Consider the following 285416-nt stretch of genomic DNA (forward strand, 5'->3'; position numbering starts at 1 on the left):
GCCGTGCTGAGAGGTTCAATAATCTGCCCAAGGTCATTCAGTTTGTAAATCATGCTGAAGGCTTTAACAGCAAGGGGTCTAACTGCAGAGTCTGTGTATTTAGCCACTGCATTTTCTTAAATCTGAATCTACGAAACTTAGAAATTAAGTATCTGTTAACCATAAGGGAGATTTTTCCTTGGAATTTTTAAAATCACAAGTTCATTTAAAATATGTCATTGAAAAAAAAAAGAAAGGCTTGTTTTTACAGCTTTTCACATTGCTTCTGTTGAATAAAGCTAGCAACAGCTCTCTTCAATGCAAATGAGCAGACTTACCACACCATGGGGCAAATTGTCATGCCTGCCGAATACATGGTGGTCCCTATTTTGACTCTCAGTGCTTTTATATCTCAGGATTTTATTGAAATTTCTGTATGTTGAGGTTTGTTTAAAGAGGTTATCCTTGGAAGAACTCCATCTCTTGCCACTTGGAGCCTTTTCATATTGCCTTTTTTGGAGGGGAGGCATTCACTGCCTTTCAAACATGTAAATATATTTTCTATCATGCCAACTCTCCATCTTTCCTAGATGCCTGGCTCCTAGAGTTCTCAGGAGCTCCTGCTCCGGTCTGGATGGGCTCCTCTCTAGGTCTGCCGCCAATCTGTCACCCTGTGACCTCCCTCAGCCTCTTCTAGACCCCACCCATGTCTTCACTTCTTTGCTTTCCTCCTTTGTGGTATTTTCTGCTTAGGTATCTGCTGAAGAAAGCTGGCACAGGAGCTACCCTTTAAGTACTTTCCTGCCTGATCTTGCACAACAGCTTGCTGAATACATAATGCTGGGTGGCAGTCACTTTCCACGGACACCTGAAGGCATTGCTCGTTTGGCCTCTAGTTGCATATGCAGTGTTGCTTATCCCAGGCTGACCTTCCTTCCACTGTAGGTGACTTTTAAGAATTAAAGGATTGATCTATATTTACAAAAAAAAAAAAAAAAAAAGACCTTTTCAAGCTGACTCGGGGCTCTCTGTATATGGGTAACACTTATTATCCAGCAGGCTTTACTTGAAGGTGGGGGTTACATGCTTAAATGCTCACAGATGGACCCCAGGCAGATCTTTAAGCAGATGGACTGAGTGGGAACTGGGTCGAGTGGAATGCGTGGGAGGGGAGGTGCCCCTACTGAGCTCCAGCTGATCCTCGGAATTTTCCAGAAAACTTGGATATCTGGATTTTCATGTGAAGCATCTAGATTTATAAATGTGGAAGGCTAATTCCGTTTTTTAAAAGGGAGTAGGCTATGAACTATAACCTAGATTGTATGTGGACAAGGGAGCACTCAGATGAGTTTATGAAGGTGAGGAGCCAGTGATTAGGCTTGAGGGACTCCTAAATACCAAAATGTGGAGGTCCTTGTATTTGTGATGAGGCATCACAAATACACTCCCTGCCTTCATTCTTCCTGTAAAATTGATTCCATTTAGTCAGAGAACTGTCTGAAGGTATTTGGCCACGGAACCATGTGTAAGCATAGGGAAGTGGGTGTTCACTGTTTCATATACATAATTCTGTGTTCTGTGCCCCTGCCGTTATCCATAGTACCTACCTCTTCTCTTTGCAAATCTGAATGTCCTTTCTCATACTCTCCTGGATTCTGCAGCCTCTGCCCTGTTCTTTAATGCCACTCACCTACCTGCTTTCCACGTTCACATTCATTAGTTGAAATCTTCTGCCAACGACTCACTTCACTTCTTCATTGTGGCGGCTCATGCCTGTGCAGTTGCTTTGTTAGCAACTTCAGTTGCATCCAGAAATGGGTGGAAGGCAGGTTATGCATGGGATCTGTCCATCATTTTGAACTAGAAGTCCTTTCTCAGCTCCAGTGACACTAGGCCTCCTAACTTCTCTTCTTCTGTATTCTTCTGGGGTCTCTTTCTCCAGCCACCACTTACATCTCCTGTTTTCCATCAGGGTTCTGTGCTCAACCCACTCATCTTCTCAAGCCTGTATCTGGGTGAACACATTTGCTAGCACCACTTCTCTGCTAATGGCTCCAAAAATCCAGACTTTGCCCAGCTCCCACCAACACTGTCCAGCTTTGGATTCATTAGAGTTAATTGCCTACTAGATAATATCACCTGGATTTCCAAATCCTTGTACCTCATTGTTCAACATTCAACACATCGTTGTTCTCTTAAAACTGCTCTTTCTCGTTTTCTGTCTGATCATTGGCAATATTAGTGCCTCCTCCCCCACTCCCCAACCCACCAGTAACTCCAGATAGAAGCAGAGCTTTTCACCTTTTTCCTTTTCCCTCATCCCCAGATCTAATCAAACCACCAAGACCTTTCCATTTTTTAGTCCAAACATTTCTCAAAGCCTGCCTGATTCTTCCACATGCTTGTCTCTAGTTTGAAAAATAATGAAAGACCTTCTCTCCTCCACTGCGAGGAATTCAATCTTGATCCTGAACCTTAGCTGGGCTTTCCTCAACTTGACAAGCTGCACAGTCATGTTTCTGAGTCTCTGTTGGCAAAATAAGAGATTCTTTGACCTGTGTTCGCCTTCTCAGTTCACAATGGATGTCATTGTTTTGTCAAAAAGGTGTGGGAAAGAGAAATAAATCCGAACACCAGTCTTCTAATCATTCTGTCATTTATGACAAAGTTGCCTCTACTGGTATTAGCATATTTATCAGGAGAAAAAATGTGATGCCGGCTACTGAAAAAGGATGCCAGTGAAGTGTTAAAACCATGTCCAACCTTAGTTAACTTCCCTTCAGACTACTTTGTGCTTTTTTTTCCCTTTTATTTCATAAATATCTCTTTTTTTCTCACAACAGTAACACAGGAGACCGAGGCTTAGCAAGGTTAAGGTCACATGATTAGTAAGTGCTGAGCTGAGACTCAAAACCATCTCTGCTTGTCTCCTAACTCTGGGCACCTTTGACTAGTCAACAGATCCTGTGTCAGGAGTTGGGATTCTTGAAAGGTGGCCTTGGCCACTGAATTAAGGTGCTCTTGCTCAGTGGCAGGCCTTGTTTTACACATTTTATGTACATTGACCCAGTGAATCTTCACCACGGTCCCTTGAGGGACCGTCTATTATCTCCATTTTATAGATGAGGAAACTGAGGCACGGAATGGTGGCCAGGATCACACAGCTAGACCGTGGATTTGAGCCCAGCAATCTGATTCTGTCTGTGCTGTCTGTCACTCTGCTCCCCCAGCTCCGGATACACTTCCTGTTTTCTTTCCCTCAGTTTCTGCTTCACTCAGATGTCCCCTCCCCACCTCCGCCTGTGATGTCTACTTCAGTAGGCTTTTCTCCTTGACTTCTCAGACCCCTGCCTTATAGACAGCTGCCTCTTTCAGGGACACAAGGGGTTGACACCAATGCTCTGTGCTGGCTGGGGCGCCCCTGCTAGTTGTTCCGTTATCTGTTTCAGATTCGGAGCCGGGTTGACGTCATCAGACACGTGGTGAAGAATGGTCTGCTCTGGGACGACCTGTATATAGGATTCCAAACCCGGCTCCAGCGGGATCCTGACATATACCATCATCTGTAAGTCTGAAAATGCCTGCCGTGCCCTAAGCCACTGCAGAGGATGCTGTGGGTGTATAAGCCGAGTCAGTGGCTGACTCTGCCCCCGAATTTTGATGGATGTGGGCAATTCCACCATCAGCGCTTTATTTCTTTGCTAATCTGTTGAAAAGCAAATCTGGTTAGGAAAATAACATTTTAAAGAGTCATTGTTTCTACATTCATGCAAATATGTTTCAGTCTCTTTTGAAAGTAGTTCATGGTACAGGAAAGGGAAGGGTGTTATAAGAGAGAAAGGGTGTGCCTGACCGAGACAGGAACAAGGAGGGGCTATTTGTGTGCAAAGACTTGATCACTGAAGACAATCATTTCCCATGTCACACATTTTTGTCAGTGCCCAGCTCTGAGCATGACTTTGGTGAGCTATTTGGTTAAGGGGAATGGCCCTCTGAATCTCTACCTGCTTACACGTTGAAACTGTGCAAGTTTCTCATTGCAAACCTGTATATGTCTTTGAGACCATCATTGGACTAGCTGAGTTAAGGGTCAGGAAGGCCCACTTGCTTTCTTCATATTTACCAAATAATCAGCAAGAGGGAGAATACTTTCTTATCATTACCACTGACCTTCTGAAAAGTTCAGGAATTTAATTATAAACAAGCAAAGCCTACTATCTAGTTTCTGCCTTGAGCTCGAAAGCACAGGCATGTCTTGAATGTTCTTTTTTATTTCTTTTTGAATGTTTTGAAATGATTTTTAAAACATTTAAAGAATGTAGAAGTATATAAAATAAAAAGAAACAAATCTACCCCACCCACACCTCCCAGAAAACTGTATCTGTTTTCTGCTGTTCCCTCCACCCACTCTCCAGGGTAACACTTGACCAGACTACAATGTGTATCATCCCAGGCCTATTTCTGAGTGCATGAGCACTTCAGTAACTTCATTTGTTCTCAATAAAATGTCCCATATAGTTGGGGAGGGGAGGTTATTGTTGTTTTTTAATGTCATCCTATTACATATATAATTTGCATTGTTACTCATTAATTTATCTTTGGGGTCCCTAGTGTTGGGACACATAGATCAACCTCAAACATTTTACCTGCTAAAAAACATTCCAAGTTTTGTTCATTTTCAGCAGGACTTATATTTCTTGTTCTGGAAAAAAAGGAAATGTAGCAACTTTGGGGGAGATTTGAAGGTTACTTTCTTTTAAAAAAATAATGCCATCTTGGGTTGGGAAGATCCCCTAGAGAAGGGAAAGGCTACCCACTCCAGTATTCTGGCCTGGAGAATTCCATGGACTATACAGTCCATGGGGTCACAAAGAGTCAGACACGACTGAGAGTCTTTCACTTTCACATGGAAGCTTCTGGAATACTGATGCTGAAGACTATTTTGTTATATTGTTTTGATAAAATAGGTCATAAATGTAAGAGCAGTGTAAGTGTAAGAATTCCATAATAAATCTTGGAAAGCAGTCATAGCCCAATTTATCTTTGTTGTTCTCAAAATGGGATTTATGAGTTTATTAAATATTTTTCTGGTCATAAAACCAATACATATCTATTGCAGGAAATTTTTTTTAAAATGTTTTTTAAATAAAAAAAGCACCCTCACCAATACTGGGTCCTAATGCTTTTGTGCATAGAATACAAATCTATATTTTACATATGAGAATTCCTTAAAGCAAGGCCTATCATGGACAAATAAAAATAAGACACAGTTGTCACATTTTAAGGGACTGCATTTAACGTACTAGAAATGTGAAACTACACGAATATCTGAAACAGTACAAGAAATGCTGTCTCAGGGAGAGCGGAGAACCAGGTACCAGACAGATCTTGGCAAAACAACGGGCATGGACATTTCCAAAACACATTTTTCTGCTTTATCTCTTTTACAGGTTTTGGAACCACTTTCAAATAAAACTCCCCCTAACACCACCTGACTGGACGTCCTTCCTGATGTACTGTGGGTAGAGAGGACCTGAGATCTCCCAGGTAAAGCAGCTTGTGGATCTGGGAGACACATTTATATCCATCCCATTTTTTTTTTTTTTTTTTTGCATTTGAAGGTTGGGGAATATTTTTAATAAGCTGAAATGGAGGGAGAGATTATAGAATAATCCAAACAGAAGGAGTGAGTGAAGTTAAAAGGTAGGAAAATACAAGATGAGTTAGAGCAATGGCAGGTCCTCCTGGTGTGGCAGAGAAGGAAGGGAAGGCAGGAATGAGGCATGAATGGCCCTGGGAAAACAAAGAGTCAGGAGGTTCAATGGGGATGCTGAGGAGGGTCTATAGTTGTGAAGAAGTGGGCGGCATTAAAGGTAAGGAGGCAGCTGAATGAGGGATCGCCAAGTCCAAGGTCTTGCCGATGGAGCAGATCTGAATAAAGATAGGTGAAAGGACATCAAGGGAGCGGAGATGAAGATCTCAGTTGTCAGGAGGTCGATGTGTGCATTTCCAAGTTGCCTTATCAAGGAAGCAGTTGTATGGCGGTCAACATTTCAGACTTGGAAACTGACCTCTTGAGTTAAAATCTTGGTTCTGTTACCTACTTTGTGACCTTTGGGGAATCTGTGTCTCAGATTTTCATCTATGAAGTGAATATAATAATAGCACCTACCTCATGGGGTTATGTCATATTCTTCAGGCCCTTCTAGAAGAGTGAGTGAGACGTGGTAAGTGTACAATAAATGTTGACCGTAACAACCTTACGAAAGAAACAGGAGAATCCTGGGACCTATAACCACTCATAGGGTGAATCTATACAAAGTTGGAAGGAGAGTCATTTCAGTTTACAGCCCAGCTTTAGAGTCCCACTTACCTTAAAGCATCATAGACTATATAATCTGAACTAAAGACTAAAAATAAAAATTCACCTCAGTGCAATAAAAAATGAAAACATATTGAAAAGAGTTTCATACTGCTGTTCATTAGTAATATCTTTTAATTCACAGGGATGCTAAGCTACATGAAAAATTCAAGTATTCATTGATGCTGTATCTTGAACATGAAGCTTATACCAAAGAAACTATGCCTTATTGACATCAGCAATGGATAATCAAATGTTGTGTTTGTGAAATGTTCACATATCTTATGTTTTTGGATCACTACATAGCCAGATTATTAATATTTTAATTATACTGTCCATAATTTTCTGTAAAAGAACCCATGAATGCAATAGGAACAAATTCTCTATGGAAAACAAAGACAACAGGAGATGTAAATCCAAGCACAGAAGAAGTAAAACAGGAGGAGAAAAGATTTCCTAGAAGACAAGGAAAAGAAAAGGGGTGGGGGGAGCAGATGCTGGGTTAGAAGAAGAAAGGAGAGAAATAGATAAATGAGGGGCTATAAGAATAAAATAAGAAAGAGGAAAAGTTAAAATGGAAATTAAAAAGAACGTAAACATAGACATTTTGTTCCTTAATAGATTGATTCCCCAGATAGAGTCCATGAATATAATCGAGCAAGAAGCATTCATGAGCTGTTTTCAGTTTTAGAAAAAGTTTCGTTGAAATCTTATATTTACCAAAACATGGCTGCAGAGGTTACCCAAGATGTAAAATTTCATTGGGACTGAAATAATTTTGGTTCAGTGACAAAATTTATTACTTAATGTAGATTATAAATTCTAACAAATAGTGGTATCTTTGAATAAAAAATATGAACACTAGCTAATGATAAAGTGAGTCCTATAGACAAAAATCTTTCAAGGTCAATAGAATAATCAACACTCAAGACCTATATCTTGAAAAAATTAAGAAGTCCTCTCCTGAACACTTGAAAACACTGTTGCAATGGTTAAAACCCACAACTAATTTATCTGTTTCTGTTAACGTCTGTAGTTTTTGATGATTTTCCTGTGATTATCACACTATCTCTAGGAATGTGATTATTGACTATGTTTCTATTTTACATATTGATGTTTCTGGTACACACAAACCTCTCATTGATCTGAACATCAAATCTGATTTCCTAATTGTGTACACTACCTCTTTAATTCTGAAGATTAAGATTTAAGATTCTCCTTAAATCTCATAATTATCTACTTCTTACAAAGATAATAATATGATATTTGATGTCTCTGATTCACTTCATACATTCCACCTATGTTTTGTGATTTATGCTATATAGTAAATTATTCAATTATTACTGACAAATGTAATGTATATCAGTATATGAATATATGATAAAATGTGTATGATGAGCAAATAAAAAGATTATTTTTAAATATGGATGTTTTCTTACCACCAAGCCTATCTTTATTTTCGTGCTGTCTTCCTAGTTATCATCTTCTGGTACCCTGACTCCAGCAATTCTTTGATATTACCAAGACCTTTAGTCCATTGACCCTGCATGTCCTCACTTTTCTTCTTAGTCATCTTCAATTCTTTTCTACCTGTGTCCACATCACCCCCTTCTGTCATTTTTCTACCCTACCTGCCCTCTTTCCCTCTCTCATATCTCAGATCTCATTTCCATGACTTCCAAACTATGAAATCATTCTTTATACTTTGCCCTAACATCCACTGCATCAGCAGATCCCATCACCTTTACTTTCAAAATATACCCAGAGTATAACCACTTTCCACCATCTCCACTGCTATCAACATCAGGAGAAAACGGAAACCCACAGAGGTAATCTTGGCATTAGGGGCTGGTTTTCTTTATGCCGTGGAGAGGGCAGGAGGGGAAGGGGACGACAGAGGATGAGATGGTTGGATGGCATCACCAACTCAATGGACATGGGTTTGGGTGGACTCCAGGAGTTGGTGATGGACAGGGAGGCCTGGCGTGCTGCAGTTCATGGGATCGCAAAGAGTCAAGACACGACTGAGCAACTGAACTGAACTGAACTGAATGGATAGGTATCTGTTCCTGCCAAGAAAGGCTAACAAGCCGAATGCCTTGAAACGAGCTCAGAACCATTCAAGGGGATGCTGGGAAAGCCATCTTTAGGGAGGTGACTTGCAGACTGCACAATCCTAAAGCCACTTTAGAGGGTACCAGGGTAGCAGCTAGCAGCTGGGAGCTGTTGCTCGTCTCATATTTCAGGAGCCCAACTCTGAAGAAACGGAAAGAACAGAAGCCAATTCCTTCTCTAGTGCTCCTCTAGTGCCCTCTACAGACAAAGCCTAACTTCATACTAGCTGTCGTTTCGTTGCTAAATTGCGTCCAGACTTTTGTGACCCAATGGACTGTATAGCCTGCCAGGTTCCTCTGTCCATGGGAATTTCCAGGCAAGAATATTGGAGAGGGTTGCCATTTCCTTCTCTAGAGTATCTTCCCGACCCAGGGATAGAACCCGCATATCCTGCCCTGGCAGGTGATTCTTTACCATTGAGCCACCAGGGAAGCCTAGCAAAGGAGAAATAATTCTTTTTTGCATAGCTGGCAATAAAGAGTGGACTTGAAGTTGAGAGCCAATAAATTAATAACTGACACGCACTTGATAAGAAGACATTTTGTAATCTCTGGGGTAATTAGGGTAATCACTTAAGGAACTATAAAAGAATGCGTAACCACAAAGGTCGTAAAGGAAAAATGAAATCATTTTAAAAATTACCTGTGGAAGAAATCAACTAAAGAAAAAAATAACATAAATGGGACAATCAAAAGCAAAAATCAAGATAGTAGATTATATCAATAATTGCATTAAATGTAAATGAATTAAATGCTGTCATTAAAAGACAGATTGACAGATTGGATTCGAAAAAACACTGCTAACAAGACATATACTTAAAAGACAAGTATATTAAAAGCTTGAAAGAAAAAAACAGAGGAAATACATACTATAAAAATTCTCATGAAAAAGGTAGCGTAAGTTTCTTAACATCAGACAAGGATGAATACCTCATAATGTTACAAGTTTTAGTGAATCAGGAAGCTATAAAAATTTGTATATGCACATAATAAAAGCCTCAACATGTATAAAAGAATGACATAACTAAAAGAATAAATACATAAATTCAACTCAAAGATAATTGAAAACAGCCTTCTCAGTAAGTAAACAATAAGTCAGAAAAATACATTCAAGCCTATTCTTGTACATCTTCTCTTCAGAATTTTAAGATCAGTTTATCATGCTCCAACTTGCTTTTGAAAAAATTTACTATCAACAAATTAATTTCAACATCTGTTAAGGATCTGAGACATTCTAGTGAGGGAATGCTGAGACCTGGCCTGATGCAGGTGGAGGTGCAGAAGAAAGGATACATACTGACATGGCAGAGACATCCTGTCCTGAAGACGTCACAGTTTAAACACATAAAGATTTTGAAGGACCATTAAGTAACTAGAATTATTTTCCTTGATGACCCAGCCGCACGAGGCTGGATACCCACCTGGCCTCCTTGTTTACTGCCAGGTAATAAGTAACTTGCCAAAGAAAGGATGTGTGTTAAGACATGAAAAAAAACCTGTTAATTGATGTACCTTGTTTACAAGTAAATTGTAGGCTAATAATTATACTTCTTTGAGTTATTTGACAGATCATTATAGCTTTAAGAAACTACTGTGATTTCCACTGGAGCTGGGAACTATTTTATTTTAAAATGATTTCAGTTCTATAAATAGCCATTGAAAATGTCTTCCTTATGTAATATAAATTCCAACAAGAAGGGAATAAGATCTAAAGAAAACAGTAATATTTTGTCAAGGGATATAAAAGAAAACTAGAACAAATGGGGAAGTGTAGTATTCTCCGGATGGAAATATTTTATGTTGTACAAATCTCTAAATTCAGTTAAATCCCAATAAAAAATCTAAAATTCATAAAGAACCCCAACAAATAAATTATTAAAATGTAAACAATGAAAGAGAAAAACTTGCAAGAAATATGAATAGGAAATTTTCTAAGGATATACAAGTGGCCAATGAATGAATTACAAGAAGCTTAAATCCATTAATAAGGTATATCAGGATAAATTTACAAGAGGGCTTATTTGCAAAATTATTTAACATTTTAAAAATGAGAAGAAACAAGTATCTATCAATTGTGACATAATTAAATGTATCAGAGTAAATCATACTAATACTGGTTAAAAACAATGAGGTAAAGATATATTATTGATTCAGAAAGACATGATACAGATTTTAAAAAGAATCAACTTGCAAAGAATACAATATTATGAGTTTTATGTTAAAATAGCACTACAGGGAATTCCCTGGTTGTCCAGGGGTTAGAACTCCATGCTTCACTGCAGGGGGTACGGGTTTGATCCCTGGTCAGGGATCAAAGATCCCACAAGTCACGTGGCCAAAAAAAATTTCTAAAAAAACCCCCTACTACATATAGTAATGTGTACATGAATACGTGTGTGTGTGTGTGTGTGTGTGTGTGTGTGTGTGACTCTAACGAAGATTTGGAGAGGTTTACATCAGTCTATTACAGGGAGCAGACAAGCTAGGAGAAGACAGGTAACAGGATCCTTCATTTCTTGATTATATACTTTTGTGTAGTTTAAATGTATTAACAAGAAACCATTCCTGTATTTATCATGTAATTAGGAAAACAAACATTAGTATACATAGTATGGTAGACTCTAAATCCACCCTCTAACTCAGTTCTACTATTTTAAATATTTTTCCCAGTTTTATTCAATATTTCTATTTTCTTGGGTATACATTTTTTTATTTTGCTATGTGTTAAAATAATTTTAATGTCTGCAATATTCCATATTCTGAATGAACAAGAACTAACTCTTCTCTTGCTGAACATTATCTAATCTTATGAAGACTCTCATCCATTTTACTTTTTTCACATTTTTGGATTCTTTTCTTGGGAGAGAATTCTTGAAGTTGGATTACTGACTTGAAGGATATGAACAGTTTGGCTTTTGGTAGCACCGCATCAATCTGCCAGCTAAGAAACAGACCCCTACAACACATGGACAATCTCTCATGCTATGGTTGCACTAGTTCATTCCCCACGGAGCTCTCTAACGTTAATTCTGCACACATTACACACTTTCTTGCTTGCAAGTATTATTATACTATTTCTCTTTCTAACATCCCTTCATTTTTTTCTGAAAAACAGCAACAACAAAGAACACGTAATACACATATGTATTCTAAAGCATTAACCTAATTGTAAGAAAGAAGATAAAACTCTGCCTACCTCTTACCCCTATATATGATTATTTTGGTAGCTGAAAATCAGAGTTAATTTACCCAGTACCATAGACCATCTAGATTTTAAGAATATGTATTTCCTCCTGAGGACTCAATACTGCTAAGTCACTTCAGTCGTGTCCGACTCAGTCGTGTCCAACTCTGTGCGACCCCATCCTGGGATTCTCCAAGCAAGAACACTGGAGTGGGTTGCCATTTCCTTCTCCAATGCATAAAAGTGAAAAGTGAAAGTGAAGTCGCTCAGTCATGTCTGACTCTTTGCGACCCCATGGACTGCAGCCTACCAGGCTCCTCCGTCCATGGGATTTTCCAGGCAAGAGTACTGGAGTGGGGTGCCATTAAATCTGTATTAATCCGAAGGCAGAAAAATGTGCCTTGAATGGTTCCAGTTTTCCTGGCTTGGTCCTCATCCTGCATCGGTCCTCTTCATAGGGGAGTCGAGGTTAGCTTTGGAAACTGCAATGAGCCGCGGTCACCGATAGGTGGCGGAAGAGGAGCGCGTCCACACCTGAGGCGCGCGAGACCGCTCTCTGCGGCCGGTTTCGGGATGCGGCCTGAGTCCTGCACGTCGCGGGCTCCGAGGGGGCTTCAGAGTACCTCAAGCTGTCACTCTTTCAAGAATCCTCTTCCTCTGGTGTTTGTGGGAAGAGAGGGGTTCGGCCGTCCCTCGGCAGCTCGCCCTCGACGTCCCCGGCTCCCCCGCTGGGCACCGGGCACCTGTCGCCCGGCCTCCGCGCCACCGGCTGGCGGACTGAAGGTACGACCCCAGCGCTGGCTGAAGTCCGGGAACGGCGGAGCCGGAGGCAAAGGTTGTGCGCGAAACATGGCGTCGCCCTGTGTCGTGGGAAAACACCTGAGGCATCAAACCCTTACAGGAAGGCCCCTGGGCGGTGGGGGGACACAATTCCAGGCTTCTGTTTGGGGGGAGACGGGTTAACCCCCCTGCATCCTTCACCCACTAGTGAGGGGACCCTTTTCCACCCGCAGAAACTGACCGAGGACCACTCTTCCTGTTCCCAGGTAGTGCGTTTCCTCGGGTCTGAAATATTCACTCAGTTATTCCTCAAGGGCATCGAGGTGCAGTCAGCCCCGGCCTTCACCGCTGCGGGACCTGCAGACCTGCTGGCTGAGCCGATGGGCCGCCCCGCGCCGTGTCCAGGGCAGGGTGGGCCCTCTTAGCCGGTCCTCTTAGACCATGGTCCCCAACCCCCGGGCCGTGGACCCACACAGGTCCCTGTCCTGTCAGGAAAGGACGGCAGAAGGCGCGCGGTGGGCCAGGGAGGGAAGCTTCGTCGGTATTTACAGCCGCTCCCCATTGCCTCCAGGTGGGACTCTCTAGTTGCAGGAAAACAAACGCAGGGCGCCCATTTATTCTGCATTATGGTAAGTTGTGTAATTATCATTATATATCACAATATAATAATAATAGAAATAATGTGCACGATAAATGTAATGAGCTTAAATCATCCCCGGAACCATCAACCCCACCCCCACCCCGCCCCAGCCCTAGTCTGGGGAAGAATCATTTTCCATGAAACCAGTCCCTGGCCCAAAGTTTGGGGACCGGTGCTCTTAGATCTTGGATCAAACCCACCGTGTACTAAGGGTTGTTGCTGTTTAGTCGCTAAGTCGTGTCTGACTCTTGCCACCCCTTGGACTGTAGCCCGCCAGGCTCCTCTGTTCATGGGATTTCCCAGGCAAGAATGCTGGAGTGGGTTACCCTTTCCTTCTCCCGGGGATCTTCCCAACCCAGAGATCAAACCTGTGTTTCCTGCCTTACAGGTGGATTCTTTACCACTGAGCCGCCAGGGAAGCCCTGTTCATCCAGGGACAAATGTTTATTTTTGGAAAAAGCCGTCTCAAGTTTTAAGAAGGAAGGCATAGTGTCCTAACTTGCCAACAGTAGAGTTCAAACTTTGCTTTATTGGTTAATACAGTGTTTCTTCTTGTCCTTTGACATCGTCACCCGCCCATTCCTGTCCAGCCGTTCTTTTCAAATTGTGCATCTTTGGGCCAAGCAGGCACAAGAAAGAACTTTGTGTCTGAGCCATTTCCTCCTTAATGGGCACACCCGAGAGTAGATTCTTTTAACTTTGCAATCTCATCTTGTAAGGATTAGATTCTTAGTGTCCTCCTCAGCCTCAGTCTTTGGGAGGATGTTTTAATCTTCCATTTACAAAATTAAACACCAAGATGGGAGGATCGTACTGTTTTGTGTCATCACAACTATCACACAACTGAAACACTGTCCTGCTGAAAGGGCATCATGTGTAACTGATAATCTGATAAAGAATGATGGATCTGCCCAATTATCCAGCTAAAAGAAGAAAGAAGGGAACCTTTCCTTTCAGAGGCGTGGACCTAAACAAGCTGGAGCTGTGAAGCCCTTGTACCCATTAAAACTCATTTACAGGGAATTCCCTGGAGGTCCAGTGGTTAGGACTCTGTGCTTCCATTGTAGGGGAGCACGGGTTTGATCCCTGCTCAGGGAGCTAAGAGCCCTGTGTGGGGGTTTAAAAAAAAAAAAAAAAAAGGACCAAATCAGCATTTCCAGGGCTGATCATTTGAGTAGCTATAATTGACTGAGGCGAATGGAAACTATGCAGCAGTTAAAAACATTCATTTATCACTTTTGCATGAAAAAATTCTAGGACCAGGGTTAATTTGCATTCACAAAAAATAGGTCAAGCAAAATTCTTATAAAGCCAGGATATGAAGCAATGGTTCCAGATCCTCAGGCTAATATTTCCCTGGGGAAAAAAATTAAAATATCAATGGCTTCATGGGCCAGGAACAAACATTCTATTTCCCTCTGGGTGCATATGTTCATGCTCAGTCACGTCTGACCCTTTGCAACACTATGGACTGTAGCCTGCCAGGCTCCTCTGTCCATGGGGATTCTCCAGGCAAGAATACTGGAGGGGGTTGTCTACCCTCTGGGTAGACAGATATTATTAAGTACAAAGTTCAGCTAGACATTTGGGACATGGTGACCACAGCATTTATTCCAACACTGGGTCCCAGCTACCTTGACCCTACCAGCTTAAGTGCCCAGGAACTCAGGTGCAACTCTGTGGAATTTACAGTGAATCCTGAAAATGACACATGTCCAGTAATAATTATTATTAATATTAGGGTATTACTGTATACTTTTTATAAAGTATTTGTGAAGCCAGAGAGCTTATTATTCAACATCATCAGTCAGGAAACATGGCACTTGGGTTCCTGCCCCAAAAGACGACCATTTGGAGCTTGAATCCCATCTGGAATTTACTTTTCTCATCAAGAGGACAAAATACCAAGACTCATTCTCATCTCCCATCACTGACTAGGAGAGAAAAGAGGCAAATGGGAGACAGAGTGCTCTGATTAAGAAGTGCTGCAAAACTGGGCAAATAAAGGAAAAAATCCTTCCCAGATAAAATTCAGCCTAAGCTGATTAGAGAAAGCAAGAACTCTTTAGGAATATAATTGCAAAATACTCTGACCTTACAATGCAATGCTAAAACAAAGAATTTTCTTTGACGAGTGACTAGATAGTTTTAACAATTACCTGAATCTAGCCCCCAGTAGAATAACTTCAGACACAGAGGAGGTAGGAACTGGAAAGCCAGAAAACAGTGAAAGCCCAAACAGTTCAATCTTATCATCACACTTAAGAGTTTTCATCAATTGGAAATGAAGGAGTGATTCATATCAGAAATTTGCAATGTCATCTGTATGCAATGTTGCTGTAGAGAAACCTATACTTGGCTGGCATCCCAGAGTATGCTGGTTCTTAGAGGTGCATGATCTGAACCCTTGAGTGGTGGGTGGTGGACATGTGACTCCTGTGAGGGATCGGCCTCACCATTGAGACTAGATTCTGGCTCTCAGCTGGGGTGGGTCAGGTGAGGGGACAGCAGATCCTGTTTCCTTCTGGGGTGCCACCTGCCTGTTTACTCGGCATGCCTCTTTTCCAGGCCCATTCTAGCTTCCGTTGAGCTTTTTCTTTCTTTGCATGTGTCAAGACTCCAACCGTCCTCACAACTTACCTCCTAGGTATGTCCAGCCTACACCTTTCTGCACCCATCTCTCTCTTCTCTGAACCCCTGTCACACCACACAATTGAGCACCCACTGGATGGCCAATCATTTTATGTAGCTAGTCTTTTTTTTTTTTTCAATTTATTTGGCTTTCTTGGGTCTTAGCTGCAGCATGCAGGATCCTCATTGAATCACGTGGGATTTCTCGTTGCGGCCCATGGGCTCTGTAGTTGTCACGGGGGCTCTGGAGTGCACAGGCTTCAGTAGTTGTAGTGCTCTGTCTTCGTTGCTCTGTAGCCTGCGGGATCTTAGTTCCCTGACAAGGGATCAAACCCACGTCCCCATGCATTGCAAGGTGAATTCTTAACCACTGGCCCACCAAGGAAGTCCCTATGTGGTTAGTCTTGTCTCCCCGTTTGTGTCCATAAGCTGTAGAGGTCACAGTCTTCTGTCTTCACACTTCCTAACACAGTAATGTTTTCAATGAATACTTAATATTAACAATAGTTAACCTTTATGAAACTCTACTAGGTGTCAGGCACTCTGCTAAGCATACAATATACATTGCTTTTTCTTTGACTGAGGTATACTATCAATAACTTACAATATTACATTAGGTTCAGATGTACAACATAGCAATTTAAATACATTGTTTCTTTCAAGATATGAGGAAGGTTCTATTATCCCTATTTTACCAACTTGGAAACCAAGGCTCAAAGAGCTAGTTAACTAACTTGCCCAAGGTCACACCATCTGTTTGATCCAGAAACTTGACAGGAGTGTTCCTGTGTATGAAGCCCTGGTCCTAAACCCCCAGGCGTTGCTTCTCTGGTAGATGGACGACAGGCCGGTGGTATCTCTCAGTGGCTGAGTGTTTCTCCTCTGCCCTCTGCCTGGGCATGATTCAGGGTTGAGGGAGGTGGCTCAGATGATCTCATCTGGCCACAGGACCTTTGCAAGGACTGGAGACAAATATGTAAGGTTCTCCCTGGGTGCCTGTTAAACAGGTCCTTTGCAATGCTAATGGCTTTTCTGGAGACAGTGAGCAGCTCTTGGGGGCAGAATGGCCTGTGTTGCCTGATTATGCATTCCTAGCACACAAGCCTCCTTTTAGGAGTTTTGGGACAGATGATTAAACAACTATTCTCTCTCCCTCCCCACCCCAATCTGCTGCCTTCTGTCCACCGAGGATACTTGCTTTATTTTTTTAAATAACTGTCTGGGTTTAAGGATACATGTGAATATTTTCTTTTCCCAGCTGCAGCACGAAGTGCCTGGATGTTTCAGATTCTTGGGTCTCTCAGAGATGGTTCGCATCAACAATAATGTCCTCTTAGGATATGGCTGGTTAGAAATATGATCCAGATTAGTGCCTTCCAAATTACAAATGTAAGATAACAATAATGCTGAAATATTAAATTATCATCATGAAGGGCTAACATGTATCCAGGGCTTTCTCTTGGCATTCAATCAATATGCTAAGTTTTTAATAAGCTTTGTCTCATTTAATCACCCAAACCACCACCAGATACATATTTATTAATTGTGTGACCTGGAGTAAGTTCTTAAGCTCCCTGAGCTTCAGGGCCTCAGTCTGCCAAATGGAGATAACAATAGTACCTGCCTTGTAAGTTTGTGATGATAAGCGAATTAAATAATCTACAGAAAGATTAGTGCCGCCCCAGAAAACAAAGAGAAGCTCAGCGTGTGCCCTTGTCTCCATTTTACAGATCAGGAATCGAGCCCCCCAGAACCTTGCCTAAGCCACACAACTGAGATCTAAACCTCAAAGTGAAATCCATTAACCAGTCTGACATACTGCCTTGCTTGGTTAATCGCTGGTTTAATTTTAATTTTAATTATTTAAACTGTGTCTTTTGTCCTCTCACTGTACGGTGTGTCTGGTTGGGTAGAGAACAGGGCTACGAAGATGAAGATGAAGGCCAGTGGATGCATCCCCCACTGGTTATCCTGCAACCCATAATAGAGCGATGGGGGCGCTGAGGGGCTGTGGATGAATCCATGCATATCCATCATCACTATTAGAATAAAGCCAAGCTCTACCGTTAGTAGCTCCAGTTAGGGTGACCCTGTGCCCTAGTTCTCCCGAGCCAGTCTTAATTTATTACAGTCTTTCTGGTGTAATTATTAAGAGTGCCCTCTTCCTTCTAAAAGGTCCATGTTTAGACAATCAATTATGTGTTCACGTCATCCACAGTCATATCATCTTTAGCAAATAAAGGGGAGCACGTTCCTCAGGGGAAGCCTATTGGTATGAGTTGTGAGCTACAGTGCTGGCCGCCTGCCCATTTACCTGTCAAGCTACCTGCATTTCCAGTGCTACTTTCTGTGTGGTCTTGACATTTCCTCAGCCTCTAAGAGTGTACCGTTAAAATCTCAGAGCCCCTGGTTGTCCCGTGTGTCCTCAAGGAGCCCTGAAGTGTGCCCCGCATGCCTGTCTGGTTTCCCACCATGCTGCCCTTTACTCTAGACTTGTCTTCACAGCCCCTGCCCTGTCTCACCCTGTAGGGAGCTGCTCCCTGCTTGTTATTATGCTCGGAAGTATGAAAACTGATCATAAGTGTGGTAGATGGTGTTGCTTTTGTCTTTGTATTGCCCATTTCTTGTTCTCTTGGTAAGATCAAGTTTACTGAAGTTTACTGAACCACCCTCTCCTGCTCTGAGTGGGGCTGAACCCTCTTCCCCGCCCCAGCCATCGGCACGTGGCTGAGGCTTATCCGTCAGAGTTACAGCAGTTGGTTCTCGGGGGATTACGTGACTCACTTTAAGCCAATGAGGAGCAGTCCTGAAATTTGGGCTGGGGTGACAGGGGTTGCTAATAGAGTAGGAGGGAGCTCCTGAGGCCATCTGAGAATGAAGCCAACACAGAGGGAAGCAAAGCTGACAAATAGAAAAAAAGATTTCTGATGATGTTATTTTGGCATCTGGCTCCTCTGTGCTTACAGTCTACCCTGATTGTTGTTGAGTCCCTGAATCGTGTCTGGCTCTTTTGAGACCTGCCAGGCTCCTCTGTCCATGGGTTTTCTCAGGCGAGAATACCAGAGTGGGTTGTCATTTCCTTCTCCAGGGGATCTTCTCAACCCAGGGATCAAACCCGCCTCCCCGGCATTGGCAAGTGGATTCTTTACCCCTGAGCCACTAGGAAAGCCTTCTAAAGCTTGGTTTAATCGGCTCTGTAATCAGGGTAGATTCCTGAGTCAATTAAACTCTACTTTATGTTTATGTCATTTCAAGTCAGATTTCTGTCACTTGCAACCCCAAAAGTCCTGGTAAATGCAACAGGGAAATGTATTCTCTCTCTGAAAAGGTTTACATTTCAACCACAGACAGGCTTCACCCAAAGAGGTGAATAGGGATTTTAGTCTTCAGTGCCAAGCTGAGGTGACTAGAACATTTTGAAGTGAAGTTAGGCAGAAGAGACAGCCCAATTCTGCCACACCAGGGACTGTCTCATCTGCCTGACACTGAGACTGGCCCAAAGGAGTGCCTTGGTTGGCTTCAAGGACACAGCCAGCCCTGTGTGATCTCTTCGCCTAAGATCACTTCTCATTGAAATCCACTCACACTGCCTGTCTTCCTAACCAGCAGTAGCCACCCCCACAACAGGCATCAGGAGTATTATTTTGTGAGAATCAGCTAAGGTGGCAGCTTGTCCTAGAAATGTCATCTCTTATCCTGCCTCCAGTTGCCGGCCTCCCCATGTTTAGCTTTCAGACAGGCAGCTGGACTTGGCAGGAAGAGTCTATTTTTCTGAAAGTTAAAACTGCTCTCCCAGCTGTCGAGGGAAGGGGGCCAGCAAAGCAGATCAGGTCACATACCAGACCAACCTCCTTTTCTTTCTTTCTTTTTTTTTTAAGGAGTGGTGTGGCTGTCCTCCTTGTTTTCTTTGAAAGAAGATCATTTTCTGAAGGCAGAGAGGTTGGGCTCCCCAGCAGCCTCTCTCAGTGGGTGGGACCCACTGAGGAATGCAAGGGTGAGAAACGAAACCAAACCTCGGAGGATGCAGAGGACGCATTTCCCGTGGACACCAGTTACATCCATTAATGGCTCACAAGTGAGTTCAGACTCATTTTTTGATCCATGGGATTGTTTTAAATTGAGCTCCAGAAACAGGCCCTGAGAGCAGGATTCATGTGTAAGTGATTTATTAAGGAGATGTTCCCAGGGAAGCCAGGAAGCTCGGGATGACAGACAGAGAAGAGGAAGAACCCAAGAAAAGGACCCTTTCAGGCCAAGTCCCCTTCTCAGCCTGACCCCCCAGGGTAGCTCAGGGGGGTGAATTACACCTCAGGGTGTGTCCCCACTCCAAGGCAAGGTGGCTGGGCTTTCAGACTCCCTCACCAGCAGTTGACACTTCCTGTTTATGGACCACCCTGGAGAAAGAGAGAACTCCCAGCCCCCTTTGGTTCTTTACACTTGTGACCATTTAGGAGCCAAGGCACACAGAAGCCTTGGGCAGGGTGGACAACACACAGATATGGTGAAAGGATGCGAGGTATCTGGCATGGGCTCCAGCAGTATCAAAGTCATCACAGAAGCTTACAAAATGCAGGTTTTCTGGGCTCATCCTTTGGAGAGGATTAACTGGCCCATGAAGAGACCCTTTCTTTCTTTGAGAACTACACCCCTCCAATCCCATCCATCCACCCCTGAGTGTGCATGCACGTGCACACACACACACACACACACAATGCCACCTTCCACAGCTGAGTTGCACTGTCTCCATGACCACAGTCCAGCCAGGGAGATTCTTTCTCCTGAGACTTTGGTCTGGGGACTGATAGGCTCCTATGACATCTGGCTGTTGGCCTGGCCAGGGATGGAGTGGACTTGAGCTTGGACATGGGCCCAGTGAAGTGGAGAAAACCAATCCACAGAAAGAAAACAGAGGATGTACCAGATTAATAGCTAATAAATATGAGACACTGGCACTGTTTTCACACGGCTGAGCTCATCTGATCCTCACCACAACCATGCAGGGTCGGAGCTGTCGTTGTTCTCAGCCAGGGTCGAGACACTTCAGTCTCAAGTGGTTTAGTAGCTTATCCAAGGTCACATGGCTTGAAAGGGTGCAGTCGGGGTTCAGTCCTTTGGTTTGACTCCTGGCCCACTCGCTGTGCATGAGGCCAGGAGGGTAGATGAGCACTCAGAAGCCCAGGGAGAGTTCATGACTCCTGAGAGCAAGCGAAGGCCAGGCAGTGTCTGACTGACGGCTGCCCAGGTTCCTGGTGGCGGTCCTCTCTTCAGACACCTGCTCGAAGCATTTGCTGTATCATCTTATTATAAATCCTCTCCCCTCACTTAAAAAAAAAAAACTTGGATTGTGTTTATAGTGGATTTCTATCGCTTGCAACTGAGACTCTGAAGGAGGACACCTGCTCTTGCGGAAATGAGAAAAAGACTGAAATTTGTCTCCAGGCCTTTTCAACTCCAAAAATTCTTTTTCTGGTTCTGTGCCCCAGGTTGGTTGTACAGGAGTTCCATCTGGGCCAGAGTCCAGGGTCAGAACAGGCAAAGGCCAGGTGATGTGATGCTAGCAGCTGCACAACCGGTAACACCCTTATTCCAGCCTCATCTCTGGGTCCTCCGAGTCAGAGTACAAATCTCCCTGGGAGAGAAAATTCCCCGACAAGAGACAAGCCTTTTCAGGTGGAGGGGATACAAGTGAGAACCAAGGAGGAACCCCAAACCCTTAAGAACCATCAGAGAAATCATGCTGTGTGTTGTGATTAGACTACATCCAAGTGGCTTGATTACTGCTCTCTACAGACACAAGATAGGGAAATAATGGAAACAGTGACAGACTTTCTTTTCTTGGGCTCCAAAATCACTGCAGATGGAGACTGCAGTCATGAAATTAAAAGACACTTGCTCCTTGGAAGAAAAGCTATGACAAACCTAAACAGCATATTAAAAAGCAGAGACATTACTTTGCTGACAAAGGTCTGTCTTGTCAATGCTATGGTTTTTCCAGTGGTCATGTACAGACCATAAAGAAAGCTGAGTGCCGAAAAATTGATGCTTTTGAATGGTGGTGATGGAGAAGACTCTTGAGAGTCCCTTGGACTTCAAAGAGATCCAACCAGTCCATCCTAAAGGAAATCAGTCCTGAATATTCATTGCAAGGACTGATGCTGAAGCTGAAGCTCCAATACTTTGGCCACCTGATATAAAGAACTGACTCATTGGGAAAGACCTTGATGCTGAGAAATATTGAAGGCAGGAGAAGGGGACAACAGAGGATGAGATGGTTGGATGGCATCACTGACTTGATGAATGTGAGTTTGGGCAGGCTCTGGGAGTTGGCAATGGAAGGGAAGCCTGGTGTGTTGCAGTCCATGGGGTCACAAAGAGTCAGACATCACTGAGTTATTGAACTGAACAGACACAAGAAGAGTCAGCCAGAGTGCTCACTGTCTAACAGGAGAACAGTGTCTACAGTGGGACAGAATATAATGCAAAGCTGATAACTTCATTTATAGTTGAAGTGAGAAGATCCAGTTTCCTTTAGTAGTCATATTCTATGGGCTTCCCTGGTGGCTCAGAGGGTAAAGAATCTGCCTGCAATGTGGGAGACTTGGGTTCGATCCCTTGGAGAATGGAATGGCTACCCACTCCAGTGTTCTGGTATTTTTTTCTGCTCCAACTAAATCATTTAGTTTCCCTTGAAAAAATGACTGAAAAAAAACTTAACTCTGGAAAAACAAGGCTAAACACAGCATTCTGAGTGTTGCGTGACACAACCGACCCTTTACACGACACAGTAATAATGCCCATCAGTGGATATACGTATGTCTGAGGTTTAAGATTCTGTGCATACAGATTTAATAACTGCGAAGAAAAACAGACACACAAAAAATTTAAAAATAAAAACAGCCAGACAAACACTGCATGTACACGATGTCCCTTTTACATTGTACTTTAGAAGGGGGGCCAGCAGCACCCGTCCCCCACCCAGTAAACCAAGGGCAGAACCCCACCGACAATGCTGTCACAGCTCTCTGCTCAACTTGGTGGTCGTGGCATCACCTCTGTGTCACCACCTCCCACAGCCGAAGCCTCCACCCCTGGCCACACTCACAGCTGCCCCACTCCAGTATTCTCGTCGGAGAATCCCATGGACAGAGGAGCCTGGAGGGCTATAGTCCATGGGGTCGCAAAAGAGTTAAACTGAGCAAGAAAACGCTTTCACTTTATGGCCAAGGGAGCAGATACAATTTCCTCTTTGAAGCAAGTATTACAACCTCTATACAGGATTAAGCAAAGTTTTATTCTAAACTACTGAATTGTAAAGAAAATAGTAAATGGTTATAAGAAATAGAGATTTAAATTTGAGTAAGATCTTCATTCCTTCTCTTTAGCCATTCTATGATACTCCTTAAATGTAATATATACATACTGTAATATATATATATATATAGATCTATATGGTGACTACATAATACCCTCTAGAATGTAAATAGTCTTTCATCTTCTTTATTTTTGCTGAGCAAGAGATTTTCAACAGAGTATTTACATTCATTAAGAACTTATGTCAACAAGTATTCAACCCTTGTAGCTTATTAAAGACAATTGTAGCTTATACTTCTAAAATTAAGGTTAAAGAAATCTGTCTAAAATTTCTAATCTCCAGAGTTAAACTCACAAAATCAACACCTTAGCAGAAGATACCTTTAAAATGACCATGTGGTTGTAAAACAAAAGAAAAAAGACCTGGTTTTGTCAGTAGTTTTAACCACAGGTGACCAAACTGCAGTTGTCCCCCCTCTGGTATCATGACAGGCACCCCCAGTCCATCAGCCCAGCCTTGCTCACTGAGCCTGGCCGAGACCTCAGAATTCTTTCCAGAGCAGTGTCCAGAAAACAAATATTAAGCTGTTGGTGATGGCACCTTAGTCTGTATCAGTCTGTGTTCCTTTGAAAATTACAGGATCTTCTGGCTAATTTATGCTAAAGGAGAGTTACGATAGCTCATAAAATCACTAAGGGGCTGAAGGTACACAATCTAGCCTGAACTTCCCAAAAGAACTGGGAGCCGTAGGCAGCAGGGTCCTAGAAGCACCATGCCTCTGCCACGATCAGGGAGCTTGAGTTTCAACCTGCCCTGCCCCCACTGGTTTTAGCAGAATTAAAGCCATTGCACCGGCCCAAAGGTCTACACTCCCTCCACAAGGCGAACAGCTTGCTTTGCCCACTTTCTCCTTTAAGACTCACATCAGGGCACTGGCTTTGCCCACTCTAAGTCATGTGAGGATCTCTCGATGCGGGATACTTGTAGGTTTCCACCCTATAGAGCAGGAAGGTGCCTTGCAGGGGAGAAGACAGTCTACAGTTCTGCTTCAGCATCTCACGATGAACCTGCGGCATTAGATACAGGACGGAAGCACGGGAGAGTCAGGAAGAACTCTGAACAATTGGGGTTGGCTAACATTCATGCAGCACTGTCCAGGAGAGAAGGGGCCCCAGTGAGATAGATGTCCGGTCCTTTGTAGAGATAAAGCTCTAAAGAGAGGAGGGAGAAGCTCTGGGCCATTGTCACCTGCCAGAGCATGGCCAACCATCTTGCTTTCCTCAGGACTGGAGGACTTCCCAGAATGTACAGCTTTCAGTGCTTCACCTGGAGAAGTCTCTGGCAAGGCAGAATGCATTGGTTATCTTAACTCAGTGACACTAACCATTAGTATCAGTCAACTAACTCACTCACTTGGTTCAGATTTTACTGTCACCTAGCAACATCCTGGTTAGATTTTGGCTTACCCCCTGTATGGGGGATAATGCCCCCCAAACATTTAGCACAGTGTGTGGTACATGGCAAGCACTCAGTAGATGCTTATCTTTTTGTAGTTTAAGTGTATTTCACTTTTGAGTATGTCCTGGCTGGATAATCTACATGTTTCATTTCCTTGCTGGTTTTTCTTCCTCTGTACTTGAACATGTTTCTCTCTGATTTGCATCCATCTTTCTATTGAGATTTTGCTTAGGTAGTGTGAGTAGTTTCTGGAGACATCTTCTCCTGGGCCTCTCCAGCTCCCAACCTCAGCACCACATGCAGGAACAAGATGGATCCACCAGAGGTGCTCCCCGCTCTCTGAGGCTCCAAGTGGGCAGCTGCTGGTGTCTGGAGCGTCGCCTTCCTCCGACTCCCTCACATGGCAACGCCCTGTGGTCTAAGCAAGCATCTTGGCTACTTCCTCGTAGGGCCAGCTGCGGCGGAGGGAGGAAGCCTGAGAACTGAGGGCTCCCGAGGGCGAGGGCGCTGATCAGCCAGTTGGTGAGGGAGGCCCTCGGAGGCCAGAACAAATTCACCGACCTGCCCATGACTAGAAGGCTTGTCCTTCCCTGCCTTTTCGGGCCACGCTGTCCACTCCCTCCTCCCCTCCTCCTTTCACCTCATTCTCAAGTTCCTTGTCATTTCCTCCCACAGACTTTGCTCCTGTGAGTCTTCAGCCTATGTTGCCTGTATTCTCAGTCCTCTTTACCACTTGATATGGCCCGTCTTTCAAGGCATCGCTCAACTGCCTTGGATTTCCTCTTCCGCTTCCTCTTCAGATCCGGTTCTCAGACATCCTAGTTCCCAGCTGACCTGATGCTGCTGCTCTAACCCCAGTGACATCGGATTTGGTAACAGAGTTCTTTGTGGCATCCGTCTACAGTCCAGGCTGAATTTTAAGGTCTCCAGGCCAAAGCCACGTATTATGCATCTTTGTGTTCCCGGTACCTAACACAGATTTAAAATCCAAATTGGGGCTTCCCTGGTGGATAAGACTTCACCTCCCAATGCAGGAGGTGCAGGTTTGAGCCCTGGTCAAGGAACAAAGATCCCATGTGCCTCACAGCCAGAAAAACAAAACATAAAAGCAATATTGGAAAATCCGAATTAGATGAACCTGGTAAGGAAGAGACCCTCAGGCTCCTTGGCAGACTTCCCTCAAGCAGGCTAGATAGATTCCCACAAGTTTAGGAACCAGAAACTTTAGAGAGAGAAGATTCTCTGACCCTTTTTTTTCTTTATCTCCTTTTAATCTCTCCCAACTCCAGCCTAAAGATACATAAAAATACATATTACTCCAGTTAGATAAATATCCCTTTGGGAACAACATGTATGAAACTTTACAAATCAAGTTTTGTAGCATAATTTAAAAATATAGTCCTTGATATCACATAAAATACAATATTTAAAACATTTCTGAAAACCCCAGATATCCCAAAATGTCTTTGTAATGGCTTGTGAATGTGGGAAGAGCCCTGACCCATGAAGCAGAACAGCTGAATATGAATATAGCCTCAAGAACCAAGTGGTTTTTTGCCACTGACATCTGTCCCCTTTGAGTCTCTGCCTCTTCCGTGAATTGAAAGAGTGGGGCAGTGATTACTGAGATTGCTCCAGCTCTAGGATTCTAGAAGATTCTGACTCTATGGTTTCTTAAGGTAAAAGCAGAGAAGCTGCCCTTGAATCATGGACTCTTTCACCCCCCACCCTGTCATGTGACAAGTCTGGGAAGGATCCATATCCAATGACATTAAGATCAAAGAAGAGTTGAATTTTCTAAAACTAAATATAATGAGGAAGTATCTGCATCTTGAGTCTCCCCAGAGGAAGCCACCACAAAAGTCACAGAGATCACTGATCTAACATTTTTCTTCTGCCTAAATCGAGGCTGCTTGGGCTGATGGAGTCAGAGAGGAAAATGGACCTTGTTCTTGTCCACGTAAAGGCAACTCAGCTCCACTGACGTCACTCAGGCACCACTTGCATAATAAATTATTTTCCAACTTAAAGTATCTGGGCCCTTGATCACAGAAGAAAACAAGTCTCTTCCACGAGACCTCACGGTGTTTGTAAATGTCAAGGGCTCTTGGGACAGACACTGCATAGCTCAATTAACAAGTTCACACCCAGCATCCCTCACAGTTTTTCTTGTATATGTTTCTTTGGGCGTTGTCTGAGTCTCTGCCTTCTGAAGCTTAAACTCAGTGCATGGGTACTTTCTCTCTTGTGTGCCCAAGTGGTGAGTGCTTCAAATTGGACCTTGGATGTTACCTCCTGAATGGCTCCTTTCTTTCTCTCTTCCAATAAATCAATCATCAACTCCATTGGTTTAACATCTTCATTACACATCCCTTCTTCACTGCTGTGGGAGTAGTTAGTGTGGAAGTAAGTTAGTGTGGAAATAAGTAAGGAAAGTGGATTTTATCCTGAGAGAAAGTACATTACTAAAGGAGCATATGTGGTGGCTGTGTATGGTCAGACCTACATTTTCAGAAGTTGACTCTGGCTTTAGTGAGCATGTGGATTGGGGTGGGTGGCAAAAGTGGAACAGGAAGACACTGATGAGGGGGTGTCAAGGCAGCTTATGTGACAGGATGATGGTCTGGGCCAGGACAGTGGCTGTGAGCACAGCTAGAGGAAAGATCTGGGAGGGGACAAGGAGGTGGATTCCCTGGGATCAGCTGTTGGTTTGAATGTGGGCAGGAGGCTTAGGACACTAGGAGGATCACCTGCGCCTCTGATGGGGGCAATGGCTGGAAGGTGGGGCTTCTCACTGAGACAGGAAGTGCTGCAGAGAAGTAGTTTGAGAGCGAGGAAGGGGGGCGGGGAGAGGGGAAGGGATGGGCTGTGTCTGCCAGCAAGAGAGCAGATAGAATGCAGGCACGGAGTGCTCTTTCATCATCCAACTCACAATTGGTCTGTCTCTCCTCCACAAAAACCAGCCTCCAAAAATGTCCTAGCTCTAAAAACTCCTATGAAATCTGACCTCAGCAGCAGTGGAAAGAACACTGAACTGAGATTGGGGGTGAGGTGTGTTAAGACTTGGCCCAAATCCATCAACCTGCTGTGCAAACTTGGATATGTCCCCAGTCCTCTCTGAGCCTCGGTTTCATTGTCTCTAAAGTGAGGCTTTTGAATGTGAGGTTGTCTAGGACAATTCTCTAATAGCTGTCAGATGTTCTAATTCATTATCATTCAAGAATTGCCTTTGCCAAGGCTACATGGGACATCTTTCAAACACAGAATGGTATTGCCAAATTTAATAAGCACTGAATATGTAGAGCATAGTGTATAGTTACACTGCATTTTTTTAAAATTGCTTAATTTGAGTTAATATAGCTTGTGGTTAGGCACAGAGCCAGGCTACCTGAATTCAAATCTCATCTCAGTCACCTGCTGCTGTGTGAGCCCTGCAAATTATTAAACTTCTCTCTGCCCAGTTTCACCATCTGTGAAATGGGTGCAGGATTATGGTGACAGTGATCTGAAATTAATATCTGTAAAATACTGTATCGGATAATTGCTATTTGGAGTAACTACTCTTTAGCCTTCATTCATTTATCCATAACATGGGATTAGTAAAACTACTCATTAATAAGAATATAGGGGGAATTAAATAAAATAACATAGCCACTTAAAGCATGCAACCCAAAGCCTGTTTCTTGGTAAGTACTCAGTCAGTGCAGATAGATAAACAGCCCGATAGCCATAACTAGAACTCGGCTCTCAATCGCTTTCCAGTTTCCAAAAAATAAAAGACAAAACCCTATTTCCCTTTTGGGTATGTTTGTGACAGGAGAGAAATAAATCAGGTGCTGTGCTGTCATTTCCTCCTGGTGTTTAATAAGCTTTTGTTTTAAAATAATACCAAGTTTTCCTTAATGGCTTTCTTTAAAAGGAACACAATGTGCCTTGGCTTAGCAATTTCCATTCTCCACTGAGTAATTGAAGGTCTGTTTCTCCCCAGGACAGTTTTAATGCAGAACTAGAAATGCTGGTGCTCTTTCTCCTGAACATAACACTTAGCTCCCATTTATTGAAAATGAGTTGAAGGAAAAAGGTAACAGCAAGGATCACATAATTATGCTTTTCTCCATATTCTTTTTAACATATTGCTCCTAGCAGACTCTGATTCTGCCATGAAATTCTGCAACTTATGAAAATTTAATAGCATCAAAAGCCCAGAGAAGAGTAAAAATTGATATTCTACACTTCACACAAATGCAAATGTCGCTTGGGAGAATAACACTCCACAGACCATTTACTCCCAGGCATTTATGAGTGTGTACTTGATAAAAGAACAGATAAAGCTCGAAGAGTCAGGGAAGGGAACCATATGGTGTGAGCCAGGGGTCTGCAACATTGCCAGAAAGAATGATAACAAGAGATGGAGGCGAGGCTTCCATTTCCAGTTTCACCCCCACCTCCAAGGCTCACCATGATGGTAAAGAGTAAACTGGCAAAATTTGTATTTCAATTCACTAGAGATGAGGAAGTGCAAAGTTTTCAGCTGCCTCTCATCTTAGACCTGACTGTACTTTCCACCCCCTCTGGTCCACTGTTCCCCTCATCTGCTGTTGTAAATTATGTACATTGGAAAAGCATTGACTCATGCAGCAGAAGTTTGGGAAATGTGTGGACTAATGAGGAGGAAAGATCTGATCCTAATTGCAAAAAGCAAGGGTGGGGGGCGCTTCATTTTGTATCACATTCTCCACATTCAAGTTCATTGTGGATACAGACGTGCAGGAGCCACATGGTGAAAGAGAGTGACAGGAGGGAGTGTGACCACAGCATCCCAACAGCCTCCCCGAGTTTCCTCTCATCTCTAATTTGCCTAGCTGGCAGCTACCTGATTTGATTTATGGTAAGTGACGTGAAGAGCAGAAAATTGTGTTGCAATTAGCAGTTGTACAAGTCAAGACCAAACAGAACTGTTAGAATAGCCATCCTAGGTCTCTCAAACAAATGGCTCTCTTGTGCTGGGTGTGTCACTCTAGGGAATTATGTCCAGTTGGCAAGAGTCAATAAAACTTCCACAGGTTTGGTCCTCATCTTGGTGTCTGCCTTCCCCATGCTTCAGAAAATGAAGCTTAGGATATAGACAAATCGGTGAGGACTCATGTACAGCGGCGATTTATCTGGATCGGCAAAGCCCAGTGTGACCCACAATTGCCAAGTCACTACATTTGGTAGAAAGGTTTAGGTCGTGGTCCCTCACACTAAGAAAGATAACCTGAAAATGGACTCAAGGAATCTTCTAGAAGCTGGACAAGGCAAAGAAACTGTCCTTTCCTAAAGCCCCAAGAAGATATGCAATCTTGTGGACATCTTAATCTTAGTCCTATTAGACTCCTTTCAGACTTCAACCTTGAGAACTATAAGAAAACAAATTCGTGTTGTTTTGTGCCAAGAAACACGTGGTAGTTTTAGTGAGGCTTCCCAGGTGGCTTGGTGGTAAAGAATCCACTTGCCAATGCAAGATATGTGGGTTCAGTTCCTGCGATGGGAAGATCCGCTGGAGAAGGAAATGGCAACCCACTCCAATATTCTTGCCTGGAGAATTCCATGGACAGAGGAGCCTGGTGGGCTACAGTCTATGGGGTCACAAAAAAGTAGAACATGACTTAGGAACTAAACAACAACAATTAGTTATAGCAGCAATAGGAAATTAAACCCAGGACTCCCAATAGAATGTATCCGAGACCACCTCCTTTTGCAGGTAAGGCAACAGAGACCCAGGGAATTTGCTAACTTTCACAAACTTGTATGGCTAATGACTAATAAGCCTGTCATGACATGGAGCAATTCCTCGAAGCTAAACCTAAAGCTCTTTGCTGGTATTAATTCACTAAATCATCAGCATGACCCCAAGGCAGCAGTTCTTTTTAGCCCCCATTTTACAGATGAAGAAGCTGAGGTACAGTGAGGTTAAAGCCATGATGCTACTAAGCAGGCAGTGTGGCTCTGGAACGAATTCCCTTCACCACCAGGCGTAATGCTGGTTGGACAAGGAGCAGTCCCATAGTCTACCCACCCCTAGAGTTAGCTTACCTTCATCTCATTTCATCTTGACAACCCCATGGGGTATGCAGATTATTTCTATTTTAAGATGAAGGAAACAAGGAACAGGGACTAACGCACACCTCTGGTTAGTAGCGATCATGACCCACCCTCCCCCCAGCCCCCCAGCAGTTTTGCCTCAGTGGCACCGGGAGGGACACAAAGGACAGAAGGCAAAGTTTCTGACTTCAGGAGGCTTATGGATTATCTTGGGCTAAATTTGGTAACTTGAATATCGCTTTTTCCAGCCCTGACCTTCTAGCAAGCCTATTCCTGAGGCTTTGATCAATAACTGCTGTCTGGAGCGATCTGACATCACACACTGAGGAGCTTGAACAGAGTAAGCGATCAATCATAGACAGCGCTTCCCCTGCCAGATGCAGCACCCCGGGCTCACAAATTGAGGCTGTTATTATAGCCAATACAACGGATTTTGTTAGACTGTGTGTTTATTTGGTGTGGCTTGAGGATGGGCTGGTGGAGGTTTGGGGAGGCAGGCTCAAGCTGCCCCAGCCATGCCTCAGTGCCACCAATTTCCCACGCAGACCACTGCAGGCTCAGGAGAGGAACACACAGTCTATGCCACCAAGAAGCTGATGCGCTGTTTGGACATGCAGGGGGCAAACCAGCAAACAAACAAAAGTCCTAACACAGAAGGGCCTTCCAGGGATGCTGAGTGGAGAGGCACAGCTGTGTGGGGGCTAGCCCCATCAGTGTGAGTGCAGGAAAGCTTCCCAGGAAAATGAGATTTTGAAGCATGAATAGGTGGGTGAGGAGGGAGTGTGGTCTCAGGTGGAGACAAAAGTGTGGGCAATGGGATGGATGAGAAAGTTCAAATGAGCATTTAGAGGATAGTGAATGTAGCAGGCCAGGGAGCATAAAGGATTCATGTGGGCACAGTGAAGTCCTGATGTTGGTTACCACTGAACCTTCATTTAGTCAACAAGTATTTATTGTTCGCAAACTGTTCCAGGCACTAGCCTAGGCACTAAAGACCCAGGAGCAAATAAATCATGTGCCCTAAAAGGAGAGCACCACCGCCTGACTGGGGCTCCAGCCGCTCTGCCCTGTGTCCTGGCAGCCAAGCTCGGATCCTCAATCCCGCCTGCAGAGAGCGATCCCCATTTCAGGCCATTCTTCCTGTAGACAGATACACCTGCCCTCCCCCAGCCTCTGACGTGGGGCAGACACAGGAGCCCTGCGATCTCAGCGCGAATAAATTACCGGCCCATCATCTTCATGCATAAAACATGGCACAAGAGGCCGGAGCCGGGGAGCCCAGCGCAGCAGCTGCCTTCGGGCCAGTCGGGAGTTAAGGGAAGGGAAAAAAGGCCAGTTACAAGATAAAAGAAGTCAACGGAAGCCTCGGATATAAAAAGAGAACAGGGCTCCAAAAAAAAAATTTTTTTTTTTTTTGGTACGTCTGGCCTTGACTTCCTGTATCGCTGCGAGCACTTTTGTTCTCCAGCCATGAGGAGGTGTTAGACCCTCACTTTGGGACCATGGTGTTACCATCACGACTGCACTGGATCAGAAACAGGCCATGGAGGGACCGGATCCAGAGGCGGCAGCTCAACCGTGAGTGTCCGGATGCTGCCCGCTCCCCTCTCCTCCCTACCATCCCCCTCCACCCCTTCCTCAAGACACGCCTTTGGGCCCCTCCTGCTAATGGACTCCGAGCGGCCCCCTGCACCTTCCCCTTCATGCCCTGCCTCCTCTCCCAATGGTCTTTTATTAATTTTCACCCACTCCTCTCTGTTCCTGTGTCCTTCTAGCAGCTCTGTCCTAATGAGAGGTAACTAAACACGCTTTGTTTCAAGTAACAAGCGAGGGCCTTTTTTCTATATTTCTTCACCTTGATAGAAAATGCAAATATGAATACTAATTAAGGGGTTGTGTGGGTCGGGACTTTTGTTTTTTACACTAGGGGGAAAACACAATGTCTGAATCAAACAGGTATCCGTGGTGTAATTAGAATGCGTGGAACTCAGGGATCAGCAAGTCACATTTCCTGTAAGGACCCAATCATATGTTTCTTAAATGATCAAACTTATACTAAGAGTTCCCTTGAGTTAGAGGAACTCTAACCAAAAGCAATATTTAATTTAATTCATGGATTTATTATTTATTAATGACTTACAGTATTATGTTAGTTTCAGTGGTACAACTTCAGATTCTTTTCCATCATAGGTTATTACAAGATATTGACTGTAATTCCCTGTGCTATACAGTAGGTTCTTGTTGTTTATTTTATATATAGTGGTATGTATCTATTAATCCCATACTCCTAATTTATCCCTCTCCTTCCCTTCTCCCCTTTAGTAATCATAAATTTGTTTTCCATATCTCTGAGTCTGTTTCTCTTTTGTAAATAAGTTGATTGGTATTATTTTCTTAGATTGCACATATAAGTGATATCATATGATATTTGTCTTTCTTTGTCTGACTTACTTCACTTAGTGTGACAATCTCTATGTCCGTCCATGGACAATGTTTCATTCCTTTTTTATGACTGAATAATATTGTGTGTGTACCACATCTTCTTTTTCATTCCTATGTTGATGGGCATTTAGGCTGCTTCCATATCTTGGTTGTTGTAAATAGTGCTGCCATGAACATTGGGGTACATGTGTGTTTTCAAATTAAAGTTTTCATCTTTCTGGATATATGCTTAAGAGTAGAATTGCTGGATCATGTGGTAGCTCTATTTTAGTTTTTTCAAGAAGCCTCTGTACTGTTTTCTGTAGTGACTATACCAGTTTACATTTCCACCAATAGTGTGGGAGGGTTCCCTTTTCTCCTCTCCAGCATTTATTGTTTGTAGACTTTTTGATGGTGGCCATTCTGACTGGTGTGAGGTAATCAAAAGGGAGAGTTTAGTATTGAAGTAATCTGAGAAAGAGAAAGCATTCTGAGGATGTATGTGTCAAAACCACTGTCAACCAGTAAGTGGCAAATTGGTATATGTCTGTTGCTGGAAAGGTGTATTTAACTCAAATGTCAGCAAATTCAAATGGTTAGAGGGGCCTGGTTGCTAAGGTAATGAATGAAAGGGCTATTGTCATAGTGATGAGGAATAGCTCATTCTCTTCTTATCTCTGCATGGGAAAAACAATAGTGAAACTTCGATGGTAAATTATAACTGCCACTTGGCCTCAGTCTGAGGAGGCAATAGGCCACAGTGGAGACTGTGGTACACGGGAAAGCACTCGTCTAGGAGGGCACCCACCATTCAGTGCCATCAGATTGCTTGCATGAGGAATGGGGGGCGCTGACAGGTTGTCAGATTTCCCATTTTTTTTTCAAGAAAAGTACTATTTTCTAAGTGAAAACTCTCAAGTATAAGCATTGGAAGTTAATTCTGTAAATTGCAAATATAGCTAAGAGCATGCTCTAATGCAAAATGTGACCGCTGTGGACCACCAAGCCGTGGTTTAAGTGCTGGGTGTTGTTCTCATTAAAGGCCCGTCACATAGTGTGTTTAAGCCTAGTTATATGTTGGCGACCCTTTCTTATGTGTTAAAAGCCCCTGGAAAAGACAGTTCAATTATGATGAATGAGTGGTTTAGGAACATAAATAAAGACCATCTACTAGCTTAGGAGGGCAAGCTGGGCTGGTTGGATTCCAAATGGCACCTGGATACAAGGAATTGCACCCACAAAATCTTTCTTTAATGTAATTGAAAAAGCTAATTTTTTCAGAGTCTTCACCTTATTCATGTGCTTCTTTCAGCTGCATCTACCTTGATTTTATTTATTTATTTACATTTATTCCTTAATTGGCAGGAACACTTTACAGTGTTGTGCTGGTTTCTGCCATACAACAACGCAATTCAGCCATAATTATACATATATCACCTCCCTCCTGAGCCTCCCTCCCTCTCGCCATATCACCCTTCCAGGTCATCACAGAGCACGAAACTGGGCTCCCTATGTTATATAGCAACTTCTCACCAGCTATCTACACACAGTTGTGTATATATGTCGATGCTACTTTCTCTATTTGTCCCACTCTCTCCTTCCCCCACTATATCTGCATCTCCTTGATTTTAAATTCCAGTTTTTGTGGTCCCTTAGATTAGGACATCTTTGCTGTGGGATGTGCCACCGAAAAAGGATGGAGTGTGATCTGCATTGTTACGTACTGACCCAGGGATCAAGCCTTCCCTCTAAAAACAAGAACTTGGGAAAACGGCCTGCTTCATTGTACCGACTTCACTTAAATTATGAAACTAACATCTGGGTACTGTGATACGATGTCTGCATGGATTTAATATGAAACAATGATGTGTTAATAAGTGTTTAATCCAAGCTCAGCATTCAGCAAGCTAGTTCTGACTTCTTTGGCCTATGTGTCTGAGGAAGGAGGGATTCTGACCTGCTGTATTAAGGTCAGAGTGAGTTAGAAATAGCAGCAGGATCCAGCTCATGGGACCCTTTAGCATGTCTGAAGGCAGAGAATTAGAGGCCATGGAAAGGAGAAAGAGTGGAGACAATGAAGAGGGAAGGAACAATGGAGAAGCCTTCACTGCAAACACCAGCCTGCAAGGCTCATCCTAGACGTTGTTTATCAGTTGCTAGGATCTGTGTTGGATAACTTTTCGGTCCTCTTTCTCTGAGGCCTTCCTCACAGGTTAGCATCCCCTCTAACTGGTGACCCTAGGAGACCCTAGCATTGTTGTCGCTTGGGGTTATTCTGTCATTGAGAAAAAAAAAAAAACAGAAAATAACTCTTTTTTCCTTAAATACAACAAGCAACCTTGAATGGCAATAAGAGATACACATGGTACAACTCACCCCTTTCATGCCCATGCAGACATTGCTAATCAACCGCAACTTTCTCTATGTCTGCCCCCGCCCCCCAAGGAGGCTATACCCAGTCTTAGAATCCTTTCCAATGTAATGGTGCTATTTGTAATCAGTTAGACTTGCCACAACAGTTGAAATGTGAATTTGCTTTTTCTATTGCTTCACAACAAATCATCACAAGCTTATTGTCTGAAAACAACATACATTTATTATCTCACAGTTTCCATGAGTCAGGAGATTGGTTATGAATTAGCTGGGTCTTTTGCTCAGGGTCTCCCAATGCTGCAGTCAGGGTGTTAGCCAAGATCACAGTCTCTTCTGAAACTCAGGGTCTTCCTCTGAGTTCAGTGGTTGTTTGCAGAATTCAGTTCCCTGTGGTTTTGGGACTGAGGGATGAGCAAAGGCTCATCCACTGTTCCCGAAAGGCTACCCATTATTCCCTGCCACAGGGACCTCTCCACAACGTGGCAGTTCTGCTTCCATAAGGCCAACTAGAGAGTGTCTGTTGCTGCCTGTAATCTCGCCTTCAAAGGAATCGTCTGATTAGGCCAGGCCTGCCCAGGGCAACTTCCCTTTAGTTCAAAATCAACTCATCTGGGACCTTAATTGCATGTGTAAATTTTTAAATCTTTGACAGATACTGAAACCTAATCATGAAGTAAAGCCTCATCATATTCATAAACCTTGCCCACACTCTACATAAGGAAATTATACAGAGCATGCACACCAGGGGCAGGAGTCATAGGGCCATATAGAATTCTGCTTGCTGCAAAACCATTTGTCATCCTTGCAATCGAACTTTGATTTTTAGCTTCTGGAAAGCTTTGTTTTTCTTTTTTACTTTTTACTGTGAAAATTTTTCAGATGTTCAGGAAAGTAGAGAAAATAATATAACAAATCTCATATACCCATCATCTAATTTAACAGTCATTAACATTTTGCCACATTTGCTTCGTCTGTTTTCCTGCTGAAATAGTTTAAAATAAATTGCAGACATTATGACATCTCAACTCTAAATATTTTAGTAAGAGCATCTCTAAAAACTAAGGGCCTTTTTCTATGTAACTGCCTAATAAAATGAATGATGATTCCCTAATATGATTTAATACATAGTTTGTATTCACATCTCCCAGGTAGAACACAATTCTTAATGTGCTCCCCAAAGCCTGTAACCCTTAGCAAAACTTCTGGCACCTAGCGTACTTGAAAATGTTTGAATTCAATCAAACATATATTCATATTAAAGCAGTGACCCCCAAAGAGCAATTTCCCCTAGTCTCTCTCACTTCTTCTTCTCACTGCCAGAGTCTGTAATGAGATATTTACATGATTTACAGTCTGTAGTTGTGCGGGGTGGAAAATAATGAAACCAATGTATGAGCTGTAATGTCCTTCCTAGGGATATTTGAATTTTAAAAGAAGCCATCAATTAAATCAAGTGTCTAAAGAAAATAATAAAAATAAAAGATACTGACAGAGAAAGACCCAAAGATGTGATGGTGGGCAGTTATCTTGAGGAGGTGCTTATCTGACATCCTGAAAACCTTATCAAGCTGCTTACCTGAGCCCTCCCCAGGTACAAGGGGATCTAGATAGAGCAAAGCTGGCACCCGGCTTTCTGAATGAGGACAGTGTCAGCGCAGGGTCTGGCCATGAGGGGTGGGCACAGATAAGAGTGACCCTGACTTTCCTTGAGTCTGCTAAAGTTGAGAGATGGTGAAAGGAGAGAAAACCTGGGAAGTGTGTAAACACTGGTAACAGGGAGGTCACATCCCTCTTCTACATCTTAGCTATTGTGGGCAAGTCCCTCTACTTCTCAGAATGTCCACTTCCTTAAGCCCAAAATGGTTGTTATAATGACACCAACCTTGCAGTGTTATTGGGAAAATTAAAAGACGTAAAGTATGTCAAGTGCCTAGCACAGTGCTTGACATGGCGGCGGTAGCTCTTGGGGGTCCGGGAGAGGGGTAGTGGTGACATTTGGCGCAGGGCGGAGGGGCTGCCATGGCCACCGCCACACTCTGGTCTGGAGGGAAATGCCATGCTGGAGAAGGCAGCCCCCTCTCTTCCTCGGCTCCTAACATCACACCACTTCACCCCCTTCTCTGGCCAGCTTGCACCATGCGAGGCAGGAGGCAACTCAGTCCTGCCAGGGGAAAACCACTCTGGCTCCTGGGGGTGCAGCTAACTCCTGATTGGGGAAGCCAGGGTGTCTTCCACCCGCGGTGCATCCCCAGGCAGTGTGCAGTACAAGTAAATGCACCCAGGTGGCACAGGCCAAGGGGAACTAACTGCTTTGCGCCGCGTCTGGGGAGAGCGTCAATGGGGGAGGCTACAGGTGACACCCTCTGCGGGCCCGCGGGAGAGAATGGAGACGAGCTCTCTTGTCCCTGAAAGGACAATGGTGACACAGCTGACAGACGTTTGGGAGTCAGGAATGCTGCTGTCCCCAAGATGCCTCTGGTCACTTCCTTCCCAGTGTTAATGTGACGTGGCTGTCTGGTTGTCTGGTTTGGCCCTTTCCCTGACTCAGTGTGATGGTTTTCTTGATCGTGATGGGGCATGAAGGGGACCAATAGGCAGCAGTCTGAGCTCCACAGACCTGTCTCTGGACAGTGGTTGGGAGTGCAGGTGTGAGTTTGAAGGAGGGCTCTCCTGGATTGGCGGCTCTCCCACACCCCGAGGTAAGAAGAACCCAGCTGGTTATTCCTTATGCAGTGTGGCTTTGGAAGGCAGTCTGGTTCATAGGAAGGTCTTGGAGTCTTTTCTAAATACCTCTGTGTCACCAGATGAAACGGAGGCCACAGTTGGTGCTGGGCAGGTCCCCGAGGGCCCTGTGGATGGGGCAGTATACAGAGCACCTTTCCCAGCCGCCTGCCTCCACGCAGGGCCGCCCACTTGGCAGATGACTAGTGCTTGTCAAAGACCCAGCATCGGCTTACAGAGCAGTCTGGCTGACTATCGGCTTTCCTGGCTCACCTGTTATCTGGGGAGGGTCGGCAGACGTGCTGTCAGGATGGAACGACTCTCACATTTCTCCCCAGGGCTCCTCACCCTCAGGATTTTTCACCAGCTTGGGGAAGCCATATGGCTGTAGATTGAGCTTTTCAGCCTGGATACAGACACCCAAACATCCTAGACCAGAGAAGAGGCCATATTGTTGCCTTTCCTGATTTGCTTGCCCTTGTTCTGATGTCATTAGACTTGCCCCCAAATGTCAAATTTGTTGTGGTCCTGTTGCTGATTCAGGGTGGTCTTCTTGGTTCTTTTTTTAAAATTGAAGTATAGTTGATTTACAAAATTGGGTTAGTTTCTGGTGTCCAGCAGGGTGATTCAGTTACACATGTATGTTTGTGTGTGTGTGTGTGTGTGTATAGATGTGAGAGTTGGATATATATGGATATGTGTATATATATATATATATATATATATATATATATATATATGTATGTATGTATGTATGTGAGAGTTGGACTATAAAGAAAGCTGAGCGCTAAAGAATTGATGCTTTTGAACTGTGGTGTTGGAGAAGATTCTTGAGAGTCCCTTGGACTGAAAGGAGATCCAACCAGTTCATCCTAAAGGAAATCAGTCTTGAATACTCATTGGAAGGACTGATGCTGAAGCAGAAACTCCAATACTTTGGCTACCTGATGCGAAGAACTGACTCATTGGTAAAGACTCTGATGCTGGGAAAGATTGAAGGCAGGAGAAGGGGACGACAGAGGATGAGATGGTTGGATGGCATCACCAACTCGATGGATATGAGTTTGAGCAAGCTCTGGGAGTTGGTGATGGACAGGGAAGCCTGGCATGCTGCAGTCCATGGGGTCGCAAAGAGTTGGACACGACTGAGCTACTGAACTGAACTGAACATATATATATTTCATATTCTTTTCTGTTATAGCTTACTATGAGATATTGAATATAGTTCTCTGTGTTATATAGCAGGAACTTGTTTATTTTATACATAGTTTGTATCTGCTAATCTCAAACTCCTAGTTTATCCCCCTGTGTAGCCCCTGCTTTCCCCTTTAGTAACCATACGTTTGTTTTCTGAGTCTGTTTCTGTTTTGTATGTTCATTTGCATCATTTTTTTAGATTCCACATATAGTGATTTTGTTTCATTTTTCTTTCTCTGTTAGACTTACTTCACTTAGCATGTTAATCTCAAGGTCCATCCATGTTGCTGCAAATGGCATTATTTAGTTCTTTTTTGTGGCTAATATTCCATTGTATATATGTACCACATCTCCTTTATCCATTAATCTGTCAATATACATTTAGGTTTCTTCCATGTCTTGGCTATTGTACATAGTGCTTCTGTGAACATTGGGGTGCATGTATCTTTTGGAATTAGAGTTTCCTCTGGATACATATCCAGGAGTGGGATCACTGAATCATATGGTAGCTCTGTTTTAAGTTTTTAAAGGAACCGTCACACTGTTTTCCATGGTGGCTCTGTCCTGCCTTATACCCCATGAGTTCCTTTCTTGATTTCTGTTTCCTTGAAAGCCATAAGCTTGAAGACTTGGGAGGAGGTGAGCAAGAGGTCACCCCAAGTATAAAAAAAGCAAGTAAAGAAGCCTTCAAGAACATTTCTATAATCCACAGATCACGTATTACCCTAGGTTTCAGTCTGCATGCGTGCTACATATTCAGTCGCTCAGTTATGTCTGACTCTTTGCAACCCCATTAACTGTAGTTCCCAGCAAGGCTCCTCTGTCCTTGGGATTTCCCAGGCAAGAACACTGGAGTGAGTTGCCATTTCCTCCTCCAGGGCATCTTCCCAACCCAGGGACTGAACCAAAGTCTCCTGCATTGGCAGGCAGATTCTTTACCACTGAGCCACCAGGGAAGCCCAGGTTTCAGTCTAGCCACCTCATAAAGTTGCCCATGAACAGCCTCAACCCAGACAGCAGGTAGGCCAGCCCCCCAGGGCCTGAGTTTCTCCCCAGTTCCACATCCTGTTTACCAGCTTTTCTGCCAGTTACTGAGAATTTGACTGTATTTTGTTGTAGGGAGCCTAGTATTCATCATATTGGTGTAAGAATTAGTTACATCGCTTCAAACATGACATTACCTATTTTCTCATCATCCAGACGATTAGTTATTTCTATGGGAGCCCTGTCCTCGTCCTTCCTGCCTGAACAATTGAGTCTGGAGTGCCACTGCCAAATGCCCCATTCCAGCTTATACTGTCCAGGAAAAAAAGGGCTGGAAACCTGAGAACAGGGGATACTTTGAATAATTCAAGGGGGTTCTGTTGATTGAGAAAGTGCTCTCTTTTTATGTACATTGACCTGGACAGATATTTTAGCTGTCTCCAGCCAAGGGTGGACAAAAGAGAGAGTGTGGAGGAAAAGAGGAAGGGGAGGAAGAAGCAACACATTTGAATACAACTATGGACAGGGAGGCCTGGCGTGCTGCGATTCGTGGGGTCACAAAGAGTCAGACATGACTGAGTGACTGAACTGAACTGAACTGAACCAAAGTTAAAAAAATGTAAACAGCAGTGGGATTAGAGGACTCACAGCCTGGTGGCGGGTCTTAAAGCCTTTAATCCTCAGATTGGTTGTTGGTGGACACATCTAAAGAACCCAAAAGTTAATCACTGGAATAACATCTTGGACTCTGATTGGAAGCAGAAAATTACCAAAACTGCAAACTTTCTCCATAGCATTAAGCCATTGTATTAGGTTGGGGTAGGGGAGGTAGGGGAAGAGTCTTAGGGGATAGAAACCATCTTAGCCTAAAAATAAGCCCCTGTGTGAGTACAAGTTTTTCTATATCAAGATCCAAGACATCGTTTAACTGTGTAGGAATGTGTTTGTATGTTTGGGTACAGACACAGACCCCAGTCGTAAAGACACGATGAGTGTGCACTAGCTCTAAAAAATAAATGTCTTTAGTTTGTTTTGATCTGATACAAAACTATTTACATCTTTATTGTATAATAACCACACAATACAAAAACACATAAGAGGGCTTCCCTGGTGGCTCAGTGGTGAAGAATCTGCCTGCCAATGCGGGGGCATGGATTTGGTCCCTGGTCCAGGAAGATTCCACATGCCGCAGGACACAACTAATGAAGCCCAAGTGCCTAGAGCTTGTGCTCGGCAACAGGAGAAGCCACTGCAATGAGAAGCCTACGCACTGCGACGAAGAGTAGCCCCCACTCACCACAACAAGAGAAATACAGCACCGAAGACCCGCACAGCCATAAATAAGTAAATCTTCTTTAAAAAAGAAAAAAAAAACATGTAAGAGAGCGGGGGAAAGTCATCTAGAATTCCCAGCCCCCTCATCATACAGCACAGTGCTCCCATTTCTTTTTCTGAAATATGATCAATATGTTATTTTCATAAGCTCCATTCTGCAACTTGCTTGTTTCATTTAACAACATAACTTGAGTACTTTTCTGACAGTCAGTATCCATAAATAATCTTTAGACTGGATTGATACAGCCAAATTCAAATGGAGGCCTGCAGAGTTTGGGCATTTTGAATATATCTAATCTGACTCACTGAAATATACCTTAAAATTATCATAATTATAAAAGTGGATTGAATTGGATGGGGACTGCACAGTCCACTTCATTTTCATGTAACCTGGTTGTCTCTGACTTTCCAGCCATGCTGCGCTGCACTGTCTGTACTCAGATGATAATGTGGAGTATTTAAAAGGTCAGGGAAATCAGGAGTGGGTTCGTGTATCTACTCTTAGAAAAGTATCCCTACACACTCTATAAAGGGTAAATCTTTTCATCCCCCACCACAATGAAGGGTGATCTGAACACAAGTCCAACCATTCCTTATCCCATCACAGGTTGGTACCTGGTTTGCAAGATACTAGGATGCCCTTGTGCTTATGGCTGGGTAGATTAGCATGGATCTTCATCATAGAATGTAACAGAAAGAGGCATCTTAAACCAGAGCCTCCCCCAAAAAAGAGTTAGGCAAGATCAAGAAAAACAGAGTCTGGGATATTTGCTAACCATCTGAATTGCTGCTGCCCAGAGCTTTGTTCCCTGAGGTTTTTGTACGAATAGAGTCAAATTAATCCAATTCTTCAGTGTTCAAGCAAGTGACAAAAAGCCATAAAGGACTTACTTGCTAATATTGTGTTAACGGGAGGATAGCAAATACATGCAAATGAGCCTGCAAATAATCTCAAGAGATTCCCCCCTGTGGACCAAGAGGAAGCTTTACTTCTGTCAGGATGGTTTCAAAGGGAGAGAAAAGATGCTTTTTTGAGCTGTCAGAAACTATGAAAGCAATTTTGTGGGCCTGAAAGCACCCTCTAAGTGGTACAGATGATGAAGGAATGTGTTAGATGTATTTTTAAATGTTTTCCAAGATTTCACAAGCACAATTTTTACATACAGAAAGGTTGAAAGAACCATAGTGGGACTATCCAAATAACTACCATTTAGATTCTACCACTAATATTTTATTATATTTATCTTATACCTATCCATATATCCATCTCTCTTATCAATCCATCAATAAATCTTATTTTCAGTGCTTTCAGGGAATTTTCTGGCTGTCCAGTGGTTAGGTTTCCATGCTTTCACTGGTTCGGACCTGTGTTCAATCTGTGGTTGGGAAACTAAGATCCCACAGGGCCTGTAGCACAGCCAAAAATTTAAAAAAAAAAAAATGCTTTTAAAGTTAGTTACAGACATCCATACACTTCACTCTAAATACGTCGATATATATATGTCCTTTAATTTTTGTTAATGGTTCTTTAAAAAAAATTAATCAAGTTTTTTGAGGTTTAATTTACATCCATTTTTTTAGTGTATAGTCTTGGGCTTCCCAGGTGGCGCTAGTGGTTAAGAACCTGCCTGCCAATGCAGGTTAGATGTAAGAGATGCCAGTTTGATCCCTGGGTCAGGAAGGTCCCCTGCAGGAGGGCACAGCAACCCACTCCAGTATTCTTGCCTGGAGAATCCCACGGACAGAGGAGCCTGGTGGGCTGCAGTCCATGAGATAGCACCGAGTCGGATACAACTGACGCAACTCAGCACGCACGCATGTGTGAGTCTTGGTAAACAACTATAGTGTAACTACCACAACGATCAAGATATGAAAAGTTCCACCACCTCAGACTTTCCCTCATGCTCCCTTGTAGTCAACCCAAGCCTGCATCAACCAGTGGTCTGTTTTCTGTTCTCATAGTTTTCTCTTTTTCAGAATGTTTTCTACATGGGATCTGTAGCCTTCTGAGTCTGGCGTCTTTCGTTTAGCATAATACATTCAAGATTCATCTGTGTTGTTGCATGCACATTTGTGCATCTTCACTGCAGAGTAGGATCTATTATTGGATGTATTTTTATAAGGTATAATCGTGTGCAGGTGATAAAATCTCTGATCACCAAAAAGCCTGGGCAGACAGTGGTTACCATAGTGGACAACCCCTGAGGTCTCCATGGTCCTCCTAGCTCTGTTCCCATCTCCAGAAGCTCTAGGCAAATTAGGGACAAGGAACCTCTCCGGAGTCCCGATGTGTCTTGTCTGTGCTCTGGGAGTATTAGTGGGAACTACTCAGGGATACTTTATTTACCTTTTAATTAACTGCAGTAAATGATTCTGATTCAGAAGGTATCAACCCTGCCTTTTTTTCTGTGAGACTGAATGTGATTGCAGAACCTATACACAAGTCAGGGGTTGTTTTTCCCAACGTGAGACCTAAATCCAGGCTGACACAGAGGGGCAGAGGCAAGGGGAGGTGAGAGAAGCAGAACGGGAGAGAGGGAAGCCGGTTCTCTGTGGAGGCCCTGCTGGCCTTGACAAGCTCAGACACAGTCACACAGGAGCCAGGAGTCCTGCTGGGGCTGAAGAGCTCTGACTGGCACATTCTTTCTCCCTCCATTTTCCTTCCCTAATGCGAGTTAAAATTCTGCCTTTCGCTTCTAAAATAATAACATCCCACACACAGAAGGAAAAGAGTGAAAGAACCGGTTGATTTCTTCAGGAAATCGTGCAGCTTAGCTTTAGGCTTTTAGTCTAGCTTTTAACTGAGCAGCCCACACATCGTTATCACTCTCTCAAAGGACTAGACATCAACTTCCTTCTGCCTCCTCCACAGCTAAAATGAAATTGCCTGGTTTTAAGATGAGCAGCATAATCTTCAGGGAGAGACTACATTTTTTTTCCCCCACCCTTTACTCCTAATGTGGTCTCCATTTCTGTATCATCTTGAGAAGGTAATGTGGAGGGCGGATGTGAGTGTCCCCGCCAAGGACTTGGGATTTGTTTTCGGGTCTTGCCTCTCATCATCTGGGAGACATCAGTCAGACCACTCACCCTCACCATGCAGTTAATATTCTTTCTTTTTTGCCTGAGCCAGATGTTTGCACTTGATTTTTTGTGCACCCCTTCTTACCACACCTCTTCCGAGGTAACTGCTTCCAGGATTCTCCTGCCTCAGGTTGTGTTAGGAAATGATGGTCCCTCGGTCCCTAGACACAGTCCGAGTCTCACCTTTCCTCTTCCCACATCAAACCAAACTCTCTTCCCGTCAACTCCTCACTTATCAGCACTTCCCGGCACTGTGCCAGGCATTCGATGAGTCATTCTTTCATTTACTCCTGATCCCAACCCTTCGGAGGTGGGTCCTTGTATCCACTTAGCAGGCGAGGACTTTGAGGCTCAGAGAAATTAAAGGACTACTGAGTGGCAGAACAGAGCCAAGATTCAAAGTCATTTCTCTACAGGTTCGAAGTAAGTTTTCATGGCGAGAATCTTTATCTCCAGGGCTCAGTCCCAAATCAGCTCTCAATCTAGTCATTTTCCCAGCTTCCTGCACTGTCTATTCAGAAAAATCCATCTTACCATGCTTCCCCACATCTCAAAATGTGGGCCCAGTTTTAATGCACACAGCTCTGGGAGTCTCCTGAAGGTGGATTGCAGGGCTGCTGATGTCTGACTGCAGTCGGAGGGGTATTTGTTGTCTGCTGGGAACACTATCTTCCCATGCTGTGCTAAATGTAGAGGTGATTGAGAAATATACAGAGGGGAAACGCCGACCAAACGTTAAAATCTATGAAATATCTTCCCTGAGTCCCTGGATTCTTTTCTAGACCAGACGGGTGGTGAGGACCACTCAGAAATAAACCTGAACACCCAGCCCCCTTGGGCTCAGAGCTAGGGCTTGTCTTGGCCAGACAGTGTCCCCACTTTGCTTCTCCAAAAGCAAGTGAAAGCCGACCACCCCCAGCCTCCCCTCCACAACCGGAAGCTCTGCTGCCTCCGGGGCCCCAGCCCTGTTTAGAGACCCCTTGACCCAGGGAACTTGCCTCTTCCCACCTGTTTAGTGAGTTTCCCTGGCGGTGGCTTCTGACCACTGTGCCTTCCCAGGTGGCTCTTTGAAGCACAGAACAGAGCAGAGTGAGACCTAAAATCACACCAAGTTGTGGTGGTCAGCACCCAAGGGCCACTTTCCGCCCCCACAGAAACTCAGTTCAAGGCCGTTCCTATGCTCACAGGGAAGTGACCTTTTCCATACTCAGAAGGGGCTCCGCTCCTAGTCTGCCATTTGTGACGTGGCCATCCCGAGCCTCAGTCAGTTCAGTTCAGTCACTCAGTCGTGTCCAACTCTTTGCAACTCCATGGACTGCAGCACCCCAGGCTTCCCTGTCCAACTCCTGGAGCTTGCTCAGACTCATGTCCATGGAGTCAATGATGCCATCCAACCATCTCATCCTCTGTCGTCCCCTTCTCCTCCTTCCCTCAATCTTTCCCAGCATCAGGGTCTTTTCCAATAAGTCAGTTCTTCGCATCAGGTGGCCAAAGTATTGGAGTTTCAGCTTCAGCATCAGTCCTTCCAATGAACACTCAGGACTGATCTCGTTTAGGATTGATTGGTTGGATCTCCTTGCAGTCCAAGGGACTCTCAAGAGTCTTCTCTAACACCACAGTTCAAAAGCATCTATTCTTCGGTGCTCAGCTTTATTTATAGTCTTTTTTTATATTCTTTATATTTCTTTATATGCCTCTGTTTACTCTCTCTAAAATTGTCAAGATCTTTCACTTAAGACAGCTGTAATCTACACAATACCAAGGGTCACCAAGTCAAAGAAATTGATGGGGAGGGGACTTCCTGGTTGTCCAATGGCTAGGACTTCGAGATCCCATTCCTGGGGGCCCAGGTTCAAAGTTCAATCCCTGGTCAGGGGACTTCATCCCATAAATCTCAATTAAGAGTTCACATGCCACAACTGAAACATCCAAGATGCCACAATGAAGAAATTGCTGGGGAATTCATCTTCTAAATTCATACAAATGGTTTCTTTAAAAGTATACACTGATTTTTTTCCCTTTTAAAAATGGACAGTAAAAAGAGAAATTTACAGCAATTCAAAATAGAGTAACAAAATTCATGTCTCCAGAAATTCTTAGGCTTCTTGTTTTTCAGGAGAAACAAGAAGGATTTATAATTAGTGTTGTCATTGTTTGCATATTGATCTTCCAAAGTGCTCTAAAAGATCAGTCTCTTCAATCTACCCTTCAGGCCTTCATTTCTATCTGCTAAGCAAAGGTCGACTTTAGCTTATCTTTATGTGAATTTCATAAATGTGAACCTGTGAGACTTGAAATAATGGAACTCAGCCCTCCATTCAACTTGTGGTGAAATGCACACCCATATAAATATCTAATAAAAGTTCACTAACAGCCAAATACAAGCGGTGGAAGCAACTTCCCTTTCTTCCACACACAATAGCCCTTGATTAACCATACAGCACTAGGAAATAAAAAAAACCTCTTATGTAGCATTTTATACTTTTGTTTACCTTTAATTTTACCTATACATAGCATTCATTTATAAAACTGTCTTTCTGAACACAGTCCTTTCAAAAATGGCTCACCCGTGACTCAGAAAAACCAAGTCTTTGTAACTCTTAATCCCAGGCAATTTCTTCAGTTTCTTTCATTCATGAATATGCTTAGAATTTGACTTCAAAATACCTTGCGATAAAGGACAAAGAAAACATCACTTAGAGTCAGAAAGAAACTCATCAATACATCCCAGTCTTCCCATTCAAGCCCAAGTGTCAGTCTCCCATGGCTCTGATTCTTGACTTCTAATAAAATCTACTTCTTACTCTTCTTGAACAAAAGTGACTCACTGGAGGGCCGGTGTGGGGGGAGTGGTGGCTCCTTAAAGTCCAAAATCCGTGTTTCCAAAGCCATGTTGAAATATTCATGTTCATCACATCATAGGAAGTATATCTCTTTAAACCCTGTGTGCATTTTCTTTAGACAAACATGTCGTCTTCCTAATTCCAGCAACTAAGTTTTATTTTAATCAATTATATTCTGAAAAGAGTAAAAGGATAATTTCTTTGTCTTTAGAAATTCAGTTTAAATTCCAAAGACCTTTTACATTTCCCTCCTTTTAAGGCACAGGTATTCCCAGAGTGGAAATGAGGGGAATAGAATGAGCTTTCTTTTTGTTTTCTATAATTTTTTGGAAAGTGAAAGTGAAGTTGCTCAGTCATGTCCGACCCTTTATGACCCTATGGACTGTAGCCTGCCAGGTCCTTGGTCCATGAGATTTTCCAGGTGTGAATACTGAAGTGGGTTGCCATTTCCTTCTCCAGCGGATCTTCCCAACCCAGGGATTAAACCCGGGTCTCCCGCATTGTAGACAGACGCTTTTCTGTCTGAGCTACCAGGGAAGCCAGTGTCCTCCCCCAGTTCTGGCCTCCCAGACCACTGTTGTTCAATAGGAAGTTTCTATATAAACCCAAGGTATTATCTCCAAATAGCAAAAAATTTAAACACCATTGCACTAGTGGTAAAGAACCTGCCTGCCAATGCAGGAGATGTAAGAGAGGTGAGTTTGATCACTGGGTCAGGAGGGTCCTCTGGAGGAGGGCATAGCAATCCACTCCAGCATCCTTGCCTGGAGAATCCCGCGGACAGAGGAGCCTGGGGGGCTATGGTCCATGGGGTCACAAAGAGTCGGACACGACTGAAGTGACTTACACGCATGCCATTTTTTTGAATTCTTTGTCTAGGGGAATCAAACCACTAAATAAGTAGAAGCTTTTAAATGATCCATTTCTCCTTTGGCTATATCTTAGATCAGAGTCTCAGAACTCCCACCACCCATTTGAACACCAGAACCAGTGGATGGGGGCAAGGGGCATGAGGTAGACAGGACCTCCCATGCCAGTTCAGTGGAGAGCCAGACACACCTCCACCCTCCCTGTCTTCCTTTCCTCCCCCGCCTGTCTTCTCTTTCTTTCTTGGTTCTTCTTCCCTCCATTATGATCACACGTCTCATCACTCACCTAATGATATTTAACCCAGAGTCACAGACTTGGTCTCCAAGGATGTTGTAAACCTAAAAAGGATAGCAACTTCATTTTTCAAATATGCAGCTAGAAGCTCAGAAAATAGCTTTCCATGTCCTTGAGGAACATGGTGGTGGGTCAGGCCACTCCAGGGCACAGTACTGGAGACCTTCAGTCATTCTTCCTCTCTCTGACTGCTCTGAAAATGAGTTTTCTAGACAGTGACACTCAGTTCCAAAATTATACTGTACTTGGATTTTCTCTTTTTCCTGTCTTCAGGTGTCTTTGACAATTAGTGAATAGATCTCTAAAACTTAGAAATCTTATTTGGGCTGATCAAAGGTACAGTATTTATGTTATATTAAAAAGAAATCTATTGCCCTTAAATTATGGATGATTAAACAAACCTGTGGTACCTCTGTACATGGAGATACTACTCAGCAATAGAAAAAAGGACAGATACATGCAACCACATGGATTATCTTCAAATGGATTACATGAAAGAAGTCAGACTCCAAAGGCTACACACTGGATGATTCAACTCACATGACATTCTGGGAAAAGCAAAATGATAAGGACAGAAGACAAATCTTTGGTTGCCAAGGGCTGGATAGAGAGGTTGACTGCAAAGAGGTCTGAGGGAAAACTTTTTTTCATGATGGAGCTCTTCTAAATCTTGATGGTGATGTGGGTTATACTATATATGCGTTTGTCAAAACTCCTAGAACTAGACACTAAAAAGGATGAACTTTATTCCATGTAACTTGTGCCTCAGAAAGTATCTGTGCTGTGCTGCGCTCAGTGGTGTCCAACTCCTCGTGACCCCATGGACTGCAGCCTGCCAGGCTCCTCTGTCCAGGGGGATTCTCTAGGCAAGAATACTGGAGTGGGTGGCCATGCCCTCTTCTAGGTGAAAAGTATCTAATCTCATTAAATTTATGGGTTTATTTCTGTATAGTTATAGAGCATTTTAAAAAGTCTAATATGTAGGTCCTCTTGCCACCAACTTTCATTATAAATCAGTTATTTGATTCAAAGAATGAAGGAATGCAGGGCTGTTTCATGTAGTAAGATAGATTTCCATCTGCTCCCTTACCAACTCTTGCTATAGACAAACTCTCCAGCCAACTGCTGGGACCCTTCACAGTCTTGCCATATTTGCTACAAACTTTCTCCCATAACTTTCCACCTGATCCCTCTTATCAGGCAGGGCTGTGTCCCCTCAGCCTCTCTTAACACCAGAGCTTATCCCTCCAACCAGGCCTTTTTCCGTGTAGTTGCCTGACCAGAAATGCTTTCCTTTTCCCCTCTCTTCTTCCTCCTCTTCATCTTCCTTCACCATTAGTAAACACCCAGGAAATGAGCACTATTCTAGGGACAAGGGAAACAAAGGATAAACTTGATAAGAATCTTATCCCCAAAGATCTCACAGGTCCAGGAAATAGGATTTATGCAATGTGGTTAAAGTGTTTTGACAGAATGATTTGTGAATTTTTATTTTCTTTTAGCTCTTCAGGGTTATCTAACTTTTCGACATTGAATGCTTTCATAAGTAATTTTTGGTAATAAGAAGGAAAAGCAGAAATTAAGGGCTTAATAAGTGGTTTGGACCAGAGATTGTGAGACAACTTGACATTAGGGTGTCAAAAATTAGAAACTGTCAGTATCAGGAAGGGAACTGGTGGGAGGAGCTGTCCTGTGAAAACCCATTACAAATGGCAGACACATCTGTCTTAATCTATGCCGATGCTCTCATTCATATTAAGAATCAAGCCAGAATATCAAATTGATTCATTGGATAGCACAGGAGAAATTGACTTTTGGAGAAGCATAATTAATTGCAATGATCAGATCTTCAGTCAGTTCAGTTCAGTTGCTCAGTCGTGTCCAACTCTTTGTGACCCCAGGGACTGCAGTACACCAGGCTTATAACACATCGCCTCTGTGTTTTGTTTCAAATTCAACTCAATTCTATTTTCATTCTTTAAGTCAGAATGAACTTTTTGGTTCAGAAAAAAAAATGTTCCTTCTCTTTTGCACAATTTCTACTAATACAGAAAAAGACATTTACTTTGGTGGTTTATTACTGAAAAAATAGCAAGTCAGCATTACCCACAAGCAAATTTCAATACTAGCTTTTTAATAAGATCTACTGTGATACGTGGGCTTCCCAGGTGTGCTAGTGGTAAAGAAGCCCCTGCCAAAGCAGAAGACTCAAATTTTATCCCTGGGTTGGGAAGATCCCCTGGAGAAGGCCATGGCAACCCACTCCAGTTTTCTTGTGTGGAGAATACCGTTGATAAAGGAACCTGGTGGGCTATACATCCAGGGTCAAAAAGAATTGGACACAACTGAAGCGACTTAGCGTGTACATACATACTGTGATACATATTATTGAAGATCGTTTGTAAAATAAAAAAGTGCAAAGGAGACATTAAAAATTCTGTAATACACCATCTAGATATAACTATCATTAACAGTTTGAAGTATATCTTCCTAGACTTTTATTTACGTACATAGTTGTATAAAATAATTGGGATAATATTATGTAGATAAGATTTTGGTAGTCTGCTTCTTTGAATTAATATAGGATCATAAAAATGTCCCCATGATAATAAAAGTTCCTCAAAAACTAGATTTTTCACATAGTAGCTATAATATTTCATCATATAAACATATCAAAACCTATTGACATTGCTTTCTAATTATTCGCTAGAATTACTATCTTTGTACAAATATTACCAACACCCGCCTATTTTCATAGAAAAGATTTAAGTGTGATAGTAGAGCATATATCAAAGACTATAAATATCTTCAAGGCTCTTGTTGTCATTTAGTTACTAAGTTGTGTCCGACTCTTTTTTGACCCCATGGACTGTAGCCAGCCAGGCTCCTCTGTCCATGGGATTTCCCAGGCAAGCATACTAGAGTGGGTTGCCATTCCTGCTCCAGGAGATCTTCCTGACCCAGGGATGAAACCCAAACCTCTTGTATCTTGCATTGGCAGGTGGATTCTTTACCACCAAGCCACCTGGGAAGCCCAGCGCTCCTGATACATATTGTCAAATCCACCTCCTTGAAAGTGGTAAGAATTTCTCCTGAGAGTGTAACAACTTAACAACGTTGCTACCTACCAGAGTATTTGTGTTAAAAATAAACACATTGGTCAAAGGTGGTACAGTTTGGGCATTGAAAAGAATAATGTCTCCTATTAGTTGAAATACATTAAATATACAACAATCTTAAGTTCTTAATGAAACACACACAAACATTTACAACCTCTGAAGGTTTCTGGAACACTAATTTATTATCCTAAAAATAAGTTTGAAAGAAGTAAACTACACATTTGTACTTTCTCCTCTGTATGAACTATACTTCAGTAAGTAAATAGATGATGAGGGAATCACAGCTAATGAATGTAGAAGAAATAACAGAATTTATAAAATTTTGAAATTCTCATGAAATAATAGAGACAATGATCATCAGTGACTGTGTAAACTATTAATGGGAAATTTTGGGGGGTAAATTTTGTAATGGAGGGGTCCAACTGACATCACAGGATTCCACCAATTGACCTTAACATCACAGCTAGTGATTATTGGTGTCTGCGGCTTTGATGCAAATAGGAAGCATATAGCATCACTTACAAGTAGTCTTACTGAAAAAAAAAAAAAAATCTGAATTGGTATATAATCAAGATCTCATCTAATCTAGATCTTATAAACTACTAGTTTATTAGGCTACAAGGAATAGACGAACAAATTAAACCACATCATGAGGAAGCAATCAGCCCAAACTAGAATGTGAAAATTATAGGACAAATTTTCAACCAATAGTGTTTGTTGGCCAAAATGCTGGGAGTATAATCAATGCTGGGGGCGATGAAGGAAAGTTCTGTGTAGAAGAATACCTGCTTTAAAAAAAACTGCAGAAAAAGTAACAATCAGAAATGCTTATTATACAGTGGGAATCCAATATTGTCCAATGAGTACTATGTACAAACTTTCTTTTTTGGTGGTAGATTATTCTGTATATTACTGATTTTTCTTCAGCTAGAATTATTAACGTTTTGTTTCTGATTTTCTGGGAACATATATCAGTTTGCTATTTCAATGTAAAGCATTAATGAGCTGGTTACATTTGAAATAACAAGGCTAATTCAAACACCTTGGGTAGTGACCACTAGGTGGTGCCACTTTATAGTTTTTCTAAATTCAGTATAGACCATTCCGAAATTAATAGAAAGAAGCACGCAGAAGGAAATGGCAACCCACTCTAGTATTCTTGCCTGGGAAGTTCCGTGTACAGAGAAGTGTGGCAGGCTACAGTCCATGGGGTCGCAAAGAGATGGACACAACTTAGCGACTCAACAACAACAAAATGGACCTAATACATCATCCACTCATATAATTTTTCTAGAAAAGCATAGCTTCTTTTTAAGTAATTTTGTATAATGATCAACTTTTAACTTACTGGCAGATCTAAATTTCTGTTATGGGTCTTTGTCACTAAACACAATTGTTATTCAAGGATTGTTCAACTCAATTTTTTTTAAAGAACGTTTGTATTTCTCTCACCTTTGGAATTTTCTCAGGATTTATGTATATTTTACAGCTTTGTTTCCTATTTTACAGCAATGGAATTACATTTCCTTCTTTCCTATTAGATTTTTGAGCTCATTGAGGACAAATACGATTTTATTTCTCTTTGTAATTTTGTGCTTGGCAACTTTTGGTTCCTGGTAGGTGCTCAGCATATGTCCACAGAAAGAAATGATGCTTGAGTCAGGAAGAGAATGAAGTGCATTCCTGAGTTTACATGTTGTAAATCTGAGTTCTACCCATTGTTACTGTCTTTGTTACCAATATGGGTTATTCTTTCCACTTCTCCAAGTAATAGCTTTTCTGGCTAAATCAATTATAATTTCCCTCTACCACATAGTGGTCTGCAGAGAAAAAGCAATAACTAAACACCACTACACACTTGTGTCTGCACCTTGATTTTTTTTCAGTACCAATAATTCTGTATGCATTCATTGTATTTTTTTCAGGGCAAAAAGAAAGGAGAGGGAGGGCGTTGGCATGTATTACAAGATGACCAAAGGGAAAGGAAGTACCCAGTAAGGTGAAACCAACTATTAAATAAATATCCTCCAGTCATGGAGTCACCAAAGCCCAAGCTCAGGAATGAAGGGAAGGGGAAGGGAATGACCAGACAAGCTTTTCCATCTTCTTTCCATCCCTCTCTCACCATAAATTCAAAAATTTTGGTTTCTAGTAGTAAACATGGTTTTATGTTCATTTGACTCCTATTTTGTGGCTACTTTGGCATAAGTTTCTGGCACCCATATAAAAGTTCATGAATGACATATATATATATATTCATCTTTTCCTCGGTTTCCCACCCCCACTTTCTGTGCCCAAATCCCTGACAATCCTTGTTGTCGTTCAGTCCCTAAATCATGTTCAGCTCTTTGCAACCCCATGAACTGCAGCACACCAGGTTTCCCTGTCCTTTACTATCTCCTGGAGTTTGCTCAAACTCATGTCTATTGAGTCCATGATGCTAAACCATCCAACTATCTCATCTTCTGTCACCTGCTTCTGCTCCTGCCTTCAATCTTTCCTAGCATCAGGGTCTTTTCCAATAAGTTGGCACTTAGCATCAAGTGACCAAAGTATTGGAGCTTTGGCATCAGTCCTTCCAATGAATATTCAGGATTGATTTCTTTTAGGATTGACTGGTTTAATCTCCTTGCAGTCCAAGGGACCCTCAAGGGTCTTCTGCACCACAGTTCAAAAGCATCAACTCTTTGGCACTCAGCTTTCTTTATGGTCCAACTCTCACATCTATACATGACTACTGGAAAACCGTAGCTTTGACTATACCTCTACCCTAGACTGGAGATTACGTTTGATACATTCAAATATAGTAGTAGAATGTCTGTTTCATGTGAATTTTAAAGAATCAGAATTTAAAAATTGGAGTCAGTAAATACTTTTTATACTACAAGATAGAAAAGTACAAGTGAAAGGAGATAGTTTGACATTTTAAGGTCAGAGCGCATTTGATGAGTGTTCATCACTACAGAAAGAAGAAAAGTGATGGATCACTGAAGGGCCTTAATTACCACTGGAAATGGAACTTTTGGTCACGTATTGCGTGCGAAACTCACTCCGCCTCTAGTCACTGAATGTTCCTGGATTCATGACCAGTCATTCAATGATCAAATGCTTTATTTTCCTTTCTTCACTTTCCTCTTAGGTGTTTCAGCAGCAATTAAGTCATGCTGTGGAATGCTGATTGCAATAGCAAATGTCATGAAAACTGAACATACAGCTAATTTTACTTTTCATGAATAGAGCTCCTGTGGTTTCCCTTCAAGGCTAATGGAGGGGATACAGTCCCTCCTTATTCTCAACTTTAAATCACTAAGATTTACCTTCAGGGATCCAGCTTCCACTCAGTCTAAATTTTTCACCATTGTGAATTTATTTCATGTGGTTCCATTCCATTCGTGATGCCATATGCCTCAGGAAGTACTGGAGTGACTAGCTATTTATTATTTATTTTTAAACTGCATTTTCAAGAGAAGGCTTTCACACTACAATTAACTTCATTTTCTGTAGGTCTATGACAGACCACCTCCTCATCTACTTCCGTCTCCTATATATGAGTGCCTATATATAAGAGTACCTCCATGGAAAATTAGGGAAATTTATTTCCTGGAGGAATAAGCAAAACAGGCACTTCTTTCCCCCGCCCCCCCCCCCCACACACACACAATTACTATAATAATGTTTGACATCAATTAGTAAGCAGGGCTTGAAAAGGAAATGGGAATTTGGTGAAGGCAACTGATTGAATTGTCCTGAAGTTAACACAGAGTAGGGAAGATCCTATGAATTTTCCACTGGCTTGTAAATATGACACAATCTAAGAGGGCAGCATGCCCACTAGAGCCCTTTAGAAGACAGAACATGTCTAGTTAGGCTGCACCAATGATGTCGCCCTTCACTTCCCATCCCATCTTATCCGGAAGGTTTTGTTATTTTGTGCTCATTTCAGAAGCTGATGTGTAAATGGTGTATATGTCTGTTGCCATGACAACCCAGCAGCAGTTGGCTCAAGCTTCTTAACAGAGTACAAATGTGCTCTGGAAGAGATGCTTGTCAGAATTTGCCAGACTGTTTTCCCTCCTGGCTTCACACAAAAGGTTTAGAAGGTTCCTAACTGCATTTAGAAGACAGACAGGCTGAAATTTAGCATTTGACTAACATGAATAATGACTTTCAAAAGCTCTGATCCCCTGCTGAAGTAATTGTGCTCCAGTCTATCATTTCAGTACATTGAGGGCAACTCTATATAATTAAAGAGAAGGACCAAGTATAAATGCAGAACAAATCCTGATGAATACCGGAACTGGGGCTTTTGTTGACTTTTAATGTGACTCATAACTATCTCTACATTTAATCAGAGGTCAGTGTGACTGCCTATGTTCTTATTCCTATTTTGGTTTGTCAAATTTGTGTGTAGGTGCTGTACCAAGAGAGAAAAAACAAAAACAAAAAAACCCCAACGAACAACGCAAGCCAAGTGCATGATCCCACAGGCCCCCTCCACACACTTGCTTTGCCCCATTTTTCTTTGTCCCTTTAAGTGACCAAAAGAATTCAACACAGCATTTTGTGCCAAGTTACACACAGTTTTCAATTATTTAGGGATGGATTGACTAAACCTTGAGGTTCTTTGAGTCCTTCATTTTACTCCTTGCCCTCTCCACTATCTGCCAAATCTCTTTCAGAGGACACATAAAGGAAGTGAAACACAAATTAATTCAACGTTTCTCAGCAGCTTTCAAGAGGGTTTTGTTAGGAAGATGAGATCTAGTCAAAAGGGATGTGGGGATTATCTGTGCTTCATGTTCACCCTGTCTTTGGAATCATGAGTTATCTCTAGTTGGCTCTCCTTAACAGATAACTTTTGTTAGTTACCTCATTATTCCATTAAGCGTAGCTCAGAAAGTCAAATAAATACCGGCTTTAAAAAATCTTCATGTATCTTAAAAAATGAGTGCTATTGAGAAAGTCAGGTACCAAAGTTTACAGGAAATTTCAAAGTGATCATAGTTTTGTTTGGATCCTAGTTACAACTTGATTCATTGAAAGAAATATTAATTACACTAGGATTCAGTCACGTCTGACATGTCTTTAAGGAAATAGTTTAAACCTAACGGATCATAGTTCTGTTGACTATAAAATGAGGGAGTAGGCAAACAATAGTTCTCAGGTCCACCTCATGGTCAATGTTCTGTTTCCTTCTGGGAATTCTGGGAAACCTAAGTCCCAAAATGTACTGATTCATTTTAATAAATTAGAGTTTAAAAATATACATATATAGGCATGAAAGTTAAAGTGTTAGTCACTCAGTCGTGTCCGACTCTTTGAGATCCTACGCAAAGTAACCTGCCAGACTCCTCTGTCTATGAGATTCTCCAGGCAAGAATACTGGGGTGCTTTGCCATTCCCTTCTCCAGGGGATCTTCCTGACCCCGGGATCAAACCCAGGTCTCTCACATTGCAGGCAGACTCTTTACCATCTGAGCCACCAGGGAAGAAACTATCTATCTACATACAGATGTAGATATATGTATATAGACATCTATCTATCTATCTATCTATATATCTATACACCTCAGAGATATTGTGGGTTCAGTTCCAGACCACTACAATAAAGCAAATATATCAGTAAAGAGTCATACAAATGTTTTTACCATAGTCTAGTAAGTATGCAATAATGTTTGTCTAAAAAGATATGCATACTTTACAAATACTTTATTACTTTAAAAAAATGCTAATCATCATCTGAGCCTTTATTGAGTCATAATCCTTTTGCAATAGTCATATCAAAGATCACTGATCACACATCACCATAACAAATGTAAAAATAACAATGAAAAAGTTTGAAATATTGCAAGAATTACCATAATGTGACAGAGACACGAACTGAGCAAATTCCCTTGGAAAAATGTCAGTGATAGACTTGCTTGATGCAGAGTTGCTATAAACCTTCAATTTGTTAACAAAAAAAAAAGCTAGTATCTACAAAGTCCAATAAAATAAAGTGTGTCTGTCTTACAATTAGCAATAAGAGAAGCATTTAAAAAATCAACATTGAGGCCCCTTCCAGCCCTCTATCTTAGGCCTGCTCCCCTCAACCCACCTCTACCTCCATCCTTACCTAATCCTATCCCACAGTATTTTAAATAAGAAGCTAACAAAGAAACTGCACATTTCTGGTTTGAATTATTAACTTACTTAAATTCAGGGTGACCATCTGTTTCAGAGAAGGGATTTTAACATGAAGTGAGAGGTTAAACTAGATGAACTCCAAGTACCCTATCAACACTCACTTTCTGATTTGAAATATTGGTGCTAATTGTAGAAAAAAACCATGGCAGAGACCACCTATAGCCTAGGTCACACTCTTGTAGTCTGTGGCTGGAACTCAGCCCACAAATGCTTTGTTTGGCCTGCAGAAGTTACTTAATTTTTCTAAAGTTTGGTTATCAGCATTTTAAAGAATGAAGATTTTACATTTTAAAACAATCCAGTTTTCAGCTTCTATTTCCAGTGGAAAGCGGCTGCCCTTTCTGGTCAAGGAAGACGCTCCCCACCCTGTTCACCACCATTCCCACCCCACTGTGTCCTCATTCATCCTTCCTGCCCCACCCTGTCAACAAGGGAGCTATAGATGCTTGATTTACTGGTTGGTCAAGGACCACCTACTGTCTTCAGACCACCATTGAAGAAATACTCTTCCAGGAGAAAAATCATTGAGTTTTCAGAGAATATGACCTGAGTCATATCCAATCCAAAGTTAGAGCTTCCTAGTGGGGAATTGTTCTTATTTAATGATTTCTTTTTTCCAAAAAATGAGAGAAAATGAAAAAGCAATCTGAACATAGATGACAGATATTTGGTAGGTGGGATGCTATTTTTGCATATCCTGATGAACATCTCACTCTGTGCAGAGAGCTGTCTGCCCATGCTCACCTCTGTGAACAAGAGGAGAGAAATCAATCAGTTTTTCAGTGACTGACAAGGCAGTGCTTCTTCATCAGATCATCCTTCCTTGATAAGAGAGTAACTGGTGGTTCTGGATCTCCCCCTCTATGGATATAGGGATCGTGCAATCTGGGTTTCTTTTAACAGCTTTATTGAGATATTACTCACATATCACAAAATTCGTCCTTTTAAAATGTACAATCCAGCGATCCTTTAATATAGTCACCAAGTCATAGAGCCATCACCACTAATCGCAGACTATTTTTGTCACCCCAAAAAGAAAACCACTCCCCATCTCTCCCTCCTTCTTCCCCTCCCTTAGCCCCAGGAAGCCACTGATCTGCTATCTGTCTCTATGGATTTGCATGTTCTGGACGTTTCATATAAATGGAATCATACAATATGTGTCTGACTTGTTTCACTTAGCATGATGTTGTCAAGTTCACCTGTGTTTTAGCATGTGTCAAGACTTCCTTTTTATGACCAAATAATATTCTATTGCATAAATAGGCTACCTCGTGTTTATCCATTTTGAAATTGATGGACATTTCAGTTGTTTTCACTTTGAAAAATTCTGCTAGTGAGTATTTTTGTATAAGTCTTTGTGTGTACATATGTTTTCATTTCTCTTGAAGCAGAACTGATGAATCATATGGTAATTCTATTTAACTTTTTAAGGAACTACCAAATTGTTTTTCCCAGTGGTTCAGCATTTTACACTCCCATCAGCAAGGTATGTATGAGGGTTCCAACTTCTCCACATCCTCATATACACTTGTTATACATCTGTCTTTTTTAGTTAACTATTCTAGTGGGCGTGAACTAGTATCTCATTGTGGGTTTGATTTGCATTTCTCTAGTGACATGTGGCTTTAAGCATATTTTCATGTCATCTTTTCATTGGCCATTTGTTTATCTTCTTTGGAGGACTATGTAATCAAATTTTTATCCCACTTTAAAAATTATGTTGTTTATCTTACTGTTAACTGCAAGAGTTCTCTATTTATTCTAGAAACAACTTGCTTGTCAAATATGTGATTTGCAAATATTTTCTCCCATTCTGTAGGATCATCTTCTCATTTTCATAAAAATGTCCTTTGAAGCACAAAAGTTTTTTACTTTGATGAAATCCAGTTTAACCACTTTTTCTCTTGTCACTTTTGCTTTCAGTGTCATATCTAAGAAACCATTACCTAATCCCAGGTCACAAAGAATTACTCCTAAGTTTTCTTCTAAGAGTTTTATGTTTTTTTGGTTAATGTTTAGGTCTGTGGTCTCTTTTGAGTTAGTTTTTTCTATGTGATATGAGATAGGGGCATGCAATTTGGTTTTATAGTTAAGAACTTTTCTCATGTGACTTATGCTTTGACCTGTGCTTTGTTAAGTAAGGCAAAATATGAAAATGCAATGTGCTTGTACATCCTATCCTAAGGGAAAAAGCTCTGCTCAGATTGTTGATGTGATACAGAATAATAGTGTGCAATTAACCTCATGCTTTATAGTGTAACAGAGATCAACCCAAGTTTCCTGATATCATTTTACTTTGCAGAAGAGCAGGGTAAAAATGTGGCTCAATGATTATATGGTATTTTCTTCAAGAGTTCAGATAAAAGATCCTAAGTCATGGGGCAGTGATCCACAGGGCCCTGGCCACCCTGCCTCATTCTCAGAATCACCCAAAGACTCAAAGGCTGGATACTGGGAAACTGTTCCTCTGTGTGAGATTCTTTGACTCTCAAATCCATATTAGTGTATCTGTGTGTAAGCATGTATGTGTATAGACATGTGTGTACATGTGCACATATGTAAGTGTAGGAAGGTTGTATGTATACACATATCCATGCATGTATATGTATATGTGTGTGCCCTCAGTTCCCAACATAAAATAATAAACTGTGTAATCATCATTTCTACTGGCATCTTCATCCAGCCTTGAAAAGTGAAAGACTGTCCTCTGAATTTCTCACTTGCTTGGAGACACTGAGCGCCTCCCCCGCCTCAGGGATTATTGCTCTTCTTTATTCTGCTTCATTCCCAGAAAATAATCATGGAGAATTTCTGGAATTCTCCTCTCTGTTAATAATCTTTGTTATCTTCTGCCTAAGATAAACTTTATGGGAGAGCTTGGGAATTTTACCACTGGTTTTAAAGATGATTTCTGCAAGAAAGTCTATTATGCATTCCAAACAATTGATTTACAAACTTTGGCATTCAACTTATGTACAACCGAGGGGCTAGTTTTGTGGTTTCTTACCCTTCTTCTGGTTTCATGGTTTTGAACAAAGGTCAGTGAAAGTTAAAACTGAGGAGCAGCTTCCTATTGATTCCTGGGCGTTTTCATGAACCCTGCAATCGCAGAAGTGAATGTTTCTGGGGAAATTTGGCCTGCAGAGTCATAAAACGACTTCTAAGAGTTCCCTCTTTTTTTAATCAACCAAATTAACACCTCAGGCTGTAGTATCTGGGACTGTCACTGGACGAGGGCAAGTGAATTCAGGGAAACCATTAATCACGATAAAGATTGATAGGCAAAGAGGCATATGGTAAAGAATGTGGCATTTTGTCTGACCAGCTACAAGAAAGCAGGTCTTCTCTTGCCTTTGACATTGACCCTAGTAAGCTGCAGTTGCCCTTGGAGTCCCTGCTGCTGATGACCTGTCTTCCCCCAGGAAGCCAGCACACACTCAACTTTCTACACTAAGCCCCAGCACATTAATCAGAGATCTGTTTTCACTATTTGTGCTGCTTTTCCCTGGGGGGAGGCCATCCTGAAACAGTGTCCTGATTCCATCCTTAATAAGCTACATGAGCTCAAGCAAATTATTTAACCTCTCTCCGCTTCCACCAACCCAGCAAGAGGAGGTAGCACCTGCTCCACTTGGAAAGCAGAGCTTCTCCATCCTAGCTGCCTGGTAGAAGCCCCAGAAGACTGTTGTTTCCAAATGTCAATGCCTGGGCCCACACCAAGTAATTACATCAATGTCTCTGGGGGTGGGGCCTGGGGAAAAATATTTTTTGGAAGTAGCCGCACTAGGGACTACTGTCCTGGAGGAGTCAATTAGACAGGCTTGTGAAAAGTGCCTTGATGCCTATAAATCACTACACAAGTCAGAATTTTTATCTTTTACTTCCATTAAACTGACCCTCGTGGAATGTGGGCTGTGTATCCTAGAGGACCCTGTTCTAGAGAAGACAAAGGAACCTAAAACTTGATCTTTGCCATTGGGAATTTACCAAACTAGCAACTCACCAGATAGTAGAGATGTATGTTATCTTGTAATTGTGTATTATGAAGGGTAACACAATCAGGTCATGGTTGAGGGCTTATGCCTGGTCATTATCATTGTACCTCTCTGCTTATCTGCACATCAGTAGACAGAGCATCCAGAAGGTCCTCAGGACAAAGGCCATGTCTTATCTACCTGGTACCCCAACAGTAGGCACGGTGCCCTGCACTGGGAATGAATAAAGTCTTGGTGGGACCTGAAAGGGGAAGAGAGGGAGGGTCACTTCTGCTCGGGAAGATGGGCCAAGGCTTCATAGAGAGACTGACATTTCCAGTGGGCCTTCCGTGGATGGTTGGGGCTTTCACAGAGAAGCAGGCATGGCGGGCTGGGGAAGGCATGACTGGGATAAAGGAAGAGCAAAGGTCCTGGGGTGCATGATATGTCCAGAGAGTGGCAAGCAGGCCCAGCAACAAGAAGACAAGGAACGTGTGAGTAACAGGAAGTAGGATCATGAAGGCTCCCGAAGGCCCCACAAAGCAGCTGGAACCATGTTCTCTAGTCTGGAGAGCAAGAGTTGCCTGGAAGCTCTGAGCAACTGTGACAGTGTCATCAAGAGTCATGGAGAATGGCAGAGGCCACGGTGGTGAAGGGGGACTGGAAGGCAGGGAGACCCAGTAGCACACAAAGGAGTGGTGGATCTGAAAGCAGGTGGCGGGAGGCCCAGAGGGCGGCGGGGAAGGGGGCAGTAGGTAGGGGTGGCAGGGCTCAGCCAAGGGTAGAGAAGGATATCCAGGGGTGGGACAGGTAGTGAACAAGCAGGAGTCACGGTTTGTATCAAAAAGCAAACCACATGTCAGTGCTGAGGATGCAAAGATGGATCAGAAGGTCCTCTGGGCTTAGTCCTGCTACAGAGAGGGAAAGTCAAACCTTATGAAGAAAACGGAGTCCTCTGGGGTACAGACCATGACTAGGTGGACCATATACAGTCCAGCTGACCATGCAAACACAGAATACCCTCATCATGCATTTAATCGTTTTATCTTCTTCTTATTGAGAGGGTCAGGATACTGGCCATTTTCCCAAGCAATATTAGGAACACATTTTTAAAAAAGGAGTCCACAGGCAAATCAGAGTAGCAAGTTGTGTGAAGCTAATCTAATAATTGCCCCCGGACCTTGGCTCGGAGAACCCCACCCAGCGTCTGGTTGAGCAAGAGGCTCACTCGGAACCTGGCGTGGAGACTCCCACGACATCCCATTCCAGGGCCGTGGGGCCTGGGCAGCAGCGCCACACAGCATATGGCTTCTGGTTCCTCTAGGCTTTCAGCCACCACAAAATTTGTTTGTTTTTCCCCAAAGGAGAGTGCTGCCTGGAAGCCATAAAAGGAGAATGCTTCCTCTTTCTTAGCCCAGCTTCTTAGATAGCTGTGCTGTGACCACCAGTTCTCTCTGACTTCCTCTTCCAAACCCCTCTCCTTCCTGTCCATAGAATTTTCAGAACTCTCACAGCTCTGTAAGTATTACCAGAAGCTTTTGCAAGACCACTTGGCGATACAGTCTGTGCTCTATAGAACTGTCTCCACACTCAGTGACTCATCTGCCCTTGAAGGACACGGGGGTGAAATGTACAAACAGGAATGGAGAGTTCCAGGGCACTCTCGCTTGAATTGTGATGCAGGCTTGTGAATGCACAACAGTAAAAGGAGATTGGTATTTGTGGGGGCGAGACAGTGGGAGAGGTTTGAAAGGGCGATGAAGCTTTAAGGCCAGTAGACAAATAACGATTTTGCCCTCAAAGAGAAACTAGTAATTTTTTTCAGATCTATCTTCTTTAGGCTATAAACCTCATGAGCACCATGAGGGGTTATGGCACCATCGTAGTTCATTTTTACCCCGTAAAGTACTGACCGATACATAGTAGGTGCTCAATAAATGTTTATTGAATGAATGAACAAATGAATAAAGGTAGAACAGAGTCATAAGAGCATTGAAAAATAAGCCATTTAAAAATATACATTAACGTATGAAGAGATAACTACATTTATACATATTAACAGTGTTCCTCTCTGGGGAGAAGGATTAGAGATTATTCTAATTGTTTTCCTTTTATAATTTTTTGTGATGGTTTCTATAATTGGCTCTCGTGTTTGTGTAATAGAAATGTTTTAAAGTAAAGATTCAAAATTTTAAAGGTCTGGAAGGGGAGATACAAAATGTAAAGCAGTTTTGTGTTGGGCATGGAATTATAAAGTTTCCTTTTGTTCACTTTTTGAAGTTCTGTTGCCTTTATCATTTGAAATATTTTAATAAGTGTCTTAGTTCAGGCTGCTAAAACAAAATGCTGTAGACTGGGTGGTTTATTGGTGTGCTAAGTCACTTCAGTCGTATCCGACCCTGTGCGACCCTACGGACTGTAGCCCACCAGGCTTCTCTGTCCATGGCATTCTCCAGGCAAAAATACTGCAGTGGTTTTCCATTTCCTTCCCCAGGGGATCTTCCTGGGCAGAAATTCATTTCTCACAGTTAGGATGCTGGCAGATTCAGCACTGGTTTAGGCCACTCCCTGGTTCATAGGTAGTGTGTCCTCTTGTGTTCTCAAATGGAAAAAGGGATGAGGGTCTCCCTGGGGTCTCTTTTATAAGGATACTGATCCCGTTCATGACCTAAGCACCTCCCAAAGGCCCCACCTTCTAACACCACCTCACTGGGGAGTTAGGATTTCAACACAGGATTTTCAGGGGATACAGACATTCAGTCCATGCACCAGCTTAGCGAGTCCTCCTGGTAGGAGCAGCACGTTGTACTGTAAGGGCTGGGATCCCAGCCTTCACTAACCACAAAGAAAATACCAATTTTAAGAGGAGAAGTAGGTGAAGAACTGAGCTTCATTATGGCATATCTTTTAATTGGTTAAAAAATTCACATTAATGGAGATTTTATTTTTTAAATCCCCCTTGGGGGACTTCCCTGGTGGTTCTAGTGGTCAAGACTTCATCTTCCAATGCAGGAGGTGCGGGTTTGATCCCTGGTCAGAGAGCTAAGATCCTACATGCCTCATGGCCAAAAAAACAAAACACAGAACAGAAGCAATATTGTAACAAATTCAATAAAAACTTTAAGATGGGGGAAAATCCCCCTTGGAAATTTTTAAGTCCCACATCACATTCACCAGAAGCTAAGTTGGTCCAGCATGTTTTCTTTATTCTCTCTTATCAGAGGCTGTGTTTTCTGACTTTCTGTTCATGGTTAAGGATTTTTTTTTCGTTGATTAAGATAAGACATGGATTTCTTATGCTTCTTTCAAATGGAAAATTAGAAGTTGGTTATTTGTGCATATTTTTCAAATGCACAGATAGGAAAATGAGAGCACAAAGTATGATTGTTGTATGAATTCTATGATGAACTATGCAGGTTGGTGACCCTATGACACTTTACAGATGAATGAGGAGTTTTGTCTAATGGGTTGATTTATAATCTTGTCCACAAACACTGTGAGCTAATACCTGCTTTGATTGAGGTGGAACTGGTGAACAAAACCATGTGAAGGAGCGGGTGCAGGAGTAGGCACTCCAGGTTCTATCAGCACCACCAGGTTGGGAAACAAACTGGGAAGTTGTCTTGGTGCAAAGCTGTCAGCAAGGGCTAAGGATGGAAGAGTTCCCAAATGAACACCATGATGTAGGATGTAATGGAGTGGATGACAGCAGAGTATGTGTGTGTGTGTGTGTGTGTGTGTGTGTGTGTGTGTGTGTAGGCTGTTTGAATATATTTGGGGAATTAGCTTATTTTTGGAGTATAACAGATTTGAATGGTGATTATACCAATCCAAAGGAGGAAATTAAAATGTGAGAATACTAAAGCACCTTATGAAAGGAACCGGAAAACATTTGTCTTCTTTTAAGACAGAAGATTCTCATACACACACAGTACCAAACAGAAAGTGGGTGTGGCTTCTTTCCAGAAACAGCCCATGCAAACTTTAAAAAGGCTTCGCTTAATTTTTGGCCTCCACTGGGTAGGGCGCAAAGCAGAGTAGGCCATGGGTTCAGTTCAGTTCAGTTCAGTCTCTCAGTCATGTCCGACTCTTTGCAACCCCATGAATCGCAGCACGCCAGGCCTCCCTGTCCATCACCAGCTCCTGGAGTTTACTCAAACTCATATCCATCGAGTCAGTGATGCCATCCAGCCATCTCATCCTCTGTTGTCCCCTTTTCCTCCTGCCCCCAATCCCTCCCAGCATCAGGGTCTTTTCCAATAAGTCAACTCTTCGCATGAGGTGGCCAAAGTACTGGAGTTTCAGCTTCAGCATCAGTCCTTCCAATGAACACCTAAGACTGATCTCCTTTAGGATGGACTGGTTGGATCTCCTTGCAGTCCAAGGGACTCTCAAGTGTCTTCTCCAACACCACAGTTCAAAAGCATCAATTTTTCAGCACTCAGCTTTCTTCATAGTCAAACTCTCACATCCATACATGACCACTGGAAAAACCATAGCCTTGACCAGACGGACCTTTGTTGGCAAAGTAATATCTCTGCTTTTTAATATGCTATCTAGGTTGGTCATAACTTTCCTTCCAAGGAGTAAGCATCTTTTAATTTCATGGCTGCAATCACCATCTGCAGTGATTTTGAAGCCCCCAAAAATAAAGTCTGACACTGTTTCCACTGTCTCCCCATCTATTTCCCATGAGGTGATGGGACCAGATGCCATGATCTTAGTTTTCTGAATGTTGAGCTTTAAGCCAACTTTTTCACTCTCTTCTTTCATTTTCATCAAGAGGCTTTTTAGTTCCTCTTCACTTTCTGCCATAAAGGTGGTGTCATCTGCATATCTGAGGTTATTGATATTTCTTCCAGCAATCTTGATTCCAGCTTGTGCTTTTTCCAGCCCAGCGTTTCTCATGATGTACTCTGCATATAAGTTAAATAAGCAGGGTGACAATATACAGCCTTGATGTACTCCTTTTCCTATTTGGAACCAGTCTGTTGTTCCATGTCCAGTTCTAATTGTTGCTTCCTGACCTGCATACAGGTTTCTCAAGAGGCAGGTCAGGTGGTCTGGTATTCCCATCTCTTTCAGAATTTTCCACAGTTTATTGTGATCCACACAGTCAAAGGCTTTGGCGTAGTCAATAAAGCAGAAATAGATGCTTTTCTGGAACTCTTGCTTTTTCGATGATCCAGTGGATATTGGCAATTTGATCTCTGGTTCCTCTGCCTTTTCTAAAACCAGCTTGAACATCTGGAAGTTCTTGATTCATGTATTGCTGAAGCCTGGCTTGGAGAATTTTGAGCATTACTTTACTAGTATGTGAGATGAGTGCAATTATGCGGTGCATAATGGGAGCTTTCTGATTGGCCGGCTGAGCAGAGATACAGGCAATTTTCCTGATGCAGATGACTGTCATACTAGTGCTATTTGCAGACACTCATCTCCCTTCTTGGCAGGAGAAAACCTGGGGTGGTGTAGTGAGGGGAAGGTAGAGAAAAGCCCAGGGTGAGTGGTGAGTGGTTAGAATAGAGGAGAAGCTATTATTCCATCCAAACAGAACTGCTGTGGAAATGTTGGGCTAGGACAAGAGGCAGGTATTGTGAGACAGAAAGAGACCTTTTGCTTGCACTGATTATGTGGTGTTCAGTTACGTGACTTTGGTTGTCTAAAGCCTGTCTGTGCTCACCAGCTACTTCATTCTTTCTCATCTCCATCATTCAACAGCCACTTCCTATCAGCCATGCCATTTTAATTCCCAGCTTTCTTTTCATGGGGTCTGGATATCACTGTGGTTTTAGCTATTTGACAGATATATTGCTTTTTTGAGATATTCAGAAACTGTCTAAAGTCATGGGAGGTTGAACAGTGGACACATCACGACCCTGATTTCCCTCGTCTTGGTTCTACTCAGTTACTCCTTTTCTCTCTGTGTTACTCAGAATCCCAAGAAATGCATTACTATCTACTTAGAATTTATAAAATACAACTGCTGCTGCTTTTATTTGTTCTCTATTCTCACAGTGACCTAGCAGATGGAAGAATAGGGGATAGACTTCCCTGGTGGTCCAGTGGCTAAGGCTCTGTGCTCCCAATGCGGGGGGCTCAGGTTCAATCCCTGGTTGGGGAACTAGATCCTACAGGCTGCAACTAAAGACCCTGTGCTGCCTCAACTAAGAATGGTAAAGCCAAATATATATATATATATATACACACACATATGTATATATATAAAGAATAATGGAAAGTGGCCATAATTGCCCTTAGATCAGATGTCTTAGAACATTTTTAACATTAAATGTGAATTCAAAAATACTATTTGAGCAAATGAGCATCAAAGCTATTTAAAAAATTCTGAGAATGGAGAAAGAATGCCTTCTACTGAAGGTATAAAAAAGTTAGACTTGGAATAAAAGGTAGTAGTGCCTTTAAAGGCAGTGATAGTAACTATGGTATGTTGATTCTGAAAGACTCAGTTTATGTAGACCAAGAGCAGAGGGAAGAGCTCTGCAAAAATAAATACTGAAATCCCTCTTACACAGTGATCCTCTCAAAGTCTGAAGTCAAAATATTGATATATTCCATGAATTTTCTTTCTCAATTGTGAAAGGATCAGTATTGTGTTTTAGAAATGCATACTCTGGGGAAAATTATTTAGAACATTTTAAAGGTTCAGGTCTACATCAAAGGTCAAGAAGTGACTCACCAGTCTTGCCTCTCTACAGTTTAGTCTGCTCAGTGAAAACAATAAATGGCGGAGTTCTGAATGTTCATGTCTCGACCCTAGAAAAATTCACAGGAGCAGCAATCCATGTGAACTTGTCTTCAATCCCTTTTGTACCTGAATCTTTGGTAAATTGCAAAAGGCAATGCTAGCTATAAATGCATTAACCACACACCTCACTTCAGGACACCTGTTTCATCTTTCTTGTATTGGACGACACCCAGTCATTTCTTGCCGGGACGTTTGTTCACCCCAGGCATACAAAGATGGTTCCTGCGACCACCGTCACTACTCCATGTGGTATTCCTGATTGATACTGTGCTGGGTGAAGCTGAGGGCCTAGCTTTTATTCTGGTCAAGAGTTTGGGTGGCAAAGATTGAATGTGGTCCAGAAAGGAGTAAAATCTCATGTGTCAGAAAGATTAGGTTGTCTTTAAAGGACACTGTTGCTGTTGCAGGTTCTTTCAAGAATTTCAAAACATGCTTTTTGTTTTGATGGAAAATGTATGAAATTTTAAAACATCCATTTCCTGAGAGCTTTCTGAATGGTTGAGGAAATATGGATGATTCACAGAGCATTTTAAAGTAGTGATGCTGGGCAACATGATTATAATGATTAAAGATGAAAATGGAGAATGTATGTGCTTTGGATAAATCCTTTTATAAAAGGGAGTTGTTTTTTCTCATAATTTTTATTGACTTAAATTCTACTAACCAGAGGACACATCTTATGTTCTTATCCATAGAATTTGTGCTTTGTCATAGTATTCAATATGAATATATCTCATAAAACTACATTATATGACTATCAAAACCTTAGGTAATTTTGTCTTATATGCCATTTACTAAGTTTTTCAATCACATCTCCAATCTAAGAGGGTTGGCAAACTATGGCTAGTGGGCCTAATCCAGCCCACTCATGTTTTTAAATAATTTTTTTTTTTTGGAATACAGCCAACCTTATATGTTTACATACTGTCCATGACTGTTTTCACAGTACAATGGTAGAGTTGAATAGTTTTATCAGAGGATGGTGTGGCCCACAAAGCCAATCTGATCCTTCCATTAAAAGTTAGCTGGCTTCTGACCTAAATTATTAAAATTTTACAAGACTATAAATATGTACATGGTCTTTGTATATATATATAAAATATATGCACATATAGATATCTTTATGTTGTTATATATGCATATATACACGTGTATGCATATACAGACATAGATGCATAAATATGTATATAAACATATATAGATACACATAAGTATACTGGGTTTACATGTATATATGTGTATACATGTACATATGTTCAAAATTTTTTCTTTCTGGTTTTATTGAGATATGATTGACATCTAACACTGTATAAATGTATGATGTACACAGTAATGATTTGACTTACATACATCATGAAATGATTACAAGTTTAGTGAACATTCATCATCTCATATAGATACAAAATTAAATTAAAAAAAAAAAACATTTTTCCCTCAGGATGAGAACTTGGGATTTCCTGCCTTAACTTTCATATATAAAGTGCAGCAGTGTTAATTGTATTTATCATGGTGTATCTTATATCTAGAAGTTTGTACCCCCTTTTTAAAATTAATTTATTTTTTATTGAAGGATAATTGCTTTACAGAATTTTGCTGTTTTCTGTCAAACCTCAACATGAATCAGCCATGGGTATAGATATATCCCCTCCCTTTTGAAACTCCTTCCCGTCTCCCTCCCCATCCCACCCCCCTAGGTTAATACAGAGCCCCTGTTTGAGTTTGCTGAGCCATACAGCAAATTCCCGTTGGCTGTCTATTTTACATATGGTGATGTGAGTCTCCATGTTCCTCTTTCCATAAAAAAGAGAAGCACCCTCCCCTCCCCTCTCCCCATGTCCATAATTCTGTTCTCTATGTCTGTTTCTCCATTAAGTTTGTACCTCTTTACCCCCTTCATCCAATTCCCCTACCCCTGCCCACCTGCACATGCTCCAAATGAACTGAATTCTAGGTGAGCCATCACTAGGGAATATCCTTAATTATATTTGAAAAAATCGAGGTCAGCCCCTTTCCTGAATGTGTTGTACTGGTTCTCCTCTACAAAAATGGTAAACAGTGCCCAGTGCAGGTATAGAAAGCATGTTCTTTGTCTCCTTGACTCCTGGGTCTGTCTCTGGCATCGGCACGGCCACGAGGGTGTTTAGGGCCAGCCTTTCTTTGCTGCTGGCGCAGGAGGCACGCGCTGCCAGGACTTCAGTGCGGCCGGCTCAGCGCCAGGTTCCGGGGTGATGCCTGCTGTTCCCCCGAGAGGGACTCAGAGCTCTACAAAGAACAGAGAAGAAAAGAGCGCGGGAAGAAACCAAAGGTTGGCTGTATTTAAAACAAATAATGTAGCCCAACGTTTTTGCTAGGTAATTTTAATTTGAGGGGAAAAGTGTGGTATTTATTGTCGAGTCAAAGCCCCTCAACCCAGATATTCATTCATTTAATTATTCATTTAATAAATGGCTCATGGGGCATTTACTCTGTGTCAAGCACACTGGGTATGAGGAGGCAGCCCTTCCCGCGAGGACCAGACAGTCCAGTGCGGGAGAGAGACGCGTGAACATTTATACTGGGGAGCCACGAGTGAGGCACACGTGGGCAGCGCAGGGTGCTATGGAGCCCACAGGAAGGACACCTAACTAGTCTTGCAGCCTCTGGGAGTCAGGAAAGGGCTTCTAGAGGAAGCAACCTCTAATCAAAAGTAAAGTGAAAGTGGAAGTTAGCTCAGCAAAAAGACACTGGTAAGAACCTTCTCTGCGTGACTAGAGTCGGGAGAAACCATAGTGTTTGGGTTATACAGATGGCTGGGAGGCTGGGCCTGAAGACAGAGGGGTGTGGAGGTGAGGGGTGGGGTGAGAGGTTTCGAAGTTCCCTTAGAGCTGGAAGTCTGAGCCAGGCAGCCAACCTTCTCTCCCCACCATGCCGGTCACTGTCCCCAAGGATCCCTGATCAGCCTTCATCAGGTCTCCTAGATCAAATAGGAGGGTGGGATGGTCTGATTCAGGGCTATGTGCAGCCATACTGGAACCTGAAGCAAGCATGTGTGTGTGTATGGGTACTTAAATGGTTGTGTGTGTATATGTGTATATATATATATATGCATACATAGATGTGTGTGTGTGTGTACTCAGTCGCTTCAGTCCTGTCCTACTCTTTGCGGCACTATGGACTGTAGCCCTCCAGGCTCCTCCATCCATGGGTGTCTCCAGGCAAGAATACTGGAGTGGGTTACTAAGCGGATCTTCCTGACCCAGTGATTAAACTCGCATCTCCTGAATCCGCCTGCAGTGCAGGAGACCCCAGTTCGATTCCTGGGTCGGAAAGATCCTCATGAGAAGGAATGGCTATCCACTCCAATATTCTTCAGCTTCCCTGGTGGCTCAGCTGGTAAAAAATCTGCCCACAATGTGGGAGACCTGGGTTCAATCCCTGGGTTGGGAAGATCCCCTGGAGAAGGAAACAGCTACCCATTCCAGTATTCTGGCTTGGAGAATTCCATGGACAGAGGAGCCTGGCATACTACAGTCCATGGGGTCACAAAGAGTTAACATGACTGAGGGGCTTTCATTCCTGCATTGCAGGCAGATTCTTTACCATTGAGCCACCAGGCAAGCCCGTATATGTGTGTGTGTGTGTGTGTATTAGATATGTGTGTGTGTGTATTAGATATGTGTGTGTGTGCACCCTTATATACTCTTACCCCAAAATGCTCTATAGGTTGAATCAAGTGGAAGAAGTAATACAAGTTCTACAGTCAAAAAAAACATGACTACATATAAAGTTCCACAATGCTCAGTCTGGTCACAGGCCACTGTCAATCATCATAAACCACCTTGCCTGGGCAAACTTGGGCTGATTAGCATTCCCATTGCACAATAATACGGATCACTAAACAAGCATCAGCAGATAGCCTGTCTCTATCTACATTTTTTATATTTGTTCATTTGGATTTTTTTGCCCATAATTTAATCTATACATGAAACTAGAACAATAGGTAAGCTTAGGTAGTGAAAGGTCCTATAAAAAATAGTAAGGAGTTTGGACTTTGTCCTGAGGCCATAAAGAATCACTGAAAGATTTTAAGTAAAGGAATAAAGGGGTTAGATTTTTTTATTTAGAAATCTCAGCCTAGCTGCAGGTTTGAAGGTAGATTTGGGATATTAGGTCTGCCATAGAAATCCACTAAAAGTATCAATTAAGGACATTGTTATTAACTTTATAAAAATAGTCCACAATATAAAATCCCTGTGACTGAGGACTACCTATATAAATATATAGTGATTTGTATAGATGTCTGAAGGTAAATATTTGATTATGCACAACTTTTCAAAAACACACTCCTGTTTTTTTTACAAGTGATCGTTTGTTTTGTTGAGATTCTCAAAGAATTACTTGAGTAAGTTGATGAACATATCATAGTGCATAAATTGCCCAAGAAATAGTTTTAAATCCAAAATTCAAGAAAGCAAACAGATTGAGGAAGTTAAGAAAAAAATCAAAGGAAATAATGAGGCATTTGGCAGTTTCAGAGTAAAGGCTAATTTGCATCTGAAAATCTTTGTCTAATGCTGTTTCCTTCACCTGTAGTACCCTCCTGCCACCCGCAAATCAAGCTCTGCTCCTGAGAATTTTCTGATTGCTCCAAAGCATTCAATCTTCCATCCCTCTTTGGATCATTTAGTAGTGTACCTAAAAATGGAATGTGCATGAACATCACCTAGCAGATTTATTAAAACAGAGTTTGAGAGTCAGTACATCTAGGGTGAAGTGAAAGTCACTCAGCCATGTCTAACTCTTTGCAACCCCATGGACTGTACAGTCCATGGAGTTCTCCAGGCCAGAATACTGGAGTGGGTATCTTTTCCTTTCTCCAGGGGATCTTCCCAACCCAGGTCTCCTGCATTGCAGGCAGATTCTTTACCAACTGAACCATAAAGGAAACCCGAACATCTAGGGTGGGGCCCAAGAATATAGATTTCCAACAAATGCCCAGGTGATGCTGCTGACTGGAGGCCACACTTTGGGAACCAATGCTCTAGGATAGTGCTTTTTTCTCTTTAATGTGCATACAAGTCATTGGGGTCTTGTTCAAACGCAACGCCTAAATCAACATCAGTGGTTCTCAACAAGGCATGAGTTTAGTCCCAGAGAACATTTGGCCGTGTTTGAACACATTATTGTTTTTTTAAGAATGGTGATGGAGACAGGGGTGTAGATCTAGTGAATACAGCCCCAAAGATGTTTCTAAATATCCAATGATGCAGAGGACAGCCCCCCACAACAAAGAATTATCTAACCCAAAACATCACTGTTGTGAAACCCTAATCTAAACCATACAATTTAGATACCATCTTAGACCATTTTCTATTGTCTCTTGCAACTGTAAGGAATGCAGTTTCTTCAGGGCAAATACCATGACTAATATAAAAATTCTGAGGCTAGCCTTAGGGGCAAACACCAGCTCCCACCACACCCCACTGCCAGATGCCTAACACAGTGCTTATACAACATGGCGGCACACAAGAAAAGCTTTTTTTAACTAACTATTCAGGATTATTTAAACTAGTGGTTCTCTGCTAGATGCTGTATATTAGAATCACCTGGGGGAGAGGGCAGTCCTTAAAGCACAAATGCCCACCTCCCTCCACAAAAATTAATTGTGCTGTGCTTTTTGGGAGTTTTATAAGCTCCACAGGGAAGTCCAAAGAGTAGCCAACTTTGAAAACCATGGGAATTCAACCTTGCTAGTGATCCCGCAATTGGAACAGTAAGAGTAAGAAGGGACATTTGTTGCCTCCTGAGCATATATATGATTGCTGCTGAAGAATACCTTTTACTCCAAAACCAGTTAGACCTGAAAAATGTCACTAATTTAGTAAACATTTGTTGTGTACCACCTGGAGTTGTGCATTATGCTGTGTGCTAGAGACACAGAGTTGGCAAGTTTGAGGGCTCTGCCTTACAGGGACCTCACGGTACAACAGCGAAGTAAACTCCCTACAATAGAGTAAGTGCTAGAACAGAAGCTTGTGCCCCTGCAACGTGTCGGGGTGACACGGGGATGCTTCCCAAGGGAGGAAGTGGCTTGCTCTTCCCTGGAGCACTGAGGGAAAGACTTCCCAGAGGAGGCAACCTCCAGGGTGGGTATTGAAAGTAAGTGGCGTTGTCTGGGAATGTCAAGGTATCAGCGTGGTTGGACTGCCCATGTTAAAGGAAACAGGAAAAGTGATGGGGAAGAGGGAAAAGATGTACAGAGCTGGGGGGGTCCATAGGGCCACGTCATGAAGGACGTAATGCTCAGGATTTGAACTGTAGGGACAAGGGGAGCCAAGGATGGTATTTTAAACAGAGAAGTGATGTTGGGAGGTGAGCCCACTGCGGTCATGCCATCCTCGTCACACTTGGGAGCTGTAACTGGACTGAGCAGAGGGTGCCTGGTGTGTTGTCATCTGTGTGAGCAGTGTCCCCTGGGTGGTGCGATGCTTTGGCCCTGCAGCCATTCCCGGGCTTGCTTAGCTCATTCTCCTTGGGCAGAGTCTAGAGGATGACAAACCGTACAAAGGCGTGGGTTAGGCTTTAGGGATTGCCAGTTGCCCAGACCAGGCCTGGCTGACCAGAGCCCTCCCTTCCCGTGGTTGCCTGCCTTTCCATGGGCTGCGTCCCCTTTGCCCAACCCTCTTTGTCACTGCCGACATAGAGGGGTCCTGCCAAATGGTTCTTCTCCGGAACTGTTCTCCTGCGTCTTCATGGACTCATTTGGACTTTCACTTTGCCTCTTCAGCAGATTCTGCTGCTGGGGCCCTGGCCTTCTCAGTGGCCACAATCAATGCCAGAGAAGGTCTCTGTGCACATCCAGGCTGAACATCACTTCAGAGGGAAGACAAACAGCGGAGCTGAGAGGCTGGATAAGGCTGGGATCCTGCTCTCCAGCACAGCCCTCATAATAAAAAGAAGAGGTGATCCAGAAAGGGTGGCCAAAAGCCTGCATATTCACAGAGAGCTTTGGCCTAATTCTCAGCTCTTTTATACAAATCACAAACTTTCTATTAAAACCGAGCTGTTAATTAAAGAACACTTGAAGTAGCATCCTATACCTAAAAAATTCAGCCAAAAAATAATGGTAAGACCCATTGCTGATGAAATTATGGTGAAATTAATTTGTTTATATACTTTGAGGTATTGTACATTTATATAATCCTTCAGAAAAGCAATTTTGCAAAACAATTTAAGAACCATTAAGATACTCATAACCTTTAATGCATTATTGATAGAAACAAAACTCTAAATGCCCAAAGATGCTTACTGAAGCATTGTCTGTAACATCAAATAACTAAAAGCAAACTACTCAATGATAAAACATCCTCTTTTAAATTACATATCAACAAAATTAAATGTTATGACCTCTCGCAAAGACTAAGAATTAAGTAAAAGCAAAACGTTTTAATCATCTAGAATTATATTCAACTATAATAGACAGTCTAACCACAGTGACTCAAATAGAGTTTATTTTTCTCATAAACTGAGAAGTCCAGTTTCAGTGTTGCTTCAAAACCAACATCTCTGTGAGTCCCCTGAGCTTTTCTTCTTGGTCACAAAATGGCTGTCAAAGCTCTAGCCATCGTGTCTTTGACAGATGTAAGAAGAAGGGGTAAGGGAATTCCATTTTATGATGAAAGCGAGAATGTTCCCAGAACTCCCAGCAGGAATTTCCTATGTCTCTTTGGCCAATTTTGGTTCACAGGTCACCCCCTAACTGTAAAGGAAAGTGAGGAACAGGATGATCACAATTGGTTACCAAACTTGATTCATCACCTGGGACCAGGCACATTGCCATTTAGAGGCAAGATCAGGGTTTTATTAACAAGAAAGAAGGGGGAAATGAGTATTTAGGAACACAGTGACAGTGTCTTCCTCAAAATCAAATAATATGAACCTTTTCATGACAGTTGTGTAAAACTATGTGTGTATTCGAGCAAGAGTTGATCAGGAAGAAAGATGTCAAAGGAAAAGTATATTCATGTATAGGATTATGCATGTTTTTCCTAAGTTCTCTGTAACACTATCAATAAAGCATTTCTAAAAAGAAGCAGTGCTTTGGTATAGAGTCAAAACACAAAGAAAATGACTCCCAAAATGCAGTGGCCTTGTTTATATATGCTCACTCTTCACCAAAAATTGGTTTCAGCTCTCATGATGATTCCTCATCAGGTGGATATTCTTGTCAAACTGAAAATGATACATTACATGAGTAATCACATTTGCCTTCCAGATCTTCTGTTTGCAGTTGTACTCTGTTATCCTCAAGCCCTCCATTTGCAAATGTCCTGTTCTCTGAGCAAGTAGGTGGTCAAACTCTTAGCATCTGTCTTGTTCTTGCATGTCAGAAGTATGTATGTGAGGCTGCAGATCGGATTTACTGAAGGTGAAGCAAGTTTGGGGGAGTGTTGCAGGCAGAAGCCTGCTGCTGATCTCTGGCCAAGGGTTTTAAAGGGAAATTCCTGCTTTGGTTGAGGGTTTGGCTAAGTGGCCTCTAGGATTTCTTCCAACTCAGAGTCCTCAATTGTCTGAGCTGAAGTTGCTGTTACTTGTCTAAATAGAAATTCCAGATGGTTAATCTCCCTCAGGTATCTAAGGATGGTTATAAAAATCAATTTGACAATCTCTAGTCTTATTAAAAAAACCTGAGACATAGTTTGCCAAGTCTACGGGCAAACAGAAGCAGTTCAGGGCCTCAGGGTATGACCTAATAAATATGAAGTAGAAGTGGGGGGAAACGCACAGTGAGGCCGTTGAAGTTTGCCTCTGTGCCTGACTGCTCACTCCTGACAGTCGCTCCGCCTTCTCTCGAGGTGGTCCCCTTAGGCTCCCCCTCCCTGCAGCCCTCCACTGGGGGGGTCCCCACCCATCTATTTTATGTGGTTTCTATTTCACATACCCAGCAGAACTTCCTACTTCCTATCCTTTCAGGATCTTTCTTCTTCACGACACCTCGTGGACGTGATAACAATGAGTTCTCCATTTCAGGTGCCCCACATGCGTTCAGGTAGTGAACTGTCTTCCAGAGATGTGACAGTCTCAGATTCGCTCTGCCCACAGATAAACCAAAGAGGTGGGAGGAAGCATTAACAGTTCTTTACCATCTGACTTCCCAGCCTTCCTAGTCCTAAACCTCTGACCGCTATCTGCCATCTGACCTGGCTCTATTGCAGGCTTTTAAAATAAAGGCTGTCACCTAGATCCATTTGTTTCTTTGGTTCACAGAACATTGAACGTTTGAAACACTGTCTTTGTTGAAAATTTGTGAGGTTTCACATCCAGATTTCAGGCAGCAGTTGAAGAATCAGATCTGGCAACCCTGGCCAGCATTTCTCCTGGCTCGGCTCTCTATAGAGTTGAGCAGAGGCTGCCTTTCTTAGACAGGATAAAGCTCTCTAGGGCACAGTCTCCACCATCTCCCACAAAGGCCGGGGAATTTGTGGTCACGTATCGACTCTTACCTTCCTGCTTCCCTCATTTGCCTGACCTTCCTGGCTCTAGAAGTCATTTGAGTTTGTAATCCCGCTTTAAAGATTGCAGACAGTGCTCACTTTGAATGGTTATGCAGGACCCTAAAGATGACTGTGTAAGCTGAAATCATACAAAGTTATCTTAATAATCAATAGGAAAATGAACGTTGTTCCATAAACTAAAAATGTTTGTCAAAACATTAAAAACTCTCTTACTGCCAGTTATAAGGAGGAAAATGAAAACATTGTAAAACTAATATTTATTTAGTCGAGTGTAATTTAAACATTAGAAATATTGAGGATTAAAGTGTTTTTATTTCTTTGTGAGAAACATCAAAAGTAGTTTAAACTGTGCTTGACTTCTGTATAATGTACAGTATGGAGCAAGCATCTTCTGTACCTTGGCAAATTGTCATATTCCTTTCTAAATATGCGTCAGCTTCCAGCATTTTGTCCTTTGTGCTTTCAGTGTCGTAAAATATACGTGAGAGTTTTTTAATGAGGTGTTTCTGCCGGTGTCACTCCTGTTAGGGCATCCTCATCCCCTCCCTCATTGATTCAGTACGTTCTCCTGACCGCAGGTCTAGAGTTTCTCCGGTATTTCAGTGTCAGTATTCTCACAGTTATTATTTCTGTAACTCCCCTTACATTCAGTTGGAATTTCATTTATAATTCACTTATAATTTAATTTATAATTGATAATTTCATTATCACTTTTATCTCTCTATTTGTTGGCCGGTTCCCTCTTTGCATTATCCATTTCAGTGAGATCGTCACATGGCTTTATCACTGAGCAATAAGGAGGCAACAAAACTACGCACTTCGCTGTCTGTGCAGACTGACATGCCTAGTCACGGACCCTGATGCAGATCTGCCGTTTCTGTAAGTGATTTGTGGGCTGAAGGCTCTAAGTGAAGTTGGTATCTGTACCATCACTCATGGTTAATACACTGCAGGAGCTGAAACGGGAACCGTGTAGTTGAGAAACTGGTGTTACTTAACGAAATCATGGAAATGGAAATTCACGCATATTGGAATCGTACAAAGTGAGGACTGCCTGAAATGTCTTTTGCATTTGTGACACAAGTTAGGAAAGCTTTATAAGAACTAGGATTTAGAGTGGACTTTAGAGGTCACCCAGGCCATCTGACTTCCAAAGAAAGGGTCTCCTTCTATAGTGTCCTACCTTGTGACCATTTGGAGAGCCCTTGAGAGGACAAATCATTATCAATTGCTTAAATAACACTTAGTGCAACTTCCCCAGTGGCTCAGAGCTAAAGAATCCTTGGGTCAGGAAGATCCCCTGGGGAAAGAAATGGCAACCTACGCCAGCATCCTTGCTTGGGAAATCCCAAGAGGAACCTGGTGGGCTACAGTCCATGGGGTCGCAAAGTCATTTAGGACTTAGCCACTGAACACACAAAAAAATGCAACCAGTTTTTGGCAAAAACTTGTTAACACAACCTTCTGACCACCAGGTGGAGTGCTTGGCTCTCTGTCTTGCCACCCCTCCCCCTCCCTGCCCCCCACCCCTCCCCCTCCCCCCACAACCCAGGCCTTGGTGCTAAGGACCAGAGATTTCACCACAAAGGTGAAAGCTTTTTTTGTGTGTGATGGTGAACAAAAAAAGGAGTTGGAACCCTGAGTCCATTTGTGAGCTTTCTCTGTGGAATCCTTCCTTATCCCAGAAATCAGGTATAGCTAGAGGGACACGGGAAGGCCTAGAGTGAGATTAGGCTAGTTCATATAACTCTTCTCTTGACCTGTTGTCTCCAGGATGCTATTTCTTTTTCCCCCTTGATCTTTTGAGCTATAATTTTGTTACGAGTTTGAGTGATGAGGATGCCACTTATTCAGTTTTGGTGAACACATAATCTAAGCAGAAGAACTTTTCATCACTCCAAGTGGCCCAAAACACTTGGATTAAGATTTCGTTATGAATTCCACGGGCCTAAATCCCCAGGGGGGATTCCATGGATAGCCCTCAGATGCTGAATAGTTGTCCCATGGGAACCTAGCTGGGGGACGTGACTGTAACAGCTGTTAAGGTTCCAGAATCCTGGATTTCATCTGTCTTGTGGAAAATTGCCTTGATGCAGTGTGTACCTCCTAGTACACTACCAGGCAAGCTACCCCAGAGGTCACACAACAGAATGGCTCACAGATCAAATTAAAATGCTCAAATGATATGGGTTATTAAGTAAATTTAAAATACACAGGGAGAAGCAAGTGGTAATAGCACAATATATGGTGTAAATGGGATGGAAGGACCTGAATGGCACTTGAATCCTAGGGTGTGCAAAATTCATCTGTTCTTTCTCTCTCTCACACAGTCTTTCTCTCTCCTACACACATCAGCCTTCACCACTGATACTTTGGTTTGTGAAAACTGCCACTGAGGTTAGAGCAAAGGGGTCCACAGGCAAAAAATACCTAGAGCTAGTGATATATACCATCAGAGAAACACAGGAATGGGAACAAGTATGCCCTTCTCGTTAATTTGGTCATTAATTAGCTTACTGAAGAACCATACATTTTATTTGTAGTTCATGGAAAGAGAATGCATAGGCAATGATGGCTGACACCAGTGTTGGCCAAATGAAGGCCTTATGAACATTGAGTTTGTGTATTTTGTATCCTGAGTATTTGGAATTTTTTTGTTAGTGCTTCATATGTCTCATGTATATTTATTACTTCATGAATATTAGGATTTTCCTGGCTTATTCATTCTTTTCTATCTACATTTAACAAACTCATGTTCTTCTTACTACCTGTGTTTACTTGGCACATCTTACAAGTTGCATCCATCCTATTTGGTTTTTTCTTCTACAGCATAGCTTTGTCTTCTCAGCAAGGCAACAAACGCACATTGCAAGTCACTTAGAATATTCAGTTCTTCCACTCTAACGTATCATATAGATGTGTTATTATAGTTCATCATTATTATGGTAAACAGTATGGAAATAGCATCTTTTAAACAATTCACCTGTATCAACATGAGTCCATTCAGTCCAGTCTTTTCAGAAGCTCCAGAGCTGTGACTCGCTATTGCCTTCTCCAGACCATGAAGCTACATGAAGCTCTGTACATCCAGACGTCCCATCTTTTCATCTGCTCCATTGTCTTTGCAGTGTCAGGGTTCCTCTTTTGGTGTTGCATTCTTAATTTGTTGATTTATCTTTTGTGCTTCCTTAGCAGAAGCATTGTTTGTGATGTTTGTGTAATTGTCCACCTATTAAAGTTGATTTCATCATATCCTCTGACAGGTCCAGAAGACCATTATCTTTTGAGTGCATTGAGACATAGTCTAAAAAACAGCGTAATACAGTCTGACCACAAATATCATTAATTTTTAGATAAGGCAACCCTTTCATTATGAAAAAATATACAGAAAAAACCAAGACTGAAAATTTTATTTCTGATATAGTATGTTTTGTGAGGTACTTGTCTTATTTTATAAATATTTATATAAGTACAAAAAGAGATATTACCTATACAGTTAACTATATCACAAAAATTAGTTTAAAAAGCAGTAAGTATACCCTGAATAGCATTTAACTACTTTTCTAAGTAGATCAATCAATATATGACATCTTTTATGATGAGTCATTATTGTTTGAGTTTTCTTGACAGCTTATCAGAAGAGCCTTTATAGAAAGTTTTCTGAAACCTTAGGGATCAGTTAGGACAAGTCTCCAAGTGAAAATGTGTTCAATGTTCAGCTGAGAGATCAAGATGTCTTAAGGAGTAATTCACAATGAAACATTAAGCACAATCAAGTTCATTATTTCAGCCCTAGGTAATTAGTTCTTATTTTGTGATCTTGGGTTAAACTCTACTTCATAACTAAAAGAATCCTGAAAATTCTAATTCTGTCCTTGGGTAGAATCTGGTAGGTGTCAGATACCATCTGTTTTTGAGATTCTTTGATGCTTCTTCTAAAACTCAATTTCAGAGTTTGTAGCAAGGGCCTTTGGATGAGTGTAAGGGAAAAACAGGAACCATCTGTTGATGACAAGACAGTTTAGGGCTGGTTAGTATATTAATCAACATTATCAGTATGGAGAAGGATAGAATGTTCTATTTAGGTGTGATGCTCTGAGTAGTGAAGACATTGACACACCTCCAGGGCTTTCTGATTTATCCCGTGACATGTGTGCTATGGGGCTTCCCTGGTGGCTCAGATGGTAAAGAATCCACCTGCAGTGCAGAAGACCTGGGTTTGATCCCTGGGTTGGGAAGATGCCCTGGAGGAGGGCATGGTGACCCATTTCAGTATTCTCACCTGGAGAATCCCCATGGACAGAGGAGGTTGGTGGGCTACAGTCCGTGGGCTGGCAAAGACCCAGACACGACTAAACAACTAATAGCCTACTAGGCTCCTCTGTCCATGGGGATTCTCCAGGCAAGAGTATTGAAGTGGGTAGCCTTTCCCTTCTCCAGGGGATCCTACCGACCCATGGATCGAACCTGGATCACCCACATTGCTGGAGGATTCTTTACCATCTGAGCCACCAGGGAAGCCATGTGTATGCTTCACTTGCTACCAAAGGACAAGGGCACTTGTCCCTGGGGACAAAGTCAGTTTGTTGGCAATTTGGTGTGTCTTTGGTTTGTGAACATTGCTCATCCCAGGCTTTACACCATACAGTCCCTCCACTCCACTTGTAACCCTATAGTTAGCATACTGATGAGACTCAACCTTACCCCCCTTTGCATCTCTTTTGTGTTTTTAAATGATTGGATCAAATATGTGATTTGAACCTTTAAATTTGTCCTGGGAACCTCTCTGTTCTGTGACCTCTAGAATAGTTTATCTGATAATATGTACTTTATACTTCCATTGCATCTTCAAGACAATTTCCCATATGATACCACCCATCAGGCACTCCATCTTTCAACCTCTTTCCACCCTCCCAACTTACAGAATGCTATGAAATATATGTCTTTACCTCCATTTGACTGATGGGAAACCGAGACTGGCTGAAATGTCAGTCCTATAACTATGGTCCTCTGACCACACTCTTTCCGCCATACCCCAGCTGTCTCGGTGGCCATATCAGTCAGCCTTGACTCCTGCTTGGCCATCCCGGAAACTTCATAAGAAGCCTGTTATGTGGCTCAGATGGTAAAAGCATCTGCCTACAATGCGAGAGACCCAGGTTCGATCCATGGGTCCGGAAGATCCCCTGGAGAAGGAAAGGGCAACCCACTCCAGTACTCTTGCCTGGAAAATCCCATGGACAGAGGAGCCTGGTGGACTGCAGTTCATGGGGTTGCAAAGAGTCGGACACGACTGAGCGACTTCACTTTCACTTTCATAGTCTAAAAAATTCTTCCCTCTGAGTAGAAAACTGCTTCTCTATTACTTTTCCCTGTTAATCCTATTTCTGTCCTTAAAGGAATACCCAGAAGCCCTTCAGATACTTAAAGAAGTTAATATCTTCCTCTCAGCCCCACTCCAGACTACAGTCCCCAGCCACATCTGCTGTCTCTCATCTAATAGTGATGCTCAGGTGACTCTTGGTCATCTTTGGTTTATGGGAAAACTTGATGCCCAACTCTGAGCAGAATGTTCTAGGTAAGACAGGATAAGCACAGAACACACAGTCAAACAACTACATCTCTGGGAAAAAAATTGTCTTTTTGGGCATGTATTTCATTTTGGAGGCAACTATACCATGTTGTTGGTCTTCACCGGCGTCAACTAATCTTAGCACAAATTCCCTGCTTGTTTCAAAAAATACTAATCTACGAGATACAACTGGGGTACCTTAAAAAAAGTGTTCAGTGCTCAAAGTATGTGGAATTCTAATTCAAAGTAAGGCCAATTTCTTTACTTATAAATCCTCGGAGAGGCATTATGACATAGCAGCCAAGAGTGGTTTAAATCCCAGTTCTGTTAGCTGTGCGACCTTGATCAAGTTACTTCACTCTGTCTTTCAGCTTCCCCATAAAGAGACTAGGACAATAAAAATAGTACCTACCATGGAGGATTAAGTGAATGAATATACCTGAAGCCTTACAACAATGCCCAACATATAACAAGTGTTAGAGAAGTATAATTAATATCACGCAATGTACGCTATGAATCTTCTGATAGAAAATTCCATGGAAAAAGGTTGGACAGTGCTTCCCCCTGTTTTTGTCATGTTGAAATATAATCAAGATTTTCCCCATTCTTTGTTCATGCAATTGAAATCTTGACTTAAATACAGGACTTTATAATCTGTTGTTTAGCCACTAAGTCATGTCTGACTCTTTTTGTAACCACATGGACTGTAGCCCACCAGGCTCCTCTGTCCATGGGGTTTCCCAGGCAAGAATACTGGAATGGATTGCCACTTCCTTCTTCAGAGGCTCTTCCTGACCCAGGGATTGAACCACATCTCCTCCATTGGCAGGCAGACTCTTATATTTTACATGATTTTAGTACATTATTCCAGTCTTTCTACAGCCGTTGAACATTGATTATATCATGAGTTCTATCAATATTAACTACTACTTGCAATCATGGGAAATAAAACAGAACTTTCCCAGAGTGACTTACCTTCTGCCTCAGTCCAGATGTTTCTCTTTCTAGGACCCAGGAACAGTAATTCGATTTATGTTAAGCAGGGACCTTGTGGTCCCAGAATCCCCTACTTCTCCTTCCTTAGTCATCTCTAATGGGAAATGTGTGTGTGTGGTAGTGGTGGGGCTGGGGGGACACAAAGTCTTCTTGTCAATGGCCCTTTCATCACCAGCAGGAGAACATGTCAGGGCTCGGTGTCCTGAGTAACTGCCTTCCTTTCTCAGGTTTATAATCCACTTGGGTTAGTATTTCCTGGGACAATGTGGTCCCGCTGAGCTATTCAGGGCCAGTCAACAACTTGTTATTGTCAAGAGATTTTGCTCACTTACAGCCTTCTCTTTCATTTTGGTGTTTTATTTTTAATTACTTGGCCTGTGGAACCCTTGGTCCCACCTCCTGCTTTTCAGAATCCAGTTTACCTACAACTGCCATTCTTGGCCATTTTCTGGCAGTGTGAGAAGAGAAGAAGCTCTTGAATTCCAGTTGGTAACTGACCCCTTTTCTCCCAGTAAAGTTGCCTTCTATCCTTTTAAATCAGCCTAGCCAAGTTTATTGAAAATTAACTTGTCCATGGAATTGATGCCCCTGTTGAAAATATTGAGAGGATGATACCAGCTCAGATAGTGGTGTTTCCTCATGGTTTTAAGTCAATTCCCCACTCCCAACTGGAAGAAAGTAAGGTCCTTTTGGTGTGGAATTGCTCACCACAAAGAAAGTGATGCCAGTCTTGTGTGTCATGCATGGGAAGCTCTACCAGAGGAGGAGATGCCAAGACCACTGCTTTTTCATTTCATTCAGATTCGTGTCCATTTAATTGATCAACTTAGGTGGCAGAGTGGTTGGCAGGGCTTCCTCAAGTCTCCGAGACTAGTCTCAGCAGCTGCAGTGGGATGTACAGGACATCAAGAAGAATTTCTGTCAAGCTGTCTCCTTGGGGAGACAGGGTACCAGGGCCAAGCAGAGGGCCAAGATGCCCTCTCTTCCTCTGTTACTACAGAGTCTCTGAGCTAAGATCTTGGGGCTGATTTTATTTCCTAAGTCAGAGATGAGTTCATGTAAATATAACAATAAGTGAAGCCTGTGTTTTATTGAGCATTTATAATGAAGTCAGATAAGCGCCAAGTGTTTAAATGTTTGTCTCATTTAGTCCTCCCAATAACTCTTTAAGATAGAAACCATTATAAAATTATTCCCAAATTTGATAGATTAGAAAGTTGTGAGTAATTTGTCCAATATATCAGAGTTTGGACCAGTTGTATGTGTAAGAAAACAGGGGGATTTGAACAAAAGGTAGACGTTTATTTATTTTTTGGTGCTCCAAAATCACTGAGGATGTTGACTGCAGCCATGAAATTAAAAGTTGCTTGCTCCTTAGAAGAAAAGTTTTGGCAGACCTAAAAAAAAAAAAAAAAAGCAGAGACATCACTTTGCTGACAAAGTTCCATATAGTCAAATCTATGGTTTTTCCATTTCAGTTCAGTTCAGTCACTCAGTCGTGTCCGACTCTTTGCGACCCCATGAATCGCAGCATGCCAGGCCTCCCTGTCCATCACCAACTCCTGGAGTTTACTTAAACTCATATCCATCGAGTCGGTGATGCCATCCAGCCATCTCATCTTCTGTCATCCCCTTCCTCCTCTGCCCCCCATCCCTCCCAGCATCAGGGTCTTTTCCAATGAGTCAACTCTTCGCATGAGGTGGCCAAAGTATTGGAGTTTCAGCTTCAGCATCAGTCCTTCCAGTGAACACCCAGGACTGATCTTTAGGATGGACTGGTTGGATCTCCTTGCAGCCCAAGGGACTTTCAAGAGTCTTTGCCAACACCACAGTTCAAAAGCATCAATTCTTCAGCACTTAGCTTTCTTCACAGTCCAACTCTCACATCCATACATGACCACTGGAAAAACCATAGCCTTCACCTGACCAGATGGACCTTTGTTGGCAAAGTAATGTCTCTACTTTTTAATATGCTATCCAGATTGGTCATAACTTTCCTTCCAAGGAGTAAGCGTCTTTTAATTTCATGGCTGCAGTCACCATCTGCAGTGATTTTGAAGCCCCAAAAAATAAAGTCTGACACTGTTTCCACTGTTTCCCTATCTATTTCCCATGAAGTGATGGGACCAGATGCCATGATCTTAGTTTTCTGAATGTTGAGCTTTAAGCCAACTTTTTCACTCTCTTCTTTCATTTTCATCAAGAGGCTTTTTAGTTCCTCTTCACTTTCTGCTGTAAGGGTGGTGTCATCTGCATATCTGAGGTTATTGATATTTTTCTCCCAGCAATCTTGATTCCAGCTTGTGCTTCTTCCAGTCCAGCGTTTCTCATGATGTACTCTGCATATAAGTTAAATAAGCAGGGTGACAGTATACAGCCTTGATGTACTCCTTTTCCTATTTGGAACCAGTCTGTTTTTCCATGTCCAGTTCTAACTGTTGCTTCCTGACCTGCATATAGGTTTCTCAAGAGGCAGGTCATGTGGTCTGGTATTCCCATCTCTTTCAGAATTTTCCACAGTTTATTGTGATCTACACAGTCAAAGGCTTTGGTATAGTCAATAAAGCAGAAATAGATATTTTTCTGGAACTCTCTTGCTTTTTCGATGATGCAGCGGATGTTGGCAATTTGATCTCTCGTTCCTCTGCCTTTTCTAAAACCAACTTGAACATCTGGAAGTTCACGGTTCACCTATTGCTGAAGCCTGGCTTGGAGTCATGTACAAATGTGAGAGTTGGACCATAAAGAATACTGAGCGCTGAAGAATTTATGCTTTCAAGGAAACCAATCCTGAATGTCATTGGAAGGCCTGATGCTCCAATACTTTGGCCCCCTGATGCAAAGTGTCGACTCATTGGAAAAGAACGTGATGCTAGGAGAGATTGAGGGCAGGAAGAGAAGGGGGTGACAGAGGATGAGATGGTTGTATGACATCACCAGCTTAATGGACATGAGTTTGAGCAAACTTTGGGAGACAGTGAAGGACAGGGAAGCCTGGCATGCTGTAATCAATGGAGTCGGAAAGAGCTGGACATGACTTAGTGAGTGAACAGCATAGTAAGTCCTTTAACAGATACATGCTTTGCAAAGATTTTTCTCTCAGCCTGTGGCGTGTCTTTTTATTCTCTTAACAGTGTCTTTTAAGGGGCAGACGTTTTTAATTCTGATGAAATCCAGTTTAACAATTTGCAGAAATACAATCTCCTAACTAATTTTAAACGGAGGTATTTCACACATATAAAGTCCTTATTATGACCATCTGACAAACTAATGTATGGCATCCATTTTATATGTAGAGAATGACAGGGACATTGACCAAATACTGTTTTGGGATTCTTCAGAAGTCACACAGTAAGCAAGTCATTGAGATCGAATGTTCTTTAATGTATGAAGAGATTTAGACACTAAGAAATTTTTTTTAAATATTTAGTTTGTATGTCAAGCTTGCTTGATCTCAGAAATGTGTAATTAGCAAAATGCAACACCAAGCAAGAATAAATCTTACTAAGGCAATAGTAACAAGGCAAGTTGAGTCACTTAGAAATAGAACTAAAGAAAAAACCCTTACTAAATGACTAAATTTGTTCACATGGGCCATGTTAGTCACACTACTGAATAATTCATTCTGTGTGAATTCATTCTGCAGAACTAAAAGAATTTGGATCCTGAAGTAGCAACAACCAAACAAAACTATTACTCTTTGTATTTTGTTTACTTATTTTTGAACAAAGCCAATAATTATTAACAGTCCTTTGGAAAATTGGTTTTGTGGAAGAAAACTTTTGGTTTTCATCTTCTATGTTTTAGAATTTTATGAATTTTAACCACAAATATGTTTTTCCTTTGTTACTAAAAAAGGAAAGAGAGGGAGAAAAAAGTCTTTTAGAAGTCAGCAATTGTAAAGACATCAATTTTTGAAAGTTTGACACTGAGGCACATACTCTGATTAGGGTCATTTTTCATCAGTTCATTCCTTGTAAATCAAACAGGTGAAGCCCAGCCCAGGGACCATGTGCCAAGCTCTCTGTTTCACTAATGCCCGTTCTCCATGCTTCTGTAGGCTTTCAGCAAAGTAAGCACCACATACAGAGCAGTCACTAGGTACCAGAAAACCTCCTAAACATTTTACAAGTATTACCTCATCAAATCCTTGCAACAACCCTCTGAGGTAGTTACTATTATGAACTCTATTTTATAGATGACAAAGCTGTGGCACAGAGAGGCTAAGTGACTTGCTCGAGGTTGCACAGATATAAAGCGGTAGAGACAGGCGTTAGACCCCAAGCAATATGGTTCCACAGCCTAAGTGGTGGTCGTTCAGTTGCTCAGTCGTGTGTGTCGGACTCTTTTGTGACCTCATGGACGGTAGCCTACCTGGTTCCTCTGTCTATGGGGTTCTCCAGGCAAGAATACTGGAGTGGGTTGCCATTTCCTTCTCCAGGGGATCTTCCCAGACCAAAGATCAAACCCGTGTCTCCAGCACTGGTACTTTACCACTGAACCACCAGGGAAGCCAGAGTCTATGGTATTTTCCGCTAAAGCCGAACAGACCAGGCTGCAGGTGATGCAAGGCTAAATTTGGATTTGGGGACAGGCCAGGAGACGCTGGGCCTACTCAGTATGGATTCCTTCTTCCAGTTCTGCAGCCAGAGCAGGCTCAGTACAGACCCAGCCTGGGGCCAAAGACAAGGAAATATTCCACAGAGATGAAGGGAGAGTCCTCCCCTCCATTGTATTTCATACTTTGTCATTCAACCTTATCTCCTTCCTTCCTAACTTCAGAATTCCTTCTGCTTTAGAGGGGCAGAAGTATGCTGGATAAGCAAGAATTTATGCTGACAGTTTTTATTTTAGAATCCAGTGTGGCTCCATGGGGAAGGGAAACCTGGGAAAATATTTGTTTGGGTTGATAAGTGCCTTTTACTTACTCACGAGGCAACTCTGAGCTCTCAGGACACAGAAAGCAGCTATTGAAAGCTTTATCCAAAGATAAAATTCCTTATAACCCTGTTGGTCTTCATCCAAACTCTGCACCCTTTTGTTCAAATGGAGGAGAGCAAAAGCAGTGGCAAAGAGAAAAGAATTTCAACTATTTGAGACCCACCCCTGTTTTTGTATCTCATACGGAGGTGGAGAAACTATCCCACAGAGAAGCAAAGCAGAGGAATTTGAGATCGAAGCCTGGGACAATGAATGAATGTGCTCATTCAGAGAACCAGAGAAAGGATGGGTGCCCGTTCCCCACTCTGCTAGTGCCCACCGCTGTCGCCCTGCTTCTCTGATCTGATACTGACTCACCTCCCTTACCTCCCCCGAGCCCAGCCACAGCATGCCAAGGCAAGCTTCTGAGGTGCTGGGGGAAGGGAGGCGGGCTAATGGAATAGAATGAGGCCTCAATGGCCCTACGCCCGCCATGATCCCATGACACCCTTGCCTGTATCCCTCATGTACCTGTGCACAGTGCTCCTTATCCACCCTTTACCCGACAGGTGGGAGGGACCACTGCCTCCCTAATTCACAAACCATGGTTGCACTTGTGGCTATAACAAGAGTGGGAAAGGGAGGAAAACCATAGCTTAGCCATAATCTTACTTTCACATCAGGGAAGTACATAATTCATGTATTTTTTTAAAAATCCTTTTTATAGATGCATACATTTGTAAAACATTATATTATTGGATCACATTTAAGATAGCCAGGTGTCCTGATTTTGCTCACTCTTGGTGACATGCCAAAGGTGTATGGATGTCCCTGACCGCGCCCCCTCCCCCCCCCATGGACTGTAGCCCACCAGACTCCTCTATCCTTGGAATTTTCCTGGCAAGAATACTGGAGTAGGTTGCCATTTACTTCTCCAGAGGATGTTCCTGACCCAGGAATCAAACCTGAGTCTCCTGCATCTTCTGTTCATGAAATAGAGAAAACCATATTAAACCTTTATCCCAAAATATGTCCATCTCAATAGAGTACACTTAAGTCTCAAGCAAATATTTCCGGCATTTGATGTAATGGCAGCTTTGTTCCACCACCATTTCCATTCTGAGGGCTTTTCACATCTTGCCCTGAGATGCTCACATGGCTCTGAAATTCTCCCACCAGAAGAAATTATGACCATCTATAGGGAATTTACATATGTCATAATTCTTATGACATAATTCTTATGATAACCCCCTGAGAAAGGTACTGATATTCACCCCATTTTATGAATGAGAACACTGAAAAATGAGTGTTTAAATAGCCTGCCCAAGTCACACGACGAAGTCGAATTTAGGATTTGAACCCAGAGCACATGCTCCTGGCCTTCATTCACCATGCAACATTACTGACAACAAATGAATCAGACTTACTCCTGAATAATACATCTCTGAAGGTAGACTTTCAGACACTGTGTTATGTGGTATGAGAAGATGCTTGGAAGCTGGGGAGGGAAGGGGGCGTTTTTTCATGGTCATTGGTTGAGCCAGTTGTCTTTTATCTTCAGAGAAGATCTTTGGTATAAATGAGACTCTGACTCTAAATTAATTACTTAAAATGTTATGTATTTATATATTCATGTGAAGTGTGCATGTATTTATGTGTAGTGTATAAATAAAAGTGGTGGCTTCACTGAATTACATAATTTTAAAATTTAAAAGCATCCTCATATTGAAAACATGGAAATTCAGGCTCAGAAAAGTTAAGAGATGTGCCTAAAACCATACATACAGGTGGTGACCTTCAGCTTAACAAAAATAGCTCTGGAACTATCACATATTGGCCTGGTGTTTTTATATATGTGTTATTTATATATCTATGTATTCATCTGGAGAGTCTACAAATAGAATGTAGAAGGGAAAAGACTCATTCATACTAGATTCATATTTGGGAAATCAGTTGTTTTAAAGCATTTTTCACCTTAAAGGATTTTCTTATTTATCCTAATGAGATATCAAAACCTCTCTCTGGCTGTTGTAGGGAAGCTTTAACTCTCATAGCTTCATAGGCTGAATGTTGCGTTTCCTTCATGAGTTTATTTCAAAATAAACAAGCAGCCCTGACTGACCATATGTCGTTGGAGTTTTGACTGACATTCAAGCTGGTACCCAGAATCCACTGTTGATTATGCAGCTTTAGATTATAAACAGGGATGGGGACAGAAGATTTGTATGCAGTTGAATAAACACTTCTAACGTTTTTTGAGACACTGATGACTTTAGTTCTCAATACATGTACATGCTGAATAATTAGGCTTTCAAAAAAAAAGATATTTCTAGAAACCACCAAAAAATCAGGGCAGCCTCTCAGCAGGAACAATAGTTACCCTTCCACCACTCACTGTTTTCTTCCATCAGTAAGATTTTCATCAAAACTAGAAAATATTTATTACATATGACTTCCCTGATTCTTCTTATATTTGAACAATAAAATGTGAATCTATAGTGCTTTACTTTTGGAGATAAAAATTTACTATCAGTTGCCTCTAATGTTCGAGACAGACCTTGCTCTTAAATGAGAATTAAAATGGCTTGCCTGATGTTCCAAATTTTTTTAATTAAATACTTATCTTTATTGTGATTTTAAAAAATACAAAGGGACTTCCCTTGTGGTCCAGTGATTAAGACTGAGCTTCCAGTGCAGAAGGTGTGGGTTTGATCTCTGGTGGGGGAACTAAGATCCCACGTGTGATGTCACCAAAAGAAAAGAAATACAAAAAAGGAATACATGTTCACTGTAGACCTTTTAGAATGATCAGAGAAGTTTCTAGCAAAAAATAGAAAACATTGGTAATCCATTCCATGCTTGGTATATTTTTTCTGTATGTGTAGCTATTTTTCCCCACAAAATTGGTATCCCACTCTATTTGCAGTGGGTGTTTTTCTTATAATTGTAAGCATTTTCTAGTATAATATATTCATCTTCAAAAACAAAATTTAAATGGCTGCATGGTATTTCAACATATGGAAGTACCATAAGGTATGTAACTATTTTCTTATTGTCATACATTTGGTGTTTCACAATTTTTTTCCATTGTAAATGATGCCATAATAGTATGTTTGTGTATATTCTTTGATTATTTCCTTATTATATTTCTAAATGTAAAATTATCAACAGGGATTAGTATTTTTGAGATTCTTTTAGCATGTTTCCAATTTGCTCTCCAGAAATACTAGACCAATAAATGCTTCCATTGGCATCTCTTTAGCTGTTAATGAGTTTGATGCATTTCTGAGTTTACTGTTCATTTATACTTCTCTTAAACACTGTCCTTACCCAGTTATTTTTTTTTTTACTGTGCTATTCATCTTTTCCTTTTCTAGTTTTTAATTAGAGGATAATTCATCTTTTTCTTTATACATATTTATTTTATTTAGAAGAGTTTTTTATTAATGGACATTTCCCATTCTTTGTTATACTTGGTGTAAATATTTCTAAGTGCTTAAGGTTTAGTTGGACTATTACAGTTAACAGTTAATAGTTCCGTAGAATTTCAAAATGGATATATATATATATACACACACACACATATATATGTACACTCACATTACATGTATAATATGTATATCTATGTAACAGCTTTATTGAGATATAATTCACGTGCCATACAATTCACCTAATTAAAGTGTACAATTTAATGTTTTTAGTATGTTCAGAGCTGTACAACCATCACCACAATCAATTTTAGAGTATTTTATCATCCCCAAAGGAACCCCTGTTAGCAGTCACTATCTATTTTTCCTTTTCCCACAGTCCCTAGCAACCACCAATCTACTTTTTATCTCTGTAAACTGGCTTATTATTCTGGATATTTCATCAGTAGAATCGTGCAATATATAGTCTCTTGTGATAGGCTTCTTTCACTTAGTATAAGGTTTCGTAAGTACATCCATGCTGTAGTGTGTATCAGTTTTCATTCTTTTTCATTGTTGAATTCTTGCACTACACAAATAACCTGGTGGCTCAGATGGTAAAGAATCTGCCCGCAATGCAGGAAAACCTGGGTTTTATCCCTGGGTTGGGAAGATTTCCTGGAGAAGGGAACGGCTACCCACTCCAGTATGCTTGCCTAGAGAATTCCATGGACAGAAGAGCCTGGCAGGCTACTGTCCATGGGGTCGCAAAAAGTCTGACGCGACCGAGTGACTTTCACTTTCGCATGAATGACCACATTGTGTTTATCCATTCATCAGTTGGTGGGCATTTAAGTTGTTTTCATTTTTGGCTATTATTAATAATGCTACTAGGAACAAGCTTTTGCATGGACATGTGTTTTTGTTTCTCTTGAGTATATACCTAGAAATAGAATTGCTGGCTCTTATCATACACGACTGAGCGACTGACCTGAACTGAACCATAACATTTGAGGAACTGCCAAACTGTTTTCTAAAGCTGCAGCACCATTATTCCCACCAGCGATGTATGGATTCCAGTTTCTCCACATCCTATTCAACACTTGATATTGTTTATCTTTTTGACATAGCCATCCTAGTGGGTGTGGAGTGGCATCTTACAGTAGTTTGGCTTTTCGTTTCCTGATGAATAATGATGTTGAGCATCTTTCCATGTGCTAATTAGCTATTTAGATATCTTATTTGAGGAGATGTCTGTTCAGATCAAGTGAATGTATTTTGACAGATATCTCCCTTTCTCCTTCCCTCTTCCTTCCCTTCCTTCCTTCTTTTCTTGCTCCTTCTCTTTCTATTAATTGTTCTCAAATTTGTACTTTAAGACAATCAAAAGAGCTGAAAAATGCCTGTTTCCCTCAACAGTTGGGCAAGCCCACTTGCAGCCTGAGTACTGGTCCAAGCTTCATATTAACAGACATTTCCAATAAAGAGATCCTATCCTTGTCTCCACCCTTAAGATAAAGTCATTACTCAGCATTTCAAAATTCATTAGTAAAACAGTTTTCAAGGTTGAAAGGGCTTTAAAAATGTATCCAGTCTAACCACCCATGAGTTCCTTCTGTAATATACCCCGAGTTCCTTCTGTAATATACCCCGCCAAGTCACTCACACAGCACATGACAGGGAATTTGTTACCTCCCAGGCAGTTCATTGTTTTGCTGGACAAACATCTTTGTTCTTGGTGTTTCATTATATGGAGCTGAAATCTACCTCTCTGAAGCTTCCACCATCCAGTTCTCCCTTTGAGTCATTGTTAAATCCCTGAGCCCTACTCAGATACCTGAGAGCCTCTCCCCTGTTAACCCTCCTCTGAGGTTGCTCTTCTTCAAGGTAAATATCCTAAATCCTCTAACTATCCTCAAACATTGTGATTTGTGTATAGAGACTTTACCAACCTTCTCCGAAAAGTCCAATTCTTTTATTTCCCTGAGAGAGTGTGACTCTCAGCATGGGGATGGGGGTGGGGAACTGACTAGGCGCAAGGAAGACGGAAATGTCCTAAATTCTACAGTCTATGTGCTCTTTTCCTGTCGTTCCTGTCACACTGAGCAAGCCGACTCTTGGTTGACTTTTACGTTGAGTTTCATTGGCAACAAAAATACCTGTGTGTTTTTTTTCCTACATGAACTTCTAATGAACTCCATCTCTGTGTTTCTGCATATCGTTGTAGGATTCAAATATAAGATTGTATTTTTACCCTGTTAAATGTCATTTTGCTGAATTTGGTTTCATCAAGTAAAGATAATTAATGATAATAATAGTATTAAAAAGAATAATATGTCAAAAGCTCTTATGGCCATTTTTCCACTTGAATCTCACAAATAACCCTAGGAGGTAGACACAATTACTCTCATTTTATAGTTGAAGAATTTGTGACTTGGCTTGGGTAACTTGTTCAGAGTCACATCCATATTTGCTGTATTTAAAGGCCAAGCTCTCGGGCAGTTTATCATGTTGTCTCCTATGCCTTGGGAACCCAGCACTCTCAGGCAGTGGAGTCACTGCTTTTCAGTGTTCTTACCTGCAAATCTGTCAAGTGTGGCTTCTATAGCTCCTTCTAGCTCAGTTTTCAAACCACAGAGCTCTAAATCTTTCACAGCTCCTTCAGGAGATGAAGGGCACCCTCCCCATTGTCATCTGACCCTTTCATCAGAGCAGCTCTCCTTTCATCTGTATTGTATCCAGGGCTTTCTCTTAACGATGCATAAGATGGAAAATAATGCTGCCAAAAATAAAGTTGCAAAATACCCATGCTAAACCATTGATTAAAATTTTGAAAGGGGTAGGAGAGAGCCACAGTAGGCTGCCAGGGCTCCTGCGGGGTAGGCATCAGCCAGTCAGTTATAACTGGCTCCATCATCCCCTTATCCAGTACACATCCCCATCTTGTCCATCGGGATATGCTGAATGTGTTCATCAGCGACTTGCCGAATCCAGATGCAACAGGTCGCCCTGATCCCTCTGATCTGAGTCGCCCTGGCAAATCAAGCAGTGATGTCAGGCTGGCTTGTTGTTAGTGAACCCACGTCATTGCTTCTGGCCAGTGTCTGCTCTGAATGGAAAGAGTCCGTGCTGAAACTGTGACTAAGCATGGTGAATGCTACCCTTGCTGGTGGTCTTTGCTTCTTCTTCTAAGTCTCAATGAATCATTCCTTTAGTAATTCATTTTAGTATTTTCTTCAACAACCACAACCACAGCAATGGCGACAGTAACAACTGCAAAACAACAGTAATACAGTCACAGGTAGACTTGGGCATGTTCCCGACACTGTTTTAGGAGCTTTACATGGATTATCTCATCTGGTTTTCACAGTAGCATGAGGTGGTTACTATTATTGTCTCCATTTTCCAATGGGGAAGCTGGTACTTCAAGAATTTATGCTATTTACCCAAGGCCACACAGCTCATTGATAGTGATGCCAGAATTCAAACACAGGTCATCTGACTGCGGAGTGTGGGCTCCTAACCACCATACAATAATACCAGAGACTCAATTAAAATCTACCTTTTTGTCCCTCCTGACAATCAGCCCAATATTTCCCACCTTCAGAATTTCTACCCTTCTCTCCACCCCCCCATTCTTTAAAAACACAGCCACAGGGGCTCACCAGTCTCTGCTCTCTCTCCATACCCCGGGGGTGGTGTTCACGTGGGCCTGGAAGCTATACCCTGAGAGATGTGTGGTTCCCCACAGATTACTGTTATACATTCTTGGGCTCCTCCACAAGAGGGTCCCATTTACCTGTCATGGGAGAAAGGGCAGGGCTTTGTATTTCAGAAGTGGCCCAGTTACTAGCTCTCCTCAGTCTTTGTTCTCACTTCCTGAAACCTGTCCCTTCATTCTAAGCCCTGTGACAATCCGTACGCAGAATTCAGAATCACTTTCAGTTTCCCCTAAATAGTCCTTAGCAGCTAAACAACAACAACAACATAATAATAATCCTCTCCCCTCCAAAGTTATTACTGGGTGATGTAGACTCTACTGAAAACTTTATAGGACAGAAGGAGTAAGGGATTTCCAAGACATCCCTCACAAGGTAAACATCCAGATTAGGTGTTTCTGTTTTTCGTGGTTCCTGCTGCTCTCACCAACAGCAGGGCCTCTTTCCCCTGCAGCTTCCATGCTTTGCCTGCCTCAGCTCTCCTCTTTTCCCAAACTTCCTACCCAGGAACTTCAAAGATCTCTTACCTCTCTTAGAAAAGGCATTTGAACTCTGAGCCTTAAAACTATGCCCAAATGAATTCATTTTGTTTATCCCACAAATACTTACTGAGCACCTACTCTGTGAAGCAGTTCTGTCTTGCTCTGGTGGAGGAGGCAGATGATTAACATGTAATCAATAGATAATTTCACACAGTAAGGGTAACAAGTCCTTGAAGAAGATCAGACAGGGCAGTGGGAGAGAAAGAGTGGAGCTGGGAGCTGTCTGGGATTGGTGGGAGGGGACTCTGGGGAAGTCTGTCCAGGAAGGGAAGCCTGAAGTAGGAAGGTCCTGAGATGAGTGAGCTCAGAAGGGTGGAAGAACAGAAATAGGGGAGGGGCAGTGGCCGGATGCCTGGCTGAGCAAGTAGGAGAGAGAGCGAAAGGAGGTGAGGTTGGAGAGCAGGGCAGGGCAGGTCACAGGGAGCCTCGTCAGGGAAACCCATCCTTGCACTGGTCCTGGACCTATCCGTCCACCTTAGACTGCAGCCTGGTGGCTTAGTGGGCGCCTTGACAATTCAAGTGTACACTGGGTCTCAGCCCCCCACCCCCCGCCACCCCTTCACCTAGTGATTCAAAACTGCCCCTCCCATGAAGAATAGTGAATAAAGGTTCTTCACTCAGTAAGTCAAAGGCTTCCTCTGGTTTTTCTAGTGCGCAACCAGAATGGAGAACCACTGCTTCTGAGGCCAGCGCCTCAGAGTTCAATGTGCACGTGAATCACCTAGGGATCTGTTAACTTGCAAATTCAGATTCTTACCCACAGCAGCTCAACAGGGGAGGGCCAGAGTGTCTGCATTTCTCCCAGGTGATCAGATACTCCCAGGTCCCCGGGCCACTCTGCATAGCCAGGCCCTAGAATAATGGTCCTCAAACTGTGGTCAATGGACCAGCAGTAACAGTATCACCTGGGAGCACGTGCAAAAATGACATTTCCAGCTGGCCCTACCCCAGGCTTATTGAATCAGAGACACTGGGGTGGGGCCCAGAGATCTGTGGTTTAACAAGCTCTAGGTGATTCTGATGCAAGCTAAAATTTGAGAGCTGTTGCCCTGGAACACCTAGGTTCTCTCACAAGCGCTGTGTACAACTTGTCTAATGATGGGAAACTGGTTGAAGAGAAAGAAAAGCAGTGAGCTGATGTAACTGGCCACCTGCAGAAGCAGCCAGGAGTCAAAGGCACTGTCTCTGAAAGGTGTAACCCTATTCAGTATTGTTCAGGCAACTGATACCATGGTGTAGTTCGGGTTTCTTACCCTGCTATGGCAGGTTAGCTGGCTAACTCTGTGTTGCTGGAGGCTGTCTTATGCATCATAGGCTATTTACAGCAGGCCAGGGACTGGGGTGCAGCAAGTGGGACATCTGGGGCACACAGTTTAAGGAGACACTTGCTTTCAGGGACCTGCAAATATTGGTCCATCATTTGCATGACTCTCAGAGAAGGTACCTCATTAAATCGTGCATCCTAGGTGCTTCACTTGCCTCACCCTAGTTCTGCTTGTTTTTGCAGCATCCTTACCCTATTCTCATTAAGGCCGGTGGCAACCTTCCATTCCCCACCTGCCATTTTTGACCACGAAAAATATTTCCAGACACTGGGGGAGCACCATTGCCCCAGCTGAGAACCACTGATATAGCCACAAGCACAAGGATTTGTTACAGGCAGAGGTTCTAATCCACAGGTCGTCTGGCTGAAGGCTGGGTATAAAAAGTGCTTCTGCTCAGCAAGGAGTGACCTTATCAGGAGCAGACATTGAAAATACCCCAGAGATGCTCCCCCCAAGCGAGAGAGGGCTCACCTTCTGTCTTGGCACCAGTAGTAGCTCAGAATTCTTAAGCTACTGCTTGATCACTGAATACAAATCCTTGATACAGAAATGGCAACTGAAGTCAACCTTGGATGCACGGGATCAAGGTGTGATGTATGAAAGTTCACTGCGTGTCACAGGACTGGGGTCTTGCAGCTGAAACGTGGGGCTTGGGGGACTCTGAGGACCGGGGTTCCAATTCAAAGGCCTGACATTTAATCTCTGAATCACGTACCTTCTCTGAATCCTCAATTATCTTCACCCATAAAAGAAAATAATGAAAATATCTACCTACAGAGCTACCTTGAGGATTAAATTAGATCTCATATTAGCTCACAGGAAAATAAGTAGCATATTCTTTAATTCATGCAGCAAAGTTTTGCCCTAATGGAAGCTTTATGCCAGTTAGAAGAGGGGCCAGTTATATGTGTTTTTAATATTTATTTGTTTGGCTGCCTTGGGTCTTTGGTGCAGCATGCAGGATCTTTTGTTGCAGTGAGGGGCCAATTAGATGTTGTAAACGAATTTGTAAGTGCAGCAAGTCACCTGGGAAACGTGTATAAGACATGTTGGGAGACCTGTGTTGTAAGGACCACTTGACTTCCTGTCAGCTGTGTGATCCTCATCACTCTCACCAGGCTCAGTCCCTTGGCAGCAAGATGAAGGGGTTGGAACAAATGGTTTTCAGAGTCCTCCTCCGTTCCACTGTGATTCTGTGCGTGGTGGCAGTGGACAAGGTGTCTTTGTCCTTTACACTGCCCTTGGGCAATATCTTAGTCCCAGGATTCCCCCCGCATCCTTCTCTCTTCTCAGTGCCCACTTCCACCCTCCCACACACAGCCTTGTTCCAAATCACTCCCCAGAACATGGTGAAAATTAGCCAATTTCCCGAGCTGCAGCATGCTTCTTTCCCAGCCAGAGTTCTGAGATTGATAATGAAGAGACTGGCTTCGGCTTTGCCGGCTTTCCTCAAAGCCTTTCTCAAAGACTGACTGGATCCCCTGATTCTGTACCACTTCCCAGTGACTCCTTTGGTCAATAACTTGAACCATCTCTAGTGCCAGGAGGGAGGAAAGCACTCACGCCCCTCCAGCCGGCTTCACCCTAGGGTGTTCAGGGTAACAGGTGGTTACAGGGGAGGATGATGGTCTGGAGTAGCTCCACCCCTGGACTCCCCACAAAGGACTCATCATGGGGAAAGAAGCAGACCTCAGGGAGCTCCTACCATGTGCCAGATACTCTGCCCTTTAATCTTCCTTGAGAGGTAATGGCATACTCACATACTGAATTAGATACAAAATCTTTGCATCCCAAATCCAGAGGGAGCCAGGTACAGTGACTTCACCAAGCTGGTTACTTGAACTTGTCTTTCCTGGGCTGTAGGATGTGGACTCACCCAGCAGTGCTGTACCCTGGATCATGCCTAGTTCTCCATCCTCCTTCCCATTTAGACAGAAATAAACACAGGGATGAGCCTCCCGTGTAACATGACTTCATCGTACATAATTGTCAGAATGAAAACCTCCCGGTTGCATATTTGCACAATGCCAGTGATTACGGTGATTAAATCAATCAAGCCCAATTTCATAATCATCAAATGTATAATTTCCCAACTCGACAGGGCCCCAGCACATGGCATCCCAGCTGTCTGATACAGGAATCAAAAACACAGTATTAAACAAAACATTTGGGGCTAGAGTTAGGTAATTTGGTAAACTTAATGCCGTATTAATAAGGGTGATAAGACAATAAAACTCCACGCAGATTTTGTATAATGATAATGAAATATCCGGTTTGTGATTTCCCCAGTGGTGACTTACTTCCGTAGCTCAAGTGTGAAAAACACTCCCACTCCCCGAAGAAATTGCCCCGCTGAGTGCTTTATTCCCAGAAAGAATCATTCAGTCAATCATATGTATACTTTAATTATATTATTATTGTTACCATTATATAAGGAGCTTTGTAAGATGCCTTAGCGTGGGTCATGCAGAAAGCTTGATGGCAATCTGTCCATTTGACTTTTATGTGCTGACCCTCAGGGGTCCCAGGCTAAGATCTTGATGTTCAAAAGCACGGAGAACTTGACATGGGAAGCATGACTTCACAGACTCTATTTCTTCTCCATAGCTAGAGAGAAGAAATTGTACCAGAGCCAAGGGAGGAAAAAATATTGCTTATTGTGCCTTTCACCTAATCCCATTCTGTTTCTCTACATGAGGCAATCATTTTGCTTCATGCTGCAGTTGATTGTGTAAAAGTTTCCAAGTACTCAGTTTATTCAGTTGTGATAATCAGAGATCCTACAAATTTCTAGAGTTTGAAACTCTTGCAAGACAGAGGAAAATTAATTTATCTGGAATTGTGATGAGTAATTTTGAAGGTTATTGATTAGATTAGGGAAGGGGCATATGGAGGAAGGGGTTTGGGCAGTGGCCATCAAAGTTTAAGTTCTAGACCTCGGTTGAAGTTACAGTGGTATTTGCCTTATACTAATTCATTAGCTATATATTTGTTTTGCATATTTTTCTTTATGTTTTATTTTACAATAAAGCAGTCTTGAAAAGTCACTGATCTGGGACTTCCCTGCTGGCCCAGTGGTTAAGACTTTGAGCTCCCAATGCAGGGGGCCCAGGTTCGATCCCTGGTCAGGTAACTAGATCCCACATGCTGCAACTAAGATCTGGTGCAGCCAAATAAATGAATAAATATTAAAAAAAAAAAAAGAAAGAAAGAAAAATCACTGATCTGCAGATAATTTGTAAAAGCATTCCCCGTCTTAATTGGACTGAATGACCTAAAGATTTCTCCCTCCAAGGTAGGCAGAATGATGGTTCCCCCCAAAGATGTTCGTGTCCTAACCCACAAAACCTTCTGGCCTCCTCTGCTGAGGTCTCCATAGCCAACCAAGGAAGGGTTAAATGTTGGAGGACTAGATATTCCTGCCCCAGTGGAATTTGGAGCTCAAATTCTCTCCCACCTGGCCTCAAACAGAACGAAGGTATTATGAACCATTCTTTCATTTCCAGACCACTGAATCCTAAAACATCAAGCAAATGCAGCTATTGACTTTTCTAATATTGCTCTTGAAGATTAACAGGTGTACTTCATTTTCTAAATTGTGAGGTTTTCATAGAACTAATGTGGCCAGAAGAACTGTCACATTTTTACATCCATCCATTGACAGTCTCCTGTTTTAGCTCTAGGTTACCCCTTCTCAAATGCTATTCTTTAAGTAGCCTCAAAACTTAGCACAGTAAACAAACATGAAGCCTCTTTTCTCTTACCTCTCACAGGCAATGTATAATACCATGAAAACCAAATGAAAAGATGGACTATGAAAGAAAAGTATGCTTTCTTGAGATCAACTGCCTCCTTTAAAAATTAACGATGTCTCTTGGCATGTTAAATAGATTAATTAATTAGAGATTGCAAAGTCATTTAAAAACCACAACTCTGTATCTGTCATAAATATTATGACAGACTAGTATATTAAGCATTGTTAAATGATGCTAATATTCTTCCTTTTAGCATCTTTCAAATAGGTCCCTCAGTTTTTATTCCCACAGCCCCTGCCCTAGATCCAGGCCTTATCATCCCTTATAATTAGTGCCCGCTACCTCCAAACTCTCTCCCCGCCAAACCATAATTTATGTCACAGAAAGAACAATCCTAAAATAGTTTTTTTATTTGTCTCTCCTGCAAGGCCTTCAGTGGCCACATGGAACCTATAATTATAAGTCCAGAGCAACTTATTTAACCAGCAAAACAGTAGATGGAAAAGAATTCCAGTTGCAAGATATTCTTACTTTCCTTATCTGGTGCTCAAGGTCATTACTGCACTATGCCATTGCATATCACCCTGCCACACCCTTTGAGAACCCTCCACCTCAAAGGCCAGTTCACACAATGAGTTAAGAGCATGGGTTCTGGCACCAGCCTGCTTGGGTGGGCATCCAGCCTCTGCTCCTTGTGGGCTGTAAGACCTAGAGCAAGGAGATTCACCTCTCTGGACCAGACTTTCTTCATTTATAGTGGTAGTGCTAGTTGCCAATTGTGTCCAACTCTTTGCAACCTTATGGACTGTAACCTGCCAGACTCCTCTGTCCATGGAATTCTCCAGGCAAGAAAACTGGAGTGGGTAGCCTTTCCCTTCTCCAGGGATCTTCCCGACCCAGGGATTGAACCCCGTCTCCTGCATTGCAGGCAGATTCTTTACCATCTGAGCCACCAGGGACGCCCTCTTCATTTATAAAACAAGGCTAATGAAAGCACCCACTTTCCTGGGTTACTCTGTGGGTTAAACAAATTAACACATAAAGTTCTTAAAATAGCACCCTGTTGTACAGTAAGCCCAAACTATTAAATAGGACTTTTGTTACTTAGTGTTGTAACCTCAAAACCTAGCACACAGAGGGGTAAATTGAAGCTTGTAGACTTTAATGACTTGCCCTAGAGCTGCCCGATGAGTCCAAGCTGGAGTTGCAGACTACACATTTGGCTTCAGAGCCCACTCTCTTGACAACCATGTTATTCTGTATCCACCTCATCCCCTGGCTTCACAGAGCAGGGACTCCTTAAACCTTGCTCCAATTGCTTACTAAAATATCTTGAACATTCTAACTTTTCACACACAGTTCGCCTGGCCTGGAATACTCTCTTCTCCTACAAGTCTCCCCAGTTTCTTATCAGTTAAAAGTGTTCCACAGTGTTCTTCTTCCTCTGAATTTTCATGGCTCTTTCACTGCCTGTAAAACTCACTGGCACTGACCACATCCTGTCTTGTTTTGTAACTTGTCTTTTTTATGTGCCTTGTTTCTTCAACAAGACTGTAAATCTATTGAGGATGGACTTTGTTTGCCTTACGGTTCTTTGTGTTCCCAGTGGGGACTCGGATGGCACCTTGCCCAGAGCAGACTCTCCTTAAATGTTTGCTGGTTGATAAATGGGCACAAAAGCAGCTAGAAATGGACAAAGCATCCTCTTATTCTCACCACTGCCCCTTTCAGGGCTTTAGCACATCCTGCCCCTCACTCATGACTGAAAGGAGGAAGGGCTTGGGAGATGGAGATTAATAATAGGCATCCTCCATATTCCTCCTTTATGTCTGTGACATCTGGTATCTTGGCGCAGAGGGAGTATCTGCAAATGAGCTAAGTGCATCTTTTCTGGAGGTGCAAGAAACCTAGAGAGGCATCTTACCAACCCCCCCAAATTTGGAACCATATGAAACTTAGATAGAGAAAATAGGCAGAAGAAAATCAAAATAACACCTGTATTACAGAAAATGCAGACACATTTCCAATGTAGATAAAGACCAGTTTGGACGGTGTGGCTTAGATCTCTTGGCCAAGTGATGGGTTAATCTCCATCCGCCCTCCTCCCCAGAACTGGGCAGACTTACCCGCCTGGTCATAAGCAGCACTGGACAACTGCTAGCCTCCCCCATGGGACACTGCCCTAGGACAGTTTAGTGTGTGGACGAGCAGAGGACACAGAGGCAGCTGGCCCTAAAGAGGAGACAAAGAGGATGGCTGAAGCATCTTCCAAATTCACCAATCAGCCCAGTCACTCCTCCTCCACTGAGAAGGCTGAATGAGGGAGGGATGAGGACAGGGCCATTTCTCTACTGTGTGTTCCTCTATGTGGAAATACAGAATCAAGGGAAGAGAAGCTCCCCTGCAATAGCCTCCATCTGTCTTCACGCATCAGGCTTAACCATTTATTTCCTTGGTCAGCCAGAAGTGAGGCCACCCTCTCAGGAAGAATAGTCAGCAGTTTATTAGAGCAATCCATCCTACTCTCATAGGACCAATCCCCCATTCAGTTCAGTTCAGTCACTCAGTCGTGTCTGACTCTTTGCGACCCCATGGACTGCAGCAGGCCAGGCTTCCATGTCTATCAGCAACTCCCAGAGCTTTCTCAAACTCACATCCGTCGCATTAGTGAGGCCATCCAACCATCTCATCCACTGTTGTCTCCTCCTCCCGCCTTCAATCTTTCCCAGCATCAGGGTCTTTTCAGATGAGTCAGTTCTTCGCATCAGGTGGCCAAAGTATTGGAGTTTCAGCTTCAGCATCAGTCTTTCCAATGAATATTCAGAACTAATTTCCTTTAGGATGGACTGGTTGGATCTCCTTGAAGTCCAAGGGACTCTCAAGAGTCTTCTCCAACACCACAGTTCAAAAGCATCGATTATTCGGCGCTCAGCTTTCTTTATAGTCCAACTCTCACATCAATACATGACTACTGGAAAAACCATAGCTTTGACTAGACAGACCTTTGTTGGTAAAGTAATGTCTCTGCTTTTTAATATGCTGTCTAGATTGGTCATAGCTTTTCTTCCAAGGAGCAAGCGTCTTTTAATTTCATGGCTGCAGTCATCATCTGCAGTGGTTTTGGAGGCCCCAGAAATAAAGTCTGTCACTATTTCCATTGTTTCCACATCTATTTGCCATGAAGTGATGGGACTGGATGCCATGATCTTAGTTTTCTGAATGTTGAGTTAATCCCCCACTACCAACTACTTTTCCTGAGTGGATACTCCTAGGACCTGTCGTGGGCCTAGATTTTGTTCTGAGAACATTCTGGAATGAATCCGAATAATATATTAGTTAAATTATTTCCAAGGCCACCTGTTAAGGGTTGAATTTTGTCCTCCCTTCTGTCTTGGGTATTCCTTTGGAAAAGGTGTATGGATTCATTACATATTCTAATGTATTGTCTATAGATTATAAGATAAAGTCAAGCATGTATCTGCTGATACATTTTAAGTTGACCTGTCTTCATACTTAGAAATGTCTCTTAATAGTAGGCTTCCCTGGTGGCTCAGATGGTAAAGACTCTCCTGCAATGCAGGATCCCTGGGTCGGGAAGATCCCCTGGAGAAGGAAATGGCAATCCACTCCAGTAATCTTGCCTGGAGAATTCCATGGACAGAGGAGCCCGGCAGGCTACAGTCCACAGGGTTGCAAAGAGTCAGGCATGACTGAGCAACTATCACTCACTTTGTCTTCCCCAAAAGATTGAAGTCCTAACAGTACCTCACATGATAACCATATTTGGAAAAGGGGTTATTATAAGTGTGCTTTGTTAAAATGAGGTTATACTGGAGTGAGGTGGGCCTGTAATCCATACCCTTTTAGAAGATACAGAGACACAGGGAGAGAGTGCCATGTGATGACAGAGGCAGAGATTGAAATGATGTGCCTGCAAGCCAGGGAACGCCAAGGACTGACAGGAGTCCCCAGAAGCTGGGAGCAAGCATGGAACAGGCTCCCCTCAGAGTCCTACCGACACCTTGATTTCAGACTCCAGACCCAGGAGAGAATCCATTTCTGTGGTTTTAGTATTTTGCTATAGCAGCCCCAGTAAATTAGCATACCTCCCCAACTGAAACCTCACTCTTTCTCACCCCAAACTCTATGCAGACACATTCTTAATGTAATTCATCAGCATAAAAGAAATAATGCTTCATTAAGGCATGGATTGCATTTCTCAGGAATGAGAATTCTCAATAGCTAGATTCTGAGAACTCTTTACTTTCTTCTTTCCAAAGTTTTATTCTTTTTTCCTAGCTATCAAAATAAGGATTTGACGAGCTGGGAAATAACTAAGAAAAAGATTTATTTTGTTTTATTTTATTTTATGCTTATAAAAGTTGCTTATTTGGGCTTTCAGAAAGAATTTTACTTCCATTTTACATTCAAGTAGCCTTTTTTCTGTGCAAAAAGATCAAATGGATTTTAATATTATATTAATTTTAAGCTTTGTCAGCATCCATCCATCCTTAGACCATTTCAATTAAGAGGTATGTGCAAATTCTGTTTTGCTCACTTTCATTATTTAGTATATGCATTCATGTGACTACCAGACCACAGTTATTATTTAGGGTTCTGTTTCACTGTAGAACCTAATTTATTTATCCCTCCTCTGCTTCTTGGGCATTGAGATATTTTCCCATTTTTGCCTATAGCAAAATATCTTTGTATGTAGTTTTTCTACTCCTAGAGTATTTCCTTAAGTTTTTTCCCAAAAGATCTCACTGGGTGAAACCATTAACAGTGTTAACCTGTTACCAAGATAACTTTCACCAAAGACTGATACAGTTGAGAATACTACCAGCAATGTCCTCTGAGGGAGTTAAGCATTTTAAAGTTTCATTTGGCAAATGTATAATACCAAACATTATGTGCTTCTCCATAAACCTTGACAAGATTTTTAAATTGGCATTATAATCAAATAACTCTTGGAGCTAAACTACATTTATTTCCTACCCCAGCACAAGAGTAACTTCTCCCAGGTATCTGACACATAACTTCCTTAAGGAAATTATTAGCTATTTTTAAGGAGCTTCACTTTACTTGTATGCTGAAATTCAGTGTTGCTTAGTTCTGCTCTCATAAACTCTAAAACAGTAGGACTTGAGAGGAGACTGGCTGTTTTCACAGGGGGGAAAAGATAAAGGAATGACTTCATTGTATGTCAGAAAGGATCCCCAGCTAAATCCAACTCAACTGAAATGTTTGGATCATATGCTGTTTCTAATGAACTACTGCTTTTTCTATTAAAAGGAGGAGAATTGTGGATTTGATGTTCTTTCTTTCTGTCTTTTGATAATTTGGGGAAAGAAAGTATAAAGAGTAAAACTAGGCATGCCAAGACAATTCAGATGGGGAATTTTTCAGCAAATGGTGCTGAATAACCACATGCAAAAGAAAGATGTTGGACTTTTTGCTTACACAATATGCAGAAACTAACTCAATTTGGACCTTAGCCTAAATGTAAGAGCTAAAACTACAGATTTCCCAGCAGAAATCGTAGGAACAAATTTTAATGACATTAAAGGATTTAAATCCTTTAATGACTAAAGGATTAGGCAATGGTTTCTTATAAAGCACAGGTAAACAAACAAATGAAAAAATTTAATTACATCAAAATATAAAATTTTCTGTATCAAAGGACATCATCAAGAAAATATAACCCACAGAATAGGAGAAAATACTTGCAAATCACACATCTCATAAGGGGCTTGTGTCTGGAATATGTAAAGAATGCTTACAAAGATAAATAACCCAGTTTTTAAAATAGGCCAAGAATTTGTCTAGACATTTACCTAAAGAATATCTACAAATAGCCAATGAAAAATTGCCCAACATCATTTGTTGTTAGGAAATGCAAACCAAAACTGCAGTGAGATACCACTTTACACCCACTGGGATGTGAAGACAGATAATAGCAAATATTAAAGAAGATGCAAAGATGCTGAAACTGTCACACGTTGCAGGTGGGAATATAAAATGGTGTGGTAGCTTTGGAAAACACAGTTCCACACAAAAAGGTGTACAGTCAGTGTTCAAGGCTGCAATCTTCTTAATAGCCAAAAGGTGGAATAAACTCAAATGCCTACTAACTAATGAATGTATAAACTAAACGTGGTATATTTATACAATGGAATGTCATTCAACCATTAAAGGGAATGAAGTACTGTTACGTGTTTTAACAAGAATGCACCTTGAAGACATGATACTAAGTGAAAGAAGCAAACCACAGAAGACTGCATATTATATGACGGTATTTATGTGAGATGTCCAGAATCGAAAAATCCCACCATTTCTACAGAAAGTGGCTAAATGGTTGCCTGGGGCTGGGTGAAGTGCAAAAACTTGAATAGGGAGTGACTACTTACTGGTACAGGGTTTCTTTTTGAGAGATTGAATGTGTTCTAAAATTAGGTTGTGGTAATGGTTGCACAACTCTGAATATACCCAAAACCATTCAACCAAATACTCTAAATGGGTACATTTTATGGTACACAAAACTTATGTCAATAAAGCTGCAAATTTTTTTTAAATTTGCCTAATCCCACCACTAGACCCAAGTTGGTGGCTCAGATGATAAAGCATCTGCCTGCAACGCGGGAGACCCGGGCTCAATCCCTGGGTCAGGAAGATCCCCTGGAGAAGGAAATGGCAACCCACTCCAGTACTCTTGCCTGGAAAATTCCACGGACTGAGGAGTCTGGTGGACTGCAGTCCTTGGGGTCGCAAAGTCGGACATGACTGACCAACTTCACTTTCACTTTCACTTTCTTTCTTTTTTCTTTTTTTTTTTATTAGTTGGAGGCTAATTACTTCACAACATTTCAGTGGGTTTTGTCATACATTGATATGAGTCAGCCATAGATTTACACGTATTCCCCATCCCGATCCCCCCTCCCACCTCCCTCTCCACCCGATTCCTCTGGGTCTTCCTAGTGCACCAGGCCCGAGCACTTGTCATGCATCCCACCTGGGCTGGTGATCTGTTTCACCATTCACTTTCACTTTCAATCCCACCACTAGAGATAATGTACTTAACATTTGCCACATCTATAAACTTTGCAAATCTCCCTCAATAAGGGTTTAGTGAGTGGTGAAGGAGGATGTCAGGTTGTGATTAGACTCTAGACAAGTTATCTTTTCTCCTCTGCATATTAAGTCTTATTGTTATTTGTTGTTTAGTTGCTAAGTCGTGTCTGACTCTTTTGCAACCCCATGTACTATAGCCCTCCAGGCTCCTCTGAACATGGAATTTCCCAGGCAAGAATACTGGAGTGGGTTGCCATTTCCTTCACCAGGGGATCTTCTCAATCCAGGGATCGAACCTGTGTCTCCTGTATTGGCAGGCAGATTCTTTACCAATGAGTCACCAGGGAAGTCTAGTCTGTTTATTATCTGCATTTAAACCAAAGCCGTAGATGGTAATATGGGAAAATTACTAGGTTAAGTCAAGGGCCAGATTGTAATCACTGAATCCCCTTCTTTTCACTGCTTGTTCAGTCAAACTCCTTTGGAGAAAACATCTGAATCCACCTGTTTGTTTCTCTTCATCTCATTTCTACTGCTCTACAAGCAACATCATTTCTCACCTAGATTGTTGCAAGAACCCCTTAAACAGTTGACTCTGCCCACACTCTTGCCCTCCTTGACATCCATCCTCTACCCAGCAGCTAACCTTTCTCCTGCTTAAAACCTTTCTCTGTCTCCTCTGATATTTAACTGCAGTTACATTTCTGTAAAGGGACTCACAAGATGATGTACTTCTGTTGACCCTTCCAACCCCAGGACCTTTCACCTCCCTCCCACCCTACCCCACCCTCTGTCCCAACCACACATCATTTCTTTCAGTTTCTAGTACATAACATTCTCTATTGCTCTCTTTTCTAGGACTTTATACTGTGTCTCTGTCCAGCTTAACTATTTCTACTCCCACTCCCCACTCACAGTTCCCATCAGGAGTCTCTATTCAGTCTACTCCTCATTCTTTAGGAGTCATTTGGGTGTCTCTTTCTCTGAAAGTCTTTCCTGACCCTCATGGCCCTTGCTAAGAGCTCTCACAGAACCCTGTACTTCCCCATGATGAATAACATTTATTGCATTAAATGGAAATTGACTATTGACTTACCCCAATCCCCTACTTACCAGCTAAGAGACTTTAGGCAAGCTACTTAACTTCTTCATATTTTCATATGAAAACTGGAGACTAAAAAATAGTACCTATCTTATTGCCTTGTTATAAGGATCAGATGAGTTATTTCTAAATCATTAAGAACATTGCCTGGCACATAATAAAACTAGACTTTAAGCCTCAAGAGATGTTTAAAATCTTATTTACTGTTGTATTCCATATAAGTATCATTGAATGAACAAGTATAGCAATCAATTCACCAAGTAAATATACAGAAAACTCAAAGCTAGTTCAGATTTTCAAGATCCAGGAGAGATAGCAGATACTAAATAAAACAAGTTTCCAGGGAAAGCAAGAGAAGATAGAAGCAAGAACAAAGGTAGCAGTTAAATCACTGAAGAAAGCTTACTCAATGACTAAAACTTGGAGGGCTGGTTAACCATTTGGAAGAAGCTGAATTTGAATTGAGAATTTATCCACAGCATAAAAGTAATCCCGCACGCAACTATGAATGGAAAATGAAAGTCTTAAAACAACCATGTGTAAACAAAACTCAGTATTTGTCTTATTGTGGGGTATGGTAGATCTCTATCAGTGTGACATAGAAAGTAATACTTTTTTCAAAATTTATTTATTTTTAATTGAAGGATAATTGCTTCCCAATATTGTATTGGTGTCTGCCACACATCAAAATGAATCAGCCATAGGTATACATATGTCCCCTTCCTCTTGAACCTGCCTCCTATCTCCCACACCACTTTAGGTTGTCAAGGAGCACCCGGTTTAGCTCCCTGTGTCACACATCAAATTCCCATTGGCTATCTGTTTTACATATGCTAATGTATATGTTTCCATGCTAATATTAAAGTAATATTTCTCATTAAATATTTAACATGGGAAGGTGTTCTCTATAAGCTCAGAGCTCTGTAGATGAGTTGTTAGAAATTCCGCCTCCAGAGGCAGACTGCCTCCATCCAAATCCCAAATCTATTGCTTACTGAGATGCAAATTTGGATAGTACACTTAGTTCTTAGAACCTGGGTCACCTGATCTAGAAAATGGAGATTATCATCATAATAGCAACTCTACAATGTGTTATGAGAATTCAGTGAGATAAGATTCATATATCAAAAATGATATAGAATGATGCCTAACAGAACCTATTTTTTCTTGTAGTTTTATATATACATATATTTAATTGAAGCATAGTTGACTTACAATATTATATTAATTTCAGGTATACAACATAGTGATTCAATACTTTTATAGATTATACTCCAGTTAAAGTTATAAAATATTGGCTATATTCCCTGTGCTGTACAACATATCCTTGTAATGACTAAACATATATTAATAAAATAGATGTATATAAAATTATGACCATTGGTTACATCTCAGAGATGGGGTTATAGGTATTTCATTTTTCTTCCTTTTAGCTGTACTTTCCAATTTTTCTACCATGAGCATGTGCTGCTTTTAAAATAAGAAAAATATTTTTTTAACTTTCAAAAATTATTATAAAATCTCATTGTAGGAGACTATTTGCAGTCATGCAAGAAATATTCATCATCTATTGTAAGAGGAAAAAGATTTATAAAATTACAGAATAATTTACATTGTGTGAAAAATATTTATTTAATGTACAGATGGTCTGTATTTTCTCTGAAATAGGAAATAAGATTCAAAGAATGACTTAAACTTTGAAATAGCTGTGGGGAATGAAAAGGGGCTGATTAGAGATAAATCTTTTTATTATTTTGTTATTTTTTAAATTGGCATGTAATTGCTTTACAATGTTCTGTTAGTTTCTGCTGTACCACATGAATCAGTTATGTGTATAAATTTATCTCCTCCCTCTTGAGTAGAGATATATCTTTAAAAAATGTGTGAGCTGAGATGAAGGGCTTACTGTCTTAAAAAATTTACAATAACAGTATGAACTGTTTTGGCCCTTAGTGCTCAGAAGTGCAGGTCAGGAAATAGAGACAGACTAGCCTAAGGCTGATGAGAGGTGACAAAGGAAAACACCATGCATAGGAGAAGGTCTAGAAGGTCACACACCAAAATACCAACTGTGGCTATTTCCAGCTATTGGGATTATGGTTGTGTTTTAGATTTCCATCTTTAACCTCACTTGTCTTTCTCTCTCTCTTAGGTCACTAAATTGTGTCCTACTCTTACAATCCCATGGACTGTAGCCCACCAGGCTCCTCTGTCCATAGGATTCTCCAGGCAAGAATACTGGAGTGGGTTGCCATTTCCTTCTCCACGGGATCTTCCTGACCCAGGGATCAAATCCAGGTCTCCTGCACTTCAAGCAGATTCTTTACCCACTGAGCTACTGATTAATTTTTGCAAAAAAAAAAACAAAAACAAAAAAGAAACCATGAAATTATTAAATTGTGCAGGCAAAAGTAAACCCTCTCTGCAGAACTTGTCATCCAGAGGGAATCACTTGTTAACATTTTGGCCAACATATTTTTCTCTAAGTGCACATACACACATGTGGCAGATTGTCACCTATAACCTGCTCTCCAAATCAGAATATAGACGGTCACAGCTCCTAGTTGCTTTTTTTTTTTTCCAACTATTTACCTAAGTCCACATATGCCACATTAGGAGGAAACCCCTTAAGTTCTGGCCAGCCACCAAACTGTCTAAAAATCTCAGGGACTTTCTCCTTCCAAAGGGCATAAATTTTGCTATCAATGCCAGGAATTGTGGGAATTGGAAGATGTCATCAATCCAATTTATGCTGTTCATTTTGTTGCCATGAGATGTCGCTGCTGAAGACAGGGCCTGCACAGTTCAACAGATGACTACTTTTACCTGATCACTTGGTAAGGGGTCCTTGATCACCCCAGTACTCACCCGCCCTGCTGGGGTGTCTCGGCTTGTTTTCCATTGCCCAGTCAACACCCTGCCAAGGATAACAATTGTGCCAGGGTGTTTAGGTCTGAAGACACTGAGTAGAAATAGAAAATATTGTTGAAAAAGAAAGAGCCACATGCTGAGTTCAAACCAACCCCACTCTGTGTATTCTGGTGCTTGTGTTGAATTCAGGTCACCACCCTCTCCTCAAGGTAATTTTATTCTGGGTAGCGGGGGGTGTCTCACTGTACTTCCCCACTAATTCTGATACCCAGCATTTTCCCCTGCTGTGACACCACATCAAGTATAGTGTTACTAATTATTTACATATGTGTACATCTTCTTTCCCAGACCAAAAAAGGCTCTCACAGAGCAGATGGCCAACATTACGTTTCTCTGTCCAGTGTCGTGCTAGAGCCAACTCATGCCTGCTAGCAAAAGTCAATTGTTAAATTTTTAGAAATGTTGTGAGCTGATTGTTATAACAGCTGTTATATAAAGTTAAGTTACGTAAATGTGCGATTGAATATATTGACAACAAACTTAACAATTACCCAAAACTTATCACTTCCTAGTTACCCCCCATTTAACTAATGAAGTCTTTGCATCTATTGTATCTGTAGGATTAAAACGCAATATAATGGTTTGCTACTGTGTGTCACTTCCCAGCTTTGTGTTCAGTGATGCCATCCATGTTGGTAACTTGAAATCAGTCACAGTAGGAGTATTTCCACTATGAAAATCAACAAATATTGCCCATCAGCTCCCCCTCACCCTGCCCAGAAGCTAGTTCTTTAACCTTTACCAGCATGTCACTGATAGTCTGTGTTTCCAGCAGCTAGAATGGCAGGGTACCAAATGAATCTGGGGTGGATGGATGGATGGATAGATGGACAGATGAATGGATGGATGATGGGAAAGAATAATGGACAAGAGGCGAGTTTCAGAGCCTTGGAGACAGAAATAACACCCACGAGAGGATGTTAGCTAGGTGGGGCATTTAATTTTCTGCTCTTTTCCTTGCAGCCTGCCCAGCAACAACCTCGGTGGTTCTATTTCCTTCTTTGTTGGTTTCTCATGTTGTGTTCTTTCATATTGTGCAAAAGAATGCAATATAGTACAGAAAATGTAGTCATCGTATTTCTGAATTCAGTGTTGCTTCACCACATTTCAAAAGAGGCATGCGTTTTTCATTCTAGCTCTTTCTACTGGAGATAGTGGTGTGGCAACACACAGTGCAGAATACAGGAAACTCCCCATTTACCACTCGCTACATATTTACCGCTAGATCCAGCGGAAGGTAAGCAGGGGTGGAGTCCTTTGTGGCAAGGTTATTTTTACCACAAGTTCCGTTCACATGTGCCATCTATCCCAGTGAGTACAAAGAAAAGGGAACTAAATATTACTACTGAAGCAGAGTAGTCTGTGTGTTAGGTAGGGGCCAGTGAAAATCTTATCCAGAAGAAGGAAGGAAGGAAGGAAGGAAGGAAGGTCTGAACTTTTTCTCACCGGAATTTCATAACATTCCCACGAAATTACCCTTATGCCAGTTTTTAATATTTCTACTAAGAGTCTTTTATATAGTTTTATTTTATGGTTTAAAAAGAAGAGAGGAACCAAGAAAAAGAACTACAGGGGCGGAAGCCTGAGGTAAAGTGGTGGAGGAATATTTATTATAAACACCTTGCTCTGGAATTCCTTATCAAACACCATGAAGGGGATCCATTTATGGAAGTCTTACCTTTGTCGATAAAATCTGAAGATGTCTCCTCTGGTGGTTGACAGATAACATTGTGTAAGACATCTATTTAACTGTAAAGTGCATGGATTAGCTAATTAATTTACATGAGAAAAATCAGTCCCTCTTGTCACCAGGGCACAGGGTCTGCAGTACCTGGAAGGCAACACAGGTTCTTCCAAATGTTCAAAACCAGATCAGGTCTCGTGTGCTTCCACCCTGTATTGGGAAGTTAGGTAAAGTTCGTTCATGGGCAGAGCTTTGCTCCCAACCATCCTAACACCCAGTGCTCACCTGCTACTCTCCCAGGGGCCCTCCCACACGTTGATAGGAACCTTCTAAAATCTCTGATCTCAGTGAGATCAGAGAACTTGAGGGAATCCTTTACTCATTCATTTACAAAGTATCTGCGGAACACTGGTTCTTACTAGGCTTGAAATGAAGAGGCCAAGTTCTTATTGACCTTTGTCCTCTGGGAATCTCCCAGTCTAGCAGAACAGACTAGATAAAAAATGAATATATGACCTAGATCCTGCAGCTTCTATGCTTGTTGTGTAGAGTTGTATGCTTGTGCTATATACTATGACACATCAGAGGTTAGCATAGCAAATGAAAGATTTCTGAGAAATCAGCCCCAATGCAACCAACTCTATTCACCCAACTCTGTCCCACTTGCCTGTGAGATATCTCCACAGTGGGTTTTTTTTTTTTTTTTCTTTACTTGAACATATTTTCATGTTTGTGGAACGGTTCAGTCATCCCTTGAAAACTTCTCTGGCACGGCTTCCCCAGTCTTGACTCACCTGCTCTTTGAAAGTGTTTTGACTTGCGCTAGCAACTCTGCCCATCACATGTGCCCTGCTGCCTAAGGACCTAGGCCCTTTGTCCTAAATCTTCCCATCAATAACTTGAGGGCAGTCATACTGAACTCTCTTAATTACCTCATCGAAAACTCGGAAGAACAAGTGACAGACACTCCTCAATTCCTTAGGAGAAACATGCCTTCACTGGCATTAGAATTATCATCATAAAGAAAACCACAAGATCCTAGGGAGGTGCAAAAGCTAAAACAGGGCCCAAATTTTCCCAAGGGTGAGGAAAGGATCGTGGGTGAGGAGGGAGGGAGGAAGAAAAGAGAAAGAATCTTCCTTTTAAACACACATTATCTCTCCCCTCACACATTATCACACACATTATCCCCTCCCCACCTCTCCCCTGGTCCAAACAGGAGCCTAACAGAATTAGTATTACCAGATAATATGTCATCAATATTAGTTCATACTTTTGCAAAAAGCTTTTATTAGAGACAGTCCAGTGAAAGAAACACTACCAGGTGCTATTCCAGGAACATGTGGTGCTTGGCTCAGCACCCTGTTCCGCAGGAACATCAGGGACGAGTATAGGATTCTGAACGTAACAACCGAGCCCTGTGTATGAACCAGGCAGCTGGTTGCGTGTGCAGGTTTTGCCACCAGGTCACATCTAGGTCAAGAAATAGAACTTCCCCCTCCACTCCCTCTACCCCACCACACGCAGTCCTTGACACCTCCTCTTGGTTTTTTTTGTACTTCGTTAAAACGATGAAATTCTGGATGAAATTATATGAGAAATTATCTCACCCATCGGCTGAGATTTTAACATTTTCCCAGTGGCCACCCTTCCATGGGGTGGACTGGTGCTGCAACCCCCCTGCCCCCACCGAGGGCAAAGGTGACTGTCCTCAACTCTCGCTAACCTGGTCCTGACCTCTGGGGGCCTTTCTGCCACCTCAAGGTGGCCCAGGAAGCAGCTCCCTGTCACCCCACCACCACTCCAGGTTTTCATGATATCAGTAGACAGGAAGTTGACATTTATACTGTTTCTGCCACAGTTTCTACACAGGACAAAGCCTGCCCACTCACATCCACTTATTTACCCCTGACCCATTTTCTCCAAGTTTGCTTGATTCTTCTCTGACAGAATGACTAGAAGGCTGGCCCAACCGAATTACTTCACAAAACCTGACTGGAAGGTTATCTGAGGAGCATGGAGACCCTTTCCACTAAGACCCTTCCCCTGTACTGAGGCTGAACTTTTAGGGTTTTGGTTTATAGCTCTTGGGCAGCTCAAGATAATGGAAGATGTCTCTAAAACCTGCAGTAGAAAATGACTTTCAGAACCTCCCCGCTCATGACAGTTTCATGAGGCCTGTGTTTTGGCTTTTGATTCCTGTTTTTTGAAGGGCTGGCTGCTTTCTGCTCACCTTGCACTAGAAGCTGCAGTGCTTTTTTCTTCTTGCTTTCTTTTTCCTCCTCTGGGCTCATCACGTCTTGGTCTCCTCCTCTGGTCTACGCCCTTGTTTATTAGTCTAGGCTCACTGATTCAGCTCTGTTTGTGGTCTGAGAGAGGATGGGTGGCATTTTCAGCCTGTTGTCACACCCAACATAGCACTAGGAAAAGAAAAAAAAAAATGGTCTTACTTTGAAGAGGTAGATAAGAGGGATTGACACAATCGTGAAGAGATGAAACAAACCATAGATTGTTTTTTTTAACACCTCTCAGCTGAAGAGAAATCCGAGAGCAGGAACCAGAGGGAGTAGGATGGAGAGGAGAGGAAAGGGGAGCCCAGTGCCTCAAAATAAAGGCCCCTTGGTCATAACAAAATTTCTCCATGGTCAACCTGAACTCACAATTAAAGAGGAAATTTTTTTGAAATATGCATGTTGATTAATAACTACAAATTCCCGTGTGCAATAATTTGAGAGAGACAGAGAGAGCTGCTCTGACGAGGAAGCTCAGCTCATCCCCTCACTGCTCCAGGTTATGGCCATGGTCACGTATTGCATTTAGAGTCACAATGACTTTTTCTTCTGCTCCTCCTCCCCCTCCTCCTCTCCTCCCCCACCTCTTCTCTTCCTTTTATCTTTTCTCTCTCTTTCTTCTCTTCCTTCCTCATCTTCCTCCCTCTCATCCTCCCTCTTATCCTCCCTCTTCCTCTCTCTCTCCATCTTCTCCTTCTCTTTCAGCTAGCTTTTTCTTTTAGTTAGAGGCAAGAGACAAAATTGTAGCCCCATTTTTTCAACTGAAGTTTAGAGCGACTCAGTGAACTATAAAGCACCAGCACTGGATCACCCTCTTTCTCTACCAACTCAGTGGTATGTTTTGGGCACACTGTTTTCAGGGAGGGAAGCAGCTGGCGCTACCCCACTTCTTTAGAGGGAAAAGCTTTGAAACCACTGTCAAGTTGATAGATTGGGGACATTGGAAAAAAAGTTTGTTGTTGTTATTGTTCAGTTGCTTGGTTGTGTCCAACTCTTGGCGACCCCACGGCCTGCAGCACGCCAGGCTTCCCTGTCCTTCACCATCTCCTGGAACTTGCTCAAACTCATGTCCATTGAGTTGGTGATGCCATCCTATCATCTCATCCTCTGTCATCTCCTTCTCCTCCTGCCTTCAGTCTTTCCCAGCATCAGGGTCTTTTCCAGTGCGTTGGCTGTTCTCATCAGGTGGCCAAATTATTGGAGCTTCAGCTTCAACATTGGTCCTTCCAATGTATATTCAGGATTGATTTCCTTTAGGATTGACTGGTTTGATCTCCTTGCTGTCCAAGGGACTCTCAAGAGTCTTCTCCAACACCACAGTTCAAAAACATCAATTCTTCAACGCTCAGCCTTCTTTATGGTCCAACTCTTACATCCGTACATGACTACTGGAAAAACCATGGCTTTGATTATACGGACCTTTATCAGCAAAGTGATGTCTCTGCTTTTTAATACAGTGTCTAGGTTTTTCATTGCTTTTCTTCCAAGGAGCAAGTGTCTTTATATTTTGTGGCTGCAGTCACCATCTGCAGTGATTTTGGAGCCCAAGAAATAAAGTCTGTCACAGTTTCCATTGTTTTCCCCATCTATTTGCCATGAAGTAATGGGACCAGATGCCATGATCTTAGTTTTTTGAATGTTGAGTTTTAAGCCAGCTTTTTCACTCTCCTTTTTCACTTTCATCAAGAGGCTTTTTAGTTCCTCTTCGATTTCTGCCATTAGGATGGTGTCATCTGCATATCTGAAGTTATTGATATTTCTCCTGGCAATCTTGATTCCAGCTTGTGCTTCATCCAGCCCAGCGTTTCTCATGATGTACTCTGCATATAAGTTAAATAAGCAGGGTGACAATGTACAGCCTTGACATACTCCTTTCCCAATTTGGAACCAGTCAGTTGTTCCCTGTCCAGTTCTGTTGCTTCTTAACCTGCATGCAGTTTTCTCAGGAGGCACGTAAGGTGGTCTGGTATTCCCATCTCTTTAAGAATCTTCCACAGTTTGTTGTGATCCACACAGTCAAAGGCTTTAGCCTAGTCAATGAAAACGAGTTAGAAAAAGGGAATGTTGTCCCTCCTGTGCAGGACTGCATTCTCATTCAGTATACAGTCGGCATTGCATTGTCTTTCCGTTTACCAGGCGTTGTTTTCACTGACCCTCTTGTGATTTACACTTTAAAACAGAACTCTAAAGGAGGAAGGAGCCTGCTAGGAAACAAAGGAGGAGGAGTGATTTTTTTTCCTTCCATGATTCTCTGTTTTCTCCATCCAAATGGTTCAATTCATTCAGGTCTTTCTGGGTGGCTTCCAAAGCAGGTCTGAAGCTCATCTAAGGTGAGTCAGGAACCTGGCAATCAGTTTCAGTGTGCCGAGGGCTCATCCACACTTCTGCCCTGCAGTGTTCATAGAGCACCCAGAGCCAGATTTCTGAAATTCAGGAAGGCTGACATTTCAAATCAAGGAGTGTTTTGGATATCCTCCCACAGAACCTTTAAAAAAAAAAAAAAAGGATACAATCTGGAGGTGCTTTCCTCCCCAAAGAAAAATATTCTTCCCTTAGCGTCATGCTTTCCTTTTCTTTCCTCTTCCTTCCTTCCTTCCTTCAGTGTGGTTTTTGAAAGAACTCTTTCCCCAGATTGTTTTTCTGTCCTCTGTATAATCAGGGGTCATGGAGACATATCTATTAAAGGGAAGCCACACTGGGAAGAGTTTTCAAACACATTTGGCCAAAATCAGAATATAGCAAGTCCCAAATTTCAGCTCCTTACTTTTGTTGCTATCCCAGGGGACAAGAAATTCTGAGGCTAAAAAGAAACCAATCGGGAGATGCTGAATGGGTCATAGCCCACAAAAACAGTACATGCAAATGAATGGAGCTCCCAGGCCCTCCCTCTGCAGATGCCCAGACACCATGCGCTCCAGATTCCATAGCTTTCCTGGGTCCTCAACGCCTGCTCTACTCATGGCAGGACATGCACCAGCATCTTTAACTGTCTAGAAAACCCAAAGTACATTTCAGAAAACTGTATACCTTCATATATCTAAAAGATGTTATTAGTTTTAAAAGTTACAAATGATGTCATTTATATGCTACTGCTAAGTCACTTCAGTCGTGTCCGACTCTGTGCGACCCCATCCCTGGGATTCTCCAGGCAAGAACACTGGAGTGGGTTGCCATTTCCTTCTCCAATGCATAAAAGTGAAAAGTGAAAGTGAAGTCGCTCAGTCGTGTCTGACTCTTCTCGACCCCAGGGACTGCAGCCTACCAGGCTCCTCTGTCCATGGGATTTTCCAGGCAAGAGTACTGGAGTGGGGTGCCATTGTCTTCTCTGGCTGCTGTTCCTACCACACAACAAAGTTCTACTTCAGCCCAAGTTTGGGACAATTTCCCTTCTTAAAAATGTAATTATTTTTATACTTGAAATTCTTTTCTGACCATTCTATCACATTTCTCTGTTAGAAAAACTATGTGTACACATATTTTCTTTTTTATTGAGGAACAATTGATATACGATGTTGTGTTAATTTCAGGTATATAACATAGTTGACATTTATATACATTATGAGATAATCACCACAATAAATCTAGTTATCATCTGTCACCATTTTAAGTTATTATGATATTACTGAGTGTATTTCCTATTCTGTATATTACATCCCCATGACTTATTTATTCTTATAACTGGAAGTGTGTGCCTCTTAATCCCCTTCACCTATTTTGCCCATTCCCCCCACTCCAGCTGCCCACCTCTGGCAATCACTAGTTTGTTCCCTGTATCTATAAGTTTGTTTCTGTTTTATTTTGTTTGCTCATTTGTTTTGTTCTTTAGATTCCATATAAGTGAAATTTAGATTTCATTTAAGTGAAATCATACAGTATCTGTCTTTCTCTGCTTGACTTGTTTCACTTAACATACTACACCCTCTAGGCTCATCCATGTTCTTGAAAATGACAAGATTTCATTCTTTTTATGGCTGAGTAGTATTCCATTGTGTATGTAAACCACATGTTCTTTATCCATTTGTCCACTGATGGGCATTAAAGTTGTTCCCATATCTCGACTATTATAAATAGCACAGCAATGAACATGTAGGTACATATATGTTTTTTGAGTTAATGTTTTTGTTTTCTTCAGATAATCTCTATCATCTTGTTGATATTTTCCATTGTGAGACTTTCTTCATGTTTAATTTCCTTTAGTTCTTTAAATGCATTTTGAATAGATGATTTAAAGTCTTTGTCCTAGTAAGTCTAATACCTAGTATTAGTAAGTTTCTGTTGATAGGTTTTGTTTTGTTTTATGTGGATGGCTCATAATTTCTTATTTCTTTGCATGTCTCGATTTTTCATTGAAAACTGGACAATTTAATTAATATTATATGGGAACTCTGGAAATCAGATTCTCCCCCTTCCCTAGGGGTTTTTTTTTTTCTTTCTTTTTCTTTTTTTTTTTAAATGTATTTGACTGCATCACATCTTAGTTGCAGTATGTGGGTTCTAGTTCCCTGACCAGGGCTTGGACCTGGGCTTTCTTCATTAGGAGAGCAGAGTCTTAGCCACCAGGGAAGTCCCCTAAGGGTTTTATTGCTGTTTAATGACTTTTCTGAACTAGTTCTGTAAAGTCTGTATTCTTTGTTATTTGTAGCCACTGAAATCTCTGCTTAGTTACTTAGCAGTCAGCTAATGTTGGACAGTGATTTTTTTAGATGCTTGAAACCAATTAAGTCTTAGCTTTTGCCAGGTGACTCTTGTGTGTAAGCTGGGACATACTCTCAAACTCTCATCTAGGCACCTGATAACTTTGCCTTAACATTTCCTTCCTGCTTCTTCAGAGCCTCAAGATAAGACAGGGGTGACTGTTTATGGCCTTTGGAGGTCTTTTCTGAGCGTGTGCACAGTCTGGCCATGTATTCAGCCCTACATATATTTGGGCTTCTGGATTCCCAGGAATACATCAGAGCTTTTCAAGTCCCCTATAGCCATTTCTTTCCTCAGCTTTTTTTTTTTTTTTTCCCTTAAGGTTTTGGTTCACCTACTGTTTTCCCACAGTTCTTCCCACCACCCTGGGCTGCTTAATTATTACCCAGTTGTCTCTAATTGTTTTCAACAAACAGACCCAGGAAAGAGGCTGTTCACTCTGGGCAACTCTGACTCAAATTAATTAAAGACAGTCTTGCAAATGGGGTCTTCCAGGGACCCAACAGACAGGTCAAATCATGACAATTTTCTGTGAAAGGGGCTTTAAAAAAGCTCGAAGCCCATTCCCTAACCACTCCAATGACTGCCAGTCTACTGGTTTTCACTGTATGGTAGGCTCTTGGTTTTCAAGGCTACATCAGAGCTGGGGAAGGCAGATCCATCCAGAATTTCATTCAGCCTGTCCTTCAGGCTTTCCCAGCACCTGTAGTAAGCAACCTTGAGTGTGGCTCCTACAGCTGAGTTCAGTTCAGTTCAGTCTCTCAGTCGTGTCTGACTCTTTGTGACCCCATGAATCGCAGCACGCCAGGCCTCCCTGTCCATCACCAACTCCCGGAGTTTACTTAAACTCATGCCCATCGAGTCGGTGATGCCATCCAGCCATCTCATCCTCTGTCGTCCCGTTCTCCTCCTGCCCCCAATCCCTCCCAGCATCAGGGTCTTTTCCAGTGAGTCAACTCTTCGCATCACGTGGCCAAAGTATTGGAGTTTCAGCTTTAGCATCAGTCCTTCCAATGAACACCCAGGACTGATCTCCTTTAGGATGGACAGTTGAGAGATACCCCTAAAACTGGGAAAGGTGAACAGGAAGACTTTGAAGCCTCTGGGAGGAATGTCATCCAACGAGGTGGGTATACTCTCTTGCAACTTGAAAATAGGACTGTCATTAAAATCATGTTTCTTTAGTCCCAGCTCCTTGTCCATGGCATCCTGTAGTTAGGCACATTTTATGTGCATTTTTACAAAATTACCCAAAGATTGTTTCTGGCTCTGTGGTTTCTTTCACCTTCTTTTTCTTTCTTGATTCCAAACTCTCCTCACAGTTTCAATTCCTCTCTCTTACTTTGTTCTCCTTTCTGTTTCTAAGACACCTAATTATTTCAGATTCCTCCCTGCTCTGAAGTTTTTGTACCTGAAAATTAGGTATTTAGAAATACTTTCTGGAGGAGTGGAAATTCTCCAGAAATGGGTACAGAGAGAAGATTATGAAGCTCATCCTGTATTGAAATGAAAGCCCACATTGCATGATGACATTTTCCCATCAGTGTGACTTCCTCCTTTAAGCACTTCACATAGGGTCATTTTGTTCTAAAACAGCAAATCAGGCAGAAATGTTTAGTAAATAGCCAATCGTTATAACTTAAATTCTTATACTACAAAATAATATCTTATACCATGTTGATTTTCACATGTTCAGCACAACACACACATAATCATTTATGCATTTACTTGAATGTTTCCCACTGTGCCTAAAATATAGTAGATGTTCATTATCAATTTTTCAAATAGATAAATGGATGAATGAAATAATGAATGAAGGAGTAAATGAATGAAGACAGGAATGGGCAAGTAGAGTGTCTCAAAGCAAGGACAAGACCTTGATATTTGCATACCTAGTACAGCACAAGGTCGATAAGAATTGCTCAGAGGATAAAAGCTTTGCCAGTGCTCCGAGTTCTGTTGTTAAACTGAGCCCAGACTGTCACACATCAGACTTGATTAAAATAGTTGGCTCACAGGATTCACACTATGAAAGTAAGCTTCATCCTCACTTTTGTTCTCTTCCTCAAATCCAATTATCAGAGCTGTTTGCCTCAGTCACTGAAATGCAAGGTCATTTGGCGGTTGTTCCAGACTCACTTCTCACTGTTCAGTCAAAGCCACTCTCTATAACCTACACCTCAGTAAACTGACCAGCCCTGAACACCGAGTTTCCCGAGCCTCAGTCTTTTTTTCCAGGATGGATTTGAAGGGGATCAGAATATGTTGCTCCAAAATATGCCACATTGGCATGAGGATTATTTCCGCATGTGTATGTGTTAAGTCGCTTCAGTCATGTCCGACTCTTTGTGACTTTATGGACTGTAGCCCTCCAGGCTCCTCTGTCCATGGGATTCTTCAGGCAAGAATACTGGAGTGGGTTGCCATGCCATCCTCCAGGGCATCTTCCCAACTCAGAGATCAAACCCAGGTGTCCTGCATTGTAGGCCAATTCTCTACCATCTGAGCCACCAAGGAAGCCCCAACACCACCTGGGAAACCCTCAAATAAAATATTTTTAGCTGAAGGCAATTCAGAAATAGCAGACACAGAAAGCAGAGCTTTCTCCGATTCTGCCTAAAAACAGGGCATAAATTTCCCTTTGTAAAGGTGTTCCCCTCTTCTATAGCAGGAAAAAGAAAATGCCTCTTCATTAACTGAAGGTCACTTTTTTTTTTTTAATTAATTTATTTTTTTTTTCAGTGGGTTTTGTCATACATTAACATGAACCAGCAATAGATTTACACGTATTCCCCATCCCGATCCCCCCTCCCACCCCCCTCTCCACCCGACTCCTCTGGGTCTTCCCAGTGTACCAGGCTCGAGCACTTGTCTCATGCATCCCACCTGGGCTGGTGTGAAGGTCACTTTTATCACCAGAGATGAGATGAGCCTGCATAGCATATCTTATTAAGCAGTCCGTGGGTAAAGAATCTGCCTGCAATGCAGGAGACACAGGAGACGCCAGTTCAATCTCTGGGTAGGAAAGATTCTCCTGGAGGGGGAAATAGCAACCCACCCTGGTGTTCTTGCCTGAGAAATCCTATAGACAGAGGAGCCTGGTGGGCTATAGTCCAAAAGGTTGTAAAGAGTTGGACACAACTGAGCGACTAAGCATGCACACACACATATCTACCATACATTTCCTAGTCTCTTTCTCACAGTTCACCTCCCCTAGGAGCTCCAACCTCCTTGCCTTCCTTTGTCTGGTCTTCCTTCTTCTAGTTGCTTCTCTACAACTTATCACTCTTTGTTAAAATAGTATATAGCCCCCAAATCTAACCACTTCTTTGGGATTTTAAGTTTTTTCTTATGAATCCTCCAGGCATTATATAAACATTAATAAAATCTGTATGCCTCTTCTCCTATTAATCTGTTTTTTGTCAGTTTAGCTATTATATATTTTTTCATTTTGCCATTTTTGTCATTTATATAAGTAGATTCATATTTATATTTTTATGAGGCTTTCTTAGTCAACATGATGTTTTTGAAATGGATTTGTATGGCTGCATGCATTTGTAGGCCATTCATTCATTTTCCTCCTTAGCCAACACATTATGCATATACACCTTCTCTCTCTAAGGTAAGCATGAACTTTGGGAACAAGGAGCATGTTCTAACACAGTGCTCTCAAGGCATTCTCAGTGGCATCTGTGGCTTGTTCTTTGAGATTGTTAGCTGTCTTTTTCAAATGTCTGAACTGGAGAATAAAAGATTGTGGAGACTGTCCAAAGGGCTGTTGAGGTTTTGTACCGAACATGGTGGCTCCTCACTTTCCATCCCCATTGAGGCCTCAGCCAGAGGAACGGCCCTAAGCTGCCCTGTGAGAGATTTAAGTTGGATAATTACAACTGGGTATGTGTGGTGTGCCATGTGTTGTGACAGTTTCTTTACATGAATTACCCTTTGTAATCCTCAAAACAAGCCAAATGAGGAAGTGTGTTAGCTTGCTAGGGCTGCCATGACAAAGCACCCCAAGCTGGGTGCCTTACATAACTGAAATTTATTGTTTCATAGTTTTGGAGGCTAGAAGTCTGAGATCAAGGTGTCATCAGGGCTGCTTCCTTCTGAGGAGGGTAGAGAGAGCCTGTTCCATAGCTCCTGGTGGTTTGCTGGCAGTCTCTGGCATTCCTTGACTTCTAGATCTCTGCCTTCACCTTCACATGGTCTCTCTGTGTGCTTGTCTGTGTCCAAATCCCCCCTTTTTATAAGAACAGTTGGATTTTTAGGGGGGCCATCCAATTCAAGTATGACCTCATTTTCACCAGTTACATCTGCAATTATCCTATTTTCAAATAAGGTCACATTCTGAGGTACTGGGGTTAAGAACTTCAACATATGGATATTGGTTGTGGGTGGGAGGGGAGGACACAGTTAAACCCATAACAAGGAGATATTATTTTCTCCATCTGAAGATGAGGAGATAGGCTTAGAGAGATTATGCTCAACTTGCTGAAGTAGAATGGCTGGGGACCCCAGGGTTGCTATGGTAACCTGGTGGTTCTGAGGTGGGAGAAAATGAAGGTGATGCAGATCCCCAAGAGCCACACGGATGCCTTGGTGACCCAGATCATTGTCAGTCACTCCATAAAGCTGTTTAGATGAGAGGCAGTGGAATGAGCTTTAGAGTTAGTCCAGTTTGCCACTCGCTTAGCTATGTGCTCTTAGGAAAGTTATTTAAGCTTTCCTAAGCTTACAGATGAAGCAGATTGCTTCATCTGTAAAATGAGAAAATAGCATCCACCTTGTGAGGTTGTGCAGATTAAAGGACATAGGACAATGGGTGAGAAATGTAGTGATCATCAAAACAAACCTGTCCTCTCATCCCAGCCACAATAAATGGAGCCCTGGTTTACATGCAGATTTCCTACATTTGGGACCATTTTTTTGGATATAGTTAAGAAAAAACACCCATGACATAAGTTTACCCTCTTAACAGTTTTTAAGTCCACATTTTAAGTCCACAATATGCACACCGTTGTGCAACAGATCTCTAGAACTTTTTCATCTTGCATGACTGAAACTACATCCATTGAACAACTTCCCATTTTCCTCTCCCCCCAGCCCCTGGCAACTACCATTTTGCTTGCTGTTCTATGAATTTGACTCCTTTAGGTACATTGAATAAGGGGAACCATACAGTACTGGTATTTTTGTGATTGGCTTATTTCATTTAGCAAAATGTCCTCAAGGTTCATCCATTTTATAGCCTATAACAGGATTTCCTTCTTTTTTAAGGGTGAATAATATTCCACTGTATGTATATGCCACATTTTCGTAATCCATTCATCCATTAATGGACATTTAGATTACTTTCATATCTTGGCTATTGTGAATAGTGCTGCAATGAACATGGCAACACAAGCATCAATTCAAGATCTTGCTTTCAAATTTGGAAGGGGGGGGGCAGTGGTATATGCCCAGGATTGGGCTTGCTGAATCATATGGTAATTCTATTTTTTAATTTTTTGAGGAACCCCCATACTGTATTCCACAGTGACTTCACCATCTTCCAATTCAAGCCCATTAATATAATTTAGGTAATTAATCACAATCCTTGACCAGAAAAGTCATTTGAATGGGAATTGGGGTGGGGGATGTGGTGGAAGGGTTAGAAAGAAAGGGAGCAGAGGTGATCTAGAGAAAGACTTCAGCTCCAGCTATCTGCCTCTCAGGGTATTTCTCAAGGTGGGAGGGGCACTATTGGCATTTAGGGCTGGACAGTCCTTCCGCTCAAGCCACTATCCCATGCATTGCAGAAAGTTTACCAAGACATTAAATATCAGCCATACCTCTACTCGTTGTGCATCCCAAAACACTGTTTCCAAACTTGTCCCAAGGGTGGTCCCTACCCTGGTTGAGCTCAGTTAGGGGTTCCTACAGGCCCCAGGCTACATACTCTCTTTGAAAACCCTATGGCAGCCAGCATGGGGGGAAGCCCACTGCTGGTGCTCAAAGGATATGCAGCAACGGGAACTTTCTTTAGCAACTGTTTTGTGATGGGGATCCAAAATGGTACAGCCACTTTGGAAGACAATTGGCAGTTTCATACAAAACTTAACATACTTTTACCATAGTGCTATGCTATGCTAAGTTGTGTCTGACTCTTTGCACCCCTACAGAGCCTGCCAGGCTCCTCAGTCCGTGGGATCCTCCAGGCAAGAGTACTGGAGTGGGTTGCCATTTCCTTCTCCAAGGGATCTTCCTGACCTGGGTATCAAACTCGCATCTCTTATGTCTCCTGCATAGGCAGGCGGGTTCTTTACCACTAGCACCACCTGGGAAGTCACTTTTACCATACAGTAAGTAATCCCACTCCTTTTTATGCACTCAAAAGAGTTGAAAATTTATGTCCACACAAAAACCTGCACATAGATATTTATATTGGCTTTGTTCATAATTGCCCAAATTTGGAAGCAACCAAGGTATCCTTCTGTAGGTGAATAGATAAATAAGCTGTGTTACATCAACAATGGAATATTATTCAGTCTTAAGAAAGGAGGGATTCCCTGGTAGCTCAGCTGGTAAAGAATCTGCCTGCAATGCAGGAGACTCCAGTTCAATTCAAGTCAAGAAGATCCACTGGAGAAGGGATAGGCTACCCACTCTAATATTCTTGGGCTTCCCTGGTGGCTCAGCTGATAAAGAATCCACCTGTAATGCTGGAGACCTGGGTTTGACCTCTGGGTTAGGAAAATCCCTTGGAGATACCTACTCTAATATTCTGGCCTGGAGAAGCCCATGGACTGTATAGTCCATGGGGTCGCAAAGAGTTGGACAAGACTGAGCAACTTTCACTTTCGCTTTCGAGAAGAAAGGAGCTATCAAGCCATGAAAAGACAAGGAGGAAACTTAATGCATACTACTATGACAAACATAGACAGCATATTAAAAAGCAGAGATATCACTTTGCCAACAAAGGTCTATATATTCAAAGCTATGGTTTTTCCAGTAGTCCTGTACAGATGTGAGATTTGGACCATAAAGAAGGCTGAGTGCCAAAGAATTGATGCTTTCATATTGTGGTGCTGGAGAAGACTCTTGAGAGTCCCTTAGATAGCAAGGAGATCAAACCAGTCAATCCTAAAGGAAATAATCCTGAATATTCATTGGAAGGACTGATGCTGAAGCTCCAATACTTTGGCCACCTGATGTGAAGAGCAGACTCATTGGAAAAGACCCTGATGCTGGGAAAGATTGAGGGCAAGATGAGAAGGGGGCGTCAGAGAATGAGATGGTTGGATGGCATCAGCGACTCAATGGACATGAGCTTGAGCAGACTCAGGGACATAGTGTAGGACAGGGAAGCCTGTTGTGCTGCAGTTCACGGGGTCGCAAAGAGTCAGACACGACTTAGTGACTGAACAATAGCAACGAGGTGAAAGAAGCCAATTTGAAAAGTGTACGTTTTGTATGAGTCCAGCTGTGACATTCTGGAACAGGCAGAACTATGGAGACAGTAAAAAGATCAGTGGTTGCCAGGGGTTGTGGTAAGGAGGGATAAATAGGCAAAGCAAGAGGATTTTTAGGGCAGAAAAGCTACTTTGTGTGAGACTATAATGGTGGATACATATCATTATATATTTGTCCAAGCCCATAGTGTATACAACACCAAGAATAAACCTCGGGCTCTTGTAAAGCTTGGACTCTGGATGATAATGATGTGTCAGTGTAGGTTCATCAGTTGTAACAAACATACCACTCTGGGAGGGAGGGGGAGATGGGGAGCGGTGGAGGTGGGGTGGGGTTTGATAATGAGGGGGACTGTGTATTGGGGGAAGCAGGGGATTATGGGAAATTGTTATTACTTCCTCTCAATTTTGCTATGAACCTAAAACTGCTCTAGAAAACAGTCTGTTAATATATATATACATATTTTTAAAACCCTACTCAGTAAACGGAATTGCCAGAAATAAATATGTTGGGCCAATAACTGCCCAGCATTGTCTCTATTTGCATTTTCCGAGCTTCTGACACCTGAGGGGAGAGGGCTGAGAAAGCTCTAGTGAAGATGCAGTTCGCTCAGATTTGTGTTTGAACAGCAGTATAGAATTTAGCTCACTTTGGGTGTTTCCATATGGTGATGCCAACCACTGGTACTCACGTGACTCAGTGGTTACTCCTCTTTCTGGGAGGAACTGCCTTCTGAGTTACATTTTCTACTTTCTGCTTTAGTGGTAAGTCTGAAGTATCAGACTGAGTCAGTATTATTAAATGGAAGTTTTTGGATCCAAATGGTTTACCTATTTATTGACCAAAGATGAACTGAGTCAATAAGAGTCTACATGTACATTAAATTTGGTGTAAGTTTTGGAAAGTTTCTAAGCCTCAAATGCAAAGGGTTTGTTACAAAAAAGAAAAATGCGACTATTACTGAGTAAAAGAAAATCTGTGTCCCTCCAAACGCCTGCCTGGGTCTAACAGAGAGGCTTGCTGTCCTTCCAGATAAATTGTCACTGAAGCAAAACTGAAAGAGGAGAAATGTGAACCCCCTCTCTTTCAACACTACCCATTGTGTTCAAATTCACAAGTTGGAAAGTTAAAAGCCTACCTTCCTTTTTAAGAAAATATGAAAGTGTTTGCTAGAAAATAGAATTAATTGCCCTCGGACTTGAAGTGTTATCTGTGTTCAGCTTCAACCGGATCTGCAGCCCACTTCCAAAAAAAAAAGAGAGAGAAAATTCTTTCTTGTCAGTGGTGAAAATCACCCCACCTGGAATGCACTCTTTAAAAGTTTCTCGAAGCCTATTCATATGAATGAAGCTGCTTTCTCAAGGGCTGAGGCGGAAGCTGCCCTCTTGGGGCGCTTAGGCAACCTGGGGAAGGGAAACCGCCTCCGGGGCCAGTGTGGCTGCCGGGGCTGGTGCCGGCTGCACACGCTGACCACTGTCTCCAAGATGCAGTACCTAGACCCCGAGGAGCTGCTGATGGACGAAGAGGATGATGTTTTTGGTGAAGGTAAACATGTCTTTCTGGCAGGAGCCTTTCTGATCGACTTTGCTTAGCTCTGACACTGTTGGAAACTTTGAACCGACTTGGGTAAGGAACTGGAGGACTTTGACAGCATCCCGGATGGGATGACACCCCAGGAGTGCAGCAGAAAACTGGGGACAAGGGAATTCAATGGGTCCTCCAGATGCATTTTTTTTTTAAAGTCATGGCGAAAGGTTCAGTTTAGGGTAGAAAATAGTACTGCTATTCCCCTCGTCCCTCTTCTGTGTTCTCTTGTCTAACACCTTCAGGGAAGGAAGTCTGTCTCCCTGCTCAGCACACAGCAGGAGAGGTTGGACTCCTGGATCAGGGAACGTCCTCCACGGTGCCATGCTGCTTTGCTCTGCACTGCCCGCGGCCCCCTCTCCTCTCTCTGCCTTTGGATCTTTCCCTCTCTCACTCCTCCTGGCATCCTGGCACCCCAGCTCTCTTGGTTGCCTCTCCCTTTTCCTCTCCTAAGCTGGGAGGTGGCAGCCTCACTAGCTTCTGACATCCACTGCACTGCCTGGGTTTCCCCAGGTAGACCTGTGTGGTGGAATTTGACATTAAAGGTTGCAAATTGAAATGGCTAACTTTGTAATCTACAGATTCCTTGTTCAAATGCTGCTTATGAGATTGGGCTTGCAGGCAAGAGCTTTTCAAGAATTTGGAACTGTCAAAATTGATGGTTATCTGGATTCAGGGACCTCATAAATTCATTTTTATTCACAAGAACCATATCTGGTGTTACCCTATCAAGTAATTTTTTAAAGGAGCTCTGGTAAAAGTTTTTGCAGTTACCCAAGTTATTGAAGACAAATGAAAGAGTATAGCATAGTAATCTAATCATCTAGAATGCAACCATTATTGATGTCTGTCTTCACATTACTTTGTTGTAGCATCAGAAATATTTAAAACCATAATTGGTTTTGTGTTTTTTTTTTTAAATCACAGTTTAAGACAGCTTAAAGAATATCTCCCTGAACTTCCTTGCTGTTTGCCACATTCTCGGACTGTTGCTTTACTTGGATGCCAGGTAGAGCCACTCTGACTTGAAGCTTGCTCTTAGGCTCCATTCCTCAGCTTTCACTTCTACTTACAGATGTTTTCTCTGTGTATACATACTTAGATATTCACTCCCTTCAGGAATTAGAGCATGTTTACAACTAGGAAGATAAGCCTAAACGGGACAATTTGGTAGTTATCTACCCAACCTTCAAAACACCAGGCCACAATTTCTCCTTTGCCTCAAAGGGATTTTTCTTTTACCAATGGCTACAGTGCTAAAGAGCGCCACCTATAGACAGATGCAACCACCGCACTATAAATTACTTTGGCCACCTGATGCAATGAACTGCCTCATTTGAAAAGACCCTGATTAAAAAAAAAAAAAAGAAAAGAAAAGACCCTGATGCTGGGAAAGATTGAAAGTGGGAGGAGAAACAGACGACAGAGGATGAAATGGTTGGATGTCATCACCAACTCAATGGACATGAGCTTAGTCCTGGAGTAAGCTCCGGGAGTTGGTGATGGACAGGGAAGCCTGGCATGCTGCAGTCCCTGGAGTCGCAAAGAGTCAGACACGACTGAGTGACTGAACTGAACTGATAGATTAAGTGGCCCCTCTCTGAAGGGCTTCCCAGGTGGCACAGTGGTAAAGAATCTGCCTACCAGTATAGGAGAGGCAAGAGACACAGGTTCGATCCCTGAGTTGGGAAGAGCCCCTGGAGTAGGAAATGACAACCAATTCCAATATTTTTGCCTGAAAAATTCCATGAACAGAGGAGCCGACAGGCTATAGTCCATGGAGTCACAAAGAGTCAGACACAACTGAGCATGTGAGCACTCTGAAAATTAAGACCTTAACAAAGCAGGAATTGAGGAGCCGGTAAGATTTTTCTCCCGAGCAGTCATAATTATCAAGGTGATAATTTTAACCTCAACAGGCACAGTAAAGAGTCAAGTTGGGAGTCAGATAAGATTCCGATTCAAATTCTCATTTTGCTTCTTATTACCTATGTGATTTAAACAAGGTAATTGCTAAACTAAACCTCTGTTTCCTCAGTGGGGAAATACAACAATAATACCTATTGGGTTGTGCAGATTACCTTCATAATAGATTCATAATATTTGTATGGTGCTTCATAGGTGATATACTTTATACTTTTCCAGACTGATTTTTCTCATTTAACTTAATCTATGCAGATTAGAGAGAGAATCCTTACAATTCCAGTATCTAGTGTATTTTTATTCAGCTTTTGGAGTCATGGATCATATTTGCCTATTCATTGAAAGCTTGTCTGCGTAGTTCCTTCATTTTAAGTAAGCTCCCTGCAGGATATTAGTCAAGAGCTTCGTCTCCAGACTACACTGCCTGAGCTTTGCCACTTAATTTACTCTGTGATTTTAAGCTGGCTACTCCACCTCTCTGTGTCTCAGTTTACTCACTGTAAAATGGACTACAAACTTCCTAGGGTGGTATATGGATTAAATATTATTAATATTTAAGAGGGTGCTTAGAACAGTGCCTCAAACATGGTAAGCACTCAATTAACACTAATTCCTACTCTGTATTCACAAAAAGGGGTTCCTAGAATAGGTCAGAAAGCGATGTATAAAAGGAATTCTGTACAGAATTTTGTTCTCATGTCTGGTTAGTCTAGTGTCTGATTAGCCCTTCAGGTTCCTCTGTCCATGGAATTCCCCAGGCAAGAATACTGGAGTGGGTTGCCATTCCCTTCTCCAAGTATATTCAAAATAGGACTTATTACAGAAAATTGGTTTATAAACCACTTTTCAGAGTTATGACTTCCCTGGTGCGTCAGACGGTAAAGCATCTGCCTACAATGCGGGAGACCGGCTTCAATCCCTGGGTCGGGAAGATCTCCTGGAGAAGGAAATGGCAACCCACTCCAGTATTCTTGCCTGGAAAATCCCATGGACGGAGGAGCCTGGTAGGCTACAGTCCATGGGGTCGCAAAGGGTCGGACATGACTGAGCGACTTCACTTTCACTTTCTTTTCAGAGTTATGATAGGGTGGAAGCACCACTGGACAAGTGGTTGGGAGCCTGGATTGTAGTCCTGCCTCTGCTGTTTTGCAGATGTAGGAGCTTAGGCAAGTCACTTAACCTTGTTGAGCCTCATTTTTCACCTACAGTAAGAGGGTTGATTACATATTCTCTCAGATCTTATTTGAAAAGCTCCAGCATTCTATTATGTCATCTTTTCTGCACAGTGGCATCTACCTAGAGGAATTCAAGCTGCCTGGAGGTTTCCTCCATGCTTTTAGCTCACTTAAACATGCCTAAGAAAGCAGAAAGCTTTTGGTCCAATGAGTTTCCTCTAACGTAAACGAAGGAAGAAGCCTAGCAGCTTGTTACTAAGGCAACTGTATTTCCTGGTAATGGATACACTTTTAAAGGACCCTTTCCTCCTAAAGAAACACAAATTTAGGATTTTGGTCCATTTGGTTGAAAGTATATATAATTCATTTAAATTTATGGACCACAGAAAGATCTGGAAAGAAAAAACATGAGTTGTGCTCACAATATGTTTTTAACTGCTTTTCTGAAATCCTGTTTGCTTCAGCTATTGTTTTCTGTGATTAAAGAAAATGTTAAAGTTCATGGAATTAAGAAGCATTGGTGTGTAACTTTGCTCTTGTTCTAGGAGAGAGTTGCTTATGATTAATGAGAGAGAGGAGCAGCAGTCACCCACCTACCCACTAGAAACCTCAGTATTTGTTTCTCTCTCTCCTTCCCTCTTTCTCTCTCTCTGTTACACACACACACACACACACTCACACACTCACACACAGGTTGGCTTTCCAAACATCATCATGCTATCTGGAAAATGGTTCCTATCAGGTAGACTGTATTCTTTGCTGGGAGAATGATTGATTTGATTACCGTGCTATTGAAAAGCCAATAATTGGAATTAGAGAGCTCCTTTCTCATTATCGTTTCAAACATATCAAATTAAAGGGCTTTCATCTGTTTTGTTACTGTGCCTTCTTGACAGGCAGTCTGGTGTATGTTAGTAGAAAGAACTGGATGGATAATAATAGTAATGATAACTGTAACAATTATGATGGTGATAATAATAATAGAAAAAACAAGTGTCGTGCACAGTGGAGGCCCTTGGCCAGCTTTCAAGAACAGAACAGGATTCATGTATGCGAAGAAACATTTCCTCAGGTGGTGGTCTACCAGTAGCTCAGCAGCCAAAATTACTCCTGGGCAGAAGTCAAAGTTGCAGTTCTTCTTTCCTTAGAACCACAAGCTTTCCCTGCCTCTGTTTGCTCCTCTCTGTTGTCAAGTGCAGTGATAAGAATAATAAAACCACCACCAGTTCACAGTCTTCTGCACAAAGTATTTCTCAGACTTATATATTTCCTGGACACTTACATGCCTGTTAGGGTCTTGCTTCTGGAAAGACCACTGGAGCCTGCAATGTGTTTGCCAGACCTTCAAATGTTCTGGTACAGTGAAGCACAGCATAGGATTACAGTATCTAGGGAGGTTGTTTCAAACTCCCCAAAGGAGAATGCTCCCAGATGGAGATAAACTGGCAGAAGGGAGTCCACTTGACTGATAGCTGCTTGTTGGTCTTAAATAGATCAAGAGATGCTTGGGAAAAAAAATGCTACACAGTTTTGAACCAAAGCTGTCTCCTTTCCCCAAGCCAATTAGCCAGCATTTTATTTTTCCCTTTCAAAAGTAACTTCAGTTCATAGAGAGCAAGAAAATTGCAAAAAGTTTGTCAAAAAGAGAATTGTAAGTAGAATAGATGCCCACTTTGTCTTTCTTTGTAAATTGCTTATGAAGCCAAGGTAGATTTTTTTTAAATAGGTTAACAGTTATGCAACCTGTTGTAATCTGGCAAGTTTTGATATTGTTTACTGAATTACATTTTCCCTTTCCAAAATTGAAAGAAGAAAAGGAAGAAGGAAGGAAGGAACGAAGAAGAGATTAAATTAAGTTTATGTACAAAACCAATAGATTCTGAAAGTTCAGGCTGGTTTAGTCAAACCATCTATGGGAAAAGTGTTGAGAAAGAGAACATAAAATGTATGTGCCTTGGCTAAACAGAGTTAGACTTTTTTGTTTGATTATGCTACATTTCATAGTTACAATTGTAATTTGGCTATGTTAGTTCTTTTTCAAAAATATTCATATCTGGGGTTCTCAAATGAAACCCAAGTAAGGGATTGAAGAAGAGGCTGCCATAGTTTCCTGGGTTGAAAAAAGTTGATCACTCTTTGCTTTTGCAGTTTGCTAGATCGCTTGGATCAATTTCCATTCTGGGACTCCTGGAGAAATGCTTCGGTTGGAAGTCGTTTTCCCTACTTTATTTGTCACAGAGGCAGGAGCAGACACAGACCTCCCCACAATAATTCATGCCTGTGTGACCTATGCCTTGGATTACTACAAAACATTCCCTTCCCAGAGATGTCTAGGAAGCTTGCTTTGGCTGGTGCCAAAGAGATGGTGTCATTTCAGGGGCACAAACTAAAATAGCACTTTGCACGAAAGCTATGCCGACTGTCTTAGCCACCAGTCCACCCCTTGATTTATGGCCCCTAGTGACCTCTGGGTGACCTACTTAGATCAGGCCAAAGCCAAAAAGGGGCCCAGTGTCACAAATAAAGTATTTTAAATGCTCATTTAATAATTTTATAAGCAGCCAGGAAAGTCTTTTCAGGAACTGTATGAGATAGCCTTGAGTATACCTCCTATAGGACTTGAGTTGAAATACAAATATATTTTTGTTTGTGTGGGGAAAAACAGTTTAAAAAGAAAAAAGAAATGTTAGTTGTTATGACCAAAGCAGTAAAATAAATTGGGAGAATTGCCCTTGCTTCTTGATAAGAATTACTTCACTCCTGAAGTCAACATATTTTTTACAAAGAGATGTGATATATCCAGTTACCTATGCCTCACGTGTTTTCCTTTGCTTAGCAAGTATCAGCTTATTCCACTTCTCATTTATTTTTAGATGGCTCAATTTTGTCTATGAATTGTTTACCAAAGAGTGGTGACATTGAATGAAAATGTTTGCAATTCAGTTGGTTTTAGAAGAGATTTTAAAGGCTGGAAAGGTATTAGTTGAGTCAAGTTGAAATGACTATTTCAAGTACCTGAAAGACAGGGAAGAAGGAAAAATAATAGTGACTGGTCCCAGCAAGCAAAAATAGAAAGAAGAAAATGAAAATACCCTACTGCAGGGGCTGGCAGGGTATTGAACATGCATGTACTTCCTTGACAGAATGTTCCAGGCTGAATTGGAGTTGGAGGTTGGTTTCTGGGGAGCTGAAATGTGGATGTGCCTGACTGACTAGAAGGATCATGATTCCGCAGCATGTGTACAATCCATAGTGAAGGGATTTGGCAAGAATCTGAAGTGTTCGATCCCTGTTGATAGACAAACCACTGAAAAATCACCTCACTTTGTGCTGTGTACACAAAGCCTATCTCATCATTTAGCAAGAATTTCCCTTCAAGAAAAACAGAACAATTTACTTGATCACTTTTAGATATTTTTAAGAGAAATATTTTTACATATATGCTGGGATAACAATCACAAAGCAGGTATAATGGCCAGTTTCACTCCAGAAGGCAAATTCATGATAATTTATACTATTGTCATTCTTTCACTGTGGACTTTCCATAGCTTACTCTTTTCATGCCTTAACTTGCTAAACAGAGGCTTTAGGCAGAAGACATTTAAGATCAATTATGGATACAAAGTAAAAATTTTAGGTGTTAAACTGTAAAAGTAAGGAAAATTTGAACTTTTGGCAGGGTGACTTGTCTGTTTTCCCAACTGTTGTTCATTTGCTAAATTGTATCCGACTCTTTGCAACCCCATGAACTGCAGCACACTAGGCTTCCCTGTCCATCACCAACTCCCAGAGCTTGCTCAAACTCATGTCCATTAAGTCGCTGATGCCATCCAACCATCTCATCCTCTGTCACCCCCTGCTCCTCATGCCCTCAATCTTTCCCAGCATGAGGGTCTTTTCCAACGAGTCGGCTCTTCGCATGAGGTAGCCAAAGTATTGGAGTTTCAGCTTCAGCATCAGTCCTTCCAATGAATATTCAGGATTGATTTCCTTTAGGATTAACTGGTTTGATCTCCTTATTGTCCAAGGTGCTCTCAAGAGTCCTCTCCAGCGTCACAATTCAAAAGCATCAATTCTTTGGCACTCATCCTTCTTTATGGTCTCACATCTGTACAGGATTACTAGAAAAACCATTTGTTGTTGTTTAGTCACTCAGTTGGGTCCAACTCTTTGTGACCCCATGGACTACAGCACGCAAGCTTCCCTGTCCTTTACCATCTCCCAGAGCTTACTCAAACTCATGTCCATTGAGTCAGTGATGCCATCCAACCATCTAACTTTGACTATATGGACCTTTGGCAGCAAAGTAATATGCTGTCTAGGTTTGTCATAGCTATTCTTCCAAGGAGCAAGAGTTTTTTAATTTTGTAGCTTCAGTCACCATCTGTAGTGATTTTGGAGCCCAAGAAAATAAAATCTGTCACAGTTTCCATTGTTTCCCCATCTATTTGCCATGAAGTGAATGGAATTGGATGCTATGATCCTAGTTTTCTGAATGTTAAGTTTTAAGCCAGCTTTTTGACTCTCCTCTTTCACTCTTATCAAGAGGCTTTTTATTTCCTCTTTTTTCTGTCATAAGGGTAGTGTCATCTGCCTATCTGAGGTTGTTGATATTTCCCCCAGCAATCTTGATTCCAGCTTGTGATTCATCCAGCCCTAAATTTCGCATGATGTACTCTGCATATAAGTTAAATAGACAGGGTGACAATATACAGCCTTGACATAGTCCTTTCCCAATTTTGAACCAGTTCCAGCTGAGGGAGAGAGAAAACACTGAGTCAAGCTTTGTAAAGATTGTCATTAATAGATAACCTGGTAAACAGAGAAAAAGATCTTCTGCTGTATTAGGAGGCTTAACCCTGTGAAATAATTATTTCTAAATAAAATAAAGAGAAGAAAGAACAAGTTTCTGCTTTCTGCAAAGTGACAAAGTTACAGTACCCTCTTTTCACTGCAGATCTTTGCTTCTTAGTCTTTGGATCATTGGTTAAAAGTTTAAATATTTACACTATACAACTCAAACATCAACAGGAGGACACCAGCTGGTCTCTTCTGCCTCTTGACGTCATTCTAAACTGTCCATTCAGTGTAAGAAATAATGAGCTGAGAAACAGGAAGAAAATAATTTGACTTTCAGAGCACAGATTGAGTCAGCTGGCTGAGCAGTTGAAGATAACTTTTTTCCTCTCTAAATTAGCATTCGGGAAACTCTGAGAGGGAGTACATATGAAAGCATGTTCTATGGTGGGATTTTCTTTGCTATTTATAACAGCACAGTGAACTGATAGAATGGCGTGTGAAGAAAAGTGTGTCAAAGAATCAAATACGCAGATACAATTTGTAGAAGGCACCTTTCACCACTTCGAGATAAATTATATGGACTGAAATATTATGAAAAACAACTTCTTTCCCTTCAACTTCTGGTTTACATGCCAAAGGTTATCAAGAAGAGACATTTCTCAGCCCCTTATTAATCTCCAGTAGCATCTCTAAAGACTAAAAAATAAATGATAATTTAGAGTCTTAATATAAAGCAAGATACAAAACTTTTTCAGAAAACATTGCTATTTTGAATAATCTGCACTCTACAATCTGAGTGAAAAACCATATGCTTGCTTAGCACACAGTTTCCACAGAAGGACAGACCCCTTTTCTGGACACAGGGCTGTACTGAGTACTTCACACACAAAAATTCTAGAGCCACCCATGTTTATAAATCCTTGATTTTTTTTTTTAACCACTCAGATTTCCAAACTGAGGGAAGGTAGCAAGGCTGAAAGAACCAAATATCTGTACTCAAAAGACCTAAGTCAACGTAATAGCAGTTTGACTTTAGGCAAGTTACCTAACCCCTCAGAGGTTTCACTTCCCTTCTTCCACTTGGAGATGATGATCATTATAGTGATGATGATGATGGGAGACGGTGGTCACCTGCCCCCCAAATCGCTTAATGTTAATGGAGATAATGTCTGAGATCATGGGAAACCAGTAAGGGCTTACTGGTTAGTTACATTACTAACTTAATGTCAGTTAGTTTTTCATTGTGATTTTCTCAGCTGTCCCAGTCTCCCAAGTCTATACGATCTCCCTCTTCTACTCTTGGCCTATGATCAACAAAGACACAAGCTGACGAGAGCAGAGCTATTGAGACTGCTCACGACAAATGCTTCCCTGGGAATAGAGAGGTGCCTCTGGCTCATGAATTGACAAGCCTGGCTGCTTGCTATCTGACCTCCACCATGTGACCAAGGCAGGGCTCAGAATAACCCCTTCACCACAATAAGTACATGATTTCCTACCTTTTTTGGGGGGTGGTGACTAACCAATCTGGTCTCCCTCTAAAAATTCTTAGAGTTTTAAAATAAGCTATGGCAGTTTTCTTGTGGAAAGAGTCCCCTTTGCCTCAGTCAGGAATGCAGGAGGTGAAGAATCATATCTTCAACATTATCTTTACAATACACAGGCCCTTTCTCCAGGGTAAATATTTATCTGCAGTAAACATACCCTAGTTACTGCCTCCCCATCACCACTTTACAGAGTACTTTTTTAAAAGTAACTTGATAAAGGCTGGGCTTTCTATATTTGTTAAACCATTTCTAATTTAAAGATAATGCTTATTGAAACTTGCATTATGTATATGTTAAGAGCATTTTAGGATGGTAATTAAGATTCTAAACAAAGCCTCTACACATTTCCTCTAGTGGTGTTTTGCTTTGTTTTTACTTCCATTGCTGTTTAAAGATATTTTTCAATGGTAAAACCTCCTGGAGAAAAGCATAGTCATCTGTTTGCGTATAAATTAAGTGCATGCTCAGTCGTGTCCGATTCTTTGCGACCCCATGGACTGTAGCCCACCAGGCTCCTTCTATCCATAGGATTTTCCAGGCAAGAATACTGGTGTGGCTTGCCATTTCCTCCTCCAGGGGAACTTCCTGACCCAGGAATTGAACTCATGTCTCCTGTGTCTCCTGTACTGGCGGATGAATTCTTTACCACTGAACCACCTGGGAAGCCCATGTGTTTACAGGAAGACAAACATTAGTTCAATGTTTAATATTAATAATTATACTTCATGGAATAGAAAATACATCAATAGGATCTACCCACTGTGAATTAATCACCAAATCTTTATTGAGTACCATTCAAAAAGAGTTAGGACAAGGGGACAGGACTGGTCAGGCTGCAAATGGCCCCAGCTGTAGGAAGGCAGACTGAAGAGTGGTCAACCCAGATCCTCCCCACTCCTGGAAAGACAACCGCTGGTGGCTCAGAAGCATTGTCTTCTGTCTGAGAAAAGGCAACGTATCTTGTCGTTTATGTTATGAACTACAGTGCAGAAGACAGGAAAAGCCCTGCATGTCTTCCTAACATTAATGATACACCCAAAAGGCAGACGTTTATGCCTTTATAAGCTACTGGGCAACGTTGAAAACTGCACATAGCAAGTCAGTAGCTTATTACCCACTCTTTGACCTGAGCAGGGGTTGGCAAACCATGGCCTGCAGGCCAGACACAGCCCACTGCCTGTTTCTGCCCAGCCTGCAAGATGGCAGTGGTTTTTACAGATGAGCATTTGCAATCAATTTGATGATCAGGAACATTGACCTTCAACTCCAGTTAAGCAAGATATTATCACAAAGAAAAAGAATTCCATTCTTCTTCTTAGTAGACTGTGTGTGTGTTAGTCACTCAGTCATGACTGACTCTTTGTGACCCCATGGACTGTAGCCCCCAGGCTCCTCTGTCCATGGAATTTTCCAGACAAGAATGTTGGAGTGGATTGCCATTCCCTTCTCCAGGGAATCATCCTGACCCAGGGATAGAACCTGGGTTTTTTTGCATTGCAGGCAGATTCTTTACCATCTGAGCCACCAGGGAAGTTGCTTAGTGGACTGGTATTACCATTAAAAAAGTGCCCAATTATTATATTTTTAATTTTGCCCATAAAAAACATGAGGTTTTGTTTCCTCTCTTGTTATATGTAAGTAAACAATTTCCTCATTTTTTTACCTCTTGACTCCCAAAGCCTAAAAGATTTACTTTCTGACTCTTTATAGAAAAAGCCTGCTGACCTCTCGTTTAGATCATCAGGTTCCATCATTTTGCCTCTTAAGGTCACTGAGAGTTTCTTAACTATCTCTCCCACCAGCTGTTCCCCTTTTCATGTCTGCTGAGAGAGTCCTATCATTTTTAAATCGCTTTTAAGAGGAGATTTGTTCCCTCTTAAATATTCTTTTTATGAGAACACATGTCCCTCAAATTACATTCCTCTGTAACATCAACTGGTAGGATGATGAAAAATTGATAGCTTAAGACAAAACCAAACACAGAACATGCTGGGTGGGAGAGGGTAGAGACAGGAGCATCCATCAGGTAAGGAGAGAGACAGAGGAGGACTAAGGCCCTATTCTCCCAGCCCGTGGATAAGTTAGGTGAAAGAAGGTAGCAGTCAGGAGGTGTCCAGGGCCCCTCCCACTTACACCGCTGCATCACTTCAAGGCACTCTCCTCTTCGTCTGACTCTTTGGATTCTTTGTCCCTGAGATCTGAAATCCTTGGACCTCCTTGTCAGAGATGATTGATGCACGAGCATGACTCAATGCCATCTTCTTGGCTTTTCCACACTCGTCACCCCAAGTCTCCCAATTCATCAAGGAGTGATAGTGCCAGACCCTGGGGCATCATTCAAAGAAACCACAAATTGGAAATATAATCCCCTTTACATTAGGAGATTACACGGGATTAGCAGAACTTTGATCATCCTCAAAACAGTGCTGGCTCTTGCCCGCTGCCCTCTTCTGTAACACAGACCCGCCGGTGTCCACACAGCCTGCATGTTAATTCAAGGACAGGGAAGCCTTTTCAAAACAGGCATGAAGGAGAGGGTGAAAAACACCACCCCACACACCCTTGCACGTTTGGTAGGGCCACTTGGCTCCTAGTTGCTAAGCATTGAGAGGAGCTGGAATGTTCAGCACTATTAGACATCTCTGAGCAATTCTAACTTGCTGGAGGGGAAAAGTATATTAAAAAGAGTTCGGGAGCGATTATGCAGTGTCCATGAGACTGTAAAATGGTGCAGCCACTATGGAAAGCAGGTGCAATTCCTCAAAAAATTACAAGTAGAGTTAATATATGATCTAGCAATTCCACCTCTGGCCTTGTACCCAAAAGAACTGAAAGCAAGGTCTTGAAGAGATAGTTGTACATCCATGTTCATAGCATTACCCACAATAGTCGAAAGGTAGAACAACACGTGTCCATCAGCAGATAAATGGGTCAACAAAATATGGCATGTACATACAATGGAATATTATTCAGCCTTAAAAAGGAAGAGAATTCTAGCATGCTGTAACCTGGATGAACCTTGGGGACATTAAGCTTGATGAAATAAGCTGGTCACAAAAAGACAAATCACTGTATAATCATGAATATGAGGTGTCTAGAGTTGACAAATTCATAGAGACAAAAAAAATGGCATGGTGATTGGCAGGGGGTGGAAAACAATAAATAAAATTAAAATGGGGTGGCAGAGGAGGAAGTGGGAAGTTGTTGTTTAATGAGTATCGCTTCAGCTTTATAAGATGAAAAGAGTCCTGGAGATTGGTTCCACAGCAATGTGAATGAACTTAACACTACTAAACTATACACTTAAAAATGATTAAGATTGTAAATCTTACATCACATGCATTATATTTACATATATATATTTCCACATTAAAAAAAAATCAGGAATAGAGCTATACCAAGAAACAGGAAAGAACAGGCATTTCCTGAAAGTCTGCAAAATGGTTGCTTTTTCTTGAGCTATGTAAACTTAACAGCAGGGAACTGAATTCTCATGTGAGATAGAAACGGTTCCAGGGAGCTGATTCTGGGCGTATCTGACACAATCTTAAAAGGACTGTTTTCTCCATAACAGGATGTTTAAGAGTTAGATCTGGGAATTTTTCCTACCAATGTCTGCCTAGTTGGAAATCAGTTTTAGAATCTCTGAATAAATATTTTGAGGTTAACGCTTACTGAAGCTCCTCTAAAAAAGAGTAGCATAATTAGCAGAGGCACCCCCGTCAGGAGCTTATGAACTATATAGGGATAGAAGATGGATTATTTTTTCATTCATTAAAGACTATCTGTTGATAGTCTACCATGGGCTAGATTCAGCTCTACTCAGCTCTGGGGACCAGCAGTGACTATGACAAAGCCCCAGCCCTGGTGAAGTTCTGCTGGTGGTGGAGGGAGCCAGACAGTAAACAAACAAGTAAAAACACGATGTGTCAGATGGAGAGACGTGTTATGGAGTAAAAGTAAGTGCAGGATGAGAAGAATAGAGCATGATGGTTAGAGAAGGCTCTTCTGGCAAATGCCCAGAGGCTTGAAGGGACTGCAAGGCTGACCTGGATATCAGAAGGGGAAGGTTCCAGCAAGAGTCAGAAGGCCGGTGTGGCTGCAGCACAACATGAGCAAGACTGAGAGCAGTAGAAGATTTGATCCAAGAGGTTCCTGGGGGCTGGGTTAGGGGGTGGATCCAGCTCTCGTATAGCCTTACAGGCCATTGTAAGCATTTGGGTTTTAGCTCTATGGGAGATGGGGAACCACTGGTGAAGGTTGAGCAGAGTGACATAATCTGATTTGCCTCTCAAAAGCATTGTCTGACTTCTGTCTGGGAAATAAAAATGGCATAAAGGGCAAAAGCAGGGGAGCCAGTTAGGAGAAGATGGCAACAGTCCAGAAGAGAATTGGTGGAGCTTACCAGGCCTGATAGTGATTGAATCCTGGGGAGGGGAAGGTACCAAGGATGACTCCAAGACTCTGATCCAGGCTTCTGGAAGGATGGGCTGCTCTTTATTGAGGTGAGGAAGGCTGCTGGAGAAGTAGGCTTGGGGTGGAGGCAGTATTGCCCTGATGGGGAAGCAGGAATCTACTTGGGGATAGTTGAACTATAAACAGTGGATTACTTCATGAAGTCCCTCTCCAAGTACCCAGCATAGTGGGCACTAGGAAATATCTGTAGAAATGTTAATGATAAAGCAGCATATACATAAGTGAGAATTATTCATAGATTTATCTCCAGCTTATGGAGATGGAGCTTGATCACCTGCATGGGCTGTTCCATAAAACTAGGAGCTGGGAAATGCAATACAAATTGTGCACAAACACTTAAGGGAAATTTAAGGAAAGATGGGGGTTGGGGGAAGGGTGGGTCATCTGGACAGGCTTCTGGCAGGTGAATATTTGGAGAAGAGGGCTTCATATCTTTGGGAGCACTGTTATGAGATACAGAATGGCTGTGGAAATGCATCTGTGAATTCCCCTTCTTCACGTGGCCTGCCTGCATTTGGTGCTAGGTTCACCGTGTTAAGATGTGTGCATTTTCTGCCCTTTTGCTCCAAGGCTGTGCATCCATAGCATCTCAACTGAAAGAGACCTCTTTAGAGGTTTTTGTACATATTCTCCTAATAGGAGACAGGCAAGGGTCAATCCCATTGCTAAACTCCCTGCCTTTCTCCCCCTTCCCCAAGGAGATTATCAGTCTCTGTCAGTCACACATCCATTTAACAGTCAAGAACCAGCAGTCAGCACATTCGCTTGTATTTTAACTCAAGCCCCATGAGCTGCATCTTCAATCACTTCTCTTTAATCCTAGAGGAAAATTGTTCTTCCTCCTGTAAGATAGTCTTTTGTATTCTTGAAAACCATTAAAAGAACATATTCACGTGCCATTAATTCACCAGACCCTGCAATAGCCAGTCAAATGTTTGTATTGCACCACCAGGCACTTGAGTTGACTAGTATATTTATGCCGACAAGAGGCCAAGTGTATTCTAAGTGCTGAAGAGACCCAAATGTCTGCAAATTAGGAACTGAAACGCAGGGACGCACGCCCCACAGCTGTTGAACTTGAATTACTCTTTGAATGTGGCACCCAGGGCTGAGAGGCACTTCTCAGAGAGGCCTGTGTGCATTCGTTCTTCTAAACCCTGCCGGTGCCCAGAGCTTACATCCTCATTCGGACTTTACCGCCGTCTTGGGTACAGGTAGCAAACAAGAGCAGGTGTTCAGATTTATATTCCTCAAGCAGCCCCCTGAGGCTCATTGAGGACAGGTCAGTGAAGGAAGAGGCTGAAATGAAGCCTTCCACCCGCCCCCCGCCCCCCAGTTCTTGTGCCTGCCAGCAGACAGCTGTTCCAGCCGCTTCCTGCTGCCGTTCATGAAAGCATAACTGCGATTCAATGAAAAATAATTTAATAGAGGGTTGTTTGGAGCAGCCCCTTACTTTGGAGATTGGCTGAAACCAAGGCACTTGGATGTGTTGCCATCGCTGTGAAATTTTCACCTCCAGCAGCCTGAGCAAGAGTGACCTATTTTGAATGTGACAGCCGATGACACTTCGGTGGCGTGAATAATTTAATAGGTGCGAGAGCTCTGTCAACGCTGTGATATTACAGCAACGCTGCCTGCCTGGCTAATTATGGAGGGTGACAGCGCCCCGTCCCGTTGTCACGGCTCCTATCCGAAGCTGCCAGGGACATGGATTGTGTGTGAGCAGAGAAGGAAAGAGGGGAAGTGGGGCCAGGCCTGGTCCCTGCTACCAAAGAAGGCTTTGTGGGTCGAGCAAGCCATGCCGCAGGAGTCAGATTTCCACTTTCCCATCTGCAAAGCGAAACTATGCGGGGCCCACGGGGTTGGAGCTTGTATCCAGTATCTCGATCGATCGGGGAGGTGGAGGCTGGGAAAGGGTGATTTAGGAAGGAAAGAGGCACTGGATGCCGAAGCTAGCAGGGAGAGCTAATGGTTTCCAGGCCTCAGAGAGGAGACACCAGCCTTTTAAATATGCAGCTGGACTCTCAGCCCCAGGAGCAGGAATATGAACTGAGCGGCTGCAGAGACGAGTGAACAGCTAGGAGGAATCTCAGTCGTGGCTTCAGAACCTTTCCCTTGTGTTCTAAGCCACCTTGATCCTCCCTTCAGCTCACTCGGGCTTTGCTTAAATGATAGCGACAGCCAGTTAACCTCAGAGATCTGTTTCCGATGTGAATTGGACTCCAGAATAATGTCCATGAAGATGGTGAAGATTAACAAACAGTGAAAAGGTTTTAAGTAAAATGGTTTCTAGGTCCGTAATTCCTCCTAAAATCACCTCCTGAAGTTAACGATCTCTATTTCATGCATTACAGAGGGACCAGCCTTTAGAAAGATATGTGCATTGCTGGGGGACAGTAAGGAGAAAAGAAATTGAACAGGATTATGTGTAACAACAGATCTTGCCTAAAATTGAAAGAGAAATGAAAAATATTAAAGGAGTTACATAAAGAAAAAATATTTTTAAAAATATGAATGATTGGCTAAAAGCATATTTAAAACTTTTTTTCAATAGTCAATAGGCTATTATTAATGTGCATCACTTAAGGGAGTATTAGGAAATGGATGGCTGGCTCACATGAGAATAATTCCAAGAAGGTTTATTTACAAAGAGATGACTTATGGAGGTCTGAATCAGTAGAGTGTTGGGGAACCAGAGGGCAGAATGAAGCCAACACCACCTGGATCCAAAGGATGGGAGAGGAAGAGGTTTCTAGAACCTGCAAGGAGAGAGAACTATATAGAAAGGCTGCCTGGGGTTGGGGGGGAGCAGTCATCTTTCGTGAAAGGGTACAGCCAGCCCAATGTGACCTCAGAGGGAGGAACCTCAGAATTAACATCCTCACCTCACTCCTTTCCCCTCTCCTAATCTCTTTTGGGGCTCCCCATTGGCCAAACCCTACTGGACATCACTGGACGTTGATGTGGTCCCTCCATGGGGAGCCCCAGGGCAGACAGCAGGAGTGATAAAGGTGGAGAAAGAACAGGAAGGGGCTGCGTGGGACAATCTGCAAGCCACAGGGGGCCCCAGGGGACACAGTATAAATAAATCACCTTGGAGAACTGTACAGACAAATGTCTTCCTTTATGTTTCCCCTGATAATGGGAGAAAAAGGGAAAAGATTCATTATGAAGTGAAAGTCAATTTAAAACCTTAAGAAAAGCCTACATGCCAAGTACCTAGCACTGTGTGTATATGTGCGTAGTGATAGTTTCCAGTCACTTCTGCATTCATTCTGCATTATTTTATACTTCTTTTAATATCTTTGTGCAACAGTATTTGTTAAATCAAATTTATGCTATTTACCTTCAGCCTTACTGGGTTCAGAGCTATAGGAGTTTGTAAAGTTAATGTTCTACCAAAATGTTTGTCAGTATAAAGCAGAGGTTCTCAAAATATAGTCTGAGGAGCCCTCAAGTTTCCCAAGACTCTTTCAGGGGATTCCCTAAGGTCCTTAACAATTTTTAAAAATACAAGAGGATTTAGGTTATGTTATATAAATAAATATTTGTTTTTTAAGAATTGAAGTATAGGTGATATACAATATTATATGTTACAGGTGTACAGTATAGTGATTCATAATTTTTAAATGTTATGTTTCATTTATAGTTATTGAAAATATTTGCTATATTCCCTGAATTGTATGCTTGTAGCATATTTTATACCTAACAGTTTATACCTTTTAACCATGTTTCCCTCTCCTCTTACCCTCCCCACTGGTAACCACTGGTTTGCTCTCTATGAGTCTGCTTCTTTTCCATTATATTCACTAGTTTCTTGTGTATTTTAGATTCTACATGTAAGTGATATGCAGTATTTGTCTTTCTCTGTCTGATGTATTTCACTTAGCATAATGCCCTCCAAGTATCTATACATATAAACTTGTGTGTGTGTATATATATATAAACTATTAAATGGCTGGTCTAGATTACATTATTGTGTAATGGGGCTTGAGATCACAAAATTGGGAAGTGATTTTTATAAGTTAATTATTGCAGAAAATGACCACTCCTTGTAATATAATAGTAATATATGAGAAGTCCAATCTCAAGTTGCTGGGCAGGAGGGGGTTGTTTGCTACATGTGGGACGTATTTTATTTCCTGTCAGCCTTGAACATTTTGCTGACTATCTTTTACCCATGCAACTTCCAGGTCACTTGGTGCAGAAGCTAGAAGTGGGGGTGAAGGCGGGGTTTAAGATTGGATCATTTGCCTGAATGCATAGGCCTGATTTCAGACCCCCTGAGGCATCCACTCCTGGGACATACTAAAATGCTAAGGGTGTTGGCTCAACTAGTTTCCCATTGTGCAAGCAGATATGTGTGACAATGGTAAGAAAACAACAGCATGAGATGCCTGCTCCCTTGAGAACCTTATCATCAGAACCAGACTTGGGCAAAGGAGAATGGGGTTCTGTTCTCAGCAGTTCAGAGAGCAGCGAGCAAGACTCAGCTGTCATTTATTAGGTTGGAACGTACTTCTATAGGTCCAGCTCTAATGTCAAAAAATACAGGCTTGTTAACGTACTTTTTCCAGGGGATAAGGTGGCAGAAGATAGCAGGGACACTATGTGCTCTTGTTCCAAACACAGTCGGTAGTTACTGATGATTCTCTATGCTCTTTAATATAGAAGTTACAATGCTGTAAGTGGTAGTAAGCATAGTTCCCGACATCAAGGAGTTTATAAACTGATGAGGAGATGTGTACCAAATATTTAGGCTGCAAGGAAGGTGTGTGACAGGGTTGTATTCAGGGGACACACAAGGGACTTGCAGGAGGATACAGGCAGAGTTTGGAGGGCCAAGGAAGTCATCAGGAAAGGAGGCAGTGTTTAAACCAGGCTTTCTAGCTAGGCAGGGTTTTTAGAGACAAACCTCAGAGGTAAAAGAAAACATGATGGGCAATTCTCAGCAGAAAGTTTACAGGCAGTGGAAATGGCCCGAGCAAAAAGGTAGAAGTAGAAAATATCAAATATTAGAGCCCAAGGAAGCTTGGTGATCAAGGGGTCCAAATCCTTCATTTGACAAGTAAGGCCCCCGAGATCACAAGGGTCGAGATTTGTCCTGAGTTTACAACCCATGTGTTTCAACTCCAAGTCTTTTTGTAACTCAGAACACTTTTTGTAAGGCTGTTTCCAGGACTCTGTCATGATAGGAAGAGCCAAGGCTTAGACTGGGTACTGCGGAGAGACGGGGATGCAGCTGAAAGGCTTCTGGAAACACACGGTGGTGCCACGAGGGCCGGGCACCTGTTGGGACCTTACCCAGACCCGAGGGTCCCAAAGTACGTTCTCAGACAATTGTAGCAGAGTCATCAGCGTGCTCGTTCAAACAACTGAATTAAAAAATCAAAATCTGCATTTTAAACTCCATCCCAGAGTGATTCTTATGCACTCCATAAACTAGAAAAATAGAAATAAAGGAGGGGAGGAGGAAGGAGCGGGCGGGATGTATGAGGAGAGTAACACGGAAGCACACGCATTACCATATGTGAAATAGATAGCCGATGGGAATGTGCTGTGTTGCTCGGGGAACTCAAACCAGGGCTCTGTAACAACCTAGAGGCGTGGGAGGGAGCGAAGTGGGTGGGAGCTTCAAGAGGGAGGGGACATAGGTATACCTGTGGCTGATTCATGTTGATTCATTATCCTTCCATTAAAAATAAATTTAATTATAAAAAACAAATAAAGGAAATAGAGAAAGATTGGTTATAGCGACAAGTGAAACATTAGTAGATGTGAGCAAGGTGGAGGGTAAAGTAGGAGAGAGGAGTTCTAGCACCTTCCTTTCTCATGGCAGCATTCCCAGTCATGATTTGGCCATGCAGTTGGGTGACCGAATGCCTATGGAGGAAGGTCATAAGAGTAGAGAAGGAATTGCAGAATCAGGATATTAGATATGCTATCCACCTGGATATTAAACATCATAGTTCTGAAGAAAGATTCGATCTTAGCTGGATCTGGCTACCTCTCTCCAGGACTAGTTAACTAGACAGAGAGTAAAAGCCCGAATACACGAGCATCGCAGGCAAAAGGAATACATAGAGAAATACAAATGGATAGAGGTCCCTAGATAAAAGATCTCTGGCACCTTGCAATTAGAGCACTTACTTCAATTCATAATGGCAGTGGGTCTTCGGACATGTTCTGAATCCTGCATTAAATATCTGACGCTCTAAATCAGGAAACAATTGGCTGCACTTCAGATGCTCTTCTGCTTTCTTCTAATGAATTGTGCATTTACTAAGATTGATTTGGTGGTGCAAAGAACAGTCAGCCTGGCTGGCATGGCCAATTCTGTCCCCTAAACAAAATCTGGCCTTAAAAATGCCCATGAGGGGAGAACAATGAAACTCAGTTTTCAGAAAAGACCCTTTTCAGTGCTGCTGAAGTTCAAACACCCTGTTTTATGGCACCAAAAATAATCACAGTTCCCATAGCACCCATAGTACTTCCTCTTTCATAACACCCGCCTCAGTTATTTACAGCTGTCCTTACAACCAGGCTCCGCAAGATGGGTTCCATGACTTTCCTGTTTATTTCTGTGGTTCCTGCCCTTAGCAGAGTGCCTGGCACTTGAGTTGAAATAATAGTTTATTGAAATAATAGCTATCATTTTTCCCTGCTGCTGCTGCTGCTAAGTTGCTTCAGTCATGTCTGGCTGTGTGACTCTCTGGACTAGCCCACCAGGCTCCTCTGTCCATGGAGTTTTCCAGGCAAGAATACTGGAGTGGGCTGCCATTTCCTTCTCCATCATTTGTCCCTTGGGCTGTTAAATTAAAATTGATACATGGATGGGGACTAGGGGTGGGCTGGGGGATTTGTGTTAAACTGTTGACTGCTTTGGAAAGTTATTTCTTTCCATTGGTGTGAAAGTGCAACAAACTCTCACACTAAAGGAGATTTCTATAATATCCCCACCACAGATGCCTAACAAGCTCTGGGCTTCACTGTTTTCCTGGATGAGGTTCCCAGGGCTACACCAGTGTATCTCTGAATGCTTCAAGTGGTCAAGTTTTCAAGACAGAATGGAGAGCCCTCACCAGAAATTAAATCAGCCAGAACTTTGATCTTGGGCTTCTAGCCTCCAGAACAGTGAGAAAACACATTTCTGTTGTCTAAGCCCACCCAGTATATGGTATTTGTTATGACAGTCCTAGCAGACTAATATAGTGGGGAAACAGAAATCTACTTCTCTTCAGGGTGGGTGTTAGACCCTGTTCTTCCCCCTAGATTTTTCCTAGGTAGTCTATTATAATCTAATCTGATTTGTAATAGACTACTAATGCTAGTGATGCTAATCTGTAGTAGCTCTTATTTCTCCCAAGACTTTTCCTGCATAACTGTACTTCTTTCCAGGCTTCTTTCTCTAGAATGAGGTAAATGGAGAAATGTTTGGAACCACTAGACTCTACATAATTAACCATAAATCAAAGTGGCGGTTGCCCAGCATCTCAGGAGATGTTAAGATCTAAGATGCTATGAAAGTTCTGAAGTAAGAATGTAGGGAAAGCGGTAAGAGATCTGGGGGAAACAGATACAGACTACAGTACTGAAACTGGATCTTAATGAATAGATGTGGCTGTTAGGAAATGGGCTATGGGCATGGAGATCGGCTGGGGGTGGGGCTGACAAAGGAAAAAAAAGATCAAGGTAAGAGTCCAGGTGTGCTCCAGAAAGGCAGAGTTATTTGTCTTTCATTCACTAATTAGTTTTTAAGCTCCTGCTCTGTGCTGGGGATACCACAATATATAAGACAGAAACAGTCTCTGCCCTTATGATCTCATACTGCATGCACCACCTGAGAAGCCCTATGATTTCACAGTTCAATGAAAAAGAGACCAAGGACAACTAAAAAGGTAAAAAGAATCATTTCAATTTACAACTGGTGCTATAAAAGACAGTGCATTGAAAAAGAAGAATTGAGGGGAAGAATATACTTAAAGATGTGGGTGATCAGGGAAGACCTCTCTGAGAAGTGATTTGGCACATTTAGGAAACTGAAAGAAGGCCCCTGTGACCTCAGTGACCTGAGCTTAGTAAGAGAGAGGCTGGAGACGTAAGTAAGGCTGAAAAGGATTGGCTCACCAGCATTTGTAAGCATTGTCATGGATTTTGGATTTGATTTTATAATAAGTGAGGAATGAAGGCAGCGTTTTAAGCAGGATAGCGACCACAACATAATTTTTATTTTTAAAGATTACTCTTTCTGTATTAGTTATCTATTGCTACATAACAAATTGTCACAAATTCAGCAGTTTAAAACAGCACATGCTTATTATTTCACAGTTTCTGTGAGTCAGGAGTTCAAGCTTAGCTTCAGGCTGCAATCAATGTGTTTTCTAGGGCTAGGGTCTCATCTGAAGGCTTGACTGAGGAGAGATCCACTTTTAAGCTAATATGATGGCAAGATTCCATTTCTGTGAGCTACTGAACTGAGGACCTAGGTTCCTTGTCATATGAGAGCCTCCAACATGGCAGCTTGCCTTATCAAAGCCCGAAAGGGACAGATTCAACTAGCAAGATAGATATCAAAATCTTTTATCATCTAATCATGGAAGTGATATCTCAGCCCATTTGCCATATTCTATTAGTTAGAAGTAAGTCACTAGGTTCACATTCATGGGGAAGGGATTACATGAGGGTGTGAATACTAAGGGGGTGGGAATCAGTAAGGACCATCTTAAAGTTGTCCCACCACAGTGAAGAATGGATTCTAGGGAGGGGCAAAGTGGAGTTGAGATAAAGTGATACAGGCTAGAGATGAAGGGTCTCAGAGAACGGTGGTGGTACTAGAGCTGGAGAGAGGTAACCAAGAATGAGAACTGTCAGAGATAGAGCAACAGGTTTTGTTGGTGAATTGAGTGTGAGAAGCAAGAAAAAAGAGGCATCAGTAATGACTTCCTCATTTCTGGCCCTCTAGCAATGGGTTGGATATTGGTGCCATTTATTCTATTTTTAACTAAGATGGTTAAGAATAGGGGAGGATCAGTTTTGGTTTATGAGGAAGAGAATCAAGAATTGGCCAGCAAGAAATTAACAAGAATTTATGGGTACTCAGATAGCGGACCTTAGAGGAGAGTTCTGAGTTGGAAATGTAAATCTGGGAATCTTTTTTTTTTTAATATTGATTACTTTGGGTTGTGTCGGGTCTCAGTTGTGACTCACTGGTTCTTCGTCAGGGCATGCGGGATCTTTCATCACACCATGTGAGCTCAGTAGTTGCAGCACGGGAAAACTGGGAATCTTTAGCACAAGAACATGACTTAAAGCCCTGAATGAATAGATGAGACCCCCACTGCAGGGCCTTGAATACCCATCTAAGATGTTTATGTGTATTTAGACCTCCATTTAGGCCTCTGTAAAGTGCCTCAACCTACCTTTAGAATCACTTTTCGCTTGCCCTAATTCTAATTATCTTTTAAGGAGGATATCCAGGTTCCATCCTCTCCCTCCTGCTGGTTTTGCTCACTCTGGTGGGAGGAGGGAAGAGTTTATCTTCTGGTTTAATCCTACCTGTCCTTGTGGTCTGTTTCACCATTGTCTTAAACAATGTCATTCAGTTCCCACACTTAGTTGGGTTATCACCATTTAGGTTGTAAACTATCTGAGTGGGGCATGAGGAGAGCATTCTTTCTCCCTGCCCCGCCCCCCCGCCCCCTGTCCTTTTCTCAGATCTCCACAAATGCTTACTTTATGAATGAATGTTTCAATAGCAGTTTTATTTATGGCCATTGTAGTAGCTCTCAAGAGGCCAAGAAATGCTGTAGGAGTTGTGGAGCTGTTTGGACCTTTGTGACTCTCAAATTTATTGAGGCTGGAAAGGACTGGGGGGTCATCAAATAGGTGAAAGAGAAAGGAGGTAGAATAAGGAAATATCTGCAAAACCTGGGCTCAGCTGTCAAGTATCAACAAGCATACATCAGGGATGAATCCAGGTCCAGGCTGAAGGGAACAAGGATATATGACAGACAGGATGGTAGGGCCACCATCATCCAAGTTCGCAAGTGTCAAAATCCAGCTTTTGCACAAGCATCTAAAGTTTATTCAATTGTGTCACCTTGGCCAAGTCACAGTAACTCCCTTGAATCTTGGTTTTCCCATCCACAAAATAGGAGCATTAATACCTACTACAGACTTATCAGTCAGTTCAGTCCCTCAGTCATGTCTGACTCTTTGCAACCCCATGGACTGCAGCACACCAGGCCTCCCTGTCCATCACCAACTCCCAGAGCTTGCTCAAACTCATGTCCATCAAGTCAGTGATGCCATCCAACCATCTCATCCTCTGTTGTCCCCTTCTCCTCCCGCCTTCAATGTTTCCCAGCATCAGGGTCTTTTCCAACAAGTTCTTCGAATCAGGTGGCCAAAGTATTGGAGTTTCAGCTCCAGCATCAGTCCTTCCAATGAATATTCAGGACTTATTTCCTTGAGGATTGACTGGTTTGATCTCCTTGCAATCCAAGGGACTCTCAAGAGTCTTCTCCAACACCACAGTTCAAAAGCATCAGTTCTTCAGTGATCAGCTGTCTTTATTGTCCAACTCTCACATCCATACATGACTACTGGAAAAACCATAGCTTTGACTAGGCGGACCTTTGTCAGCAAAGTAATGTCTCTGCTTTTTAATATGCAAACTTATAGTCAGGAACAAATGATACAGTGCTTGTAAAGTATCTGCTTCAGTGAAAGTCGCTCAGTCATGTCAGACTCTTTGTGACCCCATGGACTTTACAGTCCATGGAATTCTCCAGGTCAGAATATAGGAGTGGGTAGCCGTTCCCTCCTCCAGGGGATCTTCCTAACCCAGGGACTGAACCCAATCCTACATTGCAAATGGATTCTTTACCAGCTGAGCCACCAGGGAAGCCCATCTGCTCCAGAGTCTAGGGTATAAGAAGAAAAGCAATGAACGGTAGCTTTCAGCATCCTAAGGATTATGTCAAGTCAAGCTAACTCACTAGGGACACATATTGGCCAGAATACCAATTATTGAACACATACGAGGAATAACTTGCCAGGAAGACTGGAATGTTCATATCATGTGGTCAACACATTTTCTCTCCTGAAGGAAAGTCTCTTTGGGAAAAATGAGTGCTGTTAGGAACTATTTAGTCAGTTGGAAGAAGGACAGAGGGAGGTGGGTGTGTGGAAAAATCCAGCTGTCATGAAGCGTGCAGCCTGTCAAGGCACTCACTGCTCAGGCTCTCCTCCATAGTCTAAGGCAGTGACCTGGTGACCAGGGCTTGCTCTTGGGTGCCCTTTCTAGGCTTCAAGTACACCCGGCTCCTCCTGTTGAATCCTTAGGTCAGCTATGACGTCGCCGGTTAGACTATGGTTTGTCTCAGAATCCAGGTGTGACGACGCAGTCTCGTTATCACCACTGGGTAAGGACACGGTGTCCTCAAATGTTCTCTTTTGGTCCACATCTAAACTCATTGAGTCTCACCCAAGTTGGGAATAGGGATGCACCATTCTATTTAACATACTCTAGGTACACAGTTCATTCAGGATGATGACTTTACAGATAAGGAAACTGAGACTTCATAAGAGATTCCCTATTTAAGAAGAGGCAGAGACCTTGTCTCTGGGTCCTTGTACACTCCCAGGATTGGACAGTTTCCACTCCAAAGACTATTTCCATGGAATGTCTTTGCCTGTCAGCTCCACACTTTCCTAAAGAAAACAGATTATGTATAGTTCTAATCTGCCAAAACAAAATAAGACAATTCTGTTTCTCCCCATTGTTATGAGATCTCGCTGCTCAAACAAGCTCTAGCCGAGAGCCCACACAAAGCAAACGTCAAGGGGGCTTTCCAACACGACACTTGCCAGGGGCAACCAACTTCACACACACAGACACACACACACTCACGCACGCACACGTCACCGATGTCGCCCCAGCGCATTGTTTCGATGCACAGCCTCTCTTCGAAATCCCAAAAGGTTAGCTGAAAGAGCCTTTGCTGGCCTCGGCTGTTCCAAAGCCCTCGATCCCCTGCGCGAATTCCAGGGATAACTCCAAAGCGGTGACACCAGCCCGTGCCAAGGATCTCGGCGTGGCGGCGATCAGCTGGCCGCCGACAGCAAAGCGCAGCCTTTGGAGCTGGGCTGGAGTAACTGTCAAGCAGCTGGCTCCCCCGCCCCGCCCCGGCGACGCCGCGGGCCCCGCGCCCGCCCCGCCCCCGCGCTCCCCGCCCCCCGCCCCCCGCGCGGCCGCCGCCGCGCTCGCTCCGCGCGCAGCCGGCCCCGCAACTTCAGCCCGCGCCGCCGCTGGCTGCCGCGAGCTGAGGCGGGAGGTCGGCCGCCGGCGCCGGGGCCTGGACGCGGGGCCCGAGCGCGTCCCGCGACCCTTTGTCCCTTTCCCCGAGTGAGCGCGCTCAGGCTGTCTGCAGAGCCGAGGTGCGGGCGGCCCCGGGCATTGCATTGGCACGGAGGCTGTTATTCTAAGCCGGAGACCTCAAGTGTCCCCCTGTCATGACAAGGAGCCTTCGTCTTTAGGTATGTGCACCTTTTTATTTGTTCTTTTTTTTGCTGCTGATCTTGCTGACAGTCCGGGTGAGGTCTCTGTGGCGAGGGTGTCGTCGGCTTGAATGAGTGTCGCCTGTTAAGGAGCCCTTGGGACCGGGGCGTCCTTGGTTTCCTCCGCCTGGGAGCGTTCGGGTGTCTGATGCCCACAGGATAGAGACGCTAAGTTGCTGGGCAGTAAGGGGACACAAGCACTTTTGAAGGCAGAACGGAGGGATGCCCAGGAACGTGGAAGGACCGGCCCAGAAGATGGTGAGGGGCCCGCGGCAGTGCCCGGGGACTGGAGCGTTGTTTCTGGGGCGAGGATGTGCGTGGCTGGACATTAGGTGTCCGGGGAGTGGGCTTGGTGCGAGCGCTTCGGGATGCAGGTCCTAGGATACTGGTTGCAGCCGAGCGACTTCCGGCACTGTCAGCGCCCACGGGGAGTCCAGCTCGCATCTGGGATTACAGCCTCTGGGATGCTAACTCGCCCCGAGGCTGCCCGGATTCAGCTTGGCTACGAACCAGCGTCATCCCTCCGAGTCTGGATTCCAAACCGGCAGTGTGAGGTGGGGGAATGAGAACTGGGCGGGGAGCAAGAAGGGGAAATGTATGGCACTGATGCCAACCAGCGTCTAGAAAAACGACGGGGTAAGGGGTATCGATGCACCTGAGGACGGAGCACCGGTGCAAGTTTCTGTGGCTTGGGAGATGGTCTAGGAAAAAGAAGCATCTGCACCTCTGTTACCGCGAGACCATAACCTCCTGTCCCCCTCCCCCAGGATGGTGGGGGGCGCATAGAGAGCCTCAGTCTAGGAGAAGGTAGCTGCTGTTGGCAATGAGACGAGCGGAAGCCATCCAGATGTTAAGGTGGGAGAAGTGCTGGGCCGGTCGCTCGGGCGAAGTGACAGCTCCCGCGGGAGCAAGAGAGCAAGTGGAAAAGCGAGATAACCGGACGGACTTCTGTTGGGGGAGGGGCGGGGGTGGTGCAGAGGGGATGTTGGCAGCGTCGAGGGTCCTTATCCTGAAGATACCAACGTGTTGCTCGAGTGAGTGACAGAGAGGAAACGTCTAAGCTTGGGGGCCGGGGGAAACAACCCTGATTGTCTTGGAAACCAGTCTGGATCTGTCTTTTCTCCTCCCTCCCTCCTCACTTGCTCTCCACTCACTGCCAAGTTCTAGGACTGTGACCAATCGTCCCCCACTCCTAAAGAGACTGTACTTGTGCTCTGTATGGGACTGGGCATCTCCTCTGAGCCTTTGCCCCTTTGTTATCTGACACGTGATCACTTCTTCCTTTTTGTTTCCTATCACGTCTACCTGGCTCCGAGTATGCTCCTCTAGTCCTAGCCACCCCCAGTTTAGTATATTCATGCTCACTTACTTCCCCTCTTCCTCTTGCTTCTCCAGCCTTTTCAGAACAGCCTCTGATTTTTCCCTCTCACCCCCACTGTCTGCCTCCTTTGTGTCTCCATCAGACTGTTATAGCTGCTGTTCCAAGCAGGGGATGTCAGCTGTGAACTCTTCAAGAATGAACATCATCAGGCTACTCTCCAGTGGTTAATTAGGAAGCAGCCAGTGGCTAACCTGCTGTAGGAGCAAATTGCAGGGGTGTGTCTACTCAGGGGAAGAGCCACTAGAGGAAAGGGTCTCCCTGCTCTTCCCCACCCCTCCTAGCCCAGCCCTCACGGTCAGCCTCTTGTGCCCAGCTCCCCCTGCTGCAGAGATGCTGCCAAATCCTGGCTGTTCCCCAGGAAGCTGATGCATTTGTCTGTCCAAAAATCTGCTGCATCCAAACATCTGAAAACCTGAAGAGTGAAGATCTGTTTAAATAAAAACGTACTGCATATGTTGCTTTTCTGAAAGGCCCCCAGTGGGTGCCGCTTTTCTCTTCCTCTGCCAGTCCAGTGTGAGATTTTGGTTTTGACTATTTTATCTTCAGTATAAATATAAAGAAATCCCAAGCTAGAGTGAGGAAAAACTAAAAGCCTGCACTGGGGACTTGACTTGCCTAGAATTCTGTGTACTCGAACACAAATGCTGGCCGCGGCTATCTTCTTTCTGTTGACTGCAAAGTCAGATTATTTCCAGCAGAAAAGGGACACATAGATCCCTCTTCAAGGGTGACCTGGAGAAACCAAGGGGCCTGGGAAGGAGATATTTATGTCTGTGGGTGTCACTTCAAAATTCTACTCTTTAGTACTGAAGTCTGTTGACTTGGGGCCCTCCTGATGATAGTCAGGTGTCCTACTGTAAGCCTGAGGTTGCTGAGTGGATACATCCTAGTGTGGTAAAACCCCACAGCCCAGCTGTGATACCAACCACGTGCCCAGCTGTGATTATAACCAAGTCCCTGCTCTGCTGGATTTTGGGTTAATTCATGTATTATTGACTCACCCTCGGCATCAGGAGGCTAAAACACAGACAGAGGCCGTTATGTAGGGCGAACAGCGCAGCCTGCACTTTTCATATTAAATGGTAGAGTTGGGTGAACAGCCGTCCCTGGGGTTGAAGTGTTTGCAAACCAGTGTTTTCCTTTACTGCTCATTGTGTTCAGTGAGTTGGGGAAAAAGATAAAAGGCTGTCTTGTTTCTCTTCTGAAAAGAAGATAGAGGTCTAAACTCAGTTTCTTCCTTTTCTTGGGAGGAAGTGGTGGTAGAAGTGAAAGTCTTGTTTTGTTTATACAATGGGTTCTCCTCGGGGCAGTGGCAGATATTTGACCTTCCACGTGGACCTCCTCCGCCCTGGTGGCCATGGCCCGGGCCTCGTGCTTCTGAACGACTCCTTCACCAAGGTTATTTTCATCTGCCAAGCCCAACTCCACCGACTTGGAGGAGATAGACAGCTTGTGTTTGTGGCCATTCAACCAGAAAAGAATACTAGCTGAAAAGAGACAATGAAGCAAGGGAATTGGGGGTGGGGGTGGGGAGAGGAGGTACAGATAGGCCAGCAGCACATAATTGGTTCCCCAAAGGCAAACCTAGACACCGGGGTGGCTCCGTGAAGCCGTTGTCATGTAAACACCCCATAGTGTGATTATTAGAAAGATCTGTTCAGAAAAGGAGAGCGATTATGACTATGCGCCTTTTCCTCTGGAGGGAACCCTCCTCGGCTTCATTCCCCTCCACTTTCAAAATCATATCCTTATAGACGGTTTCTCCGCACATTTTCCCCCTGGAAATGAAAACCTCCCCCATTGTGCACATGGAGGCCTTCCAGCCGAATCCACGAAACAAAAGCACTGAATGCACAGATCTTGAATGAATTAACACCGAAACACCCACACGTCCTCCCCCCTCTTCCTATCTCCTCTCTGAGGCCACCAAGTTCCTCGCTGGGGGAATGGCCAAGGTTTGTTGTTATTGTTGGGGGGGTGGTGGGTTGTGGGGGTTTTTTTGGTTACAGTGTACTTATCCCACTTTAGTTGGAAATATTCCCTCAAAATAATAGATGTTTTTCTCGAATGTGGCCAGTTACCTAGAAAAGATCGTTTTACACATGGCCCGATGCAGGGTGCCCTCCCTGGACACCACCGAGAAAAGAAACCACTGCGATTTATTTTCTTGTGCCCATCGTTTACATGACACTGATGAGCACTGCGTGGAGGAGATGAATGTTTTCACACGTCCATCACACTAATTAAAAAAGAAAATTAGATTTCTTTTCAACAGTGAGAGCAAATGAGGTGCAATGTTTCTGTGTTTCATAAGCTCAAAATGAGCTCTCTGCCAGATGGAGGATGGCAGTGTCTTAGACAAAGGGAATGTTTTTCACACCATTTAGCATTCAAATATAATAAAGTGATAAACAAATATAAAAGTATAATAAAGTGATGAATAATCATTTGTATTTCTGGGATGGATTGGAAGTCCAAGTCCTAAATTACAATGTTCTGTAATTTAAGGGAGCACTGGGATCTGGCCAGAATTAAATTTTTCATTCAATATAAAAGTGTAAGATACTGATTATACCTTCTAGGAAGTGCACAGTCTGGTAGAGAAGGAGGAGGAACCCAGCTGTGTTGGACAGAGTGCTGGCCGCATGTCTTGGTTTGCCCTCCTGACATCTATTGTCTCAGCATGAGCATAAATGTTAATAGCACCCCTTTCACTCAGAAGGATTCTGGTTTGGTCACCCTAGAAAAGGGGCTAAGGGAGGTCAGAGGAAGGCGAGGAAGGCTGTGACTGGAGTAGTCAGTGAGGATTTCATCATCTTTGGTAAGATTATAGATAAATGGAAGGGAGAAGAGAAGACTCACCAGATAAGAAAACTAGGAAGATTGTGAGCTCTCTGAGGGCACAGAGGGCCCATCTTGTTCACTCCTGGGTCCACAGGGCTTACGTGCTGCCTCACAAGTCATAGGCATCCAGTGTGAACTCACTGCCTGTGACCTAGATTTAAGATGAAGGTAGACCAGTTCAGGACAGCAAAGCAGTGTGCCTGGCAAAGGTCAGATGGGCACAATTATGAAATAAGGCTATTAATAACGGCAATGGTATTAGAACCAGGCTGGTGATGACCATCCCGAAAAACAACCTATGTATAGAACAATGCCTTACAACTCTTTCTTGTGTAAGTCACTTGTCTTTGGGGTTTAATGCTGTGGCTTTCACCTCTAGCACTGGAAGTGATCTCTTTCTCCTCAAGCAGATTGTTCAGGAAGGAACTGAAGGAACAATGACTCCATTCTCTTCAAGCTTGTCCCCTTCTGTCCTTGTCTTCTAGGAGGACTTTTGGAAGGGAGGCAAGGGCGGGATTGGGGGGAAGGTACCTTACAAATAACAAAAGCAACACAGATGAACACAAAGAGCACATGGTTTTTCCTTCCCCTAGCAGGGGGAATAAATCCAGAGTGACAGTTTCCTGGAGCAAGTGTAAATTCCCGAGAGATTATTCCTGGGACAGCATTTACTTTCCCTACTTTTTGCTGTGTAAGAAGGCCTGGAGAGACTTGGTCTTGGCCTTAACTGTGACAGTCCACCTTCTAATTAATGTCGTCCCTGCTGAGATACAGAGGTTCAAGGTCAATTACCCCAAATAAATATTCCAGGATAACTACCAGTAACCCTTGAATGGCAATGCCATACTTTTCTCTTATAAAGTTATTTAGCAGCGTTTTAGCCACTTTGAAATGAACCATATCTTCCAAAATTATAATACAGTTTAGTTGTCTTGGTGATGGTTCACCATCAGAAATACGTGGAGCTTAGAAAAGAGAAAAATAGACATACACAGGGATATAGCACTGAGAATGTGGATCGGGATTCTGTTGCAGACAACAGAATCCACTCAGCAGAAAGAAGGTAAAATGACTTACAAAATTGTTGGGTCAGGAAGGCCAGGGAAACACACTGTATGTCGAGCTTTCTGGAACAACTTTGAAAGTCGTGTTGTAATGGAGTCACTGCCTGGTCAATCGTGAAGACACTGCCTGATGATTTAGGAAGCTGCTCTCTCCAGAAGGAAGCCGTCACTGCCACGGTCAGGAAACGACCAGCCAGGAAGCCACCACAGAGAAACCAGGTAGTCCATGAAGGTGATTGCCAGCGGTGACAACAGAAGAGGTGGAAGTACAGCATAGTAGGCAAAATAATGTGCCGCCCCCCCCAAAGATATCCATGGCCTAATCCCTCCAAACCTGTAAATGAAGATGTTACCTTCCATGACAGAAGGACCTTTGGAAAGATGCTAAAGTCAAGCTCCTTGGGATTATCCTGGATGCTCCACCTGGGCCCAGGCTAATCTTATCAGCCCTTAAAAGCAGAGAACCTTTCCCAGCTGTGGTCATGTGACTATGGAAGAAGGCCCAGAGAGATGCAGCATTGCTGACTTTGAAAGTGGAGCAAGAAGCCCCAAGAGAAGAAATGTGGGTGGCTTCTAGAAGCTAGAAAAGCCAGGGAACTGGGTTCTTCCCTAGGGTCTTAAGAAGGGAACACACCTGTGCTGACACCTTGATTTTAGCCCGGTGAGAGCCATTTCAGACTTCTGGCCTTCTGAACTGTAAATCTTAATTTGTCACCTTACGCCACTGAATTTATAGTAATTCATTACAGCGGCCATAGGAAGCTTAATACCACAGCCTCCCCTTCAAATCTTGCAGCAAGCACACTGGTGGAGGGAGGCCACCTGCATCATGTGCAGAATCTGAGCTACAGGGGATTCTGGGAAATGTAGTTTTCCACTTCCAGGCTTCATTACTGAAAGTCACCAAGATGGGGCTTAGAATGACATCCAGTGCCAATCACAGATAGCCATTGCAGCTGCCAAGAGAAGGCATGGGGAGCCTGGAGAGCTACAGTGTATATGCACTGCGCCCTGAGGGACGGAGGCATGTGGACACGGCAGGACAGAATTGGATGCCTGAGATATTTAGGAAGTTTAACAAGTGTTATTAAGTCATTAAGGCACAAGGGGGAGAGGAGGAGAAGGCCTCAGAATAGTTGCCTGTTTTACTGAATTAGAAGTTACTAACTGATCTGTTAGCTATTGTTGGCAGGGTGGTATTAAGGAGGGATTATACATAAGTATCAGTATCAGGGATAATTATTGACATATAGATAGTCTATATGGCAAACTGTGTTTTCCAAAGATGGCCTCAACAGTATCTCCCACCCTATAAGGCCCTTCCTATATAGTGACTTTGATACTCTTGCCATTGAGAAATGAGGTTTTTGTTCCCTTCCCTCAAAATCATGGCTCTCTTGACTCATAGAGAATTGACTTCCAAGGCTAGTTCACAAAAGATAACTCAGCTTCTCACTAGCTCTTGAAGCTATCAGCCACCATGTAAGCTATCTGACGATCCTGAGGCTGCCATGCTGTGAGGAAGCCCAAACTAACCGACCTCAGGGAAAGGCCTGGGACCACAGGAAGAAAGAGAGGCGCCTGACCAGCCCCCAGCTTCTCTGTTCCCTACTACTCCATGTCCAGCCACCGTCTGACTGCAGCAGAGCCTTTCCCAGCTCCTGACTCACTGTTGTTGTTTTAGTCCATACTATCGGATGCAGAAATAAGGTCAATTAAAACCACAATTTTTTGTTATTCCTATCACATTTCACATTTCTTCACTGTGAGGTAAATAGCATGACAGTTGTCAGTAGTAGAATAACCAGATCTAAAGCCCACCTTTCCTCCTGTTGAATATTGACTAGAGAAACCCATTCTTAAAACAGGTATTGGAAGCGAACAGTTTGAGGTTGGTGTGTTGGGGGAGGAGTTAGGGAAAGGGGAATTGGTAGCCTTGAGAGAGAATTTCACATTGGCTAATTCAACAGGTGAATAAGCAAGACTCCCAGGAACTTCTTTTGAAAGTAGAGTTGTCTCAGTGTGGCCAGTAGAAGTACCGCAAGTCTTTACTTTAGAGAGTGTTGTCAAATGAGGGACCCACTTAGGAGATGGAGAAAAAGAGATGAAACATGGCCAGACAAACCCACGATCAAGTACAGCTAGCCACCCTGGCAAGCCCTTCCTCGCCTGCAGGCTGACAGCTCTTACCACTTCTTTTTTCCACATGCCTCCTTCCTTGATACCTAAAGTATACTTCTGAGGTTCAAGGTGTCCCCTGGAAATAGTACATAATATTAATAATGCATTAGTCTAAATAGCACCTTCTATTACAGTGGGTTTTTGCAGTTTTCAACAATTTCCAGCACACCCATTGTCCTGTTAAACCAGAGAACCCCATGATGTAGGCAGGACTAACATTAATGTCCCTGGTTTCACCAACTAGGAAACAAAACAAAAGGATTAACTGGCTTGTGCAAAATCACGGTGCTAGTATATCTAAGAGGTTGGGTTAGTGCCTAGCCTTTCTCACTCTCGTTCGGGGTCTGCCACTCCAGAATATCCATTCCATTCGCCTCTGTAGCAAAATCAGTGTTAAGCTGGAGAGAGGGATGGATAATTTGTTCTGCCTGCCCACACCTTCAGGCACCAAAATATGGCCTGCTTGAAGCCTAATTCATTGAGAGCCTGAAGCACAACTGTTTTTTCTTACCTGACTAATGCTCTCAGTTTGATGCAGTATTTTGCAAGTGGAAACCTGCCCTGATAATGACACAAGAAAGGTCAGGAACTGCTCCCTTTTCAGGCTCCCATGACATCCCTGAGAAAGGTTGCCCTTTGAATTTTGTCAAATAGTCTTCGGGCTAAAATAGGACAGAAATGACACGTGCTGTTACTTTTTAAAGGGTTACTTATTTTTTTTTTTTTTTTTAGATCCTCAAAGTGTGTTTCTTCACATTAAGGTATTTTCCAGATGTAATTTGTTTTGGCTCTGAATGTTGCAAAATGGCTGTTTCGCCACTAATGGAAGAAAACAGCCAGAGCCAGAAGAGGCTGAGGGGCTGCGTTAGCTCAGGGAGCTTTTATGTATGTGAATATACAGTGATCAAGCTAGAGGTACTGAAACAGTATTGAGAGAATGTGTAGTCTTAGTTTAAGGAATGAGTATCTCTCCTCTACAGTCCAGCTGAGGGGAAATAGATGCAGGTAGATCGTGCACGTGGGGCCTCCCAGGTGACTCAGTGGTAAAGACTCTCCGCAATGCAGGAGATGCAGGAGATGTCGGTTCGATCCCTGGGTCAGGAAGATCCCCTGGAGTAGGAAATAGCAACTCACTTCAGTGTTCTTGCCTGGAAAATTCCATGGCCAGAGGAGTCTGGTGGGCTAGTTCCTGAACAACAGAGCACACTGCACACAGATCTTGCATGTAGATTCTCTTTTCTCTTTGAGTAAATTATGCAATCCTGAATGTAGACACAGGGGAGTCTGAAGTCTTTGTAATTTAAAAAATAACACACTCCCCCCACAAAATACAAACCCAATTTCTGAATTATAGATGTGTTCACTTGTATCTCATATTGGATGTTGACATAAAGCCCCTCTTCCATAGCAAAGCATTGAATCTAAATTAAAATGTTTTATGTAATATTAATAATAATAGCTATCATTTAATAGCATTTCCAATATGCCAAGCATATGCATTCATTCCCTGAATTCTCACAATGACCCCAATGTAAAATTTTATCATCTGTATTATAGATGAGAGAACTGACATTCAGCAAAATTAGTAAAGGGAGAGTTCAGTTTTAAATCCGGGTAGCCTTGTATCAAGTCTGGATTGTAGCTGTGGATGTAAATATGCAAAAACCCCAAATTCAGAGTTCCCATGACGGCCAGTTAGTAGCCTGTTCCATAAGCCTGAGTTCCTCCACAGAACTTAGCTGGCTTGTGGTTCCCAGATCACTTGGCTTAGTCTCTTGGTACTCAGATGGTCCACGTGGTTTTCAGGTTGAGATTCTTAGTTGATATCAAGGCATTAATGAGACACCTCAGGATTCTACTGTAATCACCGAGAAGTTTTTTCACATTATCCAGCCAAAAGATTCATCAGCCCAGCTAAGTAGGCATTGTGCCTGCGCTGAGAGGTACCTGATCACAAGGAAACAGACATTTTTCTACTGGGTAAACGATCCATTCTGACAAATGACAGTGTCAGTGGTAAGCCTTCCCCCTCCCCGTTACCAGCATTGTCCCTTACAATGCCTCAGAGATCTGAAAATCCCACAAAAGGGGAGGGAAATGGAGAAAAAGCAATTTTGTTGTTCTGTCACTAAGTCATGTCCAAATCTTTGTGACCCCATGGACTGTAGCCTGCCAAGCTCCTTTGTCCATGGAATTTTCCAGGCAAGAATACTGGAGTGGGTTGTCATTTCCTTTTTCAGGGGATCTTCCTGACCCAGGGACTGAACCCACGTCTCCTGTTTGGCAGGTGGATTCTTTACCACTGAGCCACCTGGGAAGCCCAACTTAAAAGAAAAAAGGAGTCATTCCTTCTCTTTTAGAAGGACCATTGTCTAATCCATACCCACATGTAAAGTGTCTCTTGATCAATTTTGTCTTAATTACTGAATGTAGGAAAACAAGATCATTGTTAATTCATGCAGTTTAATTTATGCATAGGAGAATTATGCAGGGGAATTACCTGCAGCTGAAGAAAATGAATGGTGTCAGATCTGGTTAATCCATGCATGTTTCACCCTTCTATCCCTCTGTTCTCAGAGAAGACTTAAAACTGGTAACTAGTGTGTGATATGAAAAATTGCATTGGTTTGTTAAACAGAAGTATTTTTTGCCTTTGATTTGCATCACAAATAGAGTTCTCAGATTTGGACTGACTACATTTGAATATAATTTTCAGAACAAAAGCTTTGATTCACTGTCTTAACTCCTGTGTAATCTTTTCCAGAAGTGCCCATTTTTTAAATCAATGCAAGAGAAATTGTCTTCATGGGCCCTATGTTAGCCTGAGTAAAATTTCCTTCGTGGGAATAATTCAGTGGGAATGATGATTATTTTGTTTATCAAGATTTAGAGGGGATTTATAATAATGATTGCTAGTTTCCACATTGTCCAGAACCTCTGAGATCTACTGTCTTCCAAAAACTAAAACTGAAACAAGCAGCTGGAACAAATTATGGGGCAGTGAGTGGACAGAGACAGAAATATGCTCATGACTTTTGCCAAGCCATAGGTTAAAGCAAGCAAGAGCTGTTAAAGCCTCTTTGAATTCATCTATGGTAATTGGGAGAAAAATAAGATTTGGTTTTTGTTGATATTGTTCAGTCATTAAGTCACATTCAACTCTTTGCGACCCCATGGACTGCAGCACGCCAGGCTCCCCTGTCCTCCACTATCTCCCAGAGTCTTCTCAAATTCATGTCCATTGAGTCAGTGATGCTGTCTAACCATCTGACCCTCTGCCGCCCCCTTCGCCTTTTGCCTTCAACCTTTCCCAGCATCAGGGTCTCTTCCAATGAATTGGTTCTTCACATCAGGTGGCCAGAGTACTGGAGTTTCAGCTTCAGCATCAGTCCTTCCAGTGAATAGTCAGGATTGATTTCCTTTAGGATTGACTAGTTTGATCTCCTTGCAGTCCAAGGGACTCTCAAGAGTCTTCTTCAGCACCACAATTTGAAAGCATCAGTTCTTCAGTGCTCAGCCTTTATTATGGTCCAGCTCTCACATCCATATGTGATTGCTGGAAAAATCATAGCTTTGACTAGATTTGGTTAACATTTATTTTAAAAAAATTATTCTTCATAACTTTTCAAAAATTTGAGACAGGTTATAATATCATACAGTTAAAAAGAGAATAAGTTTTAAAAGGAGGAACTCAGAAAAATCAATATTCTAACTTTAAAGAATGAATGTTTATGCTATGATTGAGCAGCAAGTTTTGCTCTGAACCTCCCTGTAGCCAAACCAAAACAAGTATATACTAGGTTATCGCTAAAGTTACTACAGTCAGGAAGATGGACATGGAGCAATTCCTCGAAGGTCAGATTACCCCAGCAACGAATTGTAAAAGAAATGTCTTATGTGGGAGCTTAGACGAGGTGAAATTGAGCTTGTTAACCAGAACACTGCAGTGAGGTTCGGAAGTCAGCACTGCACGTCGACCTTCACTCTTATTCTCTTATCCCGCCATCACATTCTCCTAAAGATCCAAAAGGAACAATCAAAGTAAACTCCATGAAGAGAAAAAGAAATATGCATTTTTGGCCTTCAGTTGCTCTGTTTGGGGGGACCAGAAAGATTCGACTTTTCTAAGGTCAAGTTACATGCCGTGATCAGATTTTTGTCTTCAGACAAGGTTAACAGAAGATTGAGGATGACTGCTCCCTTCCCCACACGCCCTCACAGGGGAGCCCAGCTGAGACAATTGAGTTGCACCTTCACGATAATCTTATTACAGCACCAGATTTCAGCACTTGAGATCTTGGGTTTTAGCAAGACCAACTCCATTAGCAAAATGAAGCAGAGCATAAGAACATGAAACTGTCATTGTTTAGGTGAGGCCATATCTCTTTTTATCCTTGACCTTGATTACAATGATGACAGTGATGATGACGGTGATGGTGGTGGTGGTCGTAGCAGACATCCGTTTTACTGAGTACGTACTCTGTGCATTATACTTTACAGGCTTGATTTCCCTTAATTATCACAATAACTTACTGATGTAAGTGTTTAGAGACGAGGAAACTGAGCAGAGGTCATTGTTCCAAAGAGGACATTCACACTGATTGTGTGCCTGCAGACTGATGGTCTAACCACACACCATAAACTTGAGGTGTCTATATGTGAACGTGTGTGTTTGAGCTTCTGGATCCTGCTGCTTCGTTGTTCTTACTTGCTGCTTCTCTCTGTTGCTTACAAAGACACTGACTGCAGCAATCTCTGTCTCACCTGAGACCCTCTTTTAATTAGAGCTATGATGGCATGACATCGTCTCTGAGTTGACTCTCAGGAAATCTGTAACCTATATATACACGTGTTAAGTTTAAGTGTACTCTCATTTACTAAGACAAATGCTCCCACCTAAACCATTTTCCTTGACTCTGAAAGTCCTAACAGAAACATAACTGATAAATTTGAACCTGCCCTTCCCTGCTGAGAACATTAATTGTGGCACACAGCATGGTCTGAAATCCAGCTCTGGAAGGCAGCAGAAGGGTAGGGGGTGCAATGACTGGCTGTGTCCAGCCACCTGTCCATGCTGTTGCCCCCCCTTTTCTCTTCACCCTCATAGTCCAGGCTGAACAGTTGGAGGGCATCTGCTCTTGGGGCTGAAACACCCGCACTGCCGACTCGGAAACAATAAACCCATACTGCTGAATGATATATTTTTGGTGCAGAGAAAAATTTTGTCCCTCCTAGGGATCAAAATACATTCTTACATGAATGCATGTCATTTTTTTTTTTTAAAGACATTGCCCAGTTCACATTCCAAATTCTGCCCATCCTATTGGATTGTACTGAACACCCACATTTAACGTTCTCTGTACTTTCAATTGCAAAGTCTTGAGATGAGGTTTGAGAAACACAATGTGAATGACATCCTTCAGAAGAGAAAAATGTTCAGAGCAGCTGGTTGTCTGGAGGGTGTCCACTGACAAGCTCGCAAATCATACTGTAGAAAATCAACTCTTACAGATGCCTGCTTGGTGGTAAAGTATCCTAGGATCTTGTGCCGTATTTAATACCAACTGCATTTTTTTTTTTAATTTAGGGGGAATCAACTTGTTTTTCACTACCTCTGCAGATATTACATAGTCTCTAATTAAATCCTAGCTCAGCTAATTCCACTTTCAAGAGACTCGAGAATGTACAGTACTTATAAATGAGCTCCTAGGTAAATTATAAAACTCTGAAATCAGCCTCCCAGTTTTCTCTGGGAGATACACAGGACGTCATCATCTAGACCTCATTAAACTGGAGACAGCTTGGTAATACATCCTCGTCACGGTAACGATCAGAATAGTGCCTGCTCTTCACTGTTCTAAGCACTTGAATTCATTGGTGTATTTAATTTTCACAGCAAACTGGGAGTTTGTTTCTTTTCCCACTTTTACAGATGAGGTAATTATGGTCTGGAGAGGTCAGGCAACTCATCAAGGCTGCACAATATAAAGTGTTTCTGCCAGGCAGGTTGAACTCTTTGGTCTCCACAGCCCTGACATGGAAGGCCTATATTTTGTCATCACAATTGGGAAACAGAAGATTAGATGACCATGAGTTCCAGTCCTGATAGGGAGTTACTTTTGAGTTTTCACACAGTGGACAGTTTTTCTTTTAAACCCTAGGATACCCAGAGCCATTCCTTTTTTGCCATTAGAGAAGTGATGCAGTTTTGTCCTGTGTTTCTAGTGAAGACTAGCAATGCCTTTTCCAAATGTTTTTTGGTATCAGAGTTGGAATCAAGCAACTAAAGAACATTAATAACTCAATTTTTTGTGCATTGAAAGAATAGGAGGTAGATGTGATCAAGATTATGGCATACGGTGTGCGGAGAAAAAAAATGAAACCCTGGGAAGATTTTATGTATCTCTGGCAAGGCTCTACCCAGATCAATTAAATTAAAAACCACTGGGGATGAGGCTCAGACAATCACATTATTAAAAAGCTCTCCAGGTAATTCTAATATGCAGCCAGGTTTGAGACTCTTTAAACTGTATTATGCTCTTTCTAGAGGTTATTGATAGTTATATCCATAGGAAGGTGCAGAGGCCAAAATATAGGTTAAATATTTATTTTAATGTGGTAAATGTCTTCAAATAAGCCCCGTAACTCAGTTTCTAACAGTGAACATGACTTTCTGGATTTAGTCATGAATTTGTTACTCCTGAATAGCAAGGATTGCCTACTTGTATTTGTTGACTCTAAACTGCTGTTATTATTGTCATACTGTGTTATAATGAGCATCTTATTGTGGCAAATGGTAGAGTGAGTGAATTCATGAGTGCTTGGCCGCTCAGTTGTGTCTGACTCTTTACGACCCCCTGGACTGTAGCCCACCGGGCTTCTCTGCCTACGAAATTTTCCAGGCAAGAATACTGGAGTGGGTTGCCATGCCCTCCTCCAGGAGATCCTCCCAATCCAGGGATTGAACCTGAGTCTCCTGCATCTCCTGCATTGGCAGGTGGGTTCTTTACCCACTGAGCCACCTAAGAAGCTCATGGGGAATGGTTATGGAATAAGAAAATAAAAAATAAGAGTAACAGTAAAACAAAGGTCAATTGTTCTTGAACCCTGTAAGCACCTGATCAGTGCTAATTAATGACATCTGTGAGGTCACTGGGCGTTCTGAATACTGGTGACCCTTCTCTCCAAGGTGATGGAAAGTCATATTAAGAAACAGGCAAAAAAGGGAATTCCCTGGTGGTCTGGTGGTTAGGACTCCAAGCTTTCACTGCTGAGGGTTGGGGAACTAAAATCCTGCAAGCCTCATGTCATGGCCAAATTTAAAGAATAAGAAGGCACAGAAAACTGGAGGAGGAATTCTGCTTTCTCAGCTAAAGGAAAGTAGAGATAGGTAGACACTCTGATTCTAGATCCAGTTCTGCCAACAGTGTTGTTCGTACAGTTGTCTACAGATCAGTCTCCTTACCTAGGCAGTGGGAATCGTGTGACAGTTGCCCTACCTTATTTACATGGTTGTTGTCAGAGTATAGATGTCAAAGCATTTGGAAAGGACCAATCCGCGGATTTGAAAGGTTACTGTGAATCCCCTCACTAGATGATAGTAGAGATTCAGACAGCTCTGTGGCCACCAAAAGATGCACCGTTCTCTTTATTTTTATTCCCCAAAGGGTCATCTGTTCTAAGTTCTTTTAACTTTGGCATCAGCACTACATTCTTTAGAAGCCCTATATGGTGGAGAAAGTGAAAGTGTGAGTCGCTCAGTCATGTCCGACTCTTTGTGACCCATGGACTGTAGCCCACCAGGCTCCTCTGTCAGTGGAATTCTCTAGGCATGAATACTGGAGTCGGTTGCCATTCCCTTCTCCTGGGGATCTTCCTGATCCAGGGATCAAACTTGGGTCTCCTGCATTGCAGGCAAATTCTTTGCCATCTGAGCCACTACATCTACCTCTGTGGTGGAGAAGGCCTCTGTCAGTTGACTGGAGAACTGTACTTCCCTATACAGAGATTATTTCATCTTTTCATTTTTGGATGACTAATGCTCCCAGGCTCAGCGCTGCCAGTTTGCTCAGAGCCTGCACTTGTTCCTCAAGTCCTGACACCTCAGACCCCTCTGTGGCCCTGTCCATGGTGAAAGCCTCGGGCTATTCCCACAAGCTTCTCCCGGCCAGCCAGAGGACAGAGGCGAAATCCGAGGCCCCCCTGACCCCACAGCTCTGTTCCCTGTTGACCTGCTCCATGGCCAAGAGAGGTGGTCCCAGTTTGGGGTTTCTGTGTTTACACAGATGTTGATCTGGGAGGAGTGGAAAGTTAGGTGGGTCTGGAACTTATTAAAGCCAGTTAATTTGACCTCCAGTGTGGTCAAATTATAGGCTTCTTATTTGCTTTGAAGTGGGATTGGGTTGACCCACCAAGCAAACAGGCTAAACCAAATCTCCTTCTCCTTCTAGAGAAAATAGATAAATTTCCCTTCTCTCTGACTTCCTCTTTATCTGCCCTGAGATTCAAGGAGGACAGAGATCATCATGTATTGCATTCATGATACATCCCCCATTCTTACATTCCCTGTGTTCTGAAGTGTTCCATAAAGGGGCTAAAGGCTAAGAAGTAGTTTCTGACACAATACTTGACTGCTTCACGCTAGATGTGGGCCCTGACACCCATTCACTACTTGGGATTGCTTTCTTGTATCAGTGCTGGAACAGTAGACACATTAAAATGTTCAAATGTGCACATAAATAAAGCAAATGGAATAACATATTCCTAAAAACCCATCACCCAGTGCAATGATTGTCAAGAATTTTCCACATTTGCTTCATCTATCTCTCTTGTTATTGTTGTTAAAACATCTTAAAGCAAATCTAAACCATATTTCATTTCACTCCTACAAACTTCCGTGGGCATCTCAAAAGTGTAGACATATTTCTGCGTGATCCTAATTCCATTTCACATCTAGCAAAATAAGCAATATTTCCTTAGTGTGATCTGAAGTCTAATCCATGTTAAAATGTCCCAAGTATCTCAAAAATGACTTTTTTCAGTAGGTTTGTCATCAGTATCAAGACAAGGTCTACACATTGCATCTAGATGTATAAGGAGGAGAAAGGACAAGATACTCAAGCAAAAAGTCCATTTAATCCTTAAAGTACAGTTTGGTTGCAAAGAAAGAACAAATGCTTATGGATCCCACACTGGACCCATCAACATACGGCAGACTCCCAACAGTACATCTCTTGAGTATTTTGTCCTTTCTCCTCCTTTTTTCCCATGAATAAATGATTTGCTCAGCAGGGAAGCTGAAGCCCTATGAAGATCTTAACCCACTTTATTTCTCCCAGACTGGCCAGAGGGACAGTGTGTATGGAGACAGTGGGTAGGACCCAAGAAAATGAATGAAAACCATTTTCTTGCTAGTGCACTAGAGACAAAATTTAAAACCCAGAGCCGAGAGAAGACCAAGCATTTCAGAGTGAGATTTCAGTCCCAGAAAATAAAAAATAGCTCTTTGAACAATTCCAATGTGACCAGAGGATGGAGTAAATTCAGAGGGAAGGGCCCAGAATAGGGTTGAAACTGGTGAGTCAAGTGATGGAATGGTGTGGTGGGGGAGACAGGTTGTCTTGGGGAAAGTCTTCCAAGCCCTCTTTTTCCTGCTCTTGAGAAAGGGATCTGACTCCCCTCTAGGTGGATTGGCAAAGGACATGAATGGGCAAAGGATTACAGACAGCTAAGAGTGGAGATTAACTTGCTAGCTGAGTGGGAGCTTGTTGTGATTTTTTGGAGTTATGTGGGCCTCTGTGAGGGGAAGTGTCCTGATGGTGCCTTTGGGCTCAGAATCCAAGTAATACGGCATTTCACATGTGTACAAATAGGCCTGTAATGTATTCTTTTGTTTTTGCTGTTGGGAGTCTGCCATATGTTGATGGGTCCAGTGTGGGATCCATAAGCATTTGTTCTTTCTTTGCAACTAACTGTACTTTAAGGATTAAATGGACTTTTTGCTTCATTCCTGTTTTTATAGCTTCATATCCTCTGGTTGGAGCAAAGAACAGTAAGAAATTATTTTACCCTCTTAATGTATCATAAAAAGGAACGTAATTCTGCTTTGTTGATAATCTAGGCATTTGCACATGACTATGCCTAACTGCTTTGCATTCTGGTTATAAATTATTTGGTTTTGGCAACCAAAAATAACTCAGCAGATGTTGTTCATATGACCACCTTCTTGGTATGCAGGAGCAAGGACCAGTAATGAACCCACTATCCCCTTTATAGCAGTTTAATTTGCTAAAATTACCATGCAGAGAACATGTGTGCGGGCCTCTGGGAAACCACGCAGCTTTGAAACTGCTGGCATGTGATGGCACTTTCACAAACAGCCTTATTCTAGTCAAACCACAGAGTAACTCTCTGACACTGGTTTCTTCTGAAATGTTATTTGCATCTTCCTTTTTTCACCTCTGCTTTGTTCAGTAATAATTCACATGGCTTCAGACAGAACACCACAGGTTTAGGGAGACCAAGGTCACATTATCAGAAATAATTTACTCCAAGGCAGGGAGAATTAACAGTAGAGATAAAATTCTCCCGATTAATATCGGGTTGGCAAAAAAATTTGTTCAGGTTTTTCCATAAGATCTTAGGGACCAACTTTTTTGCCAATCCAACACAGAATGATCGGAAAGTGCCAACATTCAATTGGCTCATTTCCTTGGTAAAAACATCTTCTTCTTTGTATGTTGCTTTAAAAGCCTCAGCAGCATGTATACTAAAATTGGAACAAGAGTGAGATTAGCATGGCCCCTGTGCAAGGATCACGTGCAACTTTATGAAGCATTCTGTATTTTTCTATTACATGTTAAACAGATAAGCAATAAGGACTTTCTGTACAACGCAGGGAACTATTTTCATTTATCCTGTAATAACCTATAATGGATAACAAGCTGAAAAAAGAATATGACTGAATCACTTTGGTGTACATCTCAAACTAACACAATATTGTAAATCACCTGTGCTTCAATTTAAAAAATTAGAACATAAGGTTTAACAAACATTTCTCTGCTTTTATTGGACTGTAGTGCAGACACAACAGGTCATTGCTTCCTGTTACAGATTCACACTAAATACCACTCTCCCATTATAGATTATTAATTTTCATAGTAAGTCTGTGTTATGAGAACTTTTTCTATAGAGTTACAGTTATATAAACAGATCACTCCAATAGCTCACAATAAGCTCTTGAAGTTGATCAGAACACACCATCACTTACAGACTTCTAAAAACTGCATATGACGCAGGCTGTAATCAAGAGAATCAGAATAGAGACTCTGAATAATAATGCATACCTTCCCACGTAAATTCTTTCATCTTCCCTCCTCTGGATGAGCCCTCAGTATTTTTTTACATAAAAAAACCATGTGAAGGAGCTTCAGGGGCCAAAGCTGAGAAGGTGTCCAGGTGTTCTAACTGTGCATCTCGGCTCCTTCAAAACCCCTATGAGCTGCGCTTCATACCCTCGTGTATTATGTTCAAGTCTATAATAAGATGCCTGAATGCTAAGCATTTGAAGTCCTGCTTTTAAAAGTGTTGTCATAACAACAGGAATAAAATGACGAATGTAACTTGAGTTTGAAAAGACTGCCTTAGCTTTAAGTCCATTGCTTTACCTTTGCAAGGCTTAACTGTCACCTCCTAGTGCAAACGAAAGCTGTGATCCTATGGCATTACCATAATTGAGTTGAGGTCTTTAGCTTTAAGTGGTAAAGAATCAACCTGCCAATGCAGGAGACACAGGTTCAATCCCTGGGTCGGGAAGACCCCCTGGAGGAGGAAATGGCAACCAACTCCAGTATTCTTGTCTGCAAGAGACCTTGGACGGAGGAGCCTGGGATCCCAATCCATGGGATCACAGAGTCAGACACTACTTAGCAACTAAGCATGCATGCATGCATGCCATCACATAAAATTGTCAGTCAACCCTCCAATAATTCCACTTAATTGCTCTGATGGCCAGAAATAAATTAATTGATCATAAGAAAAATCTATTTGTTTGGTTGTGTAGGCCATATCTAAAAAGCTTTAAGATAATTCATCTCCTTTCTCTGAGATGAGCTATATCATGTAGCTTAATTATAAGGTTCAGTTCCATATTCTACCTGACTCTCATGCCCATGAATGAGTGCGTTTTAGACACACATGCCAGGCAAAGGAACCATGCATGGTGCATGCTTATGCTTCCCAGCACACTGTTAGGGACATTCTTCTAAAGAGAAAGGGCTTTTTCTCTTTAAGATGGCCAAAGATGTAGCTCCGTTCTAGTGAAAATAATAAAAACTATGAGCTTACAAAAAAATGGTGATTTAGAGATTTCTCTGGTGGTTCAGTGACTAGGACTCCAAGCTTCCTCTGCGTGGGGTACAGGTTCAATCCCTGGTCAAGGGAGTTCCGCATGCCAAAAAATAAATAATAAATAAAAAGTAAAACTGCTCTAAAAATAAAGTACAAAAAATCATTATTTCAAACTTCTTGAGTCTTCCATTTCTTAAGATAATCAGCGTAAATTAATCCACACGCAAAATAGACACATTCAGAGATGGGAAATTTTGCATCCCTACGCTCTAATGGTGGACAAGTCATTACACATATTCCCAAACTCATAGGATGTATAAGACCAAGAGTGGCTCCTAATGAAAATTACAGACTTTGGATGATGATGATGTGACAGTGTGGGTTCATTGACTGTAGCAAATGTAGCACTCTGGTGGGGGTTGATAGTAGGTAAGACTGTGCATACATAGGGGCAGGGAGTATATAGAAAATTTCTGTACCTTCTGCTCAATTTTGCTCTGATCCTAAAACTGCTTTAAAAAGTAAAGCCAATTAAAAAAAAAAAAAAAACCTGTAAAAAATGGTAATTTTAGTAAAGTCAAATAACAGCAGAAGATGTTAGTACCATCTTGATGCTATTTTGAAGTAAAGAAGCAACAGCCACCATTAGCTAGAAATGAGTTGCCAAGCTCTAGGGGTAAACAGGCTACGTGCAAGAAAAGCCTAGAGGAGCTGATAACACCAGGCATGGGGCCATTTCCTTCATGCTGGAGTGTTGTTTTTGAATCTGATGATCAAATAATGAGGGTTTGTGGTGGGTGGATTTTTTTCTCAGCAGGATCAGCCAAGCTGTCTATGAGGACAGTGTTTCCAAGAAATTTCCCCTTTTGATGTGCACGGTTTTTACTGTGTTTTTTTTTTTTAATTAGTAAATTGACTTCTTATTGCTAATAGCTTCAAGCTTCATTTAAGCACAAAATGTTTTCTCCTTCGAACCAGGAAACAGTTGGTCCTGTTTTGATGTCTACTTTGCACCAAATGAGGGTCTCTGAATGTTTTAGACTTTGCATTTTAAAATGAGTTATGACAACATTAGTCAAAATCCATTCAACCTCCCTTGACATTTAAGCGAGTTTTAGGTCCTGAATCATTTCTCTTCTAATTGTCGTGAGGCCAGCTGCTTCTCTCTGCATTTATTTAATCCACCAGAATGGAAGAAGAGATGGGGTTTTCATTTTCCTCAGGCTGAAATGGTGTCAATTATATAGAAGTTCTTACAACTGACTGTTCCTTCCAGTGAGTAGACATGCAATTAACGTTTCTTCTTTACTCTTCAAATGGTTCTGCAAGATGCTGAAAATAGCTTCAGAGTGCTCTGCTCTCATTGGTTTGATGGGGGAATAAAAGAGAAAGAAAGAGAGGAGCAGTAATATCAAATTACTATTTCTATATATTTCTTTTGGCTTCCATGGTGGCTCAGTCAGTAAAGAAACCCCCTGCAGTGTAGGAGACCCAGGTTCGATCCCTGAGTGGGAAAGATCCCTTGGAGAAGGGAATGGCAACCCACTCCAGTGTTCTTGCCTGGAGAATTTCACGGGCAGAGGAGCCTGGCGGGCAACAGTCCATGGGGTTGCAAAGAGTTGGACACAACCAAGCAACTAATACCTAAAAAGTATGTATGGTATTATAATTAGTGCATTCTATTTGATGGATAAAAGTCAGATGTATCTTCTAGGGGCTCATTCTAGATATTGATAGTAGAAAAGAAACCATTATTCCACACTAAGATTTTTACATATGTTATCTCATTTTCTCCTTGCAACAGCTTTGGTGACTTAGGTCTTATTATCCTCATTTTATTGACAAGAAAAATTGGAGCTCAGAGAGAACTTGAGTGAAACCTGGGTTACCTGGCTCCAGAGACAATGCTTTTCTATCCTACCCTGAGCATCAAAGAAGTTGGTACAGACAGATGGTACCTATGCTTAAGAAGTCTGTAGCTTGTTAAAAGAGATGAAACAGTCAGGGAAATAATTATAAAACACTGAGTCCCTGAGTATGTTAATTCCCATCAATAATTGGAAGTTTTGTCAGAAATAGAGTCACGGATGTACAAAACGTATGATTACTGAGGGGGAAAGAGGGGGAGGGGTAAATTGGGAGATTAGAATTGACATATACATACTACTGTATATAAAAGTATGACCAGCCTAGAACCTGGACATAAAAGTTATGACCAACCTAGATAGCATGTTAAAGAGCAGAGACATTACTTTGCCAACAAAGGTCCGTCTAGTCAAGGCTATGGTTTTTCCAGTGGTCATGGATGCTTGTGAGAGTTGGACTGTGAAGAAAGCTGAGCACTGAAGAATTGATGCTTTTGAACTGTGATGTTAGAGAAGACTCTTGAGAGTCCCTTGGACTGCAAGGAGATCCAACCAGTCCATCCTAAAGGAGATCAGTCCTGAGTGTTCTTTGGAAGGACTGATGTTGAAGCTGAAACTCCAATACTTTGGCCACCTGATGCGAAGAACTGGCTTATTTGAAAAGACCCTGATGCTGGTAAAGATTGAAGGCGGGAGAAGGGGACGACAGAGAATGAGATGGCTGGATGGCATCACTGACTCAATGGACATGAGTTTGGGTAGACTCTGGGAGCTGGTGATGGACAGGGAGGCCTGGCGTGCTGAAGTCCATGGGATCGCAAAGAGTCATACATGACTCAGCCACTGAACTGAACTGATATATAAAATAGATAACAATAAGAACCTACTGTATAGCACAGAAAACTGAACTCAGTACTTTGAAATGACCTACATGGGAATAGAATCTAAAAAAGAGTGAATATATTACATATATGTGTATACATATATATATGTATACACATATATATGTATAACTGATTCACTTTGCTACGTACCTGAAACGCAACATTGTAAATCAACTATAAATCAATTCAACTACATACCAATAAAAAGTAATTTAAAAAATCAGTTAAATAAACACCAAACTTTGAAAACAATAAATAAATAGATAAGATAGAAGTGCAACCAGAAATACTGGGAATTTTGTGGCTCACGCGGCAAGATTCCTCTGGTTGAGCTGGTTGATTTGCTCAGAAAATGCTTCAGGAAACAGTTGACTTTTGCTTCAAACAGTAGTAATGGATCAAACCCACTGCATAAAATAAGAATCCATGAGACCATCCCAACAGACCTGACAGTGAATAAAAACAAAAGGATTCAAGAAAACTCTTACAGTACAAAACAATGACTGAGTTCAAAGCATACCATTTTGCCACCATCATAATGATAATTGATTTGGGCAAAAAATCATCAATGGTTGCTAAAACTTCTAGGTTAAAGAAACAAGATATTTGCATAGCCTCAAAGTACCTCCTTACCAACCACTTACCAATTACAAAGGCAAAAATAGAAACTTTCCAGGCATCCAACACCTTAACCAAGGGATCAAAGTTGACATCAAAGTTTTTCTATAAGTTTTTTCATCCATTCACATCATTTGTCTCAGTTAATCAGTGTAATATCTCATGCTTGTATTTATCACTTGGTTAGTAAACAGAAGCTGACAACTGAGAAGCAAATATTAGCCTTGCCTTGATTTATTTTAAGACAGAACACTACAAAAAAAAAAAGCCAATGATTTAAATATATCCACTTGTTTTTTTTTTTAAGATTAGTCAACTGTTCTGTAATAGGTACCTTGCAACCATATAATACACAGACACCTATTTTTAGGATTCATCTTAAATAATCATTTAGCATAGCAGGCTATTCACATCTGGCCCACATGCCTCTTTCAGACAGCTGAATTATACTTTTGCTCTTGACCAATATGTGGGGGAGCATAAACAGGATGGCATTGTTAGGAGCAGGCAGTGGAGGAACACAACCCGGGCATGAAGAAATGAGTCAGAAAGCACAGCGGGGCCAGTATGCTGCATCTTATGTGGTGCCTGCAGGGAAAAGGATCAAAACATGAAAATACTCAACTCTCAGGTGCTGCTTCTTAATTGAGCTTTTCCTTTTCAAGTCCTGATTCCTTGGCATTTCCTCTTGCAGAAGGAGTGATGACTTTTTCTGGAAACTGATAGAGATTTTCCAACAGCTTTATTGATGTAAAATTCATGTACCATAAATTTAATTCATCTTAGGTATATAGTGTGAGTTTCAGGAAACGTATACAGTTGTCCGGCAATCATCACAGCAGTTTTTTGAACACTTCCACGCACACACACCTGCCCAAAGTTGTCTCATGATCGTACGCCTGTTCCCATCCCTAGCACCAAGCCAACGCTCAAGTTAATTGTAGAATTGTCTGCTTCTGCCTGCCTGTCACCCCAGCAACCAGCCAGCTGACCTGCTGGCTGTTGCCTTATCACAGAAGATTAGTCTCAGTCTAAGGTGGAGATGGTGTAGCTTTGTAGCTATGCAACTATTGATTTCTAAGTTGACATTCTCCCCCCATGAGAAGTGCTTCAGTGAGAACTAAGAAATTCTTACTTTGTTCTGAAATCACAGATGTCTCTTATATTTTCTGTCAATAGTGGGGATCTTCCAGAATTACCTGTTTGTGTTGTATATTGGAGAATTCAGCTAAATGAAAAAGAAGGGAAACAGACCATAAAAACCTTACTCTTCCAGGGTGAAGAGAGTGATGTCCAGCTGTTGTGTGGCTGTTTTTTAAATTTCATAACGCTTGATGTCCTGCAACTCCAGCATGTACGAATGCTAATCTATTCCTTTGTTTCCCATAGGGAAATCATTCTTGCAAGGATATACTTTGCCTTTGACCGTATCTTAAAATAAAAAATAAAAGGCATCTATAATATAGACTGGGTCTTCCTTGATGGCTCAGTGGTAAAGATCTGCCTGCCAATGCAGAAGACACAGGTTCAACCCCTTGGTGGAGAATATCTCCTGGAGAAGGAAATAACAACCCACTCCAGTATTCTTACCTGGGAAATCCCGTGGACAGTGGAGCTTGGCTAGATATTCTACAGTCCATGTAGTCACAAAGAGCTGGACACAACGCAGCAACTAAACAGCAGCAGCGTAATGCAGACTGAATGGATCCCTTTTATCATCCAAAGGAGCACCTGGATTGTGGGTCGACCTACTGTGTGTTAGTCACTCAGTCACGTCCAATTCTTTGCAACCCCGTGAATTATGGCCCACCAGGCTCCTCTGTCCATGGAATTCTCCAGTCAAGAATACTGAAGTGGGTGTCATTTGCTTCTCCAGGGGATCTTCCCAACCCAGGGATTGAACCCAGGTCTCCTGCACTGTAGGCAGATTGTTTACTGTCTGAGCCACAGGGAAGCTCCTAAGTACCTTCTTAAAAGTGGTTGAAGAGAAAAGCCAATTATAAACCATAAAACATAGTTCTAAAAAGAAGAATATGGTAGAAAAAGCAGCATACACAATTTAGTATGTGCTGTGCTCAAAATTATTGCATTGAAGAAAATTGCATGCACCTAAATTCTGCTGGTGGTTGTCTTTGGGTGGATAGAAACTATATGATTCTTTACTCCCCATCCCTGCCCTAACTTCTTTTTACTTCTCTGTATTATCCTAATGCAGCAGAGTGCTTTTATGCTTGGGAAAACTAAAAATAACCTAATGATTCCTATTTCCTTTCATGAGTCTCAGTATACTTAACTTGATCAATAATAACATTCTTTCTACCTGACTGGTTGCTTTGTCCAGTTATGGTTAATCAATGCCTCTAACACATCTACTGTGAACTCATTCATTTGAAGATTCGTGCCTGAAGGTGGTGAAAGGAGCTCACCCTGTCTCACCTAACCTTGAAGGTCCCCAAAAGGAATTGTTCACGCCTGGGGAGAGAAGCTTGCTAATTCAGGCTCATCAAATTCACAAGAAAGTATAAACCAGAATACCAGTTTATAAAAATGTAAGGGGAAATGGAACTGTCACCTGGACTGAACTTTCAAAGCATTTTTCTTCCATTTTTGCTATTTCTACCAGAAGCACTGTCAGGAGCTGCGTGTTAGAATCTGCTGCAGAGCCCTGCTCTGTGATGGATGCCCTTCATTGCCCCGTCCTCCAAGCAACTCTCCACGGTTGACCTCTATCGTTCATTCATTTATTCTTAAGAATCAGGTTATCTCTGAGTTCTCCAGGGCACTGGCTAGTTCCCCCTCTGAACTGTCCTCGTATTGGACCTTTTATTTCTGGTCCAAACAAGGCAAGAAATCTAGTGGGGTGAAGGGGGAACCTCTTGATCCCTTGATCTTTTTTATCTGCCTCACACCACCCTCCCCAGACCCTGCCATCTCCAGACTCAGTGCTCTTCCCAAATTGCCTGGTGATTTGATAAGCTACCTTCTAATTTAAACAAACTAGGAACTTCAGGCCAGCTGGTGGCTCATCACACCCACCGAGGCCCAGTGTACTTATATCACCATGTCATATCAGAACACGTGAAATCCTGTACTCATTTTATATCAAAAGACTCTGTTGTATGTTCACTTGGATCTTAGCACTGCATAGCCAGGGAGAAGGCAGCGATTTTCACTGTATGAAAAGTCAAGAAGAGAAACAATTGTGGCTTTCTGGTTTCTGTGCTAGGAGCCTCAGCTCAGAATGGTAGGGTTCATTCAACTCTTAGTCAAGGTGCTTGGGATTCCTCCAGAAAGAGTCAATGCTTCCCAGGGATGATGGGAATTGTGGGGCAGGGGTGGCCACATGGTGTAACAGCCTGGGCCACCTGGGACAAAGCAAAGTAGGGAACAAACCATAGCAGCTTCACTGTTTGCCTAAGGTTCAAGACCTTTCTAGGATTTAATGCACATAAATGAATGTTAGTTCTGCTGGCATTTTCAGAAAGACCAGGTGAGAAGTCAGTAACTTGGAGACTAGAAACATGTCTAGTTTCTAGAGCTAGAAAGCTGGAAAGTTTCAAGTAGCAGCAGCCCAAGAAGAGTGTTATTTTATGTGGAATTTCTTGCTTCTTAGGCATGGTATTTGGTGAGTCTTAGCAATATGTACTGGGTATAGTACCTCCTACCAGGAGTCCAATCCCATCTCTAGAAGTCCTTCAGATGAAAATAAAGAAGTTGGTCTGTAACTCAAAGCTCATCATGGGAACTTCATTGAGGAATCTGAATTATTCGGGTGTAATCAGAATTTATGAAACCTAATACCTTATATCTCAGAAATCATATTTCTCCTTCACAAGACTTACAGATGTAAACAACTGTATAAATAGAGCTGTTACCCATCAAAGTTGTCTTATATGTTCTTGTATGTGAGATCTCTCTCCTCTCTAGTCCCAACTCTAGACAACTCTAAATGTCTGCAGTTTCAAGAAAGTATTCTGCATCATATCAATCATACTTAAATCCATTTCCTTTACAAAAATTCAAACAATATAGAAAAATTAAAATGTTTCTGACTGCCACTCAATCCCACCTCTCCATGGGCTGTCTGTGTATACTTTCAGAACTTTTCGATTCATGTACATAATTTTATATTTTGTTTTCAGCATTCTTGGTAGCATACTCTCATTTGTTCTGCAATTTGTCCTGAGGGAGGGGGGTCTTTCTGTGTGGGCATATTGTTATAACTGCTCAGGTTATGCCATAATGTATTAATCATTCCTATAATGATTAATATTTATATCATTTCCATTTTTCTCCTATTGTTGACTGTCATTAACTTCCCGGTATATAACTTTTTGTGAAGTTGAGTGTTTCTACACAGGAGATAGCAAAGAGTAGATGTGACATATTGAAGGATAAATGTGTTTTACATATTAAATAGAAGATACTACCAGTTGTCTTCCAACACCACTGTTAGCAGTGACAATGCAATTCTATTGATATTAGTACATCAGCCCTTTCTTTAGGGGAAGGCATTGGTTCAAAGAAGCATCTGCTGGTAAAATGCAAATGATAAGAAACCAGTTTTGAGTCCTTAAAGCCTGAAAATGAGTACGTGGCTTTAGGGATAGTTTTGCTGGAAGAAAGCAGGTCTGTGAGTCTAGGAAGCCAGTGAGCAGCTTGAGGACTTAAGGCTCCAGGAGGTGGGAGTGGTGTCATCAAAAAGATGATAGCGGAGTTATAGAGTATCTAGTCACTGGGGAATGGCTGAGGCTGCTGGAAGACTAGTAGCCAATAGTCACCCCCGCTTCAGAGTTAGGGGTGTGGGCAGGGGGTGCTTTGTGTGCACCCTTACCCATCATCCCTCCAGCTCTTCCCTTTCTCAACCTACTCCTTTTTCTCAAGAGCCTAACTTTGTGCAGAAGCCCTCAAACTTATTTTATGACTCTCCTTAGGCAGTGAGTCAGCCTCTAGGGGAGCTGATGGCAGGATAGGGATCTCAGCCTAAGCCAGCTATCAACCAAATTCTTCTCTTATAGATAATGATCATTTCGCAGACCAGATAGGCAAAACAGAACATTCACAAAACCGGCTTACCCCTCTTCCTGTTCCCAGCGGGCATCCATTCAACAAGTAACTGTAATGAAAAGCGTCTGAGGACATCCTGAAGCAATTTACAAACTCAGAATCCAAGACAGACATTTTCGTTCTCAAGAAGTGTGCCTGGAGACACATAGTTTTTTTTTTGAGGCAGAAGCCTGGTGTGTTTCCCTTTGCCTGGCAAAGCAATAAACTATCCTTTTCTTTAAAAGAAGCAGCAGCAGCTTTCTTACCTGGTACTGAAAAAAGGGAAGGGGGATAATTATTTCACTATCCAGCTCTAATGTTTAATTCATTTAACATTTAAGCTTTCCAAAGAGAGGCTTATTTAAGACTCTTTTTTAAAAGTTGGATATTTGAGAAATTGCAGCAAATTGCTTTGGTTGAGTTTGAAAATTTCAACCAATTCAGTATCATCCTTTTTTTCTTTTCTTGGCTGAGCATCAGAACTACCTGTGGTCCTTTTCAAATTCCCAATACTCAGGTCCATATTAGTTATATCAGCATACCTAGGAGTCCGTGCAACTACTGATCCAGTGGGTAAGAGAAAAAAATCTTTTTTTTTAAAAACGTAATCTCTAGGAAGTCAAGACAATAACACAGTTAAAAAATTTCACACACTTTTAAGTCTTTTCCCTGTGACCAAAGCTTGCCAAGATGCAACAGACCTACTGAACAATAATTGTCAAAATGAGATATGAAACTGACAAAATTTGCCAAATTGAGACTTTAAGGTATGTTTTATATAACAGAATTATTGAGTACAAAAAGAACATGTTTTCCTGATATTTATTAAATTTTCTGGACCTTTTTCTTTATATTTACTACATTTTCTTGATATTTGCTACATTTACATGTGATGCAAAGATAGCACAGGCCTGCTTTATGAACCTAAGAAGGTGTTTTTAATGAAAATTGGACAGACTTCTTGGTAAGCAACAAAGAACACTTAGGAGGACCTTATTAAGGATTTATGTATAAATCATGGTTATTTTTGAATGTTGGGGGTGGACAGAAGCAATCAGAAAGAATCTATTTGCACTACATTTTGTCCTGCCATTCATGCATTAGATATTAATATTACTGAATGTGCATACTTCTACATCATGGCTTTAAGAATTCTAGAGAATGCTCCCAAATTTCAGCCTCCCTGCCCCCATGCCTAGCTGGAATGGGTGGGATGCCTGTCCCACCCAGATCAAAGAGCAACCTGTTGCTCACCGCAAAGCCTCTTCTTGCCAAGTGAGTCAGCGCTAGTGTGCATGCAAGAATGCATGCAACCCAGAGCTGCTTTCTCCTCGGTGGGTGGGGAGGAGGGGGTTTAGGAGCCTGCAGCCTCATGGGGAAGGGGCTGTTTGTTCTTTTCTCTCTGGGGAAGCAACTCATTCAGACCTCCGCCTATGACTGAGCTGCTTCCAAGAGCTCTGAGCCGGTCTCAGTGAAATTGGCTTTTCCATCACGTTTAGATGGACCACAAGGGTGTTTTGCTGCTATTTTTCAGCTTTGCTTGCTTGTTTGCTGGGTTTTTTAAGGGCAACTATTGATGCTGTTGGTGTCTGCCCACTTTGGAAGTCTTTAGCCTGGACAGTGGCTGTGCCTCTTTCCTCTTGCTGGCCCGTCCCCCTCTCTGGACTGAGGTTACCTGCTAAAACAATGGTATGTGCTTTGACTCTTCCTGATATAAAAGGAATAGAATTACCTAACTGTTCTAGGGCAGTCCTTTGGGGAAACTAATCTTAGGCTTCTGTCCAGCTTAAGTTTTGTTTTTTTTTATTAAATATTTATTTCTCTGTTATTTATTTGGCTGCGCTGGGTCTCAATTGGGGCACATGGGATCTTTGATCTTCATTACCATGTGCGGGATCTTTAGCTACGGCATTGAGACTCTTAGTTGCATCACGTGGGATCTAGTTCCCTGACCAGGAATTGAACCTGTGCCCCCTGCATTGGGAGCTCTGAGTCTTAGCCACTGGACCACCAGAGAAGCACCTGAAGTTGTGTTTTGACAACACATCTTGGTCAGCGGTGCCAAGTCTTTACAAAAGGCAGCTGGTGACTGAAATGGGGCGTGTGCTTTCTGCTATATTTTCCCATTTACCTTCCTTGCCTCTTCTCATGGGTTCTTATCATAATCTAGGTTATCACTACTCTTGTGAGCACTCCCTGTGCGCATCTTTTTTTTCTCACTGCCACAATAGCAGCACGATCTGATCTTTCAAAATATACTTAAGTGTAGAAAAAGGGAGAACAAGTTTAAGTAAGTTCATCTCTCAGGAAACCTAGTGTTTTTTGCCTTGTGACTTCCAAGTGTAGAATTCCACCCTAAGACTGAGCCGTGTTTTGAATGTGACACAGAGCCTGCCTGAAACTTGACTTGGCCTATTTGTGTGCTTCTGCTGTTGTTATTGCTGTCCTAAATGGAGGGAAACAGTCCAGAGTTTTCATGTATTTGGAAGGTACGGTTGAACCTTGTTTAAAAAAAAAAATAATCCCTGAAGGAACCCTAAAGTAACTGATAGTGGTGTCTAATTTATACTTATTTATGTCTTCATGTGTTTCTTTACCTAAGAACTGAACCCTTTGGGTTAAAAAGAACATGTCATAGGAAAGAAGTCTTACAAGCATCTAACAGCCTCATGACTCACCTTACCCCATGTCACCTCCTATTATCCTTGACAAGCTTAGCATGTTTTCTGTTTGAACCTGCCTGTTATTTGCCTTAATCTTTCCATTGTCTTACAGGACTACCAGCCAGACTCCCAGAAATCATGTTGGTAGGATCCCAGTCCTTCTCGCCTGGAGGGCCCAATGGGATCATCAGGAGCCAGTCCTTTGCGGGGTTCAGTGGCCTTCAGGAGCGGCGATCCAGGCAAGTCATGTGTGGTTCTCTCCTGGGACACAGCTTGAGAGGGATGCGAACCCTGATGCTCTGAACAAGGTCCACGTCTGTGTGGCCTGGAAAAACACACACCTGTGCTATTTTAATCTCCTTCATGAAAAAGATGTAATGTTCCCCAAATTTCTATCATTTAAGAATTGCTCCTGCAAAGAAGATGGCTGAAGATTTAGGACAAGCTAGCAATGTGTGCGTAGCTCTCCCTACCCCCACTCCACCCCCACTCCATGTTTTTCAGATCTTATGATACCTGTTGCTAAAGTGCCTCCAAACGTTTGAGCCCATTTATCCTCTAACCAGTAACAAGAGATTTGCCTTTATCCACACATCTGCTGATACTGAGCATTTTCTAAAAATCTTTCTCAGTCTTTTAGATCATCCTTAATTGAGGTTAAATGTGTTTTCATAAGTTTACTTGTCTTTTGTCTTTACTTTGGGAATAACCAGTTCATTTACATCCATTGCCTATTTTGAGGGTGGACATTTACATATTTTCTTACAGAATAGTAAAGGTTCTTTATATACCCATTGTAGCACCATCTATGGTAGTCTTTTCCTGGCAATTTAAATTGTTCTTTTTTTTCTTTTCACCTTTTGACCCCCTTCACCTGTTTCTCCTACCTAGCCTTCAATCCCTGCCTCTGACAGCCACCAGCTGGTTCTCTATATCTACAAGCTTGTTTTTTTTCTTTTTTCTTTCAGACTGTACATTTATCTGACTTACTTCTTAAGTATGATGCCCTCAAGGTCCTTCTGTGTTATCACAAATGGCAAGATTTCACTGTTGTTTATGGCTGAATAGTATTCCTTTTTATTTTGTTGATGGTTTCCTTTGCCTTGTAGAAGCTTTTCATTTTTTTTAGTTTGATGTAGTTTTCCTTGTATATTTTTGCTTTGGTTGCTTTTGCTTTTGGGGTATGATTCAAAAAGTCACAGCCAAGACCTCTGTCAAGGAGTTTATTGCCTATGTTTTATTTTAGGAGTTTTATGGCTTCAGGTCTTACATTGAAGTCTTTAATCCATTTTGAGTTAACTTTTTTATATGGTGTAAGAGAGGGTCCAGTTTCATTCTTCTGCATGTAGCTGTCCAGTTTCTCCAGCACTGTTTATTAAAAAGACTGTCTGTCCCCCACTGTATATTCTTGACTCCTCTGTTATAAATTAATTGACCATATATGGGAGGGTTTATTTATTGATCTGTTTCCAGATCAATTCATTGATCTCTATTGTATTCATTGTATTGATTGATCTCTATTCACTGGTCACAGTCTGACCCATGCCAGACTGTTTTGATTACTGTAGCTTTGTAATAAAGTTTGAAATCACCTCATACCCCTTTTTGAAGCACATTTCCATTGTATTTGGGGAATTTGCATTGTATTTGTAGTTGGAGGATTATTTTTGGTATGAAGTTATGCAGTGGATAAAGACTGCCTCTGCAGACTGACTCTGGGGAACAGATGTCATTCAGACACAGGCTTGGGAAAGTTAGTCTTCACTTTCCCCAGTATCTCCTCTCATCTAAAAGAGAACCTAGGGGAACTCAAGAAAGAAAAGACAGGTAGTGAAATAAGTAACATGGAATAAAGTTGGTCCTCAGGTTTTCTGACATGATAAAGGTCTTGCATTCTTAGGTTTATATGTTTTGACATACATTGTCCCCTTTGATACACACAGTGATGGCAAAGGAGGGTAACTAAGAATTTACCTGGAAGGGGCACACCTGCTGCAGCCAGAAGTCATGGCTTTCCACTTGACAGCTGGGTCAGTGAGTAGTCTGGCCTCTTAGCTTCCTAATCAGACCTGTAGTTTGGGGTTAAGTTACCAGGTGTCCATCTTACCACTGTAGGCTGCCTGCCTGCCACTAATAGAGATTTTGCATTTCATGTTATACCAAAACAAAATTTATTCCATAAAATAAAGCTTGAGGGGATTCCCTGGTAGTCCAGTGGCTAGGACTCAGTGTTTTCACTGCTGAGACCTGGGTTCGATCCCTCATCAAGGAACTAAGATCCTGCCAGCCTCACAGTGCAGTCAATAAATAAATAAATAATAAATAAAACTTAAAAAAAATCTATCCTCAGAGATACTGCAGGTTTGATTCCAGACCACTGCAGTAAAGCAAATATCATCATAAAGCGGGTCACATAAGTTTTTTGGTTTTCCATTGCATATAAAGGTTATGTTTATACTACACTGTAGTCTATTAACTGTATAATAGCATTATGTCTAAAAAAAAATACAATGGACATGCTGTAATTACATACTTTATCAGTAAAAAATGCTAACCATCATCTAACAACACAGGACTGCTGCACATCTTCAATTTGTGAAAAAACACAGTTATCTTTGAAGTGCAATAAAATAAGGTGTGCTTGCCTACAGAATTAGCCCTTTGTCATGCTCCGACCCTTTATTTAAGAAGTATCCATTCACATCTCAGTCAAATTTGCCTTCTTTTTATAATTTTATTTATTTATCTACGTTTGGCTGTGCTGACTCTTTGTTGGTGTGCTTTTTCTAGTTGCAGCGAGCAGGGGCTGTTCTTTAGTTGCAGTGCTCAGGCTTTTCATTGCAGTGGCTTCTCTTGTTGTGGAGCATGGGCTCTAGGGCATGGAGTATGGGCTTAGTTACTCCTCAGCATGCGGGATCTTCCTGGATCAGGGATCGAACCCATGTCTCCTGCACTGGCAGGGAGACTCCTTACCAGTGAGCCACCAGGGAAGCCCCCCAGTCAAATTCAGTAGACGCTTACACCTGATGTCACATGGTGAACATATCTTTCTAGCTGGATTCTATCCTTCTGCCTGTTCATTATTTCTACCTAGAAGTGTGTGTCCTCAGCTTCCCATGAGGATTCAGTGATGTGACATGCTTTCATTCAGAGTGTACATTACCTACAGCCAGGCTTTGACTCTGGGTAGCCACTGCCCAGCCAAACTTCCAGATTTCAGCAGTTAAATCTAATACCACAAAACCAAATGTAGGATGGCTCAGATCTATTAATATGCAAGGGAATGTTACCTACCCCAAAAGACACTAATGCAAACCCAAGATGATTAAAAGGCATTTCTTTGATCAGATCACTTTGGCTGCCAGAGACTCAAACCATTTCGGCTTTTCTTTTCTCTTTCCATAGATGTAACTCCTTCATTGAAAATTCCTCCGCTCTCAAGAAGCCTCAGGCCAAACTGAAGAAAATGCACAATTTAGGACACAAAAACAGCAGCCCTCCCAAAGAGCCTCAGCCTAAAAGGGTGGAAGAGGTCTACAGGGCTTTGAAAAATGGACTTGAGTAAGAACATCAAACCTAATGATACATTGAAACCTTTTGCCTTTCTGAAATCCTCAGGAGGGTCAGAGAAGCTAGTCTTGTGAGATAATTTTAGAATGTCTATTTCTGTAGCATGACTGCACCATAATTGAAGAAACCTTAAATGAGTCCAAAAGATAATGAACTCTGTCGGTTTCCATCATAGCCAACCATTGAAATAAGCCTGAAAAAGTAGTATATTTATATTTAACTTGGCATTGGATTTCACTTCAACAATGGTAGATAGGCATATCTGTCCTAGAGACTGCTAAAGAAGGGTTTAAAAACCTTCCCAAGTATATTATAGTAATGGTCTGTCCAAAATAAAACTTCCCTAGTGTGTGGTGAGATGCGTACAGTCAATGTCATGTGGAACTTAGATGGGATTCCGTGAGCCCAGACCCAAGACTCCACAGTACTCACCCCTCCCTCTTCACTGGTTTTGCTTTCCTGCACTGCCAGCCTCATGGGGTTCTCATTTTAGACCATCTGGATAGTATCAGAGGCAACTGCTGGAGCTTTCAAAATGTGGAAAGTTTGGAAAAATGCAGAGCCTCTCCCTCACCAGCTCTGCACTCCACGGAGTAAGGTTCAGGTTCTTAATCCCCCTGTTCAGGTCAGCATCAGCACCAAGGCCACTCATTGGTCATGGAGTTCATGATCACATCTCTCTTATCTTTACAGTGAGTATCTGGAGGGTCACCAGACAGAGCTGGACAAGCTGACAACTCAGTTAAAAGATATGAGAAGGAACTCTCGCCTGGTAGGTACTAATCATTAAGATGTTAACGCAGTGGGGTTTTGGGGTGGGAGAGGAGGCGCTGCTAAGTAACTTATCTTACTGACAGGCATAGGATGAGGAAGAAGCTTCAAGAAAAGCAGATCCAAGGGTCCGAGTACCATCTGCTTCCGGCTGTGTATTTTAATGCTTTATTCTTAATATGTTCCAGTATTTTCCAAGCATATTTACGCAGACAAACTTTGTAATCAGGAAAAAAATACTTAAAAATAAACTCCCTATACCCCTCCTCCCAAGTAATATAAGGAAATGAAAAGTTGGGATTTTCCTCTGGGAGATAGTGATGAACTGGGAAGCCTGGCGTGCTGCAGTTCATGGGGTCACAAAGAGTTGGACACAACTTAGCCACTGAACAACAACACCACCATATCTTTAGTGTTGGAATTTGGAGCCCAGAACTTTTATCTCAGTTTTTAAAAAAGTAATAGGTGAGTGATATCAGAAAGGGGAAGGAAGCTCAAGAGGCCGTTGTTAGGAGAAATCGGAGGAGTCCTTGAGCCATTTCAACTACACATGGTATTGTTGGAGATTCTTACAAGTTACCTCTATTCTGATGAATCTGTGAGGGCTTCTCTGCTTGAGGAGGTGTTTCTAATGATTTTAAATGGTTCTATTAAGTCCTAAATGATATTATGCCTTAATGTCCCAAGGCATCAGAAAGCCCGGGGAAAGTCTACATACACAAGGTACAGATACACATGAATAGCTGTTATCTTTTTTAAAAGATGTGCTAAAATGTATGTTGTCATCCTGCAAAGCCTGAAATATGCAGGGTCAGGGGCTTCCCTAGTGACTCAGTTGGTGAAGAATGTGCACGCAATGCAGGAGACCCAGGTTCGATCCCTGAGTTGGGAAGGTCCATTGGAGAAGGAAATGGCAGCCACTCCAGTACTCTTGCCTGGAGAAATCCATGGACAGAGAAGCTGGGTAGAGGTTAAATTCTTCATAGAAAGTTGAGGTTTTATATTCTAGTGATATTAAAGGATAAAGTGCTCCCATTTATGTGGAACTCACTGTGGAGTGGCCTTCAGAGCTTTTGAATGTCCTTGACAGTCCTCAACCGCAACAAATGTTCCTCTTTGGAGAACAATGGTGTGTGGATGGAGGAGCTTCCAGCGGGACCAAGTGTTCCATAAAAACCCTTCTGATGGGGGCTGTGGGCTTAGTGTACTGATGCTCCTATGATATTGTGACCCAGGAATAAACATGCTTTAAAGACAATTTGTGGAAAGCCTGTCACCACTCTCAAGGACTCTTCTTAAATATCAATTTTTATGTGTTTAAACAGGAAGGCAAGTCTTTTTTTAACACATGTATCACTCCTATTTTTCTTTTTTTTTTAATCACTGCTATTTTTCATGTTAACATTAAAAAAATTTTTTTTTAAGTGAAGATGAATTTCTGTGCCCCTCACTATGTAAGAGAGGAGAGCTCAAAGCAAGTGAACTTTTTACAGCTCCCAGGGGGCAGCGAGGACTGGGCAGGGTTCTGGAGACAACAGAATATAAATAAATACTAGCTCTTAAAAATATTCTTAGTGGTGTTTAAAATAACCCAGATTTTTGCTCTTTTAAAGCAAATGTAAAAAGTCCAACAGAACATTTTAGGGCTGATCATTATTTCACTGATAATGCAGAAATGCAGACAAAACCCTTCGATTCATGTCAATAACGGTTTTGAGGGAAATGTGTTTTAACCCGGATACTGTTTTTTTTTTTTTTTTTTTAATTTTAGGGTGTGCTATATGACCTAGACAAGGTAAGTTATTGTTCTGTGTTTGGGGCGTTGCTGGGGAAAAAAACCCTTCATCTTTGAGAAGTCAGCGATCTCCTCTTAGATCCAGTTAAGGTCCTAGAGAAAGAGTTCATGCTTTTATCTAATGAGGATGATGTAAATACTATGATCTATAGACTCAATAATATGTTTAAGGTCCCTTTTGTAAAAATGCCACCTGGTTTCAGGGCTTCTCCGTGTGCTGGTAAGTTTAAGAATTTTCCAAGGGTTTAAAGGTCCATACCTGTGTTCTCTCCAAACGGGAACTATCATATTTCATCAAATGGAAGACGTCTTTGATTAGAAAATCATTATCTTATGTGCCACTAAGAAAAAGAGTGATTCCAGTTAAATTATGGCACATTTCTTTCTCTTCACTGAGAATGTGTATTTTACATTTAGTGACAAACTCTCTTAGACCTATTTTAAATGTACATATTTTTTTAAAGTTATATACAATGCTGTCTCTTTCCATGCCTTTCTGTATATTTGAGACCTTTGATGCTGAATCCACTGTTTGCAAATATTTTAAAGGGTAATTAAGTTTAATATTTATAACTCAAATGGAAGAGGTGACACGTAACCAACTGTGATCATCTTGAGGCAGGCACAGACAGCAGCAGTTGTAAAATGCACCCCAATTTCAGAAACATTAAAATGGGGGTGAGTTCATCTTTGAACTGATAAAATGTCTTTATGAAAGAATTTAAGTATGCTCCAATATGATACTGTCCTGCCAGAAATCCAGGAAATTCCATTTGTTTGGCCTCCTTTGATGTTAAACATAAGGATTCTAAAAGCTAGCTGAAGTTCATCTTTCAGTGTATGTATTCAGTATTTTTAAAAAAATACTGTCTAAGTTGATACTAGAGAATCTTTTAAAGTAGTAACAGAGATAGAAGGAAAGGGGAACTAGTGAACAATTTCTGGCTTTTTTGAGTATGAGATAATAAGGATAGCCACACAGGGCTTCCCTGGTGGCTCAGTGGTTAAAGGACCCACCTGCCAATGCAGGGGACACAAGTTCCATCCCTGGGATCCCTGGTCCAGAAAGATCCCACATGCGGTGGAGCAACTACGTCTGTGCACCACAGATGTTGAGCTTGTGCTTTAAAGCCTGGGAACTGCGGCTACTGAAGCCTGCGCGTCCTAGAGCCCATGCTCTGCAACGAGAAGCCACCGCGATGAGAAGCCCGTGCACCACAACTAGAGGACAGCCCCCACTTCCTGCAACTAGGGGAAAGTCCAGGCAGCAGCGAAGACCCAGCACGGCCAAAAATAAATACAGAAAGTTGTAAAACAAAAACCTTTAATAAATAGCTACACATGTCTAATCAGTGAAACTGTAAATGTCTGTACTTTTTCAAACTTCTTCTTTTAATTCCAGCAAATTAAAACCATCGAAAGATACATGAGACGCCTGGAGTTTCACATCAGTAAGGTAATTGACGTTCTCTTGTCTTTGCCTGTTTTTCAGTTCTCGGTCACTAATCAGTATATCTTTGGCCTGAACGTAGCGTCTAGTCCATGGAGAACTTCTTATCCAATTGATTCAAAGCCTAATTAGCAGTTAAATCCTCCAACAGGCAGTAAAGTTGGAGGAAAAAAATAAGAATGGAGAGCCTGATGATCTAGCACATTTTTTACTCTGCTTCAGCTCAACAGATACTTAGTAAGTGTTTCCTGTGCATGTGCCCAGTGACTAGTGTAGAATCCAGCTTCAGTGTGGTCTGGTCAGAGATAAGATTGCACCAGACTGACCCTGCAAAGATCTTCACACTTGCTTAACTTTACACTTGGGTCCCACATACAACAAAGTTCCGTATCCTTCCTTGATAAAGAAGGAACCCCCATAATCTTCTTTATCAAGGCCTTTAAAATACTTAACCACAGCTGCAGTATAGCTCCCTCAATTTTTCTCATGCTCACTTAAGTTTCTTCCACTCTTCTTCACATGGCTTGGTTTCCAAGTTCCTTTTCATCCTCACTGTTTCCCTCTGTGTTCTCCAGTTTGTCAGGGTCCCTGATATCCAGCTCTGAACCCTACAAATAGTTGACTGATGGTCCCACCACCCTAGCATGGAGTGGGATTATCCCCGTCACTCTGGACACTGTCGGCAATATTGGCATAACCTAGAAACAATTTCCTTTGGAGGGCAGCTGAATCAACACTAGCAGCAATTCCTGTTCTCATCTGCGCCCATCAGAGGCACCCTCTCATCTTCCAAGTGTGGAGACTGGAGGTTTTAGCTATTCTCCCTACTAGGAGTCAGAAGTTTTACTTCCATTCTCTGCGACATAGTCACTGGACTGTATCATCTAGGTGAACCTTGACTTCCCACTCTGTGTAGTGAGCCTGGAGTTGCACGTAGTCAATCTAGATGATCCTAAGAATCCTTTCCAGTTTAGAATTCTATGATGATTTATATGTTTGTAAACACATGATAGTGCCCTTGTACATCCTTACTTTGAAAGGTATTTATTACCTTGGTAAATCTGAAATTGCTCCTATTTCTGTTCAACTCAATAAGTAAGACAATGACATCCATTAGAAGATATTGATGTGGCAGGCGAGCCTTGAAACTACTCTGTTTAGTTGGGAAAATAGCAAGAAAACAGAATTAGTATTAGGAAAAAGTGTATCTATCCATCTTACATCCATCATTGTAAGATATAACAATCTTAGTGGTTATTAAAGGTTAGTAACCCCCTATCTGTGGCATCTTATGCATGGATTCCTAACAAATCCTAACAAGTTACATTTTATTGACTCCATTTATTTGATGAGAGCCAATTCTAACTTATAGGACTTCCCTGTAGCTCAAACGGTAAAGAATCTGCCTGCAATACAGCAGACCAGGGTTTGATCCCTGGGTTGGGAAGATCCTCTGGAGAAGGTTATGGCAATCCACTCCAGTATTCTTGTCTGGAGAATCCCACGGACAGAGGAGCCTGGCAGGCTACAGTCTGAGGGGTCATAAAGAGTCAGCACGACTGAGCAACTCTCACACACACACACACACTGCTAACTTATAGGTAAGACAAATTCTTACCTACCGCTGGGCCAGTTTCTGCTTAGGTGAGTGCAACCAGCTAAATCCACCAACCCCAAAGATAACTAAACCCCTGCTTAGTTATCCTTTATGTGAAAGGTTAACTCCATTTGGCTAGGATGGACTAATATTTAAATGAAAATAAACGTGTATAATGAATCACTTTGCTGTATACCTGAAACTAACATTGTTAATCAGTGATACTCCTATATAAAATAAAAATTAAAAATAAATAAAAATAAGGTATTTAAAAAATAAATGAAAACAAGAATAAACTGTTCTTTAAATGCAAAGTCGTATACTAATCATTAGGGCTATACCAGTGGTCCAGTAAGCAGTTTCCTTATTGAGAGGATTATAGTCTCAGTGACTTTGGAAAAGATGTTGAAGGGCCAGTCCCCCAGGAGGCCACACAGGTGAGGCAGCCAGGCCTGCATTAGAAGAGGTATCGGCTCCTGTGTTTCTGAGTCTCCAGGGGACCATCCACATCAGACAGTCTGCACTGTTTATTTAAATTTTCAAACTCCTTGCCCATCCCTAACCTACTAAATCAGCATCTCAAAGTGAGGCCTGAGCATCAACATTTTAACAAGCTTACCAAGTGAGTCTTAGTTTGAATGTATGGAAACCACCCTCAATGCCAGTCACCAGCCAAAGGATCTTATCAGCAGATATGCCACCATCCCTTGGGTCCTATACCTCCCTCTTATTCAGGGACAAATCCACCAACCCCAAAGATGAAAGACTGTTGTTCCTTCCAGAGTTTTGACTATTCCTTTCAGAAAAGTAGAGTGAATTGTCAAATAGCAACAAAGAATCCTTTACTCAAGAGAATCATCTTCAGTCTCTTTAACATTCATGTACTCAGCTAAGCATCACTGACATCTGTAGATAGAGAGCAACTATGGAAAATTATACCATTAACAGGTAGTAGTAATAATGCTTTTTAGTGATCAGCCAAAAGTTTGCCTTCAGGACAAAAGGGGAATCTTAAACCCTGAAATCCATCATATTCATCTCCACCTTCTTCTGAATCCACAGCTTATAGCCTCCTTTTACAGAGAACAAAATTTGTACTGAAATGAAAAATTCAAGTAGTCCTGGGTCGATAACTATCTCCCAGAAAATAGAACATCTAGTGATATCATGCTTTTTAATCTGCCTGAAAATGCCTATAGTTAACTGAGATTGGTATATTGATAATTGAAAATATTCCAAGAGACTGTAGAGATAAATATCAGGAATAACTTTAGGTTTTCTCTGCGTAGGTACTGTTGACATTTGGGGATAATTCTTTGTTGTAGGGGGCTGTCCTCTGTAATGTTTAGCAGCATCCCTGGCCTCTACCCATTAGATGCGAGCAGCACCTCCCAGTTGTGACATTGGAAAATGTCTCCAGATGTTGCCAGATGTCCCTTGATATCACAATCACCCTGGATTGATTGAGAATCACTGCCTGAGAAGTACTAAGTGACTATCAGGCTTATCTAATAAGTATGATCAATAACCACTTGCAAAGAGTATATTATTATTTAAAAGCCTAGGCATAGAGGTGTTACAGAGAAATGTTCATTTCCATTCCTCGCATTTATGTTTTTAATTGTGGTGTAATTTACATGCCAAAAATGTCACAGTTGTTATGTTCAGTTTGATAAGTTTTGACAATCATGCTTCACTCTAATTTTAAGAATAACTTACCATTGTTTTCTGTCTTTTGTTGAGCCACATCTTTACAAAAACCATTTTCGATAAATAGTCTCAAGTTCTTTTTAAAAAGAATTCTAAATCTGGATGCGTGAATATCAACTGGTCACACTCTCTCTTAAAATAAAGTGATAATAGCCCAGTATATGCAAAGTCTTCACATCAGTGTGATACTGTACACACTCTTCCAGTGTTTGTTCCTTGTATAAGAGTCCTGTCTTCATTATCTAAACCTTATCTCACTCAGTCCACCAATGTTTAGTTCATTTTCATTTCATGCCATTTGAAAAGAAAGCTCAGAGTAAAATCTGGTTTGAAATAGAAAATGGATCTTAGTGGCTAAAGCAAAAATGATGGGTCTGTCTAGAAAGGATGGCACTGCTACAAGAGTCTGCTTTTGAGTTCAGAAACATAAAGCATCTTGAACTCTTAGCCATGGTCAGTGTCCCTTCCTTCAAGTCTGATAAATATAGATCGTGTTCTTGTTTTGTTTTGATTCTGGCAGGTAGATGAACTCTATGAAGCTTATTGTATCCAAAGACGCCTCCAAGATGGTGCCAGTAAAATGAAGCAAGCCTTTGCAACATCCCCTGCCAGCAAAGCTGCCCGCGAGAGCCTGTCAGAGATCAACCGGAGCTACAAAGAGTACACAGAGGTATGTGCCAGCCTGCTCAGCTGCTGAACTCCACCTGGCCTCACCTGAATTGAATTATCAAGAACCATTGGGTTTCCCAGGTGGTGCTAGTGGTAAAGAACCTGCCTGCTGATGCAGGAAGTGTAAGAGACACAGGTTCCATCCCTGGGTTGGGAAGATCCCCTGGAGGAGGGCACGGCAACCCACTCCAGTGGGCTGGAGAATCCCATGGACAGAGGAGCCTGGCGGGCTACAGTCCACGGGGTCGCAAAGAGTTGGACACGACTGAAGGGGCTTAGCACACAAGCACCCCCAAGGACCAGGCGTCCTGCAAGCTCGTTCTACTCTTTAGAGGGAGAAGTTTTGCTGTTTGCCTGTCTTGCATTTTCTTGAGGCCATCGGTGCAATTTTTTAAAATGGCTCTTGGGTGGTATCGTTCGTGGTATTTTGATTCAGCACCTTCTGTAAACTCCACAGCACGTGACTTTCTTGGTCTGTGAGCATCACCTGTCAGGCATGCCCCTCCTAGTGTAGTTGTAATAGGCTTGTTCACAGAAGTGCAAATCCACAGGGTTTTAAATGCTGTGAAGCCGTTCATAGGACAAGTGTTCTACTTCCTTTTGTGTGCAGTCTATGTACAAGTAGACTACAAAGGCATGTTAAAAATGTCAGCAAATGAATGAGCCACAAATGGGCTGGTTCTGCTCATTGAAATGCACTTCCAGATTCTGTAGTGTACAATCCATTCTAGCTTTATCCCTGCAAACTGAACAGACCTTGTGGTTAAGATGGCCCCCCTAGATGTTGGGTTCACTAACCTCCTGCCTATGCTTATTTTATTGTAAGAAATTTCTGTTCTATCTTAAAGGAGGCAAGAAAAAGCATCATGAACAGAAGCATGCTTTCCTGCTTTCTGACTGTCTCTGGGGCCCAAACATATGACACAGAGAAGTCTTTGCTCCCCCAGGGGTCACCTGATAGCAGTGTCTGAGATGAAATGACTGAATTATTAAAACCTTCTCACTGTCCCATGTGTCTTTGTTTAGAGATCCAATGTCATGAATGAAGTCATTGGCCTGATGAGGGTCTACTGGACGGTTCCCAGGTCTGAACATCCATCTCAGCCCTGGGATGGGAGGGACATCTTAGATGACTTGCCACAGGATCATTTCCTGTGTAACCCTCCAGCCCCGCCTCTTGTCTGAACCAGCTTTGTCTTTTTTCATGGCCTAAAGCAGGGCTTCTTCACCTAAGTTCCCCTTTCGAGAGAATGCTTTTTGAATGCATGAAATAAAACCCATAGAAATTCAAAGGAAACAAATTATATTGAAATATAGTTAATTCAGTATTGTCAGCACAGTGATCAAAATATTTTTAAAACCAAATGTGTGGTATCGTACAAGACTGCTGCTTTATGAATACATCGAACTATAAGATTTAGCAGTGGCTCCAAGAACTATTGAAATCTCCAAGTATTGAAATGATTTCTCAAGGTGCCTGCAACAATTGATGTGACATAAACATGGACTTTTACTAGATCCCAGTTGCTGGTCCCAGTCGTACGGCTGTGGCTTATTTTCTTCATTCATGATATAGAGACATACTAGATTTCAGTTAGAGGTTAGTGGAGATAGCAACATGGCATTTTCTTTTTCCCCATCCAAGTTGATGGAGCACAGGCTAAGACTCTCTGGCTTAGACGCAATCCTAGTTCAGGAGACCTCGTTTCCACACATCTCTGAAATCAAAAGAGCAGTTGCCAGTGACAGTGGCCATTCTCAGTACACACGCCAAAGACAGAGCAGCAGCCTGTGCCTGTCCTAAAACTTTTGCAGGGTGTTTCAGAAACACCCACCCATGGAATCCTGCTCAATGTTATGTGACAGCCTGGATGGGAAGGGAGTTTGGGTGAGAATGGATACTTGTATGTGTATGACTGAATCCCTTTGCTGTCTACCTGAAACTATCACCATTATTGTTTATTGGTTATACTCCAATATAAAACAAAAAGCTTTAAGGAAAAAAAAAGAAAGAACCACCCCTGGTCAGGTGCCAAGACACAACATCATATTTGCTCACAAACTCAAGGTGTTGTGTAGTGTAATTTCAGCAAGAGGAGAAGGAAGGCCAGGACATCAGTAGCTTCCTACCTCACTTGACATCAAGTGGATTTGTGTCTTCACATAACCACAAAAAACAGGGATTTTATCACAAAGAGGGTTTAGTTATCGATGGTTCTGGGAGCCTTTTGCAATGGCAGCAGTGTTCATCCAGGGCTGCCTGGGGGAGACAGAAGACAATTCTGACTGTGGGTGTCCTCAACTGTTGAACTAGCTATCCCCTGCCCCCACCAAGTTTCCTAAAGACTCTGGTCACAGTCCTGACATGTACGATAACATCGTTGATATATTTCTAGAAACAGTAATGCATTCCTTCCCAGAGACACCCAGTGCTCAGAGGAAGAAAATTGGTTTACAAAACTGAGACTTTGTTTTTACAACTTTCCAGCTGCACAGAGTTCAACCTCAGGAAGTTTCCCCCAGCTTCGCTGAGCTATTTGAGGTACTGGCGTTTAAGAGTCAGAACCCCTAGCTTGCAAGTCAATCCTGAAGCCCTCTGGAAACAAAAGATCCAAATGGAAGCAACCCCTCGGCCAGGCTGGGAGGGGAGTTTAGGGGAGAATGAATATACATGTATGTATGGCTGAATCCCTTCCCTGGCCACCTGAAACTCACAACATTGTTAATCGGCTGTACCCCAATACAAAATTAAAAAATTTTTTAAAGGATAGCATATGGAAGCAGCCCTTGTCCACACTCACCGATCTGCCCAGGCCACAGGCCCAAGCCCCCAAAATGTGATGGGGGAGGAGCCTGCAGATGCTGCCCCGGGGTGTCTGTGTGGGGCAGGGGGCCAGGGGCGCATGCGCAGGAGGCTGGCACAGGGCCTTCTGCTCAGAACAGCAGAGGTCAGCTGTGTGCTGTGCTTAGGCGCTATGTCGTGTCCGAGTCTTTGGGACCCCATGGACTGTAGCCCACCAGGCTTCTCTGTCCATGGGATTCTCCAGGCAGGAATACTGGAGTGAGTTGCCATGCTGTTCTCCCAGGGATCTTCCCAACCCAGGGGTCAAACCCAGGTCTCCTGTATTGCAAGCAGATTCTTTACCGTCTGAGCCACTAGAGAAGCCCAAGAATACTGGAGTGGGTAGCCTATCCCTTCTCCAGAAGATCTTCCCGACGGAGGAATAGAACTGGGGTCTCCTGCATTGCAGGTGGATTCTTTACCGGCTGAGCCACCATCCAGAGCTTAGGGCCTCCGTGGGGGCAGCCCCCGGCCACGGCACTTTTCCTCTTGATTTCTGACTGGGGCTGCTCTGTTGCTTAGGTCCTCAGACACTGAGGAAGTAGGCTGGGTGGTTAGATATCTAACCACAGGCAGAGGTGGTGTCGCTCCTTTGTCTCCCCAGTTCCCTCCACATTAGACGAGGAGAGGACTCTTGTCAAACCCAAGAATCATTTCGGGGGCCTCCTGGCACGGCAGCAGAAACCCTGCCTCACTCGCTTGGAGTACAGTTGAACTTCTCAGCTCTTTTGACTCCAAATTATTGTAAAGAAAATTTTCAAACCTACAGAAAACTAAAGACCAGTATGTTGACCGTCATATCACTTTATTTAGACTTACCAGTTGCTAATGTTTTGCCATATTTGCTTTCCTTCTCTTGCATATGCTCCGTTTTTTTCCCTTTTTACTAAGTCATTCGATAGTAAGTGGTAAATAATGTGACACTTCACCCCATAAATATTTTAGCACGGATCCTTTAATGAGAACCTATGTAACACATGTAGTCTTTGCATAACCACACACCATTATCACAACTAAGACTATTAATTACCAGTCATTCTATAGAATGATCTAACATCCTGTACATTTTCCAACTTCTCTTATTTGGTCCAATAATGTCTTTCATAACTCTTTATTTACTTTCAAATCAAGATGGAATCAGAGTTAACACATTACGTTTGGTTATTATGTCTCTTTAATCTCTTTTAACTAGAATTTGTATCCCACAGTACTACTGCCTTTTTATAGAATCCAGGCCAGTTGTTTTAGAACCTCCCACATTCCGGATCTATCTGACTGTTTGTAAGTTAACTTGGTCTCCTGTGCTCTAAATTTCCCGTACACTAGAAGGCTCATTTAGGCTTAGGTAGAACATTTTGTCAAGATTGCTCCATGGGCAGGGTTGCGTAACTCATCGCAAACAGTAAACGCCTCCGATTTGAGCAGCGGTTGTGCTCCGCTATGAGAACATGGTGTGCTTTGAGAGAAGCTTAGTTCTAACGCTGGTCCCCTGTGCTCTTTCTAGAACATGTGCGCCATTGAAGCGGAGCTGGAGAAGCAGCTGGGGGAGTTCTCCATCAAGATGAAAGGTATCCTCCCCCCTGTTTAGAGAGGCAGGCGTCAGCTCTGCAGAGCTCCTCCAAAGTGCCACATCACACACCCTATTGTCCTTGCAGAGATACTAGGCCTCCCTCTCTCAGCCCTCCCCACTTAATTTATTGATGCTCCAGAACCTTCTCATCCTGAGCCTTGCCTACACACTTCAATATTTACTATAACAAGATCTCAAACATACACAGACATGAAGAGAATATTACAAGAAACCCCCATAGACCCATCACCTTGACTTAATAAGTGGCAAGGTTTTGCTGCCTTTGCTTCATCTGCTTCCTTGTCTTTGTTTTTCCTTTGATGAAATAAAACTCATATGTGGGAGTCTCCCCCTGTAGACTGCAATATGCCTCTCTTAAAGAACAGGGACATCTTGGGACCTCTCTGGTGGTCCAGTGGTTGGGACTCTGTGCTCTCAGCGCTGAGGGCCCAGGTTCAATCCCTGCTCAGGGAACTAAGGTCCCACAAGCTGCATGGTGCTGTCAGGGGAAAAAATAATAGGGCTTCTTACATCACCACATGCCAAGTATTATCACTTCTAGTAAAATGAGCATGCCTTTGTTATGAATCCATTCCATTGGCAAATGGCCCAGTCATCTTAAAAATGGGTTGTATAGTTGGTTTGTTCAAATCAGGATCCACAGTAGGTTCACACATTATCATTGGTCATCAAGTATCTCTTTTTAGTTTCCTTTTTATCTAAAACAGACCCCACTCTGTTTTGCTTTGTTTTCTTACCGTTGACTTACTATGTTGAAGCCACTGTTGTACAGAATATCCCACCACGTTCTAGACTCGTCTTTTGGCTTCTTGGTGTCATTAAGTTCGTGCCTTTATGCTCTACTTTCCTGTAAACGACCTACCAAGTTCTTTATTTTTAAATGCTTTTTAGTGTTAACGCTCCCAGAGGACTGTGCGTTTAACCACCGCCTTTCTGGTACTGACTCCAGAAAGTTCTACGCTAGAAGCAGTGCCAGTTTGCACCGCTAGCATCTTCAAAACAAAAAGAAGCTCTGGTGTTAGAAGACAGAGCATCCCCCAGGTGTCAGGCTTAGAGCCCAGCGGCGGCAGGGCTCTCAGACGAGCAGCCATCACAGCAGGGCCTTCTTCCTTCTGAGTCTGGGCCGTTCCTTCACTCACCGCGGGGGAAATGGCTGCTGTGTGCCTTCCCTTTGCTGAGGTGTCTTAGCAGCTGCACCCCTGGGTCGCTAATGGGGATTTAATCACCCTCTTGCCTACTTTTTGCCACCAAGGGAGTAGGAAAGGGGCGCTTTTTTAAAAAGGCGTTCACCAGGAGAGCTTCATTTTCCAATGAGTCACCTATCTCAGGAGAGAGATTTTTCTGTCAAGGTCGATGCCTGGAGAGCTTCTCTGTATGAGTATACCTGCCGGTCCACACGACCTTGACCCTCAGCTGCCCACGCGGCTTTGTTCTTCTCCCCAGCAAATCCCACTGCCAGTCAGTCTGTTATTCAGTGTGAAGTCTCAACACTTGCTTCACTGCTGAGGTGCGGCACCTGTGCTTTTCCGGATTTTCGGTCCATCCTCTCCGTTTTGAGTCCTCACCTGAGTCAGTGGTTCTAAAACCGCTCGGGCCCTGCCCCCCTCTCAGCATGTCAGGGCGGGGCCCTGGAATGTGTGTATTTTTCACCCTCAGGATGATTCTGTCAACAGCCTGCTTCTTGAAAACCACTGTCCTGGGTCAGCGTTTCGCAGAGAACGCTTCTCTCTCCTTCCCCCAACTCTCGAGGCACCAGCCACGCGGGCTAGCATAGTCCAGGGTCTCACAGCTGAGAGAAATTCCCGTCACACCCATCTTCTCACTGTTAACACACGCAGTACCATACATCCCCTGTTTCTGACACTGTTATCAAATGCACCAATTTGGGGTGGGATGGTAATTTCCCCATTTCTGCCATGGGGAGCGGGGTTAAATGACTTGTCCCCAAAGTCACACAGTACTTTATTATTTTTTTGGCTGCAGCGCATGGCATGTGGGATCTTAGTTCCCCAACCAAGGGTCAAACTCATGCTCCCTGCAGTAGAAGCGCAAAGTCTTAACCACTGGACCATCAGGGAAGTTCCTGAGGTGGGAACAAAGTTGAGCAGATATGATAAACAATTGCTCAAAGAATGCTCTCTTCTACATGGGATGGTCATCCTCCACCCAGCACACAGGCATCCCGGGAGAGGTGTGGGAGAAAGAGGAACCCCGCCCACCAGATCTGGACCTCAGGCCTGGTGGTCAGTGAGGACGCTGTGGGGACCCTGCCATCCACTGGGGGACTGGCTGCCCCGCTGAGGAACAAATCTACGTTATGATGAGTCATCATGATGGATGGACTGAACTTTCTGCTGGCTTCTGCTCTTCCATCACTACCCTTGACTTTGTTCTCTCCTCCTACCCAATGGGCTTCCCTGGCTTCTATCTGGGTTCAGGGATCACTCAAACCTGCAAGCTCACTTCCGCTTTCCTAATCTAACATGAAAACTTGAACTGTTTCTATGAAGCCTTTCAAGGGCAATATCCCCATGAAAATCTTCCTTTCTCTTGATCAAAGGAAGCCAGCCACTCACGCTGCCAAGAAATCTTGCATCTTTGCAGTTAGCTACTTTATCTGTTATTCATTCTGGTAGGAAAAAATTACCACTCCCAAATACATAGTGACATAAACTGAGGATCTTTCATAATATTCTCAGACCTGGTAACTCAGTGTCTTCCTGCCACACCCTTCCCCACTTCCCTTTTCACCCCACCCCAGCACACAACAACAAAATCATTCTGTGGGGCTTTTGCTGGGGGCGGGGTAGGTGATGGTGGTGAAAGCAATTGATCAAGTGCTCGCTGAGCTCCTGCTGTTGGCCAGCTGCATCCTGGTAAACGGTCCCTGGCCGTGACTTCCGCACAGTCTACTGGAGAAAATGGATGCATGAGCCAGTCCAGCCTAATTCAGTGGAATAACCAACCTGCCTAACCAATAATGTGGCCAATTGCATAGAAGCCTGGGGGGAGGGGTGAGAAGGGGGCCAGAAGCAGGGAGGAGAAAGGCTTCTCGGATGTAACTTTTGCGTTAGAATGAGAGGACCTTGGGCTTCCCAGGAGGCACTAGTGGTGAAGAACCTGCCTTCCAATGCAGGAGGCACAAGAGACTTGGGTTTGATTCCTGAGTCAGGAAGATGCCCCTGGAGGAGGGTATGGCAACCCACTTCAGTATTCTTGCCTGGAGAATCCTATAGACAGAGGAGCCTGGCGGGCAACAGTCCATAGGGTCGCACAGAGTTGGACACGGCTGAGCGACTGAGCAATCAGGGGAGGACCTTGGGAGGAGAGTTGTGGGCTCCTTGGTGCCAGCTTTTAAAGAGGCTCCGATGCCAGGCTAAAGAGCCATCCACCAATGTGCACATGAAAAGATCTGGTCCGTTACCGAAAACAACTTCTTCTCCCAGTTATTACCTACTTCAAGTTAAGTTCCAGGCAGTGTCTATGTCCCAAAGTCTGTCCTGGCCCTTGCAGCTTTCAGGGCAGGTCCAGCCCAGGAGAGGGGACATCTACAAGGGAACCAGTAAATCTGCATTATTTATGTCTCAGCATAAATCCATCAGGCCTGTAATGGGAGCTCCCAGCTATTCAGCTGTTTGGCTGTTTTCCTTGGAGTAGAAAGTGTGACTTCCTTAGCTTCAGAATGGCTCCCCGCAGTGCTAAATTTTGTTAAAATTGTCATGAATTTCCAACCGGCCTTTTCTCTGTGTACCTGCTGCCAGCCAACACGTGTGATCCTTTTTATCTTTGGAAAAGAAGATCCTCACAGAACTAGGAAAAAAGGGATGCATTCTCCTGGCAGAATGGCCCTTGAACAAAGGAAGAGCAGGGTGGGTGGCTGCTCTCTGTAGTATCTGGGACTTCCGAGGGAGGTCGTGGGAGAGCTGTTTCATCAGCCAGTCGCATTTACAGTAAAGCATCCACAAGAGGCAGGAAGACGCACCGTGGAGATAAAAGGCCCCTCAGCCCCCCACCTCCCATGTCCGTCCCTGGTGCTGACCCCTGCGGTGGGTTTTGGAGTGGTCATCATGAAAGCTCTGTAGACAGTGCCGCAGTCATCCCCAGACCGCTGAGGAACATGAAGCTTCCCCCAACTGAAAGTCCAAGCAGTCCTCAGACCAGAGTCTGAAAGAAACCTGGCCAGGTTGAAAGGATACTCACTAGGCAGTAAATGCAGTTGTTTCACTTACGCCGTCAGTACCGTAAAGGCTTACTTGAGCAGATAGGACTTGAAGAAGGATAGTATAGCCCCAGACCTGTTTTTACGTACCTGCTGCCACATTGCCACGTTATGGTGATAATCACAGTATCAGTGTAATGCAAATACAAGCAATTCCAAAAATATTTTGCTTTAATAACATGAGCTGAGAAGCTCAAAAACATCTGTACCAAGTAGCTTTCTCCCATTTGGATAAGTTCTTCCAATACAAAATTTCTGGTGATTTTGAAAGGGAGAAAAAAAAAAAATAAAAGGATTTTCACTTTTACTCTCCTTTATCCAGCAAGGATATCAGATCCGTTTTTTAAGGGTTTTTTTGTTTTGTTTTCTTTTTTAACCAGGCTGCCACTGTAATTGCCCAGGTAGGTAAACAGGCAGTAGATGAATTCTGAATAGTCTGTAGAGGTTTTTAGAGAGTGCTTAGGATTTTATTGGAATTGGCATATCCAGCCAATTTGGATTTATAAAAACAAGTTGATTGTGCTTTGGTTCAGAAGTACTAAAAATAAAAGACTAATCCTCCAGAAAACTATTAGTGAAAACTGGCTTCTTTAATTCTGCTCTTATTTCAGTAAATCTTTTTAAGAGGCTTGTTAATGTTCTACTTGTTAGTAGAAACTGGTCCTCAATGGAGCGATTCTGTGGCTAGAGGTGTGAGGCGTTGATGAGTTGCTGCCATCTTCTGACAGAGAGTGGTAACAGCAGGTGCTTTGTGAAGCCTCCATGGACCTTCTCTGTCTTAACCCTGGCATCGCCCACGGAACTGGTGGAAAGCAGATTCATCTGGCTCACAGTCTCGTGACTTAATGGGGCTCTTCATAGAAGAAACAGCCTTCTCTGCCTGGCAAGCACCTCTCCCATCATCCCAGCAAGGAATGTCCTTTCTCGCTGTGATAGATGAAATTCCCAGCAGTAACTGTGCCCACAGATGGTCCCCAGAAGATATTAATGAGTTTTCACAAAGGCCTGACACTTTTGAGTTTTATAAATGTGCCAGTGAGGGTTTGTAAAGAGGGGAAATCGACTGTGTCTCTGACCCCAACTGCTTGCTTACAGGTCTGGCTGGCTTTGCTCGCCTCTGTCCTGGAGATCAATATGAAGTAAGTATGGTGTCAATCTGGGTGTTGGACTTGAGAGACAAGAGTCAGTTGTCATTATTTTGCTTCTTCAATTGTCTTTTTATTTGTGGATTTTTTTTTTTTTTTTTTGTATTTTGAAAAAGAAATTTGGGCCCGTAAGACAGTTTAGAGATTAGTATAAGACCTCTCATATATGGGTCATTTAGACACTAATTTTTAACATTATGCCATGTTTGCTTTATTATTATTAATATTACTGTTGTTATTTTGCCAAACTATTGTAGATTAATGCACAGATATCATGACCCTTCACCCCCTAAATTGTTTTCCTGAATACAGGAAGACATTCTTTCATATAAACGTTGTCCAATTCTTGACATGAGCAAACTTAGCATTGATCCCTTAGCTCGTGTCATTAGATATGTGATCTACAGTCATATTATTCTGTGTCCCAATATTGTACTCAATAACTGCTTTTTTCCTGACCCAAGATCCAATCCAGGATTATGACTTCTTGTAAGTATCAGTATTGAAGAATAGTGAAATCTAGATCTTTCTTTAAAAAAGTATATTCCATAAAGTAAAAAAAGCTTTTCATCTTTTTCCTCTTCAAGAGGGAACCTCCGTAATTATTACATCTAATCGTCACCTCCAGAACCTTCTCTAATTGTTCATCTCGGTGGGAGGTTGGGGCAAGTGTATTTTCCTCTAACCAGTAAAGCTGTCTGACCAAGGGGAGTCTGCACACCCTCTCCCCAGAGTGTGTCGGGTTTCAAAATCCTTGTCCAGCTCCATCTCCCTTTCCCAGAAGGAGGTTGTTTTATTTCTTGCCTCTGGCCACTGAATAGATTTTAGCTGTTGGTTCCTTGTCTCTCTGAAGGGGCTGGGGAGTATGCAGAATCAATCCAGTGGTTGTTCTGCTGAAGCAGAACAAAGGAGAGAAAGAGCTGGTTGACCTGAGTGAGCTCAAGGGCTTGATACAATAACCTTTTTTTAAAGGAAGCCCTTCGCACCCGGTCCTAGAGAAGCAGAACTCACTCCCTTTTGAAAGTCTTTCCCCACTGGTCCTCTGCTCCACCCACCCCCACCCCGAGACTTTGGAAGAAGCCACAGTCAGGATGTGGCGTGAGGATGCTGGAGAAGGGGAAGAGCAGCCGCGGTTTTTACCTGCCTTTTCGATCCTGGTGTTTGGAGGGGAGGCTGGTGAGGACAGTGGAACCTGAGGACCCTTTGGTGTCTTCGCCCCAGATTTTCATGAAGTATGGCCGACAGAGGTGGAAACTGAAAGGCAGGATAGAGGTAAACGGCAAACAGAGCTGGGATGGAGAAGAAATGGTGTTCCTGCCACTGATAGTCGGGTTCATTTCCATCAAGGTACGGTATCAGCACTGTTGTGTGTTGTCTTTGCTGCTGCCACAGCTGTCTGTCTGTCCTGGAGACCTGTCCCCGAGACCTCTGCCTGCTGCCCATCCACCCCCAGACCGCTGTCTGTGCTAGAGGCACATCACCAGACCCACCATCATGTCAGAGCGGGCAGTGTAAATGTGAGACGGGCTTGGGAAACGCCCACCTCCAGCTTCAGATATGATTCTGAAATGCCTGCCCCGGCCCAGAGAAACAAAGGAGAGGGGATGCCTTCATCCAGCTCTGTCCTGTAAGGCCTTTCTCCCTTCCCTCTCTCACCAGGTCACAGAACTCAAAGGGCTGGCGACTCACCTCCTGGTCGGCAGCGTGACCTGTGAGACCAAAGAGCTGTTTGCAGCCCGACCTCAGGTGGTGGCTGTGGACATCAATGACCTTGGCACCATCAAACTCAACCTGGAAATCACCTGGTAGTAAGTTGCCCTTTTTTATATCATCACGATAAAAATACAGGCCACAGGCTCATGCTGTTCCCGGGGTGGCGTGTGGACCATCAGAATCACCAAGGAGCTTGGCATGAACGCTGACTCTCAGGCCCCACCCCAGGGCCCAGGAATCTCTATAACAGGATTGCTAGGTGTTCACACATGTTAATATCATATCACTATTCTCCTCTTTGACTTTATATATTTAAACATTTTATTCTGCCTCCATCCCTCCTTCTAAACCCTTGAACGTATATAAAGAAATGTATTTCTCAAGTCAACTGATGTGAAGGAAAGATACGGTCCAGTATGAGACAGTTTGTCTGCAGAAAGATCCTGATGCTTGCTGTGGTGTCTTAATTGCTTAACCGTCTTTATCTCAGACATCATACACTGCTTTGGAAAGCTTTGGATATCCTTAGTCTCTCCACACTCTAAATGCTGAAACAGAATATTTCCAAAGGGCAAGAGAAATCTTTTGTCAAAATAAGGAACTTAAAAGTAGTTTTCTGCTAAGAGGGGTGGGGGGTGGCAGGGAGGCTCAAGAGTGAGGGAACACATGTATACTTATGGCTGATACACGTTGTTGTATGGCCGAAACCAACACAACATTGTAAAGCAATTATCCTCCAAATAAAAAGTGGTTTTCTGAAGTCATCCCATGAGAAAGGTCTTAATAAGTTATGAAACACTGGTTGCTCACAACAGTTGATCTTACGTCCCTGTTACCAAGTAATGAGGGCCTGTCCAATATTAACATCCGGGCCCCTTTACGATACAGAGGGTCAGGCATGGAAGCAGCAAAGACGTGTAGCCTTGTCACCAGAACAGTGTCCACACGATTTGCCCAGCCCGTCTCTCCTCATAATTTGTAATGACTGACATCTCAAATGCAAGCTCCCTCTGGATGAGCCCATGGAGGGATGACAAATGGCATCATTGTGAACAGACTGTTGTCCTTTCAATCACGCAGCAGGCTCTGGGTGAACTAAAATGAACAGGAGTGTTTTCTTCAGAACCAAACAATAATCTATTACTCTCCTGTGTCATTAAAGCGTCTGTGCTTGCAAAGCTCCAGGAATTTTTACAGACTTCTTCAACATCTTGTGTTAAGTCACTTCATTCGTGACCAACTCTTTGCGACTCTATGGACTGTCACCCCCCAGGTTCCTCTATCCCTGGGATTCTCCAGGCAAGAATACTGGAGTGGGTTGACATGCCCTCCTCCAGGGGATCTTCCTGACCCAGAGATCAAACCCACATCTCCTGTGGCTCCTGCATCACAGGCAGATTCTTTTATGTTTATGTCTCTAATATGAATGAAGAAGCAGATGTAACTGGTATCCAGGCGTGCACATAAATTGTGCTTAAAGCTGTGATGATAATCTGTGGTCCCTTGGGTGAGTCTAGGCTTCTTTTTCTGCTCCACTTTTTAAAAATCATGGTTTGTTTGATGACAGGCTGATTTGGCTAAAACCAGCCCAGCTCTTCAGCTTCCCCAGTGGCTCAGTGGTGAAGAATCTGCCTGCCATCACAGGAGACACGGGTTCTATCCCTGAGTTGGGAAAATCCCTGGAGAAGGGGATGGCAGCCTACTCCAATATTCTTGCCTGGACAGAGAAGCCTCGCCGGCTACAGTCCAAGGGGTCACAGAGTCAGACATGACTTAGTGACTGAACAGCAAATGACAAGCCCAGTTCCCACTGGCTCGCGTTTCCGTTAGTATAACGAGGTGCTTTCTTGGCCTGCAGTCTGGTGACAACGGGAGATTTTCACAAGCACGCATTCATGGGGTCCTGTTGTTTTGCAGTCCGTTTGACGTGGAGGACATGACCCCATCCTCAGGCGCTGGGAACAAGGTGGCCGCCCTCCAGAGAAGAATGTCCATGTACAGCCAGGGTACCCCAGAAACGCCCACCTTCAAAGATCACTCCTTCTTCGTAAGTTCTGTGTGCTTTCTGGAGGAGAGATGATGAACCCGAGGCAGTGCTTGCATCCAGCCTCTGAAATGCTTAATGTACAGTGTTAGGGAGTCTCTGTAATTCCTAATGCAATCATCCCTCTGTCTCCTCGGGGGTTCATTCTGGCAATTCCCCTTTGATAGCAAAATCCGAGGATGCTCCGATTAGTCCTTTATATGAAATGGCAGAGTGTTTGCACATAACCTTCACATCCTCCTTTGTAAGCTAGATCATCTCTAGATTACCTGTGATACTTAATGTAATGCAAATGACATGTAAATAGTTGTAAATACAGTGTAAATGCTATGTAAATAGTTGCCAGCAAATTGGCAAATTGAAGTTTTCCTTTTTGGACCTTTCGGGAATTTCTTTTCCATGGATGCATAACCCTCGAATACAGAGGGGAGGGCCGACTGTGATGTCATCTTCAAGTTCACCCTAACCCAGTGGTAACTAAGGAAAGCACATGCCTAGATGCCCGTGACCACCAGCGCCCAGATGGTCAACCCACTCTGTCCCTGCTCTGCTCCCCGCCACTTACCTGTTACTTTGATCAACGCATGTCAACTTTTCCACCCCTTCTCTGAGATCAGCCTTTTAAAGAAGTAGATGTAAATATGGGCCCCTTGTTTTAATCAGAAAGGCTTGCTTAAGAGCTGACAGAAGCGTAGTAACCTGCTGCTTTCCACTAACTCCCCATCTTGCTTTGACTTCTGAAGAGATGGTTGCATCCTTCACCAGACAAGCCAAGGCTGTCTGTCTTGAGTGCCTTGCAAGACTCTTTCTTTGCCAAGCTGCACCGCAGCCGCTCTTTCAGTGACCTGCCCTCCCTCAGGCTGAGACCCAAGGCCGTGCTAGAGTTTTATGTGAGTGTGGGTGGCCCGCCCGGGTGTGACGTGCTTGCCTTTGGGGGTTGGTGGCATGTATGCTTTGGCATGCCTCTTGTTTTATCTTCGCTCTCATGCTCACTGGCTAACAGTTACAGGTCTCCTGTCCCCAGGGTGGGAAATTTGGGCTTGCATGCACCTTTGTGAGAGAGGCCGTTTGTCCTTCCCTTCCCATGATCTCTGCTTTTGTGCTGTGACTTTTCTCCACTGTGGCAAAGATATCCATGGTAACAAGATTGTCATTTAAAAAAACACAGTTACACATGAAGTCAAAGAAGGTTCTCATTCGCAAGTTAAGCGAATGTATCACTAATATCAATCTTTACAGTTGTAGCCTTCAAAAACTGGTATTTGAGGAATTCAGAAAGATTTAAACCAATTTTCCTAGAGCTCTTTTTATTGAAAGAGGTTCTTAGCCTTAGTGCGTCTTATACTGTCATAGTAAAAGAGACTCTAATTTTCAGTCGAAGATGTAATAAGTTACCTACATGATATGTGTTGCCCTTTATGTCGCAGGAGAATACACATACACATATGGACATACATACATGGAATGTTCTGCCCTTTACAGACATATAAAGTAATCTTTGAATGTCCAGAGAAGAAAGGGTTAAAAGTCTTCTGGTTAATAATAATAATAATAACCTCTTATTCATTGAGTTTAAAAAAAAAAAAAACAGGTAAAATGGATGAGGCTAAACTCCAATAAAATTTCCAAGGGAGGTGGGAAGACGATATGGGAAAGATAAAGCAGGCACGAGCTGATAGAGTAACTACCAATGCCAAGTGTATATTCATGCTGATACAGTGCAAGTCAGAGGGATGGGGAGGGAGTTGGCAGCGATTTCAGTCACATCATTTAAACAAGAGCAAGATCAGAAAAAAAATGTGATGGCTTCCTATGGCCTTTTGAACTATATGTTCATAAAGCCTTTTGAACTTGATGAACAGACTCCTCAGAGCAGCCAGCTCCCTTCCGGCCCCGGTTCTCCAGGCCCACCTCTCATCTCTCCAGGCTTCATTCTCTGCCCAGCGCCCCGCTTCCCCATGCACCCTCCCTTTCAGGATCTCCCACAGACTGTCGTTCCTTCTAGAACACACTTCCTCCCCCTCCTTCCTTTCTTTGTCTTCTAGGGCTGAGTTCCAGATTGTCTGTCTCCCAGGCCGCAGCCAGCGCCCGCATCACGGGTCAGTTACAACACGCCTGCCCCCGGGTGCCTGTTTGTAGGCTCAGCCCCTTGGCAGACGGTACCGCCTCTTCAGCGGGCAGCTCGGTCTAACTCGACCTTTGCCGCCCGAAGTCCAAGCAAATATGGGCTTGGGAATGTGAGGCTGCAGAGAAAGGGCTGAAGTGGAGTTTGGAATTTAAATAAGAATCGAGATCACCCAGGCCCCCCCCACCCCCGCCCCCTTACTTAGCCAGGGCCTCCGCCTTCCTCAGAGCTGCTGGGAATGTGTGTTCTGCAGGCGAGTTGAGGCTCGGCCGGACAGCTCAGAGGACCAGGGGTTCTGTGAGATGCCCAGGGGACCCCAGGGAGGAAGTGCCGGGAGCAGGACTCAGCCTTCCACCATCTCTCCCCAGAAGCTTCCTCTTGCGTCGCTCCTTAGAGGCATAAAGCCTGTTTGCGGGGGAAGAGAGGGGGGTACAGATAGAGGAGGAAGGAAACTGAAGTCCCCCCAACAGTCCCTGTGGCTCCCTCCACCCCCCTCCACCCTGCCCTGCCGCCTGGACTCTGGGGAGCACTTTTCAGTGATCAGTAATCCAGGAAAACCTTCTCCGTTTTAGACACAAAGAAAGTGAGCCTGCAGAGGTCACCTGAGGGTCCCAGTGACACATCCTGAGGTTGAGTTTGGGTTGAAACTGCAGGTGTTGGGACCAGGGACTCTGCTGGAGGAGAACGGGGAGCTGCTTTCTGTCTGCTCCCCACTTCACTTGCTGGAACATTTTTGTCTCCTGGGTGTATTCCCAGCACTGTCGTGATAAATTGTTGTTGTTTTTAAATTTTTTTATTTTTTGGCGATGCCACGTAGCACGTGGCTCTTAGTTCCTGGACTGGGGATCAAACCTGTGCCTCTTGCTGTGGAAGCACAAAGTCCTAACCACTGCACCACCAGGAAAGTCCCTCATTGTTTTATATGAAATTAAACTAGGTACTTACATTTACTGAAACAATCAAACCTGGAATCCAAGAGAAAGTATTCATTTTGAAGGAGTCAATCTCAAATAACTAGAAAACTTTTCCCACTGAACAGTGTTTGGCACTTCAACACTATGCAGACCACAGTGTCAGGAAAGATGACTTGGAGATTGTTGATGCCCGCATAAATGAATTATCTTGGTTACCTGGGTATTTTGACCTCTGTCTTCTGACTTCTGCTTCACGGATCACAGAGCTGGGGCTGTCCGGCAGAGCACCTGGGGCTCCCAGACACCCTGGGAGCTCTGGGGTTTGCAGCCCTGGAACACAGTTATTTAGTTCATCAGTCTTTTTCTGCTCTTTTTATAGAAGCTCTGCAAACATATTTCTGGCCTTGAATTATTTGTGGCATAGTTACTGAATTAATAAAACATTTTCCAGGGCTTGGGATTTGTGGGTAGAGATTTTTAAAAAATAATTTATGAGAACTGAAGCAGAACAAAGCATCACATCTTTTGAATGAAATAGCATGAATGCTGGAAAGCCCTTTAAGATCATTGCCAAAAAAAAAGAACCGGTGGTGTTCTTAACTATGGCTGCCAGATATTGTGAGATCCTGAGATTTAGGAAACAAGCACTGTTGCCCTGCCTCCAACTTTTTTGTTTTAAAAATGTCAAACCTGAGACCAGTACAGTGAACTTTTACGTAGGTTCAACAATGGAAATAGAGTTTTTAAAGGCTTGTTTTGTTTTGCCATGCTTGCAGACACACACACACACACACAATCAACAAATACAATGTTAATATCATGAAAGATCTGTTTCTTATTTTAATTGTCTTACATTTTGTCTGGAAATGAACCAAGGCCAAAGGCATCCCTTGCTTCCAAAATCATAATGATTTGCCTTTTATCTACAGTCAAATCTACCTGATGACATCTTTGAAAACGGGAAGGCAGCGGAGGAGAAAATGCCACTGTCCCTCAGCTTCAGCGACCTGCCCAACGGGGACTGCACCCTCGCCCCCGGCCCAGCCGACTCTCTCCCTGGTGCCTGCGCGGCAAATCCAGAAATCACCATCACCTCCGCAGAGCTACCCCCAGGCAGTCAGTCCTCCCAGAACGAGGGCTTGGAGGACTCCAGCTCGGCCTCTTGCAGCAGCTCCTCGAGAGGAGGCTCAGAGCCCCGGCCCCACCCCGAGGGAGAGACCCAGGGGCCGGGGAAGCCCGAGGGCTGCCGAGCAGCCACGGGTGCCGGGCCGGAGCGCCTGTTCCTGCAGAAGGGAGTCGCAGAGGCCCTTCTGCAAGAGGCCCTTCTGCAAGAGGCCTCTGAACTCAAGCCCGTGGAGCTGGACACTTTTGAAGGAAACATCACGAAGCAGCTGGTCAAGAGGCTCACCTCGGCAGAGGTGCCAGCGGCCGCAGAGAGGCTGCTCTCTGAGGGCTCGGTCAGTGCAGAGTCGGAAGGCTGCAGGTCCTTCCTGGATGGAAGCCTAGAGGACGCCTTCAACGGGCTTTTCCTCGCGTTAGAACCACACAAAGAGCAGTACAAAGAGTTCCAGGAGCTGAACCAAGAAGTCCTGCGCCTGGATGATATTCTAAAAGTAAGTACCTTTGCAGGGAAATTGGATTCGTTTCGGAGACAGTCTCTTAAACCAACAGTCTATTTAAAATAGCCTATCTTTTTTTTTAATCCTTCCCTATCACAGGATCAGTAGATAATCAATATGTAAATGACATTGATTTTTTAATACTAGTTGTTGTTTAGTTGCTGAGTCTTGTCTGACTCTTTGTGACCCCAAGGACCGTAGCCCACCAGGCTCCTCTGTCCATGGGATTCTCCAAGCAAGAATACTGGAGTGGGTTGCCATTTCCTTCTTCAGGGGATCTTCCCGACCCAGGGATTGAACTCTGGTCTCCTGCATTGCAGGCGGATTCTTTACTGACTGAACTACCAGGGGAGCCCCTAAACCACCACCACCAAATGGCATTTATTTTTTAATGCTAGTTGTTGTTTAGGTGCTAAGTCATATTTGACAGTTTTTGCAACTCCATGGACTGTAACTCCTCAGGCTCTTCTGTCCATGGGATTTCCCAGGCAAGAATACTGGAGTGGGTTGCCATTTAATACTAGTAGCATATATTAATTTTTATTTTCCTGACAACGGATCAACTTTAGGAGAATGACTGAGAGTTAAATTAACAGCTCTAGAGAATATCTAGACTCGCTCAGCCCCAGAGTTCATCATTCAGATCCCAAATGTGAAACGAATGGTGGCCTTTTGAGCATCATATCTCATTGAGATGTTACTGGAGAGGGTCCCTCTTGGAGTTTCCAGGAAGCAGGAAGGCCCTTCCCTGGTTGAAGACAGAGTTGGGCAGCCAGGATGTGAGGAACAAGGCATCTCTCCCCACCCAGGGCACTACCTCCTAGAGGATTCCCTCCTCAGCCATTGGCCCAAATCAGTGAAATAGAATCCCAGAGTAGTCACCCCAAATAATCTAGAAGCCAGAGGACCCTGACTCCGCTAGAGATATCTTCCTCTCTCCTGTTCCCAATTAGACCACCCAGGATAGACGTGGGAAGAGAGGATTCAGAAAGGTGATTTCCTCTTGGTCAGGAGAGCCTCATAATAAGGTCATTATTGCTACCCCAGAATATATCTGCCTCCACTTGGTAGATAAAATTTAATACAGATTAATTTTTTAAAAACATGGCACAAGAAGACAGAACTGGAGCTTCTGTCCTAAAACCCACTACCACTTCTTGTATTCTTTGCTTTGCCACTCTGATGTCTAGTGCCATAAAGAAGAGAACTTGGATCCTTTCTCTTGAAAGAGCAATTCTTTGGGGACCTGTTCTATAAGATTAGCTTGAAAATAGAGTGCCAGGGGCAAGCGGAGAGTCAGCCCACAGAAGGCTGTTGCATCCCTTGATATGACGGTTTGAAAATGTGGCCGTCCCTGTGGCATCTGGAACTACCTTCCCAAGGCTATTCTGACAGTTGTGGTCATGCTGACCTGGTCCTGGAGGGCATGTCTGCCCAGGGCGGAGGAGAATTCAGGCTCTGACTCTCCACGTCCTCTATTGCTTATGACAGATTGATTCTGCTGTAGGTATAGCCTCTTAGCAGCAGGGAAGGGCACTCTGAATCTGCTTCCCATCAAACATAACTCCAGAGCATCAGCTCAGGGCTCATGGATGGAGGCTGCTTGTCTAGTATCCCAGTGAAAATGTCTTTGATCCCTTCAAAAAGTGCTTATCTGCACAGTTGACCAGCTTTGCTTAGTGGGCAGAAAAGTGTTAAATGTGAAGAGCCAAGACACAATCCACCTAAAATAAATGCCTCAAAGAAAGCTAGTGGTGATGGCAGCCCCCATTTCCAGGCATCTAGGGTGCTCAGTCCACCAGGAAGCACTGAGCAAGTCATCCATTAGTCTTCTAAAAACCTGGTGGCTGTCGGTTTCTTTCAAGATTTTTGTTTCAATCTGCTCTTGTTCCAAAACTGTCCTAAATTTCTTAACTGCCCCCTTTCTTTCTTTTGATTGTGTTTAAGCACATCCATACTGTGCACGATCAGATTCTGCAGTCTAGCTTAGGAAAGAAGACCCTAGAAGAGCATTGAGTTGGGAATGGCTCCTCCTTTCTCTCTGAGATGGAAAATGACATTAGAGTCAAGGTCTGGGGCAAGTAGCTTTGTCTCCAGCCAGGATTAAAGCATCTGCTGGCAAAGCATTCTCTTTTTTTCCTCCTTCACATTCCTAGGATTCTAAACACCTTGAGGATCAGAAACTAAATGGTGCTGCCTCTTGGACGGAGATCACTGAGGGCGAATGAAACAACTCTGATTTAAAAGACTCAGACTCCTGCCAGGCCCTTCCGACCCTGTGTAACGAAGTCAGCAGGGAGTGCCACCTAACTGGATGGAGGACATTTAGCTCCTTTTACTTGCAGGATTTGTCCCGTTCAATCCCTCCCAACATCCTTTTGACTATTTGGAAGAACCGCTCCCCATCTCTGTGCTCAAAGCAACGGGCATGACCCTGTTTGTAATGTTTCTGTTTAATGTCCAGAAATACAGAATTCACCAGGCCATAGCATGGATTTGCTCACATAATTCCAGGGCCCAGTCAGGGAAGAGATGGACGTTGTTCCTTCAAAGACAAAGTTGTAAAGGAAGCACAGCTACTTCTTGTTGTGCTCGTGCCATTTATTTTCTCCTCGATGCTCAAAGGAAAATTACGTGCTGTGAATGTAAAATGAGTATTTAAATCTACTTAGAGAGTGTGCATTAGTGAATCTGAGTAGTTTTCTGTTTCTGGGATTTGTTTTGTGAATCCTTTAGGACAGGTGCTGTAGTTAGCTCGCCCTGTCTCAGGGCACAGACCACGTTGCCACTTGGAGTTAAGAGATTGGTTAGTAGTTGGCATTGACCCTTTAGATTTGTCTGCCAGTTGAACTTTATTTGGGGTTGAGCCCTGTGAAGAGAGAGAATAGCCATTCTGTTTCCCAAAACTTTCTGATTGTAGTATTTTTAAAACTTTTTATTATAAATATTTCAAACAGGAATAGAAAGAATCAAATCATGGATCCCAATGTGGCCATCAGCACACTTCCACAATGCTCAACTCATGGCCAAACCTGTCTTCCTCTACCTGCTTCCTTCCCCCCAGATTGTTTCGGAACAAATCCCAGATACTGTGTCACTTTATCCACGGTTGTACTTTTTTATAAGAAGATTTTTAAATGAATTCTTTTAATGCCAACAAAAAAATAAAAATAAAAGCTTGAAAAAAAAAAAGAAAGTGTCGCATCTCCCATTGGGTGTCTTTGTTGTGTTTCTCCTTCTGAATATGTTGATATTCTCCTTGGTACCTTCTGCCTTTGCAGTGCAAGCCAGCAGTAAGCCGAAGCAGGTCTTCCAGTTTAAGTCTTACTGTTGAAAGTGCTTTAGAAAGCTTTGATTTCCTGAACACCTCTGATTTTGACGAGGAGGAGGAGGATGGTGATGAGGTTTGTAATGTTGGAGGAGGTGCTGACTCAGTATTTTCAGACACTGAGACTGAGAAAAATAGGTAAGTCTTGAAGTCAGCATCTGCTTCCATTTCTACTGTCATTACTGGTACAGCAGTTCTTTATTGCTACCGGATAGGACTTAATACACATCTTCAGGAAGATAAAACTCTCTACCTGAATTGGTTTACAGCTCCTTTTCACTGTCCTGTACAATTTTTAAATATAGTTCACCTTTTTTGGTGTTGTTTAAGAAAAATGAAATTTTCCTTTTTATAAATGAAAGGCAAATTTTTGTACAAGTATGTGTACACTTATTGTAAGTATGGATGTGTACATATCCATCCTGTAGGTTTCAGTGTCTACAGCTTGGCCCCAGTGTAATGAATTTTAAATTAACTCCACATACTATGTTTCTGGAGAACTCTTACTGGATGATCAGTCTTGACTTGGTTCTCCTTGATTTACATCTTATTCCTAATTTCTTCATTTTGTTAGACTTTGCTTTTCCAACCCCTTATCTCTCTATTCCTTTTGGCTGTTGGGTCTTTGCAGTTCATTAAGGTCATCAGTGCCTGTTTCAAAGCCAGGCTTAAAACCCATGGCACATATTTTCCTTAGAATGTAGGAAGGGATGACTAATAACTGATATCTGCCAGTGGATCTGCAGGCCTCTGGGTGGAGAATGTGGCCTTCTCTAGGATGGGGATGAATCGGGGCAGTGGGAAGGGAGGATAAAGATGAAATCCTATCGCTTTCTTCACTGGGCTTTGTTGTGCCAAACCACATGCTCAGAGCTAGAGCCTGGGGTCCATTCTGTAAACACAGTGAACATAGCTCCATTAATTTGCTGAAAAAAAAAATGCACACTTTCCCAAAGGAAAGGGTGGATTTCCTTCCATCTTTTCTTTTGACATGTTGTATGCACAGGTTTTCAAATTACAACAAGCTATGACTGTTCAACCTTCACAGACCTCTCTGAGTGGTGTTAATATTTTGAAGTTGTGTTATTCCTGGAGGGTTTCTTCTGCCAAAATGAAACCAGGAAAAGAAAAAGGGAGAAATAGAAGTTATCCCTTGAGCAAACTGGGAGTGTAACAAAGAGAATTTATGAAATGAATGTCATGTTTAAGTTATCTTTCTGCATTCTACACTGAGATTTTCTAACTTAATTGCATTTGTGAAATGCTTCTTAAATCAAACTCTTCTTGTATACTTGTTAGCTGAAGCTATTTCATAATAGATCAAGGGTTTTCTTCCTAATATAAGCATTTTAAGAACAGAAATATCATAGCCTTTGTAAATTCTACAGAACATTCCCATTAAAGATGTCTAATTTGATCAGTCTTACTGTGTGTTATCAGACATTTAGGGTAAGTGTGTGTGTGTGTGTGTGTGTGTGTGTGTGTGTGTGTGTGTGTGTATTTTAAATGTGGGTTGACTACCAGGCCACAATCTGAGTGTTTCCCTCTTGGAAACCCAGTGTGAATCAGAATAAAGCATTCAGTGCCTTTAAACTCTAGTGCATGATCTTTTTAAATTGTGGAGATGGGGGAGCATGAAACTAGAACCCGAAAATCACCTAGCTGTGTGAACTAGGATGCTCTGGTTAACGTTTCTGCTGGTCATTCCTTCCATGGTGAAGTGAGACTCTTCCCTCCCTCTCTCCCCTCTGCAGAGGTTCATTATAAGAATAAAATTAGATAATAAATGCAACACATTTACCTTTAAATGTAAGTGCCCATCATGATACAACTTTAAATATTTCAGCAATGGAGTTTGCACAGAACTTGCAAGGCAGAAGAAAGTGATGCAAATGCCCCTTTTTGCGAACGTCATGTTTCTTCCCAGTGGCTTTGCTTCCTCTTTTTCAAGTGGCAGTTGATTCAAGGCCAGGAAAAAGCCTTGACTGATTATTTTAATGGTATTGCTCTTGGGAAACCACAAATAAAGAGGACAGTTTTATCCCAGAAATTTGGCAAATCACCCCATCAACAGAACAGGAAAGTGCCCCCAAATGAGGTCACATTTCAGAAGACTTCTTGATGAGACGACTTTACAAATAGTTCATTGTGCTTGAAAAGCAAACAGAGAACTCTGGAAGCAATCTATTTGTAGGATCTTTTTAATATTAGGCAAATTGGTGACCAGGCTTAGTGATAAAGTAGTATTTGAAGGGTATCTCAGTTTTTTGAGGTAGGCAAATGCAAGATCAGTGGGTGCAGTGGGGGCCTGACACAAGTCATGTTGAGTTTTGACCTGTGGTCTCCATGCAGAAAGAAACAGCTAACGTTTCGCTCCCCTTCCTGCTTCAACAGTTACAGATCGGTTCACCCAGAAGCCAGGGGGCATCTCAGCGAAGCCCTGACTGAGGACACGGGAGTTGGGACTAGTGTGGCAGGAAGCCCTCTCCCGCTGACCACGGGGAATGAAAGCCTGGACCTTACCATCATCAGGCACCTCCAGTACTGCACGCAGCTCGTCCAGGTAGGACTGGCGACTGAACCGGGTTTTTAGAGCCCAGGTTGTTGATGCACCAAGAATGTGTGCTTCCTTTTTTTTTCAGTTTTCCCAGGAAAAGGAGAATTCAGGAATGTGAGAATAATCATCTATGGCCAAACCTCCCTGAATGTGCCCTATCTCATCTGCTTTGATTTGAACTCAAAAACTAAATTGCATGGCCATCTTCCTTCAACCCTGGGTTTTTCATCTTAAAATCTAGATCTCCAGGACTTCCCTGGTGGTCCTGTGGTTAAGACTATACACTTCCACTGCAGAAGGCATGAATTCCATCCTGGACATGGAACTAAGACCGTACATGCCACACAGCATGGCCAAAAATTAAAATAAATTTTTAGAAATTTAAAAAAAAAAGTCTAGATGACATGTAGTGAACTCTCGCTTTCAAATTATTTGATAATAGGTGAGAGTAATGTGATTTTTTTCTTTTAATTTTTTGGTCACACTTCACAGCATATGGGATCTTAGTTCCCTGACCAGGGATGGAACTCTTGCCCCCTGCAGTGGAAGCGAGGAGTATTAACCACTGAACCACCAGGGAAGTCCTGTGATTTTTTTAAAAAAGGAATTTGCATTCTGCCATCTACGAATGGACTTTGAAAGCCAGTATTACTGAACTTATGTTAACATAAACCCAACACATTAGTTAGTTTTCCATCACCTGGACAGCTAAAGGCAAAATGCTACAGAATATAACCACAGTTTCCCAGATTGTGACTAAGTACTAATTACCAATGAGAAAGAATATTTTACAGGCATTCTCCTCACCAGTTCATTTTCATTCTGGGACACCCTGGGGCTCATTTTTCTTCTCATTTCAGACTGCTTTACCACTTAAGATTTTGCCACAGTTGTTCAGTCGCTCAGTCGTGTCCAACTCTTTGCCACTCCATGGAGCATGCCAGGCTTCCCCATACTTCAGTTTCTCCCAGAGTTTGCTCAAACTCATGTCCATTGAATCAGTGATGCCACCTAGCCACCTAACCATCTCATCCTCTGTCACCCGCTTCTTTTCTTGCCCTCAGTCTTTCCTAGCATCAGGGTCTTTTTCAGTGAGTCCGCTGTTCGCATCAGGTGGCCAAAGTGTTAGAGCTTCAGCTTCAGCATCAGTTCTTCCAATGAATATTCAGGGTTCATTTCCTTTAGGACTGACTGGTTCGATCTCCTTGCAGTCCAACGGACTCTGAAGAGTCCTCTCCACCACCACAATTCAAAAGCATCAGTTCTTTGGTGCTCAGCCTTCTTCATGATCCCTCTCTCACATCCATACACCACTACTGGAAAAACCATAGCTTTGACTAGATGGACATTTGTTGGCAAAGTGATGTCTCTGCTTTTTAATACGCTGTCTAGGTTTGTCATAGCTTTTCTTCCAAGGAACAAGTGTCTTTTAATTTCATGGCCGCAGTCACTGTCTGCAGTGGAACAACTATTTTGACGTTCTTTTGTTGCAGGGAGGGTTTCAGCTGTCTGGAACAAAGCACTTTCCCCCAAGCATCTGCATGAATGCTTCCTCCTCTCCCAGTGGTTGATCTTTTCCCAATCTTGTTGTTCTCTCACCTTGCCTCAATGTGTGGGAATCAGGAACAGAAAGTGAAAGCAAATGTATAATGGTTTTAAGGGGCTGGGTCAGGCAGGAAGAGTGCAAAAAGAGGAGAAATCATGCTTCTAAGAGGATGTGTTCAATTCGAAGCCTGAGGCAGGGTGGGGAGGAAGGACCCAGGGAGGCTGGGAGTGGGTTAACACTAATTTTTTAAATAACACACTCATGATGAGATGTAGAAGAATCTGCCTCCCCATGATTAGAGACCCTCAAAGCCGCCTCAGACACTCACGTTCTGTGGGAAGCTGGTAGGCAGTCATGACTCTTGTGCTAGGTTGGCCAGTACCCCGGTGGATCTCTTTTGTTGAGTGTTTAATTTACAAGCCAGGTACTGACAACCAGTCTGGCAGACGGCGCAGATTTTTTCTGACCAAAATGAACAAGGATTGTTGTTGACTTACAGCTATTCTCTATTCACCAAGCATTGGAATGAGATGGTGTTCACAGCCCGTTGTCCTTGGTGAGCCCGAGACTCTGCTGAGCAAACTCCCTGTTCACCTTTCAGGCTTAAAGTCATTACTTCATGAGACATGGAAGAATTCTCTTCCATGAAGGAAGCAGATGTGTTCGCTCAAAGACTAATTGGCATGCAAGAGTCAGTGCAGTGTTTCTCTCTACAGTAAGGCCATGGTTAAAACTCTTCCGTGGGGAACAACAACACTAGAAAAAACAAGAGGGAGTAATCCCACCTAGTCCGTTTCTATGTGGTACATGGGACACTGCCCAATTCATGAATTGTTTAATAAAGCCAATTAGATCTTTAAATTTAAAAAGAGAAAAGAAAAACAAAAGAGATAGACATAAAGGTGTAGAATAAAGGAGATGTAGAATAAAGTAGAAATCAAGGTAGAAACCTGATTTCTAATTCACAAATGGTTGGATGGCATCACTGATTCAAAGGACCTGAGTTTGAGCAAGCTCTGGGAGATGATGAAAGCCAGGGAAGCCTGGCATGTTGCAGTCCACGGGGTTGCATAGAGTCGGACATGGCTGAGCAACTGAACAAAACAACCTGAATCGGTAAGCTTGCTTATTCATTTGGTATATAATTGTAAAGAGATAAAAATGGGTATTCCGTAAGAATTATAATAGCTATAATTATGTTTAAAATGGAGCAGTTCTTTTCTACTCAATTTTTTTTTACATGAAAGGCATTTGTATATAATTGCTCCACTTGACTTTTGAATTTGAAAAATTATTTTGCTTTAGAGCCCAAACGCTTGAGACCAAACAGGATGATGGTACAGGTCTGCATCCTGCAGCCTTGCCTGCCAAGGAAGGGGACAGAGACGCAGAAAGGACTAGAACCTTCAGACAGTGACTGATTTCTGTCCTTTCTCCTCTCGGGTCTTTCTTTATTCTCATGACCTGCACACAAATGAAATCACTTGCCATTAAGGTGCTCTTGGACAGGTTGCTTAACCTCTCTGTACTTCAGTTTCCTCATCAGTTAACTGGAAAATCAAAAGTACCCACTTCTGGCTAGCCACAGCTGGGTTGTTGTGCAAAATAACATGAGCTAATTCATGTATAAGGCCCAGACCAATGCCTGGTACATAGTAAGCACTCATTAATGAGGTAACTTTTGTTGTAATTATGATCATCATACAACATGCTCTTAATTTTCAGCTTGAAAACAATGATATGAATCCAGGCCATGAAAAATAACTACACTTGTAAAACAAACCTTTTTTCTGCTTCCACACCAGTGGCAACCTAAATATGCTCTTCAAGTTTCAACGAGGTCTTATGGATTGACAGTACATACAGAAAGGCAACTTTATAATAACCTTGCAGCCCTACTACTGAGAAAACTCTAGAATTTGCCTAGGCATGAAAAAGTTGAAAGCAACAAAAACATGTCTGATTTCATCAGATGTTGTAACCGGCCTGGAATAAGGACCACTATACTGGAACAGAAATATCTATGAGTTTAACATCCCCTCTTCATTCAGAAGGATGAGGCTGAGCTCTATTGACCTCAATGATTGACCCAGTGGTTCTGTTTGTTTTATCAGCAAATTGTTCTTTCAAGCAAAACCCCATTTGTGGCCAGCAATCTCTTAGAGAAACTTTCCAGGCAAATCCAGGTGATGGAGAAGCTCTCGGCCGTCAGCGATGAGAACATTGGAAACATCAGTTCTGTCATTGAAGGTGAGCCCCTGCAGGGACACCGCCAGATTCTTACAACCAATAACACCACGAGCCTTCCACCCACCCTACCCCACCCCAATCCCCACCTGCATCTTTTCATGGCTTTATTAGGATGGCAGAGAAGCCTCTTGGGCTGTAGAATAGAGGAAGGTTGCCACTCGAGTGTGGTCACAATTAACATCATGCTTCAGCCTTTAGAGTCAAAGCAGCAGACACCTAACTTTTTCTAGAGGGGCCTCCACCTCCAGGAGGCAGACTCTAGTGTATACACAGAACCCCCTCCTCCTCTGGTGGTGTGGTTCCCCCTGGGGATAGGTGATCAGGACTGCCCCTGTGCGGTGGAGCTGGCCGAGACAAAACCCACAGCAGTTGACAGTCAAAGGCAAGATGCTCCCAAACCTACTGTGAAAGGCAGAAATACGAGGAGTCAAAGACCTTCAAGAGAATCCCTGGTTCAGAGTTTTAAATGGCAAACTTGACAGAGGAGAGATGCCTTTGAACTTGTGTGGTCTGCCTACAGGACTAGTTCCTAGAGACAAGAATTTGTGTCTTTTTTTCCCTGTCAGATAGTGGAAATAGTGGGAAACTAGGATCTTCTGGATTATCTCCAATTAAACTTGAAATTCCCTGTAGGTTCTTTCTGCCTCCAGCTTCAGGTCCTCCCAGGAGCAGGTGACCTTGACAGGTCTCTGAGAGATGCGAAAAGCGAAAAGCGGCAGGACATTCAGGCTCCTGTCCGCTCCTCCCTGGGCCCCTCAGCTTGATCAGAGCCTCTGGAGTGAAATGCTGACTGTGGCGCGTGGCTCTTCAGTCATTTCAGTCGGAGAGCCACCTGGGAAGGGTGAAAAGCGCCTTCAGTCACCCTCTGCTCTGCTCCCCCGCTGCAGAAAATCTCCTGGGGTTTGATTCTCTGATTCCGTACAGTTTTATTTGCTAAATTGCAGGAGATGAGGGGATTAGACTTTCTCCCGAGGGTAGACCTGCTGTTTTCTATCACAGAAAGCAAACAGTTTGCTTTTGCCGCGTTTTCTTTAGTGCCCAGGCTGGATGAGCTCCTCATCTCCTCTTCTTTGCCCTCAGGACCACCTGCCAACAACAGGGGAATCCTGTAGTTCTGATTAAAAACTAGTCTTAAAAAAAAGAAGATAGAAAGGCCCCTGGTGATGCCTGCCCCACCCCACCCAGGTCCACCTCTGCATCTGTTTCACTGAGTTGTGGGATGGGGGGTTGCTCTTCTGTTCCAGCCATACCGGAATTTCACAAAAAGCTGTCTTTGCTGTCCTTCTGGACCAAGTGCTGCACGCCGGTTGGGGTCTACCACAGCTCTGCGGACAGAGTGATTAAGCAGCTAGAAGCCAGCTTTGCCAGAACCGTCAACAGAGACTACCCCGGGCTTGCAGACCCAGGTACAGGGCAGCAGGAGCGAGAGAAATATTTCCGTCTTTTGGGTTGAAAGTAGTAAGTGCTGGTGCGGTTCCCTCAACACTCCCCACCACGGCTAGCCCAGATAAGAGGCTTCCCCTCCAGAGAAAACATCATCTACTCAGAAAAATCAAAGAAAGGAAAGACAGGGAACATGTTTTCATTCCAAATATCAGCAGTGACTTTGAGAAGGACCGTATGTCTGTACTGCTATTGAAGTATGTATCCTTTCCTCATTAAAAAGTCACCAATACAGGAGCGTCAAATGGTATTACCACTTGGGAAAAACTGCTTGACAGTTTCTATAGAAACTGAATATGTATACTCCTACCCTGCGATCAAGCAGTTCCACTCCTAAGTATGTCAAGAGAAATACGAGCTTATCCTCATTTTTTAAGAGGACAGGTATAAGAAGGTTCATAGCAGCTTTATTCACAGGAACCAAAAATGGAAACAATTCAAATGCCCATCAACAGGAGAAGGGATAAATGGTAATATTACACAGCAGTTTTCAAAAAGACTAAATGTACTGCTGCAAGCAATAATTTGGATGAATCTCACATAATTTTTGAACAAAAGAGCTAGATTCAAAAAGTACATACTATATAGTTTTATTTATATGAAGTTCAAGAACAGATAAAGCCAATGTATTGATAGAAGTTTGACTATTATTGATAGTTGATAGAAGTTTGATTCCCTATGGTTGGAGTAGACTGGGAGGGAGCACAGGAGAACCTAACGGCATCCCAGTGATTTCTGTATCTTGATCCAAATGATAGTTACACGGGTACATAGATATGCTGTCCACTGAACTCACTTTACAGACTTCACTCCATTGTGTACCTCAATGGAAAGATAGGTGAATGAGGGATGAATGAATGATTGATTGTGTTTCTTAAAAACTGCTTCGTATCTTCCCCTTCCAAACAGTGTTTCACACCCTGGTGTCCCAAATCCTGGACCGAGCTGAGCCCCTGCTTCCCGCCAGCCTGTCCTCCGAAGTCATCACTGTTTTCCAGTATTACAGTTACTTTACGAGCCATGGCGTGAGTGACCTGGAGAGTTACCTGAACCAGCTGGCCAAGCAAGGTAGGACATGTTCTTTGCTCACACTGTGGGGGTCTCAATCTGGGATGATCTTCGGTCTCTTCAATCATAGTTTTTAGTGATGATAGCTTTTTCTTCCCCCAAGTCAACAGGTGGGCTAAGATTTGTCTTTTAGATGGCTCTTGGACTTTTATGAATGAGCCCTTTGACAATGAAACAAGGGTTTGCTGAGCACATCCTTTTCGCTCAACAGGGGTGTACCATTAACAGAAAGCTGGTAAATGATTTAAGGCCCTGCTGAAGTTTTTGTCTATCATGAATGTGTTTGCCATTTGTAAGATCGAGCCTATAGGCAATGATATTTTATAATGCCTTTTTGGTGGCGCTTTCATAATGCTAAGCAGAAGTGAGCACCCCATTCCCAAGAAGCGGATGGGGTGACACATTGGGAACAGAGAGAAGGGAGAGGCAAAAAGGGAGAGTCATCTTCAGGGACTGAAGAAAACAGACACCAGTGCAGGGGAGCGGCAGAGAAGCTTGTCACTGCCTTCTCGTGTGGCACTCCAGTTATGAGAAACAGAGCCAGTATCTGCCTCGAGTGAAAACCTCTTCAGGAGTGGAGCCAGGCTGTGAGGGGCTGGTTTCTGGTTCCCAAGTTTGTGCTGTTTCTCCACCCACGCTTGACAATGGGCAGCAGGAGGGTGAGGCAAGGTGTGTTCTTGGGAGTAGATAGGTTGGCACAGTGCTTGCTAGTGGTGGAAATGCTTCTGACCCTGACCCGGGTTCGGGCTCGGTCCTGCTCTTTAAACTCCAAGACACCATGTTCAGCGCGGTAATTGGCATCACAGGAAGAAGAAGAAAATCTTCCTCTACCATCACTAATTGGAAACATCACCTTTCTCATATGCTAACTTTTTGTATATCCGTGGGTCTTTTATTAAGTACATCCTTGACTCTTCCTTGTATCTGTAATGAGCATGCTACTTTACCATCAGAAAATGACTTCTGTTTCCTCCTCTCTCTCCAGTTTCGGTGGTTCAGACTCTGCAGTCACTGAGAGATGAGAAACTGCTCCAGGCCATGAGTGACCTTGCCCCCGGCAGCCTCCCAGCCCCACAGGAGGAAGTACTCAGGACGCTGGCTCTGCTCCTAACCGGGGAGGACCGCGGAGCTAGTGAGGCGGTGACGCTTTACCTGACAGCTGCCTCCAGAAGCGAGCATTTCAGGGAAAAGGTAAGGCGTGAAAGGATGGGCGGCAAGGCAGAAGCTTGTCTAATTTTATGCCATTTACTGTTAATATTCTGTCATCTCGTCCTTTGTAAAATAACTTTCTTTCTCCTGTTTTTTAAAATTAAAAAAAAAAAAATTGTGTGGCACATGGGCCTGTTCTAGTTGCAGTGCCGCGGACTTCTTTAGTTGTGGAGTACTGGCTCTGAGAGCACCCAGGCCCAACAGTTGCGGCTCAGGGGCTTCTCCAGTTGCCCTGCTGCATGTGGGATCTTAGTTCCCCAAGCAGGGATTGAACCCACATCCCCTGCATTGGAAGGCAGATTCTTAACCACTGGACCACCAGGGAAGTCCCTTTTTCTCTTATTACTGATATGCACTCTGTAAAATGATTTAAACTATAAAAATATACTGAAAATAGTTAAGGTCCTGTAAGTCTAGCCCCCAGAGAAAACTATTAATAACTTAGTGTACATTCCTTCAGATCTTTTCTATGTCTATGCTAACATATATAATTATTTTTTCTTAAATGAGATCACACTATCTTATTGCACAAATGATTTTTTAAATGTAATATATCATGGTTATTTTCTTTCCATGTCATAACATATTGGTCTACTTTATTCTATTTGATACATTAGTGGCATCTCAGTATATAAATAACCTGTTATTTTTGTATTGCATATTAATGAGCATTTATGTAGTTTCCAACTCTGAAAAATATGATGATGAACATACATATGCATGTTTACGCACATATGTTTTACGAATAGTTTGCAGTTAAGTCATCAGACTATTGGGTCAAAGCGCTAGAATACTTTTTACTTTATTTCATTTTATTTTTTTTTTTACTTTTTTTTTTTTTTTACTTTTTACTTTAAAAGCCATCTCTCCTGTTGCTAGGGAGGAGACAGTTTATCTCTCTCGGCTTCAAATCAATAGTCATCCAAGTGTAATAAGCATATGCAATTCAAGTACTTTGGGGCCTAGTACAAGCAGGCCCTTTACAACCTGAGAGCCCTTTACAACCTAAACAGTCATTCTAAAACCCACCTCCCGTCGACTTTCAGATCATTAAAGAAAATAAAAGTTGGCCCTTCTTGTCCTTGTGGGGGTCCGCTGTTGGATTCAGATAAGAGTTTGCTGAACCTTTTTAAGGCATTATCTAATTATCTGAGTTAGTGTGTGGTGGGATGTACTCCTGGGAAGACATTCCATTCTAATACATTTTGGCCCGAGAACATGAACTTCATATTGTTCTTTCCTACAAAGCTCCAGTCTTTTAGGAGAGTTTGCTCAAAATGCTCTTCTTTGGGCCAAATACCCTCACCCACACTGAAAGAGCAAGATATAAGAGACCATGAATTATGCGATGCCAGTCATAGAATAGAAGGCATGAATGAACTGGATAAAAAGATCAAGCTCTTTTAATCAACATGAATTTTAACGGATTTCCCCCCCCTCACACTCTGAGGGTAGTGCAAAATGTCTCATTTTACCTGTAGCTTATCTCAGGGAGTAAAAATGATACATACGTCTGAAAAAAAAAAGTGAAAGTTAGTCACACAGTCATGTCTGACACTTTGCAGACTGTAGGCAGCCTGGCTCCTTTGTCCATGGAATTCTCCAGGCAAGAATACTGGAATTGGTTTGCCATTCCTTTCGCCAGGAGATCTTCCCGACCCAGGGATTGAACCTGGGTCTCCTGCATTGCAAGCAAATTCTCTACCAACTGAGCCACTAGGGAAGCCTGAAAGTACAAACAAATCAGAATGTCTTCATGGCATCTTTCCTTCTCTTTCAGGCCCTGCTCTATTACTGTGAAGCCCTAACAAAGTCTGACCTCCGGCTCCAGAAGGCAGCTTGCCTGGCCCTGAAAAGCCTGAAGGTAAGGCCCAGCCTTGGAGCCCCCGGCAGGTCAGCTTCGAGCTGACTTTGGCTTTGAGACTAAGCCAGGTGCATAGACAGCTTTCTTTCCATATTTGGAAGTGCCTGCTTTAGCAGCCTTTCTCCTCTCGTTTACCCTGTGCATTAATTGGGAGTCCTTTTTGTCTTCAAATAGTACCTAAATGTGACTTGGTTTTGTTAAAGTCAATACTTTTTGGAAAACAATTCCCTTTTTCAGTAGCTCAGAGGAATCAATTTGCTTCAGGGCCACTATTAGAAAAATGTCTCTCATGCCAAAAAAGAGATGACATGCTGATTTCATCAATTTTTATTGTGTACAGAAGTACGGCAGAGATAAATAAAATTGGCGAAGAAGTACTAAAATCCAATGTGCCAATAACTTCCAAATCCTTCCCTGGAAACTCTTTTACTAAGCAGCTCGTCCATCTTCATTGTGTCAGAGGGCTGAGAATTGCCAGTGTTTTAAGGAGCTTGCCTTTTAGTAGTCAAGATTTAATGTCTGGCTGACCTTAATCACAAAATATAAGATTAATCATCCTTGAGAAAAGAATGAAAAGGCCACACCTTGAGATCTGCTAAAATCTTGGATGTGTGCGAGGACCTGCAGACCTATTGGGACGTGAAGAAAGGGATTAACACCTCAAAAGAAAAAGTTAATGACCTGTGAAGAAAAACAGTTCTGGGAAAATTTGACTTCCTTGTTACTTGGTCAAAAAATTACCTTGAGGTGGCCAAAAAAAGGCCCAGAGTGGTTGCTGTGCATTTGGGTGCTGTCCTGATAGTGACAGGTCAGCGATGATGGCTGAGACACAGTTAATGTAAAGTAAGACTTAAGGATACGTGATCAGCACCAGTTTTTGTGGATTTACATGCTGTGAAGGTTTAAAAGCTACAGTTTTAAACTCCAGCATGTCCACAGTCTGGGAGCAGCAATTCCTCCCCATTACTCTTTCCTCCTAGGGTAGGATCCTTTGTGCTGAAGCAAAGACCTCTTTCTAAACCATCCACAGCCCCCCAGCTCTTGAAAAGGGCTCCAAGTAGCATGATGTAAAAAAAATAGCGCAGACTCAACCAGTCAACTCTCGTTAACGTGTCAAGAGAAAAAAAATATTTTTTTTTAAATCAATGACAGCAAACAGACACCCGACATATTTCTTTCCTAGTACCATACCGGAAACAAGCTTGAGAGGTCAGGGTTCTCAAATGCAATTGTAGTTCCCCCTCTGTCTCGCTGGGCTACCCAACCCATAGAAACACCCATGCTTGCTTCCGTCTGTTGTCTTCCGGCGCCCAGCACCAACACTACCACTCTATGAGCCTCACTTTCCTTCAAGAAAGAAAACCATAATGCGTTATTCATTATCAGCTCTTCAGAATCACTGGAAGAGCATTTTCTTCACAGCAGGCCCTCTTTTATCTACCGGCCTTCAGCACTGGCGCTCATGGACACACTCTGCTGGGCTCTCTCCTCCTATGTGTCCTCCCTTCCATGGTCATGCCTATGCTAATAACTCCCCATGTTTCCAGCCCATGTCATCCCTTCCACCTCTGATCCAGCTTGCTCTCAGGTATCTCCCCTAGGAAGTCACCTCAGACTCCACCCATCTCACCCCTTCTCCTTGTCTCCGGTGTATGAGTGGATTGTACACCTACTTCGCAGGAGCTCAGGCCAGAAACCTGGGAGCCATCAGTGACCTGCCCTTGCCCTCAGCCTCCACCTCCAGCCAGCCTCCTCATCCTGCACATCCCACTTCCTTGGTAGCCAGAAACTCTCTCCTATTCATCCCCATTCTAGTCACCTGGATTCCAGCCACATTCCCACCAGTCTCTCTGGCTCCCTGCAGTCCGTCCTCTCCTCTGTGGTTAGAAAGCTCAGAATTAAAAAACAAGTCCTATTTAAACCTCTTGCATGACTTTCCATGATCTTAGAATGATATCCAAAACCGTTAATAAGGCTTATAAGCCTCCCCTTGATTTGGGCCCTGTATTTCCTTCTCCGCACCCCCAAACACTACGTACATACACACACACACACACACACACATACACACACACACACACACACACACATACACATCTTTACCACATGCCCAAACTTGACCAACTCCTCTAAGATACACTTCTTCCAAGAAGACTTCCCTGATCAGACCACTCTGCATCTCCCAGTTGTGTTTGGCCCCAGCACCCTGACTCAGCCTGTCATTCATCATAATAATTAGTTTACTTATTTCACTGTCTGTCTTTCCACCAGACTGTAAACTCTTAAGGGTCAGGACCATGTCATGTTCATGGCTGAGTCTCCCAGGCCCTGTGAACCGCCTGGTTCAGAGTGCTCAGAAACAAATAGACGAATTCCATCCTTGACCTTTATTCATCTCCTCTATTTTAATACATAAACTAAAATTAGGAATTCTTAAATTAGAGCTGTTTTGGAAGGAATGAGATACCGTAGAAAGAAGTAGGAGAAGTGGATTCTATTCTGGAAAATCAGGCTGATCACTTCCCTTCTCTCGGCCTGGTGTCCCCTGTGAAATGAGGAACTTCCCTGGTCATCAGAGTTCCCACAAGTGCACATCCTGGGCTCCATCCAGGAGGTTCTAATCTGATGTGTCTGAGTAGCATCAGAAATCTGTACTTTCATAAGAGCTCCCAGAGTGATGCTGATACTCAGCTGGGTTTGGGAAGACCTGGGTGGTTTTTAAAGTCCCCACCAGCTGTGAAAATGCTAAGTCTCCTGTAGTCCCACACCTAAATGTCAGAACGCTGTTTTAACTCTTTTCTCCTTGTAGGCTACTGAAAGCATTAAAATGCTGGTGACATTGTGTCAGTCTGATACTGAAGAAATCAGAAATGTGGCCTCAGAAACTCTCTTATCTCTTGGTGAGTTGTTTTTTTTTTTTTTTTTTGTAACATGATTGTCTATTTCTGACACTCGCAAAGGTAATGTTAAGAAGTTTCATGTGCCTTGTTTGAGCAAGTTTTCTCCTATAGGCTGTCTCCTCAACCAGTTACACACACACACACACACACACACACAGAGCATGAAGAACTGATCAATTAATACCAACTGGTATTAAGTTATTATTTTGAGTGATGAATAAAAACGTTAAGTTCAAACTGGTATTTATTTTTGGTGTTCTGTATCCAGGAGAAGATGGGCGGCTGGCATATGAACAGTTGGACAAATTTCCTCGAGACTGTGTAAAAGTTGGAGGTCGTCTTGCAAGTGAAGTTGCCACGGCCTTTTAATTACAAGCTGACTCTGCCTAACAGCTGTCTTAATAAATGGCCCTGTTAATCAAGATGATGCTGTGACTTAGCTGGAAGCTGTTGAGGTTGTCTGGAAATTTAAAATGTTATGGAAGGAATCCAAAGTCCAGTTTCACAGTGCTTATCTACTTTTCCTTTGGCCAATAGAATAGGGCTATGTATATTTCAGTAGATTACATCATTGATTGCAGCTGACAAAGCTTAGTAGAAGAGTCTGTCTTATCTAGTATGTGTGGAATTTTAAAACAGCCATCTTTGTACTTTTTTGGAAGTTCTTCTATAAGCTTGAAATAGTCACATGATACTTTGATAAATATCATATGCCTTGCAGTTTTTCCTCTGTTGTGTTCTCAGGGTTGAGTGGCCCCTTTAGGTACCTAATTTTACCTTAAATGCGAAGCAAAAAAAAATAAAACAATTTCTTCAAATACAAGTTTGCCTGTAGAACCTGGTAAAAGAACACATTATAAGATTTTTTATTTTCATTTTTTCAAGCCTCCACAATTTCTTTTGTTTCTCTATCGTGAAAAATCCAAAGGCATGTTTCCAGTATGTAAAAAAAAAGATGGATTAAAAAAAAAAAAAAGATAGGTAGGTCACTAAAAATTACCTTATTAAGATTATACCATACTCATTTTTAAGAAGATACTCAAAACTTAAGCTTTTTTTTTTTTTAAATAAGAGCCATTTTTTAAATGATACTTTTTATAATAGAAGTATTTTGCTGCTAAGGCAGATCAAAACCAGAAGTTTTCAGAAAGCTGTGATTTTAATTCAGAAAGTTATGATGCTCCTTGAAGAAGAACATAGAAGTTGGAGGAATCCTAATGGGGTGAAAGGGGCTTCCCTGGAGGCTCATGGTCAAGAATGTGCCTATCAAGGCAGGAGATGCATGTTTGATCCCTGGGTTGGGAAGATCCCCTGGAGAAGGAAATGGCAACCCATTCTACTATTCTTGCCTGGGAAACCCCATGGTCAGAGGAGCCTGGCAGGCTACAGTTCATGGGGTCAAAAAGAGTCAGACACGACTTGGTGAGTAAACGACAACAGTGGGGTGAAAACAGAGGATCAATAACAGTGGTCTTCGCTTTTATAGAAACCACTGTAAGGTAAGGAAGAAGAATGCCCTGAATGATGGTTACTGCCCTAGAGAAATCATTCATCACTGGATAAGAACCTTTGGCCAAATAGTTAAAACAGTTTCTGTCATTGCTTTCATATCAGGGTAGTAAGTCCTTTAAATAAAGTACAAGTCCATTCAGTAGCTCTTACTGAATAACTTTTCTTCCTATTAAGAGTTATAGGTGGGATATGCCAAGATATCAAAATAATATGTGTGCGTGTAATTTAAACTGTGGAATATCTACTATTCTCTGAATGTGCTTGTATAATCATTTAGATGTTATTTGAAATATTTACATTTTAGCAAGACCTTTAAAAACAATTCTTATTTCTTTTAAAGTGTAAATTGTTTATCAGGCTTCCTGGTAGATAAGTTCTTTCAACTGTGAAGTTACAATGTATATATGAATTTGTAAATTTATAAATATTATATATATGCATATCTTTCCTTTTAAAGGTACATTGTACAGCCTACAGTTAGTATGTATAGTCTGTAGTCCCTGTCAAATGGTTGAAGTGATTTTTTTTTAGTAGAAAGTCAAATCACAAATGTCACAGAACTGTTTAGTTGTTTGGGTTTTTTATTTTTTTGAGTATTGCATGAATAATTAATTCTATACCTTTTGTATTCACTCCTGCATTTTATTTTTGGTTGAAAGGGGTGCTTTTAGTTTTGTGGCATTTGTATTCGTCACTCTTTCAATCATGTAAGTTAAAATAAAAATTATTTTTGAATTACTAGTTTCGTGTTCAGGGTCTGCTATATTTTTTCACATGTTCTTGTTGAGTTGGTATTTATACAACACACTACACTTCATTCTCAACTTGAATTTATTCTTATCTTGAAATTCCTTTATCCATACATGAGAATGATATTTACTTCTCAGATTTGTTGTAATGCTAATTGGAGGAAAAACAGAGCTACATTTTATCTGATTCCTTCATTTGGAACACATTCCTGTGCCGCCCCATTTTGTCTAAGTTGCTATTGGTATATTTTAAATTTATTTATTTATTTTTTGGCTGTGCTGGTCTCTTGCTGTGAGACATAAAAATTCCTGCCCTCACAGGGCTCATATCCTGGAAAGAGAAGACAATAAGACAGAAAAGGAGGGAATGCCCTGGTGGTCCAGTGGGTAGGACTCTGCGCTTCCACTGCCAGGAGTCCAGGAACTAAGATCCCACAAGCCATGCAATGTGGCCAAAAAAAAAAAAAAAGACCGAAAAAAGGAATGTAATTGCCCAAGGCCAAGGCTGGGGATGGGAAATGGGATAGGGCAAAGATCACAAGTTTCAAAGAGAGTGGTCAGGGAAGGCCTAAGAGAAAATGACTTTCGAGGATGATCTGAGGAACTGACAGATGTGGATATGTGGATACCCCTGGGAAGAACATTCCAGGCAGACACAACAGTAAATGCAAAAGCCTTAAAAAGGGACCATGCTTGATGTTTTAGATTTTCTAGTAGCCACATGAAGTAACAAGAACAGGGAAAGCTAATTCTAATAATATGTTTTATTTAACCTAATATATCCAAAATCTTTCAACTTGTAATCAATATAAAAATTATTAATAAAATATTTTACATTCTTTTTCTCCTACTTTGACATAGAGTATATATTTTACAATTACAGTACATCACAATTCAGATCGGTCACATTTCAGGTGTTCTGTAGCCATATGTGGCTAGTGGCTACCATATTGGATAACGCAGGCTCTATGTTTCCTGAGTTGTCCCAGTCGTAGCCTTTATAGAATATACACACATACACATATGCTCACGCACATGCATGCACACACATGGATACAGGATTCAACCATGGGTTACATGTTTAATTGTCATGCCTCTTCAGGTTCTTTTTTTTTTTTTTTTTAATTCATTTACACTATTGTGTAGCTTCTGAATCAGAGCAAAGTGACTCATATAGATATAAAAATATTCTTTTTAAAATTCTTTCCCATTATGGGTTATTACAAGATAGTGTAGTTCCCAATACTATATAGTAGGACTTTGTGGTTTATCTATTTCATTTATTTATAATAGTGTTTATCTGCTAATCCCAAATTCCTAACTTGTCCCTCTCCCAACTCTCCCTTTGATAAGCATAAGTTAGTTTGTTTCTATGTCTGTGCCTGCTTCTGTTTTGTAAATAAGTTCATTTGTGTCATATTTTAGATTCCACATATAAGTGCTATCATATGATACTGGTCTTCCTCTCTAAGACTTTACTTAGTATGATAATCTCTTTGCCCATTCATGTTGCAAATGGCATTATTTCACTCTTTTTATAGCTGAGTAGTATTCCATTATGTATATGTACCTCATCTTCTTTATCCATTCATTTGTAGATGAATATTGAAGTTGATTTCATGTCTTGGTTATTGCAAATAGTGCTGCTATGAATATTGGGGTGTATATATCTTTTCAAATTAGAGTTTTCTCCAGATACATGGCTATGAGGGAGATTGCTGGATCCTATGGTGACTCTCCTCTTTAGGTTCTTTTAATCTAGAACAGTTGTGCCCCCACCCTTTAAACCTCCACACCTTACTATATTTGAAGAATACAGAAAAGTACATTTTGTAGAATGTCCCAAATTTGGAAAGGCATCCAAATTTCTACCTTGAAATTACAGCCAGTAGGATTTGTTGATAAATTGGAACTGAGATATGAAACAGGCAAAAGCCAAGGGTGGATCCAAAAATTTCAGTCTGAAAAACTGGAAAGATAGAATGCCATCTTCCAAGACAGGGAAACTGAGGAGCAGCAGGTTTGGAGAGAAAGACCAAGAATTCTGCTTTGAGGGTATGTTAAGTCGGGGAAGCCTCTTAGGCATGGAAATGGAGATACCATCCTGGTGATTGAAAGTACTTGTGTATAGAGTTCAGGTGAGAAATCCAGTTAAAAATAAAAAATTGGGAGTCTTCAGCATGTGAATGGTATTTAAAGCCACCGAGACTGGTTTATTTCATCTCGGAAGTATAGATAAAAAACAAGAGGAGGTACAAGGACTGAGCCTCAGGCCACTCCAATATTCAGAGGTCATAAGGAAGAGGGGGAGACAGCAAAGGAAAAGGAAGATGGCCAGTGGGAAAAAGTTAAAGGAATATGACATCTTAGAAACCAAGTGAGAAAAGTGTTCCAAGGAGCAATGAGTGACAAATGCTGAGGACTGAGAATTGAATTCAGCAGAGTGAAAGTCCCCACTGACCCTGATGAGCAATTTCAGTGGAGCCATAGGGTTGAAATCCAATTTGGAGTACATTTAAGAGAAGTTCAAAGAATGTTTCAAATGGCAAGTATGGCAGCTCTTCGAAGAGTTTTTGTATAAAGAGGAGCAGAAAAATGAATAACCAGGGGAAGGGGCTCTATGAGGTCAAGAGAGTTGTTTTAATTTTTTTTAATGAGAAAAGGTACAGCATGCTTCTTGATGATGCAAAGGTCCCAGCTGAGATGGAAAAATTAGAGGCAAAAGAAGGATTGTGAGCAATCTCCTTGAATGGAGTGAGGAGGATTGGTTAAAATCTGCATAAATGGAGGGAGCATTAACAGGAGGAAAGCCAGAGGATATGGACACACACAGATCAGAGGGTGGATATAATGGAGAGAACTGATGTAAGTTCCCTTTTTTTTGGTTGCCCTGGGTTTTTGTCGCTGCATGAAGTCCTCTAGTTGTGGTGCGCAGACTTCTCGTTGTTGGGACTCCTGGTCACGGGCTCAGTAGTTGTAGCATGTGGGCTTAGTTGCCGCAGGGCATGTGGAATCTTCCCGGACCAGGGATGGAACCTGTGTCCCCTGCATTGGCAGGCAGATTCTTAACTACTTAATGACCAGGGAAGTCCTGGAAGTTCTTTTTTGACTGCTTCCATTTTCTCAGCAAAATAGGATCAACACAGAAAATCTATGATGTAGAGAAAAACTCTATGCAACAAGTAAGCAAAATTGGCATAATACTATGAAAGATGAGTGGCAAGTTTGACACGTTGGAACAGTCAAAGCAGAAGGAGCAAGCTCCTAGTAGACATCGCCTGAACAAGACATAAAGACAGGAACTCACTGACTGTGTGTGAGGGGTTTAGTTTGAGGTGAGATTCTGCGCACCAGAGACGCGAATGTAAGCTTGGTTTAGCTAAAAGTGCAGAAGGCCTCAATGCCCGGCTGAAGAAAGAAGTCCGGCGTACATGGCTCCCCCGCCCCGGATTTCTGTATGCCATTCCAGTGTTGCTAAGTGATGAGTTCCCGAGTTCTCGACTGTTCGCTTCTGTTACTGCCAGGGATGTGACTGAAGCACCCTTGGCCTTTTCACACAATGGCAAAGACTCAGGCTTATTATGTGCAGTTTTGGACTCAGGTTCTTCAGTATTTCGTGGGGCTATATCACCGCCTCCAGAAATGCTGGGCTGCCGTTAAGGGCTTCTGCACTAAGAAGGAGGAAGAATACATCCCTCCAGCTGAGAGTATTTTTCATAAAGAAAAAATAATGATGCTTGGCAATATTTTGACAGATAATTCTCTAGCCCTTGAACAGAGAGCTCAAGCTGCCTATAGAATCGGACTGTTGGCCTTTACAGGTACTGATTTAACCAGCGGTACTGATGGAGTGTTCCACAACCTTTCTGCCTGTTCTAACACTGTCAGTGAGTGAGTCTCCTAGCACTCATCTTAAGAGTCCAATAACATTTCCTTTGCCTAAATTATTAGTCTCTCCTCTCTGTACCACCAGATGATTACTAATTACTTTCTCCTCAAGGATCTCATGTTTTAAAAGAATGTGGCCATCGGCTATATGACTAATTAGGTACTTTCTAATTTTTATTCATTAAAATTATGTATACACACATATACACTGAAATTGCCTATAAAATGTTTTAATATCATAAAAAAATCAAAGACTATACTGAATTCATTTGTCAACCCTTTTACATGGAAAAACTACTTGATATTTTATATTTTATCTTGCAAAAAATGCATTACACAGGCAATAGTTTAGAAAAATCAGTAAGAACTTTAGGCTCTTAAAACACTTATTAATACCAGGAAAGCCAATAGGTATATTAGTGAAAAACAGCTATTAATGTACACTTGGCTAGAGAATTAAGTGGTAAGGGTTGATATTATATTTAAGGGCCCTTGTGGCTCAGATGGTAAAGAATCTACCTGCAAGGCAGGAGACCTGGGTTCTATCCCTGGGTTGGGAAGATCTCCTAGAGAAGGGAATGTGAACCCACACATTTTCTTGCCGTAAGAATCCCATGGACAGAGGAGCCTGGTGTGCTACAGTCCATGGGGTAGCAAAGAGTCGGACACAACTGAGCGACTAACACAAACCATTTAAAGACACACTGTTCTGTCAAATCCACACTTGCTTCACCTTTTTTCCTAATAAATGTCAGGATGTATAAAAAAAAATTTATAGACAGCCCTCAATAACATGTCTCCTAATTAGAAGCTGTTGTTGGTAGCTGTTAGTGTCATTGGTAGATTATTTTTTAAATGGGAAAATGAATTATTTTGATGCCTTCTGATAGACTACTTCCAACAGAATGGTGTCCATGAGAGAAAACATTTAGTGTTTACAAGGACCGATGGGTCCTAAGGTGCCAGAATGATTAAGAAGCACTAGCACAGGACCAGAGAGGACAGGAACTCAGGAAAATGCCCGTGTGCAGGAGGATAAACAGTAACCACCAAGGAGGCAGGCTCAGTTCACTACAGAGCCATGGTCACAATTGGGGGCAAGAATTAGCTAATTACAAAGGGATCAGAATCCTTTAATTTCACGTGGGGAACAACGAAAAGGGCTCATGCCAGCTTTTTGCTAACACTTTACATCAAAGAGAAAATTTTTAAAACCATGAAACTGTGGTAGTACAAATAAGAGAAATCCAAGCGAGGTCGAAACTCCAGTGGCTAAGAATCCAGACAACTGTACCAGCCACTCCTCACCATTTAAATTGTCTTCATCAGTGCCTTCTTATCTATGACCTTCTCAGAATTCAAGATTTGAACTAGGAAGATCTGGGGTCCAGGTATAGGATGGGAGTAGAGTCAAGGACCAGGTTGGCCCCAGATCTGCAAGAGTTGGGCTGAGAAACACGTTAAGAACAGAATAATGATGGACAACTTGGGAAAAACCTCTCTTGCCAGTAAGACCCTGACCTTGCAGCCTAGCCTGTTGGTTTTTCCTATGTTTGCTCTAATGTTCTGGTACTTCTTCAAGCACTGAAGACCAAGACTCTGGAATGAAACCATAAGGGAGATCTGCAAGGTGAACACAGCCAGGCTTTATTCATCTTGCATTACTGACAGGTGCCTGATGAAGGAACCAGGGAAGAGCTTTGAGCAGGCAGGGAGCTCCCAGTGCTCTTCATGTAACCCCACGCAGATCAATGGACACTTTCTCAATTTCAGAGCAGCACTTGGAGACTGGGGTGGCGGGGGAGAGGAAAACAGTGTGAACACAGGAGCACTCATGTTACTAGCTACTAGACATATCAAATACTTTTGGAAATGCAAATGCTTTGTTTTACAGGAGGACCCACTGCTGGAAATTTTGCAGGGGAGTACATGAAAGAAGTAGCTCACTTGTTGAAAGATCACGAGATGGTACCCAAAATAAAGATCCTGCTGCTCCAGAGTGTCGCATCTTGGTGTTACTTAAACCCTGTCAGCCAGAAAAGAGCCAAACATTTGCACTTTATTCCTATTCTCGTCGATCTTTTTGATGACAAACTTGAGTCTACTATGAAAAGTGAAACAAACAGCAGCCTCCTGGTTAAATTTTGGGGTTGCTATGTTCTCTCTGTCATGACATGCAATAACTTGCCTTGTATGCAGGAGCTTAAACACTGCAGTTCTCTGAAATATCACTTGGAAATATTGGCCAGTGAGAATTGGTCTGGATGGCCCGAGAATTTTGCAGAGGTGCTATATTTCCTCATTGGTTTTCACAGGCATTAATTTCTCTGAATCCAGCTACCTGATGCCTCTGTCTGCACCCCACTGTATTACCCTGGAAAATTTAAATAAATAACAAGAGCTGGTAACATTATTCTTCAGCATTTTCTTTTAGGTGGTGGAAAAACTCTATATTCATTTTCAACATTACTGTGATGAACCAAACTTACGAAAAGCACCCCTGTTGAAATAAAGTCATAAAAATTAAGTTTATAAAATGAGAATTTTATAATTCTGGAAGACACATTACCTATGTAACTGTTAGAAGCAGTGGTGTATTTGCTGGGGGTGTATTTACTGATGACATTTAGCTAAGGCACCCAGAAATGCCAAATCTAAACCCAGCTCACAGCCACAACGGATGCTACAGGGGATGTAGATGGAGCCTGTTGATCTGTAGTGGATGCTGTCGCCCTACTCATACGCATCCTTGCGTTGTTTCAGTGCCAGCCTTCAAGGTGCCACATCCTTGGCTGAGGCCATGTTTGGCTTTCAGACATGATCTTACTGCACATCAGGCTGACCAGGGGTTCGGGGGAACTCACACTTCATGGAGCAGTGCTCACCTCCATTGGTCCAGCTCTGGAAAGAGATGGAGTATTATGTGTACAGATACCCAAAGAACAGCCTAAAGCTTGGCTCTTAGATTTTCTCCGTCTGTATTTTCTTAGAAAATATTTAAAAGAAAACTTACACTTCCATACTGTTCAGCCTCATCAAAAGCTTTGTTACAAAAAATATTTATGCAAAAGCACTTAAAGGACTTGTAGCTTTTTGTGTCTCTAACTACCCTAATATTTGCCTCTAGCTTAAATTCGAGCCATCAAGAGATTGAATACTTTCGTCTTTCAGACATGCCTTGACTAAACTTAGTGTCATGCTTTCACCTGAGGGGCCTGGAGGAAGTCTAGGTCGGTGATCTTTATTTATTACAGGAATGTTGTTAGGGATGCTATTCACATCATGTGGATTCATGAGGTTCCCTGGGGAAATTGTCTCAAAACTTAAAACAGGAAAAGCTGTGTTCTGCTGCTGAGCCACTGGACCTTTTCACCCTTTGTGGATTGCGTAACTCAGTTTTTCAAACTAGAACTCAGTTCATAGGCGATTAGGGTTGGAAATCAGAAGCCCCATTTAGAAACTGCGTCACAGAAATTACATTTTCCAAATGCTTTTGTAATTCAGAGTCAAATAATGCTGGGTCTCTGATGAAAAACAGGTTCAGAGGCATTTTTATGCTAAGCTGTGATTTTACACTGGCTTACCAAAATTTTAACAAATGGTTATTTTCCTTTGATGTTCCTTGTAAGGATTCTCTTAGAAGCAAATGCTAGATAACAATTTGAGCACAAGGGCTTTATTTGCTCATCTTCATAAAGGACTTATGCTTTCATTTCCCTCAGGTAAGAATACCTAAGAGTAGAATGGTCAGATCATACAGAATGTGTGTTTAATTTTTAAAGAACGGTTTAACAGTTCAACAGCACCTGTAGCATTTAATATTGCCACCAGGACTGCCAGAGTCCCATATCCTTATGCGATATTGTTTCATATCCTTAACTCTCGGTATTGTGAAGGTTTTCTCAAACTTGAGCCATTCTGATGCACACCTAACAGAATCTCGCTGGTCTAATTTGCACTTCCCTAATGACTAACAATGCCATCTTTCCACACACTTGTTTACCATCTGTACATATGCTCTCCAGGTGTCCAAACCTTTCCTCCATTTAAAGAAAAGGTTGTCTATCTACTTAATGAGTTTTAAGTTCTTTATAGATAGAATCCTTTGTTGGGTATGTTTTACAAGTATTTTCTCCCAGTCTGTGGCTTGTCTTTGCATTCTCTTAAGTCTTTCAAAGAGAAGTTTTTTATTTTTATGCAATCCGATTTATGGCATAATTAGTGATGTGTCCTTTTGGAGAAATCTTTACCAAATCTGAGGTCACTAAAATTTCCTATTTTCTTCTAGAAGATTACTAGTTTTAGCTCTGACATTAAATTTTAAAATCCTCAGTTCCCTCCCCTTTTGCTCCCTGCTACCAAATCCTAGCAATCCGTTTTTGACATTTTCCAGAAATACTTTCTATTTGCCAAGTCATCCTATTCTACTTAGCTCTCCTCTTTACCACTCATTCTAAACTCCTCTGATTCCCCTCTCCCTCTAATCAAGAATATCCTTAATTCTTTTAAAAAATTATTTTTATTGTGGTAAAAAAAAACAGTGTAAAATTTATCTGTCAATTCTCTCTTTGGGCTAATATACCACATCTAAAACATATAGAGCTGCACTAATACACAGCCACTGACCTCACATGGCTCTTTAAAATATAAACAAACTGCTAGTTCCTCATTCATAAAGCCACATTTGGTACTCAAGGATACCTGGGTATTATACTGGACAACTCAGTTCCAGCATCCCATAAACCTTTATTGGACAATGTTGTTATAGTTTAATAAAGTTTCCATTATTTAAAATTTTTAGTCCTCACAAACACAGAGGTGGACTTTACCTCAATATTAGAGATAAGAAAATTGAAGTTCTAGAATAACATGCCTAAAGTAATCCTTAAAAGCTTGATATTGCTCTTTATTGTCAATTTACACCAAGTTGCTTGTATGCTGTCCACAGAACTTACTCAATCCCAATGCGGTATACTTCTCAATTCCCCCTGTCTTTTTCTTCCTACAAACAGTACACCCTCCATTTCACCCTCTTACTTCAATATACACACTTTGTCTACTCCAGTACGTGAAATGTGTTAACAGAAAGTTTCAGGACCCTTAGTTATTCCTGCATTTCTTTATGTGCTCCACCCTCTGTTTTTCTAAGGCCACCACCACCACCCCAACATTTTAACCTTCCAAGAAGAGTAGGATCCTACCAGCCAGTTGAGCCTTCTCATGGCTAATCAGATTCACCCGGGGGGCTTTTGGATCTCTAGATGTTCACACTTCTACTTGGTCCTATTACTGGGGCTTCGGGTCCAGAAATCAAATTTCCCTCCAGTGAGCCTGAGGTGCAACCAGGTTTATGAGGGAAAACCTCAGCTATCTCAGTCTAAAGAGGGAGAAGTCATTTCCCCTTGTTTTCTTCCAAGCTAGTTAGCAGAACAGAAACGAAACAAAACAAAAAGCACAGAAATAGAAAAATTTTCTACACAGACTTTATACTTCATTCTTCCAAGATACACACAAAACTCAGTAGAATGAAGTTTATTTATCATATATACAAGTCATGTCTGACAACTGAAAAAATGCTATTTACACAAAACACCATAGATTAAAAATACATAGTATTTGTATTTTAATACAATAAAAGGGCTCCAGGATACAAACAAGAGAATCTGATAACAAGTTTTCATTATAAAGTTATTTGCAAAAAAAAAAAAAAAAGTATATAATAAAGTTATTTGCTCTGCTACAAAGAACTACAATGGAGGTAAACTTTGGCAGTTACTGAATTTCATATACTCAGTTTTACATCTGTAGGGGAAGACACAACTTCTTCAGCGCATGTACCAGCAATTTCTGAGTCTTCTACTTCATTCAGAATCCTCAGCAGTTGCCTGTTCAGGATCAAATTCCTGACTATACGGTGATTCAAGGTTATCCAGAGGTTCATGACTCAGCCTCTTTTAAAGAATAAACCAATAATTTATTTTAAAAACTTTACAATCCAAGTCCATTATTACTATGCTGATACAAGGAACCCTCAATGTTGTAGTAAGGTTTCATAATGTCTCTACTAAATTCACTTACAAGCAGTCAAGTGTTATATCCAAGTGCTAACCATATTAGATCCTATTTCTGCAAAGTCAGTGTTTACAAATTTGCTTATTTTTAAGTACTGAGATGCTTTCAGAATACAACTCAAACCAGTACTTCTCAAACTACAGTAAAGGACTAGGTTTCCTAATTTCCCATCTGCTTTGGACCAATACTCCCACGGCAGTTAAGACAGCTACTACACTGCTTCCAAATGAAAACTTTATTCTGTCATGGTGCTAAAATGTAAGGCAGAAATTCAGTACAAGAAAACCTGTGATTTGAAAAACTTCCTTCCTAACCATAAGATGATGTTTTGCAGACATGAATAAATTTAAGACCTAGTTTTTAAGACTGGTAAATTAAGAGTCACCAGGTTAATACTTATAAACACATTAGTTACTTCCAAATTTTAAAAAAAGTCAGGTAAGATGACCAAAGCTATTTAGTACACCAACTATTAATACCAGTTTTGTAAGTGCCCATCATGTCTCATCAGCGTTAGTTAAAATAAAAGCTGTGTGTGTCTGTGTGTATATATATGTATGTGTAACTGATCCACTCTGCTGTGTACCTGAAGCTAACACACTATAAATCAACCAGACTCCAATAAAAATGTTTAAAAAAGCCTGTCTGAAAATTTGACACCTGTGAAATATAATAAATTCCCTATATTTTTCAGATATAATTCCTTTTTGTATCTCTACAAGAAAACAGGTGTTCTTTTGTTTCATAATAATAAACAGCAGCACCTCACAGTTACTGGGTTCTCACTATACACAGGCAGTTCTCTGTTTTTCCCTATTATAACTCATTATTCTCATGGGAAGCCTATGAAGGAGGCACGATTACTCCCGTTTTACAGACGAGGAAAATGGAGCCCTGACAGGACAAACAACCTGCTTGACTCTAACTTAACGGCGCTAGGCGGGGGCGAGGACTCAAACCGGGAGATCTGATCCTGGAGCCCGAACACGTTCTGATCACACTGCCTGGACTCGACAGGAAAACAGAGGACTCTGGGTCAGGTGAAGGTTAAGACACCTACCTGTATCATCTCTGCCATATACTGAACATGTTCTGCCACTTCTGCCAGTTCCTTATTCTCCTCCTTCAGGCGGGCAATTTCATTGTCCTTTTGTTCAATCTCCTTATGAAGCTATGTGACATAAATCAAAATAGTTCAATATCTCACAGGTTTGCAACACTGTAAACCAAATTATATGCCTCCAAGTATACACCTGACAGCACATTTAGGACAAAGTTGCTAACAAAGGTGCTGTCCAAGTGACTCTCAACACAATAGGCTTCTTTTTGTGTAACAGTTCTGCCTAATTAAACTTTTACTAGGCCAACATTAAATCTGGTTTATATTGCTCTAGTAAAATATCTTAGACAGCAGAAGAAAAATGATCCCGGAATGTTTAAAAATGTCACAAATTATATTCAGTACATACTTTCTCATTTTCCTTAAGGGCCTCATAGAGAGCCTTCCGCCGTTTTTCCGCCACTTCCTTCCAATATTGAGGGGATGGATTTTCTAAAATAAATGAATGTTTTACAGTGTAACTTCGGAAATCATTACTGTATATATATACTGCTGTAAAAACCCAGTAACTTTTTGTCTATTAAAAAAAAAATTTAGTCTTATTCAGTACTTAGTAATACCATTTTTAAAAAAGATTAAAGTTAGAAAGCCAAATCAGTTTTTTCTCTTATTTTTCCAAATGTTTTGAAGATTTTCAATCTTTCAAAACAATTCCAACACCAGTACAATACACATATAACTTTCACCTAGATTGTTAAAGGTTGTTTCCTGCATTTGCTATGTGTCTTCATACTTTTTTTTTTTGTTTAACAGTGACATTTGTGAAAAGTCCAGATCAGTTATTTTTACATTGCCCTTAAATTTGCATTTGTCCATTTTCATTATTAGGTTCAAGCTATACATGTTGGCAAGGACACTGTGTAAATATGTTGTATCCTTCCCAGTGTACCACTGAAGAAGCACATACTAATTTGTCACAATCCTAGATGTTATATTCAATCGTTTAAGATGATTTCTCCCTTGTAAAGACACTTTTTTCCTTCAGTAACAAGTAAATGATCTATGGAGTAAAACTTTTGAGTCTGTGGTGTTAATATCTAATTCCCTAACAACCTTTCCTCCAGTTTTAGCTCCACTAATATTTCTTAAATCTGCTTCTATGGTGGATAAAAAAAGTAGTGATTTTCCATTTATGTAGTTCCTTCTACATTCAGTAGTTGGCATTATTCTGTCAAAGAACATCCCCTCCCCCAATTCAGAAGAAAATTACCAGTATGGATTCATGTACTCTTTTTTAATTCAGTGTATTATAATCCATTTTTGTCATCATTCATTTTGATGCTCAAACTTTCCCTACTTTAGCCAAGGGGATCCCTTAAAGCAGTCTCCTTATCCGTTTAACCTCTGCATCAGTTGTTGATTTTCTAACACAAGAGATTACAAGCTCACTCTATAGTGAGCTTGCCCCAGTCCTGGAAGCAGCCATTTCTCCAGGGAGCTTTAGTGGAGAATCCTGTTTACAAACCAAGAACTGGATGTGATTGTGCTTCTTGTTATTTAGGTGCCATTGTTTCTGGGCTCTTTCACTGGCAGAGGTAGATTCTTTAAAAAACAAAAAAATCAGTTCATACCAACACTCCCAATTCCAGTTCCACAACAGAGTTCCTCCTTTCCTTCCCCATTACATATTGTATCTCCCTTCACCATACCATGAACCCAAAAATATCAACATATTACTCATTTGCTCAATCCTAAAATATACTCAAATTTCCCCCATAACTGCTACTATAGCAATACCACTAACAGCAAAAATTAAATTCAAGATTTCTTTGTAGTTCTTTTAGTCCTCACAGTATATCCCACTGAGGTTGTATAGTCAAGAGTTCTATGTTCAAGTTAAATGAATTAATTTTTTCTATGTGGTTATGATAGCAATACAATGTGTAGTTGAGTTATTTCCATATTTAACTTTAGTTATTATTTCCTATCAATCTTCATTAATTTTAGCCAAATCAGATGAGTATCACAAATCCTGTTGCTTATTTTACACTATTATTAAAACTTCTTTATTTGTATGCAATCAACCTTTCTTTATTTTGCCTAAAAAACCCACTATCTACTTATTTCTTCCCCCAGTCATTCAGGCAACTCAAAATGAGCCCAAACACCACTTTAATCTTGGGTGAGGCCATTAACTTCTCTAGGTCTCAGATTTTTTCCTCAGTAATAATATCCAATGACTCATTATTAGAATAGAAGTAATCACCTTCCATAATACTTATAAAATATCACTAGCTTCCTTTTCTGAATTCCACTGCCATTCCATTAAAACCAGTAATTATCACAGGCACATGCTTCTCACTCATCTTCACTCCTCTTGTTCCGATTGTTCCCTTATATCATTCTCCTGGTATCTTTTCTTCAAGTTCCTCTCCACAAATTCATTCTCTAGACACTTTGCTTGAGAAGAGACTATTTCTAAGTCTTACATGTCCAATATCAAAGCTGCCATATTATTCACTATCCTTTCCTTTAATATTAAACCCATATATGGATCTTACCAAACCATAGGACCTGTCCAAATTTACATTTTATATATTTCCAACCATAAGAAATTTTAAATTATCAAAAACATTAAAGCAAAATAGTTTAATAGATTAAAAAGCTGTGGGCAGAATTCATAACAACAAACAATATTTACCCTTATTATAATTTAGGTTTTTAAGATAAAAGCTGCATATATACATATTTTTTTGTACCTGTAATCATAAGATCAAATGCTTCTTGGCTGACTCCTCCAAGAGTTTTATTTTTACTATGTTCTGGGTCAGTAACAACTCCAGAGCTGGAAGTCTTAGATATTAACTGGTCATTCCAATGTTTCTGTTTGGACAAGCCTTTAACCAACTATAATGAAAATATGTACATCAGTCATTTTGTTTAATGAACAAGAAAGCTGAATAGCTTTGTCTCTTTTGAATTAAAACTAAAGTATTCATATCTCTTTTTGATATCTTTGGCTCTTTTAAGAAATTATAAATTCAAAACTCTACAAAAATATATAGTCATATTTTAGGAATTTTATTTACAGCAATTATTTTAGATTAGACTTGGGTCTAAGGCTTAGCTGAATTCATTTTCATTACCTAAATAATTCAGTACCAAGGGAAGGCATGATTTTCAACCCATAAAAGTCTAGAAACCCTCATCCATGATTTCATTATTTACATACAGGGGTAAATGATTGAATCTAACATTTTATTCTTAAAAAAAAAAAAGGAGAAAGAAATCAAACATTATGCCTATAGGTTAACTCATAATTTATTATCCCAGTTCTACTACAGATATCCATACCAACTTTCAACTTCCTAAACTGAAATTAAAACAAAAACCATTTCTGTGGGGAATATACAATTGTTATCCTTAAATTATTTCCAAATTTCAATGATTTAGGTATTTCTGACCAAGTAAGTCTTTGAAATGTTTTTAATGTAAGTGCAGTATCATCTGTATCCCATTCTAGCTCAACAATACAACAATACACACCTCATTTTCTCTTCCAACTAGAGATCCAGCCGTAGAAGGCTGAATCATCTTCAGAGTTCTTCTTGGAACAGGACTGCTCTGAAAGTCAACATAATAAATTATCTGGTTACTAAGTTACTATATGGACTGTTACTAACTTAATCCTACTATAATTTACAAAAAAACAAAACAAAACAACCCAAAGGACATTAATGTTTGATATGGTATATAATTTTATAAAATTACACATGGTTTGATCAACTAGCAAACTTATTATTTCCCTAAAATTCTAATAAAGTGTGAAGAAATTCTAAAAATAAATCATATTACTCAAACTTGACACAAACAAGTCACTCTTCTCCCATTTCAATATATGTTCTTGCTACAGTCATACAGTCATTGTTTAGTTAAAACAAAAATATAACATTTTTAAGTTCTAATACTTCATATATGGTGAAATTCCAGAATACCAGAAATATCTGTATTCCATCTTATAAAAAAAAAGATCTTCCACACAGAAACTAGAAATGTACCAAATATCATTACATTTATGGCAGAAACCCACAAAAGGGGCAAATTGGAGGAAAGGGTTAATTATTTAACTGCAAAATATTTCTCTCCCCTAATCAAAAGGATTCCTCTTAGGCTTTCTTTAAATTGTGAATATCCCCTAACATATTTACATGAATTCACCACAAGAATATAATTTTAAGAACATTACACATGTAAGAAGACCTGCTTCTCCCCCTCAACCTTTACCTGAGTGTAGAAGCAGTTTGCTTCAAGACCATTCATTAGCAGACAACAAAAATGTCAGTGCTTGAGGCATACTAGAACTCCAAAATGCCCAAGCTATTGTTTCAGGAAAAAAATTGCCTTCCTTGTAATATGTAAATACCTTCCTGCATATTTCCTGATCTAAAAGATCTCTCTACTATATCTGCAAAAAATCATTAGTTATACTGCCACCATGGGATAGCAAACAATAGTGAATACTCAAACAAAGTTAGTAAGAACATGACACCAGAGCAGCGTGAGAAAGTTACTGATTCCACACTGCACTCCACGGGACTAGAGCTCACCTTTCCCACGGTAAAGTTTCTACTGCTGATTATTATCTCACTATTGAACTGAAGAACAAACGCTGGCTACTGGGAGAACAAATATTACACCAACATTTCAGATATAATTTAAGATTAGTCAACAGTCTCCAGACAAACAGAAGAAAATACAACTTTGAAACCCTTTAATAATAGATGTTAATTTATTTAAACACTTGCTACTAAGATAAATGACTGAAATACTAAATGACCATTTCCAAGATTTAACTTTCCCAACTGTAAGCTTTATAGCATCCAGCCACCCAAATGTAATATTGCTATTATCATTTTATTCATACATATCTTGCATTTAGAATAAGCTCTTTACAACCAGAAAGGTTCTCATATATTAATGACTCTTAATCTTTTTAGAAAACAATTTTATATTCTGCAAACCCCCTCAAGAAACAGTAATAACAAAACAAGCATACACACAGCATTTTGTGTATGACTGGCAAGGAATTTATGAACTCCTAAAATATACTCTTACAGACTAGCTTCAGTCCAACTCGCTCATTTTACAGATGAGTAAACTGAGGCAGAGATGCTAAATAACTCACCCAACATCACAGTTTTGGAGGCAGAACCAAGCAGAACCCAGGTCCTTTTCTATCCCAGATAGTTGTACTATAACTACTAAATATTAGACTTCTCTTTAAATGTTAGACTCTGCTGGAATTACATAAATTATCTGCCTGGGATTTGATTCAAAATAATTCAGTGGAAGAAAGAAGGAGCGAATAGAGACGGAGATGAAATAAGACTTGCCATATGCTGATAGTCCATGGGGTTGCAAAGAGTCAGACACGACTGAGCGACTGAACTGAACTGATATACTGATAATTGCTGAAAGTGGGGGAAGTAAATTGAGATTAAATTACTATTTTTTAATATTTTCCTAATAAAAAGTTTAAAAACACACACATACAAAGCACAATTGGAAGATGTTATTACCCTTTATGGAAGATGATGGGATCAAATTCACATATTATCAGTACAAACTATTATTCAAGAAAAATAATGTAAGGAAGATACTAAGGCAAGGCAATAATGCAAAATGTCTCTGTGATCAAAGATCTAATTTGAATATACACTTAAAGGATTTTAATAAAACCATCTCATGAAATGTAGTAAGAGTAAAAACAAAGGAATAAAAAGTCTTGTATACAGAAAACCCTAAGGAATTTACTAAAAAAAACTATTGAAACTAATAAACAAGCTCTGCAAGGCTGAAAGAAACAAGATCAAGATACAAGTCAATTGCATTTCTATATAGCAGCAATGACCACACCAAAAATTTAATTAAGGAAATGATTCCAGCTACAATAGCATTAAAAACAACAAAATACTTAGACCTAAATAAATGGAAAAACATCCTATGTGCCTGGATCACAAAACTTAATATTCAACCATAATTCATTTTTAAACAGTCCTCTATTGTTACTTGCCCTCAGACACAAAATTTAGTTAAGTCAAGGTTCATAGAAATTATAGCCAAGTTAAATTTGACCAAATTATGTCAAAAACATCTAACTACCTGCTTTCTACAAAAGCTGAAAGTGACTGCATCACATACCTTTACATTCTCTTGGAGTCCTTCTTGTTTCTGCTTCATGCTGTGACTCATTACACACCTGATGAAGAGCAGAAGACTAGCAATTCAAAAACAGAACAATCTGCATCAGAAAGTGAAATTTAGTTTTTTGTTCAAAGTACAACGTAAAAATAAAAATTAAAAAATCATAACGATAAAAAAGATAAAATCTTTTCTTACTGTACCCAAACTCAGCCCTGTCAATGACAAGTGACTAAAGCTAATGACTCTTAGTATCTTTACTTTATACATACACACACACAGACACACAAAATAATTCTGGCTGGTAAAATTTTGTTACATATGAGAAAATATGTAGTCTAAGCAAATTTACAAAACATGATGGTGTTCTATATTAAATGCAGGGCTCCCAAAGATCTGAAAAATGGTCAGTGGGAAAAGTAAAACACAGACATTCAGGTATGATCAGGTCAAAAACAGCATCCTAACTTTGCTGTTTCAAAGGTAGATTTAAGCTATAATAAACTTGGCTCTGGTAACCAGCAATAACTTAATACTGACTTAATATCTAATCAAGTAAGATTATGCATTTCCATGTGTAGGGAATGTTTAACCACCATTAACTAAGGCACTGATGGATGCAAAGAAAAGGGAGGAGACAAAGGGTTATGCAATCTTATTAACCAGAACACTGGCTCCACTCACTCCAAACCCAAATTTGAACTCCCCAGCCGTCTCTCTTCTCTCATACAGATCTCACTGATTTCTGTAGCTATGCCTTTCTTTACTCAGTGCAGTGACTTCTAAACTTTGACTATGACCCATCCCATGTGAATACATTTTATGCTGTGTGCCAGCACACACAAATGCAATCATAAAAGCTTAGGAAAAAAAGTCTAATGCTGTGACGCATCCTATTTTCTAGTCTCTTCAATGTTAAGCAAATGGTGGTCGGGCTGAGCCAGGGTAGTGGTTTTCAAACTGCGGGTCGAGGCCTGGGATTCCAAAATCACTTAGTGGGTGTTTAAAACATCAAAGTGTATGGCATAGGAGGAATAAATACTGCTTCCTGAAGGTTCTAATTTAGCTGAGGAATGCGTCCTAAACTGCGATGTAAAAAATGATTTCGTACACGTCATGATTTACTCCTCACTTGCTCATTCCACTCCCGCCGACATCCTTACTTTTTATTATCTAGTTATTTTAAACAACTAGATTGAAAACTCTAGCATAGGAGTGAGCCCAAGGAACTATTGATAAAATGATGAAACCAAGTGTCACCACGTTCATTTTTTCTTTAAACGAGCAGACGCAGGATTCAGGGATCTTCTCCCCCGAGGCCAGTTAGCGGACCACTACGGAGGCTCAGTGGTAAAATAACAGCCTGTCAATGCAGGAGACGCGGGTTCGATCCCTGGGTCGGGAAGATCCCCTTGTAGAAGGAAATGGCAGTGCACTCCAGTATTCTTGCCTGGGTAATCTCATGGACAGAGGAGCCTGGCAGGCTACGGACGTGACTTAGCGACTAGACAACAACAATGGATTTCCACCAGTTATTTCCTGGTCATGAGGACGGATGATGTTCCTCTTGACAAGGTACACCAACGCTGATGCCCTCACACCAACCAACTGCACAGAAACCACCCCATAACCCCGCAAGTCTGTCCTCGGGACAGAGACCCAGACGCCAAAGAGGCGGCAGAAGGTTCAACGCGCCGGGGCCCTCCAACCCACGGGCACGCCTGGGGACGGCGCCCGCCAGCCAATAGCGAGTGCGGACGGGAAAGCGCGCCAAAACCGACCTAACTAATGGGACGGGGTCCAGTCTCACCTCCCCCCCGCCCCCGCCTCCAACCCCGCAACAGTTTAATCGCCTCTTCACCCCGACCCCGACAGTGGCCAGGCAGTCATCAGAGGAGTACGCGACTTCTGGCCGGCGGCAGCCCTAAGAGGCCTCATCTAGCAACCCCTGCGGACCCCCTCCAGGCACCCCTCTCACACTTACCGGATGGAAGCGTGCAGTACTCGTAGCGAACTCAGGAAGTTGTGACCGCTGCTCCTCGCGCGGGGTTCACAGCCAACCCACGTTTGGGCCGGCAGCCGCTGGAGTGAGGGCGCGCGCTGCTGGGAAAACACTGAAACTCTTCCCGCCGGCCCTGGACGATCACGTAACCTCCTGACGCTAGACGTAGGGCGGAGCTATCGGAATCCGACGAATTGCCTCTCGCCTCCGCCCGTTTTGGCTCCGCCCCTTCCTGCGCCTGCGTGGTGGGCGTGGTGTGTATTTGGGCCCGAGTGGGTTCTGGGTCCCGGCTTCTGTCCTGCGGTCTCAACTTCCGTTCAAAGTGAATGATTTTGGGTTTTTTTGTCCCCACTAGATGTAAACACCGAGAGAAAAAAAGTATTGTATTTTTCTGAAAATCCTTGTTCCGCGGCCTCCTCATTGTATTAAGAGGTTTTATATTTTGGCTGTTTCATGTTGACTAAATTGTGGTGCCCTAGTTCCCTTGTGGCTCAGTTGGTAAAGAATCCGCCCGCAATGCGGGAGAACTGGGTTCGATCCCTGGGTTGGGAAGATCCCCTGGAGAAGGGAAAAGCTACCCACTCCAATATTCTGGCCTAGGGAATCTCATGGACTGTATAGTTCGTGGGGTCGCAAAGAGTCGGACACCACTGAGCGACTTTCACTTCACTTCAGTAGTACTAGAAGGCCTAATCGTGCAACAGGCCCATTGATTGAGCGCCTAGTAGGTACCAGTACTGTTCTAGGCACTGAAATACAGCTGCCATTGCAATTTGAAGGAGCAGGAAAACCTTAATAATAATTGTTTTTGTTGTTTAGTCGCTCAATTGTGTCTGAATCTTTGCAACCCCATGGACTGTAGGCCCCCATGCTCCTCTGTCTTTGAGTTTTTGCAGGCAGGAATACTGGAGTGGGTTGCCATTTCCTCCTCCAGGGGATCTTCCCGTCCCAGGAATCGAACTCGACTCTCCTGTGTTGTAGGCGGCTTCTTTACCCCTGAGCCACCGGCAAGCCCTAATAATAATTAGCTGTAGCTTTTTATTATTGTTATTACTTTTAGTCATTTTACAAATTTCTCAACTTTCTTTGTGGGCATAGTACACTTCAGATAACCAGAGTCTTGTTAAATAGTTTGTTTATACCTACCATAGCTGTCAATGTTAATACAAGTCTGTTTTCCCTTAACTTTCCATGGAACTATCATTCTCAGAAGGAGGGAAATAGCTGGTAACTACACAGCATCACCTTTCTGAAAGCGATGCATTCTCAGCTGTGTACCCTGCGGACACTGCGTGCCCATCTCCTGCCACCTACCACGCTGTATTTCTTTTTGACAGAGCTCAAAATGTACAAAGCAGTATCGTATGATTCTAGTTATCTTTGGGTGAAATGTAACATAAAATCTAGATTCTAAATAAAGAAACAATCCATTCATTGGAAAGCTATCAATAGATGACTGAGTTTCCAGAGTAAGAATTCTGATGACCACTGTGTAATCTGACTTTGAAACACCAGCCAATCAAAACAGTAAATCTGACTTCTAGCCAGTCAAAACAGTAAATCTGACTTCTAATTTCTTCATTCAGCCAGATGATTAAAATGGCATCACTGATGAAAAGAGCCCAAATACTAAGTATATATTTTAAATATATATAAAAAATTATATTCAGGTAGTCTGTAACAAGTATTGTATAAAGCAAAATATATAATGTTACTTCTTTCCAGAACTAAAAAGCTGGGAAAGGAAAATGTCTTCCATATGAAAATGATGAGAGGTAGAATTTAGAGATTACCATAGTTGAAAATCTACAGAAGCAAGAAGAGAATTGATTTCTTAAGCATCTTATGAAGCCCACCTCCCCAGATGTTATCTGTAGTTGCTAAGAGGATTGGTTAGTTTTGGGATGGTGTGAAGAAACTTTTACTTTATACATTTTAGTGTTGCTTTACCTTTTAATTCAAAGGAGATGATGTTTCCTTTAGCAAAAATTGTGAAGCCCCCAGAGTTTGAAAAAACTGTATCAACAGCTTAGGTTAGATCCCTCCTGCTTTGCCTGCTAAATGATCAACTAATTAATGTGACAGATTAATTCAGATCTCCAAGTGCTATTCAGTTGGGTGGCCACTAGCCACATGATGGATATTGAACACCTGTATTTTCTGATTTATTAAAGCAGAAGGAATGAAAATAAACAAGTAAATAAATAGGTCAGTCCCTGAGAGGGACTGCCTGGATGCTGAAGGAAAACACAGATAGAACCCTTCATTTGTGGGAGGCTAGAGCTGCCTTATCTGCCACCAAGTGACTGTGCTTCAGCAAATAACAAACCAGAAACAGAACTTGGGCTCAGGAAAAACTTCAAGTGGCCTGAGAAAAGTCAACAAAGTTATCATAGGAGAGCCTGAAAACCAAGCATAGGCATCCTTAAAGCCAAATAATTTTTAATCCTATCTTAACATTTGTGTCTTTGAAACATTCCTTTTTAAAAAAAACATTTATTTATTTGGCAGCACGAGGTCTTAGCTGCGGCATGTGGGAACTTCCATCTTCCTTGCAGCACGCAGGATCTTTAATTGTGGCATGTGAAGTCTTGGTTGCAGCATGTAGGATCTAGTTCCCCAACCAGAGACTGAACCCAGGTCCCCTGCATTGGGAGCACGGAGTCTTCGCCGCTAGACCACCAGGTAAGTCCCAAAACATTTAACACGTGCCATTTCACTTTCATCAGCACAAAAACCTGTGAAGTGAACACAATTATTTTTTTCTGCATGCCACAGGCGAACTGTGGAGAGGAGGGCTGGTGTCTGAATGTGTGCCAGGCATTGATTTATTTCCTCTTGGCCCCAAATTCACTGCCAAGCTCCGGAGGGAAGATTTTCCCACAAGTTCTGCCAGTATAGCATCACAGTGACTACTGTCACTTCCCTCCTCTCCAATAAGGTCTGGATCTCAGAAAGAAGGAAATTCCTTAGACGCTCTATTTCAGCACCCAAGGAAGCGAAGACAGCTCTCAAGAGTATACTATAAGAAGCAGCCACTGTTCCTCCTGCTAAAACAAACAGCATCCAAGGCAGACCCCACCGCCCGGCTGAGATCTAGACCTTGTTGGAGCAGGCATGCCAGTGACAGGGATGTCCCTGGGGCGCTGTACCCAGGGAACTTGCTGGAAATCTTCCCTCTGGTACTTCCCTGAAATCTGTTCTCTAGGGTGCCAGAGAAAGCTGTTCCCTGGGAAGTATCTCCCCAGATGCCAGAGGGGAATTCTACAATGATATTGCCCAAGGCAAGGGGGCAGTGAGGAGTGATGTCACGGAAGCTGCTGGCAACCCATTGCCTCTGCAGACTTGCATCCCCAGCTCTATGGGGTAGTAAACAGGAAACTTGGTAGCTCACCCAGCAAAGTCTCCTTCTACACATGAACCTGCAGGACAGCGGTTGTTCTAACTGCTGCCACTGCAGTGACTTTGGGGTGTGTGGATGCCTGAACACCTGTACACCCACACAGAAAGACCCTTAATCGCCTTCAGAACTTGCTTCTGACTAAATCCTTACCTCTAATGAGAAGGATGAACACCTTATTTTGAGTCAGATGGTCTTTTCTATCTCCCTTGGGTAGAGTTTATTATTTTATCCCCAAGAGACTAGATACAACTTGTTTGGAGGCTGTCAGGAGATTGGAAGCCCTTCATCTTAGTCTCAGGTTATCTCATTTAGGCCCTGACTGTCGACAGGGAAATTACATGGGACTCTCGAGGCTTCGATAAGTGCCCAGAAGGGCCATCATCCCAAGTGAATCTGCCATCATAGAAAACTGCCGATGAACTCTAAAGACTCTGCTCTTAAATCTGCTAATATGAGAATGTCAAGAGTTCAGAACTTATTTTCTCGATCAACAAGGTTATATTTAGAAACAAAGACTCACTGACTTTTTCCTGGAAATTTCTTTAAAGATAATGCACCACCTATTGTTACCCCCAAATTGAATGTGATTTGGAAATCTACTGCCAGTTTAAGGAAATACTGGGGATAGAAATATGAGAAACACCATAAGGATACCATCAGCAAAATCCAAAATATAGGAAATGCTACAAGACAAATAACCTGGTTTCTTCAACAACTAAGTGGCAAGATGAGAAGAAAAAAAAAAAAGCAAAAGAATGGATTTGTAGAGTACAAAGAAACATAACAATAAAGGCAATATATGGATCTTGTGTGAACTAATGTAAAAAAAAGTAAGGGAAATCTGAATGCCAACTGAACATTTTATGTTGTTAAGGTATTAGGTATAATATCAATATTGTGGGGTTTTTTTCTTTTAAACTTTTTATTTTGTATTGGGGTATAGTCAATTAACAATGTTCTGATAGTTTCAGGTGAACAACAAAGGGACTCAGCCATACATATATACATTTATCCATTCTCCTGCAAACTCCTCTCCCATCCAGGCTACCAAATAACATTGAGCAGAGTACCATGTACTACACAATAGGTCCTTGTTGGTTATCCATTTTAAATACTTGTGGGTTTTTTTGTTTTTTTTTTTGGCTGCACTGCATGGCATCTTAGTTTCCCAACCAGGGATCAAACCTGTGACCCTTGCAGTGGAAGCTTCGATTCTTAATCATTGGACCTCCATCCAAGTCCCAGTACTGTGATTTTTACTGTAATGGCTTTATCTATATGCTATTTATAGATATTTATGGATCTTTTCTTTGGAATAATCATTGTGGGAAGGAAGAGTAAAGGTACAAATCAAGCTTTCTCAACATGGGCACTATTGACATTTTAACTCAGATAACTCTGAGTTGTGGGAGGCTGCCCTCTGCATTGTTTGCTGTTCAACAGCATCCCTGGCCTCTACCCTCTAGCTGCCGGGAGCACTCCCCAGTTATGATGATCAAAAATGTCAGCAGACATTGCCAAATATCCCCTATGGGACAAAATACCCCCAGTTGAGAGTCTTTAGTGTAAGACAAGATTGGCCTACCAATGTATAACTGTTAACATCAGTGCATATGAATACATGCTCAGTCACTTCAGTCGTGTCCGACTCTCTGTGACCCCATGAACCATGGCCCGCCAGGCTCCTCTGTCCATGGGATTCTCCAGGCAAGAGTACTGGAGTGGGTTGCCACTTCATACTCCAGGGATAAAGTACAAAGTGAGTGAAGTGAAGTCACTCAGTCGTGTCTGACTCTTTGCAACCCCATGGACTGCAGCCCACAAGGCTCCCCTGTCCATGGGATTTTCCAGGCAAGAGTACTGGAGTGGGTTTGCCATTGCCTTCTCCGATGATTACATGAGGGCTCGTTATTCTGTTCCTCTACTCTTACATACATTTGAAACTTTTAATAATGATTTAAAATATTAACTTAAAATGGATTAAAAAATAGATATACTGCAAGGTGTTTGACTATAAAAACCTTGACAACCACAAATATTTGCACCAATTAATTTTTGGATACAGAAGACAAACTACAAGCTGAGAGAAAATATATGTAATGCGTTTCACAGATAAAGGGCTAATTTCTCTAACTTACAGAGTTCTAAAATGTTGTGAGAGAAAAAAGCCACCAACTCAATAGAAAAAATGGACAAAAGACAGAAGGAGTCAGTACCCAGAAAAAGATTATACAAATGGTGCTTGAATATATGAAACAAAACTCTACTCAAAGTAAGAGATATGCAAATTAAAACACTGAGAAACTATTTCTTACCTATCAGATTAGCAAATATTCCAAAGCTTGACAAAAGTCCTTGTGGTAGGCAGAATTCTAAAGTGCCTCCATGTATGATGTTTGACCTCTATAGAGTTATCCCTTGAATAGGTTATATTATATAGCAAAGGCAACTGGATTTTATGAGTATATTTAAGGTTCCAAATCAGTTGTCTTTAAATTAATCAAAAGGGGAGTGATCCTGGTAACCTTGACTTAACCAGGAGGATGCCCTTCAGCAGAGGCTCAGACTTTTCTTGAGGGTGAAGACATTTTCTTGCTGTCCTTTAAGAAGCAAGCCACCATGAATTTTACAGCCCCAAAGAAACGAATTCTGCCAACAACCTCAATGAGCTTGGAGGCAGATTCTTCCTCATCTCAGTTTCAGAATGTTAGCACCTTCTTCACAGTAATTTACCAAACAGTTCTTAGGGCTTCCCTGATGACTCAGATGGTAAAGAATCCACCTTCAATGAGGGAGACATGGGTTCGATCCTTGGGTTGGGAAGATCCCATGGCAACCCACTGCAGTATTCTTGCCTGGAGAATCCCCATGGACAGAGGAGCCTGGCGGGCTACAGTCCTTGGGGTCACAAACAGTCGGATACGACTGAATGATTGTGCACGGCACAGCATATTCATGGCATATACCATCTTCCCAGGAGGCTCCGTGGTAAAGAATCTGCCTGCAATGCAGGAGATGCGTGTTTGATGCCTGGGTCAGGAATATCCCCTGGAAGAGGAAATACAACCCACTCCAGTATCCAGTATTCTTGCCTGGAGAATTCCATGGATAGAGGAGCCTGGCGGGCTTCAGTTCAAGGGGTTGCAAAAGAGTCAGACGCAACTTAGCGACTAAGCAACCACAATTCATAGCATATAGTTTCAGGAAGAATTTTTTACTATCCACTAGATGGCAGTGTTCCCTAGCCTAATTGAAAGCAGAACTTGTCATTGGAAAGAATCCTTCATCTAACAATCTATATATGCTACATTGATTTTCTCACCTATTTAAGCAAACTAGATTTTCATTCATGTCTATGCAAAATGATGTTCTTCAGAACTTTAATAACAAAAAAATAGATCCTGTTTTCCCATATATGGGCTATATTAAATTCAGAATCACTGGGTTGGTAGGGACTTCCAGAAGTCCCTTTCCCTATCATCAAAACAACCCTCCTCCTCTGTTATCTTTTCTTTGCCTGGGAAATAGGACATTTCTTAAAGTTCTGTTTCAACATTTAGCATAAAGTCAAGTGACTCATTCATTTCTTCATTCATTCTACATAAGGCAAACAATTTCCAAGCAATTACCACATGCTTGGTAATTTGCTAGGTGTTAGGGACAGGATGGTGCCCAAAGATACAGTCCGCTGCCCTCCATGAGATTTTATCATCAATTGCCCTGGCAGTTGGCCCTCCTGAAAAAATGGAAAAGTTGATGTGGCTCCTTGTAGCGTGCTTGCTCTGCTCTTCTCAGCTCAAGCGGAGGAAAGATCTTACAACTATAAGAAATGGAGGCCCCCCCAAAAAAAAACAACAAAAGAAATGGAGGCCCAGTAAGGAAAAACAGACAAGCAAATCATTACCAGGTAAGGTGAGAAATGTGAGGGAGTAAGTAGAGGGTGCTGTGAAGCCCACAGGAGGAGGAAAGAGCCCAGCCAGTCTCAGTCAGGAACAGCTTCCCAGATGAAGCGGCACCCTAAACTGACACGTGAGGGATAAGCAGACAGGAGAGAGGCGGGCGGCGGGGGTGGGGGGGGGGTGGAGCAGATGGAATGCGAGAGGGGGAAGGGCCATGCAGGTTGCAGAAGTTGGAAGAGGAAGAAGAGCATCTTACCAACTCTGTGCTCTGTGACACCGGCGAGAGGTGGAATGAAGGGGGTGGGTGGGAGGCTCAAGAGGGAGGAAATATACGTGTGAAAGTGAAAGTGAAGTTGCTCAGTCGTGTCCGACTCTTTGTGACCCCATGGACTGTAGCCTACCAGCCTCCTCCATCCATGGGATTTTCCAGGCAAGAGTACTGAAGTGGGCTGCCATTTCCTTCTCCAAAATAGATACATACTTAGAGCTGATTCACGTTGTTGCGCAGAAGAAACCAACACAGCATTGGAAAGCAATTATCCTCCAGTTAAAAACATAAAAGCGATAAGTAAAAACCAAACAAAAGGAAGAGCATCTTATCTGAATCTGTATCCCCAGCATACAACACAGTGTCTAGCACACAGGGGACTTTTGTTAAACACACGCTGTCACACAGAAAGACTTTGGACAGATCACGCCGCTTCCTTGAGCCCAGCTGTCCTCACTCTGAAGGTGAATAAGATCACTTAAGGAGATTGGGGAGAGGGAGATAAAAGGGCTCAAGATCTAAGTATGCAGATAAACTTAAGAGACAAGGGGAGAAAAGAGTTGCAAGGAAGCCTGGCAATCAGCAGCGCCAGAAGCAGGAGCAGCCGGGCGAGCGTGGTATCTTGGAGGCAAAGCATTTTAAGAACTTAGCATTGATCAACTGTCAGAAGCCAAGTAATTTAAGGAATAGTCCAAAGTGACCATTAATTTACTGATAAGAAGCTGCCATTGGACTTGGTAGGAGAAGACTCTGTGGCCTGCTGGGTGTAGCAGCCACACTGCAGTGGGTTGAGGTGAATCCGTGGAGCCAGCAAGTACAGAAAACTCTAAAGAAATCTGACAGTGAAAGTAGGAAAAGGATTGCGCTTCTTTTGATGCTGCCGGAAAGGAGACAGAGGAGGTCACAGATAGTGAGGGAGAAGAGTGAAGCTGTGGGGCAGCTGTGGCATTCGGGAAGTCAGGAGACCTCGGGAGGTAAAACCTCATGGACAGATATTATTTGTAGACTTTTTGATGATGGTGGTCATTCTGATTGGTGTAAGGTGACATCTCATTGTAGTTTTGATTTGCATTTGAGTGGCTCATTTTTAACACATTATTTCCAGGAATCATGAAATGAAGCAGATAATTAAATGACCAGAAATTAAATGCAGATAATGAAAATTTTCTCATAAATTTTCCCTGTCCTCACTAGGAGAGGGTCTGATTGGCTGGGTCTGCTGACATTTACTGTACCGAGCATCCCTACTGGGAGGAGTTCCACTGAGCCCTCTCTGAGGAGGGGGGATCTCTGCCTTTACCCTGGCTACCTGTTGACGCCCCCCGGGAGCAGCGTTGGCTTCTGCCGAATGCTGCAAACCACAAATGTTTTAGGTGGAAAACGCTTTGCTTGGGACTGCTTTCCTCATAAACATTGAAGGGCTTGCCAAGAGTACAAAGCGCAATAGAATGCTTTTCAGCTCAGGAGAAATAGTTTGAATCAGCTGCCATGGAGACTGAGAAAGAACCGAGAGAAAATACAGGATGAAGGACCCAGAGGAGGCTGAAGACCGCAGGTTCCTCTTGCTAAAGTTAGAGTCATTTTTTTCTCTTATGACTTCAGGAGGGGAGAGAAGGCAGATGGTTACTGTTCTCTAAATCAAGGGCTTGGAAACTTCTTCCATAAAGAGCCACATAGTAAATACTTTAGGCTTTCTGTCTTGCATACTGCTTATTTTTACAACTCTTTAAAAAATAGGAAAACCATTCATAGCTCTCAAGAAGGTCAAAAATAGACCATGGGCCCAAATTGGCCAGAGGACCACATTTTGGTTACCTTTGCTCTAGATAGTTGACAGATCTTAAATGGAAGAGAAATCACATGCAATCTATTAGAGATAATGCAGTTACTTCCTACCGTGCCAAGGCCATTTTCTTACAAGAGGCTTGACCAGTCATTTTGAAATGGGTATGTGAAAGAATCATTTTCTTCCTACCTGTGTGAAATAAAAGTCATACTCTTATTGCAAGACAAGAGAAATTTAAACCAAAAAAATCTCTGCCCTTTGGCATCCTCTCACCCTTCACTGTACATTGTATATGTGCATTATCCATCACCAGACCTCCCCATTGGCTGCTCATGTGTAGAGAGCAACATTCTCCCAGCATCAGCAAGATACTCCTTGGAAGACAGCATTCCTTCTTGAGCTTGTAAGAAGTTGCATGACCCACCACGATGTGGCTTAAATCTGGATTATTTAACTGTCAATAATAATGTCATTTGATGTAACGCTGTCTCAAAAAACTTATATAACTGTGCCTTGAGTTCTAACAGGCAAAGCACTTCTCAGAGCTTTCTGAGATGCTCTTCCCAGGTTATAATCCTCAAATTTGGCTCAAGTAAAATTTCCCACTTCTTTCTTAGACTGACTGATTAGTTTTTCTTCTGTATGAGTGAGAAAGAAAAGGGACAAATGGGCAAGCAAAGTACAACTAAGTAGGCTTATTTTCGAAAAGAACTAAGGCAGGTGCCCCCTCAGATGGGAGGAGTATTAGAGGAAGTTATATGATGTCTTACTTGTGTCCTAGATTTTGCTCAATGCATCTTTTCCTCTTTGGGGAATTTATGGATTAGATAAGAAACAGGTTTTTGGAAAATGGGCTGAAAAACAATTCAATGAAAGGAAGCAAATATATCCCATGATTTAAGACTCGTAAAGTGTTTAAGAAAATTAGAGACACAAGCTCCAATCTAGATAGTGAATAATCTCAGTGAGAAGGGAGAGAAGAGAGCATCTGAAGGACCAATGTGGGTTTCCCTAGGAATTCAGAATTTTTAAAGATTTCTACGAAAGGTGAAAGACCTTTCTTTCTTCATTCTTCAAATGAATGCATTCTTCAAAATGAATGCAACATCAGCAAAAGCCTACATGAACAGTGTTTAAAAAACCAAAACCAAGAACAAATCGGAAGTTATATTCACCCCCTTAAGAAGCTGAAGGTTTTGGTTAGAAGTCGTGGTGGGTTGAGGGCAGGTAGTGATTAGGCTGGGTCAGGGCCAGCTGCGTGTTTGGGGGACCCAGCGCAAAATGAAAACGGGAGCCCCCTCATTTAAAAATTATGAGCAATTTAAGATGGCAACAGCAGAGCAGTAAGCCAAGCCCAGGACTCTTCTGCGTGACCACTCAGGATCACGTTGAGGAAGCCGGCCCTGGGCGGACGACACAAGACTGGTCAAACCCTGCCTCAGCCCAGCCAGATCCACTTTAAGGTTCTCAGGGGAGCTATGCAAGATACGATGTAGAAAACACTGCACCAGGCGGCGTGCTCAGGTGTGTCCGGCTCTTTGCCACCTCATGGACAATAGCCTGCCAGGCTCCTTGGTCCACGGGATTTCCCAGGCAAGAATAGAGTGGGTTGCCATTGCCTCTTGCAGGAGATCTTCCTGTCCCAGGGATCGAACCCTCATCTCCTGTGTCTCCTGCATTGCAGGCGGATTCTTTACCACTGCGCCACTGGGAAAGCACACTACACCAGATCCTCCTTCATTTTTCAGTAGTTCCTGTAACTGCCTTCACAGCGCTCTCTGGTAAACTCAGGAGCAGGACACATTTGAGGCTCAAGACAGATCTCTCTCTGCCAAACGGGAACTGAGAATGCCTGAGAGTTTATGTAAACAGAAGAGAGGAAAAGAGCAAAAGACTGAAGGCACCGGCTAAGTCAGAGAGAAAAGCCAGCTGTAAAGACTGTGGCCAAATCATCCTGTTCACTATTTACAACTCCAGTCAGATCAGTAGCATCTCCTCTAGGAGGGGATCAAAATTGGAGGTGAGAAAAGGACTTTCTTCAGTCCCTTTAACCCATCCTGAGGGAAAGGGCTTTTAAAAAGTATATTTGAATTGAAAGAGGAGCAGGAAAAGCACTGTTCTTTGTTGCTTTTGTCAGGGGAGTGTGTAATTTCCTCAGTTCTGTCCCCGCAGTAAAGATTTTACACAGTAAAGATTTTACACGGTAGTGTTACAGCTCCATTTATTAGGAAAAACAAAGGATAGTACACCCCTGAGGCATGAGGGTGGGCCAACCCCTATGGAGAGGCCTCAATCCTTCTAGGCTTCCTCCTTTTATACATTTGTCTCCTTCCTCCTGAGCCTGCCCTATGCAAATTGGGCTAGCCAAGTGTGTTTGTTTCACCTGAAGTTCTCATTCCGGTCCGCGGATTTCCTACCCGCCCCCCCCACCCCATTTTCACGGGCTTTTTCTTTTCTTTGTCTTTTAGCCACTGCCATTTTGAACTCCTTTTTCCTATTCTAACTACCTAACACTTTGATAAAGTAAGCATAAATGCTAAGAGATAACAATAAGCAAGGAAAATAGCCAATTGTTTTTCTTCATCTTTTCTTTAAAGCAAGGTTTAGTAATCTGCAAAGTTCTAAAAAAGAAAAAGCAATGGAAACTTAATAAAAATGTGTAAGAGCATCAAATAATAATGCAGATGTTTTAAATGAACTTAAGTGTCTGGAACTAGACAAAGTGCATTCCAGGGATACTGCAGGAATTGGTCCTTGTGCTCTGGGTCTTTGTAATTGCTCTTTGAGAAATTATAGGACATGTGAGGAGAAACAAAAAAACTGGGGGAAAAGATCTCCAATTTTGATAAAAAGAGGAAAAAATTTAATTCTCAAAACAGGGACTGGTAGTGTCAAACCCAAATTCATCTGCCCGATGCATAGTGAGATCAAAACAGGCCAAGATGTCGGAGTTTGGAGCAGAGAAAGGCTACCTGGCAGTACTCTTCATTCCAGGGGGGACAAGGAAGTAAGCAGTTACAGGGGAAATTGACTTTGGGTTGGCTCATTGGTTACCAGGGAAACTAGCAGAGAGGCATGCCCCTCACTGCCCCTTTGTAAAGCTATCAAGGTAGAGATGTTCTGATCTCAACATAAGAAGTCACTAGCTGCGGCCAGGACAAGTATGTAGAATGGTCAGTCATGGGTAGAATGTAGGTGAAGCAGGAACTGGTCGACAGGTAATGTAGGGGAGAACAGAACATCCATCTTGAGTGGCCTGATCATACACATGGGAACTCTCCAAGTTCTAACAGCCAGACACTAAGACACAACAGCAAATTATCAGAGAGACCTGGCACTTTAGATCTAATTCAGGTATTCTGGAAACTTTAGACACGTGTTTTTGAAAGTATTTGTGAACTGGATTTAATTTCCCTATAGAGAAGGAATAGAAATGGTGATGGGATAATGATATCAGAGATCAATAGGAATGAAATTATTACATAAATTGATGCACAAAATAAGTTGAAGAACTCTAAGACTAGCATAACAGGAATTCCAGCCTGTGGTATATGTGTATGAGCTGTAAAAAATGCGAATCTTCCTGTAATCCAAGAACTATCAGTGGTGGTGATATAAGTATAAAAGTGCCCCACCTGCCTTCTTTCAGATTAAAAATTTAAAAGTTCACTCCCAGGTAAAATCCAGGGGGAAAAGTCATCTAAGTTTACCATTCAATTGTTCACCAAAAATAGAGGAACGTCTTAGCTTTTCTCTCCAATGGAAGTCAAGGTGCTGTGTACACGTTGTGTGAAATTAGTATGTGGAGTTCAATGTTGCTTTTCTTTTTTTGGTTGCACTGGGTCTTCGTTGCTTCACGCTGGCTTTCTCTAGTTGTGGTTAGCAGGGCCTACTCTTGTTGTGGGGTACAGGCTTCTCTTGTGGTGGAGCACAGGCTCTAGGCAAGCAGGCTTCAGTAGTTGTATTGCATGGCTCTTGGGTTCATGGGCTTCAGTAGCTGCAGCACACAAGCTCAGAAATTGTGGTACAGGGGCTGACCTGCTCCGAGGCATGTGGGATTTTCCTGGACAAGGGTTTGAGCCCCTGTCCCCTGCCTTAGCAGGCAGATTCTTAACCACTGCACCACCAGGCAAGTTCCCAGTGTTGCTTTTCTTGCTCAGTGATTTTAATGAAATTGAGTAGACCTGCATGATTTATTTTTTCTTTTTTCTAAACTGCATTCCCATGCCTACGGAAAGCATGCCTCTGATATTGGCTATTTCAAAAAGTGTTTGAGACATTTCTTGATGTACAATCCAAAATGTTGATGTTTTGAACAGTTATCAACTACTGCATTCCTTAATTCTTTCTGCTATTTGTCACAATTGTTATTTAAAGATCCAAATATGTATTGTGAGAAGACATGCCCTTTTTCTCTTAGTTTAAATAAACACCTAGGTACCTAGGAAAAAAATTCAAGTGGAAAAATTCAGTAAGTCTCAATATGATCTGCATTCCATTAGGTATGACTATGAACACTGAATCGTAACTTTTCAGTTGTAATTTTATGTTCACAATATATTTGAATACCTCCCAACATTTTTGAAAGAAATCTTTCAAACATACATAAATCTATCCACAGATTTCTTATGCTCTTTTTATTTTTAAAAATTTCAGCTGTACATGAAGATGGAAAGACTAGCACTATGAAAGCCTGTATACCCTCTACCTAGATTCAACACCCATGCCATGTTTTTGATCTCTCTGCCTATAGTATTTTTTAAGTGAACAATTTGCAATGCTTCATGACACTTTTGCTCCTTTTTCTTCCCTGTCCTCCTGAGCTTTTTTTTTTTTTTTTAATATTTATTTATTTTCCTGCACCAGGTCTTAGCTTCTGCACACGATCCCTTTGATCTTCCTTGCAGCATGCAGGATCCAGTTCCTCAATGAGGGATAGAACCCGGCCCCCTGCATTGGGAGCCTGGAGTCTTAGCCACTGGACTACTAGGGGAATTCCTCCTCCTGGGCTTTTAATTGTCACTACTCAAGACCTTTCACCAACTCTGCCTTCTGTTTGCCCCTTGAAGCAGGCATTCTAAATGGCTCCAGGTCCATCTTTATCTCCAACTAAGCACTAAAACATTTTGTCCCTTATCAAAGGACTAACTACCAGGTATCAATAAGAAGATGGAAAGAAGCTGCTTTGTGTGAAAGAACTCAAGAGGATGTTCTGGCCTTTGGGTGTTTGCTAAAAAACCATATGCTGAAGCTATTCAGAGGAAGGAATGTAGGTAAAAAGAAAAACTGATTATGCATGTTAGAGACTCAGGGAAAAGATTTGATGGTGAATGAGGCAGAATATCATCTTTCTCAATTATAACATCATAGATGTCATTTATTCATGATAAAGTCCTGTCTCCCCCATCTCCACACATAGAGTGGAAAATTGTAAACCCCATTAACACGGTACACAGTGTAATCCCAAATACACAGTGTACCTTGATCTCAGCTTCTAGTGCTTCACAAAGCTAATCAGTCTGTTTTGCTTGAAAGGACTGCATCTAATCCTTTAAGCATTAGAGAATGGAGTGCTAATCCAGAAGCAAAAGAGAAAAGCAAGTCCAACTCTCTGTGCTACCTGAATGGTAGGTAGGTAAATCCTCCATCCAGGAGTCCATTGCTATTAAAAAGGTAACACCTGTCTTGAGAATTAAGCCTAAACTGAGGTGAAGTGGACCTTGAGATTAGGAGAGAAAAAAGAACCAGTACAGTGTTGATACATGAGATAAAGAACAAGGAAAGTCAGTTTATGTGTGTGTGTTTTAATGGAATAAGAAAATTGGATATTTAAATCAACAAAGTGCAGAAGATAAATTAATATGCAAGATGGGCATTAATTATCAATATATTTATTATTGGAAAAAAGTTTTTAAAAAAGGAACTACTTTAAAGCAAGATAGTTTTCTTTTATTTACCAAATATGGTAAAACAGTAGCAGCTCCAGATTTAACAGAAGTAAAACAGATGATGCTATTAGGAAGTCACAAAAGCACTGGTTTTAGATTTTGTTGGCTTTTAAAAATAAAACAGTTGCCCTTTTTATTTTCCATTCCACATTACATATTAAATTCCCTCAAAAATCTAGTTAAAGGATACCAATCAGAATTTTGTAATAATCAAATAATCTTGACAGGGTTTCTTAAGGAAAGAGGAAAGAGTCCTTATAAAGATATACCCTGTGACTGTAATCTACTTCTGATTTAACTAGAGACTAAATTAATTACTAATCTTTTATGCCTGATTTATTATGAAATGGTAGCCCAGTTGTAACAACTTTTTCTGACTTTATATCAAAAGACTGACACAGGTGAAATCTGGGGCAGAAGTTTGTCCCTCCTTCGTGAATAGGCCATATGTCTAGTTCCATTATCAAAGTGAAAAACCATCTTCTTACCAATTTCCCAAGCAAGAAAAATTTCCCTTGTGTGTCACTAGAAGTCCCAAGTGCCTACATTCATCCCAATCCCCATCTGACAATACAGGAAATATATACTGTAATGAAAAATAGTTGGGAGATGAAAAGTGACACAGAGAGAGAGGTCATTAAGTTGTGTTGATTCAATCATTTAATAACCAGGAATAAAATAATTTTTTACTTGATCAATCAAAAGTAGTGGAGAAACTATATTTAAAAATATAAAAATAAATACTGAAAAGATCAGAAAGAGGGAAGAAATTGTTAATATGCTAATTTCATCAGTGCTGATAATATGGGGTCAATTGGTCCTGTCTAAAGAAAGAATAGAAGATTAAGTGTATTATATAAATGTATACTTAAAAAGGTACCACTAAATTGGAGTTTGGGACTAACGTTTATACACTACTATATATAAAGTAGATAATCAACAAGGACCTACTAATAGTATAGGGAACTATACTCAATATTTTGTAATAACCTATAAGGGAAAAGAATCTGAAAAAGAGCATATATATATGTATATAGATAGATACATATATATGAATCACTTTGCTGTACATCTGAAACTAACATAACATTGTAAATCAACTATAATTGTATTCTAAGATAACCACTACAACAAAAATGCAAATATGTATTTCCTTATAAGAAAAAATACCCATCTGCACTATAGCTGTACCCACATCCATAGCCACAGAATAAAATGCAGTCCAAGTAGTGAAAGATTTAAGCAGTAACAAAACGAAACACCCCAAATGAGCCAAAAAAAACACCCAATTTAGAAAACATTACACAAAATGTGATGCTGAATTAAGACCAAACATATATGTGTATAGGCTTGCCTACCCAACAGGCCTCTTCCCTTTTTTTTTTTTGGTGCCCACCCTGCTCTTGTTCTGGGGCATGTACCCAGCCCTATGGGATGAGTCACTATTGGCTAAGCCAAACATGGGTACTCTGTGTCCTTTTGTCAGCACCCGTTACACCTAAGAGTAGCCAGGAGTTTATTGAAGAAAAACGTACAACCTAAAAGTTTCAAGTTCTGTTTTAGTCAGGGACCTTCCTGAAGACTTGGAGAAGGAAATGGCAACCCATTCCAGTATTCTTGCTTGGAAAATCCCATGGCTGGAGGAGCCTGGCAGGCTACAGTCCATGGGGTTGCACTTCAGAAAAAAAAAAAAAAAAATTCCTGAAGACTAGTGCTCAGGAGACAGCCTCTCAGATAGCTCTGATCAATGTTCCAGAGAAGTAAAGAAGGAGCCAGGGTATATAGGACTTTTTCTTGGGAAACAAACACCTCCCCCCGCCAAAAAAAAAAAAAAAAAAACCCCATGTAGTCAAACAGCAAAAGATGACTGCTAATCACAAAAAAACAGGCGTTTCAAGTTCTTGATTTTAGTGCTTTTCTATGTGTAGGAAGATGCAAAAATCTGGGCTCATTGACATTATTCCTTAATGTGTATCTTAACTATCTAGGGCTAGTGTCCTGTTCTCCATCTTGAACTCTCCTCAGGATAGATAGATAGTTGTTTTGTTTTGTTTTGTTTTATGCACAGGTGTATGACCCATTTGTGTGGGCAATGAGATTTAAGGGGACATCTACTGCAGGGCTACTGGGAAATATCATTTTATTCCCCTGATAAGGGCAGCCCCAGGAGGATAAAGGCTTTTACCCTATCCTTTGTTTTCTGCCTTCGAAGGTGCTTGTGATGTTAGGAGCTGTGGGAACCATCTTGTGCTCATGAATCAACAAGAATAAGGGCTGGCCGGCAGAGGGAAGGAGCCTGAGATCTGATGACATTGCTGAATGAAGGCCAGCTACCGAGTTGCAGAGTGACTCATATCTTCCTTGCAACTCTCATTTCTTTCTTTCTTCTATAATACAAAGAGGTCATGATTAATCTTGCTTAGCAAAATATTCCCCTCCAAAGCTTTTAACCATGTAATGCCTTTGCAGACCATTTAGATATTTCACTTGTAGCAGAGAAGAGTTGACTTTGTACTAAAATTCTCCCTAGCAGAGAGTCTTCCCAGCTTCGGATTACATAAATGACCTTTAGCTTGTGGCATAGAATTCCAGAACACTGGAAATGGCACTGCAATAACAGAAAATGATTGAGGAAGGAGCTTCTTGAGGTCACACACACGGATTACATAAGCTGCTCCCAGCAGCTCTTCTTCTTCTAGATGCTCAAGCTCCTGTTAGTCACTGGGTATTACTATTGCTTGGGATCTTTTACTGATTTCTTATCGACGTCCACTAAATTCGTAATCTCTTTAACAGACTTTCTTTCCTCAAGCTCCCTCTCCACTCAAGGGAGTGGCTATTCATTGACTTCCCAGTAACCCTCAAGCTCCTACAACTATTCTAATTCTTATTTCCCGTAATTCTTCACAGCCGTCTTCCCTCCTAGCTCCCTGTCTGTCTAATCCACATTCATTTCTGAAATAAATTCATCCACAGTGCTCACACCCTATCAATGCTACCCTAGAGGACTTCACTTCTGCACAGGCTTCTTTCTCTGGTTTTCTTGCTTCATTGATTCCTTTCCCCTTTTATCTTGAACTGTGTGACAGGTTTCTGTGGGAGATCAATCCCCACTCCCCCCTCACTGTTCCTCCCTAGGGCAATCTAACCCCTAAACTTGGGATATGTGCCCTGGGGTTCTTTTCTCTCTTGTCCACGCTCTCACCCACTGCATACTTGGCAGTCCGCTTTCTTTCCCCACAGCTACACTGAAACTGTTCACTTAAAGATCAACAATGACCTCTTTTCAGCTAAATCCATGATTCTTTTCTGGTTCCTCATCCTCTTGACCTCTGTATTGCATTTTTAGAAAACAATTACTCCTACCCTCAAATGCTCTCTTCCTTGGCTTCCGTTCTGTTTGCTAGCAGTTCCTTCTCTTTTTCTGTTGGGAAATAGTGAAGGACAGGGAAGCCTGGTGTGCTGCAGTCTGTGGGGGTGGCAGAGTCGGACACAACTGAGCAACTGAACAACAACCTTCTCTTTTTATTTATTGCCTTTGGTTCCTCCTGCCGTCCCTTCACTGGATATTCCCCTTCCCCAGTCCCTGACTCCCTAAGTTCTTTATTCTTTCCAAGTCACATCTGCTTCCCTACAGCCATTACTGTTGAGGCAGTCTGAGTGCGGGATTGGAAAAGAATTTCCAGATACAGAACATTTCAGAAGGGAGTGAGTTGATTAAGAACGAAGAGCAGAGATTAAGTGGGCACTAACCCTAACCCTAACCCTAACCCTAACCCTAACCCTAATCCTGACAGACCAGGGAGAGTTGACATTTTTCATGGGTTAACAGCCAATTTTTACAGTCTCAAGACAAAGAAAATTCCTGCTGGAAGGTTGGCGTTAGTTGACTGGTTGGGACGTTATAGTGTTGGGAGCCAAGAAGCTTGTTAAGTTATACTTAGGTGCTTTTGGCAAGGTTACAAAGGGGCTCAGTCAGCTTCAGAGGTGACCTCGGTTCTGGGCTCCACTTCTGAGGCCTTGGTGTAAGGCCGCGCATCTGTGGCCTTGGGGCAGGACTCACAATTACCTCTGTGCTACTTTCTCATAGGAATTGTAGCCCTCCACTGTATTGTGTTCAGTCACTTCAGTTGTGTCCAACTCTGCAACCCTGTGGACTGTGGCCCTCTAGGCTTCTCTGTCTGTGGGTTTCTCCGGGCAAGAATACCGGGAATGGGTTGTCATGCCCTCCTTCAGGGAACCTTCCTGACTCAGGGACTGAACCCAAGTCTCCTGCGTCTTCTGCATCGCAGGCAGATTCTTTATCGCCGAGCCACCAGGGAAGCCCAAAGTCCCCCACTGCTTACTGCTTATTTACTCTCGGATATTTCACTGGGACTTCAATTTGAACATCTCTTGTCTCAAACTGGCGCCCCTTCCCATTTTCCTGCCTCTGGTCATGGCACCATCATTTTCTTAGTCTCTGCTGTTTGCCAGAAACAGCAGAAATTTAAAGTGGTTTAAACAGCGGCAATTAATTTTCTTAACTGCTCTGGAGGCTAGGAGTCCTAAATGAAGGTTTTAACAGGTTGTTTCTCTTGAGGTCTCTCTCCTTGGCTGGCAGACAGCTGCCTTCTTGTTGGGTCTTCATATGGTCTTCTCTGAATCCACATACATCCCTGTGTCTCTCCCTTTTGAGGGCACCAGTCCTATTGGATTAGGGTTTACCATAATGACCTCATTTAACCTTAAAAACATCTTTAAAGGCTTTACCTCCAAATGCAGTCACATTCTGAATTCTGCTGGGAGTTAGGACTTCCATATATGAATTTGGAAGGAACATAATTTAACTCATTATAGTCACCCAGGCCATAAAACTTTGTTGTTCTCTTCATTTATCTCCATTATCTTTTATCCAGACATTTAGCCTTCTAGACTTTTCCTATTAAATGTCTAAATCTATTTCTTTACCGCCATTCTCAGATCCTAATTAATCTAAATTTCCTTGCCTTGTTTTTATCCCTATAATGACTCATCTTATCTTTTCTTTTGGTATTTTTATCAAAGCCATTCATGTGTGTAAGAAACATAAGTGAAAGAAAGTGAAGTCACTCAGTCGTGTCTGACTCTTTGCGACCCCATGGACTGTAGCCTACCAGACTCCTGAGTCCATGGAATTTTCCAGGCAAGAGTACTGGAGTGGATTGCCATTTCCTTCTCCAGGGGATCTTCCCAACCCAGGGATTGAACCCAGGTCTCCTGCATTGCAGGCAGACGCTTTACCGTCTGAGCCACCAGGGAAGCCATTTATGTAAGAAACATAAATACCACTAATAATAAGGAACAGTCCTCTGCCCTAACCCCAGGCCCATCACCCAGGTGTAGCCTCCATGTTGAGCCAAAGACTTTGCCAAGAGTGCATTTTTTCCTTAAGATCCACTGTTCTTAGAGACTAAAAGCAAGATAGGTTGTGACACATACGTGTTCCAAAAACTAGGATAGATTTTTTTTACTGAATAGTGGTATATTCTTGGCATATGTTCGGTATATATTCATCATATATGTTTCTTAAAGGTCCATTTTAAATGTAATTTAAATGTAATTTTAAAAAAGCAGGAGAAAGGAGTCACTGTAATAGTCCCTGGGCCATCCAAAATAAAGTGCTCTTAAGAGCCATACAAATACATCCTCTTCTCTGTCACTGCAAAAATCTGCCATATTTTAGTTCAGTTCATATTTGGACATTTTCTAATTATTCTTATAGCTTCTAATGATTATTTTTTTCTTTTTTAGGAGGTATACTAGTTTCCTAGGGCTGCCATTACAAATTACCACAAACTAGATGGTGTAAAACAGCATACATTTATTCCCTCACAGTTCTGGAAGTCTGAAATCAAGGTTTTGGGAAGGGCATGCTTTCTCTGATCTCTAGGGAAGAAGCCTTTTTTTCTTTCTTTGAAGGTGATCCATTTCCCCTCATCTCTGAGTGCTTTCTGCATCTTCTCTTTTCCTTAGTACATCTAATGTTATCTTGCTTATCTTTCAGTATACTTTTTCAGTCCGAAGATTCATGGCTATCATGGCTTTGGCACATTTTCTTTAATGATTTCTATGGAATCCTCTATGGTTGCACTTTCTCTGAGTTTTCTTTCTGGAACTCCCATTGATTAGATCTTGGATCAATATTGGACCTCTAGTTCTTTATTTTTCACTTTATTTTTTATTTATCTTTTTTTTCCTAACGATATTTCTTTCTAGAAAACTTTTCAGTTTGGCAACCATATTTTTAATTTCCAAGTCATTGTTCTTGACTTTCTTGTTTTCCATTGGTTTCTTATTTATAGCGCCCTGTTTTTTACATTAGGTATTCATTGTCATCTAGAATACCTCTGAGAATATTAATTGGAGGTTTGAAAAAAAAATCTTTTCCTGTTACCTAAATTGGTTCTTGTGAGGTCAGCTTTTATTTTTGCTTAGTCTGTTTTTTTTTTTTTTCCCTAGTTTATGCAGCTAATTTCCCTTGTGCGTCCAGTGATGTGGGGGTGCTTTTTTAAAAAATATTTGAAAAAGAGGAAATAGGCTGACTTTTTTTCTCTGCTGTTATATATCAGGCTGTTAGTTAATTGCCCAGAAAACAGAAGAGATTAACAGGAAGTTCTGTGTTCATGCGCACAGTTTGCTCACCAGTTACAAGGAAAGGATAGGCAGGGAGGCAAAGAGAGGAGGGTTTACTTGGGGTCTGCTACTCACCTTAGCATTAGTTCATCAGTATTTACAGATATTTCTGTTTATTGTCTTGTTCTCATTTCTCTTAGCTTTTATGGCTTTATTCACTTAAAAAAATTCTTTACTGGTCTTTCAAATTGTGTTTTGTAAGGGAGGGGAGAGAAAATGTGCTCAGGCTGCTATTTTGAACCAAAGCATCTATCTATTGGGGCTTCCTTGATAGCTCAGCTGGTAAAGAATCCACCTGCAATGAAGGAGACCCCAGTTCGATTCCTGGGTTGGGAAGATCCCCTGGAGAAGGGACAGGCTACCCACTCCAGTATTCTTGGGCTTCCCTTGTGGCTCAGCTGGTACAGAATCTGCCTGCAATGCAGGAGACCTGGGTTTGATCCCTGAGTTGGGAAGATCCCCTGGAGAAGGAATAGGCTACCCATTCCAGTATTCTGGCCTGGAGAATTCCATGGTCTGTATAGTCCATGGGGTTGCAAAGAGTCAGACACGATTGAGTGACTTTCACATCTATCTTTTAAAAATTATTTCCTTTTCTTTCTACGTGGGCATCTTCTACTATATTCACGTTAATATCCTTACTGTCTCATGGATACACCAAGCTAGTATCAACCTTCATGCCCTCAGTTGTGTTTCTTTTCCAGAAACTTCCTTCTTCTCGTCCCTCTCTTCTTTCATCTAAGCCTAATGAAATTCTTCCCCATTTTGAAGCTAATTTGAGTACACTTCCTCCATGAAGCCCATCTGTTTAATCCAGCTTAATGGATTCCCACCCCTTCACCTTTCTACTATCCAACTCTGTACCTGTCACTCACAATTCAGCTTTAACTCTAAGTATAAACAGAAGAGGGCTCAGTAATACTTTTGGTTAAAACCTGTAGGCATAAAGCATGAAAAGTAGAAAAGAAAAAAGCAAAGTTAGGATAGAGGAAGAAAGGAACTGGGGGAAGAAGTAGAGGTTAAACAATACAGAAAACTGTGGTGCAATATAGGTACTTTCTAACTTATTCCCCTGGTTCTTAACTGTGTTCCCAAAATAAGGATAATGATGGTTACTTGGTCAAATCTTATTGTCCAAACTTGTAACTCACTTTAGGCCTTCAGTAAATATTCAACTATTAGGCTGCAAATAAGTACTGATCTCCACAGATCTGAGCCTACGTGAAATTAGGGTAAGAGGTAGTTCAGATGATAAAGAAATCTACCTGCAATTCGGGAGGCCTGGGTTTGATCCCTGGGTGGGAAAGATCGACTGGAGAAGAGAATGACTACTCACTCCAACATTCTTGCCTGGAGAATTCCATAAACAGAGGAGGAAGGCTGTAGTCCATTGGGCAGCAGAGTCAGATATGACTGAGCAACTGATTTTTTCTTTTCAGGGGAGAAATTAACTATTTTCTTATGCTCCCCTCCACCCCCCAAAAAGGCCTCAAAACTAATAGAATTTCTCCTTTCTATATCATTTCTGTTTAAAAATTATGTAAACGTGACTCTCTTGTGGATGGGAGGGTTGTATGTATCAGAGTGTGTGCTGTGAACAAACCCTACTGAACTGTGGAATTTTATTGCCCCATATTATCAGTTACCTTAGATGGTACACCTGTAATGTCGAAATCTGGAGCCCAGACCCCTGGTGTGCTGCTTTTAGGATCACACTGGAGAGTTTCAGAACTAGATCTCTAGGCATGGATTGACTTAAGTCTAAACTTGTTCTTATAGATGCTTATTGTGCATATTAAACTATCAGTCATACATATGACCCATACACAATGAAGGCCCATGTCTGATAGACTTAACAGCATTGATGAAGGGAGACAAAATATTTGAGAATTCCTGAAACAGGTAGTATGCTTACCAGCCATGATTGTAGTTATAGAGAAAACCAAGCCACAAGTGTTTCTTTCCTCCAGGACACATTGTTGGTATTTCTTGGTCCATCTCACCCAGAGCTGACACAGACCCACAGCACACAGTGTCTCAGGATTTGTTCAGCTTGTGACCAGGTGTCTCCAATTCTATTTCATGGTAGCGGAAACTGAAAACCTCATTTTTTTTTTTTTTTTTTTACCTCAACATCTGCTCCATCTTATTTTTTTCATGATTATTATCAGTTCAGTTCAGTTCAGTCGCTCAGTCGTGTCTGACTCTTTGCGACCCCATGGACCACAGCATGCCAGGCCTCCCTGTCTGTCCATCACCAACTCCCAGAGTTTACCCAAACTCATGTCCGTTGAGCCAGTGATGCCATCCAACTATCTCATCCTCTGTCGTCCCTTTCTCCTCCTGCTTTCAATCTTTCCCAGCATCAGGGTCTTTTCAAATGAGTCAGCTCTTCGCATCAGGTGGCCAAAGTATTGGAGTTTCAGCTTCAATATCAGTCCTTCCAATGAACACTCAGGACTGATGTCCTTTAGGATGGACTGGTTGGATCTCCTTGCAGTCCAAGGGACTCTCAAGAGTCTTCTCCAACACCACAGTTCAAAAGCATCAATTCTTTGGCGCTCAGCTTTCTTTATATTCCAACTCTCACATCTATACATGAATACTGGAAAAACCATAACCTTGACTAGATGGTCCTTTGTTGGCAAAGTAATATCTCTGCTTTTTATATGCTGTCTAGGTTGGTCATAACTTTTCTTCCAAGGAGTAATCTTTTAATTTCATGGTGAAATGAAATTAAAGTAAGTAGTGGTTGGGCTTACTCCTTGTAAGGAAACAATTATCATAGTAGTATAAAAAAATTTCAGTGGTTTCATAGGACACCAAAAGCACAAGTAGCAAAATTGAAAACAGATAAAATGGATTTCAACAAAATTTAAAACTTTTGTGTTTCAAAGACCACCATCAAGAAAGGGAAAACCCACAACCTGTAGAATGGGAGCAAATATTGGCAAATCATATATCTGGTAAGGGACTTGTAGATAGAATAAAGAACTCCTACATCTCAATAATAAAAAGACAAGAAACCCAACTCCAAAAATGGACAAAATCTCTGATTAGAAATTTCTCCAAAGGAGACAGAAGAATGGTCAAAAAGATGTTCAACACTATTAATCGTTGCTGCTGCTGCTTCTGCTGTTGCTTCAGTCGTTTCTGACTCCGTGTGACCCCATAGACGGAAGCCCACCAAGCTCCCCCATCCCGGGGATTCTCCAGGCATGAACACTGGAGTGGGTTGTCATTTCCTTCTCTAACGCATGGAAGTGAAGTCGCTCAGTCGTGTCCGACTCTTTGCCACCCCATCGGCTGCAGAAAATCCATCCATGTGATTTTCCAGGCAAGAGTACTGGAGTGGGGTGCCATTGCCTTCTCCGATGAATCCTAGAGGAAATGGAAATCAACATTGAGATACCCACTTCACACCCAGTAGGATAACTATAATAAAAAAGACACATAATAACAAGGATGTGGTGAAATTAGAGCCCTTATACACTGCTAGCCAAAATGTAAAATGGTGTCACCACTATGTAAAAATAGTTCGGCAGTTTCTCAACCGATTAAAGATAGAGTTAACATCTGCCCCTATAATTTTACCCAAGGGAACGGAAAATAAACGTCTACACAAAAACATTTACATAAATGCTCATAGAAAAATTATTCTTAATAGTCAAAAAGCAGAATAACCTAAAAGTCCCTAAACTGATGAATGGATAAACAAAATATGGAAGAGCCATACAATGGAATGCTCTTAAGCAATAAAAAAAAAAGTACTGAGACATGCTACAACATGGATGAACCTTGAAAACATTAGGCCAAGTAAAGAAGCCAGTCACAAGGGCCATGTATTGAATGATTCCATTTATATGAAGTTTCCAAAACAGGAAAATCTATGGAGACAGAACACAGAGTAGTGGTTGGGCAGGAAGAGGCAGGAGCTGAGTGACTGCTACTGGGTATGGGGTTTCTTGTTTAAGTGATGAAAATGTTTGAAATTTCTGGTGATGGCTGTACAACTCTGTGACTATACTAAAATCAATTGAAATGTATACTTTAAGTCAGTACATTTTGTGGTGTGTGAATTATATTTCAAATAAAGCTGGTATTTAAAAAAACTCTTCTAAGGAGCTGATCATGGATACAAATCAAGTCCAGATCAAGAAGATATGAACCTTTGCTATTTTTAAAATATCTTTCCTTAAAACCAGTGTCCTAAACTACCTGAAATCCTCAGTTTTATCCTTGTGAGTTTTCTGCAGTTATTACTATGTGATAGTGAAAATCAATCAGGGAAGCCCTAGCAAAATTCTGTATTTACTGTTAAGGCTTCTCTGGTAGCTCAGACGGTAAAGAGTCTGCCTGCAATGCAGGAGACCCAGGTTTGGTCCCTGGGTCAGGAAGATCCCCTGGTGAAGGAAATGGCAACCCACTCCAGTATTCTTGCCTCAAAAATCACATGGATGGAGCAGCCTGGTGGGCAACACCCCATGGGGTCACGAAGAGTCCAACACGTCTGATTGACTAACACACACAGTAATAATTTGGAAATCCAGAAATATATCATCTTTTAGTTGCAAACAATTTATTTTGAAGGGTGGATATAATTAATCTTTTGGTTCATGGGTTAAAAAGGGGGGGGGGGTCATTACAGGTAATCTATTTTGATTTTACCAAGTGAAGAACAATAATTTGGGGGAACCAATGGAGTTCTAAAATTTCATCACAGAGTAGCTCATAAAAGATTATTTAGCCTTTGCTTTTGTTGAATGTTGACCTTTGCGGATTTCTTATTTATATAGCTTCGTTTTATAGGTACATTGGAGCTCTGAAAAATGGGACTAATTGCTCTTTGGAGCCAAAGACATGTGATTCGAAGACGTGTGGGTCCGTCCTACACATACGCTCTTCATATTTTGAGGAACCACCTAAGGGACAGGTCCCAGGGTCTAAGGTCCTGAGTGGTGGACTGCCATAAAAATTGTGTTCTACAAGTAAGGTTAAAATGATGCACGGGGCAGGTTCGGCAGTTTTCCTCCTAAACCACAAGAGCAACGCTCTAACGGCGTCTTTCACCTTCTTCGGAGCTTGAGAACCCCCCCCTCCCTTCACTGCGCACGTGGAGAGGGGGGAAACAGAGAGCCACGTGAGACCAACATGAGCCATTTTCGGCGGCTTAGCCGTTTCAAGTCCAGATACTGGAAACGAACGCTCAATTGCACGAGACCGCGGGGCAGACCCGCAAAAGGCCTGCCAATCAGTGGTTGAGAAACAAACTGCGACGAACTGAAACGAGCATCTCCGCCTCCCCTCCCGACAAACACTTCCCTTTTCCTCCTCCACCCCGCCCCACCTTCGCGTTCTCTCCGCCCACTGGCTCCGCCCACCGGCTCCGCCTCTCCCGCGCCC

At 42.1% G+C, this 285416-nt stretch overlaps 4 protein-coding genes, 1 long non-coding RNA gene and 1 other non-coding gene across 23 annotated transcripts in view; 4 read left to right on the forward strand and 2 right to left on the reverse strand.

Annotated features, from left to right (window-relative positions):
* The window catches only part of LOC122429743 (cytidine monophosphate-N-acetylneuraminic acid hydroxylase), an 84803-nt gene extending 77039 nt beyond the window's left edge, over nt 1-7764 (forward strand). For all 10 annotated transcript variants that reach the window (XM_043450348.1, XM_043450349.1, XM_043450350.1 and 7 more), the window contains 3 exons: nt 3429-3544; nt 5430-5526; nt 6486-7764. In XM_043450348.1, coding sequence (XP_043306283.1) covers nt 3429-3544; nt 5430-5505 — 192 coding nt within the window. In that variant the 3' untranslated portion in view covers nt 5506-5526; nt 6486-7764. The remainder of the gene's footprint in view (nt 1-3428; nt 3545-5429; nt 5527-6485) is intronic.
* A 24032-nt stretch (nt 7765-31796) lies between these two features.
* On the forward strand, nt 31797-238824 carry RIPOR2 (RHO family interacting cell polarization regulator 2). 6 transcript variants are annotated; one of them, XM_043449926.1, is made up of 22 exons: nt 31797-32121; nt 188745-188871; nt 192038-192193; nt 192896-192974; nt 194745-194768; nt 196171-196224; nt 200046-200195; nt 204541-204604; nt 209942-209985; nt 211213-211338; nt 211651-211799; nt 213622-213751; nt 217717-218400; nt 221688-221872; nt 224129-224297; nt 227952-228087; nt 229332-229493; nt 230440-230598; nt 231584-231789; nt 233588-233671; nt 236481-236571; nt 236840-238824. In XM_043449926.1, the coding sequence occupies exons 1-22, from the start codon at nt 32046-32048 to the stop codon at nt 236938-236940; spliced, it is 3156 nt and encodes a 1051-aa protein (XP_043305861.1). In that variant the 5' UTR covers nt 31797-32045; the 3' UTR covers nt 236941-238824. The 6 variants fall into 6 exon arrangements, with proteins under 6 accessions (XP_043305861.1, XP_043305863.1, XP_043305864.1 ...); XM_043449925.1 differs by lacking the exon at nt 31797-32121 and adding an exon at nt 131025-131217; XM_043449927.1 differs by lacking the exon at nt 31797-32121 and adding an exon at nt 157439-157717.
* LOC122429531 lies at nt 81761-117691 on the reverse strand. Its single transcript, XR_006266054.1, has 6 exons — nt 117468-117691; nt 115382-115444; nt 115229-115299; nt 113488-113581; nt 104573-104678; nt 81761-82212 (listed from the first exon to the last, which is right to left on the reverse strand). It is a non-coding gene; the product is annotated as an uncharacterized LOC122429531 (long non-coding RNA).
* Nucleotides 175948-176056, forward strand: LOC122430199. The gene has a single exon (XR_006266279.1). It is a non-coding gene; the product is annotated as a U6 spliceosomal RNA (small nuclear RNA).
* Nucleotides 238825-242306: 3482 nt separating the features above from the next.
* ARMH2 (armadillo like helical domain containing 2) lies at nt 242307-245287 on the forward strand. The gene is made up of 2 exons (XM_043450315.1): nt 242307-242653; nt 244615-245287. The coding sequence occupies exons 1-2, from the start codon at nt 242392-242394 to the stop codon at nt 245040-245042; spliced, it is 690 nt and encodes a 229-aa protein (XP_043306250.1). The 5' UTR covers nt 242307-242391; the 3' UTR covers nt 245043-245287.
* A 2950-nt stretch (nt 245288-248237) lies between these two features.
* Nucleotides 248238-258196, reverse strand: GMNN (geminin DNA replication inhibitor). Of its 4 annotated transcripts, none has more exons than XM_043450537.1 (8): nt 258038-258196; nt 256054-256111; nt 255246-255323; nt 253399-253476; nt 252612-252759; nt 250262-250344; nt 249853-249963; nt 248238-248671 (listed from the first exon to the last, which is right to left on the reverse strand). In XM_043450537.1, the coding sequence occupies exons 2-8, from the start codon at nt 256102-256104 to the stop codon at nt 248582-248584; spliced, it is 639 nt and encodes a 212-aa protein (XP_043306472.1). In that variant the 5' UTR covers nt 256105-256111; nt 258038-258196; the 3' UTR covers nt 248238-248581. The 4 variants fall into 4 exon arrangements, with proteins under 4 accessions (XP_043306472.1, XP_043306471.1, XP_043306474.1 ...); XM_043450536.1 differs by having other exon boundaries at nt 256054-256129; XM_043450539.1 differs by lacking the exon at nt 255246-255323.
* Between the last annotated feature and the right edge of the window lie 27220 nt (nt 258197-285416).

This window comes from Cervus canadensis, chromosome 28, assembly GCF_019320065.1.
Source record: "Cervus canadensis isolate Bull #8, Minnesota chromosome 28, ASM1932006v1, whole genome shotgun sequence".
NCBI lineage: Eukaryota > Metazoa > Chordata > Mammalia > Artiodactyla > Cervidae > Cervus > Cervus canadensis.

Excerpts from the sequence above, each read along its gene's own strand:
- ARMH2 (XM_043450315.1), top strand. The coding sequence starts at position 242,392 with ATGGCAAAGACTCAGGCTTATTATGTGCAGTTTTGGACTCAGGTTCTT. Across the intron at positions 242,654-244,614 it reads CGGACTGTTGGCCTTTACAG|GAGGACCCACTGCTGGAAAT; the intron begins GTACTGATTTAA and ends TTTGTTTTACAG.
- RIPOR2 (XM_043449926.1), top strand. The coding sequence starts at position 32,046 with ATGGTGTTACCATCACGACTGCACTGGATCAGAAACAGGCCATGGAGG. Across the intron at positions 221,873-224,128 it reads ACTGAGACTGAGAAAAATAG|TTACAGATCGGTTCACCCAG; the intron begins GTAAGTCTTGAA and ends CTGCTTCAACAG. Across the intron at positions 231,790-233,587 it reads GCGAGCATTTCAGGGAAAAG|GCCCTGCTCTATTACTGTGA; the intron begins GTAAGGCGTGAA and ends CTTCTCTTTCAG.
- GMNN (XM_043450537.1), bottom strand. The coding sequence starts at position 256,104 with ATGAGTCACAGCATGAAGCAGAAACAAGAAGGACTCCAAGAGAATGTA. Across the intron at positions 255,324-256,053 it reads GACTCCAAGAGAATGTAAAG|CAATTATCAGTATATCAGTT; the intron begins GTATGTGATGCA and ends CCCCACTTTCAG. Across the intron at positions 252,760-253,398 it reads TAGTTGGAAGAGAAAATGAG|TTGGTTAAAGGCTTGTCCAA; the intron begins GTGTGTATTGTT and ends TTTTCATTATAG.